We start from the raw sequence: 275,533 nt of genomic DNA, 5'->3' as shown, positions 1-275,533 counted from the left end.
AGGATGAGCCTACTACTCAGAGTAGAGGTCAGCATTCTGTTCTTGGCTACATTGATCCCCAGTGTGGCTACCACATACTCCTTCTCCCATCTGATATGGTCTTGTGGCCTATTATTTGAATCAATCTAAGGTGAATTGTGATTCAGGTTTCAATATCTTTTTTGTTTGTTTGTTTTGTTTGTTTTATTTTTTATTCGATATATTTTTTATTTACATTTCAAATGATTTCCCCTTTTCTGGCCCCCCACTCCCCGAAAGTCCCATAAGCCCCCTTCCCTCCCCCTGTTCTCCCACCCACCCCTTCCCACTTCCCTGTTCTGGTTTTGCCTTATATTGCTACACTGAGTCTTTCCAGAACAAGGGGCCACTCCCTCATTCTTCTTGTACCTCATTTGATATGTGGATTATGTTTTAGGTATTCCAGTTTTCTAGGTTAATATCAACTTATTAGTGAGTGAATACCATGATTCATCTTTTGAGACTGGGTTACCTCACTTAGTATGATGTTCTCCAGCTCCATCCATTTGCCTAAGAATTTCATGAATTCATTGTTTCTAATGGCTGAATAGTACTCCATTGTGTAGATATACCACATTTTTTGCATCCATTCTTCTGTTGAGGGACACCTGGGTTCTTTCCAGCTTCAATATCTTTTGTTTGAATGTCAATGTGGAGAAAGTAAAGTTTATGAAAAGGAAATCAGAGAATGCTATGGGGACTGCATTGTGTACCAAGCCTTTACTCACCTCATCAACAATGTTATATTTGGCAAAATCAATTTCTGTTTTGTTAGGCAGCCAGTCACTATGCCCAGGAAGTCATATGAGGTAGAAAACCCAGGAAGTCATATGAGGTAGAAAATCGTTTTGAAGTTACAGAGATTTCAGTGAGTTATAGACCAACACATTCACCAACATGAAGGATGCAGCCTCCCAGTACCATGCTATCTTTTTCCAGTGTACCCTGGAAGGGACTGAATCAAACATTTGAGTCTGACATGGATTGAGAGTGAGACAACTCACTCAGGCGAAGCTAAGTGCAGATCCTTAGTACTACGGGAGTGGGAACCTGAAAGTCACTTGCAGGAGAACATAGGCATCCTGAAACATTTCCAGATAAGAACTATAAATGAATTCTCACTCCTCCTATGCTGATAGCTTATCTAATCCCAAGAAGTCATCCATGAACCATGTATAGGTATGGATACTAAAAGAACTCAGTATAGTAACATTAAAGTTTTTGCATTTTTAAATACTAGATTAGTAGAGGCTTGGCAATATTGGAATTCTAAAAATTGACTGGTATATATCAAGATTGATCTTTGTTTTTTCAAATTTACTACACATGAGCATTGCTTTCCTATTCATTTCTCTGTACTGCCCATGCACTGTTGCCATATAACTATGTCAATAAAACTGTTAGGAAAATAAACATGGCCCTTGCTGTAGAGAAGGCTATCCTCCCCCAGTGACATGCAGAACTATACTCTCTATGGTAGATGTGGTGGTTTGAATTAGAATGCCCCTCATAGACTCAGAGAGTAGAATTATTGGATGGGCAGCCTTGTTGGAGTAGGTGTGACCTTGTTAGAGAACATGTGTCACTGTGTGGGCTCTGAGGTTTCAGAAGTTCAAGCCAGGCTGAGTGGCTCAGTGTCTCTTCCTGCTGCCTGCAAAACTAGATGGAGAACTCTCTGCTTTGTCTCCAGCACCAAGTCTTGCACCCATGACAATAATGGACTAAACCTCTGAACTATAATCCAGTCCCAATTAAATGTTTTCCTCTGCTGTGGTCATGGTGTCTCTTTTTATTATTATTTTTATAAATTTTTATTTTCAATATTCTTTGTTTACATTCAAAATGATTTTCCATTTCCCGGGTCCTCCTCCCATATGTTCCCTAAGCCTTCTTCCCTCTGCCCATTCTCCTATCAACCCCCTCCTACTTCTCTGTTCTGCTATTCCCCTACAATGCTGGCTGAGCCCATAGGCTGTTGGTTCATCTGCCAGCTGGCTGGTCGTGGGGCCTGTGTCCTATGTGGAGAACAGCAGAGGGAGTGACTCCCCGTGGCCAGCTTCACTGTCTGCCAGGGCAGAAAAGCATCACTAGGTACTGTATTATCCTGAGCTTAAGATCTCTGGGGGTGCAAACCACCAGGGCTCTGCCTGTGCCCAGGACCTGAGCACATAGGTGGTTTGTCTGCCAGCCAGCCTGTCATGGGGCCTGTGTCCTACGTGAGGATCAACAGAGAGAGTGACTCTCCACCTCCATCTTCGATCCATGACAGAGCAGTCGGGGAACACCTGGTTCACTGAGACAACCCAAGTATAACATTGCTTGAGGCAAGACTCAGCAGGGCTCCAAAGGCACAAAAGAGGAAGGCAGCATATCAATAATCTGTGCCAGAAGAAACCCAGTCATCCAGTGTTGTGGAAATAGCCTTAAAGGTCCACAGGAGGTTGAAGCACCAGCCAGTGACAATAACACCATCTAACACCTGGGAGAACCAGATGGCTAAAGGCAAATGTAAGAACATTACTAACAGAAACCAAGGCATTATGGCAGCATCTGAACCCAATTCTCCAACAACAGCAAGTCCTGGATACCCCAACACACCAGAAAAACATGAGTTGGATTTAAAATCACTGGTCAGGATGCTGTTAGAGGAACACATGAAGGACATAAATAAATCTCTTAAAGAAATTCAAGAGAAAAATGATCAAAAGCCAGGAGCCCTTACAAGGGAAACACAAAAATCACTTAAAGAAATTCAGGAGAATATGGGTCATAAGTTAGCCAATAATGAGGAAATGCAAAAATCACTTAAAGAAATACAGGAGAACTTTGATCAACAGGCAGAAGTCATGAAAGAGGAAACACAAAAAACTCTCAAAGAATTACAGGAAAACACAGACAAGCAAGTAAAGGAACTGAGCAAAAACATCTAGGATCTAAAAACAGAAGTAGAAACAACTAAGAAATCACAAAGGGAGACAACTCCCCTACAATGCTGGATCAAGCCTTTCCAGGATTAGGGCCCTCTTCTTCCTTCTTCATAGGAATCATTTGATATGTTAATTGTATCTTCAGTATTCAAAGCTTCAGGGCTAATTAATATCCACTTATCAATGATTGCATTCCATGTGTATTCTTTACCTTAGCCATTCTGACTGGTATGAGGTGAAGTATCAGGGTTGTTTTGATTGGTATTTCCCTAATGACTAATGATGTTGAGCATTTCCTAAGGTGCTTCTTGGCCATCCGAATTTATTCAGGTGAAAATTCTTTGTTTAGATCTGTACCCCATTTTTTAACAGGGTTATTTGATTCCCTGGAGTCTAACTTCTTGAGTTCTTTGTATATATTGGATATTAGCCCTCTATTGGATGTAGGGTTGGTGAAGATCTTTTCCCAATTTGTTGGTTGCTGTTTTGTCCTTTTGACAGCGTCCTTTGCCTTACAGAAACTTTGTAATTTTATGAGATCCCATTTGTCAATTCTTGATCTTAGAGCATAAGCTATTGGTGTTCTGTTCAGGAACTTTTCCCCTGTGCCCATGTCCTCAAGGGTTTTCCCCAGTTTCTTTTCTGTTAGTTTCAGTGTGTCTGGTTTTATGTGGAGGTCCTTGATCCACTTGGAGTTGAGCTTAGTACAAGGAGATAAGAATTGATCAATTCGCATTCTCCTGCATGCTGACCTCCAGTTGAACCAGCACCATTTGTTGAAAAGGCTATCTTTTTTCCACTGGATGTTTTGAGCTCCTTTGTCGAAGATCAAGTGACCATAGGTGTGTGGATTCATTTCTGGATCTTCAAATCTATTCCATTGATCCACTTGCCTGTCCCTGTGCCAATACCATGCACTTTTAAACACTATTGCTCTGTAGTATTGCTTGACGTCTGGGATACTAATTCCCCCAGAAGTTCTTTTACTGTTGAGAATAGTTTTATCTATCCTGGGTTTTTTGTTATTCCAGATAAATTTGAAAATTGCTTTTTATAACTCTGTGAAGAACTGAGTTGGGATTTTGATGGGGATTGCATTGAATCTGTATATTGCTTTTGGCAAGATGGCCATTTTAACTATATTAATCCTGCCAATACACAAGCATGGAAGATTTTTCCATTTTCTGAGGTCTTCTTCAATTTCCTTCTTCAGAGACCTGAAGGTCCTGTCATACAGAGATCTTTCACTTGCTTGGTTAGAGTCACACCAAGATACTTTATATTGTTTGTGGCTATTGTGAAGGGTGTCACTTCCCTAACTTCTTTCTCAGCCTGCTTATCATTTGTGTATAAGAAGGAAACTGATATATTGCTTTAACTATGTTTAGGTATGGGCCTTGAATTCTTGTTCTTTCCAAGACTTTTAGCATGAAAGGATGCTGAATTTTGTCAAATGCCTTTTCAGCATCTAATGAAATGATCATATGTTTTTTTTTTCTTTGAGTTTGTTTATGTAGTGGATTGCATTGATGGATTTCCTTATATTGAACCATCCCTGCATCCCTAGGATGAAGCACACTTGATCGTGTTGGATGATCATTTTGATGTGTTCTTGGATTCGGTTGGCAAGAATTTTATTGAGTATTTTTGCATCGATATTCATAAGGGAAATTGGCCAGAAGTTCTCTTTCTTTGTTGGATCGTTGTGTGGTTTTGGTATCAGTGTGATTGTGGTTTCATAGAACGAGTTGGGTAGTGTTCCTTCTGTTTTTATTTTGTGGAATAGTTTGAAGAGTATTGGTGTTAGGTTTTCTTTGAAGGTCTGATAGAATTCTGCACTGAAAACCAGGCAGTGGTGGCGCATGCCTGCAATCCAAGCACTCTGGGAGGCAGAGGCAGGTGGATTTCTGAGTTTGAGGCCAGCCTGGTCTACAGAGTGAGTTCCAGGACAGCCAGGGCTATACAGAGAAACCCTGTCTTGAACAAAACAAATCCAAGAAACCAAAAGAAAGAAAGAAAGAAAGAAAGAAAGAAAGAAAGAAAGAAAGAAAGAAAGAAAGAAAGAAGAAGAAAGAAAGAAAGAAAGAAAGAAAGGAAGGAAGGAAGGAAGGAAGGAAGGAAGGAAGGAAGGAAGAAAGAAAGAAAGAAAGAAAGAAAGAAAGAAAGAAAGAAAGAAAGAAAGAAAGAAAGAAAGAAAGAAAGAAAGAAAAAGAATTCTGCACTGAAGCCATCTGGTCCCGTGCTTTTTTTGGTTGGGAGACTCAGAAAGTCTATTTCTACTTTGAAATATATACTTAAATGATTTATGAATCTATATAAAACCTTTAGTATCCACAAGTGAGAGAAAAATATATTTCTCTGAATATGATTCATTTTGCAAAATATGATGTCTAGTTGTATCCATCTTTCAGGTGACATTCTTGTTTTTCTGGATTAATAAAGCTACATTTTTATATAAACTACAAAAAAAGCAGTAAGGGGGGAAGGTCAAGTAACATATAAAGGCGGACCTATCAGAATTATACCAGACTTCTCACCAGAGACTATGAAAGCTAGAAGATCCTGGGTAGATGCCATACAGACCCTAAAAGAACACAAATGCCAGCCCAGGTTACTATACCCAGCTAAACTCTAAATTATCATAGATAGAGAATCTAAGATATTCCATGACAAAACCAAATTTATACAATATCTTTCCACAAATCCAGCCTTTCAAAGGATAATAAATGGAAAATGCCAACACAAGGAGGGAAACTACATCTTAGAAAAAGCAAGTAAATAATCTTCTTTTAACACACCAAAAAGAAGATAGCCACATAAACACAATTCTACATCTAGTAACAAAAATAACAGGAACAACAATCTCTTTTCCTTAATATCTCTTAATATCAATGAACTCAGTTCCCCAATAAAAAGACATGGATTGACAGACTGGATATGTAAACAGGACCCAACATTTGCTGCATACAGGAAACCCAATTCAGTGGCCAAGACAGACACTACCTCAGAGTAAAGAGCTGGAAAACAATTTTCCAAGTAAATGGTTCCAAGAAAGAAGCTGGAGTAGCCATTCTAATATCAAATAAAATTTACTTTCAACCTAAAGTTATCAAAAATGATAAGGAAGGACACTTCATACTCATCAAAGGAAAAATCTGCCAAGAAGAGCTCTCAATTCTGAACACATATTCTCCAAATGTAAGGGTACCCACATTCACAAAAGAAACTTTACTAAAGCTCAAAGTTCACAGTGCACCTCACACAATAATAGTGAGACTCTTCGACACCCCACTCTCACCAATGGAAATATCATGGAAACATAAACTAGAACAACTAAGCAACTAAAAATAGTGAAACTAATAGAAGCTATGAACCAAATGGATTTAACAGTATCTCTAGAACATTTCATCCTTAATCAAAAGAATATAACTTCTTCTCTGCACTTCATGTACCTTCTCCAAAACTGACCACATAATTGATCACAAAACAGGCCTCAACAGATACAAGAAGATTGAAATAATCCCATGCAACTATCAAATCACCACAGACTAAGACTGGTTTTCAATACCAATAAAAACAACAGAAAGCACACATACACATGGAAGATGAACAATGCTCTACTCAATGATAACTTGGTCAAGGAAGAAATAAAGAAAGATATCAAAGACTTTTTAGAATTTAATGAAAATGCAGACACATCATACCCAAACTTATGGGACACAAGAAAGAGTGGTAATGTAAGCTCTCTCCCATTTCTTTTTCTCCAAAAAGAAATGGGAGAGAGCTTACATTAGCAGTTTGACAACATACCTGAAAGTTCTAGAATAAAAAGAAGCAAATATACCCAAGAGGAGTAGAGGGCAGGGGATAATCAAACTCAGGGCTGAAATCAACCAAATAGAAACAAAAACAACTATACAAAGAATCAACCAAACCAGTAGCTAGTTCTTTGAGAAAATCAACAAGATAGATAAACTCTTAGCCAGACTAACCAGAGGGCACAGAGACAGTATCCAAATTAATAAAATCAGAAATGAAATAGGAGACATAACAATGGAAACCATGGAAATTAAAAAATCATCAGATCCTACTTATGCAGGAACAAAGAGTATTGGTGTTAGATTTTCTTTGAAGGTCTGATAGAATTCTGCACTGAAAACCGGGCAGTGGTGGTGCACACCTGTAATCCCAGCACTCTGGGAGGCAGAGGCAACACCTCTTATACGCAACAAAATTGGAAAATCTGGATGAAAAGGGCAATTTTCTAGACAGATACCAGGTGCCAATGTTAAAACAGGATCAGATAAACCATATAAATAGTCCCATAATGCCTAAAGAAATAGAAGCAGTCATTACAAGTCTCCCAACAACAACAAAAAACCGAAGACCAGAAGGGTTTAGTAGAGAATCTTATCAGACACTCAAAGAAGATCTAATACCAATACTCTTCAAACTATTCCACAAAATAGAAATGGAAGGAACACTACCCAATTCGTTCTATGAGGCTACAATTACACTTATACCTAAACCACACAAAGACCAAACACAGAAAGAGAACTTTACACCATTTTCCCTTATGAACATTGATGCAAAGATATGCAATAAAATTCTTGCTGAGTCCCAGAACACATCAAAATGATTATTCACCATTATCAAGTAGACTTTATCCCAGGGATGTAGGGATGTTTCAATATATGGAAATCCATCAGTGTAATCCACTACATAAACAAACTCAAAGAAAAAACACATGATCATTTCATTAGATGCTGCACTTTGACAAAATTCAGCATCCCTTCATGTTAAAAGTCTTGGAAGGATCAGGAATTCAAGGCCTATACCTAAACATAGTAAAAAGCAATATCCAGCAAACCAGTAGCCAACATCAAACTAAATGGAGAGAAATGTTAAGCAATCCTACTAAAACCAGGGACTAGTCAAGGCTGCCCACCCTCTCCCTATCTATTCAATATAGTACTTGAAGTTCTAGCAAGCATAATTAACAACAAAAGGAGGTCAAAGAGATACAAATTGGAAAGGAAGAAGTCAAAATACCACTATTTGCAAATGATATGATAGTATACTTAAATGACCCCAGAAATTCCATCAGAGAACTCCTAAAGCTGATAATCAACTTCAGCAAAGTGGCTGGATATAAAATTAACTCAAACAAATCAGTAGCCTTCCTCTACTCAAAGCATAAACAGGCTGAGATAGAAATTAGGTAAATGACACCCTTCACAATAGTCACAAATATAAAATACCTTGGTGTGACTCTAACCAAGCAAGTAAAATGTTTGTACAAAAAGAACTTCAAGTCTTTGAAGAAAGAAATTGAAGAAGATCTCAGAATATAGAAAATTCTCCCAGGCTCATGGATTGGCAGGATTAATATAGTAAAAATGGCCATCTTGCTGATAGCAATCTACAGAGTCAATGCAATCTCCATCAAAATTCAAAATCAATTTTTATACAGTTAGAAAGAGCAATTCTCAAATTCATTTGGAATAACAAAAAACCCAGGATAGCAAAAACTACTCTCAACAATAAAAGAACTTCTGGGGGAATCACCATCCCTGACATCAAGCTGTACTACAGAGCAATGGTGATAAAACAAAACAAAACAAAACAAAACAAAACAAAACAAAACAAAAAAAAAAAAACCTGTATGGCATTGGTACAGTGACAGGCAGGTAGATCAATAGAATAGAATTGAACACCCAGAAATGAATTCACATACCTATGGTCATTTGATCTTTGACAAAGGAACAAAAACCATCCAGTGGAAAAAAAGACAGCATTTTTTTTCACTTAATCAGTTTTATTGAAATTCATCAGATGAAAAGAAGTATTCATGTTCCATAGAAAGATGTTGTACTTTATGTATTTTTTCAATTTATTTTTTAATTATATATTTTTATTTTCTATATTCTTTGTTTACATTCCAAATGATTTCCCCTTTCCCAGTTCCCCCCTCCCCATATGTCCCATAAACCTTCTTCTCTCCACTCGTTCTCCCATCACCTCTCTCCTTTTACTCTATCCTGGTACTCCCCTCCAATGCTAGATCAAGCCTTTCCAGGATCAAGGCCCTCTCCTTACTTCTTCATGGGAGTCATTTGTTATGCTAATTGTGCCTTGGGTATTCAGAGCTTCTGGGCTAATTAATATCCACTTATCAGAGACTGCATTCCATGTGTATTCTTTTGTGATTGGGTTATCTCACTTAGGATGATATTTTCCAGTTCCAACCATTTGCCTAAAAATTTTGTGAATTCATTGTTTCTAATTGCTGAGTAGTATTCCATTGTGTAAATATACCACATTTTCTGTATCCATTCCTCCATCAAGGGATATCTGGGTTCTTTCCAGCTTCTGGCTATTATAAATAAGGCTGCTATGAACATAATGGAGCATGTGTCTTTATTGCATGCCGGGGAATCCTTTGGGTATATGCCCAGGACAGGTATAGCAGGGTCCTCCAGAAGTGTCATGTCCAGTTTTCTGAGGAACCACCAGACTGATTTCCAAAGTGGTTGTACCATCTTACAGCCCTACCAGCAGTGGAGGAGTGTTCCTCTTTCTCCACATCCTTGCCAGCACCTGCTGTCTCCTGAGTTTTTAACCTTAGTCATTCTGACTGGTATGAGGTGAAATCTCAGGGTTATTTTGATTTGCATTTCCCTAATGACTAATGATGTTGAGCATTTCTTAACAACTGCTTAAGAAAATCTGTGTGAGTTCTACTTTTTTGTTGTTTTTTACTTAAGGAGTGAAATCTTTTTTCATCCCAACTCCCTGTACTCAATCTTTCCCAATAAAAACAAACTTTGTTTCAAAATTCTCTATTCACCTATACTTAGGTTCCCAAGGAAGTATCCACATTTAGCAGTACAATTAACAATTTATAGTGTTTTTTAATTTATTTATTTTTTATTGAATATCATCTTCATTTACATTGTCAATAGTAAAACCTTTCCCGATATTCCCCCTCTTCTAAGACCCCCTTCCTCCTTCCTCCTGCCTCCATGTATATGCCTCTCCACCCAACACACTCCCTCCACCCTGCCTCGGTTTCCCTTTGTTCAGGCCTCTGTTGAGCCTTTACCTGACCAAGGACCATTCCTCCCACTGATGCCCAACAAGGCCTTCCTCTACCACATTTTTGGCTGGAACCATGTGTGCCCCTTGGTTGATGGTTTAGTCCCTGGGGGTCTTGGAGCATCTGGGTGGATGAAATCATTGTTCTTCCCTCAGGGCTGTAAACCCCTTCCAGCCCCTCCATTGGGCCCAGTCCAATAGTTGGTTACAAATACATCTGCCTCTGTATTTGTAAGGCTCTGGCAGGGCCCCACCGGAGACAACCATGGCATGCTCCTTTTGGTATACACTTCTTGAAAAAACAGCATTTTAACAAATGGTGCTGGTTCAACTGGCTGTCAGCATGTAGTACAATGCAAATTGACCCATTCTTTTTGTTGTTGTTTTTTGTTTTTTGTTTGTTTGTTTGTTTGATTTTTGAGACACAGTTTCTCTGTGTAGCCCTGGCTGTCCTAATACTCTCTCTGTAGACCAGGCTGGCTTAGAACTCAGAAATCTGCCTGCCTCTGCCTCCCAAGATTAAAAGGCATCCCCACGACTGCCTGGCTGACCCATTCTTATCTCCTTGTGCAAATCTCAAATCCAAGTGGATCAAGGACCTCAACATAAAAGCAGATACACTGAAACTTATAGAGGAGAAAGTGGTGAAAAGCCTTGAACACATGGGCATAGGGGAAAAGTTCCTGAAGAGAGCACCGATGGCTTTTGCTCTAAGACCAAGAATCGACAAATGGGACCTCATAAAATTGCAAAGCTTCTGTAAGGCAACGGACTCTGTCAGTACAACGAAACGGCAACCAACAGATTGGGAAAACATACTTACCAATCCTACCAATAGAGGGCTAATATCCAATATATACAAAGAACTCAAGAAGTTAGACTCCAGAGAATCAAATAACCCTATTGAAAAGGGTTATCTGTAGCCTATGGGTTACAGAGCTAAACAAAGAATTTTCAACTGAAGAATAAGGAATGGCTAAGAAGCACCTAAAGAAATGTTCAGCATCCTTAGTTATCAGAGAAATGCAAATCAAAATGACCCTGAGATGCCATCTCATACCAGTCAGAATGGCCAAGATCAAAAACTCAGGTGACAGCAGATGTTGGTGAGGATGTGGAGAAAGAGGAACACTCCTCCATTGCTGGTACAACCACTCTGGAAATCAGTTTGGCAGTTCCTCAGAAATTGGACATAGTACTACCTGAGGACCCAGCTGTACCACTCCTGGGCATATACCCAAAAGATACTCCAACATGTAAGGACACATGCTCCACTATATTCATAGCAGCCTTATTTATGATAGCCAGAAGCTGGAAAGAACACAAATGTCCCTCAACAGAGGAATGGATACAGAAAATATGGTATATTTATACAATGGAGTACCACTCAGCTATTAAAAACGATGAATTCATGATATTCTTAAGCAAATGAATGGAACTAGGAAATATCATCCTGAGTGATGTAACCCAATCACAAAAGAACACACATGGTATGCACTCACTGAGAAGTGGATATTAGCTGAAAAGCTCCAAATATCCAAGATACAATTCACAGATCACATGAAGCTCAAGAAGAAGGAAGACCAAAATGTGGGTGCTTCGGTCCTTCTTATAAAGGGGAACAAAATACTCAGAGGAGCAAATATGGAGACAAAGTGTGGAGAAAGACTGAAGGAAAGGCCATCCAGAGACTGTCCTACTTGGGGATTCATCCCATATAGAGTCACCAAACCCTGACACTATTGTGGATGCCAAGAAATGCTTGCTGAAAGGAGCCTGATATGGCTGTCTCCTGAGAGGCCCTACCAGAGTCTTATAAATACAGTGGTGGATGCTCACAGCCAACCTTTGGACTGAGCATGGGGTCCCCAATGGAGGAGTTAGAAACAGGACTGAAGGAGCTGAAGGAGTTTGCAACCCCATAGGAAGAACAATAATATCAACCAACTAGAACCCCCCAGAGCTCCCAGGGACTAAGCCATCAGCGAAGGAGTACGTGTGGCTTCAGCTGCATGTGTAGCAGAGGAACACCTTGTCAGGGTCCTTGGTTCTATGAATGCTTGATAGATATCACAGTGTAGGGGAATGGAGGGGGGGCAGGAGTGGGTGGGTGGGTGGAGGAACACCCTCATAGAAGCAGAGAGAGGGGGGATGGGATAGTGGTTTTCTGGGAAGGGGAAAACTAGGAAAGGGGCTAACATTTGAAATCCAAATAAAGAAAATATCCAATTAAAAATTATAAGATAAATAAATATTTTTCACACACACACACACACACACACACACACACACACACACACACACACACACACACACGAGACAGCCAAGTTTCCATATGGAAGGCTCATGATAAAATATCTAAGAATTTTTACTATAATCATTTCTTTGGTCCTTTTAAAAGTATAACCCCATACTGAAAAGAAACAGACTTTCAGGATCTATAGGATGTTGGTTGTAAATTGGCACTGACTCCAGGAGACTCCAAGTAATATTGTTGCCTTCCAGTTAAAGCAGAGGCTTGTGGAAATCAGGTGATTTAATGGAGTTTTGGTTTTACTCTGACACACAGTAGATTGAGTGGGTTTCTGAGCTCATCCTGTGTTTATATCCTCAGTTGAAGAATATATAATTGGGATGGATGTATTTAGAAGTTGGAAGAATTCTTACACTGGTTCTCTGACCTGTGGAGTGAAGGCTATCATGGTTGGAAAGGCTAAATGCAGACATTAGTGTTGCCTCTGACAGGGAAGATAGTGAATCAAAAACAGTATCTCATCCCTGGAGGAATTGCAGAAATTAGTGCCACCTTCAAGGACTTAGATATGCTGAGTCATCACCCTTTAACTCTCCTTTCTGACCATTACAGAAGATAATGGACACTGATAGGGGCAACTTTGAAAGACACCGATAAAGAGAAATCTTCACATCTGACAGACCTCTGTAGACATGGGCATACATTGTGTTTGGAAGGAGAAATTACAAGATGTGTAGTTGTTCCACTGATTCATGTGTTGTAGCCAATGAATTGGCTGGCAGGATAGGGACTTAGAAAGAGCATGATTGGAAAATTGGTGAGAAGACATCTGTGAAAGAAGCGTGTGGACAGAGCACTCCAAAATGGGAAAAGGACTGAAGATACTTTTGCTTCATGTAAATGTTTATCAGAAGGTGTTAGGCTTAGGAGTTCAATAATTAAGTAGATAGGATGACAAGTTCTGTGGATAGTCAGCCTCTTTTCTCCACCATCACTATCATTATCCAATGGGCCCATGAACGAAGTGCCCATGTTGGCAGAAAAAGGAGTTATGCATGGGCTTTATAACATGGATTTCCACTCACTAAGGTTAATGTGGCTACAGCTGCTGCTGAGTGTTGGATCTGACAACAGAAAATACTAACACTGAGACCCTGTATGGTAGCATTGCCAGGAGTTACCCCTTGTCTCAGGTTGACAACCTTATACTCCCTGAAAACTGCAATGAATGCTTTGGCCTTATTGAAATAGATAGTTACTATGATCACAAGTTTGCCCTTTGCTGCACCAAATGCTTCTGCCAAAACGACCACATGTACACTTACTCCATGTGTTATCCACCATCATGGTATGCCACATAGCATTGCTTCTGACCAAGGAACCCACTTCATAGCCAGGCAAGTGTGACAGACAGACTATGCTCATGGAATCCACTTGCCTTACCATGTTCTGCACCATCATGAAGCAACTGGACTGACAGGGAGATGAAATTAAAATGGCTTTTAAAGATACAGTTAAAATACCAATTAAGTGGCAGCAGCCAAGAAGGCTGAGGCAAGGTTCCCGAAGGCAGTGTATGCTTTAAATCAGCATTCAGTATATGGCACAGTTTCTCCCATAGCCAGGATCCATGGGTCCAGGAAGAAAGGGTAGAAAAGATAACAGTTACATTCACCATCACCCCCAGAGACCCACTAGAAAACTTTCTGCTTCTTGTTCCCTTAAGTTCTTCTGGCCTAGAAGTTCAGGTTCCAGAGGGGAAGTGTTCCTGCCAGAAAACACAGCAAACATTCCACTGGAATGGAAGCTGAGACTTAGCCCTGGCCTCTTTGGGCTTCTGATGCTCATAAGCCAACAGGCTAAGAAAGTAATAGCAGTGTTATGAAGGAACTGACACAGATTACCAAGCGGAAATTGGATTGCTTCTCCACAGAGATGTAAAAAAGATTATGTCTGGAGTGCAGGAGTTCTTGTAGGAAGGCTTTAGTTGCTATTATGTCCAGTGATTCTCCAGTTATGTCCCCATATCAGTGGGGAACCACAACTGCATAATCCAGCCAGCAAAGTAAAGGGCACAAACCCATCATAAATGGAGGTATAGGTCACTTCTCTAGGATAAGACCTGCTGAGGTGCCTGCCAAGGAAATACAAAATAGGTAGTAGAGGAAGGTAGTTATAAATACTAGCTAAGGCCATGTGACAGTTGCAGGAATGAGGATTATAAATGACATGAGTGTTTCTGTTGTATTCTGTTAATATGTGCAGATATTTGTGTTTTATTTCAATTTCTTTGTCATGTGCTGTAACATCAATTAAGAGAATATAAGTGGTTAGCACACTTAAGCTTGATATATTAAAAGAATATACCTTAAGGGACATGGCAATATATTTTTAAAATTTATAATACATTTGGGATTGTATGTGGAATAGTTATATTATGCTAGGCATAATTATGATCTGGTTTTATGTTAGGCATAATTATTACCTGGTTATTGTTTAATACAGAAATTAACCACAACATAGGAGATGTGTGTCAAGTTGATAAGGGGTGGACTTGTGATATCTGTTGTTGGTTGTCAACTTGACTATATCTGGAATTAACTAACACCCAAAACATGCCTGGGAACACCTGTGAGGAATTTTTTCTTTTTCTTTTTTTTTTTTAATATTTTTATTTTCTATATTCTTTGTTTACATTCCAAATGATTTCCCCTTTCCTGGATCCCCCTCCCCATATGTCCCATAAACCTTCTTCTCTCCATCCATTCTCCAATCACCTCCCTCCTTTTTTTCTCTGTCCTTATATTCCCCTCCAATGCTAGATCAATACTTTCCAGGATCAGGACCTTCTCCATACTTCTTCATGGGAGTCATTTGTTATGCGATTTGTGCCTTGGGTATTCGGGGCTTCTGGGCTAATTAATACCCACTTATCAGAGATACATTCCATGTGTATTCTTTTGTGCCTGGGTTACCTGACTTAGGATGATATTTTCCAGATCAAACCATTTGCCTAAAAATTTTGTGAATTCATTGTTTCTAATTGCTGAGTAGTATTCCATTGTGTAAATATACCACATTTTCTGTATCCATTCCTCCTTTGAGGGGCATCTGGGTTCTTTCCAGCTTCTCGCTATTATAAATAAGGCTGCTATGAACATAATGGAGCATGTGTCTTTATTGCATGCTGGGAAATCCTTTGGGTGTATGCACAGGACAGGTATAGCAGGGTCCTCCAGAAGTGTCATGTCCAGTTTTCTGAGGAACCACCAGACTGATTTCCAAAGTGGTTGTACCATCTTACAGCCCCATCAGCAGTGGAGGAGTGTTCCTCTTTCTCCACATTCTCACCAACACCTGCTGTCTCCTGAGTTTTTGACCTTAGCCATTCTGACTGGTGTAAGGTGAAATCTCAGGGTTATTTTGATTTGCATTTCCCTAATGACTAATGATGTTGAATACTTCTTAAGGTGCCTCTCGGCCATCCGAATTTCTTCAGATGAAAATTCTTTGTTTAGATCTGTACCCCATTTTTTAATAGGGTTATTTGGTTCCCTGGGGTCTAACTTCTTGAGCCATTTGTATATATTGGATATTAGCCCTCTATCAGATGTAGGGTTAGTGAATATCCTTTCCCAATTTGATGGCTGCTGTTTTGTCCTTTTGAAGGTGTCCTTTGCCTTACAGAAACTTTGTAATTTTATGAGGTCTCATTTGTCAATTCTTGATCTTACAGCATAAGCAATTGGTGATCTGTTCAGGAACTCCCCCCCCCCCCCCCGTGCCCATGTCCTCTAGGGTCTTCCCCAGTTTCTTTTCTATTAGTTTCAGTGTGTCTGGTTTTACATGGAGGTCCTTGATCCACTTGGAGTGAAGTTTAGTACATGGAGATAAGAATGGATCAATTCGCATTCTTCTGCATGCTGAACTCCAATTGAACCAGCACCATTTGTTGAAAAGGCTATCTTTTTCCACTGGATGTTTTTGGCTCCTCTGTCGAAGATCAAGTGACCATAGGTGTGTGGGTTCATTTATGGATCTTCAATTCTATTCCATTGGTCCACTTGTCTGTCACTGTGCCAATACCATGCAGTTTTTTTAAACACTATTGCTTAAAGTCAGGGATACTGATTCCCCCAGAATTCCTTTTGTTGTTGAGAATAGTTTTAGCTATCCTGGGTTTTTTATTATTCCAGATGAATTTGAGAATTGCTTTTTCTAACTCTGTGAAGAACTGAGTTGGGATTTTGATGGGGATTGCATTGAATCTTTAGATTGCTTTTAGCAAGATTAATATATTAATCTTGCCAATCCACGAGCATGGCAGATTTTTCCATTTTCTGAGGTCTTCTTTGATTTCCTTCTTCAGAGACCTGAAGTTCTTGTCATATAGATCTTTCACTTGTTTGGTTAGAGTCACACCAAGATACTTTATATTGTTTGTGGATATTGTGGAGGGTGTCATTTCCCTAACTTCTTTCTCAGCCTGCTTATCCTTTGAGTATAGGAAGGCAACTGATTTGCTTGAGTTGATTTTATAACCAGCCACTTTGCTGAAGTTGTTTGTCAGCTGTAGGAGTTCTCTGGTGGAGGTTTTCGGGCCACTTAAGTATACTATCATGTCATCTGCAAATAGTGATAATTTGACTTCTTCCTTTCCAATTTGTATCCCCTTGACCTCCTTATTTGTCTAATTGCTCTAGCTAGAACTTCAAGTACTATATTGAAAAGATATGGAGAGAGAGGACAGCCTTGTCTTGTCCCTGATTTTAGTGGGATTGCTTCAAGTTTCTCTCCATTTAGTTTGATGTTGGCTACTGGTTTGCTGTATATTGCTTTAACGATGTTTAGGTATGGGCCTTGAATTCCTGTTCTTTCCAAGACTTTTAACATGAAAGGATGCTGAATTTTGTCAAATGCTTTTTCTGCATCTAATGAGATGATCATATGGTTTTTTTTCTTTGAGTTTGTTTATGTAGTGGATAGCATTGATGGATTTCCTTATATTGAACCATCCCTGCATCCCTGGGATGAAGTCTACTTGATCATGGTGGATGATCGTTTTGATGTGTTCTTGGATTTGGTTGGCAAGAATTTTATTAAGTATTTTTGCATCAATATTCATAAGAGAAATTGGCCTGAAGTTCTCTTTCTTTGTTGGATCTTTGTGTGGTTTTGGTATCAGTGTAATTGTGGTTTCATAGAACGAGTTGGGTAGAGTTCCTTCTGTTTCTATTTTGTGAAATAGTTTGAAGAGTATTGGTGTTAGGTCTTCTATGAAGGTCTGATAGTATTCTGCACTGAAGCCATCTGGTCCCGTGCTTTTTTTGGTTGGGAGACTTTCTATGACCCTTTTTATTTCTTCAGGTGTTATGGGACTGTTTAGTTGATCTATTTGATCCTGATTTAGTTTTGGTGTCGGATATCTGTCTAGGAAACTGTCCATTTCCTCCAGATTCTCCAGTTGTGTTGAGTATAGGCTTTTGTAGTAGGATCTAATGATTTTTTGAATTTCCTCAGTTTCTGTTATTATATCTCCCTTTTCATTTCTAAGTTTGTTAATCTGGATACAGTCTCTGTGCCCTTTGGTTAGTCTGGCTAAGGGTTTATCTATCTTGTTGATTTTCTCAAAGAACCAGCTCCTAGTTTTGTTGATTCTTTGTATGGTTCTCTTTGTTTCTACTTGATTGATTTTGGCCCTGAGTTTGATGATTTCCTGCCTTCTACTCCTCCTGGGTGAAATAGCTTCTTTTTGTTCCAGGGCTTTCAGGTGTGTCATTAAGCTGTTAGTGTATGCTCTCTCCATTTTCTTTTTGGAGGCACTCAGGGCTATGAGTTTTCCTCTTAGCACTGCTTTCATTGTGTCCCATAAATTTGGGTATGTTGTGTCTTCATTTTCATTAAGTTCTAAAAAGTCTTTAATTTCTTTCTTTATTTCTTCCTTGACCAAGATATCATTGAGTAGAATATTGTTCAGTTTCCACGTGTATGTAGGTTTTCTGTTGTTTTTGTTGCTATTGAACACCACTTTTACTCCATAGTGATCTGATAGGAGGCATGGGATTAGTTCGATCTTCTTATATTTGTTGAGGTCTGTCTTGTGACCAATTATATGGTCGATTTTGGAGAAGGTACCAAGAGGTGCTGAGAAAAAGATATATTCTTTTGCTTTAGGATAGAATGTTCTATATATATCTGTTAAATCTAATTCATCCAAAGCTTCAATTAGTTTCATTGTGTCCCTGTTCAGTTTCCGTTTTCCAGATCGGTCCATTGAGGAAAGTGCAGTGTTGAAGTCACCCACAATTATTGTGTTAGGTGCAATGTGTGCTTTGAGGTTTAATAAAGTTTCTTTTATGAATGAGGGTGCCCTTGCATTTGGAGCATAGATGTTCAGGATTGAGAGTTCTTCTTGTTGTATTTTTCCTTTGACCAGCAAGAAGTGTCCCTCAGAGTCTCTTTTGATGACTTTGGGTTGAAAGTCAATTTTATCTGATATTAGAATGGAATGGCTACTCCAGCTTGTTTCCTGAGACCATTTGCTTGTAAAATTGTCTTCCAGCCTTTTACTCTAAGGTAGTGTTTGTCTTTGACCCTGAGGTGAGTTTCCTGTATGCAGCAAAATGTAGGGTCCTGTTTATGTATCCAGTCCGTTAGTCTATGTCTTTTTATTGGGGCATTGAGTACATTGATGTTAAGAGATATTAAGGAATAGTGATTGTTACTTCCTGTCATTTTTGATGTTATTTTTTAAATTTGATTGGTTAACTTCTTTTGGGTTTAATGAGAGAAGATTACTATCTTGCTTTTTCCAGGGTGAAGTTTCCCTCCTTGTATTGGTGTTTTCCTCCTATTATCCTTTGTAGGGCTGGGTTTGTGGAACGATATTGGGTAAACTTGGTTTTGTCATGGAATATCTTAGTTTCTCCATCTATGGTGACTGAGAGTCTTACAGAGTATAGTAGTTTTGGCTGGCATTTGTGTTCTCTTAGAGTCTGCAGGAGATCTGCCCAGGATCTTCTAGCTTTCATAGTCTCTCTTTAGGTTAGGGAAGTTTTCTTCCATAATTTTATTGAAGATATTTGCTGGCCCTTTAAGTTGTAAATCTTCACTCTCATCTATGCCTATAATCCTTAGGTTTGGTCTTCTCATTGTGTCCTGGATTTCCTGGATATTTTGGGTTACAAGCTTTTTGCATTTTGCATTTTCTTTAACTGTTGAGTCCATGGTTTCTATGGTGTCTTCAGCATCTGAGATTCTTTCTTCTATCTCTTGTATTCTGTTGTTGATATTTGCATCTATGTCCCCTAATTTCTTCCCAAGGTTTTCTATCTCCAAAGTTGTCTCCCTTTGAGTTTTCTTAGTTGTTTCTACTTCTGATTTTAGATCCTGGATGGTTTTGCTTAGCTCCTTCACTTGCTTGTTTGTGCTTTCCTGTAATTCTTTAAGAGATTTTTGTGTTTCCTCTTTCATGACCTCAGCCTGTTGACCAAAGTTCTCCTGTATTTCTTTAAGTGATTTTTGTGTTTCCTCCTTATTGGCTTTTGTATTCTCCTGAATTTTTTTCAATGATTTTTGTGTTTCCCTTGTAAGGGCTTCTAACTTTTGATCCATTTTCTCCTGAATTTCTTTAAGTATGTCCTTCATGTGTTCCTGTACCAGCATCATGACCAGTGATTTTAAATCCAAATCTTGTTTTACTGGTGTGTTGGGGTATCCAGGACATCTTGGTAGAGGAGAATTGGGTTCAGATGTTGCCATATTGCCTTGATTTCTGTTAGTGAGGTTCCTGGGTTTGCCTTTTGCCATCTATTTCTCACTGGTGTTAGTTGCTCTTGTCAATGCTGGACTCACCAGTGCAGCTGCCTCTTCCCAGGTGGCCTCTGGTGCACAGCTGACCTCCTGCACTGCCTAGAGACAGGGTGCTGTGGCCCAAGCTGTTCAGATCCCGAAGCAGACACCTGAAGGCTCCCGCAGGGGCCTGCTTGACCCACCAGAGCACACTGACTCCTCCCAGCCGGCCTCCTGGATGCCCCTCTTGCCCCTTGCAGTACCTGGAGATGTGGCATTGCAGCCCAGGCTGTTCTGGATCCCGAAGTGGAGATCTGAAGGCTCCTGCCAGAGGCCTCAGGACTGGAACCTAAGCTCCATGCTGGAGGAAGCTGTGCGCTCCCAGTCTGCTCCCAGGTGCACACCAGGCCTCTTGCACTTCCTGGAGACCGAGTGCTGTGGCCCAGGCTGTTCAGATCCCAAAGCAGACACCTGAAGGCTCCCACAGGGGTCTGCTGGACCCATCAGAGCACACTGACTCCTCCCAGTTGGCCTCCCGGGTGCCCCTCTGGCCTCTTGCAGGACCTAGAGATGTGGTGTTGCAGCCCAGGCTGTTCTGGATCCAGAAGCAGAGATCTGAGGCCTCCCACCAGAGGCCTCAGGACTGGAACCTCAGAATTTTTTTTTCTTAATTTGATTGCTTAATGGGAAGATCTACTTCTCTTCTAGATTTTTTTTTTGAGTTGGGAAGACCTGCTTCTAATCTGGGCCATACGGTCTCCTGAAAGTCTCTATGAAAGACATGGAAAGGAGTGCTTTCCCCTTTTCTGCTTTCTCCCACCCTCATTGGCAAGTCCATTACTTTGCTAGTGGTAGAGCCTATTACTTTGGGATTCTGATATATATTAAAGATCAGCTGAGCTTGGCTCCCTGACGCCAGAGAGATCTAACAGACAGCGCCAGGTATGCAGACATAGTCCAAGGCTAACATCACTTGGGTCTCAGCCTGTCAGGCTTTTGCCTGCACTCAGGGCCTGGACAGCTCTGGAGGCCTATGCCCCAACCCTGTTGGGGGTCGTTTGCCCTGCAGAGTGATCAGCACTTGGAAAAGGTCCCTGAAGCATCCACCATCTTTGCTCCCTGATGGAGCAGACTGGTACCACCAGGTTCACAGAGACAATCCAAGTATACCAATGCTTAAAGCAAGACACACCAGGGCTCCAAGGGCACCCAAGAGGAAGGCAGCACATCATCAATCTGTGCCAGGGGAAACCCAGTCATCTAGGGGTGTGGAAATAGCCTTACAGGCTCACAGGAGGCTCAAGTACCAGCCAGTGACAACAAGACCAACTAATGCCAGAGATAACCAGATGGCAAAAGGCAAACGTAGGAAGGTTACTAACAGAAATCAAGGCAATTTGGCAGCATATGAACCCAATTCTCCCACAACAGCAAGCCCCGGATACCCCAACACACCAAAAAAAAAAAAAAAAAAAAGATTTGGATTTCAAATCACTGGTCATGATGCTGTTAGAGGAACAACAACAACAACAACAAAAAGACATAAATAAATCTCTTAAAGAAATACAGGGGAACATGAATAAGTCAGAAGCCCTTAAAAGGGAAACACAAAAATCACTTTTTTTGGAATAGTTTTGAATAGTTTGAAGAGTATTGGTGTTAAGTCTTCTTTGAATGTCTGATAGAACTCTGCACTAAAACCATCTGGTCCTGTGCTTTTTTTCATTGGAAGACTTTCTATGACCCCTTCTATTTCGTTAGGGTTATGGGACTATTTAGATGATCTATTTGATCCTGACTTAATTTTGGTATTTGGTATCTGTCTAGGAAATTGTCCATTTCCTCCAGATTCTCCAGTTGTGTTGAGTATAGGCTTTTGGAGTAGTATCTGATCATTTTTTGAATTTCCTCAGTTGCTGTTGTTATATCTCCCTTTTCATTTCTAATTTTGTTAATTTGGATACTGTCTCTGTGCCTTTTGGTTAGTGTGGCTAAGGGTTTATCTATCTTGTTGATTTTTTCAAAGCACCAGCTCCTGGTTTTGTTGATTCTTTGTATAGTTTTCTTTGCTTCGACTTGATTGATTTCAGCCCTGAGTTTGATGATTTCCTGTCTTCTTCTCCTCCTGGGTGAATTGGCTTCTTTTTTGTTCCAGAGCTTTCAGGTGTGCCATTAAGCTTCTAGTGTTTGCTCTCTCTATTTTCTTTTTTGAGACACTCAGGGCAATGAGTTTTCCTCTTAGCACTGCTTTCATTGTGTCCCATATATTTGGGTATGTTGTGCCTTCATTTTCATTAAATTCTAAAAAGTCCTTGATTTCTTTCTTTATTTCTTCCTTGACCAAAGTATCATTGAGTATTGTTCAGTTTCAATGTGTATGTGGCCTTTCTGTTGTTTTTGTTGCTATTGAAGAACACTCTTACTCCATAGTGATCTGATAGGAGACATGGGATTATTTCGATCTTATATTTGTTGAGGTCTGTCTTGTGACCAATTATATGGTCAATTTTTGAGAAGGTTCCATGAGGTGCTGAGAAAAAGGTATATTTTTTTGCTTTGGGATGAAATGTTCTATACATATATCGGTTAAATCCAATTGGTCCAAAGCTTCAATTAATTTCCCCGTGTCCCTGTTTAGTTTCTGTTTTCCTGATTGGTCCATTGAGGAGAGTGGGGTGTTGAAGTCACCCACAATTATTGTGTTAGGTGCAATGTGTGCTTTGAGCTTTAATAAAGTTTCTTTTATGAATGAGAGTGCCCTTGCATTTGGAGCATAGATGTTCAGAATTGAGAGTTCTTCTTGGTGGATTTTTCCTTTGACCAGCAAGAAGTGTCCTTCCATGTCTCTTTTGATGGCTTTAGGTTGAAAGTCAATTTTATCTGATAATAGAATGTCTACTCTGGCTTGTTTCCTGAGACTATTTGCTTGTAAAATTGTCTTCCAGCCTTTTACTCTAAGGTCGTGTTTGTCTTTGACACTGAGGTGTGTTTCCTGTGTGCAGCAAAATATACGGTCCTGTTTACTTATCCAATCTGTTAGTCTATGTCTTTTTACTGGGGAATTGAGTCCATTGATGTTAAGAGATATTAAGGAATAGTGATTATTTCTTCCTGTCATTTTTGATGTTAATTTTATATTTGAGTGATTATCTTCTTTTGGGTTTGATGAAAGAAGGTTACTATCTTGCTTTTTCCAGGGTGTTGTTTCCCTCCTTGTATTGGAGTTTTCCACCTATTATCCTTTGTATGGCTGGGTTTGTGTAAAGATATTGTGTAAATTTGGTTTTGTCATGGAATATCTTGGTTTCTCCATCTATGGTGATTGAGAGTTTTACAGGGTATAGTAGTCTTGGCTGACATTTGTGTTCTCTTAGAGTCTGTATGAGATCTGCACAGGATCTCCTAGCTTTCATGGTCTCTGGTAAGAAGTCTGGTGTAATTCTGATAGGTCTTCCATTTTATGTTACTTGGCCTTTTTCTCTTACTGCCTTTAGGATTCTTTATTTGTTTAGTACATTTGGGGTTTTGATTATTATGTGACAGGAGGTATTTCTGTTCTGGGCCAGTCTGTTTGGAGTTCTGTAGGCTTCTTGTATATTCATGGGCATTTCTCTCTTTAGGTTAGGGAAGTTTTCTTCATAATTTTGTTGAAGATATTTGCTGTCCCTTTAAGTTGTAAATCTTCACTCTCATCTATACCTATAATTCTCAGGTTTGGTCTTCTCATTGTGTCCTGGATTTTCTGGATGTTTTGGGTTACAAGCTTTTTGCATTTTGCATTTTCTTTGACTGTTGAGTTCATGGTTTCTATGGTATTTTCGGCATCTGAGATTCTTTCTTCTATCTGTTGTACTCTGTTGTTGATATTTGCATCTATGTCCGCTGATTTCTTCCCAAGGTTTTCTATCTCCAGCGTTGTCTCCCTTTGTGATTTCTTAGTTGTTTATAGTTCTGTTTTTAGATCCTGGATGGTTTTGCTCAATTCCTTCACTAGTTTGTTTGTGTTTTCCTATACGACAAGAACTTCCGGTCTCTGAAGAAGGAAATTGAAGAAGACCTCAGAAAATGGAAAAATCTTCCATGCTCGTGGATTGGCAGGATTAATATAGTTAAAATGGCCATCTTGCCAAAAGCAATATACAGATTCAATGCAATACCCATCAAAATCCCTACTCAATACTTCATAGAGGTAGAAAGAGCAATTCTCAAATTCATCTGGAATAACAAAAAATCCAGGATAGCTAAAACTATTCTCAACAGTAAAAGAACTTCTGGGCTAATCAATATCCTGCACCCTCAAGGAATACTAGAGAGTAATAGTGTTAAAAACTGCATAATATTGGTACAGTGACAGGCAGGTGGATCAATGGAATAGGACCAAAGACCCAAAAATGAACCCACACACCTATGGTCACTTGATCTTTGACAAAGGAGCTCAAAACATCCAGTGGGGGAAAAATAGCATTTTCAACAAATGGTGCTGGTTCAATTGGAGGCCAGCATGCAGAAGAATGCCAATTGATCCATTCTTATCTCCTTGTACTAAGTTCAACTCCAAGTGGATCAAGAACCTCCACATAAAGCCAGACACACTGAAACTAATAAAAAAGAAACTGGCGAAAACCCTTGAGGACATGGGTACAGGGGAAAAGTCCCTGAACAGAACACCAAGAGCTTATGTTCTAAGATCAAGTATTGACAAATGGGACCTCATAAAATTACCAAGTTTCTCTAAGGCAAAGGATACCGTCAAAAGGACCAGGCAAATCAGCAACCAAGAAATTGGGAAAAGATCTTCACCAATCCTACATCTGATAGAGGGCTAATATCCAATATATACAAAGAACTCAAGACATTAGACCCCAGAAAACCAAATAACCCTATATCCAATATATACAAAGAACTCAAGAAATTAGACCCCAGGGAACTAAATAACCCTTTTAAAAATGGGGTACAGATCTAAACAAAGAATTTTCACCTGAAGAAATTTGGATGGCCGAGAAGCACCTTAAGAAATGCTCAAATCATTAGGCATTGGGGAAATGCAAATCAAAACAACCCTAAGAATTTCACCTCATACTAGTCAGAATGGCTAAGGTTTAAACCTCAGGAGACAGCAGGTGTTGGCGAGGATGTGGAGAAAGAGGAACACTCCTCCTCCGCTGGTGGGATTGTAAGATGGTACAACCACTATGGAAATCAGTTGGCAGTTCCTCAGAAAACTGGACATGACACTTCCGGAGGACCCTGCTATACCTCTCCTGGGCATATACCCAGATGATTCCCCGGCATGCAATAAGGACACATGCTCCTCTATGTCCATAGCAGCCTTGTTTATAATAGCCAGAACGTGGAAAGAACCCAGATGTCCCTCAATGGAGGAATGGATACAGAAAATGTGGTATATTTATACAATGGAATACTACTCAGCAATTAAAAACAATGAATTCATGAATTTTTTAGGCAAATGGTTGGAACTGGAAAATGTCATCCTAAGCAAGGTAAACCAATCACAAAAAATACACATGAAATGCAATCATTGATAAGTGGATATTAATTAGCCCAGAAGCTCTGAATACTGAAGACACAATTAGCATATCAAATGATTCCCATGAAGAAGGAAGAAGAGAGCCCTGATCCTGGAAAGACTTAATCCAGCATTGTAGGAGAGTACCAGGACAGAGAAAAGGGGGGGGAATGATAGAATGGATGGAGAGAAGAGGACTTAAGGGACATATGGGGAGGGGGAACTGGGAAAGGGAAAAGCATTTGAATGTAAACAAAGAATATAGAAAATAAAAATATGTATATATATATAAAAGAGAAATGTTCAAAATCATTAGTCATTAGGGAAATGCAAATCAAAACAACCCTGAGATTTCACCTCACACCAGTCAGAATGGCTAAGATTAAAAACTCAGGAGACAGGAGGTGTTGGTGAGGATGTGGAGAAAGAGAAACAAAGAGAACCATACAAAGAATCCACAAAACCAGGAGCTGGTTCTTTGAAAAAAATCATCTAGATAGATAAACCCTTAGCCACATTAACCAAAGGGCACAGAGACAGTATCCAAATTAACAAAATTAGAAATGAAAAGGGAGATATAACAACAGAAACTGAGTAAATTCAAAAAATCATCAAATTCTACTCCAAAAGCCTATACTCAACACAACTGGAGAATCTGGAGGAAATGGACAATTTCTTAGACAGATACCAAATACCAAAATTAAATCAGGATCAAATAGATCATCTAAACAGACCCATTACCCCTAAAGAAATAGAAGGGGTCATAGATAGGCTTCCAACCAAAAAAAGCACAGGAAGAGATGGCTTCAGTGCAGAATTCTATCAGACCTTCAAAGAAGACTTAATACCAATACTCTTCAAATTATTCCACCAAATAGAAACAGAAGGAACACTACCCAATTCCTTCTACGAGGCCACAATTACGCTGATACCAAAACCACACAAAGATCCAACAAACAAAGAGAACTTCAGGCCAATTTCCCTTATGAATATCGATGCAAAAATACTCAATAAAATTCTTGCCCACTGAATCCAAGAACACATCAAAATTATCATCCACCATAATCAAGTAGGCTTCATCCCAGGGATGTAGGGATGGTTCAATATATGGAAATCCATCAATGCTATCCACTACATAAACAAACTCAAAGAAAAAAACCCACATGATCATTCATTAGATGCTGAAAAGGCATTTGACAAAATTCAGCATCCTTTCATGCTAAAAGTCTTGGAAAGAAAAAGAATTCCAGGACCATATCTAAACATAGTAAAAGCAATAGACAGCAAACTGTTAGCCACCATCAAACTAAATGGAGAGAAACTTGAAGCAATCCCAGTAAAATCAGGGACTAGATAAGGCTGCCCCCTCTCTCCATATCTTTTCAATTTAGTACTTGAGGTTCTAGCTAGGGAAATTAGACAATATAAGGAGGTCAAAGGGATACAAATTGGAAAGGAAGAACTCAAACTATTACTATTTGCAGATGATGTGATAGTATATTTAAGTGACCCAAATACTCTATCAGAGAACTCCTACAGCTGATAAACAACTTCAGCAAAGTGGCTGGTTACAAAATCAACTTAAGCAAATCAGTAGCCTTTCTATAAAAAGGATAAGCAGACTGAGAAAGAAATTAGGGAAATGATACCCTTCACAATAACCATAAACAGCACAAAGTATCTTCGGGTAACTCTAACCAAACTAGTGAAAGACCTATATGACAAGAACTTCAGGTCTCTGAAGAAGGAAATTGAAGAAGATCTCATAAAATGGAAAAATCTTCCATGCTTGTGGATTGGCAGGATTAATATAGTTAAAATGGCCATCTTGCCAAAAGCAATCTACAGATTCAATGCAATCCCCATCAAAATCCCAACACAGTTCTTCAAAAAGGTAGAAAGAGCAATTCTTAAATTCATCTGGAATAACAAAAAACCCAGGATAGCTAAAACTATTCTCAACAGTAAAAGAATTTCTGGGGGAATCAGTATCCCAGATCTCAAACATTACTACAGAACAATAGTGTTAAAAACTGCATGGTATTGGCAGTGACACGCAAGTGGACCAATGGAATAGAATTGAAGACCCAGAAATGAACCCACACACCTATGGTCACTTGATCTTCGACAAAGGAGCTCAAAACATCCAGTGGAAAAAGATAGCCCTTTCAACAGATGGTGCTGGTTCAATTGGAGGTCAGCATACAGAAGAATGTGAATTGATCCATTCTTTTTTTTTTTATTCGATATAATTTATTTACATTTCAAATGATTTCCCCTTTTCTAGCCCCCCCCACTCCCCGAAAGTCCCGTAAGCCCCCTTCTCTTCCCCTGTCCTCCCTCCCACCCCTTCCCAGTTCCCCGTTCTGGTTTTGCCAAATACTGTTTCACTGAGTCTTTCCAGAACCACTCCTGCTTTCTTCTTGTATCTCATTTGATGTGTGGATTATGTTTTGGGTATTCCAGTTTTCTAGGTTAATAACCACTTATTAGTGAGTGCATACCATGATTCACCTTTTGAGTCTGGGTTACCTCACTTAGTATGATGTTCTCTAGCTCCATCCATTTGCCTAAGAATTTCATGAATTCATTGTTTCTAATGGCTGAATAGTACTCCATTGTGTAGATATACCACATTTTTTGTATCCACTCTTCTGTTGAGGGATACCTGGGTTCTTTCCAGCATCTGGCAATTATAAATAGGGCTGCTATGAACATAGTAGAGCATGTATCCTTATTACATGGTGGGGAATCCTCTGGGTATATGCCCAGGAGTGGTATAGCAGGATCTTCTGGAAGTGAGGTGCCCAGTTTTCGGAGGAACCGCCAGACTGCTTTCCAGAGTGGTTGTACCAATTTGCAACCCCACCAGCAGTGGAGGAGTGTTCCTCTTTCTCCGCACCCTCTCCAACACCTGCTGTCTCCTGAATTTTTAATCTTAGCTATTCTGACTGGTGTAAGATGAAATCTTAGGGTTGTTTTGATTTGCATTTCCCTAATGACTAATGAAGTTGAGCATTTTTTAAGATGCTTCTCCGCCATCCGAAGTTCTTCAGGTGAGAATTCTTTGTTTAACTCTGTACCCCATTTTTTAATAGGGTTGTTCGGTTTTCTGGAGTCTAACTTCTTGAGTTCTTTATATATATTGGATATTAGCCCTCTATCTGATGTAGGATTGGTGAAGATCTTTTCCCAATTTGTTGGTTGCCGATCTGTCCTCTTGATGGTGTCCTTTGCCTTACAGAAACTCTGTAACCTTATGAGGTCCCATTTGTCAATTCTTGCTCTTAGAGCATACGCTATTGGTGTTCTGTTCAGAAACTTTCTCCCTGTACCGATGTCCTCAAGGGTCTTCCCCAGTTTCTTTTCTATTAGCTTCAGAGTGTCTGGCTTTATGTGGAGGTCCTTGATCCATTTGGATTTGAGCTTAGTACAAGGAGACAAGGATGGATCAATTCGCATTCTTCTGCATGCTGACCTCCAGTTGAACCAGCACCATTTGTTGAAAAGGCTATCTTTTTTCCATTGGATGTTTTCAGCCTCTTTGTCGAGGATCAAGTGGCCATAGGTGTGTGGGTTCATTTCTGGATCTTCAATCCTGTTCCATTGATCCTCCTGCCTGTCACTGTACCAATACCATGCAGTTTAGAAAGAGCAATTATCAAATTCATCTGGAACAACAAAAAACCCAGGATAGCTAAAACTATTCTCAGCAACAAAAGAAAATCTGGGGGAATCAGTATCCCTGACCTCAAGCAATACTACAGAGCAATAGTGTTAAAAACTGCATGGTATTGGTACAGTGACAGGCAGGAGGATCAATGGAACAGGATTGAAGAATTGATCCATTCTTCTTATCTCCTTATTCTAAGCTCAACTCCAAGTGGATCAAGGAGCTCCACATAAAACCAGACACACTGAAACTAATAGAAAAGAATCTGGGGAAGACCCTTGAGGACATGGGCACAGGGGAAAAGTTCCTGAACAGAACACCAAGAGCTTATGTTCTAAGATCAAGACTTGACATGGGACCTCATAAAATTACAAAGTTTCTGTAAGGCAAAGGACACTGTCAAAAGGACAAAATGGCAACCAACAGATGTGTCTTCACAACCAACAGGGAAAGTGTCTTCACCAACCCTAAATCTGACAGAGGGCTAATATCCAATATATACAAAGAACTCAAGAAGTTAGACCCCAGAGAACCAAATAACTCTATTAAAAATGGGGTACAGAGCTAAACAAAGAATTTTCACCTGAGGAACTTCAAATGGCTGAGAAGCACCTTAAGAAATGTTCAACATCATTAATCATTAGGGAAATGCAAATCAAAACAACCCTGAGATTTCACCTCACACCAGTCAGAATGGCTAAGTTTAAAAACTCAGGAGACAGCAGGTATTGGAGAGGATGTGGAGAAAGAGGAACACTCCTCCACTGCTGGTGGGGCTGTATGATGGTACAACCACTTTGGAAATCAGTCTGGCGGTTCCTCAAAAAACTGGACATGACACTTCTGGAGAACCCTGCTATACCTCTCCTGGGCATATACCCAGAGGATTCCCCAGCATGCAATAAAGACACATGCTCCTCCATGTTCATAGCAGCCTTATTTATAATAGCCAGAAGCTGGAAAGATCCCAGGTGTCCCTCAAAGGAGGAATGGATACAGAAAATGTGGTATATTTACACAATGGAATTCTTATGCAAATGGTTGGAACTAGAAAATATCATCCTAAGTGAGGTAACCCAATCAGAAAAGGATACACATGGAATGTAATCACTGATAAGTGGATATTAATTAGCCCAGAAGTTCTGAATTCTTAAGACAGCATATCAAATTATACCCAAGAAGAGGGAAAGAGAGGACCCTGGTTCTGAAAAGAGTTGATCCATCATTCTAGGGGAGTACCAGGACAGGGAAATGGGGGGGGGGTGATTGGGAAATGGGTGGAGGGAAGAGGGCTTATGAGACCGATGGGGAGGGGGGAACTGGGAAAGGGAAAAGCATTCGGAATGTAAACAAAGAATATAGAAAAAAAATCAAATGTAAATAAGAAATGTAAACCCTAACCCTGTTTAAGGCATGGGTTCTGATAACATCTCACTTTTATGAATATATGAAAAGGAATGTAAAAGTATGGAAATAGTCCTTGGGGCATAAGATCCACTGAGTCAAACAGCTCTGCTTTCTCATCTGGATGTGTAGCTAGTTACATTCTAGGCACAGGGGTATATGCAGACTTTTTTTTAACCTATTATGTCTTAGTTTTCTATTGCTTTGACAGAACACTGATTTTTTATTTTCTTTCTTTCCCTTTTAGAGAGATTCTTTATACAGACAATATATCCCGATTACACCTTTCCCTCCCTCTACTCCTTCCAGCTGCCCTCACACCCCATCTACTCCTCACATCTGGGCCCATTAGGAAAGAACAGGCTTCTAAGAGATGACAGCACAAAACATAACAAAATAAAATATGATAAAACGAAATCCATCTCATTAAAGTTGGACAAGGCAAAACATCAGCTGGAAAAGAGCCCAAGAGAAGACACATGAATCAGAATGAGTTGTTCACACACTCAGGAATCCCAAAAGAACACTAAACTGAAAGCTGTGTTATATATGAAGAGGACCTGGTGAAGATGTGAGTGCCCTGTCCTGCTGCTCCGTCTCTGTGAGTTCATATGATCTTTACTTAGTTGATTTAGACAGCCTTGTTTTCCTGGTACTCTCCATCTCCTCTGGCTTTAACACTTTTTTTTCACCTCATCTTCTTTCATGTTCCCCGAGCTTTAAGTGGAGGGATTTCAGAGAAATCTCATTTAGATACAAGCGTTCCAAGATCTCTCTCTGTCTTCTGTCTCTGTCTGTCCTTGTCTGCCTCTCTGTCTTTCTCTGTCTCTGTCTCTGTCTCTGTCTCTCTCTCTCTCTCTGTGTGTGTGTGTGTGTGTATGTGTGTGTGTGTGTGTGTGTGATAATGGGTTGTGTGTCTCTGTATTTGTTCCTATCTGCTGCAGGAGAAAACCTCTCTGATGATGACTGAATAGAAGGCATTGATCTAAAAGTATAGAGATATTAGGAGTCATTTCACTACCTATTTTTAAAGTCTAGTAGTATTTGTTTTTACTCTAGGTGTTTGGGCTGTATAGTTCTAGTTCTTGGTCATCTGAGCTAAGTGTAGATTCCATTTCATGAAACAGGCCTTAAGTCAAATCAGACATTGGTTGGATAATCACACAAGCTTTGTACCACTATTGCCCTAGCATATTTGTAGCAGGACAGCATTGTTGAAGAAAGGTTTTGTGGCTGAGTTGACATATGTTTCTCTTTTGGTAGCCTGCAGAGTATCTGTTCATGTCACAGACACTAAAGCACACAGATGAAGGTTCTCTGTAGGCAGGCACCAGCTTAACCTCTCCGTGTTTAATGAGTTGAGCAGATGTTGTCTTCAGCAAGGAGGCCTTGCTGACAGTTTGTATTGGCATCAGCCTGGTCTGTTTGAAGATTTCCATGGGACTCCTTTGGCTAAGAACTCAACTGGATGTAACCAAGATCCAGTACTGGAAGCTTTTTTTGGTGACAAGAGTTGACCAGTGGGGACTCTGTCTCCCCATTTCATTTGGATCACTTTCATATATTTTAGGATGTTTCCACTGTACTAGGTTTTCATATCATGTTCAAATGCCCCTCAATTCTGTTTCCCCCTGTATTCCCTCCCTGTCTCAACCCTATCTCTCCTCAGCACCTGATCCTCCTGATCCAGTACAAGGCAAACAAACAGAAGTAAAAGAGCCCAAGGGAAGGCATAAGGACCAGAAGCCACACAAGAATCCCATAAGAGTCCTAAACTGAAAGCTGTAATATAGAGAATCCCATAAGAGTACTAAACTGACAGCCGTAATACAGAGAGGACCTGGTTCAGACCCACAAAATCTATTTTATTTTCCCCTTCCAAGGAGATCTATGTGTCAACCCTAGCTCTATCCTCTATACCTACCTTCTCTAGGTTTATAGATTGTAGCTTGATTATCATTTACTTACCAGCTAATATACACATATAAATGAATACATACTATACTTATTCTAGATCTGAATTACCTGGCTCAGGATGATTTTTTTTTCCCTAGTTCCTTCCTTTTGGCTATTAATTTCATGTCATTGTTTTTTTAAACAGCTTGTGTAAAGGTACCATATTTTCTTTATCCAATCTTCTGTTAAGGGACATTTATGTTCTTTCCAGTTTCTAGTTCTTGTGACTTGAGTAGCAATGAACATAGTTGAGCCAGTGTTTTGTGGTGCATGCCCAAGAGCGGCATAGGGAATCTGTGACTCCCATGTTTCTAGGAAACTGACGCCCATAGTAGTTACAAGTTTTCACGCCCATCAGCAGTGGAGTAGTGTTCCCTTTATTCTACATCGTGGCCAGCATGACCTGTCACTTGTATTATTGATCTCAGCTACTCTGACAGGTGTAAGATGGAATTTCAAATAGTTTGATTTACATTTCCCTGATGGCTAAGGGTGTTGACTATTTTGATAAATGTTTTGTAGATATTCTCAGTTTCTTCTCTTGAGAATTAACTTTTTATATCTGTACACATTTTTAATTGGATTATTCCATTTTTAGATATCTAGTTTCTTGAGTTCTTGATATATTTTGGATATTAGGCCTCTAGTGGATGGGAAACTTTTAAATCCTATATTGAAATGTATGGAGAAAGTGAGTAGCCTTCCATGTTCTTGATTTTTGTGGAATTGTGCTGAGTTTGTTTCCATTAAGTTGCTGTCTCGATGGGCTTACTGTAAACTGCCTCTACAGTAATGGTTAGATAAGTCCATTGTAACCCTAATCTCTTCAGGATTATTTTTTGTGAAGGAGTGTTGGGCTTTGTCAAAGGCCTTTTCTACATTTTGTAAGATGTTTGTGTGTTTTTTCTCTTTCACTCTGTTTATTACATTTATTGTATATTACATTTATTGATTTATGTATGTTGAAACACCCCTGCATCTCTGGAATGAAGCCTACTTACTCATGGTGGATGATCTTTTTCATGTGTTTTTGGATTCAGTTTTCAAGCATTTTATTATTTTTACATCAGAGTTTAATAGAGAAATCAGTCTGCAATTCTCTCTTTCTTTGGTTGAGAGACATTTAATGAATGTTTCTATTTAATTCACTAGGGTCTATTTAAAAGACTTATCTGATCTTGATTTAGCCTTGGTAAATTAAATTACCTATGGAGAAAACTATCCATTTCTTTTAGATTTTCCAATTTGGTGAAGTATAGATTTTAATGTATATCCTCATGATTTTCTGGGTTTCCTCAGTGTTTGTTGTTATGCTTCCTTTTTCATTTCTGATGTTGTTAATTTGGATATTCTCTCTTTTAGCTAATTTGGATATAGGTTTGTCTATCTTATTTATTTCCTCAAAGAACCAAATATTTCTTCATTGATTCTTTGTATTGTATTTTTTTTCTACTTTATTGATTCCAGTCTCAAGTTTGATTATTTCTTGCTGTGTATTCCTTTTGGGTGTGATTTCTCCTGTGTGTTATAGAGCTTTCAGTTGAGCTGTTCAATTGCTAGTATGAGATCTCTCCATGTTGATTAATGTAGGCACTTGTCTCTTAGAACAACTTTCATTGTGTTCCATAAGTTTGGGCATATTGTGCATTCATTCCTATTCTACTTTTATTTTGTAAATAAATATGAATATTCTTTTTTCTTGCTTTGTACATTTAAGGTTCTGATTATTATGTCCTGTGGAGATTTCTGGTCCAATCTGTTTGTGGTTCTGTATACCTCTTGTACTTTTATAAGCATCTCCTTCATGTTTGGAAATTTTTCTTCTATGATTTTGTTGAAAATATTTTTCTGGGATTTTGATCTGGGTTTCTTTTCTTTCCTCTATTCTTAGATTTGGTCTTTTTATAGTGTCCTAGATTTCCTGGATGTTTTGTGCCAGGAGTTTTTTTTTATTTAATATTTTCTTTGACTGATATATTCATGTCTTCTGTCATATCTTTAACACCTATGATTCTCTCTTCCATCTGTTGTATTGTTTGTTAAGCTTGCTTCTGTTGTTTCTGTTCAAATTCCTAATTTTTCATTTCTAAATTCTCTCAGTTTGTGTTTCCATTATTGATACTATTTCCATGTCCAAGTCTTGAACAGTAAAAACTCATTTCCTTCCACTATTTGTGTTTTCCTAGACTGATGAAATTTATTCATTTTCCTTGTGCTTCCCCCATGCTGGGCTGTTCAGCGCCCACTGTGTTAGGCTTGCTGTGCTCCAATGGAGGTCTTTTCATGCTGGCGTCCAGGCCTCTGGCATTAGGAAGCTTACAGTTCTGGCTCATGAGATCAGGCTTTGTTTTTCCTCAGAGGGTGTTGGGCTCCTTGGTTTGTCTCCTCAACGATTTTCTTGGAGTGTGTTGTCTGTAGATTTCCTGTGGACCTGATACCCATGGCCACCGGTGGTTCCAGGTCAAAGGGGTCTGTGGACTGGGAGCTGGGGACAGGTTGGGGCTTGCGGGGTCCACAGGAGGGAGGAAAACAGTGTTTCACCAATGTTTCCTTGAATGTGGACAGAGAGTGGAAGGAGCTCACCTCAGGTCTGCTGGACAGCTAGATATGAGCCTGGGGATGGGATCAGGAGAAACAGAAGGAGAGGTGAAGATCTGTAGCCAGTTTGCCTGCTTCCCTGGCAGAAGTGGCCTGTGGGTTAGCATGGAATATACGTTAAGAGTTGGGTGCAGAGATAAAGCAATGTGTGAGGAAGGGAGGGGAAAGGGGAGGAGGGGGATGAGGTCTGTGGGATCCATAGGTAGGGGAGGAGGGGGGAGGAGGTCTGTGGGATCCATAGGTAGGGGAGGAGGGAGGAGGTCTGTGGGATCCATAGGTAGGGGAGGAGGGAAGGCTGCCACTGGTGTTCTCTTACAGAGACAGGGATGGAGCTAGGACATTGAGTTTGGAGAAGAGGAGGAAGTAATGAAAGTCTTCAGTTAGTTTATCTGATTCCCTAGCCTGTTCAGATTCTGTATTTAGAGGGAGTGCTTGCTGGTGTTAGAAGTTGGGAAAATGGGAGAAGTTGAGGGAAGATTGGAGGAGAAGACCTTTGTGATCTACTGGGGAATGAGGTTATAGAGGAAAGAGAGACAGCAGCAGGTATTCTACCACTGAGCAGGGGATGAGACTGGGGGATTGGATCTGGAGGAGCAGAAGAGGTAAAGATTTGCAGTCAGCCTACCTGTTTCCTTGGCAGGAGTCTGACCAAAGCAAATTATAAAAGAAACGAGTTCAAAAGGTTAAAGTTCATGATGATTGAGCAAAGGCACGTCAGCAAGAATAGCTGAGAGCTCACATCTTAAAGTGCAGGCAGGAATGTTTCCACCAGCTGGGGACCAAGAATCAAACCTGTGCACCTGTGGGGCCATTCACACTCACACCACCGCACAGCTGAACTTTCTTGATTTGTGGCCTCAAATCCACAATCCTCCTGCCTTCAGTTCTTCAATACTGGCAAATTTTACTTCTCTTCAAGCTTGATTTCATATTTCAGTTTACCTGGAACTATCCGGAAATATTTTAGAGTATTTATACATACTTGAGTATTCCATGTAGAGAACTGTTCTTGTATGGAATGAAATGTGCAAGCAGGAGCTCAGGGAGATCGGCTGGTGTGACCAGACTGATCGTCCAAGTCTGACGCTAAGACACTGCCAGCACTGCTAGTCTCGTGAAATCTAAACACCAAGGTGCCCACACAGAGTGGGTGTCACGTTCCATGTGTGATGTTGCTGAGGACAAAGGGAGGGAATCAAGGATTCTAACCAGAAGGCTTTTGACAGGTGCGCTGAGAAGAGCTTAAAATGAGCGCCTGGATGATGTATTTCTCACAGGAGTGACGCTCGGAAAGTGTTCATATCCATCTTGATTATGTCACCCACGCTGCTAGGAAAGGTCCTTGAGGTAGGAGCGGTGTGTGGGAACAGTCTTGAGAGGGTTACAGATGACTGTCACAGGAGCTAAACCTTAATAGCTCTCAAATGCCACAGAACATCCATTCATGCTTCCTTTTCTGTCATGCTGCCTTTGTCTGCTTCTGGAAAGTGGAAAATTAAGCACTGGTTGGCAGGTTTCTGAACACAGACTTCACAGAGCTTTCAGGTGCAGCCCAGTGGTGCCCATGTGGCCCATCCTTCTTACACATTCTAATCGGCCCCACAGTCTGGTAAATACAACTTTTCATAAATGTAGTGATTGGACCCAGGCATCAACAACAGTATGTTGTGTCACTGGAAACAGCCTTAGAGTGAGGCCTGTCTGAGGGACAGACTCGTGTGTTCCTAACCATGCTTCTATGACTTCCAGGGCTAAGAACCAGGAACTTTCTCCTAGGGCTTTCCTATGCATGTATATGAGTTCACATGTGTGTTGGATTTAACCTCAGAGATAATTAGTTCTGATATCAATATCATAGGCCATTTATAAACATCATTTATCATAAAATTCCAAAACTGTATTTACCTTTCTTTTCAAAAAAAGCTATTAAATATTCCACAGCCCATCATTAGGATTTTCTTTTGGAATTGAAGGTAGGAGCTAGGCTGCTCTGTGTAAATCAGCTGATGTTGGTCAACACACCTGGTGAATCAGAACCAGTTAGGGGACGGCTATGAGGGACACATCTGAATTTGGACAGATGATTTTCTTGACTTTTGCTTTGTTGAGACAGGCTGTCAGGCACTTGAACTCCTAGGACTCAACTACCCATCTAGCTTACTCAGGTCTGAGTAGCTGTGGTTGAAATTTCTCTTTATCTTTTCATGAATTTTGGAGCTAGCAACTTAAAACCTCTTTATGAGTGTTGATGTAAAGTAGCGTTCTCTCAGCAAGCCACGCTTACTTTAGAATAACATCTCTTTTGGGTACATTTAGCAAGGAAAAGAAACAGCGAGATGCTATGCTACCACCAGGTGGCACAGCTTTAATAACCTGGAAGAAATGCGGGAGCACCCAAGATCGCTGTGGAAGAAATGTGGGAGCACCCAAGATCGCTGTCAGGTGCGGAGAAACGCACCGCACCGCGCTTAGGGTGGCCGACACTCTTCCGTTGTGGTCAGCGGGGAGCCTGGTCGATCTGTCCGTCCATCAGGCTGTGTTGCTGAACCTAACCTCGATGGCATCTGGGTCTCAGCACCCGAAAAGCGTGGCTGGAAAGGGTTCGAATTTCCGGAGACCCCTGCTGGCTGCGCTCACTCTGGGCGGGCAGAGGCCGAGGCCCGGGTCCGCGAACCTCCGTTCACTCCTTCTGGCCCCGTGACAGAGGCGCCAGGACAGTAGCTATGGACTCGGGCCGCGGAGCCCTGCTCCCTGTTCCGCTTTTGCGATGACTGAAGGCGTCCCGCTTTGCGCGTGTCGAGGCTAAATCCAGGTTTTCATTTCGCTCCAGGCTCGGACGGCTAAGTAGGTCCAAACCGCACAAACAGGAAGGAGGGAAGGCCAAGAGTGCGGGCAGAGGGCGGGTCGTTCCCAGCAGCTCCCCGGTCCCTCCCCGCTCCGGTTCCCGATCCGCTGGGGCCGGGGCGGGGCGTGCGCGTCAGCTGGGGCTAGAAAAGGCGGCGGGCGGGCGGGCGAGGTGACAGCCCGACTTGGACGCCAGGCCCGGCCGACGCCGCCATGAGCGCCGCGCTTTTCAGCCTGGACAGCCCGGCGCGCGGCGCACCCTGGCCCACAGAGCCCGCGGCCTTCTACGAGCCAGGCAGGGTGGACAAGCCCGGCCGAGGGCCCGAGCCAGGGGATCTGAGGGAGCCTGGCTCCACGACCCCGGCCATGTACGACGACGAGAGTGCCATCGACTTCAGCGCCTACATTGACTCCATGGCCGCCGTGCCCACCTTAGAGCTGTGCCACGACGAGCTTTTCGCCGACCTCTTCAACAGCAACCACAAAGCGGCCGGCGGGGGCGGCCTAGAGCTGCTGCAGGGAGGCCCTACGCGACCCCCGGGTGTGGGGTCAGTCGCCAGGGGTCCGCTCAAGCGCGAACCCGACTGGGGCGACGGCGACGCGCCCGGCTCCCTGCTGCCGGCGCAAGTGGCGGCGTGCGCGCAGACGGTGGTGAGCTTGGCGGCCGCGGCTCAGCCCACTCCACCCACTTCGCCCGAGCTTCCTCGAGGCAGCCCGGGGCCGAGCCTCGCGGCCCGCCCTGTCCGAGAGAAGGGCGCGGGCAAGAGGGGTCCGGACCGCGGCAGCCCCGAATACCGGCAGCGACGCGAGCGCAATAACATCGCTGTGCGCAAAAGCCGCGACAAGGCCAAGCGCCGCAACCAGGAGATGCAGCAGAAGCTGGTGGAGTTGTCGGCGGAGAACGAGAAGCTGCATCAGCGCGTGGAGCAGCTCACGCGGGACCTGGCTGGCCTCCGACAGTTCTTCAAAGAGCTGCCCAGTCCGCCTTTCCTGCCCCCCACCGGCGCAGACTGCCGGTAACGCGCGGCGTGGGCCACAGAGACTCTGAACGACCGATACCTCAGATCCCGACCGCGGGAGCAGGTGCCGCTCGAATCGCTATAGTTTCTTTGGGGCGTGCGAGCAACAGGAAGCTGCAGCTTGGGCACTGGACTGCGAGAGACGCTATAAGAATCTTTCCCCCTTAAATTATTATTATTTTTTTTATATAATGGTAGCGTTTTCTACGTCTCATTACCATTGCAGCTAAGGTACATTTGTAGAAAAGACTTCGGACAGACTTTTCTAGATAAGAGGAAAAGACTGCACATGCTTTTTATATTCGTTTTTACAGTATTTGTAAGAATAAAGAAGCATTTAAATCGCCGCAGCTTCCTATATTCATTCTCTCCCGCACACAATATATTGGGACTTCGCCAGGGCAAAGCAAGCACCTGGGAGCCACAGGACCAGGTGCGTTGCCCACACGGGGTAAGGAGATGGCGTTTCCTCATGTTCTATATTGCGCGCAGAAGGAACGCGGGGAAGCATGACTAATTCATGCTAGGTGGAAGATGTGCCCCAGCCATGCCGACCTGGGGCAGACAACAGTTGGCCTTTCAGGTGGTTGCTGAAGGGTGGGAGGGAGGGAGAGCGGAGAACCTGAAACTTGATTGCTCTTTGCTTCTACTTTCCTTAATCTAGGGACAACGTGTAGATTTTAAAATGTGCACCAGGACAAATTACTATGTAGTATATAAAGAGGGCAGCCCCCAAAGCCAGTAATTGTAATGTTTACGGGCTTAATTCCCCCACCCTCCAAACTATGTGCCTTTCTCCTAAGAAAACTGGCCTTTGCTAGCCCGCACCGCCTGTTATTATGCTGCTGTATAGAAGAAAACACAAAACCTCCAGTGTCCAAACATACAGCTTTGTTTGTAATTCAAATCCCTGCACAAAGTGCAGACTAGTGGATTGCTGTGAGTCTGTGACCTTTGCCCTCTGCAGTTCTTCAGGGTCTCTGACAGGTGTGTGGTGGAGTAAGGTACAGAAATTTGTTTTATACAGCTCTTGTCACACCCAACTCAGGTGACAGTGCCATCTCTGGCAGTTTCTAGAACACTGAAACCACGAAGTGTTTAGGTTGGACATTGATTTATTGGAACAGAACAGTAATGTTTTAATATGAGATATTGGTTGAAGCTTAACAACAGTCTCACAGAGAATATTAAATACTGCAAAGAAAAAACGTGTAGATAAGCAACAAAGCGCATTTCCTAATAATGTGCTATAGTGTCTATGTGGCGCACACTGAAGACACAGAAGACACGAGAAACACCCAAACATGTCCTCAAAACTTGTAGGAAGGTAGTTAAAAAATGTAATAGAGATATTTTCATTTTTAATTTAAAACTACACTATTAATCCCTTTACCAGGAAAAAAAAAAAGAAAAGAATCCCACTAAATTGAAAACCATAAAACCCCTGGGTTAACATGTGAGCCCCTGGCCAAGCGGGCAGGTCAGGGGGGAGGCTGAGCAGCAGGAGTTCCGGCCAGGCTCAGAAGCTCGATCTCTTCCAGAGTGACGCAGCTGGTCTGCTGTGCAGTGATGGACTGGACAAAGCAGAGCAAAGGTCCCATCTCCTTCCCAAGGACGCTCTCCACTTCATAACTCTGCAGTGATAGAAGCATTCTGGCTAAAGCAAACAGTCCTGGATTCCTGAACATTCTGTTCCCAACAATACCACGGCCAGGACAAAGGTCCTTCCTTTCACAAGCTGTAACCTTCCTTACAATGTAAAAGGTTTTTGGGGAGGTGGGAGGAGGTGTGGATTATAAAAATACCGTTTATCATAGCAAAATGAACTACTTTATTATGACAATTGAGTCTTGCTGTTTTTAGTGGCTGCCAGGATAAACTGGCCTAGGACAGGATTTGGAAGACAATATGCAGAGGAAGTGCCCATGGGGGCTGGGCTTTGGTTTGCGTATGTTTCCCACTTCCTTTGGGGACACTTCCCCAATCTAGCAACACTTTTGGCCAAAGGATTTCCTGGTGCTTGCCCCCAAACTTCCCTCTTCAGTTGGACTCCATTTCTTCTCGAGTTAACTCGGGGTAAACATTTCTTTTTGTGCTGTGGTAATGTGACTGGAGGTTTTATCCACATAATTAATCTTGGGAGAATTTCCTCTACAGAGAGAGACACGGGTACTGGGCGGCAGGGTCTGTCCCTGGAGTGGCTGTGCCCTGGCTGGGCTTTTATGATCTAACTGTAGAGTATTTTCAGTGAGTGTGGGGCTAAAAATAAAAGTGCAAACTTGAGACTGCGGAGGCCAGTGTAGAGGAGTGCGATGGGCACCATAGCCTGTCCTCGGGACAAGGCAGCTGACAAGGAACTCAGGTCATCTATGGCCAAGGAGATGGAGAGCTGGAGAGGGCAGAGAATGTAGCCGGCACAGCTTTGGGTTCTAGGGGCGTTCTACCCGTGACCATAGTTTGATCTGGTCTGGGCTTGACATAGTGATTATGCTCTCAAATTTAGGTATGGGACGGAGTGCAGTGGAAGGGACATAGAGATGTCTTAGACTCAGGAAGGTGGCCAGCCCAGTCAGCGCCTGTGAGGAAGGTGGGCCAACAGCCCTGGCCGGGGAGGCATCTGTGGCTGCAGCCTCCTTGAGGGTACCAGCTGATGCCCAGTGGAGCAGAAATGTACCATCCCAACGAAGCCCAGAATGTCTGTGTGGAGATGTCTGTGTGGAGTATGCTAGATGCTATGTTTTGTACAGTTATCGTCAGGATCAGTTTGGCATGTGAGCGTGACATATGCAGACTCAATTTCCCAATGTAGCTTACTTAATACTTTGCAAATGAACAAGGTCTACAGTGCAGTTCAATAGACTGATGGGAAGAATTAGAACTGCTGGCCCAGAGATGAAGACTGGATACTGGGCAGGGGCTTCTCTGCAGGTTCCCTGTGTGGATGCCAAGCTCACAGTCTGCTCCGCAGTGAGATCTGGAGAGAGTACTAGGCCATCATTAGTTGGCAGGAGGAGGGCAAAGGCGGGACGGCTGAGAACTCCTTCAGTGCCTCTTACTATTTTCCTTAACCAATGCTTGTGTAAGTGTGAAATTGAGGATGCCAGAATTCCCATGTTTTTCATTGGTAAAAAGATGGATTTTTTGTTTTCTTTTGAGTCAAGATCCCATGGGTTGCAGCTCAGGTTGACCTAAAGCTTGCTGTGTAGCTGAGGACAACCCTGAATGCCTGATTCTCATGCCTTACCTATCAGGTGCTGGGGTTACAGGTGTGAAATACCACACCCAGCTCATCAAGTATGTAATTTGGATTTCGTAAAGGACAGTGAAAAATCTTTTCTATCACCCTTGAGTGGACCTTAAACTCATGTTTTATAATCATAAGTCATATGTATTTAGGGGAAATCAACATGGTGAATTTAAACCATCGACAACAGCAAATCATGCACTGTCCATACGAATAGGTATCTACATATATGAACATGTGTCTATCTGATTTTAAGTCTTTATTTATTTATTCATTTAATTTCATATCTTTTTGAGAAAAACTGAGTGATGGGCTGGAAGCATGCCAGGCAATGACTGCTCTGCTGAGCTACCCATGGTTTGTTGTTTTTTTAAGATACGATATGTGTGCCTTTTCTGAAAGTTGAAGGGACAGATTTCAACCCTATATCACTGTAATGTAACCAGTAAGAAACAGCAAGAACAGTTATCCCACTGCGTTCACATTCACAGTGTGACCAAAGTAAACACAAACATTTTACATCTGAGTATCTTAACCAGTATAAAATAGTGCATTTGCTCTAGGAATGGAGCATGGTTTTATGGAGACCCCTAATTTGATTCTCTGGATTTTGTGGATGTGAATTCTCACATAAAACACCCACAGAATCCAGAGTGTGTGATTTGCCGCTGTGACCGGCATCTTCTGTCAGGCTCCACTCCAGGTCAGAGGTAAAGGCCCTGCGGTGTCACAGTGAGCAGAGCTGAGGGCAGTGTAGAGAGCTTGCTAAAAAGTGCTCCACGCTGGGATGGCTCCTTGTCTCTCTCACAGATGTGTGCTATGAAACTAGAGCACCTACAAAGGTGACACCAAAGCTGTGACCTCCCTTTGTCACTTTACTTAATATCTGTGTACATGTACGTAAGGTAAATGTATATGTATGTATAGCCAGTGTACAAGTAGACTCCTAATATAGAAGTGCATGCACTCCTGCATAAAGACAAGTACACGTGTACACACATACACAGTATAGCTAGTGTCCAAGAAGACTGATATACAGGTCCATGCACACCTGCAGTTCCACACACAGGAGGACATGCCCACCTGATATACAGGCGCATGCTCACCTGCAGTTCCACACACAGGAGTACATGCCCACCTGATATACAGGCGCATGCTCACCTGCAGTTCCACACACAGGAGTGCATGCCCACCTGATGCACAGGTGCATGCACACCTGCAGTTCCACACACAGGAGTACATGCCCACCTGATACACAGGTGCATGCACACCTGCAGTTCCACACACAGGAGTACATGCCCACCTGATACACAGGTGCATGCACACCTGCAGTTCCACACACAGGAGTGCATGCCCACCTGATATACAGGTGCATGCACACCTGCAGTTCCACACACAGGAGTACATGCCCACCTGATACACAGGTGCACGCACACCTGCAGTTCCACACACAGGAGTACATGTCCACCTGATACACAGGTGCATGCACACCTGCAGTTCCACACACAGGAGTGCATGCCCACCTGATACACAGGTGCACGCACACCTGCAGTTCCACACACAGGAGTACATGCCCACCTGATACACAGGTGCATGCACACCTGCAGTTCCACACACAGGAGTACATGCCCACCTGATACACAGGTGCATGCACACCTGCAGTTCCACACACAGGAGGACATGCCCACCTGATACACAGGTGCATGCACACCTGCAGTTCCACACACAGTAGTACATGCCACCTGATACACAGGTGCATGCACACCTGCAGTCCCACACACAGGAGTACATGCCCACCTGATACACAGGTGCATGCTCACCTGCAGTTCCACACATAGGAGGACATGCCCACCTGATACACAGGTGCATGCACACCTGCAGTTCCACACACAGGAGGACATGCCCACCTGATACACAGGTGCATGCACACCTGCAGTTCCACACACAGGAGGACATGCCCACCTGATACACAGGTACATGCACACCTGCAGTTCCACACACAGGAGTACATGCCCACATGCCTTTTTTTAAAGCTTGATCAGCAGGTTTTCAGCTACCAGAGGCATTCTGGTTGAGAAGTTAAGTGTGTTGCCGAAACAAGATATCTGAGTCAGTAGGAATGAAAGGAGGGAGGATTTCTGTCAATGTTCCTGGTGTCTAGGTCCCCATAGAGATGTTATCTTACAGAGGCCCCATGAGTGCAGTGGTGGCCACTGAGTCAGAGGGCAGATGTCAGCCTCTCTGCACATGGATCAGAGTGTGGCTACGATGGTTGTGAGTCTTAGGCTGGCTTATGTAGGAGGTTGGGTTCATTTTGTTATTCATCCAAGCAGCGCTTTCCATGCTTTCCCGCCTCTGCACAGAGCGTGTTCTTAGAGAACCTGGCCCACCTTTGTAAAGCATCCTCTGTCCGGAGCACACGTGTCCATCCCACGGGAAAGCTCAGCTCACCAGCTGTGGTGTTCTCCCGGTTCAGCATCACCCTTTTCTCATCTTATGTCAGCCAAGACCCTGCTCCCTACCTGCCTTTACGTACTGTGAGTTCTTTAAGTCCCTGTCTCATGCTTTCCTGTCTGCGCTGACTCCAACTACCAACTGTTCCTTTCTGCAGAGATAAACAGCTACCTTGGGGGGATGCCTCTGTGCTGAGTCCATCATGGAGACGGTGACGGTGAGGCCACGTGTCAGCAATGCAGTGCATCGCAGGCCATGGCAACTAAAGGCTCTTACATCATAAGAAAACGTCAGCCTCTGTGTCCTCTAACTGTGTCAAAGCATGACTCTTTTATTCAGAAACAGTGACAGTGTCAGCCACAGCTCAGGTGAAAGTTCCAGGTTAGGAGGTCAAGGCCACCAAAAAGCTTTAAAGCTGGTGTGGGGACAAAAACGGTGGCACCTTGTGAAGTCAGGGCTGAGAGCCGCAGCTCAGACCAGTAACCCTCAGAGTTTACTTATGCAGCCTCCAATTTCATCCAAACTCTGACAGCCTTAGCCTTAGTTTTGGATTATCAATTCCATGAGCTACCTACAGTGCATTTATTTATAGACAGGGTCCCACGTAGCCAAGCGCTGGCTTCAAACCTGCTATGTAGTTATGTATCTATGCTATGTAGTTATGTATCTTGAACTTCTGGTCTGAGGCCCGGCACATGTTTGTCATGAAGTCCTGCTCTGAGGACTAACTCTCAGAATTCTTTTCCTGGAGACATGCCACAGTTTACTAAGTCTTGCTATAGTAATTTTCAAGGTAGGTAAGACCAAAGTTCTGAGAGAGAACAACAATAATAATTCAAGCATTCAGAGTCCAGATTCATCGTGAAAACTAAAAAGTGTGCTGCAGGGCTAGCAAGATGGCTTGTAAAGGTGCTGGTCATCAGAGGTTGACCTGAGTTCAATCAACCTCTGAGAACCAGGGCAAGGGAGACCTGGTTCCTGCAAGCTGTTCTCAAGCGTCTTCTTGTATTGTATACTGATATAGACACACACACACACACACACACACACACATCCATTAATAAATATGTAAACAAATAAATTTAATAAAAGCATGTCTTACCGGGTGGTGGTGGCGCACACTTTTAATCCCAGCACTTGGGAGGCAGAGGTAGGTGGATTTCTGAGTTCGAGGCCAGCCTGGTCTACAGAGTGAGTTCCAGGATAGTCAGGGCTACACAGAGAAACCCTGTCTCGAAAAACCAAAATTAAAAAATAAAAAAAGCATGTCTTTAGCAGTTTTGTTTTGTGATTAGGAGGCCATGAAAAAGGACTGTGGTCTCCAGGCTGCATGAAGCCAAGAAGGAAGATTTCCAGCGAGTCTCATTTCCAGAGAGGAACATCTCTGCCCTGCTGCTGTACATGGGTGGTGGCAGAGGCAAGGTGGACATGTTTTAACACATACGTGACTTGTGGTGTTACAACAGGAACTGTTGTAATTGCCAGCACAGGGGTCTTCCTTCAGAGACAGCCTCACACAGACTGAAGAACAAAGGGCATACTGTACTTACCCCATCCTTGGAGGCAGCAGACATCAGAAGTAAAGAAATACTGCTCTCCAAGAGCTGCAGCAACAGGAAAGAAGGGCTCATGATATGCCAGCAAATGACAAGAACTCACCTAAGGTATTCCTATCTGAAGATCAACACTGAATCTAAGCTGTCTGCTTCCTTGTTCTGTTCAACAAGTCTTGGAGCCCTAAGTTCAGCAGGGCACTGAATAGACAAACTGGGATTGGTGACCCCCCCACCCCTTCTCCCAGGAACTGAGAAGCTCTTTTAGAGTCTCCTAACTGGCACGCACACTTCACCACAAGGTGAACTAAAGGACACACTGGCAGCCCAGCTCCAGCCTTATTCTTGCTGTCCACAGAGGAGGCACATGCAATCAAACATGAGCCCCAGGCTCCTTTTCCTACCTTGATCTTCACAGTACTCTCAGGTCTCGTGGGGCAGTCCAGAAAGACATGCAGGTGCCTCTTTTGAAGAGGTGACGGGACCAATTGGGAACAGTCCCCGCAGGAGAAGGAGCCTCTGTTGTGAGAAGGCACATAGGGATATGAACCACCAGAGATATGTATCGGAAGAGTTCTACAGCAAAGAGAGTCTCTAAACACTCAGTAGAGAAATTTTGCTGTCAAAATAAGCCAGTCAAAAGCAGCCAGGAGGTAGGGCTCTGCCGGTTTAGCAGAGGGAAGCTGCTGAGGGGGCTTTAGGTGCACAAAGAAGAATATTCATGAGGAACATGGGGGAAGGCAGCCTTCCAGGAAGTGGAGGGCAGACCTTCAGGGAGGCCTGCTGGCAAGGCAGCCTCGCTCATCAGCCCTGGTGTCCTCACCCCCATACTGCTCTCACACACACCCATGTTCCCTTTCCTCTTTGACATAGTCCAGAAATAACTTGTGTGTGGACTCACAATAACCCTCGGCATCAGGAAGCTATGTGCTCTTTGCTTCTTTAAAACACTTATTTTTTATGTATATGGATATTTAGCCTGTATGGATTCTGTCCACCATGTATACTCCTGGTATTTGAAGAAATCAGAAAAGGGCACTGGATCCCTTGGAACTAGAGTCATAGACAACTGTGAGCTGCCATGTGGATTCTCTGGAAGAGCAGCCAGTGCTCGTAACTGCTGAGCTCTCTCTCCAGTCCCCGTTCTTTGATTCTAAGAAGCAAACAAGAAACGATGACACATTTTGGTCTGTCATATGACAAGGTCCACTGGGAGGCAGAGAGTCACTCCAGAGAAACAATGGTACCAACACTCTGCTGGAGAATTTTAGGACAACTTGACACAAACTAGAGCCATCTAGAAGGTTAGAGCCTTAAGGTAGGAGAATGCCTCCTAAGATCCAGCTGTAGGCAGTAAGGCGTTTTCTTAATTAGTGATGGATGGAAAGAGCCAATAGCATTGATAATGGAACCACCCTTGGTCTGGTGGTCCCGGGTTCTATAAAGAGGCAAGCTGAGCACGCCATGGGGGGTAAGCCAGTAAGCAGCGCTCCTCCATGGCCACTGCATCAGTTCTTGCTTCCACATTCTTGTCTGCTTGAGTTCCCGTCCTGACTTCCACTAATGATGGAGTATTATATATAAGTCAAATAAACCCTTTCCTCCCCAACTTGTTTTTGGTCACCGTGTCTCATTACAGCAGCAAAGAAGCTATAACGAACACAAATGTTTAGTTCTGACTTTAGCCCAGGAGGCTAAGATAAGTGGGTAGAAAGGGGTATCTACCGAAAGCTGCTCACTGTCCTCGGGAAGTCTGCAGAACTCCTAGAACATGTCACGCAGCTGCTCTGTCCCCTGGGAAGCCTGGGGGCAGCTGGGGGAGTCCTAGGACATGCTGTGCAGCTTGTCTTGTCTTACCTGTCTGCAATTTCCTTTTCTTTCTTCTAGTAATGAAGGCACGAAGGACAGATCTTAGTTTTAAGGCCAGGAAGAGCTACAATGATTGGATTCTTCACTAGGAAAACCCACAAAGCAGTACCACAGCCTCTATTCTGCAGCTCAGCAAAGTGGGTTCCCTTACGTGCTTGGGGAACCCACGTATAGGGTAAACGATTTTAGGGCCTGGGGCTGGGTTACTGCCATGCCTTTTGGGCCCCAGGGGTTTCAGGCATCCTTACCGATCTTCTGGCTTCTGTTCCAATCTCCCATTGCCACACCGGTCACACACAAGCCATGAGAAAGCAGTGCTCTCATCTATGTCAACCACAGTACCTAAGCCCAGTAAGAAGAAAGGCCAAGTCATCACTGACCAGTACTGCAGCCCCTGAAACTGCCCATCTTTGTGCTACTTCTCTCATAGAAGGAGATAAGTAGATATGCTGTTGATTAATTCCTTTTATTAAATATGATTTTCTGGTTTACTTGGTTATTGTGATTGAGATATATAACCTGGTATGCTGGCACACAGCTTTAATAATACTTGGGAGGTAGAGACAGGCAGATCTTTGAGTTTTTCAGTTCAGAGCCATCCTTTTCTACAGAGTGAGTTCCAGGATAGAGAAACTTTGTCTAAAAAACCCAAAAATTAATAAACAAATAAATAAATAAATAAATGAGTACATGCAGTTAGAGAGCTGGGGAGATGGCTCCCAGAGAAAAGGTGCTAATTGTGCAAACATGAGAAAGTAAGAGCAAGTCTCTAGTGCTCTAAAAGGGCAAGCGTGGATGCACATGGCCCGCGATGACAAACAGGAGGGACCCTTGGGCTTCCTGGCTTCAGGGTCAGTAAGTACCCTGTCTTAATTGAGTAAGGTGGGTGATAATAGGACAGGACATGTGATGTCCTCCTGTGGCCTCTGTGCATGGGCAATGGAGTATATATCACTATCCCGCTCCCCACACCCAAACACAGACTCTCTTATATACTGAATAGAAGCATCGCCTGTCAATAAAAAGCCTATAAACAATGGACTGAGCCAGGATTACAAGGTAGGACATATGGAAGAGCAATTGGAATTCTGGGATGGAGTAGGGTGAGAGCAATCGCTCTCATGTATTGTGAACGGTGGTGGGGGGAGATAGGGAATTTACCCAAACTCCGAGCAAGACGGATCAATGAACCTGAGAAGAGAGAACCTATGTGGTACAATGGAATGGAATAGAACAGAAATTTGAATATATTCAAATATATTCAAATATATTTTTTGACAAAACATTTATGATCCATTCAATCAATAAACGTGTGTGTGTGTGTGTGATAGTATGGGATATAAGGAGTCTAAGAGACAAAACTGGTACAGTATCTCCTCTCACATCAGTTCAACTGGGGAAGCACCAAAGGATAACGTCTACACTGCAGTTGGAACAGCCTCTGCAGAGCACAGCACAGAAGCTGGCTCAGGGGCCTGGGCGTGAGTGAGTGTGCAGGCTGAAGCACATGGAAGGTGGGCAGTACACAGTGGAAATGAAGATGGTGTCCCTGATCTGGGACATGCACTGCCATCTGAATCAATGTTCTGGCATCCTTGTTGAATTAGTCGATTCAATAGTAGAAGAAAAGGTAGCAAGTGACTGAGTTTCCCAAGGTGTCGAAGGCTTCTCAGCCGTCCAGCTTCTCTTCCTCTCTTCTCCCACATCCCTATCTCCTGTTTTTGTTTGTGTAGTGTGAGCAAGCCTAGCATGTGCAAGCATTGTACTTCACAGGTGTATCTCTATCCCCATTGTACTTCACAGGTATAACCCTATCCCCATTGTACTTCACAGGTATATCCCTATCCCCATTGTACTTCACAGGTATATCCCTATCCCCATTGTACTTCACAGGTATATCCCTATCCCCATTGTACTTCACAGGTATATCCCTATCCCCATTGTACTTCACAGGTATATCCCTATGTCCATTCTCATTGTACTTCACAGGTATATCCCTATGCCCATTCTCATTGTACTTCACAGGTGTATCCCTATCCCCATTGTACTTCACAGGTATAACCCTATCCCCATTCTCATTGTACTTCACAGGTATATCCCTATACCCATTGTACTTCACAGGTATATCCCTATGCCCATTCTCATTGTACTTCACAGGTGTATCCCTATCCCCATTGTACTTCACAGGTATAACCCTATCCCCATTCTCATTGTACTTCACAGGTATATCCCTATCCCCATTGTACTTCACAGGTATATCCCTATGCCCATTCTCATTGTACTTCACAGGTGTATCCCTATCCCCATTGTACTTCACAGGTATAACCCTATCCCCATTCTCATTGTACTTCACAGGTATATCCCTATCCCCATTGTACTTCACAGGTATATCCCTATCCCCATTGTACTTCACAGGTATATCCCTATCCCCATTCTCATTGTACTTCACAGGTATATCCCCATTCTCATTGTACTTCACAGGTATATCCCTATCCCCATTGTACTTCACAGGTATATCCCTATCCCCATTGTACTTCACAGGTATATCCCTATCCCCATTCTCATTGTACTTCACAGGTATATCCCTATCCCCATTGTACTTCACAGGTATATCCCTATCCCCATTGTACTTCACAGGTATATCCCTATCCCCATTCTCATTGTACTTCACAGGTATATCCCCATTCTCATTGTACTTCACAGGTATATCCCTATCCCCATTGTACTTCACAGGTATATCCCTATCCCCATTGTACTTCACAGGTATATCCCTATCCCCATTCTCATTGTACTTCACAGGTATATCCCTATCCCCATTGTACTTCACAGGTATATCCCTATCCCCATTGTACTTCACAGGTATATCCCTATCCCCATTCTCATTGTACTTCACAGGTATATCCCTATCCCCATTGTACTTCACAGGTATATCCCCATTCTCATTGTACTTCACAGGTATATCCCCATTCTCATTGTACTTCACAGGTATATCCCTATCCCCATTGTACTTCACAGGTATATCCCCATTCTCATTGTACTTCACAGGTATATCCCCATTCTCATTGTACTTCACAGGTATATCCCTATCCCCATTATACTTCACAGGTATATCCCTATCCCCATTGTACTTCACAGGTGTATCCCTATCCCCATTGTACTTCACAGGTATATCCCCATTCTCATTGTACTTCACAGGTATATCCCCATTCTCATTGTACTTCACAGGTATATCCCTATCCCCATTATACTTCACAGGTATATCCCTATCCCCATTGTACTTCACAGGTATATCCCTATCCCCATTGTACTTCACAGGTATATCCCCATTCTCATTGTACTTCACAGGTATATCCCTATCCCCATTCTCAATGTACTTCACAGGTATATCCCTATCCCCATTCTCATTTTTGAAGCATAATGTCTTTCTCCACTAGAACAAACATTAGGAAACAAGATATACAGACAGTGCGGCAGAATTATGAGAACTAACAGGCATGGCTTATTAAAATACATCCATGCGATGCTAACTTGAATGATTTTTAGAAATGAGGATAGGTCTTGATTTTGAAGAACCTGATTCAACTAACAACACTGTCTATAAATATAATCAAAGTGGGTCAAATGGATGAAAAATAATAATAATGTCCCTTTTTGTCATTTCTTATTGGTTACTTGAAAAATTTGTACCATGCATTTTTATCATGCTCACGCTCCTCAAAGACCCACCTGTCCTTCCCTACCCAATCAACTCTGTGTTGTCCCTGAACCATGGGAGTGTGCTGTGCTAGAAGAATTTCAAATTCAAGGCTAGCATGAATTACACAGTGAGGCGCAGGATAGCTTTGGTCACAGTGAGAAACTTCATTTAAAAAGTAGCAACTAACCGCTGGAGAGAGCATGAGTACGCGCTCATCTTGCAGAGGACCTGGGTTTGGCTCTCAGCAGCCGTATCAGGTGGTTCACAGCTGCTACAGCTCCAGTTCCAGGACACTCAACACTCTTCTGATGTTCACAGGCCTGGGCATGCATGTGGGACACAGAGACCGTGTAGGCACTCACACAGACGCATTAAAGACAGCGTCTGACAGACAACAACAAAACAAAGTAGGCGTGGAGGCACATGCCCACAACTGCCACCCACATGCAGAGGACCAGGACTTCAAGGGCCACCTGAGATCCTGTCTCAGATCATCAACAGTGGCAAATGGTCCAGAGCAGGCGCATTCTTAGAAGCAGAAAGCAGACAGATGATGTGTTAAAGGCATGGGAGGAAGCATGTGCTAGGGTCTGGCTTGCTGGTTTCGCTGCAAGGCTATATGTACACACACAGACGCCTGTGCACCTTTGTAGCTCAGTGGTACAATACATGATAAATATTAGCAAGACCAAAGCTAAAATCCACAAGACACAGACTTGGTTCCTTAAACCCTTCTTTACAGAAACTGGAAATGATAGCCAAGAAAGGCCTGGGCCAGCCTGCCGGTGTGCTGGCAGAGGGGCAGCGTGCCTGCGAGGGCCTGCCTGCCCCATCTACAACACGTCCTCGCTCCACAGCTGTCTGTGGTAGTGGGAGGCGCAGCAGCACAAGTACAAGAGAACTTCTCTGATGGACAGGCAGTGCTTTTATTATAAAATGATTTTCATAGACATAGAGAAGTACTGGCATGATTCTCATTTCTGGATTAATATGTACAATCAGCTGCTGAGACACCTCTTCCTCATGCTGCAAAAAACACCCAAATCAACTATTTTATAAACTTATTAAAATATAACTGAGTGATCTGGAGAGATGGCTGCCTGGCTCAGAGTGTGCACTGTCCTTGGAGAGGTCCTGAGTTCAGTCTCCAGAACCCACGCAGTCCAGTTTCAGGGGAGCCGACACTCTGGCCTCTGAGAGCATCTGTGCTCATGTGCACATGTCTCATAGTCACATGCAAATACACATAATTAAACATACGATAAATATTAAAATACAACTATAACTACCTCCAAACAAAACACTATCCAAACAAGGCAATCAGTGGGAATGAAGGAGGAAAGAGAAGGCAGTAAATGGTGAATAATTAAAATGCTTTATGTATATGTATGACACTGTCATAACAAAATCCATTATCATATATAATTAGAATACACTAAATAACAATGGGAAGCATAACAAACAAATAGCCAAAGTTTCAAGCAAGACACAGGCACGTCCTCAAAGTTGCCTCCCATTCTATGTCTGACTAGGGCAGACCTGCCCGGGTGCCTCCTGGCCGGAAGTGGAAGCTGGCAGGTGGCTGCACCTGTTCTCCGTGCTCCTCCTGATCGGACACATTACCCAACCCATCGTTGTTTAGGGCGATCCACTCCTCCACTTACCTCATGCTTACTTCTCTGTCGCTACATTATTCCCTCTTGACCCCTCTCTACCTTCAGGGTGGAGTCTAGATTACATACCCAAGTCTTCAAAGCTAGTGTCTTCAACCACTCCCCATGTTATCACCACAGGTGCTCTCTCTGTGTGTACATGGCTAGCTCTGTGACTTTGTCAATACGAAGCTACCTACTTCTGTGCACAACAGACTATATTCTTGACAGTTGGCTGTCTTTCCAGCCTCTTCTTGGTACCTGCACCTAAGCCTCCCCACCCTTCTCCATTGGCTTGTCCGCGCTCTCTGGTTGGCTCTCTTTATAGGTCCTGTTCCTTGATGTACCTTTCAGATCTTGTTAAGACTCAGGTTTTAGAACGAATTATGTATTTATTTTTGGTATATGTGTTTTCGCATGGACGTGTGTGTGCATGCACACAAGCATGCACTTGTACACATGCCCAGGACAGAGAACAACTTGTGGGAAGGGACTCCCTTTTAACACTGTGTCCATGATGGATACTGAACTCAGGTCTTTGGGTTTGGGGGCAGACCCCTTCATTGGCTGAGCCACTGCAGATGCCCAAGGAGCCAGCCTTTATGGAGCCTTCCTAGATTTTACTCTGCCTCATTTGAGACACTGGAGTCCTGTTTGATTGTGCATGTACCTGATTTAAATTTTCCTATATAGACTCCAAGTCCACAATAAAAGACCATCTTCTTGTTCTGTCCCTCTAAATCCAACATCTGGAACGCCAACAACAAAACTTAGCAGTATATTTAAAATAACATGGCATGTAAGACATTAGAAATTCTGCTTCCAGTCAGAGGGCTACCTACCTTGCACGCTACAAATGGAGTTGACAGGTGTGAGACAGCTCAGCTCATCTAGTGTCACTGGACCAGGCAAGTCACAGGAAGCAGAAGGTACACACAAGAGGGGTGTCTGGGGCAGGAGGACTGTCCGTTCAATACAAACGATCCGACCTGCCATGGAGACATTTCAGATTATGTAAGCAATGAAGGAAAGCACGACCTTTCCAGCCTGCCTCCCTCATCAGCCACTGCAAGCTCTGCAGGAAGAAAGGCATTAGATGGCGGCTGGTCTGTTGCTAATGTCAGACATGTGCGGTGTGCAAGAGTCTACATGGAAATACATCTTAAAGACCCCAGGGAACTAAGCTGAAAAAGAACAAAGGTACTACTTTCAGATAAAATTGAAAAGAGTGAATTTTATGGTATTCAAGGTAATACGTAAATAAAATGAAAAAGGAAGTTTAAGTATTTGATTCCAAGAAAAGGTATAGATTGATCTAAAGCCTACTGTATCATCATTATCATCACCATCATCATTATCATCATATCATAATCTATTTTATTATTTTTTGAAACAGGGTCTCAGTGTGATGTAGGCTGTTTTTTAACTTATAATATTCCTGCCTCAGCATCCCATTATTTGGGCCTTTGTTACAGGGCAAACATATACCTTGTTCTCTAGCTTTTTTAAAAAAAAGAACATCTAGGCCATGGCTGTAGGTGGTCTCCAGGTAAGCACAGATGCTGTTAAGAACTATGGAGTGGTCAATAGTGTCTCTCCACACTTACTACAACTTAGGATGCTGGCTGCTATCAGGTGGGCCTTGGCACGAAGTGATGAGAGCCCATGGCTGGTAGGATGGCTTCTCCATCCCAGGGCTAGACTTGCGCTGGGCTTTGTGAAAGAGGATAGAGTCTCAGTGTACGCAGTAAGCGTCAATCAAACAATCAAGCACTACCCAAGCAGTCAAGATGCACCAGCATACCATTGTCTTGAAGAGCATCCCTGAAGAGTAAGTTATGAGGCATTGGCATGGCAAGTTCTTCTACCACCTCTGGGCACAGCACACATGAGGGGGCTATATAGACTGGCAGAGTTTTGGGAAGAGAGTGGTCCCTTTCATCCTGTGTTTGTAGGGTGATATCAGTCACCAGCAGCCAGATTTCCCTTTGCGCCAAAAGATTCTTTAGCTACAATTCAAAAGTAAAAGACACACAAACAAAAACTATTAACTATGTATAGCCAAAACCTTTTAAAAGCAATCTCAGGGGTTATCTATACTCCTTATTTAATATATTATCTCAAAAATACTTTAAAATACCTAATAAAGTTTATATATCAAGGTTATTAGATTAATACCCAGTGACACAGTTACATCCACTCTGTGCCTGTTACAGGTCCTCTAAAGGGACAGAGGGAAGTTTTCCTTCCTTCCTAGCCTATATCTGTAGGCACAGTACTGTCATTCAACAGGTTTTATATAGTCTGTTACTATTCATTCAGTGTTTTTGTTTTTCCAGATTTAATCTATCTCTCTAGTCCTTTGAACATATTTGTATCCATGGTGATTTAAATGAATTTCTTCCAAAGGCTCCTATATGTGAATATTTGGTCTCCAGTTGGTAGTCCTGTTTGAGAAGTTTGTAGAAGCTTTAGGAGATACTAGTCTTTTTGGGAGAAGTATGCGACTTGGAGTGGGCTGTGAGATCCCTCTTTCCTCCTATTTCACCCTTTTTGATTTGTGCTTCTGGTTGATATGCCTGTTGTCATGCCTTCCCCATCATTACATGCTGTGTCCCCTTTGGAACTACTAGCTACAACTTTCTCTTCCAAGTTGCTATTGTTTTGGGGATTGAGAACAGCAACAGGAAAGCCCTGGGCACCATTCTTTGAACTCTTCCTTTCTGGCACAGTAAGATGTTCCCAGCTGACGTTTGGTTGGTTGTTTTGCTTTTGCCTTTCAGTGTGTGTACATGTGCACATGTGTGTGTGCATGCACGTATGTGTGCATGTGTGTGTGTCTTTGTGTGTGCACATGCCCTTGTGGAAGCCAGAGATTCAGTTCTCTCTTCTCATGGTTCCTGAAGATTCCATGGTTCCTGGGACTGTCAGGCCTGGCAGCAGGCTCCTTTAGCCAGCAAAGCTGTCTTTCCAGCCTGCTCTTAGGGCTTTCAGTTTTACAATCAGCCTTCTCTTCAAGGAGTGCTGGTGAATTTTAAAGGAAACATGATATTTAGAAGCCTATATCTGGTTCTAGGTAGTCTTGCTTCTATTGCAGTATAGTTGCTTTTAGCCCTCTCTGTGAGTAGAGAAAGGAGGCAGATGTGTTTGTGTCACAACGTGTGGTGGCTGAAGTCACATCATACACCAATACCTCCTACTGTTGACCATTACCAAGGAATTTGCTCCAGCCTTCCCATGGGTAACTTCCTCTCCAACTGAATGTGTTGGCTTGAAGATGAAAGCAGGAAGATCAAGAGTTCAAGATGACCCTTGGTTCCATAGGAAATTTGAGGCCAATCTTCCCTTACCAACAGGGAGAAGGCTGGCTCTGTTTATATTTTCTTCAGTAATATTTACTTTAAGTAATCTACTCTCTAATGATAAAGGACCCTCTCTTCACCTCAACCTACATCTCCTAAGCATACTGTCCACCCACTCTGAACCAGCTTAAGTCTTGAGCTTACACTGCACTTGACCTGCATTTGCATCTACTTATGTAAGTTCTGACCCTCTGGCAGAGGCAGAATGCCAGCTTACTGCAACTTCTAAAAGTATCACAACTCCTGCAAATGACAAAACAAACAAACAAACAAACAAACAAAAACAAAAACAAAAAAAACCCAAGGCAAAACATGAAACCTACTGTGCATGTACCAGAATTGTTGACCTGTTTTATATCAAAGTTGTCTGTAAGAGTCCCCAAGGTTTGTTCCTAACCCTCAGGAAATGATTAAGAGTTAATAAGTATGAAATAATTGTTAGCCACCTTCAAGATGAAAAAACTTTGGAAAGCACTTGACTGAGAAGCCACCATAGCTCTGGAAGGAATCAGCTGTGTGTCTTTTAATGAAAGCATAGCATTGCCACAAGGCATTTCTGTCAAAAATGTATAATTTGGACCTGCTAGATAATACAGACATTATACTAAGTAATTAGTCCATGCTCTTAAAAAACCCAAAGGCATAAAGGCCTTTGTAAAAGGCCATGCTCTTAAAATACCCAAAGGCATAAAGGCCTCAGTAGGAAGTATTCCAGCTGAGATGTGAATTCCAGCTAAGTCCATGCTCTTAAAAAACCCAAAGGCATAAAGGCCTCAGTAGGAAGTATTCCAGCTGAGATGTGAATTCCAGCTAAGCATGCCATATGGTCTTAACACGCCCTACAGTTGTAAGCATGCCATATGGTCACATTTGGTCCAGGAGCTTGGAAACAACAAGTGAGGGCACTATGGTAACCAACATGGTAAGGCCATGTGTTGTTGAGCACTGGAGATAGGAAGGTTAATTCCAAAATGGCTGTAAGACTAACATTTGAAAAACTGACAATGATCTCAGAGGGTAAAAAGTGAAAATGCTTTCCTTCAATACCCAAGATTTGGCTATGGTTTGTTTGTGAAATGACTGAGGGTTCAACATCTTCTAGTTTTCTTCACTTAATTTTAAATGTTGTTGCTACTATTGTGTGTGTGTGTATGTGTGTGTGTGATAGCATGTGCTGATGTCAAATAACACGTTATGGAGTTGCTCTCCTTCCACCTTCATGTGGGTCCAGGGGTTGAGCTCAGGTTATTAAGTCTGATCGCTAAACCATTTTTGTGGATCCTTATTTTTCTTTTATTAACTATCAAATTATTTCTAGTACTAAGGCATATACAAAGTTGAGGTTAAGAGTATCTCTTCCAGCCAGGAGGGGGTGGTGCACACCTTTAATCACTCAGGGAGAAGCAGGGAGATTGAGATAAATTCCAGATCAACCTGGCTTATAGAATGTGAGTTAAAGGACAGCCAGGGCTACACGAACCTCTCTTCCCCCCCCCCCCTCTCTCACACACACACACACACACACACACACACACACACACACACACACACACACACACACGACTTCCCCCCCAAAATATTTTTTAATACAAAAAAAACCCTAGCAATATACAATAGCTAAACTTTGTTTAAAATAAATCTTTTCCTATATAGTTGCTAAAACCTGGGAGCAAACAAGATCTTTGGCAGATCTTTCCTCAATACTATGACAGGATACCTGAGGAAAGGATGCTTCAGAAGTTCTAGCCGTCTGTAGTTCTCCAGCACAGTCAGACATGGTGGGGGAGGTGGGGGAGGACGGTGGCAGCTGGGCTTAGCATTAACATTCAGGAAGCCAAGGGAGAGGCTGGTGCTCAGCACACTTACTCATGTTCACTCAGTGTCTGAATGGAGGTCCTGAGTGGTCTTTGCATGGAAACGATGAAAGCACTAGCGTGCTGGAGACGCCAGGACCACAGGATCTTCACTGAGGTGAAGCTCAGCCATGTGCAAGGTTTGGTATGTTCTGAGTGCAGAGCTGGAGGGCAGGACCACTCGAGCTTTTTTGATCCCAGGAGATCCCACCAGGAGCTCCGGATGCCAGACACAGAGTTTCAGGATTTGTTTTTTTCCCTGCTGAGTTTTAGTCTTGCTTTGGTCTGATTGTCCCTACCTCCCTTTCTGAAATGTTTCATTGTAGTTGGAAGTGTGCAACTTACTTCGTATGTTATAGGGGCTCATAGTTAAAAGGCTGCCTGAGTATCAGAACAGTGCCTTACTTACACTTCTGTGCAATGTTAAAACTACTAAAGGCTTCTGAGATTGAATCACATGCATTTGCTTTATAGATGGCCATGAGTCTGTGAGAGCTCCTGTACCCTTTGTGCATACAAAACAAGAGCATGGATAATGCTGTTGAGTTGTGCTGCTTGGTTAGGAGTGCACCTACCCACTTGGAGCACAATGTCAGTGACTGTCGTCTGCTTTGTAGGCTGACTCTGGAGAGACGTGGCCCAAGGAAGGCACTACTCCAATGTAACCTCTTTCTACTTCCTGTGACCTAGTCTGCAAACTCCCTCAAATGTGTCCAAAGGTTTGTCTCCTAGGTGATTTTTGATTCTGTCGGGTTGAAAATCAATACTGACCATCATAGCAGGTAAAGAGATAAATGAACTGTGATACAGCTAGATAACAGGATACTTATTACTGAGTGTTACAGGAATTGAGCTTTCAAGTCACTGATGAGATGTGGGTGCCTAAATGTTTGGTATGGAAAGAAAAAAACAATGTCAGAATGGTGTGTACTCTATGAATAGAATATGCTGGCACTCTGGGTTTCACTGTCTGCTTAAGGGTCTGCAGGAGGAAGGGATGAACAGGCAGAGCACAGATGGAGAATACGTATCATTAACTAGGAACTCTATGCAACCATGTCAACAGTGGGAGGTGATGATAACAGAGGACTATGTATTTATGAAGCAGAACATTTATGGACAAATTTTTTATACCTTATCCTTGATCTTATATATACCTCAAACTATTCTAAAACATAAAATCTGTTAAAGAATTCTTATAGCTACATGTCACCTAGAAAAAATATTTGAACATGGACAGTAGTTCTGTGTTCCCAACTTGTTTCTCAACATAGGACCATCAGACACCCCACCCCCACCCCAATGAAAGCCAAGCTGATTGCCCCTGCATATTTGGAATCTGCTTATTACATATAAGGCTGTATGCATGCCTGTCAGCATGCCTACCCGATCCCTGTGGTACTCAAGTAGAGGACTCAACATGTCTTCTTCTGCCACTCTGTTTCCCTCCATGTCCTACTGACATTTAACTCTGCCCTCACTCTCAGCCTCTGAGCTACAGCATCTCCCTGAAGGGCAATTGGCATTTGCACAGCCGCTGGTCTGGAGAGTCCTGTGCCTACAATGTGGAGTAACAAGAAGTCTCACATGCTTAGGGCGTCATCATACACCAGGTACATTTACACAATAGAGTAGTATTCAGCCATCAAGAACGGTGAATTCATGAAATTCTCAGGCAAATGGATGGAACTAGAAAATATCATCTTGAGTGAGGCAACCCAATCAAAAAAGGACACACATGGTATGTACAAATTGACAAGTGGATATTAGCCCAGAAGCTCCCAATACCCAAGATACAATTCACAGACCACATGAAGCTCAAGAAGAATGAAGACCGAAGTGTGGGTGCTTCAGTTCTTCTGAGAAGGGAAACAAAATATTCACAGAAGCAAATATGTTGAAAAAGTGTAGAGCAGAGACTGAAGGAAAGGTCATCCAGAGACTACACCACCTGGAGATTCAGCCCATATACAGTCACCAAACCCTGACACTATTGCGGATGCCAAGAAATGCTTGCCGAAAGGAGCCTGATGTGGCTGTCCCCTGAGAGGCTCTGCCAGAGCCTTACAAAAACAGAGGCAGATGCTCATAGCCAACCATTGGACTGAGTGTGGGATACCCAATGGAGGACTTAGAGAAAGGACTATAGGACCTGAAGGGGTTTGCAACCTCATAAGAAGAACAACAATATCAACCAACCAGACCCCCCAGAGCTCCCAGGAACAAAGCCATAAACCAAACATGGCTCTAGCTGCTTGTGTAGCAGAGGACTGTCTTGTCAGGCATAAATAGGAGGAGAGGCCCTTGGTCTTATGAAGGCTTGATCGATGCCCTAATTTAGGGGAATTGATGGCAGGGAGGTGCGAGTGGGGTGGGTGGAGGAACACCCTCATAGAAGTAGGGGGAGCAAGAATGGGATAAGAACTTTCCAGGAGGTGGTGGGTGGGGTGGAGAAACTGGGAAAGGGGATAACATTGGAAATAGAAATGAAGAACACATCCAATAAAAATCTGTTTACTCATTTATGAATGTTAATATGTGTGCTTTCACATTACACACTAAAAACAACTAATTGCAACATTATCCAAGAACTAACTGCATTATCTAAGAACCATAGCACACTATCTGGCCCTTTAAAGGAACTGGGAGTTAGTGATGTATGCTTTTAGTTCCAGCACTTGGGAGACAGAGGCACGTGTGCTCACTCAGAATTCAAGGCCAGCCTGGTCTACATGGTGAGTTCTAGGACAGCCTGGGCTACAGAGTGAGTTCCAGGATATACAGAGAAATCCTGTCTCAAAAAACAAAGCAAAACAAAACAAAGCAACAAACAAAAACAGCCTGTCTGCCTCTATTACAGTTGAGGAAGAAGCTAGTATACCAGGTATATATGATGACGCAATTTGAATTTTATTTACATATGTGCAACCCTCTAATAACTCAATTTGAAATTAAGAAACATTTTTTTCACTGACTATGGATTAGAGAAATGCAAACAAGCAAGTAAGCAAACAAACAAACATCTCCATTAGCTCCATCATAGAAACAACTCTAAAAGAAACCAAAATTAAAAATGATAGCAACAACAAATCCCAAAGAGCTCCATACAGCTCACACAGAAACTGCAGTCACACAGGATTGCTGCAAAGCAGGAGGGCAAACCATGGGCTCAGCTAGGTCTTAGATAGTTTTCTATATGTTACCCTGCTGATTGCCAATAGATTGTCCATAGGATAGAGAGAGGGGTAGGGGAGACGGACTGACAAAGAGACAGAACTATTACCTGTGGTCTTTGATAAATCACTCTGGCATAGAAGCTGCAACGTGTAGTGCACTCATTAGTCTGCAAAGACATAGACTGAAAATATCACACAAAGCACATAGAAACAATACAAGTATTTAAAGAAGTTGTTAGAAACACGGTCATTACCTGGAGAATTTCTTTTAAGCAGCGGACAACTGGAGGCTGGTAAAGCTTAGAAATGTGGTCTCCTTCAATTGCATCCATTTGTCCCAGACTCGGATGTGCAGAGAAGATATAACAGAAGATAGGAGGAGGCAGATAAGTCTTTGTCTGTTTAGCATAAAGGAAAATGCAGAGTAAGAATGTCTTTTAAGGGGAATCAGTATCCCTGACCTCAAGCTTTACTACAGAGCAATAGTGTTAAAAACCGCATGGTATTGGGTACAGTGACAGGAGGTACATCAATGGAATAGAACTGAAGACCCAGAAATGAACCCACACACCTATGGTCACTTGATCAAGGAGCTAAAACCATCCAGTGGAAAAGACAGACTTTTCAACAAATGGTGCTGGTTCAACTGGAGGTCAGCATGCAGAAGATGCAAATTGATCCATTCTTATCTCCTTGTACTAAGCTCAACTCTAAGTAGATCAAGGACCTCCACATAAAACCTGACACACTGAAACTAATAGAAAAGAAACTGGGGAAGACCCTCGAGGACATGGGCACAGGGGAAATTTTCCTGAACAGAACACTAATAGCTTATGCTCTAAGATCAAGAATTGACAAATGGGACCTCAAAATTGCAAAGATTCTGTAAGGCAGAGGACACTGTCAATAGGACAAAACAGCAACGAACAAATTGGAAAAAGATCTTTACCAACCCTACATCTGACAGAGGGCTAATATCCAATATATACAAAGAACTCAAGAAGTTAGACTCCAGAGAGCCAAATGACCCTATTTAAAAAATAAACAGAGCTAAACAAAGAATTTTCACCTGAGGAATACTTAATGACTGAGAAGCACCTAAAGAAATGTTCAGTATCCTTAGTCATCAGAGAAATGCAAATCAAAACAATCCTGAGATTTCACCTCACACCAGTCAGATTGGCTAAGATCAAAAACTCAGGAGACAGCAGGTGTTGGTGAGGATGTGGAGAAAGAGGAACACTCCTCCACTGTTGGTGGGATTGCAAGCTAGTACAACCACTCTGTATATCAGTCTGGCGGTTCCTCAGAAAACAGGGCATGATACTACCGGAGGACCTTGTTATACCTCTCCTGGGCATATATCAAGAGGATCCCCCAGCATGTAATAAGGACACATGCTCCACTATGTTCATAGCAGCCTTATTTATAATAGTCAGAAGCTGGAAAGAAACTAGATGTCCCTCAACGGAGAAATGGATACAGAAAATGTGGTATATATACACAATAGAGTACTATTCAGCCATTAAAAAAAATGAATTCATGAAATTCTTAAACAAATGGATGGAAGTGGAGAATATCATTCTAAGTGAGGTAACCCAATCACAAAAGAACACACATGGTATGCACTCACTGATAAGCCCAGAAGCTTGGACTATCCGAGACACAATTCATATATCAATTGATGCCCAAGATGAAGGAAGAACAAAGTGTGGATGGATACTCTGGTCCTTCTTAGAAGGGGGAACAAATACCCACAGAAGAAGATACAGAGACAGAATGTGGAGCAGAGACTGAGGGAAAGACCATCCAGAGACTGCCCCACCTAGGGATCCCTCCCATATACAACTAAAAACCCAGATACTATTATCAATGCCCACAAGGAGTGTTGAGGAGCTGGGTATAGTTGTCACCTGGAAGGCTCTGCTAGTGCATGATAAATACAGAGGGGGACACTTTCAGCCAGGGGGAACTGAGCACCTGGTCCCCAATGGGGGAGCTAGAGAAAGGACCCAAGGAGCTGAAGGGGTTTGCAGCACCATAGGAGGAACAACAATATGAGCCATCCAGTACTCCCAGAGCTCCTAGGGACAAAACCATCAACCAGAGAGTACACATGGAGTTACCCATGGCTCCAGACACATAGGCAGCAGAGGATGGCCTTCTTGGAGGGAGGAGAGGTCCTTGGTCCTGGAAAGGCTCGATGCAGCAGTGTAGGGGAATACCAGGACAGGGAAGCAGGAGGAACAGGGGAGGGGAGACAGCTTATGGGGCTTGGGGGGGGGACCAGGAAAGGGGAAATCATTTGAAATGTAAATAAAGAATATATCTGATTAAAAGAAAAGAAAGTGAATTTACATTAAAAACTGTCTTTTAAAAGATTGAAAAATACTATTACCATAAGTTCTTTAGTATACATATGTTTATGCTTGGCTTGATGGTACAGGCCTATGATTTCAGCTTGAGCAGCAGAAACACAAGGATCACAAGTTCAAGGCTTGCCCAGGCTACAGGAAGACTTCATGGACAGTCTTCTCCATTCAGTGCGACCTGTATAACTCAGTGGTAAAGAACTTACCCAGGATTAAGAGGACCCTAGCTTTAATTCCTGAGACTGGAGTGAACACGCACGCATGGACACACGCACAATTTGCTTTTGGATGTATAGTCTCAAGGGAAGGTTAGATAAGAAATGGGTTATTTTGTGTATTGGGCAGACCAAGTAAGAATACTCTGCATAGATTTAAGATTTCATTTTAGATTTAGTCTTCACACCAGACATAGTAGCATAAACCTATAATTTCAACTCTTGGGAGGGAGAAGAAGGGGCTTTCTAAGATACTTCCTAAGGCCCAGTGTCAAAACAAAAACAGAAGGAGAAGAAATTTATTCTTCAGACTATACTGAAAGTACTATTTCAGGGTTGTGTCTTCTTCTACAGTCTGCAGACAGGCATTTTTGAGAAGGATTATGCTCTCTGGCACATACTCACATGTCATATATGTAGCACCCTGGTAAAAAGCCAGCTATGAGAAGCTAGGGAGATGGCTCAGTAGGGCAAGTTCTTGCTACAAAGTTCAGTTCTCCAGAACCCACAAACAAGAGGAATGGAGACAGAAGGACCCTAAAGGCTCACTTTCCAGGCATTCTAATCAAAATGGTGGGCTTCAGGTTTGAGCAAGATCTTCCTTCAAACACCTGACGTGGAGAAGCAACTAAAGAAAGATATTCTGACCTCGAGCTTTGGCCTCCAGATAGACCTGTTAGATGCATGTGTGGCCATTTCTTCACAAGGTGGTAAGGAAAAGGGAGTTTTCTGCTGACTATCTGTGGATCTAGTGTATGTCCCAACTGCTAACTAAGTGCAAAGAAATGGGAAAGATGTGGTGTCTGCTTCCAAATGAGGCTATCTAGGAATCTGACTTACAGATCATGGTTGAGTTTGGTGGTCCACACTTCCCGAATGAGGCTATCTAGGAATCTGACTTGCAGATCATGGATGAGTGTGGTCCACACTTGCAATCACAATACTTGGGAAGCTGAAGCATCTGGATGGTTTTGAGTTTAAGGTCAGTATAGGCTCCAGAGTGAGGCCAAAATGCAAAAATATATATTTTTCACAAAAAACTGAAATATAAACAAAAATTTATCAAGAATTTACCAGAGAAACAGGAAAAAACCATGAGAATGTTGGCAGGAGAGGAGCTGCAGCCACGGTTCTAGATGGCATTCATACATCACTCCAGACAAGGGACTAGCTGCAGAGCTCCTGTTGCCCAAGAACGACATGGGCTGTATGACTTCAGTGGGAGTACGTAAGTCCATTCCTGAGAAGGGCAGGTGTCTGTGCACACAGGGCTTTTCCAAGGCGGGGCTTACCTCTCCACTGGGCTGGCCACAGGAAGGCTCAGTAAGAGGTATCAGTGGGGGCCACAAACTGTCAATTAAACTGAAGAGCCCTGGTGCCCTGAAACAAGAAGAGACACTGTTGGAGGAATTCATCAACAAACATTTGCCAATAAAGTACCAAACAGCAAGCTATTTAGGAACTTAAAGAAGACAGTTCTTTATACTGTGATGAACCTGCATGCGGCATGTCATCACTAAAATGGATATGCAGAAAACACTTGAAGAGCAGGCAGGCACACCTTGACACCAGTGCATGGAGCCTAAGGATAGGAAGATTAAGAATTTGAAGAAATCCCTGCTAAATGGAAAGCAGTGACTAAAAGATTAAAATTGTTTTGAGCGGTTATCTGAGAAGGGTTTGGAGGCAATATTTGTATTTCCCTTTGGATTGGTGTGTGTGTGTGTGTGTGTGTGTAAGTACATATATAATTTTGTTTAATACAAAATTATAAAACATTTATAGATAAAATATATTACCATGTATGCCTTATATATAATTATCACTACTCTTGACACTGTACATGTCTATGTGGGTGCATGTGCCACAGTGACAAGTAGTTTTACCCAGTTTTTTTAAGTTTTTTTGTTTTTTTTTTATTGATATTCACTCCTGCGACTGAGCCAGGAACGCAGAAAACACCCCAGTGTAAGATCACTTGGGACCCAGTGCGCCAGGGCCCCACCTGCACCCAGGAGCTGGGCAGCGCCACAGTCATCTGTGCACCTACACTGACAGGGGACATCTGCCCTGCAAGGAGTCCTGCATTTAGAGGGAGTCCCATGTTTAGAGGTGAGGCCGCCATCTTTGCTCCTGTGACAGAGCAGGCAGGTGCAGCCAGGTACGCAGGGAACACCTGAGTGTAAGATCAGTTGGGACACAGTCCACCAGGGCCCCACCTGTACCACAGTCATCTGTGCACCTATCCTGCCAGGGGACATCTGCTCTGCAGTGAGTCCCACGGTTAGAGGTGAGGCCACCATCTTCACTCCTGCAACTGAGTGGGTTGTTACAGCCAGGAACGCAGCAAACACTGAGTGTAAAATCACTTGGGACTCGGTCTGCCAGGGACCCACCTGTACCCAGGAGTTGGGCAGCTCCATAGCACTCTGTGCCAGGGGAGAGCCAGTCACCCAGGGGTGCTGAGACAGGCTTGCAGGCACACAGGAGGGACAAGCACCAGCCAGAGACAGCAGGACAAACTAACACCAGAGATAATGTTACTAACTGAAATCAAGGCAACACTGTACCATCCAACCCAATTCTCCCAAAACAGCAAGCCCTGGATACCCTAACACACAAAGCAAAGATTTGGATTTAAAATCACAGGTCATGATGCTGATGGAGGGCTTCAAGAAGGACACAAATAACTCACTTAAAGAAATACAGGAGAACACAAGTAAACAGGAAGAAGCCCTTAAAGAACTACAGGAAAACACAACAAAACAGGTGAAGGAGTTGAACAAAACCATCCAGGATCTAAAACTGGAGGCAGAAACAATAAAGAAATCACAAAGGGAAACCACTCTAGACATAGAAAACCTAGGAAAGAAGTCAGGAGTCATGGATCCAAGAATCAACAACAGAATACAAGAGATAGAAGAGGGAGTAGAAGCAGGATGATCAGATGTTTAAATGAGTTTTACACTAGCTTGCACTAAATGACCTTGACCAAAAACAAACAAACAAACAAGCAATCTAAAAATTTAACACAAACCCCATCAAAATTCCAACACAATTATTCACAGACATGTAAAGAACAATTCTCATTTTCATATGGAAAAACAAAAAACCCAGGATAGTGAAACAATTCTTGGATATATTCTTTATTTACATTTCAAACATTATCCTCTTTCCCAGTCCCCACCCCCCTTCTGGAAACCCCATATCCCATCCTCCCTCCCCCTGCTTCTATGAGGGTGTTCCTTCACCCACCTACTCCCACCTCTCTGCCCTCAATACCCCTATGCTGGGGCATCTATCATTTTGGTCCTTCATAGGATCAACGACCTCTCCTTCCATTGATGCCTGACAAGACAAACCTGTACTTCAAATGCTGCTGGAGCCATGTGTACCCTTATTCCCTGGGTAAGGAGCTCTGGGGGTGTGGGGATTCTGGTTGGTTGATATTGTTGTTCTTCATATGAGGTTGCAAATCCCTTCATCTCCTTTATATATTCTTTATTTACAGTCCTTTCTCTAACTCCTCCATTGGGGACCCTGTGCTCAGTCCAATGGCTGGCTGCAAGCATCCACCTCTGTATTTGTAAGGCTCTGGCAGAACATCTCAGGAGACAGCCCTATCAGGCTCCTCTCAGCAAGCATTTCTTGGCCTCCACAACAGGATCGGGGTTTGGTGATTGTTTATGAGATGAATCCCCAGATAGGACAGTCTCTGGATGGCCTTTCCTTCAGTCTCTCCTGCACACTTTATCTCCATATTTGCTCCTGTGAGTATTTTGTTCCCCTTCTCAGAAGAACTGAAGCACCCACTCTTTGGTCTTCCTTCTTCTTGAGCTTCATGTAATCTGTGCATTGTATCTTGGGTATTGGGAGCTTTTGGACTGATATTCACTTATCAGTGAGTACATACCATGTGTGTTCTTTTGTGATTGAGTTATCTCAATCAGGATGATATTTTCTAGTTCCATCCATTTGCCTAAGAATTTCATGAATTCATTGTTTTTAATAGCTGAATAATAATACTCCATTGTGTAAATATACCACAGTTTCTGTATCCATTCCTCTGTTGAAGGACATCTGGGTTCTTTCCAGCTTCTTTCTGGCTATTATAAATAAGGCTGCTATGAACATAGTGGAGCATGTGTCCTTATTACATGTTGGAGCATCTTCTGGGTATATGCCCAGGAATGGTATAGTGGTGCTATGTCCAATTTTCTGAGGAACCGCCAAACTGATTTCCAGAGTGGTTGTACCAGCTTGTATTCCCACCAGCAGTGGAAAAGTGTTGCCCTTTTTCCACATTCTCGCCAGCATCTACTGTCTCCTGAGTTTTCCAAAGAGGCTCTGCAGGTGCCTGACAAATATACAGTAGATGCTCTCAGCCAATAGTTGGATTGAGCACAGGGTTCCCAATGGAGGAGCCAGAGAAAGGACCCAAGGAGTTAAAGGGGTTTGCAGCCCCATAGGAGGAACGACAATATGAATCAACCCCCAGAGCTCCCAGGGACTAAACCACCAACCAAAGAGTACATGTGGAGGGACTCATGGCTCCAGCCACATATGTAGCAGAGGATGGCCTTGTTGGATATCAATGAGAGGAGAGGCCTTTGGTCCTGAGAAGGCTCGATGCCCCAGGATAGGGGGATGCCAGAACAGGGAAGCAGGACTGGGTGGGTTGGTGAGCAGGGGAGGGGGGATGGGACTGGGGGTTTTCGGAAGGGAAACAAGGAAAGAGGACACCATTTGATATGTAAATAAAGACAATATCCAAGAAAAAAAAAAGAAAAAACCAAGTATCTTCTAACTGTTAAAAAAGATGTTTTCTATATATCATAATTGGACAAATTAATTATTTTGACCTACATTTTTAGAAACAATCATATTTTGCTAAGGTTTATAAGTAGTGTATTTTGTGAAAGTTTAGGAGAGTTGCTAACAAACAAAGTAAGGGGCATAAAAGACGCACTACCTTGTTTTCTGGGCTATGGGTGGATGACCAACAGTGGATGATGTCACTAATAGGCAATTATAACATCCAACATTCCAAAAGTATTTAGTAATTTGTTTTCAAGAAACACAGCTTCCAAAAGAACAAAAAGATACTCCAAATATTTATTTGGATGGCTGCAGGCCAAAGCAAAGTGAAATGCATAAAATAAAGAAATGAGTCTTAACTCCTAAAAGTATCAAATATTTTGCCAGCAAGTAAAATATGGAACAGGATTCAAACATTTTTTGGTAAGGCTGTATATACATAGAGAGTCCTCGCTGAGCATGAGTGACAGCTGGGGCAGATTACGTGCTGATGGATTATCTGGATCACTGACACTCCCTATGGGAAGCCTAGTTCCCAGAGTAACACATAAGAGCCGTGTTAACTGTTAAGTACATATATAGCATGATGGTGGAAGAACATCAATTCTACACAGGTGAAGATACCTGCTCTCAGGCCTGGCTATGACTATCTGTATCAGAATTTCAACATTGTGTTCCCACAGTCTCTAGCCTAAGGGGCTCTCTGGGCTATCATGAGCCGGGTTCAGGACTGAGTCATGAGGCACTCTTACCAGAGCAGCCTTGCTGGAGTGAGTCTAATGGTAGATATTTGACCTAACTACTCTGTCTTCAAAGTTCTGATTTGAGAAGTGTTGATACAAATATTCTAGTTAGGACTGAAGTCGGGGTCAGCTTTAGTAAGAATGGGGTTCATATACCCAGTCAAGCTTGCCTTATGTGTAGATATGCTTTCCAAACTCCTGAGCAAATAAATCTTCACTTTCACCCCAGAATCATACAATGTAATTGCATTATAATATAGGAATACAAAAAAGGAGGTAATTGCAATTAAGACACATATGTATAACAGATAGAATACTCTTATACCTGCGAAGTTTATCCTACAGCAGATCTGTTTATGGAATATAATTCTTCCAGGTCCATAAACTCTCAAACAGAGCCGTCACTCATCTGAAAAGTGTTACAGTAAGGGCTGACAGGACAGAGACTCAGCTACCAGGAAATGGTGAATGTTCATGATTTAGAATGGTCACACTGGGGGGTCATCATGCAAATGATTCAGAATGCTACTGACTTGTAACGGGCTTACTGTAATTATACTAGAAGCTCAGGTGTTACTATAATTAAATAATTATCAATAATGAAGGAGTAATATGTGACTTGAAGAAAGATAACAGTGAGTTTGAGAACCCCAGATTTATTATTTATAGTATTTAATTATATCATAGGATACTTTTTTTTTTTTGGATTTGGTTTTTTCGAGACAGGGTTTCTCTGTGTAGCCCTGGCTGTCCTGGAACTCACTCTGTAGACCAGGCTGGCCTCGAACTCAGAAATCCGCCTGCCTCTGCCTCCCAGAGTGCTGGGATTACAGGCGTGTTCCACCACTGCCCGGCGGGATACTTTTTTTAAAAAAGGTTTCTTCATAGATATGCCCTTTGGTGAGACAGAGGCATGCATCTTACAGCCAATTGTGCTGGATAGTTTTATGTCAACTTGACACAGACTACAGTCATCTATCTGCAAGGAGGGAACTTCAACTAAGAAAATGCTTCCAGGGTTGGAGAGCTAGCTCAGTAGTTAAGAGTACTTGTTATTCTTGCAGAGGACTGGATTTGATTCTCAATATCCACAAGGCAGTTCACAACTGCCTGTAACTCCAGTTACAGGGGATCTGATGCCTGCTTTTGACCTCCTTGTGCGCATGGTACACACAGATCCATGCAGGCAAAATACTTTTATCTGTCAAATAATAAAATGAATTTAAAAAAAAAAAAAGAAAAAGGAAAAGGAAAAAAAGTGCTTCTATAACGCTGGGCTACAGGTAACCATCTGGGGCACTGATGGGGGACAGCCCAGCAGTCCCTGGGTTGGTCCTGGGGTCTGAAGGAAAGCAGACCGAGGAAGCCATGGGAACAACCAGTAAGCAGCAGCCCTCCATGGCCTCTGCAGGCTCCTGCCTGTGCTTCCCGCCCTGCTTGAGTCCCTGCCCTCACTGCTCTTGATGACGAGCACCTACATAGAACCCTTCCCACCCCAGGTGCTGTGGATACTGGTGTCTCAGCACAGGGACAGTAACCCCAACTAAGACAACAACTATCATCAAATTGGATTTGTGGCACAAACTATAGAAGAAATCCATGTCCAGTGCTACAAACCTTGCACAGATCTTACTGCTTTCATTTTGCTAAGCAGATGTGTTATCAAACTGCTTAGTAACATTTATATTCATCCAGTAGACAACTGTTATGTAGGCAGAAATTAAGGTAGACACAAGTAACAAGCCACAGTGTTGAGTGCTCTTATCTAAATCGGACTTTAATGTCCCCCCATATTCACGGAAGAGGAGACACACAGGTTGTGGGGTGGGGAGGAGTGCGGTGAAATGTTGCCTTCTGGATATGACACAGCCTTGTACTTCTGAATGTACAGCAGCACAGACCTGAGATTAAGTCGTTAGTAAGATGAGTGAGTGCTCCAGAGGGCAGCACTAGTTGGAGTCACTGGGGAGCGGGAGCCCTTAGGATAGGAAGGAAAGGTGTTGGGACTGTCTGAGGGCCAGAGTGGAGATTAGAGGAGCATATGATCAAGGTACAATTTATCAACTTGACAAAAAATAAGTTAAAAATACTTAAAGAAGAAAAACCGTGTTCCTTATTCCTTCTAATGTACAGAACAAAATGATTACCGGTGAAGTAAGAACCATGGTTTGGACAGTCACTACGACATTTCCCACTGTTCAAGATGAGATGCCACAGCACGTGCCACATAACAAGATCTCAAGTAGCCTAAACTGGCCTCAAACCATGTAACTGATGATGGCTTTGAACGTCTGATCTTCCCATCTCTACCTCTTAAATTCTGGGATTACAGAGGTATGCCATCACACTCATAAAAAAAGCATTAATACTTGACAATTTAAAACAGTTTTGCTGATTTCAACACTCAGGGAGCAGAGGCAGGTAGATTTCTGCGAGTATTAGGCCAACTTGGTTTACATATATAAGAGTTCTAGGTCAACCAGGACTACCTAGTGAGATCCTGTCTCAAAGGGGGAAAAACATTTTATGCCTTTTCATTGAGTTAGAATTTTATGTACCTGCACTATTAAACAGGTTTTGTTTTGTTTTGTTTTTTTACAGTCATAGTTTAGAAAACTATAGAAAAGAAATCTTCAATTACAGGGTCAAGAAGTAAAATATACATACAACTTTTAAACATTTTTGTTTCTGTTTTCTGTTTCCCTTTATTATGACTTAAATGGTCAGATTTCATCAGTTGGTTCCAAGATGCTGAAAGTTCTTGCCAGCCAGGGTAGGGCCAGTGGGAAAATCTGGACTGATAGAAGGCTTTCCTTCTGACCTAGGTTTCTAGTTAAACAACTAGGTAAAAACTAATCCTGAATAGTTATTGTGGCAAATTTTGCTATCCTTAAGCTATCTTAACTTGAATCAGTATTCAAAGAGGTGAAAATAATATTACCAGAATATATTAATTTCTAGAAATGAGAGGACTTTAAAAAACTAAAGATTTAGATAATAGTATATTTGTGGAACAAATATAAATGTTAACAACAATTGTCTTACTTAGGTTTCCACTGATATGAAGATACACCATGACCAAGGCAAATCTTATAAAGGCAAACACTTAATTGGGGCTGGTTTATAGGTTCAGTCCATGATCATCAAGGTGGGAAGCAAGTCAGCATTCAGGCAGGCATGGCGCTAGAAGAGCTGAGAGTTCTACATTTTTATCTGAAGGCAGCTAGGAGAAGACTGTCTTCAAGGCAGCTAGGAAGAGGGTCTCAAAGCCCATGCCCACAGTGACACACCTCCTCCACCAAGGCCACGCCTCCTAACAGTGCCACTCACTGGGCCAAGCACATTCAAACCACCACAACTAATATTTTTACTAGAGACATTTCACTTCATACATGTGATATACTGCTCTTATCTGTTTTCTTTTAATTTCAACAAAATATTAATCAGAAGGGTGTTTAATTATTTTGATTATCAATTATGTTTCTCTAGGGATACTGTATGGTCACTTAACTACCAGTCTTACTTTAGAGTCCAAGTATGAGCAATCCTGACTTAAGGTCTTAATAAAAATCTGAGATAAAAGACAAAAAGTTGGCTTTTTATTTGTTATTATGTAACACCTTCCAGCATGTTCTTACCTTCCTCTTGTAGCTTTCTGTAGAACCTTCACTCCTGACATGCTGCAGGTCCTCCCTTCTAACTGTCTGTTCTTCCAGAGGGCGCTGTTCAAGTACACTTCTCCGAACATCCCACAGGCATCCTGCACTAGAAGGCAGGACCTGCAAAAAGCAGCATATTTATTTTCTAATTAAGAATCTTCTTCCCCAAAACTCTACCAAAGTCACCTTCATAATAATGAGTAAGGGCAAATGAGGTTGGATTCAAGTACACTGCTTTTTTTTAAATGTGTGTGTGTGTGTGTGTGTGTGTGTGTGTGTAATAGCATACACATATACACATGAAGGTCAGAAGACAACTTGTGGGAGGTGGTTGTCTCCTCTCATCATGCTGGTCCTGATGACTGAACTTAAATTGTCAGGTTCCACAGCAGCAGCTGCTTTTGCCCTCTGAACCATTTTTCGAAACTTTGTTTTGATTTTCTACATGCAAGTATTTAGATCACTAGCCACAAAACACAGTAGACAAAAATGTTTCTCAGCATGCATCCCCAGCCATTATGGTTGGAAAGCTGATAGAGATTATTGCCCTCCAAAGAGCACATGTCATTTTCCTCACTTTTGTCCTCTGCCCTTCTCAACAGTGAGAAGAGCTTCAGTACACAATGTTGAGAACGATAAAGTGAAAGTTCACTGAGAAGTCACAAAAATCATAGACATGCATATTTCCCAAAAAGAAAGATCAAGGTCATTCTTAGATAGGGCTTCTACTGCTGTGATAAAACCTCATGACCAAATGCAACATGGAAAGGAAAAGTATTATTTCATCTTACACTTCTAGGTAACAGTCTACCATGGAAAGAAGTCAGGGCAGGAACTCAAGATAGGAACATGTAGGAAGGAACTGAGGAGAGGTCATGGAGGTACTGGCTTACTTCTGATGTCTTACTCAGTCTGCTTTCCTATGGAACCTGGAGTTACCTGCACAGGGATGACACTGACTGCAGTGGAACTTTCTGTGTCAATCACTAGTGAACAAAATACACCATAGCATTGCCTATGAAGGGAGTTGGGACTTTTCAGAATCCATAGTTGAGGCAGCAAGCAGACTAGAGCCGGGGCACACTGGATAAGCTTGAAGCAAGGTTGTGGTTGAGCCATTCCACAAACAGACTGGCCATAAAAGATAAGGGGCATGCCTGGGAAAACTCCTATGGGTCATACACTATCTGGACTGGAGCCTCCTGCCTTTTGTCCCTTAGATGCAGTTTACTAACGTCAAAGTGACCTTCCTGCTAACAAAAATAAACCACCCTCCTACATTGCCATTGCCGACAGCCCGATCTGCACTTATGCAAACAAAACAAAACAAAACAAAACAAAACACCCCGCGCGCCAGAATCCCCCGCCAATGTCTGAATCAGCAAATCATGTGTAACTGTGCCAAACCCCCTGACAACCCCCCTGACTTTTCGTATATAAACCCCTAACTTTTAAGCCTCAGGGTCGACTCCTCTGTCTCCTGTGTAAGATACGTGTCGGCCCAGAGTTCTGATAATAAACTACCTCATGCGTTTGCAACAAGTCCGTCTCTCGCATTTCCTTGGGTGTACACTATCCCGAGAATGGAATGGGGGTCTCCCCAAAAGGAGGTCCTAAACCTACAGGCCAATGTTATGGAGGCATTGCCTCAATTAAGATTCCCTCCTTTTGAGCTATGTCTAGGTTTATGCCAAGTTGACAAAAGCAATGAGACAATGCTCAAACTAGAAGCCATGTGGATATGACATATAGCCAGGGACAAAATAGGATGATCCTCCCAATTTTAAGTTCAGAGGCAAGCATTCATAGAAGCCCATTATAAATGAGCTTCTGTTGTGGATGGGCTTGGTGCTGTTCTTGTGAACCAGTCCCCTAATGAATAAAGGAGCCCATCACTGGGCGAGTAGGCGGGACTTTCAGGTTGGATGAAGGGAGAGAGGAAGCAGGAGAGAGAGACTTCCCATTGGAATCCAGACAGCAGAGGGGAAAGATGCAGCTGCTACTGTCTCCTATTATCATGGAGGATCAGATTTTAACAAGGCTTACAAAATTAGGATTTAGTTGTTGCACCCAGAGACTGCATTACATTGTTTCTAAACTATTGTGTTGCGTTTTCCTTCATGAAGCGGCTCATCTGAGTTCAAGAGAGAAAGGTATGGCAGTCAAGCGTGGGTTTGCTTGAGCTTCTCCATGAAGGCCATGGGGGATTTACAGCAAGGTGTTGGTGTGGTAGTGACCTGGCACTGGGAACCTAAGGAGCTGGGTGGAGACGTTTTGGGAGCTCTGGGCCAGTGAACCTCCCAATCTCCAGTGCATGGCCTGCCCAGGCTGCCAGGGCAGAGAGTTAGAGGCACAAGCACAGGAACATGCTGGTTCTACTTTTTTAAATATTTCCCACAAGTTTCTAATTTTTTTTACTTTTACTTTCACCTTAGGTAAACAAAGATCAACTTGAAGTAACATATTCTCAAAAATGATTTCATGGAGTATAAAAAATTGTCAGTATTCATTGCTATATAAAGGAAAATACTAGATGCAAACAAAATAATGATGCAAAAGACAACACCTCTAGACCCCAAAAGCTCCATTAAGAGGAACAAAAACTCTAGGGTCTATGATGAAACCCCATGTGCAGGGCAAAAGCTCTATACTCCCTGAGGTCTTATTTATAAGGAGAAAACCTCTGGATTCCATGATGAAGCCTCATCCACATGGGAAAACATTTAGATTCCCCTATGAAGTCTCATCCACAGCAACAGAAATTCTACAGCAGTGGTTATCAGGCTTCCTAACACTGTAACCCTTTAATTTTGTGGTGATCTCAACCATAAAATTACTTTCATTGCTACTTCATAACTGTAACTTTGCTACTGTTTTGAATTGTAATGTAAATACTGGATATATGACCCTGTGAAAAGAGTTGTTGGACCTCAAAGATTGAGAAATGCTGCTCTAGATTCCATTAAGAAGCCCATTTGCTTTGCAGTAGAAAAATCAATGAAAATCCTGGAAATAAATGTAGTCATATTAAAATAATTAAAAACAAAAAATAAGTGAGTCTATGGAAAAAAGTCTGAGGAACAGAACTACTGAGGGATTGTAATGCTAAATTCACAAGAATGAAAGTTCATAACTTTTAAAAAAGTAAATTCACAAAAATATTAATATGACAGAAGGTATAAAAATGGACTGGCAGATATGACAAAGCAAACAGAATTTCAGAAACTAAAGTCACATTTATTCACATAGCAAACTCACTCATTTGAGTGTGGGAAATCGCTACATGCATCCATACAGTGTGCTTAAGGGATTGGGGTATATGTGGGGATGTTGCCAGAACTTAGTTTGCAAGTTGAGAGAGTAAACATAAGAAGGGTAGCAACAGTGGTCAGGACGAGACGAGCCCACTCCAGTGGGGTTCCCGAGAGCAAGTGCACAGGGACTGTAGTCACTTTTTTATTATTTTTATTGGTTATTTTATTTGTTTACATTTCAAATGTCCCCTTTCTCAGTTTCCCTTCTGCAAGCCCCCTATCCCTCTCCTGCCTCTATGAGGGTGCTCCTCACCGCCCTACCATTCCCACCCACCCACCAGCTCCTACCTCACTGCCCTAGCATTCCCCTATGCTGGGGCATTAAGTGTCCACAGGACCAATGGCCTCCCCTCCCATTGATGGCAGATAAGACAATCCTCTGCTACATTTGCAGGTGGAACCATGGGTCACTCCATGTGTACTCTTTGGTTGGTGGTTTAGTCCCTGCGAGCTCTGGAGAGTCTGATTAGTTGATATTGTTGTTCCTCCTATGGGGCTCCAAACCCCTTCAGCTCCTTCAGTCCTTTTCCTAACTCTTCCCTTGGGCTCCCTGTGTTTGGCTGCAAGCATCCACATCTACACTGGTCAGGCCAGAGGCTGACCAGGCTCCTGTCAGCAAGGGCTTCTTGGCATGAGCAGTAGTGTCTGTGTTTGGCGTCTGCATGTGGGATGGATCCCAGGTGGGGTACTCTCTGGGTGGACGTTCCTTTAGTCGCTGCTCCACTCTTAGTTCCAGTATTTCCTTTAGACAGGAACAATTCTGGGTTAAAATTTTTGAGATGGGTGGGTGGCCCCTTTCTTCAACTGGGGGCTGTGCCTATCCACTGGATATGATCTCTACAGGTTCTATCTCCCCTGTGTTGGGTATTTCGGCTAATGTCATCTCTGTTGGGTCCTTGGGACCACATGATCATCTCATTAGATGCTGAAAAAGCCTTTCACAAAATAAAACACTCCTTCATGTTAAAAGTCTTGGAAAGATCGGGAAATCAAGGTACATACTTAACAATAATAAAAGCAATATACAGCAAACCAATAGCAAATATCAAACTAAATGGAAACTTGATGCAATGCTTCAAATAAAGGACTAGGCAAGGCTGCCCACTCTCTCCATACCTATTCAATATAGTACTTGAAGTTCTAGCTAGCCCAATTAGACAACAAAAGGATGTCAAGGGGATACAAATTGGAAAGAAAGAAGTCAAAATATCAGTATTTGCAGATTATATTATAGTTAAGTGACCTCAAACATTATTCCTAAACCTAATAAACAACTTCAACAAAGTGACTGGATATAAAATTAATTCAAACAAATCAGTAGCATTCCTCTACTCATAGGATAAAAGGGCTGAGAAAGAAATTAGGGAAACAAGATCCTTCACAATAGTCACAAATGATACAAAATACCTTGGTGTGACTATAATCAAGCAAGTGAAAAATCTGTACAATAAGAACTTCAAGTCTCTGAAGAAAGAAATCGGAGGAGACCTTGAAGATGGAAAGATCTCTCATGCTCATGGATTGGCAGGATTAACATAGCAAAAGAGTGGTCATCTTACCAAAAGCAATCTACAGATCGAATGCAATTCCCATAAAAATTTGACCTCAATTCTTCACAGAGATAGAAAGAACAATTCTCAAATTTATCTGGAATAACAAAAAAATCCAAAAACAAACAAAAAAAACCAAACAAACAAACCCAGGATATTGAAATTTCTCTCAACAATAAGAGAAGTCATTGGGGAATCCCCATCGCTGACCTCAGGCTGTACTACAGAGTACACTGACTGAGTAGAGCAACTGAAAGGCAGAATGTCCTAACACACAGGGCAAGTAGACTGTGATATAAGGACGGAGCACACAAGACAGTGCTACCACAGGGAACACAGAACATAATAACAAGATTCTTAAAAGCAAGAAGCAGATGCCAACTTGAAAGAATATCTACTAGAATAGAAATTTAATTTATAGCTACTTTCTTTTTTATGCTTTAAAATTTATTTACATTATTGAACACATTTTTCACACAATATATTCTTTTTATATTAGATATTTGCTTTATTTACATTTTAAACGGTATCCCCTTTCCAAGTTACCCCTCCAAAATGCCCTTATCCTATCCCCCTCCTTCTGCTACCCCCCCATTTCCTGACTTTCATTGCCCTAATCTATGGAATTGAGCCTTCAGAGGACCAGTGGAGGTCCTTGATCCACTTGGACTTGAACTTTGTACAGGGAGATAAGAATGGAATAATTTACATCATTCTACATGTTAACTGCCAGTTGACCCAGCACCATTTGCTGAAAATGCTGTCTTTTATTCCACTGAATGGTTTTAGCTCCTTTGTCAAAGATCAAGTGACCATAGGTATGTGGGTTCATTTCTGGGTCTTCAATTCTATTCCATTGATCTTCCTGCCTGTCTCTGTGTCAATAACATACAGTTTTGATCACTATTGCTCTGTAGTAGAGCTTGAGGTCAGGGATCATAATTCCACCAGAAGTTCTTTTATTTTTGAGAATAGTTTTGCTATTCTGGGTTTCTTGTTATTCCAGATAAATTTTGAAATGGCTCTAACTCTATGAAGAATTGAATTGAAATTTTAATGGGATTGCATTGAATCTGTAGATTGCTTTAGGCAGGATGGCCATTTTTACTATATTAACCCTGCCAAACCATGAGCATGGGAGATCTTTCTATCTTCTGAGATCCTCTTCAATTTCTTTTTCCAGAAACTTGAAGTTCTTGTTGTACAGATCTTTCACTTACTTGATTAGAGTCACACCAAGGTATTTTATGTTATTTGTGACTATTGTGAAAGGTGTCATTTCCCTAGTTTCTTTCTCAGCCTATTTACCTTTGAGTATAGGAAGGATATTGATTTGTTTGAGTTAATTTTATATCCAGTCACTTTGTTGAAGTTGTTTATGAGGTTTAGGAATGTTTGAGGTCACTTAAGTATACTATCATATCATCTGCAAATAGTGATATTTTTTGACTTCTTCCTTTCCGATTTGTCCTTTTGACCTCCTTTTGTTGTCTAAATGGTCTAGCTAGAACTTCAAGTACTATATTGAATAGGTATGGAGAGAGTGGGCAGCCTTGTCTAGTCCTTGATTTCAGTGGGATTGCTTCCAATTTCTCTCAGTTTAGTTTGATGTTGGCTACTGGTTTGGTGTATATTGTTTTTACTATGTTTAGGTATGGCCCTTGAATTCCTGATCTTTCCAAGGCTTTTATCATGATAAAGTGTTCGATTTTGTCAAATGCTTTCTCAGCATCTAATGAATGATTATGTGTTTTTTTTTCTCCTTTGAGTTTGTTTATGTAGTGGATTATACTGATGGATTTCCATATATTGAACCATCGCTGCATCCCTGGGATAAAGCCTACTTGATCGTGGTGAATGATGGTTTTGATGTGTTCTTGGATTAAGTTGTCAAGAATTTTATTGAGTATTTTTGCATCAATATTCATAAGGGAAGTTGGTCTAAAGTTCTCTTTCTTTGTTGGGTCTTTGTGTGGTTTAGGTATCAGAGTAATTGTGGCTTCATAAAACAAATTGGGCCATGTTCCATCTGTTTCTACTTTGTGAAATAGTTTGAAGAGTATTGGTATTAGGTCTTCTTTGAAGGTCTGATAGAACCCTCAATTGAACCCATCTGGTCCTGGGCTTTTTTGGTTGGGATACTATCAATGATTCCTATTTCTTTAGGGGTTATGGGATTGTTTAAATCATTTATCTGATTCTGATTTAACTTTGTTACCTGGTATCTGTCTAGAAAATTGTCCATTTCATCTAGATTTTCCACTTTTGTTGAGTATAGGCTTTTGTACTAGTATCTGATGATTTTTTGGATTTCCTAAGTATCTGTTGTTATGTCTTCTATTTTCATTTCTGATTTTGCTGATCTGGATACTGTGTCTTTGCCCTCTGGGTAGTTTGGCTAAGGGTTTATCTATCTTGTTGGTTTTGTCAAAGAACCAGCTCCCGGTTTTGTTGATTCTTTGTATAGTTCTTTTTATTTCTACTTGGCTGATTTCAGCCCTGAGTTTGATTATTTCTTGCCCTCTACTCCTCTTGGGTGTATTTGCCTTTTTATGTTTTAGAGACTTCAGCTGTGCTGTTAAACTGTTAGTATATGCTCTTTCAAGTTTCTTTTTGGAGGCACTCAGAGCTATGAGTTTTCCTCTTAGCACTACTTTCATTGTGTTCCATAAGTTTGGGTATGCACTGCCTTCGTTTTCATTAAATTCTAAAGAGTCTAATTTCTTTCTTTATTTCTTCCTTGACCAAGTTATTGTTGAGTAGAATCTTGTTCAGTTTCCATGTGTATGTGGGCTTTCTGTTGTTTTTGTTGTTACTGAAGGCCAGTCTTAGACCACGGTGATCTGACAGGGTGCATGAAATTATTTCAATATTCTTATACCTGCTGAGGTCTATTTTGTGTATGTCATCTGCCCATGATCTTCTGGCTTTCATAGACTCTGGCAAGAAGTCTGGTGCAATTCTGTTAGGTCTGCCTTTATATGTCACTTGACCTTTTTCCCCTTACTACTTTTAATATTCTTCCTTTCTTTAGTGCATTTTATGTTTTAATTATTATATGACGAGAGGAATTTCTTTTCTAGTCAAATCTATTTGGAGTTCTGTAGGCTTCTTGTATGTTCATGGGCATCTCTTTCTTTACGTTAGGGAAGATTTCTTCTATAATTTTGTTGAATACATTTACTGGCCCTTTAAATTGGAAATCTTCACTCTCTTCTATACTTATAATCCTTAGGTTTGGTCTTCTCATTTTGTCCTGGATTTCCTGGATGTTTTGGGTTACAAGCTTTTTCCACTTCCCCTTCTCCTTGACTATTGTGTCAATGCTTTCTATGGTATCTTCTGCATCTTAGCTTCTCTTTTATCACTTATATTCTGTTGTTGATGACTCCTGACTTCTTTCCTAGGTTTTCTATGTCCAGAGTTGTTTTCCTTTGTGATTTCTTTATTGTTTCTACCTCCAGTTTTAGATCCTGGATGGTTTTGTTCAATTCCTTCACCTGTTTGGTTGTGCTTTCCTGTAATTCTTTATGGGCTTATACGTGTTTACCCGTATTCTCCTGTATTTCTCTAAGGGAGTTATTTATGTCCTTAAAGTCCTCCATCAGCATCATGAGCTGTAATTTCAAATCCAAATCTTGCTTTCCTGGTGTGTTGGGGGTATCCAGGACTTGCTGTTATGGGAGAATTGGGTTTGAATGGTGCCGTGTTGCCTAGATTTCTGTTGGTAACATTCCTATGTTTGACTTTTGCCATCTGGTTATCTCTGGTATTAGGTGGTTTTACTGTCTCTGGCTGATGCTTGTCCCTCTTGTGTGACTGTAAGCCTGTCTCGGCACCCCTAGGTGACCGGCACCTCTAGTGACCAGCTCTCCCCTGGCACAGAGTGCTGTGGCTCAGCCCAGCTCCTGGGTGCAGGTGGAGCCTGGAAGGATCCTGTCCAAACTGCTCTGCCACTACTGTGTTCCCTGAGCTCCTGGCTGTACCACATGCTCAGTCACCAGGGGAGAAGATGGAAGCCTCATCTCCAAAGCTGGGACTCAAAATCCTATAGCTACTTTCTCAAATGTTATAGATAAAGCCAGAATATAGGGGATTAGTTTAAAAATTCTGAAGCTATCTCAGAACTACCTATAAACAAAAGTGATTTAAAGAGTGGTTATAAAATAAAGAATTTTTCAGCTTTATTTTTTAAAGGAGTACTTTCCAATTGGTATGTAATTTAGGCTGAAATATTGGTAAATCACTAATGCCATCACAAAAAATAATTTCTTGATCATACAATTTAGGAAGAAAGAAATAATCCTAGGGAAAGTGCTGAAATTCCTGGTATATACTACAATGTCTAACTTTGGAAAGTATACTTATTATTTATATTAGTATAGAAATTAATGTATTTTTATTATATATCTATCCCCATAGACTATATGCCGTCTTGAATTCAAGATCCTCCTCTGTCTACCTCCCAATACTTGGAATTACAGGTATGAGCCACAATGCTCAACAACTTCTGAAAAATATAACATGCTTTTGAAAACACAACATACCCAAAACTATGGGACACAATGAAAGCAGTGCTAAGAGGAAAACTCATAGCCCTGAGTGCCTCCAAAAAGAAAATGGAGAGAGCATACATTACCAACTTAATGACACACCTGAAAGCCCTAGAACAAAAAGAAGCTATTTCGCCCAGGAGGAGTAGAAGGCAGGAAATCATCAAACTCAGGGCCGAAATCAATCAAGTAGAAACAAAGAGAACCATACAAAAAAATCAACAAAACCAGGAGCTGGTTCTTTGAGAAAATCAACAAGATAGATAAACCCTTAGCCAGACTGACCAAAGGGCACAGAGAAAGTATCCAAATTAACAAACTTAGAAATGAAAAGGGAGATATAACAACAGAAACTGAGGAAATCCAAAAAATCATCAGATCCTACTACAAGAGCCTGTACTCAACACAACTGGAGAATCTGGAGGAAATGGACAATTTCCTTGACAGATACCAAATACCAAAATTAAATCAGGACCAACTAGACCATCTAAACAGTCCCATAATGCCTAAAGAAATAGAAGGAGTCATGAAAGTCTTCCAACCAAAAAAAGCACAGGACCAGATGGCTTCAGTGCAGAATTCTACCAGACCTTCAAAGAAGAGTTAACACCAATACTCTTCAAACTATTCCACAAAATAGAAACAGAAGGAACACTACCCAATTCCTTCTACGAAGCCACAATTACGCTGATACCAAAGCCACACAAAGATCCAACAAAGAAAGAGAACTTCAGACCAATTTCCCTTATGAACATCGATGCAAAAATACTCAATAAAATTCTTGCCAACCAAATCCAAGAACACATCAAAACGATCATCCACCATGATCAAGTAGGCTTTATCCCGGGAATGCAGGGTTGGTTCAATATAAGGAAATCCATCAATACAATCCACTACATAAACAAACTCAAAGAACAAAACCACATGGTCATTTCATTGGATGCTGAAAAAGCATTTGACAAAATTCAGCATCCCTTCATGCTTAAAGTCTTGGAGAGAACAGGAATTCAAGGCCCATACCTAAACATAGTAAAAGCAATATACAGCAAACCGGTAGCCAGCATCAAACTAAATGGAGAGAAACTTGAAGCAATCCCACTGAAATCAGGGACCAGACAAGGCTGCCCCCTTTCTCCTTATCTTTTCAATATTGTACTTGAGGTACTAGCTCGGGCAATTCGACAACATAAGGAGGTCAAAGGGATACAAATTGGAAAGGAAGAAGTCAAACTATCATTATTTGCAGACGACATGATCATCTACCTACGTGACCCAAAGAACTCCAATAGAGAGCTCCTACAGCTGATAAACAACTTCAGCAAAGTGGCAGGTTATAAAATCAACTCCAGCAAATCAGTGGCCTTCCTATACTCAAAGGATAAGCAGGCTGAGAAAGAAATTAGGGAAATGACCCCCTTCACAATAGCCACAAACAGTATAAAGTATCTTGGGGTGACTCTTACCAAACATGTGAAAGATCTTTATCACAAGAACTTCAAGACTCTGAAGAAGGAAATGGAAGAAGACCTCAAAAATGGGAAAACCTCCCATGCTCATGGATCGGTAGAATCAATATAGTTAAAATGGCCATTTTGCCTAAAGCACTATACAGATTCAATGCAATACCCATCAAAATCCCAACTCAATTCTTCACAGAGTTAGAAAGAGCAATTATCAAATTCATCTGGAACAACAAAAAACCCAGGATAGCTAAAACTATTCTCAGCAACAAAAGAAAATCTGGGGGAATCAGTATCCCTGACCTCAAGCAATACTACAGAGCAATAGTGTTAAAAACTGCATGGTATTGAATTCACAAATCAAACAAAAAATTATAAGTAGAAAAAACCCAATACAATGATCTATTTGATAAAAGTAAATGTCAAAACTCATTGTTAGGTAAATGATAGTATCTCCTGCAGAATAAAACTATTTTCTATTATATTTCAGTTATTTATTTTTTTTTTTTTTGTGGTAGTGGGAATTGAACCTAGGGCCTTGCATCTGCTATCTCTTACCACTGAGCTATATCTTATACTTTTCTAGTTTATTTTAAACTAACTTTCTATGCCATTCTCACAAATTCTATATCAAACCTCGGCAGTTGCTGATGCTTCCTGAAGCTGCTGCACCCACCTGCCCAGTCCTAAAGCAGCTCTCCAGAAGTCCTTGCTGCTGCAGTGCACATCTCAGTGACCATGGTCAGGTCAGTGCCAATTATCCTCCTATAAAATCTGGGGGCTCATGTGTGTGTGTAGGTACTACACTGTGCATGTGGAAGTCAGAGGGAAGCTTGTGGGGTTGTTTCTCTCCTTCCACCTTCATGTGGGTTCTGGGAATTGAACTGAGGTTATTAAGCTTATGTGCAAGGCCTTTCACCCACTAAGCCTCATATGAGAGTGAGAGGGAAGGGGAGGGGGAGAGAGAGGGAGAGAGAGAAAGGAGAGAGAGAGAGAGAGAGAGAGAGAGAGAGAGAGAGAGAGAGAGAGAGAGAGAGAGAGGTATAATTTTAAGTATTGGTATGGTATGTGTGTACAGGAGGCTATCTTTTCCTTCTTAAATACTTTCTGAACTCAGGAGCTGTCACCTTGCAGATTCTGTGAGAGCCTAAGTCAGCCTATCTGCCCCATCTGCTTAAGGACAAGGTAACTTCCTAGAATGCTGGCAACTGTGGTTTTTGGAAAATAACAAAGCCACTTGGGGAATACTGTGGCCCTGTGGCTTTACCCTTTACAGGGCCTTCTAAAATGTGGCTTGCTGGGATTCCTGAGAGTGGACCTAAACAGAATCCTTGTCAGTATTTAATTAAACCGTGGCTCAAATTTGACTCAAAACTGTAAAACTGGTTTTCCTCTGATGAATTTCAGGATTACAATTCCTGGAATTGTGTTGGAAATCATTCATGAAGCTATTGATCCTTTGTACTCTCAAACATGCTGGCCTGTTGAGATTGATATAGATAATTCAATAAGATCTAGTTTTTCATTAAAATCTAGTCATGCTTTCTCTGCCCCTTCTGTTATTTTTATTGTCCTCTGTGTCAGAAATACTAAACCCATATCCTTTAACATTAGACTGGCACTCTTTCTTTCATAGTCATTTCCATATCTCTTCACTTCCCAGCTACCGCTTTATCCAAGTCTCCTCTCTATTTTCTTTAAAGAAAAGCCCTGGGCATGAGGGTCCATGTTTGGGCTGCATTTATTAAGAAGGCCCTCAGCTTTCCTACAGGAACATAGCATCAAAGTGGCCCTTTGCTAATGATGGTATAAGCCCTTCTAAACCTTACTCTTTATAAAGTTAATATCAAAATTTCTATGGAGCTCAATATAAAGTTCTCTATCTTGGTTATACTACAAGGGGAGATAGTGAACTAATATTACCCTTTCCTAGTTTGCTTGACTATTGCTTTTATCTCAAATAGCCAAAGGAGCTGGAGGCTACTTTTGTTTGCTATTTTGCCCTAATCTGTTGCATGGTCCTGGGTCATGTGCTCTCTCCCTGTCTTCCATAGAGAGCTGTGGTTTCGGGACAAGCTGGCTCACACCTGAAGTGGGTTTCCACAACAGCAGTTACCTTACAGGACACAGTGAATTCCACCTACTTGTCAATGCTTTTTCTTAGTTCAACACTATCTCCATCCAAAAATCCAAGGCTGGCACAGGTCTCTTCAGAAAAATTCCACAATTTGCTTGCTTTTCTTGAGCCACTAGAAATATTGAATGGAAATCAAATGGTTTCCTAGCAAAGCAGATTCCTGTCATAGATCGAGGACCTTGCAAAAATTACCTATATGAGCTTGAATTTATTCATTTTAACGTGGAAGTAACAGAATTTAATGCAGGCAGCACTGAAAAGTTACCCACAGAACATAGGGCTGGGTTTGGTTGATGGTACAGTGTGCACAATTGATATGAAAGCTTAAAAGTGTTCTTTTTCCTAAAACATTCTTGCACATGTTACATTGGGTCAGTTGTTGGATTTTCTATGGATTTACTCGCTTTATTAAATGATAATTTTGTTTGTCAGATATTGTATATAAAAAATAGTTAAGCTGTGTATTGAACATCTATGACCTATCATTTTCACTAATTTTCCTTGTTTGTAATCAGGGAGTCATTTCACAATGCTAGCTTTGCTTCTTCACTTCTAATTCTGTTTGTTTTCCTTTGTAACAATGTGAACAAACATTCCTGAAATGAAGCTGTGTCTGGCTGAGAACAAAGCATCCTGGAAGGAGTCTGTGTCTGCAGATTCTGCTGGGAATCTCAGTGCTGTGGTGGAGAGATAGGATTTTGTAGGTTTAGAAGCTGATCGCTCTATCTTGGGTTACTTTGAGCCTTCCAGGATGCCATTTCTTTCCACACTCTGTATCTGAACTAACACATCATGATAAGATATACTAAACACCTCTTAGAATCTATTAACTTATTGCATGCTAGGGAATCCTCCAGCCCTATTTATAATAGACAGAAGCTGGAAAGAACCCAGATGTCCCTCAATGGAGGAATGGATACAGAAAATGTGGTATATTTACACAATGGAATACTACTTAGCAATTAAAAACAATGAATTCATGAAATTCTTAGGCAAATAGTTGGATCTGGAAAATATCATCCTAAGTGAGGTAACCCAGTCACAAAAGAACACACGTGGAATACAGTCACTGATAAGTGGATATTAACTCAGAAATTCTGAATATCCAAGACACAATTCACATATCAAATGACTCCCAAGAAGAAGGAAGGAGAGGTCCTGGATCCTGAAAATGCTTGTTCCAGCATTGTAGGGGAATACCAGGACAGAGAAGTAAGAGGGGGTGATAGGAGAATGGGCGGAGGGAAGAGGGCTTAGGGAACTTATGGGGAGGGGGGAACCGGGAAAGGGAAAATCATTTGGAATGTAAACATAGACTATAGAAAATTAAAAAAAAAAGAAGCTATTAACTTTAACTGAACTCTAGTTTTCACTATCCCGAGAGCTACAAATGTCACCAGAAATCATCTTGGGCCTTTCCACCCATCTCGTTTTAACTACCTCTCTGGTGTACCCACCAATATATTTTAAACTTGCCACGATTTATGATTTTCTCTGTTCTGTAAAACTGTAAAATCTTTATGAAACTGCTTCCATATTGGAACATTGAATTTGGTGTAACCTACATCTGTTCCTGGGCCATGGGCACTCACAATGGCTCTAGTAGAATTTATCACTTTCTACTTTCTTTAAGATGAGTTCTGTAGCCATGCAGTGGTGACACACACATTTAATCCCAGCACTTGGAAGGCAGAGGCAGGTGGGTTCTAGCTCATCCTGGTCTACAGAATAATAAGTTCCAAGACAATCAGAATTACACAGAAAAATACTGTCTTGGAATACTAAGAAGATAAGACTTCTGGTTTTTATGTGAACAACAGGATCTCATATAACCTAGGTTAGTCTTGAATTTGTTGTGTGGCTGAGGATAACCTTGAAATTTTCATCTCCTACCTCGATCCCAAGTGCTGCATTGTAGCATGTGCCATATGTTTGTCTATTTTGTTTGTTTAAATACTTCACTGAGTTTAAGTAAAGTTGTTTTATGAGCACAAGTTGGGGTTTATTTATTGGAATATGGGTAACTTATCAGTAGCAACACCATCTAAAAAATGACTCTACCAGCCATGAACTGTCCACAGCTTCTCAGTCAGGATGGGTCCTCACGAACCCCTTCTTCATCCACACTGGAGTGCTGCTAGGTACAGTATTGTGCAAGTAACCTACAGCTGTACTGTGAGTTCCAGGCTGTGTCATGTCCAGAAAAAAGCATTTTACAGTTGTCCTGGGACTGATGCTATTGCTGTGATAAAGACACTGACCATAAGCAACTTTGGGAGGAAGGGTTTATTTGATCCTAGGATTTGTAGTCAATGGGGTAACTCAAGGCAGAAGTCTGGATGCAAAAGCTGATGCAGAGGCTGTAGAGGAAACACTGCTCATTGGCTTGCTTAGCCTTCCTTTTTATATGATTCAAGACCACTTGCCCAAAGGGTGGCATCATCCCCCATAGGCTGGGCCATCCCATTTTCTTAATATCTAGTTAAGAAAATGCCCTTCAAACTTGTGTAAAGGCAAGTCTTATGGAAGCTTTTTCTTAATGGACTTGTGTGAAGTTGACATGAAACTGACTAGTGCACAGCATAGTCTCCCTTCTAGCTTTTCCATTCCTTCTCCCTCTCTTTGGATAAGTTTTGGGCGTAGGGTGACAGATAACATATACGGCCTATTTAAAGAAGACAATTAAGATTTATTTATTCTCAGTGCTTTGGTCAATTATCCAATGCCTACTGCAAAAAGAAGCTTCTCTAACTAATATTGAAATCATTATTCTATGGGTATAAAACAAATACGTAGGAGACTGCTTTACAACATGAGCATTTGGTAAAGCAGTAGCTACCACATCCCCAAGTATGATCTCTTAGGCAGTAAGGTTTTATAAAATACTAGATACAGCATATTAGGCATGAATTTCCTTTTCAAGAATGGATCTCAAATCCAAGGAAAAATGCTTTATAATCCCAAATGGTCATCCCACTATTGTACCAGTGATACTACTGAACCAATACTGACACATTCCCCAACAGGTTGGGACTACAGCCTCAGATCTACCAGTGGGTAAGATCATTGACGACGCTTCTCCCTCATCACTGCCATCCCCAAAAGCTAGAAAAGCTACTCAGCAGAGGAAGCTTCTGGCTCAGTCCTAGCTTGATTTTTCTATGTTGTATTGTTTTCACACAAAAAATTCTCATCATTTAGTTCCAGTAGACAACTATGGAGGTTTAAATAAGAATGGGAGATTTTTCTACTTTCTGAGGTCTTCGATTTCCTTCTTCAGAGACCCGAAGTTCTTGTCATACAGATCTTTCATTTGTTTGATTAGAGTCACACCAAGATACTTTATATCGTTTGTGGCTATTGTGAAGGGTGTTATTTCCCTAACTTCTTTCTCAGCCTGCTTATCCTTTGAGTATAGGAAGGCTACTGATTTGCTTGAGTTGATTTTATAACCAGCCACTTTGATGAAGTTGTTTATCAGCTGTAGGAGTTTTCTGGTGGAGTTTTTTGGGTCACTTAAGTAGACTATCATATCATCTGCAAATAGTGATAGTTTGACTTCTTCCTTTCCAATTTGTATTCCTTTGACCTCCTTATGTTGTCTAATTGCGCTAGCTAGAACTTCAAGTACTATATTAAAAAAAATCTTCCATGCTTGTGGATTGGCAGGATTAATATAGTTAAAATGGCCATCTTGCCAAAAGCAATATACAGATTCAATACAATCCCCATCAAAATTCCAACTCAGTTCTTCATAGAGTTAGAAAGAGCAATTCTCAAATTCATCTGGAATAACAAAAAACCCAGGATAGCTAAAACTATTCTCAACAGTAAAAGAAATTCTAGGGGAATCAGTATCCTAGACTTCAAGCAATACTACAGAGCAATAGTGTTAAAAACTGCATGGTATTGGTACAGTGACAGGCAAGTGGACCAGTGGAATAGGATTGAAGACCCAGAAATGAACCCACACACCTATGGTCACTTGATCTTCGACAAAGGAACTCAAAACATCCAGTGGAAAAAAGATAGCCTTTTCAACAAATGGTGCTGGTTCAATCGGAGGTCAGCATGCAGAAGAATGCGAATTGATCCATTCTTATCTCCTTGTATTAAGCTCAACTCCAAGTGGATCAAGGACCTCCACATAAAACCAGTCACACTGAAACTAATAGAAAAGGAACTGGGGAATACCCTTGAGGACATGGGCATAGGGGAAAAGTTCATGAACAGAACACCAATAGCTTATGCTCTAAGATCAAGAACTGACAAATGGGACCTCATAAAATTACAAAGTTTCTGTAAGGCAAAGGACACCATCACATAATAGCAACCAACAAATTGGAAAAAGATATTCACCAACCCTACATCTGACAGAGGGCTAATATCCAGTATATACAATGAACTCAAGAAGTTAGACTCCAGAGAACCCAATAACCCTATTAAAAATGGGGTACAGAGCTAAACAAAGAATTTTCACCTGAAGAAATTCAGATGGCTGAGAAGCACGTTAAGAAATGTTCAAAATCATTAGTCATTAGGGAAATGCAAATCAAAACAACCCTGAGATTTCACCTCACACCAGTTAGAATGGCTAAGGTTAAAAACTCAGGAGACAGCAGATGTTGGCGAGGATGCAGAGGAAGAGGAACACTCCTCCACTGCTGGTGGGATTGCAAGATGGTACAACCACCCTGGAGATCAGTCTGGTGGTTTCTCAGAAAACTGGCCATGACACTACCGGAGGACCCTGCTATACCACTCCTGGGCATATACCCAGAGGATTCCCCAGCATGCAATAAGGACACATGATCCACTATGTTCATAGCAGCCTTATTTATAATAGCCAGAAGCTGGAAAGAACCCATATGTCCCTCAATGGAGGAATGGATACAGAAAATATTGTATATTTACACAATGGAATACTGCTCAGCAATTAAAAACAATGAATTCATGAAATTTTTAGGCAAATGGTTGGAACTGGAAAATATCACTCTAAGTGAGGTAACCCAAACACAAAAGAATATGCATGGAATGCAATCACTAAAAAGTGGATATTAATTAGCCCAGAAGCTCTGAATACTCAAGACACAATTAGCATATCAAATGACTCCGAAGAAGAAGGAAGGAGAGGGCCCTGGTCCTGGAAAGGCTTGATCCAGCATTGTAGGGGATTACCAGGACAGAGAAATGGGAGGGAGTGATTGGGGAATAGGTGGAGAGAAGAGAGCTTATGGGACATATGGGGAGGGGGGAACAGGGAAAGCATTTGGAATGTAAACAAAAAATATAGAAAATTAAAAAAAAAAGAATGGGATAATGTCTCCCATATGCTCATATATTTAAACACCTGATTCCCATGTTGGGGCCATTGTCTGTGGACTTCATGGAAACTTTCAGAGATAGAACCTTGCTAGAGGAAGTGGTTACTAGGGGCTAACTTTGAGAGTGTATAGCTTCATGCTACTTTCTGTGTATAGATGAATACATGACCAGTTTCCTGATTTTGCCACCTTACTTCCCTACGTGCTGTAATGGCTCTGACATTGTGAGGGTTTCTATTCCTTTGGAACTCTAAGCCAAAATAAGTCATTTTAGTCCTAAGCTGTTTTTGGTTATAACATTTTATCACAACAGAAAGCATATACAGAACCATATTTCAAAAGATATAATACATGGCTAAGAAACATTTTTTTAAAATGTTATAAAATACAATATCAGGGAAATGCAAATTAAATACACTTTATAATTTCATACCTCACTTCTTGGCAGAATTGTCAGGATTTAAAAAAAAAAGGAAAGACATTAAGAAGACAGATGATAGCATGGATGTAGGGGAAAGGGAACACTTATTCACTGCCTGTGGGAGTGCAAACTGGTAGTAACTATGGAAATCAGTGTGGAGGTGCCTCAAAAAGCTAGAAATAGATCTACCATGAGGTTTATACTTTAAAAAAAGACCCTGTTTTTCAACCCAGACTGTTGCCAGTAAGTTTCTATCTACAAACTGATAGCAAACCCCCACTGTTGACAAACCTACACTACTCCTTGTACATGAAGAGTTTAAGCTGGGACCTGCACAGAACCTTCACCCATGTTCTAGTGTCTATGCCACAGAATAGCACTCTGCTACTAAACGTGAAAAGTAAACACTAATCCAACCACAAAAGCTCTGATCTTCAATCTGTCCCGCTGCAGAACACACTAGGGCAATGGTGGCACAGACTGTGTGGGAATAACCAACCAATATCTGATCTGACTTAAGGCTCACTTCATGAGATAAAACCCATACCTGACACTCTTTGGGTGACTAAGAATCAGAGCTCAAATAACCCAGAGATCTACGATAAAACCAAATATTACTTATATAAAAACATAACAAAACAAAAACCAAAACAATAAAATGACTACTAATAATATTCTGCTATACTCATTTCTTAGTTATGGTTTTTCTTGCTCTGAAGAGACACCATAACCAAGGCAACTCTTATAAATCTTACAGTTTTAAAAAGAGATATAGTCTACTATCATCATGGTGGGAGGCATGGCAGTGTCCAGACAGACAGAGAAACTGAGAGTTCTACATCTTGATCCACAGGCGGGGGAGGGAGACTGTGTGTCACACTAGGCAATCTCACAGTATGCCTATATCAGATCTCTCCCCATGGAGTCAAGAAAACAAAATAGTTTTCCATTATGAACCTGATGATTCAAACTGCTCAATGCAGGCACAATGGTTCATGATTGCCATGCTGGACGATGAGGAAGAAAGAATGGAATTGAGAACCTGTCTCAAAAGCAAACAAACCCTAGACGAACACACGCAAAACTGTGACCAGGGCACTCTGGGGGTATGAATTCCTTTCCAAGATAAGGAGTTTGAGTGATTTTAGTTCTAGGATGTCTATGTATACATATGTTTTTAGAGTAGGATGAAACTCAGATACCAACACCCGAAGAGATGGGGTACATTGTGTGGTTGTGTCCTGGACGACAGCAAGCAAGCACAGTGCTATCTTGAGATGGTTGGGAGATACTGGGGAAGAGCAGAGGCAAGCTATGAGAGACGAGACGTGTGTCAGAAGATTTGACACTTTACAGTTGTGCTATCAATTAGCATGATGAGGTATTGATAACAATCCTCACTTTGGGAAGTACACTGAGTAAAGTGTACTTTGCCCTGACACTGGTAAGGTAAACATGCACACTGATTCACACCAAGGGAGCTCTCAGAACTATTTGTGAGTACTTGTGATGGAGAGATGGATACTATCTTTAAGAGTGATTAATTTGGATTACCAAGGGAAAAATGTTTCGCAGGGAGGCAGTAAGATGTTCATGGTTAGAATAAGAGCCCCAGAACTGGATTTATTCTATCTGACAGCTCACATTCTGTGCTTGGAATAATATTCTAATATATAAATTCCATTCTTAAAGTACTGAGGCATAAAACAAACACCCTTAACCAAACAGATTCCCATGTCTCTGGTATTATGTGGAACAGAGAAGCCTGCAAGGCCTGGGGAAGAGATCTAACTTTGTGCTCTGTGGCTGATGAACACAACTCCACTGGCTCGTATTACTCCTTACTCCCACACAATCCAGGGGTCTTTAATTTACTTAACACCAGCTGAGTTCCTATACTTTTTCCAAACTCAAAAATCTTAGTTTCTGTCATCCAACTAGACAAGCTGAATTGCTAGTGATATCCATTTACTTGTCTTCATAGAGGGGTAATCTTTATGTGGAAGCAAAGAGGGGTATGAGAGCAGCCAAAGCTCTGTCTGCACCAGCCTGGGAGGGTGGGTTTTATGGCAGCCATTTCATCCCTTAGTTACGGTAGTTTGATTTGTAATGTAAGTTTTTGCTAAGGGTAAAGCAAAAAATAACTTGAAATGCAGTACTTATATTTGCCCTGTCCTAGCTAGTCCCTCAGTTCCACCTAGGGAGAATTACAGTAATCGGGAGACAGTCACAGTGGCAGACACAATGGCATTGGCCTCTAATCCCAGGGCCAAGGCAGAGATCATGATGCGAGGCCACTCTGGTTTATATACAGCAAGTCCAAAGCTACTCTGTGATATATAGTGAGACCTTGTCTCAAAAACAAACAAAACAACAAAGAGAAAGCAGATGATGTTTGTGAACCTGTATTACCCTTCAGAAACACAAAACAACATACATAAGAGGTCTAACATGCTAGACATATAAAGGTCCATTATATAGTTAATATTTGCCTTTGAAAAATGTTTTCCCTCCTGTGTGTGTATATATGTGTGCACACATTTACATGCACTGGTGATTGAACTCGGGGCCCAGTGTGTGGAAATCAAGCATTCAGTCAAAGCTATATCCAGACGCCGAAAAGCCTTTTATTTCTTGCCTTTATCAGTTTCATTGTAGAATACTAACATATGATAAAAAATGAAAACTATAAAATGAATGACAAAGACAAAAACCTAGATTTGTAAAGGGGTATTTAAAGACTATAATTCCTCGAGGAATTTCAACCTCTCCCTCTTCCTTCAAAACTAACTTCTCTTTCTTTCATTCAGTGGTACAATTTCACTGCTCCACAGAGAGGGAGCAAGGGAAACTGCGGACGTGTGTGTCAGCACATGCACATTTGCCAAGAAGAAAGATTAAGTGACCATGTGGGTGTTTACGCTGAGATCGGGGCAGTTCTTAGCAGTCCACCAAGAATTCCGGGAATCAAGACAGGCTGGCTGTTCTATTCTAGGTCACTGTCAGAGGCTGCAGTCTCTGAGGAGTTACAAGATCTTATTCTCTACTTCACAATCATTTACTAAGCATCAACTCAAGAACAAGGGAGAAGGAACGGGAGCTATGAAGTATAAAAGTAAAAAGCAAGAGAAAGAGGCTGCACAGGAGCGGGGAGAGCCAGGAGAGGCGGGACCCAGATGAGAGGAACTTCCCAGCAGAGAGGAGGAGAACTGGTCCCTGCAGCTGGGAACGAGACACAGGACACTGCGTTCCCTTTCCTCAAAAAAAAAACAACCAGGCAAGGGATCTCAAAGTAAACACTTAATCCTGATGTTTATCTTTTTAACATGAAGAGATGTTAACAGCATGGTTTTTGCTATACAGAAATGTTTCTTATTCATTTAAAAACCATATTTTTTCCTGCTAAAACATGACAGAAACTCAGTCTCAGTCTCTCAGTCTCTCTCTCTCTCTCCTCTCTCTCTCCCCCCTCCCCCCCTCTCTCTTCCTCCTCCTCCTTCCTTTCCACATACTAAAATAGGGTCACCCTATGTATGCCAGGCTTTCTTCAAACTTGAAGCTCATTGTTATAGTTTCCTAAGTACTGACATTAAAGGCATGTGCCACCATGCTTGGTATGAACTTTCCAGTATCACTGGAACAAATAATAACCTTTCCTTGCTAATATTCGTACGGTTTTGACACTCTGTAGGATCTTGTATCTATTACCACTGTCACATTAAGCAGTTCCTATGAGATTACAGATGACCTTGCTCATCTGTTATCAGCTATCCTAGAAATGATAGTCTGTCTTGACTCAGGCAAACAGTTTCTGAAAGGACTGATTGCAGGTGAGACAGTTGTAGGGTACAACAATTTCCTTATTCCCAAGCCCCTCAAGACTAAGAGAGGTTGTCCAAAGCAGTGTGTGTTAAACAGTCCTGTCTGCTCAGAAACCAAAAGGTTCTTCATTTTTTTTGGGGGGGGGGCAGGGGATAGAGGTCAACTTGTGAAGGAAAAGTGGGATGGAGATATGGCGATCAAGGGGCCACAGGCTCCTGCTCCTGTCTACATGACATTAGGTTTAAGATGGCTTCCGAAGTCTGGTGAGACAGTTTAATTCTGGGGACTCTGGAGCCCACGAGCCCGGCTTGCGGTTGTTTCAGTTCATCAAGTGTTCATGAGCAAAGAGGTGAGAAAAACAAGTTTGGAGACATCTTGCTGATGAAGACTGGACTTGCCCCAAGAAATTCAATGCCTCTAATCAACAGGAAGTAGTTATTTTGTTGGTGGAAATAAATATATTCACCCTGTCCCCTCTAGCCTTTGCCTTCTACCTACTGTTGGGGGGTTGGAAGGGATTAGGGTGCAACAAGGGTTGGAAGGGCGACAGAGGTTAAGAACCTAATAAAATAGTAAAAAAATAAATCGCCAGCAATTAGCCATAAATTGTCTAATGTAATGGTTTATAAATCATCTCATTTATAAAGTACACACAGACACTCTATCCTCTCTGACTCTACCAAGAAAACTGTTTTAGTAAAATGCATACATACAAGCCCTGCACCCAATATTAACGAAAATCTCATAAATTATTATATAATTCTATGAAAATCTATTCTAGGAACAAAATTACTGAATCTTGGGAAATTGTTTTAATGTACTTTAGATAAATTACTTTCAATATTAAACCATATGCAGTTTCCTGTACCAGAGACAGTAAGTAGCTAAGCAGTCACTGTTAGATGGCAACTCTCTTCCTTCTAGGAGGGCTGGTTCCAGGTGGAAATTTGTTTCAGCCTGCTTACTTCAATCTGTAAGGCGCCTGCCAATCCTGAATATCCTGCCTCCCAACTTCCTCCACACTGGGGTGTTCTCAGCTGGTATTACTCATGCTTACATTAACACCTTCAGATCTGTTTCACTATGGAGTACTCTATATCTTTTTGTTCTTCCCATGAGCAGAGGAGCCAAATCTCCTCCCTTAGTAGCTCTATCATTGACCTTCCGTCTTGCCAAGTTGGCAAGGGCTTTATTTACATCTGTCAATCATTTTTGTAAAAATTAAAGAAAATATGGAAACATCAAAATTTTCCCCTAAATTTTTCCAGAGAAGTTCCTCCTGAAGTCCCTTCATCTCCAAGAATGTTTATGTCTGTTCTGTATAAATGAGAACTTCCCACACAGTCTTGGTGGGCACTGACATCTCTTTTCAGCCCATCTGTGTCACCTTGCTGTTCATGGCCTCTAGAGCTTCACAGTCAATAAGCCTGTCTCCTCTGCAAATGTTAGAGTTCCTCATCATTATTTTTCTTTCATGACGCTGACATTATTTTTCTCAGGCACATGATGATATCACTATTTTCTTGTGTCTGAGTTACAGGGATTCACTGAATGTGCAAGAACTTTACACTTGCGATGGGCATTATCTGCCATATCCCTGGAAGGTGTCATACTATATTTAGAATAGTTATCATATTTGGTTAGCAAATGACCATAATGTTTTAATATTCTGTTTTTTTTAAAATTAATTAATGTTTTAACACTCCATATTTTATTCCCCCCCTCACCCCGTCCACCCTCTGACTGGACTGTTCCACATCCCATACCTCCTCCCCAACGCCCTGTCTCCACATGGATGTCTGCACTCACCACCCCACCTGACCTCTAAACTCCCTGGGGCCTCCAGTCTCTTGAGGGTTAGGTGCATCATCTCTGAATGAACACAGACCCAGAAGTCCTCTACTGTATGAGTGTTAGGGGCCTCATATCAGCTGGTGTATGCTGCCAGTTTGGTGGTCGAGTGTTGGAGAGATCTTGAGGGTCCAGATTAATTGGACTAATTAATTCTAGTCTTCCTACAGGATTGCCTTTCTCCTCAGCTTCTTTCAGCCTTCTCTAAATTCAACAACAAGGGTCAGCTGCTTCCCTCCATTGGTTGGGTGCAAATATCTGCATCTGACTCATTCAGCTGCTTGTTGGGTCTTCTGGAGTGCGGTCATGCTGGGTCCTTTTTTGTGGGTGTTCCATAGCCTCAGTGACAGTGTCAGGCGTTGGGACCTCCCCTTGAGCTGGATCCTACTTTGGGCCTGTCACTGGACCTTCTTTTCCCCAGGTTCCTCTCCATTTCCATCCCTGTAATTCTTTCACACAGGAACAATTATGGATCAGAATTGTGACTGTGGGATGGCCTCCCTCTCCTTCATTTGATGCCCTGTCTTCCTACTAGAGGTAGGCTCTGCAAGTTCCCTGTCAGGCATTTCATTTAAGGTTCCTCCTTTTGAGTCCTGAGTCTCTCATCTCCCAGGTCTCAGGTGCGTTCTGCAGGGTCCCCCCAACCTCCTATCTGCTGAGGTTGCTTGTTTCCATTCTTTCTGCTGAGCCTCAGGGCTTCAGTCCTTTTCCCTCACCAGCTAAAGGGCCTCTTAAGCTTTCCTGACTGCTATATTCAGGTGATTGTGCACCCTTCCATATACTATTCCATATGACATGGTTTTATTTTTCACATGGCAATAGTTACTATTCCATAGAAGTTCAACTTTTATCATGGCTAGACCATCTTCTAAGAGCATTATGGGGGTTGTCTCACTAGCATACATCAGCTCCATTGCACGGATGGCAGAAGTGAGGCCATATATATATATATATAATTTCCAAATTCACATAAACACATGCTATCTCATTGCATATCTCTGCAACACTTAAAAGAAAACTTGAGAGTATTCCTTATTTCTTGTCCTTTGTTCTATATACTTAATCCTACAACATTAAATACCTTATAAGTACTTAAAAAAATATAACACGATCACACCATCCTGGAAATATTCTCCCTGAAAACCCCTTGTGTGATAGTGGTACAGTGTTGGAGAGAGAGAGAGAGAGAGAGAGAGAGAGAGAGAGAGAGAGAGAGAGAGAGAGAGAGAGAGAGAGATCTTTATATCTTTATCTTCCCTTTGGGGTTTATGCTATTTAGTCATCTGATCTAGACCTTTTATTTTATAAGTTGCCTTTCATGGGTATTTCTTTAAGTAGCAGGAGGCTGAAGCTGACTTACACAGCGTTCCTGTCCCTTTCTCCTCCCTCCTAGCCTCCATTCTTCTAATGTAAACCTTATCTTCTCTTTCTTTTTTTTCTTTTCTAAATTCTTTGTTTACATTCCAAACGCTTTCCCCTTTCCCAGTTCCATCCACCCCATATGTCCCATAAGCCTTCTATACACTCATTCTCCTATCAGCTCCCTCCTTTTTCTCTGTCCTGTTACTCCCCTACAATGATAGAACTAGGGTCTAATTTCTTGAGTTCTTTGTATATTTTGGATATTAGCCCTCTATTGGATGTAGGGTTGGTGAAGATCTTTTCCCAATTTGTTGGTTGCCATTTTGTCCTTTTGACAGTGTCCTTTGCCTTACAGAAACTTTCTAACTTAATGAGATCCCATTTGTCAATTCTTGATCTTAGAACATAAGCTATTGGTGTTCTATTCAGGAAATTTCCCCCTGTACCCATGTCCTCAAGGGTTTTCCCCAGTTTCTTTTCTATTAGTTTCAGTGTGTCTGGTTTTATGTGGAGGTCCTTGATCCACATGGAGTTGAGCTTAGTACAAGGAGATAAGAATGGATCAATTCGCATTCTTCTGTATGATGACCTCCAGTTGAACCAGCACCATTTGTTGAAAAGGCTATCTTTTTTCCATTGGATGTTTTGAGCTCCTTTGTCGAAGAACAAGTGACCACAGGTGTGTGGATTCATTTCTGGGTCTTCGATTCTATTCCACTGGTCCACTTGTCTGTTGCTGTGCCAATACCACACCATTTTTAACACTATTGCTCTGTAGTATTGCTTGAGGTCTGGGATATTGATTCCCCCAGAAGCTCTTTTACTGTTGAGAACAGTTTTAGTTATCCTGGATTTTTTGTTATTCCAGATGAATTTGAGAATTGCTTTTTCTAACTCTAAAAAGAACTGAGTTGGGATTTCGATGCGGATTGCGTTGAATCTGTAAATTGCTTTTGGCAAGATGGCCATTTTAACTATATTAATTCTGCCAATCCAAGAGCATGGCAGATTTTTCCATTTTCTGAGGTCTTCTACGATTTCCTTCTTCAGAGACCTAAAGTTCTTCTCATACTGATCTTTCATATGTTTGGTTAGAGTTGCACCAAGATTCCTTATATTGTTTGTGGCTATTGTGAAGGGTGTCATTTCCCTATCTTCTTTCTCAGCCTGTTTATCCATTGAGTATAGAAAGGCTACTGATTTGCTTGAGTTGATTTTATAACCAGCCACTTTGATGAAGTTGTTTATCAGCTGTAGAAGTTCTCTAGTGGAGTTTTTTGGGTCACTTAAGTATACTATCATATCATCTGCAAATAGTGATAATTTGATTTCTTCCTTTCCAATTTGTATCCCTTTGACCTCAATATGTTGTCTAATTGCTCTAGCTAGAACTTCAAGTATTATATTGAAAAGATATGGAGAGGGCAGCCTTGTCTAGTCCCTGATTTTAGTGGGATTGCTTCAAGTTTCTCTCCATTTAGTTTGATGTTGGCTACCAGTTTGCTGTATATTGCCTTAACAAAGTTTAGGTATGGGCCTTGAATTCCTGCTCTTTCCAAGACTTTCAGCATGAAAGGATGCTGAATTTTGTCAAATGCTTTTTCAGCATCTAATGAAATGATCATGTGGTTTTTTTCTTTTGAGTTTGTTTATGTAGTGGATTGAATTGATGGATTTCCTTATATTGAACCATCCCTGCATCCCTGGGATGAAGCGTACTTGATCATGGTGGATGATTGTTTTGATGTGTTCTTGGATTCGGTTAGCAAGAATTTTATTTAGCATTTTTGCGTCGATATTCATAAGAGAAATTGGGTTGTAGTTCTCTTTCTTTGTTGGATCTTTGTGTGGTTTTGGTATCAGCGTAACTGTGGCTTCGTAGAACGAGTTGGGTAGTGTTCCTTCTGTTTCTATTTTGTGGAATAGTTTGCAGAGTATTGGTGTTAGGTCTTCTTTGAAGGTCTGATAGAATTCTGCATTAAGACCATCTGGTCCCGTGCTTTTTTTGGTTGGAAGACTTTCTATGACCCCTTCTATTTCTTTAGGGGTTATGGGACTGTTTAGTTGATCTATTTGATCCTGATTTAATTTTGGTGTTTGATATCTGTCAAGGAAACTATCCATTTCCTCCAGATTCTCCAGTTGTATTGACTATAGGTTTTTGTAGTAGGATCTGATGATTTTTTGAATTTCCTCAGTTTCGGTTGTTATATCTCCCTTTTCATTTCTAATTTTGTTAATCTGGATACTGTATCTGTGCCCCTTTGGTTATTTTTTCAAAGAACCAGCTCCTGGTTTTGTTAATTCTTTTTATGGTTTTCTTTGTTTCTACTTGATTGATTTCAGCCCTAAGTTTGATGATTTCCTGTCTTCTACTCCTCCTGGGTGAATTAGCTTCTTTTTGTTCCAGGGTTTTCAGGTGTGTTGTTAAGCTGCTAGTGTATGTTCTCTCCATTTTCTTTTTGGAGGCAATCAGGGCTATGAGTTTTCCTCTTAGCACTGCTTTCATTGCGTCCCATAGATTTGGGTATGTTGTGTCTTCATTTTCATTAAATTCTAAAAAGTCTTTAATTTCTTTCTGTATTTCTTCCTTGAACAAGGTATCATTGAGTAGAGTATTGTTCAATTCCCAGGTATATGTGGGCTTTCTGTTGATTTTGTTGCTATTGAAGACTACTTTTACACCATAGTGATCTGATAGTAGGCATGGGACTATTTCGATCTTCTTATTTTTGTTGAGGTCTGTCTTGTGACCAATTATATGGTCAATTTTGGAGACGGTCCCATGAGGTGCTGAGAAAAAGGTATATTCTTTTATTTTAGGATGAAATGTTCTATATATATGTTAACTCTAATTGGTCCAAAGGTTCAATTAGTCTCACTGTGTCCCTGTTTAGTTTCTGTTTTCCTGATCAGTCTATTGAGGAGAGTGGAGTGTTGAAGTCACCCACAATTATTGTGTTAGGTGCAACATGTGCTTTGAGCTTTAGTAAAGTTTCTTTTATGAATGAGGGTACTTTTGCATTTGGAGCATAGATATTCAGAATTGAGAGTTCTTGGTGGATTTTTCTTTTGACCAGCAAGAAGTGTCCCTCAGTGTCTCTTTTGATGACTTTAGGTTGAAAGTCAATTTTATCTGATATTAGAGTGGCTACTCCTGCTTGTTTCTTGAGACCATTTGCTTGTAAAATTGTCTTCCAGCCTTTTACTCTAAGATAGTGTTTGTCTTTGACACTGAGGTGTGTTTCCTGTATGCAACAAAATGTAGGGTCCTGTTTACTTATCCAGTCTGCTAGTCTATGTCTTTTTAATTGGAGAATTGAGTCCACTGATGTTAAGAGATATTAAGGAATAGTGATTACTACTCCTGTCATTTTTGATGTTTTTTTAATTTGATTGGTTATCCTCTTTTGGGTTTGATTAAAGGTTACTCTCTTGCATTTTCCAGGGTGAAGTATCCCTCCTTGTATTGGTGTTTTCCTCCTACTATCCTTTGTACAGCTGGGTTTGTGAAAAGATATTGGGTAAACTTGGTTTTGTCTTGGAACATCTTAGTTTCTCCATCTATGGTGATTGAGAGTTTTGCTGAGTATAGTAGTTTTGGCTGGCATTTGTGTTCTCTTAGAGTCTGCGTAAGATCTGCCCAGGATCTTCTAGCTTTCATAGTCTCTGGTGAGAAGTTTGGTGTGATTCTGATAGGTCTTCTTTTATATGTTACTTGGCCTTTTTCTTTCACTGCCTTTAATATTCTTTCTTTGTTTAGTGTATTTGGGGGCTTGATTATTATGTGACAGGAGGTATTTCTGTTCTGGTCCAGTCTGTTTGGAGTTCTGTAGGCTTCTTGTATATTCATGGGCATCTCTCTCTTTAGGTTAGGGAAGTTTTCTTTCATACTTTTATTGAAGATATTTTCTGGCCCTTTACGTTGTAAATCTTCACTCTCATCTATGCCTATGATCCTTAGGTTTGGCCTTCTCATTGTGTCCTGGATTTCCTGAATGTTTTGGGTTACAAGCTTTTTGCATTTTGCATTTTCTTTGACTTTTGTGTCCATGGTTTCTATGGTATCTTCGGCATCTAAGATTCCTTCTTCTATCTCTTGTATTGCTGATATTTGCATCTATGTCCCCTGATTTCTTCCCAAGGTTTTCTATCTCCATAGTTGTTTCCCTTTGTGATTTCTTAGTTGTTTCTACTTCTGATTTTAGATCCTGGATGGTTTTGCTCAGCTCCTTCACTTGCTTGTTTGTGTTTTCCTGTAATTATTTAAGAGATTTTTGTGTTTCCTCTTTCATGATCTCAGCCTGTTGACCAAACTTCTTTAAATGATTTTTGAATTTCCTCCTTATCTTTTGACCCATATTCTCCTGAATTTCTTTTAATGATTTTGTGTTTCCCTTGTAAGGGCTTCTAACTTTTGATCCATTTCCTCCTTAATTTCTCTAAGAGATTTATTCATATCCTTCATGTGTTCCTGTAACAGCATCATGACCAGTGCTTTTAAATCCAACTCTTGTTTTTCTGGAGTGTTCGGGTATCCAGGAGTTGCTGTTAATGAAGAACTGTGTTCAGATGCTGCCATATTGCCTTGATTTCTGTTAGCAACGTTCCTACGTCTGCCTTTTGCCATCTAGATCTCACTGATGTTAGTTGGTCTAGTCACTGGCTGGCGCTTCAACCTCCTTTGAGCCTATAAGGCTAATTCTACAACACTGGATGGCTGGGTTCCCCTGTCACAGATTGCTGATGTGCTGCCATCCTCTTGGGTGCTGTTGGAGCCCTGGTGTGTCCTGCCCCAAGCAATTTTATGCTTGGGTTGTCTCTGTAGACTGAACCTGGTACTGCCCGTCTGCTCTGTCAGAGAGCAAAGATGGCAGGGGGGATCCTGCAGGGCACCGGCCCCACGTCTGGTTGGCCCTCAGAGGAACTGCTGCTCTCCCAGGACCTAGGTGCAGGCTGCAGCCCGCAGCTTGGTTGTCTGCCTTCCCAGAGGTCTTATACTTGGGATTGCTCAGTACCTGGGATCACCTTTCTCATCTGGCTGGGGACAAAGATGGCGACTCCGCCTTCTTCTCAGGGCAGAGTACTGGTGCCTGGCTGGCCCATGGAAGAACCACTGCTCTCCCAGGTCCTAGCAGGTGTGTACTTTAAACCTGTGATCTTCATGGCTTTTCCTCAGTGGTTGTTCTCACAGGACTGGTGTAATGGCTCTGTACCTAAGCATAATTGTGAGGTACAATCATCGCTATGAACCACTAACCACACAGTATCATTCCACAAATTCAGCCCTACAAAAGATAATAGATGGAAAACGCCAACACAAGGAGGGAAACTACACCCTAGAAAAAGCTGGAAAATAATCTTCTTCCAACAAACCCAAAAGAATATAACCACACAAACATAAAAAGAACATCAAAAATGATAGGAAGCAACAATCACTATTCCTTAATATCTCTTAATATCAATGGACTAAATTCCCCAATAAAAAGACATAGACTAACAGAAATATTTTTCATGTGAATCTTCAATTTTATCAGAAAATGTTTGTAATTCCTCTTTCAATTAATTTAGTAATGTTTTTATGTCTACCATTTTATCTGTATTATTTTCCATGATAATCTTCAATTTAACATGTTTTTCTGTATATTTCTCCAATTTTATCAGAAATATTTTCCATGTAAATATTCAATTTTATTAGAAAATGTTTATAATTCCACTTTCAATCAAGTTAGGAATATTTCTATGCCTACCATTTTATCTGTAAACTTTTTCTATGAAATAGTCAATCTTAACGTGTTTTTCTATATATTTTTTCAATTTTATGAGTGATATTTTTCATATAAATCTTCAATTTTATCAGAAAATGTTTATAATTCCACCTTCAATCAACTTAGAAATATTTTCCATGATAATCTTTAATTTTAACATGTTTTTCTATATATTACTTGAATTTTGTCAGAAATATTTTCCTTGTAGATATTCAATCTCATCAGAAAATGTTTATAATTCTCCTCTCAATCAACTTAGAATTATTTTTATTCCTACCATTTTATCTGTATTTTTCCATAATCTTCAATTTTAACATGTTATTCTATATTTTTCTACAATTTTATCAGAACTATTTTCCATGTAAATCTTCATTCTATCATAAAATATTTCTACTTCCCTTTTCAATTAATTTAGCAATGTTTTCGTGTCTACCATTTTACTTTTTCCATGAAAACTGTCAATTTTAATGTGTTTTTCTATATATTTCTTCAATTTTGTCAGAAATATTTTCCTTGTAGATCTTCAATTTTATCATAAAATGCTTTTACTTCCCTTTTCAATAAAAATGTTTATGATTAAAAAAAGAGTATAATATCTGAAAAATGTTTAGAATGTATAACTACTTCTTGTATTTAATTAAATTTCCCTTTAAATCTTAGTTCCAATCACATCACAAAAATTCAGGTTTTGTTTGTTTTTCCAGTCAGGGATCTCTGTGTGTTTTTCCAGCCATGGCTGTCCTGGAACTCACTCTGTAGACCAGGAACCTCCTTGTTCTAAAATTCAGTTTTATTACTACTAAGCTATATATATATATATATATATATATATATATATATATATATATAGAGAGAGAGAGAGAGAGAGAGAGAGAGAGAGAGAGAGAGAGATTTCTAGATTTTTGAGAACTGTAAATAAAAGACTTTGATAATAAAATTTAATGAATGAAATTTTATGCTCCTCAAGATCTGTTGATATCCTCTACTTCCTTCAAGACGTTCCTTTATGTTTCTAGCATGTTCTTTCTGATCCTTTTGGCAAGTATGAAGGAGCTGTCACCATCTACGGGACCCCAGCACTCCAGAGGCTGAGCAACACACACTGCTGCTGGAGCTCCCGGTGATGTTTCCCTGTCAATCAGAAGCACAGGCTGTGGTGCTCCTCCTGCTAGTCTAACAGAGCAAAGGCCAGGGCCAGGGAAATAAGGCATTCAGTTGGTGAATTCAACTTGTAACCCCCCTCCCACTGGGTAGTCTAGATACAGAAGCAGTAAAAACTTCGTGGGGTACAAAAGAACTTTAGCCACATAGAAGATAGCTCCCACAGTGGCCTTGGTGCTGCTTAGAAATTCCATTTTCCCAACGATTCTATGGCTCACTTAAATCTTTTTAAGTTGCAGGGAGGCAAGTTTATTATTACCAAACCTGACACATTCATAATATAGTCAATGACTGAGAACTAAGTCTCGGGTAGGCAACGTCTATGCACCCTCCCCTGATCATCTCACCACACACCTTTACTGGGTAAAATACAAATGATGAACAAATAATGTATTAAGATATGCCTGTCTATAAATATTATTATCTTTTTTTTTTACAAACTTGTAATGCGGTTGTTCTTATAAAAGTGGGGATTCTGATCTCAAAACATTTTATTTATGAGTCTTTTATCTACAACTTGGATTCATATCTGATAGAATATCTTTAGTGAGGCTGGAGAGATGCTGTGTAAAGTAATTGCTATTCAAGCTTGAGGGCTTGAATTAAGATGCCTAGCACTCATGTGAAAGGTCCAGTGTGGCAGTACATGCCTGTTAGGGGAGTCAGGGGAGGCAGGCTGTAGTGGCTAGTTTCATGTCAACCTGATGGAAGCTAAAGTCATTTTAGAAGAGGGAACCTCAAATCAGAAAACTCCCATCAGACTGGCCTCTGAGCAAGCAGGCAGTACATTTCCTTGACTGACGCGGAGGATCCCGCACACTGGGTGTGGTGCCACAGTGGTGGTCCTGGGTGATACAGAAAGCAGGCTGCGCAAGCCATGAGGAACAAACAAGCCAGTAGGCTGTATTGCTCCACAGTCATATCAGCTCCTGCCTCAGGACGCTGCATTGAGTTACTGCCCTGAGTTCCCTCAGTGAAAAATTCATTATAAGCTATAAATACATGAAATGGCTTCATGGTGCTTTCTGGACATTTAGTCTATCAATGAATGATCTCCAGCTTCTGTGAGAGACCTTGTCACAGAAACTAAGGTTTGTGTGGTGTGTGTGTGTGTCAGATCCATATAGTGAACTCCAGGCTACCAAACAGTAACAACAAAGGCAGAAACCCCCACACTTGCACATATATAGCACAAATATAGCTTAGTTTTGTAAGATTGACAAGGTAAATATAATACCCACCCCCACATGTACACATAAATGTATATACCACACAAGTATGTGCCACACACAGATATATCTTTAGCTTTATAGGGTTCACAAGGTAAAAACGACACTCCTACATTTACTCACTACCATATGACAAGTAGAAAACAAAAGGCATGATAAAATACAAACATACATACATACATACATACATACATACATATTGTTTGATGGTGATGAAGAATGAAATTAGTAGAAAGAACTTCTTTATTTGATCACTGTCACACTTGCTTCCTAAGCAAAGGCTGCAAACATGAATAAAGCGTGCTTCCTAAACTGATGGAAGTTCAGGTCTCTGTGAGTTCCACAGAGATCCAGGATGACACTTTTGAAAGTAGCTCATGAAATATGCTCCACAATGTAAAAAGTGAAGGTAAACAAAACTCCAAACATTTTACTTAAAAAAAACATTTTATTTATTTAATCAATACTACCACCACACACCACCACATACACAGCCATACATATACAAACACACACCACCACACACATACACACACACACATACCACACACAACACAACAAGAATAGCTAAATAAAAATTACTGAGAATGCCAGATGCTATTAAAGAAGCAGGCAACAAGGTTAGTTTAATGTTGCTGATAGAAATATAACATGGGAAAGCCAACTGTGGTGAATGGAGATAAAGGTATATAAAATTACAAAGTGAAGCATTACTTGTACAGATGTAAACACCAGGACTGGGCTTGTGGGTATTTATTCACAGAATTCAAACTTGTCACACCACGTCATTCATAGCACCACAAACTGGAGGCATCCTAAATGTCCTTCAGCATGTCAATGAAGTCTAGCCATACCCGGCCACAGTATGGCTATGGACGCATTCATGCAACATCTATGTAACATCCTGGAAACGATCAAACTACAGAACATGTTAATAGGCTGGGGATGGAAGATTTCATCTGCTTGGTATTCACTGTGGTGGCATACATAATGAGAATAGGTGTGTGACAAAATGCATAGAATGTATATCGACCTATAAAGAGTACAAGTAAAACTTTTACAAGTAACTAGAGAATGCTAGGCTGGTGAGATGGCTTGGAGGTAAATCACACAAACCTGAAATCTTCAGTTTGGTCCCAGAACCCACAGGCGACAGAGAGAAGAGTGCCCTGATATTTGTCCACTGATCTCCATTCACATGCCAGGTCTTCTCTGTCTGTCTCCCTCATACACTTAGGATAAGTTAAATTAAATGAAAAAGTAAACAAAAAATGTAAAGTCAACTTCGTTGACACTAATGGCATTAAAAACTTTACTGAACACAATTAGAGCATTTACTAATAAAAATCTCTAGGGTCTATGTTGGTAAACAAAATCACTACTTTTTTTTAACCATAAACATTATGTCCCAACACAACCCAAGAATAAACAACTTTCTAGTTAGTATATTCTCACCACAATTTTGATTAGACAGAGAAGTTGCACATCTGTGGTACCGACCTTTCAACCAGAGTGTGCTAGGTGAGAAAGAACTTTTTCAGGGCAGACCGCTCAGGAATCATGGGAATGACTTAAGCTTAGGGACAAGGACACACATTCTCAGTCAGAGATACAACAGACTCAGAGCAGTGGCTGCACTTCTAGACTTTGTTTAAATGGGTCATGTGACCAGAAAAGACTTTCCTCTTTACTTCTCCTGTATTACATCTGACGGATGTGGTTAGGAGTGTGTGGTGCTCTTTTAAAGGACCAGAATTCTATTCTCCTTAGTAGCTCACAAGTGCCTGTGATTTCCTCCAGGAAATCATGCTGCCTTCCAACCTCAATGGGCACAATGAGCATACCCATATGCAAATACATACATACACACACATACACACACACACACACACACACACACACACACACCCCACAATCTACAGCAAGGAAGGTCTGGAGGCTGAGATTCTGCTCTTTTTCAAGGCCTATTCCTTCATGAGGAACAACACTGGGATCTTTCCTAGTTGCCCAGCTTGCCAAAGGAAGTAAGAGTAAACAGAACACTATTTTCTCATCTCATCAGAGTGTAAGATGACTGACCTTAGTTTCAAATACTTTTTACTCATCAAGAAATAACATGCTAAAAGCAATGCTAATTTACTAAATTGCTGGTTATAGATATCTGTTTTGACAGGAAAGTTCTTTCCAGGTAAAAGGTGACAGATACTGTATTGCTCATGAGGCAAGTGAAATTAGTTCAATTTAAAAATCATCTATAGCAGTGTTGGTTCTCACCAGAGTGAACAGTTGAGAATAACGTCTTTCTGTGTCCTCGGGATTTGAATCTGCAGCCTCATATATGCTAATCAAGTACTACACTAGTGACCTATATTCTCTAGCCCCAAAATTACTTCTTATACTGTAAATGTAAAATAACTTGGGTACTGCTTTCATTAAGGCTAATTGTCTCTTGCATGAGTCAGTATTAATGTTCACAGTTAGACAAAACTGGCCCCATGTTCCAGCTCAGCCTGGGATAGGTCTTCAACTTCAGAACCCTTCAGGGGAATCCTGGACAGTGGGCATCTCAAATTCACCCCTTCTAGAATTGCTGTGTAGATGTCCTGAAGGCTTGGTACTGTATGGAAAGTTTGAGTACTTTACTTCTGATCTTCTTAAAACAAACAAATAAATGAGAAGGGATATAAAGACCATACCCCCAGCACTTAGATGTTCTAGTAGCCAAGTTTTCCCTCTTGAATAGTCAAGAATGTTAAACAGAAGAAAACATTCACTGATGTTCTATGGACAAAAGATTTCATGACTTCAACCTAAAGTAAAAAAAAAAAAAAAAAAACATGTAAACTATTCACATGAGAGTGGGACTCAGAATAGATTTACTATTTTTTTGCAAATATTGAAAATATTTAGGTCTGATCATCTGAGGCTAATCCTTGGACTGGACACAATGGAACAAGTTAAGCAACACCTATAAGCTGCCCTCTGACTCCACACAGGCGCCACGGCACAAACATGCCTCCTTCCAAATAATTAATACAGAAGGATCAGGCTGACACTCCTGTGGTCACATTATTCCATGTACAACCTGAGCCATGAACATGGCACAAAATGAAATATTGAATAATGCTGCTTCTATTTTAAGTTCGGCCAGATCCCTTGCCATGTGTTAGCTCTCAAATATTAAGAAGCAAAACTTCAGCACTTGTTCGAAAAAGATTAAATGAACCAGTAGGGTAAATCACAATATAGGATACATCACTATTATAACAAATATTTTTCATGTTATATAATAAAAAATGTTGCAAGAAAGTATTTTCTGGCCTCACTTCCATTTCTCTAAAAATAGTCAAATCCAGAAGGTCTCACTCATATGTTCCATTTGGGTGCTGGGATGGGGGATGTGTGTGCAGACTTCTCTTTCACATCTGTGACTCCTGCAAAAATATCTGGCAGTACATTCAGTTCTGTGTCTTAAACTCACAGGGCCAATTCTAAAATAATGTTATAAACGCTCATGGTTATCATCACCTAACTAATCTAAAATGGTAGGTCCTTTAGCTTCCTAAAATCATTGCAGGGAAATGGCTAAATTCTAGGTGCTGGTCTCCTTAGAAGGACATAGAATTTGTCATGAAATTTAAATTTAAATTTCATTATAAGTGATACCCATGTAGTTTTAAAAATATCTTTAATGTATTAAATATGCAATGTTTAGGAGGTAAGAATCCCAAGGACTATAAAGAAAAGTTTCTCACTTCCCTAATAGAAATCTATCTTAAAATCTAAGTAAGGGCACAGAGAATCCACAGCCTTACTCAAAACAAAATTAAAAGGCTTCGGGACAGTCCCAGACACAGCCTCAGTTCTGAGCACTTCCAGGACAGGACAGAACACTTTCACTTTAGGGTGGGGCCTTTGGGAATTCTCACAAACACGGGTGTACTTCAGCTTCTTCCCCCGTGGCTCCTCCCTCTGAACCCCCTCTCTTGGAGTGCCACAGCTGCTGGCCACCTTCCTCCTCTAACAGTCATGTCTTTCTGATGATGCAGGACTTTCATTTTTCTGAATCGGGAAGCAGATCTGATTTACAGATAATGAGAACAAGGAACAGGAAAATCAGATCCCCACACAGTTATGCTCAGAAGGTAGGGCTGCAGACTGAGGGTGTTATTTGTTGAGTAAGAAGTTCATGTCTTCTTCTCCGCATCGAGCACATATTCTGAGTATGGTGGCCAAGATGGATGCATGAACAGCTAAGAGAAGCTACTATCCAATGGACATTAAGAATAATATTTATAGAAAAATGGAGTCACGAGAGTAATTCACACATTTACCATATTACAAAATAGTGTGTGAAGTTATTTCTCTGTAATGCTGAGAAACCTGAAACTGTAAGCAATAAATAACTCAATGCCACATGCTTCAGTCAAGATCCAAGCTGGCATTAGAATTTAGCCTTTGATTACACATTCTGTATTCTTTCTCACTAACCTCTACTGGTTTTTCCCTTTTCTTTTCTTTTCTTTTCTTTTCTTTTCTTTTCTTTTCTTTCTTTCTTTCTTTCTTTCTTTCTTTCTTTCTTTCTTTCTTTCTTTCTTTCTTTCTTTCTTTCTTTCTTAGAATTTACATTAATTCTTGCTTTTATACTTTTATTTTTATGCTGATTAATTTTTTTCCTTTGGGGTGCTTCTATTTCTCCTCACTTTCCTCCCAGAAGTGAGAGAAAGTATCCCTGGGAAACACAAGGTGATATACACACTGGTCATGAAGGCGAAGGGCAGTAGAAAGGGAACAAGGCAGGGAGAGGGAGAACAAACCAGACATAATGGTAGCCAGTCTATAGAAGGAGCAGAGCTCACTGGATGCTGGGGAAAATGAATACAAATTAAAAAGGCAAAATCATTACATAATTTTTTAATAAAACTTTCAGATTTTTATCTGGTTGATAAATCTGAGGTGTGACTTACTTTGGTAGTGGTTGGTTGCTAAGGATCATAAACCTTAGGCATTGTACATGGTACTATCCCACAAAGCTGTGTACCCTGGCCTGAATAATTTTATAATTTATAATACCTAAGAGGTAACATGTTTAGAGAAAATTTAACATTTCAGAGCCATTTTACGTCAGGTGGCAGGGACCAGATGATATGAAAATTATGAATGAATTAATATACTATATTTACTAACATATGTTTACTATATGTTAATATATAATGTACCACTGCAATTTCATTTTTGGAGGTAGTTTAAAAAAACAAAGCCCATACCCATCACTATTTTGATATATAATGTGTGAGGTTAGAGCTGAACCTACAATAGAGGTCCTTATTGCCAGTACAAAGAAAAATTTAGACATCAAGACATCTCCCTACTTACACAGATCAGAAGCTGGCGAATTCCATTCTGTGGACCAAATGCTCACTTCTACCATGTTTGCAGGTGAACATCTACTGGCCCACACTAGTTGTTGGGGTTTTGTCTAAGCTCCACCCCACACCTACCTGGCAATAGCCAGGTATGCCCCGCCCCAGAGATCTTGCCCACTATAAGAGGGGCTACTTGCTCCTCCCCTCCCTCTTTGCTCTCCTGCTCTCCCACACTCTCTCACCTCTTTGCCTCTGGGGCTCTTCCCCCTTCCACGTGGTCATGGCTGGCCTCCACTCTCTCACTCTATTCTCTCTCTCTCTCTCTCTCTCTCTCTCTCTCTCTCTCTCTCTCTCTCTCTCTCTCTTTCTACCTCTCTCTACCTCTCTCTACCACTAACTCCCATCCCCTTTGAATTAACTCTATTCTATACCATGTCTGTGTGTGTGTGGTCCCTCAGGGGCAGAGGTGCCCCAGGCAAGGGCCCTCCTGGACACCTTCCCCCACGCCGCCTTGCCACACTCACCTAACCCCCTATACTCCCCCCTTTTAAGCCCTTTCATCTTGGTGCTGAAAGTCCTTTCACCAGTGCCATCCATTTATGTGTTAGTTCTATGCCTGCTTTAGGTGGTTGTTGGGAATAGTGAAACCGGCATGGCCTGCCAAGTTTAAACACTGTGTTTGCCCATGTTATATATATGAAAAAAAAAAACAAAACAAAAAACAAGATCTACAGCAGTCTAGCCAATTCATCTGTCTTCCTCAGTAACTTTGAACTGTATGTGGGATGGTGATGGTAATAGCTGAGGACTCACTTTACCCTAATATATGAATTACTGAATCATCTATACTGTTCATGAATGGGAAGACTGGCTGCACTGGCTGCCTCACTTCACACACAGGCTGCCATGCACGGAAAGAAGCTGGCTCTTCTGTTTCACAAGTTACTCATTAAGCATTCCTCAGAGGCTGGAGCTCCCTGTGAACAATGAGACTGATTACAGAGCAGGTTGTTTAAAAAAAATTGGCTAAAATCTCTAGACAAGCCACACACACACACACACACATACACCTAATAAACCTTATTTAAGAGGGTTTTCACTTTATTAGATAGAAAGAAAAATACATTCTAATGAAAAGTATTAATTTATCCTAAATAAATGATTCATATAAAAAGTTTGCTTTTGCCTTCAGGTAGTTTACCCAGAAAAGCCACAGTAATATGAATGATTCTGTTTAACTAGAAATAGTTGGTTCTATTCTCTATCCCCCAAATGATGATACCTAGTTGTGTTTCAAACAATAATGACTTTCTCCATCTGATTTAAAACATTGAAAAGAAAAAAACATCCTTCTTAGCTAGGGTTTGGCGCTGCTTGAATGCACCATTCAAGGGTGACTGGTTTAATAGGAAGTGATCTGCATTTTGTAGTCTCTTTTTGTTTTTTTCAGTATGGAAAGGAACAGCATCCAGGGAGCATTAACACCCCACCCCCTGCCCCCCAACCCCTGCCCGGACATTCTCAATCACATCACATGACTGCACAAGTGGCTTTATGTAAACAGCACTAGTGGCTTCATGAGTAATAAAACCTGTTTCCGTCAGAAGCCCTTTGTCATGCGTAAGAGACCTGAACACTAATAGGCAGGCCTGGCCCCTATTAACCAGCTACAGCTGGTTCATTGTTATAAAAAGAACTAATGAAAACACAAATGCTAACTTCCCAACTTCTCCCACGTCAAGGCTGTACTAAGCCTGCCCCTTCCAAAGGCTCTCAGTGAATTATCTGGCTGGATCTGGTTCCCTGAAGTTGTTTACTGAACAGTATGTGCAAGGAACGTGCCAAGCACTAGTGGTCGGGCGGAGTTTAACATGATCTGTTAATACGAATGCCTTTTTTTTTCCTGGAAGATCTTGGGTTTAGTTCTGCAACAAACAGGAGACAGAACAATTTCAAAAGCAAAGGGAGAAGACCTCAGTAATGTGTGTTCCTTCTCCCCTTCCTAATTCTTTCTTTTCTCTCACCTCTCTTTCTTTGGAGAAAGAGTCTCATGTATCCTGGGCTGGCCTCAAACTTGCTGTAGAGCAGAGAATGATCTTGAACGACTGTTCTTTCAGTCTCTGCCTTCTGAACGCTGGGGTTATAGGCATGTACCCAAATGCTCATTCTTCCATATATGTGCACGTTTGTGTACACACAAACACACATAGTGTGCACATGTATATAGGTAAGCAGCTACTCTCCGTCCATATTCCACATATTGTTCTTTTAAGGTGGAGTCTAGAGTTGGGGCCTGGGGCTTTGCTGGGCAGGCTAGACTGGCTGAGTAAGGAACCCAGGGCTCTTTTTGTCTTCATCTTCCTGCACTGTTGATAATACAGGGGCACCTCGCCATGCCAGCTTTGCTTGGGTGCTGGGGAACTATCTCATGCTTGCACACTTTATCAGCTGATCTAGCTCTCTAGCTCCCAGGCTCTCTGATAAAAAAAAAAAATCAAATCCGGTGTATGGGTGTTTTGCCTCAGTCTATGTCTGATCATCATGTATACACGTGGTGCCCACACTGGCCAAATGAGGGTGTCAGCTACCATGCAACTGGAGTTACAGACTATTGTGAGAAGCCGTGTTAATGGAAATTGAATCTGGATCCCTTGGAAGAGCAGCAAATACTCTTAACCTCTGTGTCATCTGTGCAGCACAGTTTGATTTTTTTTTTTTTTTGACAAAGCACAGGCAGCACAGGTTGGCCTCAAAATGTTGAGCATCCTGCTTCAGTTTCCATACTATACTCATGTGCCATAACATGGGAAAGTTGTTTCTGAGGCTTACTTTCTGAGTCATTAGGTCTGTGTTATGGCAATGCCTTTAGCACATATTTTAAATTCTGTGTATGTTCTTTGTTGCTTTGAGATACGCACTAGCTACGTAGCCCAGGATGTCCTTGACCTTTTGATTTTCTCAAGAACTAGGATTGCGAAGTATGTCACCATACCTGACTCTAAATTTTTAAGGAAAACAACACACATGGTATGCACTCACTGATAATCAGATATTAGGCCAGAAGCTAGGAATACCCAAGAAACAATTCACATATCAAATGATGCCCAAGAAGAAGGAAGGAGAGGCCCCTGGTCCTGGAAAGGCTCAGTGTAGCAGTGTAGTAGAATACTAGGACAGGGAAGCAGGAGGGGGTGATTGGGGAACAGGGGGAGGGAAGAGGGCTTATGGGACTTTTGGGGAGGGGGGATCCAGGAAAGGGGAAATCATTTGAAATTTAAATAAAGAATATATTGAATAAAAAAAAAAAGAAAGAAAACAAATGTGGATTTCTCCACTTCCCCCAGCTTGCTGTCATCTATAGGCACGCATGCTGAGTTCAGACCTGTGGCCATGGCTCTCTTCCTGCCACCATTTGCACCAGGGAGCCTGGAAAGTCCACAGCCTTCTGTGCACAGCCAGCCAGGAGAGAGAGAGAGATCTCCCAGCAGTGCTTTCACTTCTGAGCTCAGAGGAGTAAGGAAACAGGCTTACAGGCCCACAGGAGAAACAAACTCCAGCCAGAGACAACAATACCAACAATACCAACTAGCACCAGAGATAACCAGATGGCAAAAGGCAAGCACAAGAACCCTATCAACAGAACAAAGACCACATGGAAAGATCAGAACCCAGTTCTCCCACACAACAAGTCCTGGATACCCCAACACACCGGAAAAGCAAGAGTTGATTTAAAATCGTATCTCATGATGCTGATAGAGGGCTTCAAGAAAGACTTAAATAACTCCCTTAAACAAATAGAGAACATGGGTCAACAGGTAAAAGTCCTTAAAAAGGGAACACAAAAATCCCTTAAATAAATGCAGGAGAACATGGGCCAACAGGCAGAAGCCCTTAAAGAAGAAACACAAAAACCCCTTAAAGAATTGCAGGAAAACACAAACAATCAAATGAAGGAAATGAACAAAACCATCCAGGATCTAAAAGTGGAAGTAGAAACAATAAAGAAATCACAAAGTGAGACATCTCTGGAGATAGAAAACCTTGGAAAGAATCCAGTCACAGATGCAAGCATCAACAACAGAATACAAGAGATAGAAGAAAGAACCTCAGGTGCTGAAGATACCATAGAAAACATTGACTCAACAGTCAAAGAAAATGCAAAATACATAAAGCTTGTAACTCAAAACATCCAGAAACTCCAGGACACAATGGGAAGACCAAACCTAAGGATTACAGGTATAGACAAGAGCGAAGATTTCCAAATTAAAGGGCCAGTGAATAATTTCAAAAAATTATAGAAGAAAACTTCCCTAACCTAGAGAAAGAGATGCCCATGAACATACAAGAAGCCTTCAGAACTCCAAACAGACTGGACCAGAACAGAAACTCCTCCCAGCAATAATCAAAAAACCAAATTCCCTAAACAAAGGAAGAATATTAAAAGCAGTAAGGGAAAAGGGTCAAGTAACTTATAAAGGCAGGCCTATTAGAATTACACCAGACTTCTCACCAGAGACCATGAAAGCTAGAAGATTTAGAAACAGTTTTCATATGTACCATTTGATATATAAAATTTTCCATGAAATAGTCAATTTTAAAATATTTGTCTATATATTTCTTGAATTTTACCAGAAATATTTTCCATGTAAAACTTCAATTTTATCTGAAAATGTTTTATAATTCCACCTTTAATCAACTTAGAATCATCTTTATGCCTACATTTTTCTGTATAATTTCCATGATAATCTTTAATTTGAACATGTTTTTCTATATATTTCTTCAATTTCTTCAATTTTATCAGAAATATTTTTCATGTAAATCTTCAAGTTTATCAGAAAATGTTTATAATTCCACTTTAAATCAATTTAGGAACACTTTTATGCCTACCATTATTATATCTATATAAAATTTTCCATGATAATTGTCAATTCTAACATGTTTTTCTACTTTTTTCTATAATTTTATCAGAAATATTTTCCACATAAATCTTCAATTCTATGATAAAATGTTTCTAGTTCATATTTCAATTAATTTAGCAATGATTTTTATGTATATCATTTTACTCTTTAATTTTCCATGAAAATTGTCAATTTTAATGTCTTTTTCTATGTATCTCTTCTATTTTATCTGAAATATTTTCCATGTAAATCTTCAATTTTATCATAAACTGTTTTTACTTCCCTTTTCAATAAAAAAAGAAAAAAAAAAGAAACCCAGCTAAGACCAAAAAAGAAACATGTTAAGACATATCACAATCACCCAGAAGAAAAAAAAAATATTGAAAGCCACAAGAGAAAAAACACAAATTATAGAAAAAAGAAAGGTCATCAGAATAAGTGAAATTCTGAAAGTCTGAAAGTCTGAACTGCCTGGAGTTACAAGTTTGAGAAGACTATGACCACTGCAACTTAGGACTATTGCACCAGCAAAGCTGTCTGCTACGGATGAAAGATAGATCTTTCTATAATCTCAATAGCCTTAAAAAATCACATACAACAGAAAAGTGCTAAGAAGAATATGAAAGCAGCACTCTAGATTGAAGAAAGGAATAAGCACAGTCAAGGGGATGTAGAAAGAAAACAAATTATTTCATAATTTAATAAAAAACAAACCACAACAAACAACACAAACCAGCAAAAAGTATCAAAATGACCACAATACTATTAATAATTAGAGTGTTTTGACATTCTAAATATTAATAGCCTCAATTCTTAAATTAAAAGGAACAGACTAGCTCCTAGAATTAAACAAAATCCATCTGTCTGTTGCATATGTGAAACCCTTAGCTTTAAATACCGGCACCCTATAAACAACAAACACTGTCCCAACAAGATACAACTAACAAAAAGCTGAGTGCCAGGAATGGAGTGTGACAGGCCACTTGCCACTGTTGCTGGCTGTGCCGCAGAACTCAAAGGTTAAGACCCTGCTGCTCAATGCTCTACTTACTTGAGTCATAGAAGAAATCCAGGTAGTATTGTTCTGGAAGCTTCGTTAATAGTGGCTAGCTTTCATAATTTTGGAAGGTGTAGTACATGCTACCAGAATAGAACAGCAATCAACATTATCCAGCTAGGAACCTTGCAAACAACAATAGCCTGGCAAAATTTGTCCACTGATGCAAAAATGGCACAACTGTCATGGGAGTAAATAAATGCTCCTTTCTTCCCTTTTTTTTGGAATTTTTTTGTAAGATTTATTTATTATATATAAGTACATTATAAATGTCTTTAGATACTCCAGAAGAGGGTGTCAGATCTCATTACAGATGGTTGTGAGCTACCATGTGATTGCTGGGATTTGAACTCAGGACCTTCAGAAGAGCAGTCAGTGCTCTTAACCTCTGAGACATCTCTCCAGCCCAAATAAATGGTTTTGATTAAATTGTACACATATGGGTGTTTTCTCTGCATGATGTCTGTGAATCACGTGCTTCGGGGCCAGAAAAGGGCATCATATCTTCTGGAACTGGAATTATAGATTGTTGTTAGCCAATATGTGGACAGTGCAATATGTGGTCAGTGGGAATGGAAAACTGGTCTTCTGCAAGAACAACTTGCTGGACCATCTATTGTTGCATTTACTTTTGCTTTCACTGATGCATGTGTGTGTGTGTGTGTGTGTGTGTGTGTGTGTGTGTGTTACAACCTCCACATTAGAAATCATATTGTGAAAGCTTGTTGTGATGGTAATTGCCTATAATCCCAGCACTTTGAGAAGTGGAGACAGAAAAATGTGAAATTCAAGGTCATCCTTGGCTACATAGTGAATTCAAGGACAGTCTGGTCTACATGGGATCCTGTTCACTTGCACACACACACACACACACACACACACACACACACACACACACACACACAGTCACTCATACAAACAAACTACTACTACTACCACTACAATAAATCATATGGTAAATGTAACTTTAAGGCAAGTATACTAATTATTTTATGTATGTGAAAATACACATCCATATACAATATATGCACAAGAACTAGTATATTAGTAAAGTACAATTCCCTTTCTATAATAGTAAGATTCATAAACCACATGGTCTATGATCACTACAAACACTTGAAGATCAATCACAATCAACACAGATTTATTATCACTGAAATTAGAAGGTAACACCAGAATAGGAGGATTGTTCAGCTCGCGATGTTTGATACACATATTTTTATTCATTTACATTTCAGATGATATCCCCTTCCTGGTTACCCCTCTACAACCTCCCCATCCCATACCCCCTCTTACCGCTCCCCTTTGCCTCTATAAGGGTGCTACTTCACCCATTCACCCACCCTGCCTCAACCCTCTAGCATTTCCCTCCACTGGGGCATCAAGCCTCCTTCCCCTCTTACTGGTACAGATAAAGCCATCCTCTGCTACATATGTATCTGGTGTCCTAGCTCCCTGTAGTGGTGGTAGTAGTAGTAGTAGCTGTTTGTATGGTGACTTTTTGGTCGGTAGTTAAGTCCCTGGGAGCTCTAGGGGTCCAGGTAGTTGATACTGCTCTTCTTATGGAATCCCTTTCAGGCCCTTCAGTACTCCCCTATCTCTTCCATTGGGCTGCCTGGGCTCATTCCGATGGTTAGCGGTGAGTGTCTGCATCTGTATTGGTCACGTGCTGGTGGAACCTCTTAGAACAGCCCTATCAGGCTTCTGTCAGCAAGCACTTCTTGGGATCTGCAATAGTGTGGGTGTTTGGTGTCTGCAGATGGGATGGATCCCTAGGTGGGGTGGTCTCTGAATGGCCTTTCCTTCAGTCTCTGCTCCACTCTGTCCCTGTCTTTCCTTTGGACATAAACGACCCTGAGATTCTACCTCATATCAATCAGAATGGCTAAGATCAAAGACTCAGGTGACAGCAGATACTGGTGAGGATATGGAGAAAGAGGAACACTCTACTGTGGTACAGCAAGCTGGTAAAACCACTTAAAAATCAGTTTGGCAGTTCCTCACAAAGTTGGAAATAGTTCTAGCTATAGACCCAGCTATACCACTACTAGGCATATACCTAAAATATGCTTCAACATCTAACAAGGACACATGCTCCACTATGTTTATAACAGCCTTATTTATAATAGCCAGAAGCTGGAAACAATCCAGATGTCTCTCATACAGAAAATGTGGTACATTTATACAATTACTGAGCTATTAAAAACAATGACTTCATGAAATTCACAGGCAAATGGATGGAACTAGAAAATATCATCCTGAGTGAGATAACCCAGATACAGAAGAACACACATGGCATGTACTCTCTGATAAGGTGAATTTTAGCCCCAAAGCTCAGATAACCCACAATACAACCCACAAATCATATGCAGCTTAAGAAGAAGGAAGACCAAAGTGTAGATGCTTGAATCCTACATAGAAGGGGGAACAAAGTAATCACAGGAGGTAGAGGGAGGAAGGGACCCGGGAGGAAGAAAGGAGGGGAAGGAAAATAAACGGGGAGCAGCAACAGGTATTGAAAGGAACCCAGATGTCCCTCAATGGAGGAATGGATACAAAAAATGTGGTACATATACACAATGGAGTACTATTCAGCAATTATAAACAATGAATTCATTAATTTTTTAGGCAAATGGTTGGATCTGGAAAATATCATCCTAAGTGAGGTAACCCAATCACAAAAGAATACACATGGAATGCAATCACTGATAAGAGGATATTAATTAGTCCAGAAGCTCTGAATACTCAAGGCACAATTAGCATATCAAATGACTCCCATGAAGAAGTAAGGAGAGGGTCCTGATCCTGGAAAAGCTTGATCCAGCATTGTAGGGGAGTACCAGGACAGAGAAAAAGGAGAGAGGTTATTGGAGAATGGGTAGAGAGAAGAAGGTTTATGGGACATATGGGGAGGAGGGAACTCTGGGAAAGGGGAAAGCGTTTGGAATGTAAACAAAGAATATAGAAAATAAAAATATATAATTAAAAAAAAGAAAGAGATAGGAGAAAAGTACAGAGGGTCTGGGAATTGAATAGAAACAAGCAGCAGTGGGGGTGGGGAACTGGGGGTTAGCCACTAGAAAGTCCCAGACTCCAGGGAAGCAAGAGGCTCCCAGGAGCCAATTATGATGATTTCAGTAGAAACATGCCACAAAGGGGAGATAGACTCTGTAGAGACCACTCTAGTAGACAGGTACAGCACCCAGTTGAGGGATGGGGCCACCCACGCATCTCAAAATTTTTATCACACTTTTCTCTTCTCTTCTCTTTCTTCTCTTCTCTTTCTTCTCTTCTCTTCTCTTCTCTTCTCTTCTCTTCTCTTCTCTTCTCTTCTCTTTCTTTCTTTTTTTCTTTCTTTCTTTCTTTCTTTCTTTCTTTCTTTCTTTCTTTCTTTCTTTCTTTCTTTCTTTCTTTCTTTCTTTCTGTCTTTCTTTCTTTCTGTTTTATTGGATATTCTCATAGACAAAACTGGAGCACAGATAAATTACCTAATGTGACCTAGCTGAAGCAGGATGTGACACAATGCAAATGGCTCCACACCCTATTTTCTTTATTTACATTTCAAATGTTATCCCCTTTTTCAGCCTCCCAACCCCCCTAACCCATACCCCTTCCCCTTCTTCTGTCAGTGTGTTCCTCCCTACACCCACCCACTCCTGCCTCCCTGCCCTGGCATTCCCCTACACTGGGGCATTGAGCCTTCACAGGACCAATGGCCTCGCCTCCCACTGATGCCTGACAAGGCCATCCTCTGCTACATATGCGGCTGGAGCCAAGGGTCCTTCCATGGGTCCCTTTGGTTGGGCACACATGCTTTCAATTTATATTCTGTCGCTTTGAGAGCATAATCCTCAGTCAATGAGATTTCTATAGCCATTTGAAAAACAAAACAAAACAAGACAGATAAACCAGGAAGTGCCTAATCTGAAGACATCCCTTCCATGGTTTCTGTAAGCAAAGTACTTGAGATCATCTTTAGGCCTTTGCTGATAGTACCACCTACAACAGTAGCCCTCGGCCATAGGAGACTACGTAAAATAGTTAATGGGTTGGTAAGTGGCTTAGCAGGCAAAGCTACTGTCAAGTCTATGCTCACTCCCCAGGATAAATGTGAAGGTAAGAACTGAGTCCCACACATTGTCCTCTGAATACACATGCAGTAGCACACACACAGGCACACATTCACACACATATGAGAATCATGTAATAAAGATTTAAATTCTCATTTCTTAGTTATTCTAGCCACATTTATAGTACACAATAATTAATGAACTAGATAGCGAGGACACACAATACTCATTAACATCATCATAGGAAATTCTATTAGCATTAGAATACACTGTTTCAAATAGCAGTCTTTTAAAGTGACAGACTATCAAATAGCCACTTAGTTTTTAAAGAGTTGATACTGTAAAGGTTATTTTAGATATAGTAACACATGTCATTGCTTTTCCATAACCTTACAAAATACTTCTTAAATTTGTATTACCTTCGGTAACACGAATCAGTGAAAGCAAAAGAAAATGCAACAGTTTCAGGTAGTGTATGTCCTGACAGAGGTGTGGTAGATATATCATGGATACTATTGATCAAACCATGAACATTTTTAGTAAGGCATCTTATATAAATGAGACAAAATTCTTTGTTACATGGCTTTTCTTGGTTGTCAACCTGACTCACACCTGGAATTAACTAAAAGCCAACCACCTGGGTAAACCTATGAGGATTTTTCTTAATTAAACAATTTAAAATTCAAAGACCCAACTTTAATCTCTATCTTTTGAGATAGGATGATATACATTTAATCTGAGCTACACCTTCTACTGCCAGTTTATATAAAGAACATGGGCAGTTGACTCCTGGCTTTGGAGGTCAGGCTGCTGCCATCTTCTCCCTGGTGACCAAGCAGCAGGTACAGCCAGGAGGCAGAGACCAAGAGCGGCAGGACAGCTGGGTCGAACAGGGCTCTGCCTGTACCCAGGGGCTGGGCGTATCCGCAGTCATCTGTGCACCAATCCTGCCAGGGGAGTACTGCTCTGCATGGAGGGAGGGAGTGAGTTGACTCTCAACTTTGGAGGTCAGGCTACCACCAACTTCTCTCTGGTGACCAAGCAGCAGGTACAGCCAGAAGGCAGGGACCAGGAGCAGCAGAACACCTGGAACAGAGCCAGTCCCAGTACCACCTGCACCCAGGAGGTGGGCAGTGCCACAGCACTCTGTGCCAGTACCCCAGGGGTGCTGAGACAGGATTGCAGGCACACAGGAGGGACAAGCACCCTCCAGAGACAGCAGGAGCAGCTAACACCAGAGATAACCAGATGGCAAAAGGCCAACGTAGAAATGTTACTAACAGAAATCAAGGCAACACGGCACCATCTGAAGCCAATTCTCCCACAACAGCAAGTCCTGGATACCCCAACACAACAAAGCAAGATTTGGATTTAAAATCACAACTTATGATGCTGATAGAAGGCTTCAAGAAGGACATAAATAATTCACTGAAAGAAATACAGGAAAACACAAGTAAACAGGGAGGATCCCTTGAAGAACTACAGGAAAACACAACAAAACAGGTGAAGGAATTAAACAAAACCATCCAGGATCTAAAACTGGAGGTAGAAACAATAAAACACAAAGGGAATCCACTCTGGAGATACAAAACCTAGGAAAGAAGGCAGGAGAGTCACGGATGTAAACATCAACAACAGAATACAAGAGATAGAAGAGAGAATCTCAGAGGCAGAAGATAACATAGAAAGCATTGAAACAACAGTGAAAGAAAATAAAAAAAATGCAAAAAGCTCCTAAACCAGAATATCCAGGAAATCCAGGACAAAATGAGAAGACCAAACCTAATCATTACAGGTATAGAAGAGAGTGAAGATTTCCACCTTAAAGGGTCAGTAAATGTCTTCAACACAGTTATAAAAGAAAACTTCCCTAACCTAAAGTAAGAGATAACCATGAACATATAAGAAGCCTACAGAACTCCAAATAGTTTGGACCAGAAAAGAAATTCCTCCCATCACATAATAATTGAAATGCCAAATGTACTAAACAAGGAAAGAATTTTAAAAGCAGTAAGGGATAAAGGTCAAGTAACATATAAAGGCAGACTTATCATAATTACACCAGACTTCTTGCCAGAGACTACGAAAGCCAGAAGATCATGGGCAGACATCATACAGACCCTAAGGGAACACAAATGCCAACCCAGGTTACTATACCCAGCAAAACTCTCAAGTACCATAGATGGAGAAACGGAGGTATTCCATGACAAAAACAAATTTACACACTATCTTTCCACAAATCCAGCCCTCCAAAGGATAATGAATGGAAAACTCCAACAAAGGGAGAAAAACTACGCATTAGAAAAAGCTAGAAATTAATCTTCTTTTAACAAACCAAAAAGAAGAGAGACACAAAAACATAACTCCACCTCTAATAACAAGAGTACCAGGAAGCAACAATCACTTCTCCTTAATATCTCTTGATATCAATGGACTCAATTCTCCAATAAAAAGGCATAGACTAACAGACTGGACACATAAACAGGACCCAACATTTTGACGCATACAGGAAACTCACCTCAGACACAAAGATAGAGACTACCTTAGAGTGAAAGGCTGGAAAACAATTTTCTAAGCAAATGGTCCCTAGAAACATACTGGTGTAACCATTCTAATATCAAATAAAATAAACTTTCAGCCTAAAGTAATCAAAAAAGATAAGAAAGGGCACTTCATAGTCATCAAAGGAAAAATCTACCAACATGAACTCTCAATTCTGAAAATCTATACACCAAATACAAGGGCACCCACATTCATAAAAGAGACAGTACTAAAGCTCAAAGCACACATTGCACCCCACACAAAAATAATGGGAGACTTCAACACCCCACTTTCGTCAATGGACAGATGAGGAAAACACAAACTAAACAGAGAAACAGTGAAACTAACAGAAGTTATGAACCAAATGGATTTGACAGATATCTACAGAACATTTTATCCTAAAAGAATATACGTTCTTCTCAGTACCTCACAGTACCTTTTCCAAAATTGACCATGTAATCAGTCACAAAACAGACCTCAGCAGATATAAGAAGATTGAAATAATTCCATGCATCTTATCAGATCACTAAGGACTGAGGCTGGTCTTCAATAAAAACAACAGGAAGCCCACATGGAAGCTGAACAATGCTCTACTCAATGATACCTTGGTCAAAGAAGAAATAAGGAAAGAAATCAAAGACTTTTTAGAATTTAATGAAAATAAATGCACAACATACCCAAATTTAAAGGACACAATGAAAGCAGTGCTAAGAGGAAAACTCATAGCTCTGAGTGCCTCCAAAAAGAAGCTGGAGAGAGCACACACTAGCCACTTAATGGCACACCTGAATGCTTTTGAACAGAAAGAGGCAAATACACCCAAGAGGAGGAGAAGGCAGGAAACCATCAAACTCAGGGCTGAAATCAACCAAGTTGAAACAAAAAGAATTATACAAAAAATCCACAAAACCAGGAGCTGGTTCTTTGAGAAAAATCAACAAGTCTCTAGCCAGACTAACTAGAGGGCACAGAGACAGTACCTGAATCAGCAAAATCAGAAATGAGAAGAGAGACATAACAACAGATACTGAGGAAATCCAAAAAATCATCAGATGTACCTACAAAAGCCTATATTTTTAAAAAAGTGGAAAATCTAGATGAAATGGATAATTTTCTAGACAGATACCAGGTACCAAAGTTAAATCAGGATCAGATAAATGACCTAAACAATCCCATAACCCTAAAGAAATAGAAGCTGTCATTAATAGTCTCCCAACCAAAAAAAGTCCAGGACCAGATGGGTTTAATACAGAGTTTTATCAGACCTTCAAAGAAGACCTAATACTAATACTTTTCAAACCATTCCACAAAATAGAAACAGATGGAACACGAACCAATTTGTTTTATGAAGCCACAATTACTCTGATACCTAAACCACACAAAGACCCAACAAAGAGAACTTTAGATCAATTTCCCTTATGAATATTAATGCAAAAATACTCAATAAAATTCTTGCCAACCAAATCCAAGAACACACCAAAACAATCATCCACCATGATCAAGTGGGCTTCATCTCAGGGATGCAGGGGTGGTTCAAAATATGGAAATCCATCAATGTAATCCACTATATAAATGAACCCAAAGGGGGGGGAATACATGATCATTTCATTAGATGTTGAGAAAGTATTTGACAAAATTCAACATTTCTTCATGACAAAAGTCTTGGAAAGATCAGGAATTCAAGGCCCATACCTAAAAGAAATAAATATACAGTCAGCCAGGAGCCAACATCAAACTAAATGGAGAGAAACTTGAAGCAATCCCACTGAAATCAAGCACTAGATAAGGCTGTCCACTCTCTTCCTACCTGTTCAATATAGTTCTCAAAGTCCTAGCCAGAGCAATTAGACAACAAAAGGAGGTCAAAGGGATTCAAATTGGAAAGGAAGATGTCAAAGTATCACTATTTGCAGATGATATGATAGTATACTCAAGTGACCCCAAAAATTTCACCAGAGAACTTCTAAACCTGATAAACAACTTCGGCAAAGTAGCTGGACATAAAATTAACTCAAACAAATCAGTACCCTTCCTATACTTAAAGGATAAGGAGGCTGAGAAAAAAATTAGGGAAATGACACCCTTCACAGAAGCCACAAATAATAGAATATACCTTGGTGTGAATCTAACCAAGCAAGCAAAAGATCTGTATGACAAGAACTTCAAGTCTCTGAAGAAAGAAATTGAAGTAGATCTCAGAAGATCGAAAGATCTCCCATGCTCAGTAATTGGCAGGGTTAATATAGTAAAAATGGCCATCTGCCTAAAGCAATCTACAGATTGAATGCAATCCCCATCAAAATTCCAATTCAGTTCTTCATAAAGTTAGAAAAAGCAATTTCCAAATTGATCTGGAATAACAAAAAAACCAGGATATTGAAAACTATTCTCAAAAATAAAAGAATTTCTGGTGAAATCACCATCCCTGACCTCAAGTTCTACTACAGAGCAATTGTGATAAAAACTGTATGGTACTGGTACAGAGACAGACAGGAAGATCAATGGAATAGAATTAAACACCCAGAAATAAACCCATACATTTAAGGTCACTTGATCTTTGACAAAGGAGGTAAAACCATCCAATGGAAAAAAGACAGCACTTTCAACAAATGTGCTGGGTGAACTGGCAGTCAATGTGTAGAAGGATACAAATTGATCGATTCATATCTCCCTGTACAAAGCTCAAGTCCAAGTGGATCAAGGACCGCCACATAAAATCAGACATACTTAATCTAATAGAAGCGAAAGTGGGGAAGAACCTGGAGCACATGGGCACAGGGGAAAATTTCCTGAATAGAACATCAATAGCTTATGCTCTAAACTCAAGAATTGACAAATGGCACCTCATAAAATTGCAAAGCTTTTGTAATGCAAAGGACACTGTCAATAGGACAAAACAGCAACCAACAGATTATGAAAAGATCTTTACCAACCCCATATCTGATAGAAGGCTAATATCCAATATATAGAAAGAACTCAGGAAGTTAGACTGCAGAGTAACAAATAATCTTATCAAAAAATGGGGTACAGAACTAAACCAAGAATTCTCAATTGAGGAATACTGATGGTTGAGAAACAAGTAAAGAAAGGTTCAACATCCTTAATCATCAGGGAAATGCAAATCAAAACAATTCTGAGATTCAACCTCACCACAGTCAGAATGGTCAGGATTAAAAACTCAGGGGACAGCAAATCCTGGAACACTCCTCTATTGCATGTAGGATTGCAAGCTGGTAAAATCACTTTGGAAATCAGTTTGATGGTTCCTCAGAAAATTGGACATAGCACTACCTGAGGACCCAGCTATACCACTCCTGGGCATATACCCAGAAGATGCTCCAACATGCAATAAAGACACATGGTCTACTATGTTTACAGCTGGACAGAACCCAGATGTCCCTCAGCAGAGGAATTGATATAGAAAATGTGGTATATTTACACAATGGAGTACTACTCAGCTATTAAAAATAATGAATTCATGAAATTCTTAGGCAAATAAATAGAGCTAGAAAATATTATCCTGAATGAGGTAACCCAATCACAAAAGATCACATGTGGTTTGCAATCTCTGGTAAGTGGATATTAGTCCAAAAGTTCGCAATACCAATGATACAACTCACAGATCACATGAAGCTCAAGATGAAGAAAGACCAAAGTGTGGATACTTTGATCCTTTTTGGAAAGTGGATCAAAACACCCATGGCTCACAGCCAACAAATAGGATAAGAATAGAGTCCCCAATGAAGCAGGTAGAGAGAAGACCCAAGGAGCTGAAGAGGTTTGCAGTTCTGCAGGAGGAACAATAATATGTAGCAACCAATACCTCCAGACCTCCCAGGGACTAAAGCACCAACCAAAGAGTAAACATGGAGGGCCCCACGGTTCCAGCTACGTATGTAGCAGAAGATGACCATTTCAGACATCAATGAGGGGAGAAGCCATTGGTCTTGTGAGGGCTTGATTCCCCAGAATAGGGGAATGCGAGTCATGAAGTTGGGAGAGGGGGAGTAAGCAGGTGGAGGGGGATGGGATGGGGGTTTTCAGTGGGGTAATGGGGAAAGAAGATAACATCTGAAATGTAAATAAAGCAAATAGCTAATAAAAAAAAGAGAACATGGAAGAAGGAAGCCTTTGCTCTTTGCTAGCTTGCCTCAGGCTTGCTGGCAGGTTCATTTCTTCAGTGATATTACAGCCTACTTAAGGATTCTAGCATGCACTGAATACCAGATGAGACATTCAGCCCCGTGGACTATTGCATTCTTGGATTTTCTTTTGGTAGGCAGACAGCCATTGTTTGACTAGCTAGACCACAAAAATCACATACTGATTCAGTCAGCTCTGTTCCTCTAGATAACTTTAACTAATACAAACATGTTCCAAATTCTAATGTAAGAAAAAGATACACAAAACAGCCTCATACAGTAAATGCCCCCTAGAAATTCTTTTGAGCAGAGCTTCCTTTGTTGGAAACTCTGTTGTGCTTTTCTTCCCCATGCACATGTTTGCTACTCACCATGCTCCAGATGAGCCGTCATGCCCCACTGTGTGCCCTTGTTGGCTCCTGGCACCATCTCTGCTGAGAAGAGAGTAAACCCTCTGCACTACTACTCGGACCCTGACCCCAGACCATAGGCCAGCTCTTTGGCTTTCCACAATGTCCAGAAGAGAATCCCTCAGGGGAGCACCAACTGTGAGATGTTGCTCTGCTTTGTCATGTCCGTGGGTCCAGCCTGTGCCAGGGATGGCCAGGCTATTATATACAGTCTGTCCAAGACAAGCAAAAGGAAGAATTTCAGTTTTATGTGTAGTGCCGTGCTGTCCAAAAAAGTGGCATCATTAGGTAACTGCCTAACTAACTAGCAGTGCACTGAGACAGACAGTCATGTTACACGGACAGTTGCCTACTGAAGACAATACAGTAGAATTTCGCCTAACAGTGTCCTATTATTAATTACCTCATGAGGATAGCTTCCCTTTTTTGGTTTGTCCAAAAAGAATGAATACAGTTTAATTAAAATGAGTCATTCTATTAGGTGCTTGAATGTGTAATCTGCTAATTTATATACTTTACATAATCATGTATTCTCCCACAAAACTTTAACACCAATGATCATAAACCAATGATACTTAATTAATGATATTTAATTTTATTATCTTCAACCTCTGTTCTTTAAATATTTATCCTTACAATGACTCTAATTATTCTCATAGATAAAATTGAGGCACAGAGAAATTGCCTAATGGGACATAGCGTGAAGCTGCTGAGCTGGGCTGGGACCCGAGGCGAACGGCTGCAAACCCAGTGCTACTCTGCTTTAGTGTCCGGGAACTTTGGAGGCCAGAAGAAAGCACCAGATGCCTTGCAGGTGAATTGCACTCAGTGAACAGGTGCCTATGTAGGTGCTGGTCACTGAACTTGGGTCCTCTGGAATAACAGCAACTACAGTCTGGATGCTGCGTCCTCTCTCCAGCCCTCTCAAAACCTGTAGTTTTCACCACTATGCTACATGGTAACTGTCTGTTATCTAACAAAATATATCTCAGCACTATCACATAGCATAAATGGCTTAAAAGTCTACTTTTATACTCTCACTGCCACTTGTGGGCTTGTGCATATCACACAGCATGTATGTAAAGGTCACAGGGCAGCTTTGGCACCCTCCTCAAACGATCCCTTCTATACCCCCCTCAATAAAAAGACATAGGCTACCAGACTGGATATGCAAAGAGGATCCAGCATAGTATATGGTTCAAAGCAGAGTAAATGATTACCTACTTTATTTTCCCTACTTCTAGCTTTTTATCTCAGTGGTCTGTGCTGTGATGATTTTGGAGTAATCCAGAGAATTTGAGGCCAGTGTACCAGAACCAGACTCCCAAAGCTGAGAGTCTTCATGGACATAGACCCTGCCCAGTTCCGGTGAATTACAGTGTAGTTCCAAATTCATTTTGGAATAGCTCACAGCCCCACACCCAAATTCCACGAAATCAGTTTCTATCATATTATCTCAAACAGAATTTATAAAACTCTATCTCAAGGAATACAGATATAATGTTTCATAAAGAAAACAGAAAGTTCACTAAAGGCTTAAAACTCTTATTTTCAAGATGAAGACAGAGAAATACTTTCTGTGTCCTGACTATACTAACCATAATCCATGGGACTGAGAGTACTTTTGTAATTTAAATAAATGGAAGGATGAAAAACTGTAGTGAGACCATGACTAAACGCTGCCTGAGCTTTCCTACCTTTGGTATAATGATGATAACATGCTCTAACACATATAGTTGAGGACAGAAGTAAATATATTCATTTATCCACAGGTCCTGTCAAATACAGATACAAGTACTACTATAAGTGTAAAAATCATAAGCCAATGAGAATTTACCTGAGTGCTGGATGAATTCTTTATGTCCTTAATTCTAAACATCTGGGCCAACGTTATATTTCTCCTTGAAAGAGATGTGTCCTGACTATATAGGTCTTCATGAGCTGTTTCTTTTGCAATAGCTTTCTGACAAAAATAAGTATTCAGAATAATAGCGCAACTTCCATTTGGGATAAGAAGTTTTTGCCTGAAAAAGAAAAAGAAATTTATCAGTTTATTTATAACTTGGTTCTTATATTTGTTGTTAAACTAAGAATGTTGTAGTTAAATTAAGATAAAGCACTAAAGTACAGCATTCCTAACAACAAGTGGGTAACAACAGGCCAGGGCATGGCACTGAGGTGCCCAGGGTCCTGGATGAGACAGCGAGCCATCTGTAACAACTGACAGCTAGGACCTTGCCAGCCAGCAGTATCCATAGGCCATAACAGGTAAATATGATTCAGTGACAGAAGTTGACTTTCCCAGTGACGGCCCTGAAAGGCTCAGATGAGTAGTGGCCGGGCATTTAAGTCCCTGGGCTTGCTCCCTACCCGGGAGACCCATGTCCTCTCAGGAGGACATACAGATGCAAAGAATGAGCAAAGACTACAAGTATCAAAGAAGCACTCCAACACTGAATTAGATATTATTTAACCGATAAAATCTTCATATATTTAAGCAACTCCAATTGTTCAAAGAATATTATATTAAAAGATATAAAAACTTGGAGCCATGATATTGGCAAAACACATAAACAAGCTGAAAACATATCAAATAAAATTCTGAGGTTTTACCCAGTACTCTAATGTGATAAAACATATTAATGCACAGTCTTTAAATCAAGATATGCCATTAATAAGAAACACTAAAAACCTCAGGTTCTAGAATAAGAATTTGATACATGTCACCTTAATCTCTTATTAAATCACACTGGTGGGTAGAGAGAAGACAGAATACTACCTAGGGAGAAGGGAAGGAGAGAGAGGAAGGGAGAGAGAGATGGACCCAGACACAGACACACACACACACACACACACACACACACACACACACACACACACACTTAGTTCCTGAGGAATGATACAGTAGTAAGAGCAGCAAGCACTCTTAACTACTAAGCCATTCTGCCAGGCTCTAATGTCTGGACTCCTGTTTAGGATGTCTGTCTAGGGAATGGTGCTATTCAAAGTGGCCTAGAATTTTCCACATCCATTAACTACATTTCCCCACAGACATCATTCCGTGTATGTATGTATGTATATATATATATATATATATATATATATATATATATATATATATATATATTCATTCTTGCTCAGTCATAACCAGAGAAAATTCTTCTTGGTCCTTAATATCAGAGTACTCAACTCCTCAATAAAAAGACATAGGCTACCAGACTGGATATGCAAAGAGAATCCAGCATTTTTGCTGCATTCAGGAAACATACCTCAGTGACAAAGACAGACACTAGCTCAAAGTAAATGTCTGGAAAAAAATTATCCAAGCAAATGATCTCCAGAAAAAAGCTGGAGTAGTCATTCTAATATCCAATAAAATAGACTTTCAACTAAATGCTATTTTTAAAAAAAAGTTGGGGAAGGACACTACATACATATCAAAGAAAAAATCCAAAAAGATGAACTCTCAATTCCGAACATCTATGCACAAAATGCAAGGTCATCCACATTTGTAAAAGAAACTTTACTGAAGTTCCAAGCACACATTGAACCTCACACAAAAATAATACGAGAGTTCAACACCCCATTCTTACCAATGGACCGATCATAGAAACAGAAACTAAACGGAGACACAGTGAAACTAAAAGAACTTATGAACCAAGTGGATGTAACAGACATCTACAGAGGCTCCTGTCACCAAGCAGTCGGGTAGCCAGGTACATAGGGAACACCAGAGTAAAAGATCGATCACTTGGGACACTGCCCGCCAGGGCTCCACCTGAACCCAGGAGCTGGGCAGCCCAATTTTTTCTCGGCCCATTTATTATTTGTATAAAGGAAACCTCCTGATTTTTATGAGTTAATTTTATAACTGGCCACTTTGCTGAAGTGGCTTACAGCTGTAGGAATTCTCTGGTAGAATTTTTGGAGTCACTTCTCTATACTGTCATATCATCTACAAATAGTGATACCTTGACTTTTTCCTTTCCAATCTGTATCCCCTTGATCTCCTTTTGTTGTCTAATTGGTCTAGCTACAACTTGCAGTACTATATTGAAAAGATATGGGGAGAGAGGGCATCCTTGTCTTGACACTGATTTTAGTCATTCTTCAGGGGATTTTTGTGTTTCTGCTTTAAGGGCTTCTACCTGTTTGCCTGTGTTCTCCTGTACTTCTTTAAGGGAATTATTTATGTTTTTTTTTAAGTCCTCTATTAGCATCATGAGATGTGATTTTAAATCCTAATCTTCCTTTTTCCGGTGTGTTGGGGTATCCGGGACTTGATGTGGTGGAAGAACTGGGTTCTGATGTTGCCAAGTAGCCTTGTTTTCTATTGGTAAGGTTTTTGCACTTGCCTTTCTGCATCTGGTTATCTCTGGTGTTAGTTGGTCTTGCTGTCTCTGGCTGGAGCTTGTCCCTCCTGTGGGCCTGTAAGCCTGTGTGAGCACTCCTGGGAGACTAGCACTCTCCTAGTATGACCTGTGCACAGAGGGCTGTGCACATCCCCCTAGGACAGCCACTGGAGTCATGCACAGAGGACTGTGGAACAGCCCCAGCTCCAGGGTTCAGATGGTGACCGGAAGTATCGACACCTTCCACCCCACGGACCACCAGGTTTGATTTGGCTGATCTGACTGGCTAGGTGGGTGTCTCCTTCCTTCCTCACTGCTCCATATGCATCCCTCCCAATACTGCACCCTAGGTCGAAGAGGACGACCTTCCCTGAATGGCAGAGGAGCAGTCTTCAGTCTCGGGGACATGAGTAACTGTGCTCCCCTGCTAGAACCTCCAAACAAACGTTCAAGAGATGTTAGAGTTTATTAAAAGTGTTTCTGTATCTGTTGAGATGACTGTGATTTCTGTCCCTGACTTAATTTTTGTGGTGTATTACATTCATTGATTTGAAAATGCTGATTCATCCCTTTATCTCTGGGGTGAAACTAACTTAATCAATGCTGGATTACACTTTTGAAGTCTCCTGATTTCATTTTGAAAATATTTACTGAGAATTTTTAGCATCTATGTTCATCTAAGAGATTGGTAATAAATAATTTTCTTTATTTGGTTTTAGAGTCAAAGTGATAGTCTGAAAATAGGATTTTGGTAGTATTCCTGTTTTCTCTATTTTACTGAATAAAATAGTTCCTTAATTTTTTCCACTTTTTTCTTTTATTGGATATTTTCTTTATTTATATTTCCAATGTTATCTCCTTTTCATGTCTCCCCTTGCCCATCCTCCCTCCCCCTGCTTCTATGAGGGTGCTCCCCACCCACCCACTCACTCCTGCCTCCTCACCCTGGCATTCCCCTAGACTGGGGCATCAAAACACTTCAGGCCCAAGGGGTACTCCTCCCATTGATGTCCAACAACATCCTCTGCCACATATGGGGCTGGAACCATGGGTCCCTCCAGGTGTACTCTTTGGTTGGTGGTCCAGTCCCTGGGAGCTTCAGGGCATCTGGCCAGTTGACAACCAAGCAATAATTAAAATAACATTTCAAATATGTTTGTAATTTAGTCTTAATTCTGAGTTCCATATGCTCAGGCCTAATATTGGATGGTATACACACCTTGGCCACTAGACTAGTTTCTGAGACAGGAGGCACATTTTCCAAAAGGGTACACATGGTAGGGATTATGTTGCAACAGTCATGCAAAATTTTATATCTTTAACTTGCCTATTAATTTTGTTTGTGACAGGAAGCCATCTTTTGGGTAAAACAAAAATAACAGCAACAACAACATATGGCCCCACTTAGAGTTATATCATAAAAGTAGTTACACAAATCTATTTTTGTTTTATGAACATGCTAATATCTCCTCAGATACACACACACACACACACACACACACACATATTTGCCAAATCAGGCTATGACTTAAAGTCAGTATGAATTTTTCTTAAGACTTATTAAAAATAAATTAGAATCTCTGAGTTAACATTAGTAGACACTCAGAGCCCAGAGAACCACACTCTGCAGATCAACAGGTACAAAGCAATATAGATAGTGTTACTATTGGATGCCAAGCCCATATACAAAGACTGAATTGGAGTTTAAGCTCATTAAGTCTACAGGACAATGTTGCCTATAAGTAGTGGCCTTGGTTGCTGATGATTCACCAATACCTTAAAAATGTTTTTGAAATAAATGCCATCTTTCTATTATTCTTGGAAAAATCCTATGTGCTTAATAATAATCTTCCTACCAATATGTTCAAGTGTCTGTTTCTGTAACTAATGACCTTCTAGAATATAGAAACTGTTTATCTCATGGTGGTCTATTCATCCCATATACAACATAGTAATCAAAGGCACCTAGTTAAGACTGTACCAATGACTGGAGCCATGGGTCCCCCCATGCGTACTGGAGGTGGTTTAGACCCTGGGAGCTCTAGTTGGTTAATATTGTTCTTCTTCCTATGGGGTTGCAAACCCCTTCAGATCCTTCAGTCCTTTCTCTTAACTCCTTGATTGGCCTAGTCCGGCATTTATGAGAGAAGAGGCCATTGGTCCTGTGAAGGCTGAATGCCCCAGTGTAGGGGAATGTGAGGGCAGGGAGGCGGGAGTGGGTGGGTGGGTAGGGGCACACCCTCACAGAAGCAGGGGGAGGGGGGAAGGGATAAGGGAATTCTGGTAGAAAAACTGGGAAAGGGGATAACATTTAAAATATAAATAAAATATCCAATAAAAAGAAGATTCTACCAACGAGGGGCTGTTTTCTTAAATCTCTAGGCTTTTAATTCTATTTAGATGAAAACATAAACATTCATTTAAAAAAATCAGGGCCCACTGCTCAGTGGTGCTTGTTGTACAGGTTAGACAATTTTGATGTTCAAGTACCATACCCCAATGTGGAAGAATAAGGAAACAAATAATATTTTTCTATAATCCATGAAATATCCTGAATGAACTTTTGTTTGAAAACTTATGAAGAAACTTAGAACAAAATGATCCACTTTGCTCAGGCTGTGTGTCAAGAAGAAGCTTGACACACCATCCCTAGAGTTCCAGTTGACATAAACAATTAGTAATGTAGTAGTGTGTTTCCCAAGCCACAAGGGAAACACACATTCAGTTTATTTTTAAAGAGTACAGATGTCAGTTAATCTGATAAAGGTGCAAGGGTGGTTGAAGACAATGCTTTAAAAAGTTTTGGGGTTAAAACTATAGAGGAAACAATTTCTCTCAAATGCCATGTGCTAGTTTTAAAGAAATTGTTGCAACAAGGGCAGCAATTCATAGTCTCATTTCAACAGAACACCAAACCCCAGCAACATTGCTGTGCCTAAAGTATACCAATGTGAGTTTCTACTGCTACTGACACACATTGTAAGTACAATCAGATACACGCTTAATTCTTTGACATGTAGGAAGGAAGATGCTTCCTAAAGATGAGTCAGGAACAAAGATCAATCCAGAGAATTTATCCCAGGTTTTAAGAGTCCTGACACCGAAAATTCCTCTGACTTGTTCTATTCTGGGCCCAGTCTCGAAAGGGTAGAAAGTAGCTGTCATACCTCTGAAAATGTGTCTTTTTTAAAGTGCTGGTCTTGAATATCATGTCCTCAATTAAATTCTAGTTTCTTAAATATCTTGCCATCTTTGCTACAACATAGGCTATACCTCCAGATCTTTATGCACTAACACATATCAGGAATTCAATGCAACGACACACAGGAAAATTTTAGGGCTTGTGTTCATTATCTTGAAAAGCTAGGCCAGGCAGTGGTGGCGCACACCTTTAATCCCAGCTCTTGGGAGGCAGAGGCAGGCAGATCTCTGAGTTTGAGGCCAGCCTGGTCTACAGAATAAGTTCCAGGACAGCCAGGGCTACACAGAGAAACCCATGTCTCAACCCTCCTCCCCCTTCAAAAAAAAGAAAAGCTAACATTCCACATATCTGCAGAACTAGCAGCACAGGCAAAGCACCAAGTTCCACTGCCAGCTGAGATACAGCCCAGCCTCCTCGGTATCCAGTGGGAACCCAAGGGTTCTATCTTTGCAAGAATTCCCTTTAAATAACAATTTGTATTTTTATATCCTATATATCTGGATAGGAAGGATTTTGCCCCGAAGGTATATTTTCTGCCCAAGTATAAAGTGTGCAAGTTTTAAATTCTGTGCTCCACGTGCTTTGCTTGTGCCTGTCAACAAGGTCATGCTCCTTCCACTGATAAGCCATACACGTCTCTTGTCGTGCTGTTCTCTCACCGTGTACTAGGAGCAGAGAATAGTAATCATGGCACAAAATGACACAATGAGTACATGAACCATATCGCCAGGTTTTCTATAAGAATGCCCTCATGTCTTGGTATCAGTTAACTGTCTTCCTCATTGTTGTACCCAAATATCTTATAAGTTGCAAGTTAAAGAAAGCAATAACTTACTGAGTCCTAAGTTGAGGATATAATCATGGTGACATAAGTCCGTCCCTGACACTGTTCACACCTTCCCCTCTTGACAGATGGTGCTGGAGGTGGGGCCGGCATAGAACTATGTAACAAATAGTTACATCCCATCACTACAACTCTGCCTTCCCACTGACATACTCTTCCAGGTCGGCTCTACTCCCAAAGGTTCCACAACTCCCTAACAGCGTCAAGCCACAGTTCAAACACAGGCGTGTAGGAGGTTATGTTTTATAAGTATCTATCCTGGCGTATTTGTTTTCTTGACGTTCTGTGTTCTTTGAGTTCTTTGTATATTACAGATAGTAATCCTCTGTCAGATCGATCTATAGTAGCTAAAGATATTTTTCCCATTTTGTAGGCTGCTTCCTCACCGGAATGATGATCTCCTTTGATGCACAGAAGCTTAAATTTCATAAGGTCCAATTATTATTTGTTGATCTTAATGCCTGCGCTATTGGGTATTCTGTTCAGAAAGTACTTTCCTGTGTCTGTAACTTCCCCATTCTGCTCAGTCTGTTTCTGGGGACTATGTTTTATACTGATATCCTAAGTTTATTTGTTTTTTTTTTTTAATTTTCATTTTTATTTATTTATTTATTTGCATGGAAAGAGGTAAGAATCTAGTTTCATTCTTCTACATGTAGCTATCCAATTTGAAGAACACTATTTGTTGAAGAGGTGGTCTTTTTTCTAACATGCACTATTGGCATCTTTGTCAAAAATTATGTCTGTAAAAATACAGGCTTATGGCTCCTCCCGCACCCTTTGCCCCCTCTCTCCCCTAAAAAATTATAGTGGGTCCTCAATTCTATTCCACTAGCAAATATTGGTTTTTATGCCAGTACTATGCTTGTTTTTATTATAATAGCTTTGTAGTAATTTGAAATTTGAGACAGTGATACTTCAAACATTTCTTTTTAATTATCCAATATTATTTTGGCAATCCTAGTTCTTTTGTGGACATTGCCTTTGGCTCGTTACATGTGTTTCAACTGGAACACCTGGAGAAGCTTGATAATTAGGAATGAACTCTGGGGGGCTCTCAAAGGAGAGAACAAAGACAAAGAGGATTAATGGAAAAGGAAAGGACAACTTTGGGAGATAAGAACAGGAAAGAGTAAAAAATATGGAGAGAGATAACTAAGACTAAAGAACTTGTGAAAAAGATGAAAAACTACTACTGCAGAAAAGTCCTTCAATACAACACATACAACTATTGTTTAAATAGAGTTAACTTATAAAAGGGCAACAAAAACCCTACTAGATACCACAGGTTAACAAATAAAAGTTCGGTAAGTCTTTTGGAGGTATTAGCCAGTGAAGTCCCAATGATCACTCAAACACTGCAAACTTTTGCCACTGCACTTGGTTATCCTCCAGAATTTGATTGACTACAAGGCCTAGTTGCTGAAGACAGCACAAAGACTTCAAAGTAGTACTGATGCAGAAGCTCCTTCACTCCTAACAGCTGCCTTCCATAATGCGGGCAGGTGCTGTGGAGGCTGCCATCGTATATCAACAGTCAGACTTACATCTGAGAACTGTGAAAGCTACTGTAATTATAGGCCTGGCAAGGCATGTCCACTGTTCCAAGAGTTACATCAATGTCATGGGAATGATTAATTACTTTTAAAAAATGGAGTATGTAATCTATATTGAGGCTAAGAACCTGTGGCTAGAAAGGTCACAGGCACGAGGGGAGAACCTACTACTCTAACTCTCCTAAAGAACCACAGTACTAAATAACTCCAAATGACGTACTGTTACCCGTGTACTAGTGCATCTCTCAAATCTCACCGAAGAAGCTCGGTTTTTCAATAGTAGATGGTGTTTAACAGACACACACAAGTAGTACAGGGCAGAGAAGGAGAGTCTGGAGTTTTCGGCCCTAAGTGGGACATCTATAATACACCTCTTCTTGCCAGGGCTCAAGGATCATTGTGGAAGAAACAAGAAACATGTCCTTTGGTGTTGATTGTGAAAAGCTGTTTGGCCTCCTAGATCTAAGACTCCAATAAATGTGCCTCCCTTCCTAGGGCTGTTCTCTTTGGAGTATTTCCTTTTTGAGCTTTGTTTATATTAGATCTCCAACAATTTGACAATTAGTTTAAGTTTTTATACCATGATCCCTTATAGAAGTCTGTGATTTTCTGTGCCTTCTTGATAGCCACTCCACTGTTGGAAGTAGCTGTGATGTCTCTGGCCTCAAAATGCTATGATGGGGTCTGGCAACATGGCTCAGAGGGTATTCGCCACCAAACCAGATAACCTGCATTTGATCCCTGGGACACACATGAAAAATTATACTCTGACCTCCATATGTGTGCTATGGCACACGTGAGTTTGCTCATTCATCCAACATATATAATAAAAAAAAACCCAATATTAAGTGCAAGACTTTGCACTTAAGAGAGCTCACTGCAGCTGGGGTTACTAAAATAAGAACTGTACAGGATTATAGACTGAAGTTCAATATTTCATCATGGATGTGTGATTGCTTGCTGTGGGGCAGGGGGTGCCATTTCCTTCAGTGGTATAACCACTGATAAACTGCCCATGTTCCAGTAAGCATTCTCTTTTACCCATGCTAATACAGGCAACCCTAATCCACCTCTGTGGTTTACACACAAAAAAGAAAACAGGAAATTACGAGGAAGCCTTGCTGAGAAGGATTTCAGTGGGAGAGGGAGAGTGTCTAAGTGCAGTAAAAACAACTAAGATTCATTAAGAGAAGACAGACACTCCAGTGTTCCTTATTTCAGTCCTAGAGGATGCTTCTTTGTAAGACTGACAAGCCTTAGCTACCAGGGACCCTCTGAGTGAACAACGAGGAGGGGGAATCCATGCAAAAGCAAGAGTAAATTATTGTTCTATCATGCTGGGGTTGTCCTGCACCTGATGGAGAGTCGCTGACCCCAGGAAGCCCATTTGGCCAGGTTTTATACAGCTTTCAAGGGTAGAATAGAGCAACAGATACTAGGCACAATGTGGCAGAACAGTGTGACTTTAAACTGATTGATCCTTAGGGAATGAGACATCAAGGGCTTTCATTATCTGTGAGTGGCCAGTGGTCGGATCCCTCTGTCTTTCTGAGGAATGTAAGAAGCCTCTCCCTTCCAGGGGGAATGGGTGCCAACATAAAGAAAGTATCCTAAGTTTTCATCTGCTGGCCTTGTCGGATATCAGTGGGAGGAGCGGTCCTTGGTCCTGGAAAGGCTCGATGCTCCAGTGTAGGGGAATGCCAGGGCAGGGAGTGGGTGGGTGGGTGCGGGAGCAACCTCACAGAAGTAGGGGGAGGGAAGATGGGATAGGGAGTTTCCAGAGGGGAAACCCGGAAAGGGGATAATATTTGATAAATAAATAAATATCCAAAAAAGTTTTCATGTGCATTTATTAACATAGTAGAAGTAAGTAGTGATTCAGCTCCCAATTCCAGTAAGTGGAATATCAGGATCCTCCACAGGATCATGTGACCACAGGCAGCCAGCAGCTGCCCACTGGCACTGTATGTAAATGAACTCAGTCCCCTCCTGGGTTTTCCCCTCTCCTCTCCCTCCTCTTTATAAAGGACACAAAATCATAGAGTAACTAACTGAAGTCTGCTCTGTACTTTTAATTGCAGGCAGGAGGCCAAAGTACAAACACAATGACTGAATTCAGTTTTACAAGTAAACACTGGAACTGAATTCACCCTAGTCCGGGAAGAATGCCTCTGATCACAGCTAGCAGGAAATCCAATTCAAAACAGGGTGTGTCATCCTCCATTCACACTGTGGCCTTTATACCTTTCATAAAATTCTTTGCATAGTAAAGTTTCCTTCTTAAAAATGTTCCCACAGAGACTAATCTTCATTCACGACTTTATACTCAGAAATGCTTTGCAAGAGATGTCTGAATTCCAACTACCACCACCTTTGGTAGAGAGCTGTAGCCTTGGGTTTTTTTTTTTTTTTTTTTTCCTTTTGGTTACTGATTGTCGAATAATAAGAGCCCATCAATCATTCTACCAACTCCCTTCTAATCTCTGAGTTCACTCTGACTTCATGCCAACTTTCAATTCCCTTCTTGTTCTCTGGACCACTGATAAGTTAGTATGGAAACGCTGAGGTCCTAAGAGAACTTGGACAGCCACATACTTTGGCTCAACCACATCATAACTGTGCCAGTTGGTTCCTTTGCCTATTTCTTGTGTCCAGAGTTGGCCAAGACTATCAAACAACTACAAGAAGATGCACATGTACACGTGTTGCTGGCCTCTAGTTCTGCAAAGGGCCTCGGGAGAGGTCTGGACTTAATGCCAGCTGCCCATGGCCTGCCTTCCCAAAATGAGGCTGTATTATACAAGTCCAGAGGTCCTCTGGTCTAGCACGTAAAGCAGTAAGCTAAAAGTCAGTTACAAACATATTAAACTGTACATGTAAGAGTGGAGAAAACAGGAAAAATGATGCACAGTTTTCACAAACTGAAAGGCTTAGGTGTGGAAGGAGAATATGTCTTAATTACATCATAACACATTATCAAGTATTAGCAGGCTTGAAGGCCATAGAGGATGGCCACTCAGACCTTTGAACTTCACCTTCTGTTTCTAACCAAAATGGAGAGGACAGGCAGTGCCTCGCACTATCTGCACTGTGCTCACAGCTGAACACACGCCCTGAATCCCCAGGCATTTGATTTTCTAATTGGACAGAAATGTCCCATAACTTGCTGAGCTATTAAAATCAATGTTAACTGTGTTTAACAACTTCATTTCGGAAGGACTTGACAGCTATGCTAATATTGTCCAGTCTCAGGCCACTTCATCCTAAGGTGGGTTATAGTATCAAATCATAAGATGCTTTCTCTCCCTTAGTTTCTCCATGTGCTTCCAAGGCAGTAGTGCAAATAAATGTTGGCCACACTTCCTGATCCCTCCCAGTTTTTGTGAGCACAAAAACATCTTGGAAAACCAAGGACCTAGGAGCTGAGAAAAAAAGCGAAAATGAGATCATTTGATGTTCCTAGTTAAAAATTGATTTCTTTCATCTTCATAGTGGGAAGATATGGACTCTATTACCTTGATCAAGATGATAAAACTCTCCATTCCTTACTTCCTACAGTTATATATTACTGTGATAAACTACAGGCGCTTTCCTCATTTCCGGCCTGTATACCCCAGGCCACTTTCTCTTGCTTCATAAGTACTTAAGTCTCTTACATTTATACTAATCTCATTCAAATGGTTATTAAAAAAATATATATATAAAATATATATATATATATGTTTTCTGGGTGTCAATTTTTTTCTTTTTTTCTTTTTATTTATTCATTTTTAAAAATCAGAGCAAGGAGTTTTATGGACCAGACATCCACTGTGGGATTTTCAGGCTTTGAAGAAGTTATTTTACATATGTGATCTCTCAGATTTCCCCTGTGGTCATAAACCTTCAACACATTAAGGCCAGAATAAGTGGCTCTTTCCCTTTGGGTTTCCTCTAACCACTCCACATCCTTACAAAAAGGACATTACTGTGACATCTAAAAGAGGTATTCATCCTTTTACTATATTTAAACAAAGAAAAGAATAACATTTCATCCTAGTAATCAAGGTGACTATAGGTCCTGAATGGCATAGATCAAAACACTTAGTCCCTGTGGACAAAAATAACTCTGGAACTGGAGACAGCATGCTCCCCCAATTCCTACTAGGCTTCTGGGCCCTGTTTCTCAACAAAGTAATTGTGGGATTGAGCAGTACAAGATATTACTGTTCTCTAGAAAGCTTGTGAGTCCAGATCCTTACTGGCCAGAAAACTTAGTTCTTACTGACTAAAGTAACTCTCAGTACCCAAACTGTTGTTTCTTATTGATTTGGCTTTCAGATGTAGTCTCCATGATGGAAACAACTATCACCATGCCTAAAAAGAAAAATTAAACTTGACTTTAACTTACTAGGCAATTTATATCAATTTTTGGAAAGTATGACTAATAATAATATGTACCTCAACCCCACACCTGATAAATTCATTTTGGACAAGATAAAAAGCAACCAGATGTGCCCTATGTATAAGCTTTTGTTCAAAACTAGTGTAAATGACTGTCTGGGTGTCTTAATAACCAAAATTGAAGTCCAAAAGCTAAGAATGCAGTCAATATATTGACCCTTACCTCTAGGCCAGATAGGTTCCATCTGTTATCAATAGATAACAGGACATCTTTCAACAGACCCTGTAGTTCTCCTAAGTGAGCTTTCCACTGACCAAAGAGGTTGTAAAGACTCAGAGGCTAGCCAGTAACTAACGCACATTTTTCAAAGTCAGCAGTGGGAAATGAAATCAATTCTTCCAAGCAAAACAACATGACCAACAAGTGTCTGATATGCTAGCAAATGGTACAAGTAGTAAGGTGTAAAGGAGGATGGGACTCCCTAAAAAGAAACTGGAGGAGGAACTCAGGGCAGGAACTGAAGCAGAGGCTATGAGGGAGTAGTGCTTCCTGGCTTGTTACTGTAGACTTGCTTATCAAGTCTTTTTATATAACCCAGAACCCGCCAAGAGTGACACCACCTTTAGTTAGCTGGGCACTCCCCCACACACATCAATCATTACTCAAGAGAATGTCCCTCAGACTCACCTCCAGGCCAATCTGATGAAGACCTTTTCTCAACTGGCATTCCCTATAACTAGACAAGTCTAGCTTGTACCAAGTTGATAACAAACAAACAAACTGGTAAAGGTACTTACAGAATGAAATTCAAGCCATGCAGACAACAAGATTTATTTCTGTAGTGAAATCTTTTATCTTTCTCACTTAAGCATTTCTTTCCTCTTGGCAATAACCAAGAATTACAATTACAAGACCTGTTGCCTTTCTCCAAAATTTTAATAAAATGATATTCTTTGTTCTGATGTTGTCTTTAAATTCCTTTATCAAATAGACTAAGAGTTCACAAAATGGAACCCTAACTTTAACAACTCTGATTGTAATATTTTACATACGCTAGCTTTAAGCGTAAAGTTGTAAGATTTAAATAAATAATTTAATAATTATTTATTGAATAAATAAATAAATAAATTCAAATACAAGGTGTATAGTTCCATGTTAACTCGTGTCTTACAAAAGGATAATAGTTTAAGCATGTGCTAGGCTTTAGCTGATGTTCCCATTTTCCTTGCAACATTATTCAGGTATCAACTCATCTATATCATAACTGACATTTCTAAAAATAACTTAGTTACAAAAACATCTAGTTCAATAGTAGAGGTGGATGACCTTAATATCCTGGTGTTTCAGTGTCCCCTTCCCACAGCTATGATGACAAGTATGTGCCATCATTCCTGAACTCTATCTTACTCACTCAAATTTTATTTGTTAATTTGTTTACATATTTATTCATGTTGAGTACTGGGCTCATGCATTCCCAGTCCTCTTTTTAAATAATCAAAAATATTGAATACTGAATTCACACAACACGATGATATTTAGCTTTGTTGTTTGAATCAGGGGTTGGCCCCAAACTTCTCTGTTCCTAATTCCTTGAATCAGATCCTTCTGCCTCTCCTACTGAGTATGGGGGTCATAGGCATATACCACCACACTAAGTTCATTCAGGACCGGGGATAAAACTCAGGGACTCATTCATGCGAGGCAAGCACTTCACAAGCTAAGCTACATCCCCTACCTCAGTGATTTGTTCTCTTTGTGAATACACTTGTATACTAATCAACGTTGGTCCAGGGTCACTACAATAGCTATCATGGGAAAATGTCTTTTTTATATTTCCAAACCAAATCTAACCAAGCTTTCAACCATGAGGAGAAAATGAGTGGATTTATTTGCTTCCTTCCCTACCCAAGAAGCTGCCTCCTATTGATGTCCACTTACAAAGAAAACCTTAGTTTTCTCCAATAACATATCACTGGGGATATTAACCACATTTAAGGGCAGGCCCCATGTTCAGCAGTAGATGGCTACCACATAGCAAACCCAATGACGTTTCTGGAAACTTTCTGTTTCACTACCTTGGACACTTTCTGTTTGATTGGCCTTTTGATCATACATTATGATTTCCAATTTTGTATTTTATAGCTTTTTAAATGTCTTCTGTGTATGTGTGTGTATGTTTGTGTTTTGTGCTTTCTCTTTGTTGTTTATTATTTTAAATTAAATTTACAATTTAAATATTGTAAATTATTTTAAATTGCTTTGTTTGCCCATTTGTTTCTCAAAGAGAAAGATGTTATGGAGCTGGGTGGGTGGGACGGAGGGGAGAAGCTGGGAAAACTTGAGAGAGGAAAAACTGCGATTATAATATATCGTATGAAAACATTTTATTTCTAACAAAGAGAAAAAAGAAAACAAGCAAAAAGAACTTATTTACTAAATCGTAACGAACTATACAAAAGTATACACTTAAACACATGCCCAACAACTCTGTCCACTTTTACACTAACAGAAAACCCATCTCGAGCACTAGTCTGCCCTGGACACACACCCTTTCTTCCAAACATAAAATAGAATTAGAACCACATATTTTGTTTTGTTCAGCCAAGAACTCTAAGAAAATCTCCATGATGAGGCTACAGGACATTACTGGCATGCATTTTTTCACATTTCTGACAACTTTGACCAATAACTGGGCCTCCATACAACAGGAAGTACTCAAATGGGTTTATACCTAACTGGAGAATTATTGTTAACGTGATAGCCAAAGGCAACTATGCAGCACATTTTTAAGGGGCTTAATATTTTATCTCTAAAATCCAGAAAAACAAATTGTGAGTAGCTAAACTTATACAAAGCTTTTTAGAAAGTAGCAGACAGGAAAAAGACAAATTGAGTTTAAAGTTTAACTCGGGAAGTGACGTTCTGTTTCGAGTCACTGTGCAGAAGCTGCCTACATGTACAGGCTGCACCAGGCCCTTTAATGTCTTAGTGTTGTTTTGGGTGTCTACTTGGGACACAAGATTTAGGACCAAAAAATGACACTGGGAACCCAAATCCCCTGAGGAGAAATACTCTACAGCAGATAGCAGAATGGTTTTCTTCTCCCAATGGACAGCAAACAGCACAAAATTCAGTAATGGAATGCAGTTTTGATTCAAAAGCAACTTTTCAGATTAATAAGCTTCAAACTGCTTCCATACTGTCTACAGCTCATTCTCAGTTTGTCCAGTCCTTGATGTACACACAGCACGGAAGCTGCTTCCCTTAATGATTCTCATTCTGTCTGTCTGTCTGTCTGTCTGTCTGTCTGTCTCTCTCTCTTTGTGTGTATGTGTGTGTGTGTGTGTGTGTGTGTGTGTGTGTGTGTGTGAGTCTGGTGGAGGGCAGGTCTCACTAGGTAGCTTTTGCTATATTGGAGCTCCCTATATAAACCAGACTGGCTTCAAAGTCTTAGAAACCTGCCAGTCCCTGCCACACTCTCCCCCACCCACAGCAGTGCTGTGATTAAAGGTGTGCACTATCACTTTCAGCCGTCCTTCCCTCTCCCCCTCCTCTTTCTATGCACAAACATATATATGTGTGTGTGTATTTTATTTTTCAATATTATATATAATGTATAATTCTCCCCCTTCTCCCTCCAAACCTTCCCATATACCCTCTTTGGTCTTTTTCATTGCTGTTGTTATTGTGTGTAAAATGACGCCATATCAAATAAACTTGTCTTTCAAAAGATGAAGACAATTACAGAAACCACAACCAATCAAACAGCAGAGATATTGCAATCTAGTCCCCTTAAATCTTAAAAAGTTTCAAGATTTTTCAAGCAAAAACCCTGATAGTTTAGCTATTACAGTAATTAATAAACTCAGCATTTCAGGAGCTTCAAAATGTACAACATCTGGTTCCAATTACAAATTTGGCTCAGAAGAAAAATACCTCTGAAACAATGGTTTCATTATAACCTGTTTTCTCGCTCTTCTTCTGCCTTTTCCTTCCTTCCTCCTTCCTTCCTTCCTCCTTCTTCCTTCTTCCCTTCTTCCCTTCCTTCCCTCCCTCCCTCCTTCCTCCTTCCCTTCCTTCCTGGAACTGTACTCCTTCCTTCCTTCCTTCCTTCCTTCCTTCCTTCCTTCCTTCCTTCCTCCCTCTGTCCCTTCCTTCCTTCCTTCCTTCCTGCCTTCCTTCCTGCCTTCCTTCCTTCCTTCCTTCCTTCCTGCCTTCCTTCCTCCCTCCTTCCCTCCCTCCCTCTGTCCCTTCCTTCCTTCCTTCCTCCCTCCCTTCCTGGAACTGTACTCCTTCCTTGCTGGAAGCCACTAGAGCACTGCCAGGAAGAGGCATGCCAAGCATTCCCAGCAGCTGAGGCTGTGACGTCAGAGCTGCATTCCACTTCTCTCCAGTCAGGCCTTTTGCAGAAGCTCTGGCCTTCAGCTACACCCCTAAAAGAAATAGCTAAGGCCTTCATTAAATCACACAGAGAACCTCTGTGCTATGTTTTAGTACTGGCCATGATCAAAGCAAGGGAGAGAACTTTTTTCAAAGTGAAAAACATCAGCAACAAATTTTGCATAGAAGAAAGGAAAGAGGAAAGAAAGGGGGAAGGAAGAAGGGAAAGGACATGAGGAAAAAGAAACGAGGAAAAGTGAGTGTTTGAAAGGAAGACATGCCAGTTTGTGTGTGTGCCAACTCACCTACTTAGTGAGCAGCCTACAAGCTAACACCAGTAAGCGTGACTAACAACATCATCACGTTCTGGGTGTGAATGAGAAACTTAGATAATAAATAAGGCAGAAGAGAGACTTCGTATGGCTTCCTACATTAATAATGTAGGCATCCGGTTGCATGTGCACACACACACACAAATATGTGCCTGTTGGCTTACAGGAGATCCCACTAGACTCCTCCAGGGACCTAACAACGGCTATGTCATCACCTGCCTAGGCCAGGTGCAGGCAGCCTATAAAAGGACTGTTCACCACCCCAGTTCTTTCTCTCTGTTCCCATGTGTATCTTCCCCCTTCCCTGTGCCTGTGCCTGTGTGTGTGTGTGTGTGTGTGTGTGTGTCCCTCTCTCCACTTTTCTGTCCTTCTCCGTCCCTTCTTCTCTGACCTCATGGCTCTGCTGTCCTCTGTCTTCTTCAGGCCTGGACTGTTGTGTTTTATAAAAAAAGAAAAGGAAGCCAGGAGTAGGTTTGGTGGAGGCACAGTATGGTTTGGGGGAAGGGGTACCGCTGCGGGCCCATGCTGAGGCATCCCTTCCCCCTGAGGTACCAGCCAGAGGTATAGTATAGAATACAGTTTATTTAGGACATGGGGAGGGAAGGGGAAAGGCGGGGAAAGGAGAGGAGGGGAGGAGTGCAGGGTGGGGGCCATGAACATGTGGAGAGAGGGGGGAGGGTAATGGGGAGAGAAGGGACTCAGAGAGAAGAGGGGAAGAGAGGAAGAACAAGAGCAAGAGAGTGATGAGGGGATGAGCACCCCCTTTTCTAGTGAGTCAGGCACACCTGGCTGTTACCAGGTAACCATGGGGCAGAGCCTAGAAGGAATGCACATAGGGACTCCCATTCTTTTCCTCCTTTATATGAGACCTGTTCCAGGGTGTGATTTCTAAGGAGGACACCTTGGCAGGGGCCTATCAAGTACCCCCTCATCATATTATATTTCTTAACAGTGCCTAAGGGCATACAAAACAAAAACAAAAACATATACATCATCCATAGGGATGAAGAAAAATGAAAACAGAATGAACTCCTTTTCAAGTTAAACATTTGGAAACAGTACTTCAACTCAAAATGTGAGTTTTATTGTCCACAGCAGATAAATTTTATTTAAAACTAATCACATTTGGAATATTATTCATTACTGATTTCATTAGTCTTTTCAAGAAAAACCTAAAATTATCAACTGGGGATGTAGCTCAGTTGGTGGAGTGTTTCCTGTCACACATGGGGTGCTAAGGTTTGATCCTTAGCACAAAATAAAACCAGGAATGGTGGCTCATGACTGTAATCCCAGCACTCAGGAGGTGGAAGTAGGTGGGTCAGAAGTTCAAGGTCATTCTTGGTTACATGGTCCCAGGCTAGCCTAGAACAGATGAGATTGTGGCTTATAAAGAAAAGAAATCAAGTTAAAAGCTCAATAGATGTTATTCATTTAATTTCATGAATACTATTTTTGCTTATATAACTGTTTTAATTAAACCAAATTACTTTAAGGGCTTGGAGCACTGGCTCAGGTGTTAAGAGCACTTGCTGCTTCTGCAGAGGAACAGGTTTTGTTCCCAGTATCCACATGGCACTTCCAGTTCTAGGAGATTCAATTGATGCATTTATCTAGTCTACAGGCACCAGGCAAGGTATACAGACAAATATGCAAAACACCTTGCAAAGGTCTTATCTAGAATTTAAACCAAATAAGAAATGTTGACTAACCCATAAAATCTTCAAGAGCAGCTCAAACATTAAACAAGACATTCCATGATGATCCTAATTAAGGTAGGGGTCTATAAAAATTCTGGAAGTTCATTGGGATCAATATTTAAACTCCAGCCCACATCTTAATCTAGGCCCTAGAGGATTGGTAGAATCCAACATGCAACAGAATTTTGAGGAGCATCTGGTATTGCTCCAACCTTGTTCCTGCTGCCCTCTACCCAAGACGTGATCACTCAGTGATTTCTTCTCACAAGTAACAGTCTCACCAGCCTCCAAACAGAACGTCATATGGACACTCTTCTAGGAACAACCACAGAAAACCAAACCAGAGATGAACAGAGGACTCTGTGCTGCTATTTCAGTGGACCTGGGGTGAATTTCTAACACCTACATGGGATGGTTCACAACTGCCTATAACTCAAGTTCCAGGGAATGTGATATCCTCTTCAAGCTTCTCTCAGTACCTGCCCACATATGTCACACCCTCCCTACTACCACACACACACACACACAAACACTAAAATAAAATTTAAAAAAACTACACAATCAAATAGAAATTGAAGTAAGGAAAAATTGGACGACAATACATTCCAACATGCACACAACATGACAAAAAAAAAATCCAAAGAATATGACACAGCTCCTAACCATGAGCTCAACTGCTCTAACTCCCCTACAATGTAATCTAAACATCACCTTCCCTGTGCCTTCCCCATCATTATGGAATCTCTTCCTGGAACTATAAGCCTGAAGCAACACTTCATTCTTTAAATCGCCTAGGTTATTATATTTTATCACAGTAAGAGATAAGTTGTAAATAAGTAGCACACAGACTTAATAAAATCAAAGCAGAAAACTTTCTAAATCTAGAAAATGGATTATATATATACAAACACAAAAGAAATTTATAAGCTGGGTGGTGATGGCGCACGCCTGTAATCCCAGCACTCTGGGAGGCAGAGGCAGGCGATTTCTGAGTTCGAGGCCAGCCTGGTCTACAGAGTAAGTTCCAGGACAGCCAGAGCTATAAAGAGAAACCCTGTCTCGAAAAAACCAAAAAACAAAAACAAAAAAACAAAAAACAAACAAACAAACAAACAAAAAAACCAAAAGACAGAAATTTAGAATCCTAAACAGAAATGGCCAGAGATGGAATTCCGCATGATACAGTGTAGTGGAGATATCAACGCCATATGAGAGGAAAACAACTCATGAACCTTTGTACCATATAGCTACCAGAACTACTTCAGTCATTACTGACTCGATAAAGCTAGAAAAGCATGCAAGGAGATACGCCAAGCTCTATAAGTAAATAACTGTGAATCAAGACAAGGGAGTATCTGCTTGCAAGGTTACCTTTCAAAATTGATGGAAAAAAATTTTTGTCAGACAAACACAAAATAAGGAAACTCATGACAACCAAATCAGCACTAAAGAATATTTTTAAAAGAAATACTATACAGAAAGGAATTTAAAAAAACCCTTTCCCATACGAACATATAAAACTATAAATCCCATGAAAAGAACAAAAGGAACTAGAAAAAAAATCAACATTACAGGAAATAAACTCCCAAATTAATACAGAAGAATGAAAAGAAATATCAACAATCCAGCAAACCATTATCTAAAACATTTATAAACAATCAATAAAGACATTAAGTGTAAATGGTCTAAGTTTACAAGTAAAAAGATGCAGGTAAATCCACCAGATTGGAAAAATAAGAACCATTTAAAGACATCAAAAAATGATATGAATTGATCAAAGAATATAAATTATACTACTAAGTAAACAAAAGTCCTAAATGAACATACATACCTATCTCCACAATTGATAAAGAAGACTTCAAACCAAAACTAATCAGATTGATAAAGAAGAGTCAACACATATTAATAAAGGAAACAATGCACCAAGAAGATATAACAATTGTGGAGCTAGAAAGAAGCTCAGTGGTAAAGAGTGCATATGAGTTTTTACATACATGTGACCTACTAAAATTAAAGCTACAAGATACACATCACTTAAACAGACTCATTACAAATCAATGATATCAAAGCTGTAATCAAGTCTTTCCACAAGGCAAATTCCAGTACCAGGTGGATTCACTGCTAAATCCAGCTTAAGTGTTGACAGGCAAATATTTACATCACACTCCTGACATGTTCCTGGTTCATATAGTTTAGTAGAAAATGGAATTTCCCCATGTAAAGATCAACTCCAGAAAAGAAGCTGTGTCTGCAGAGACTGATTAAAACTTGACTGAGAACAAGTGTACTGTAAAAAGATTGTAATGTTACAGGTCCAGACACTAATTACCTTATCTTGAGCAGGCTGAACCGCCAATCCATGTCCACCTTAGTGTTGGAAGTAATATCCTATGACTAACAGATAAGAATCTTCCAGAATCTGTTAACTTAGGCTGGCTAAAATAATGATAATGATAATACTCCTCTTTCTCCTCTTCCTCCCAAGAATAAATGGTTTTGTTTGTTTATTTGTTTGTTTGTATGAAAGGTCTTGATAAAAAGACTAGCCCAGCCAAAAGCAATCTACAGATTCAAAGCACTCCCCATCAAAATCCCAACTCAGTTCTTCATAGAGTTAGAAAAAGCAAGTCTCAAATTCATCTGGAATAACAAAAAACCCAGGACAGCTAAAACTATTCTCAACAACAAAAGCAATTCTGGGGGAATCAGTATCCCTGACTTCAAGCAATACTACAGAGTAATAGTGTTAAAAACTGCATGGTGTTGGCACAGTGACAGACAAGTGGACCAATGGAATAGAATTGAAGACCCAGAAATGAATCCACACACCTATGGTCACTTGATCTTCGACAAAGGAGCCGAAAACATCCAGTGGAAAAAAGATAGCCTTTTCAAAAATGGTGCTGGTTCAACTGGAGGTCAGCATGCAGAAGAATGCGAATTGATCCATTCTTATCTCCATGTACTAAACTCCACTCCAAGTGGATCAAGGACCTCCACGTAAAACCAGACACACTGAAACTAATAGAAAAGAAACTGGGGAAAACCCTTGAGGACATGGGCACAGGGGAAAAGTTCCTGTACAGAACACCAATAGCTTATGCTCTAAGATTGACAAATGGGACCTCATAAAATTACAAAGTTCCTGTAAGGCAAAGGACACTGTTAAAAGGACAAAACGGCAACCAACAAATTGGGAAAGGATATTCACCAACCCTACATCTGATAGAGGGCTAATATCCAATATATACAAAGCACTCAAGAAGTTAGACCCCAGGGAACCAAATAACCCTATTAAAAAATGGGGTACAGATCTAAATAAAGAATTTTCACCTGAAGAAATTCGGATAGCCGAGAGGCACCTTAAGAAGTGCTCAACATCATTAGTCATTAGGGAAATGCAAATCAAAACAACCCTGAGATTTCATCTTACACCAGTCAGAATGGCTAAGGTCAAAAACTCAGGAGACAGCAGGTGTTGGTGAGAATGTGGAGAAAGAGGAACACTCCTCCACTGCTGGTGGGGCTGTAAGATGGTACAACCACTTTGGAAATCAGTCTGGCGGTTCCTAAGAAAACTGGACATGACACTTCCGGAGGACCCTGCCATACCTCTCCTGGGCATATACCCAAAGGATTCCCTGGCATGCAATAAAGACACATGCTCCATTATGTTCATAGCAGCATTATTTATAATAGCCAGAAGCTGGAAAGAACCCAGATGTCCCTCAAAGGAGGAATGGATACCGAAAATGTGGTATATTAACACAATGGAATACTACTCAGCAATTAGAAACAACGAATTCACAAAATTTTTAGGCAAATGGTTTGATCTGGAAAATATCACTCTAAGTGAGGTAACCCAATCAGAAGAGAATACACATGGAATGCAATCTCTGATAAGTGGATATTAATTAGCCCAGAAGCTCTGAAAACCCAAGGCACAAAAATAGCATAACAAATGACTCCCATGAAGAAGTATGGAGAGGGTCCTGATCCTGGAAAGGATTAATCTAGCGTTGGAGGGGAGTACCAGGACAGAGAAAAAGGAGAGCGATGATTGGAGAATGGGTGGAGAGAAGAAGGTTTATGGGACATATGGGGAGGGGGGATCTGGGAAAGGGGAAATCATTTGGAATGTAAACAAAGAATATAGAAAATATATATATATATATTATATTATATATATTTTTTTTTTTTAAAGACTAGCCCAAGCTATCCTGAAACTCTTAACTATCCTGCCTCAGACCTCCAGAGCTTGTGATTAAAAGCATTTATAACCATGACTGCAATATCATATTTATCAATTCAAAGTATAGCAATTCTATCACAGAAAATCTGTTTTCTGTAGAATATTTATACTTCTGTTCTAAACAAGCCAGAAATCTACAAGTCAGGAAGTAGACCCAAAATACCAAGAAGATATGGCAAGTACAATATGAGAAACACAAGTTAAAACCTAGCAAAAACTATAATGTTCAAAACCTGAAACTCACACGCACTCAGCTGAAAACTCAGAAGAGATATCACAGGAAAATAGAAAAAGAGATGTCTAAATGGAAAGTCAAGACATTTCAGACAGAATAGGGCAGAAATACTAGGAATTTAGAGTTGGTTCATTACCTGGGTCAAACAGTGGCAGATCAACCAAAAACACATTGGAACAAGCTAAAGGGAAATCTTAGCATGTAAGCTAAGAACCAGGCTAAAGATACATATTAAAAAAGGCCATCTAAGATTTTACAACAAGACATATGCCCACATCTGTTTCGTAAATATACATCAGAAATGCGGCACGAACAGATGTAGCTTAGGGAGAGAGGGTTCTGAAGTGGGTGAGCTACCAGGTGAAAATCCTGTTTCAGACAAGCTGTAAAAATGCAGCAGAGAAAAGGAGAGGGAGAGTCAGAGAGCCATTTGGAGGGGCTGACCATGCCGCAGACATTGGTTCCTAATATTCAGCTTTCCAAGCTAGTCACTAGTTACAGTCACTAAACATAAGTGAATTCATGGAAACACAAAGGTATCCTATGGATAAGAAAGCAGACCAATCTTTCCAAACCAACCCCTAGAGATGAAAGCTTTGTAAGGAGGCTGCTTACTTTGCTAACAGAGGTTGTTCCACTAGTGAAGAATAAAGATATGGATGGAGTTGAGGCTGTGTCTTCCTAATGGAAAGCAGGAGAGTTATGCTGTGGGCTAAACACAGGTCACTCAAGTTAGGATTTTCCTGCTGAGGGGATCACTCGGTACTCTTGGTAAAATACATCGTATCTTTTGGGGGGAGCAGGATTGGGGTTTTGTTTTTTGCAACTGGCATGGAGAGAAGTTGATAAGCAAGCTCTGTCTCTGCAGGTTAGGGAATGGACTCCTTATGAAATCCAAAGGTGGCATAATATGGGTTAAAAGTGGAGGCCTTGTCTCATCCAGTAGGGTCTCAGCTGTCATCATCTGCCACAGCTCCATGGGATTTTGTATAAAGAGGCCTTCATATAGAATCATTTAAAACAAAAGGCTGGGTATGGTGGCACCTCTCTGAAATCCTAGCACTTGGGAGCTAGAGAAAAGAGTACCAGCAGTTCAAGAGCAGACACAGCTGCAAAGTGACGTTGAGGCCAGCCTAGAATACCTGAGACTCTAGCTTTAAAAAACCAAAATCAGTAAATCAAAACAAAATGTAAGAGGGGCTCAGTACTGGGTGGCTGTAGGTCTTTGTACGTCTATTCTTCTGGTTATGGAGGTAGTATGATGAGCACCTTCTTAGATCTGAGGCACCTGTCTTCCTTGTTTCATGAGATTTTTTTTTTTCTGTACTTGGGGGGTTGTAGCTTGCTAAAATAATAGACCCTGTGCTAAAACAGACAACCATTTCACTCTGAAATACTTTTAGACTTGAAGAAATATTGAAAACATGCCTTTGGTGGCCTGGGCCTTCTGCTGGGCACTGCTGCCCCTCTGAAGACTCTATACACTTGAGGCCTCTTAGGAAATCTACTGCACACAGGGCCACAAGTAAGAGACCCTCCCAAAACAACTACAGCAGCTGGGACCCCGCCCCAAGGAACCCAGTGGACTCCAGACTCATCCCCTCTGCTCGAACTCCACCCCCTTTCTGGCCTGCTCCTCTACCAGGGCAGATTATCAGCATGTCTGCTCCTCTGAAGACCCCAAAGTCTGAAGGCCTCCCAGGAGACCTGCAGCAACCCAGGGACACAGGAGGCAGGCTCCAGACAGAAACACTCAGGCCACTTAACACCAAAGATAACCAAATGGCAAGAGGCAAGCAACAGAAGCCAATATACTTAGGCACCATGAGAACCCAGCTCTCCCACCACAGCAAACCCCGGATACCTGAACACACTAGAAAAGCATGATGCTGACCTAAAATCCTATCTCATGAAGATAATAGAATCCTTTCAGGAGGATATAAATGAGTCACTGAAGGAAATACAGGAAACACAGGTAAATAGGTAGAAGCCTTTAGAGGAAAACAAATCCCTTAAAGAAATACAAGACAACAAAATAAAAGAGGTGAAGGAATTTAACAATTGAACCTACAGATTGGGAAAAAAATATCTTCACTAACCCCACATCCAATGGAGGGCTAATATCCAAAATATACAAAGAACTGAAGAAGCTAATCTCCAAAAAATCAAAGGATGCAATAGAAAAAAATGGGGTATAGAACTAAACAGAGAATTCACAACAGAGGTATCTCAAATGGCTAAGAAGCACTTAAAGAAATGTTTCAATGTCCTTAGTGATCAGGAAAATGAAAAACAACTCTACGATTCCACCTCATATCAATCAGAATGTCTAACATCAAAAACTCAGGTGATAGCACATGTTGGCAAGGATATGGAGAAAGAGAAACACTCCTCCATTGCTGGTGGGATTGCAAGCTGGCATAACCACTCTGGAAATCAGTTTGGCGGTTTCTCAGAAAATTGGGCATACCACTACCTGAGAACCCAGCTATACCATTCCTGAGCATATATACCCAGCAAATTCTCCAACATGTAATAAGGACACATGCTCCACTATGTTCATATTAGCCTTGTTTATAATAGCCAGAAGCTGGAAACAACCCAGATGTCCCTCATTAGAGGAATAGGTACAGAAAATGTGGTATATTTACACAGTGAAGTACTACTCAGCTATTAAAAACAATGAATTCATGAAATTCTTAGGCAAATGGATGGAGCTAGAAAATCTAACCCTGAGTGAGGTAACCCAATCACAAAAGAACACACATGGTATGTACTCACTGATAAGTGGTTATTAGCCCAAGAGCTCAGAACATCCAAGATCCAACTCACAGACCACATGAAGCTCAAGAAAAAGGAAGACCAAAGTGTGGATACTTTGATCCTTAGTGGAAAGTGAATCAAAATACCCATGGTTCACAGTCAACCAATAGACTGAGCATAGTGTCCCCAATGGAGCAGCTAGAGAAAGGACCCAAGGAGCTGAAGAGGTTTGCAGCCCTGCAGGAGGAGCAATAATATGTACCAACCAGTACCCCCAGGGCTCCCAGTAACTAAAGCACCAACCAGAGTACGCATGGAAGGACCAATGGTTTCAGCTACATATGTAACAGAAGATGGCCATTTCAGACATCAATGATAGGAGAGGTCATTGGGCCTGTGAAGGCTCAATGCCTCAGAATAGGTGAATGCAAATCAGGAAGGTGGAGCAGGGGTTGGTGAGCTGGGGGAGGGGCATGGGATTGGGGGTTTTTGGAGGGGTAACTAGGAAAGGGGATACCATTTGAAATGTAAATAAATCAAATAGTTAAAAAGAATGAAATAAAAATATAATTCATGGTGGAAATGTAAAATTCTAAGTGAAGTTCTGTTGATGTAGAATCAAGATTCTAACTGCATAAAAGTTGGCTGAGAGGCATAGTTTGGTTCTGGTCAAGTATTTGAGTGGCTTCCTTAAACCAGTATGGTGTTTTCATCTGTGAGCTAATTACAATATTTTTTTAAAAATCAGAGATTTCAGAGGGGATGGGTCATTGTAAGAGTGCTTGGCATCCATGAGGACTAGAGATCAGACTTCAGCATTCATGTGAGTGGCAGGTGCAACACCAGAGGGTGGAGATGAGACTACTGGGGGACTGGGCCTTGCTAACTTAAACAAAACAAATCAAAACAAGACAACCCTTCAAATCCAGTGAGAAACTCTACCTCAAGGGAACAAGATACAAACTGAGAAAGGAGGACACCTGACATGACAGTAGCCTCCAAAACAAACCTCTCCTGACCAAAACACTGAGAGTTTTCTTCAGATAACTCAATAACTTTAACCCAGTGTTCCAACAGGTGGGTGGTGACCCCTTGGGGGCTCCATATCAGATATCTTGCATACCAGATATTTACGTTATGATTCATAACAGCAGGAAAATTACAGTAATGAAGTAGCAATGAGATAATTTTATGGTTTGGGGTAACCAGAACATGAGGAACTGTTTTAAATGTTCGCAGTGTTAGAAAGGTTGAAAACTACTGCCTACCCTATCCATCCCAACACTCTTTCAAGTATATTTCTAAGAATGAACAACAAGATTAAAGCAGCTATAATCAAATAGCACATGTCATAAAGAACATGATCACAATATGCTCAGTGGCCTTACAGCAATGATTGTTAATTTGATTGTTATATAGACATTATATATATATATATATATATATATATATATATATATGCACATTACACACACACACACACACATATATATATATAAATGGGTACCTATATATATTTATACAGACATTATATATCCATATATTTAAGTACTATATATATATTATATACACATATATATTTGGGGGTAATGGTGATAAGGAAGACACTTACAAAGGTTCAGTACAAAGGCAACGTCTACTCTTCCTGTCAATCTCCCTGATAGCCTTGCAGTACACTTGTTCCCAGTAGTTAACCCTTTCATAACTCATGTATCATGTTTTCAGACCCCTCCCACATCACAGGCCAGAAAGCAAGCCCGGGGATCTTCCTACTCCCACCCTCTTTTCTTCTCCTTTCTGACAAGCACAAGCTGGTTTTGAATTCACCATGCAGTTGGGGAAAGCCGCTGAACTCTTTTATCTTGCCATCTTTCTCTCCCTTGTACCCAGATTATATTTATTTTCTTGAGGGTGCCTGTTAGGATCTAGTTACCAAGCCTTGAATCCCAGCACTCAGGAGGCTGAGGCAGGTGGATCTCTGTGATTTCCAGGCCTCCAAGGAGTATACAAAGGACATTGGACAATGTATCTCAGGATAGCCAAAGGAATATAGTGATAGTCTATCTTGGAAAGCAAAGCAAAGAAAGAATTTGCATACATCTGTCAAATATTTTCATCTGTATATTATTAGCATATACTAAGTAGTCTCCAAGCTCTGACAAATGAATGCAATCTTTGTAAGTCAAGCAGGTGTGGGCTACAGAACATCAGGATCATCATAAGGTAGAGCCCTCCACCCTTACTTAGTGAGTCCCCTGTCTCACTGGCTGTCCCAGAACCTAAGCTGAAGTGACTGTTCTTCCACTGAGACACCAACGAGGCTGACCCTGCGTGGTTTGGGGTCAGAGACGATCAGGCTTATTCAGGGAAGTACGACCATAAATTATGTGACGGTTCAGCGTTTCTCATTTAATATATACACACACAGACAAAAACATCAATTTATTTTTCCTGTTTCTTAAATTGCTCTCATATACTATAAACTCTAAATGTAATCATTACTATACCTGACAGAGATCACAGCACTGTGACCAAGTAACTAGGATGTCTGTCAGTCAGAAGATAAGAACAAACAGAATACCTTTAAAAAAGAATGCCATAAAGGTACCTCTAGTGTCCTTCAACAACAAAGCGTCTTCACTTGTTTTGCAACTACCACTCACACTACTTAATAATTCCATGGAACTAGATGACTAATGATACTAAACTAACTTTTCAACTAAGAACAATTACATTCATTATCATTTCATCAGGAAAATTACCAAAGATTTAATAAAGTTAGAATTGAAACATATAACTATTTCCAAATTTTTAAGTTCTCATACAATTTTGTTAGCATGTGGTCCATGCTTGCCTGACATACCAACCTGGTCCCAATGAAGTGATCAACCTTTATAAAGAAGTGGAAAAAAAGAAAAAAGCTGGGCAGTGGTGGCCCACACCCTTATTCCCAGCACTTGGGAGGCAGAGGCAGGCGGATTTCTGAGTTCGAGGCCAGCCTGGTCTACAGAGTGAGTTCCAGGACAGCTGGAGCTACACAGAGAAACCCTGTCTCGAAAAAAAACAAACAAACAACAACAATAACAACAACAAAAGAAGAAGTAGAAAAAAGTGAAGGAGCAGCTAGAAGGACTGATGCAGTGAGCTACAGACCCCTGCTTCAGCTGGTGGGCAAGTGGGAAATAAACTGGTGATGTGCCTATTGCTGAGTGAAATGCAGGTCAGGCCACAGAGGCAGGGACAGCTGCCCACCCACTCATCAGCCACAGCCCAGAGAACACTTGACCCCAAATTGTACTTTTCAGTTTATGTGAACAGAGATGTTTACCATTCCAACACTTCATGTCATAGACTAAAATTATCTATTCCTGTGGAATGCTAGGAATTTCCTCATTAGTAAGATCTGAAAGGCTTCAAGTACAAACTGTTATTTCCAAAAAACAGTGCATGCTATTACATCTAAAGATTTAGTACATTCTACAAGATTTTCAGGGTACAGTTATGTGGAAATACCTAATTCACACACTAAAAGACAAACATGTTTGTGCACAAAGTGATTAAATAGCTTGATTCTTAATCTTTTTCTTTGGATGCACGAAATCCATGTTGCCACTGATTTATATCTACCTTGCTTCTTTACTAAATATCTTTAATAAAATCCTAATATTAGAGAAAATATGCAATATTTGTTATTTAGAGGCAGGATTACTTCATAATGATTTATTTCTAAACTATCCAATTACCTATGAATTTCCTAATTTTTTCTTTTTTGAAACAATGGATTAATAGTCACTGTGCAAATGCACCACATTTTTACTATCCATTCATCAGCTGATGGACATTTAGGCTATTTCCAAGCACTGAGTATTATGAACAGCACAACAATGACTGTGGAAGAGCAGGAGTCTCTGCGGGGGGCGCAGTGGCTTGGGTACATGCCCAAGAGTGCTGCAGTGCTGCAGTACTGAGGGAGATCTACGCCAGCCTTCCTGAAGCACTATCACATTGACTTCCAAAGGACTAAGTTTTCTAGTTCTTCAAATCCTTGCCAGCATGAACTGTCATGTTTTATTGATCTTGGCCATTGTGACTGGTTTAAATTGAAATCTCGACATAATTTTACTTTGGATTTCCCTGACTGCTACAGATTTTGAACATTTAAGTGTTTTATAGCCATTTGTGTCTCATCTTTTGAGAAGTCTGCTTCATTATTCACTCCAGTTTTAATTTCACTTATTTCCTTTCTTGAAGTTCAGTATATTTTGTTCTTTATATATTTTAGACCAATAACCCTACCAGATGTGTAATAAATAAATACTTTTTCCCATTCTATAGCCTGCCACTTTGTCCAAATGATGATGTCTTTTGCCACATATAAGATTTGCAGCTTCTTAAGGTCCCATTTATTAACTACCAGTATTAGTGATGTGCTATTGTTGTCCCTCTCGGAAGGACTTTTCCTGTGCCAATGACTCCGCGATTATTGAGCAATTTCTTTTCTATCAAATTAGGGGTCTGATGTTGAGGGCTTTGATCCACTTGAAGTTGAGTTTTGTTCAGGGATATGTGTGTGTGTGTGTGTGTGTGTGTGTGTGTGTGTGTGAGAGAGAAAGAGAGAGAGAGAGAGAGAGAGAGAGAGAGAGAGAGAGAGAGAGAGAGAGAGAGAGAGAGAATCTATTTGAATTCCTGTACATGTAACTATCCAATTCGACAAGCACCATTTGTTGAGGATTCTCCTTTCTCTAGTGTGTATTCTTGGCTTCTTAGTCAAAATTCAGGTGTCCATAGGCATGTGAAATTATGTTTGTATGTTCAATTTGATTCCATTGATTAATGAGTCTGTTTTTATGTCAGAACCAAGCTGCTTTTATTATAGAGCTCTGAAGTATGACCTGAAATCTAGGATAGTGTTATTTTCAGCAATTTCTTTAATTATGCAGTAGTGTTTTTACCTATCCTGAGTTTTTTGTGTTTTCACATGAAGCAAAAAATAGCTTGTCTATACAATAAAAAAAAAAACAAAAAACAAAAAAAACAAGCCACTGGAGGGGAACATTGCTTGTCAATTTCTGTGAAGAATTATATGGGCATTTTGATTATGTTTAGCATAATCATAATTATAATCATAATTAACTAAATTATGTTTATCAGGATGGCCATGGTCATAATATTAATCTGCGGATCCATTAGCATGGGAGATTTTTCAATCTTCTGATGTCTTTATTTCTTTCTTTAATGTCGAGAGTTTTTATTATTCATGTCTTCACTTACTTGGTTAGAGTTATCCCAAGATTTCTGTCTCTCTGTCTCTGTCTCCTTCTGTCTCTGTCTCCTTCAGTTTCTGTCTCTCTCTGTTTCTCTCTGTCTCTGTCTCTGTCTCTCTCTCACACACATATGCATGCATACTTTTGAGGTCATTGTCAAAAGGTGCTTTTTTAAAATTTCTTTCAAAGCTAGTTTGTCATCTGTATATACAAAGGCTAGTAATTTTTCTGAGTTAACTTTTGCATCCTGCTACTTTATTGAAAGTATTTATCAGATATAGACTTTCCCTGGTGGGATTTTTAGTGTGTTTAATGAATAAAATCATATCATTTGCCATAAGAATACTTTGATTTCTTCATTTCCTATTTGTATCCATCCTGATTGCTTTTCAGTTCTGTATGTGTAATAAAAATGTAGATATTTTAATATTTGACAAGATGGACTTCAACCCAAAACTCATCAGAAGAGATAGGGAGGTACACCATATATTCATAAAGGAAAAATCTACCAGAAGGATATTACAATTTTAATATTTACATACTGTCTTAAGAGTGTCTATTGCTGTGATAAAATGTCATGACCAAAAGCAACTTACAAAGCAACTTATAACTTATTTCATCTTACAGCATTCTAGTTCATCATTCAGAAAAGTCTAGACAGGAATTAAAGGTAGGAACATGGATGCAAGAGGCGATGCACAGGCCATGGAGGAACACTGCTAGTGATTTCTCACCGTGGCTTGCTCAGGCTACTGCCTTACACCAGACTATCTGTCCAGGGTTAGAACTGCCCACAATGAGCTCGAAACTCCCATATCACTCACCAATCAAAAAACTGTCCTTCAGATTTCTCAATAGGCCAACTGAGCTGGAGAATTTTACCATTTGAGGGTCTCTCTTCCAAAGTGACTCTAGTTTGTGTAAAATTGACATAAAACTGGCCAACACACACACAATGCACAAGTATATAATTTCAAAAAAGGAGACCACCCAGAGACTGTCCTACCTGGGGATTCATCCTATAAACATTCACCAAACCCCAAAACTACTATGGATGACAAGAAATGCTTACTGAAAGGAGCCTGTTATGGTTGTCTTCTGGAGGGGCCCTGCCAGAGCCTTATAGATACAGAGGAGGATATTAACAGCCAACCATTGGACTAAGTGTGGGATTCCCAATGGAGGAGATGGAGGGTGGACTGGAGGAGCTGAGGAGGGGTCTGCAGTCTCATGGGAAGAACAATGATGTCAGCCAACCAGATGCCCCAGGGCTCCCAGGGACTAAGCCATTAACCAAGGGATACACATGGTTCCAGGCAAAAGAGTGGCAGAGGAATGCCTCATTGGGCATCAGTGGGAGGAGAGGTCCTTGGTCCTGTGAAGGCTCAATAGATGCCCCACAGTGGGGAAATCAAGGGAGGCTTGTGGGAGTGGGTTGGGTGGAGGAGCATATTCTTGAAGGCAGGGGGTGGGAGGATGAGTTGGGGGTTTTCAGTGAGGGGGAAACCGGGAAGGGGTATAACATTTGAAATGTAAATGAAGGATATATTCAATAACAAAAATAAATTTCAGCAACATAAAATAATCAAACTCAGGGCTGACATTAATGAAATAGAAACAACATTTAAAACAAAGAGTTCGGGTAGTGGTGGCGCACGCCTTTAATCCCAGTACTTGGGAGGCAGAGGCAGGCGGATTTCTGAGTTCAAGGACAGCCTGGTCTACAGACTGAGTTCCAGGACAGCCAGGGCTACACAGAGAAACCCTGTCTCAGAAATAAAGCAAAACAAAACAAATAAAACAAAGAGTTGGTTCCTTAGGGAAAAAAAAAGTACATAAGTGACAAAATTTTACTCAAATAATAAAAATAAGGAGGATTCCAACTAATAAAACTAGAGATGAAAACGTACAACAGACAAGGGAAATCCAGATAATTATAAGGACATCACTTTAAAACCTGTATTTCACCAAATTAGAAAACCTAAAGGAAACTGATGGATTTCTAGATATATAGAACCTAGTAAGTGAAATTAAGATGAAGCAATTATTTAAATAGACTGATAAGCCCTACTGAGAAGGAATAACTTAAAATCTCCCAACCAGAAAAAGGCCATGGCTAAATAACTCAGCACAAAATTCTATCAGATTTCAAAGAAGCACTAACACTCATCAGACTATTCATAAAATATCAAATGAATTCCAAATAATTATTATGAAGCATTATGGTGATATCAAAACCAGATGTAACAAAAAATATATATATCTCAAAAACAAAAACAAAAAATGAATATCTCTTTTGAACAAAAAAATCCTAATAATAGCAAATTATTTTATTTCAAGAATTTTAAGAACACATCAAAAAGATTATCCACCACAACCAAGTCAGCTTCATCCCAGAGATGCAGAGATGGTTCAACAAACATGAATCCATAAATGCAATCCACCACATAAATACACTAAAGGACAGAAACCACATGGTCATCTCATTACATGTGGAAAAGGTCTTTGATCAAATCCAACACTCCTTTATGATAAAAGTCCTGGAGAGCTTACTGAGAAGATTTCTGGAGAGATCACAAAGGAAAAACTTCAACATAAAAAGGCAATTTACAATAAGCCCATGTTCAACATCTTTCTAAGAGAGAAATGTGTAACATACAGCATTTCCACTAAAATCAGAAGCAAGTCAAAGTTGTTCACTCTGTCCATAACTAGTCAATATATTACTTGGAGTCTTAGCTAGAGGAATAAGACAACTGAAGGAAATGAAGGGGGATTCAACAGCAAAGGGAAGGTGTCAAAGTATTTGTACTTGCAGAGCTACAATTTTATACAGAAAAGATCCTTCTGGAAAAGAGTCTTCTGGAAACTTCTACAGGTGTCAAATACTTTCATCAAAATAACAGGATACAAAAAATCCATGCAAAAAATCCATAGTTTACACACACACACACACACACACAGAGAGAGAGAGAGAGAGAGAGAGAGAGAGAGAGAGAGAGAGAGAGAGAGAGAGAGAGAGAGAGAGAGAGAGAACAAGAGAACAGTTTTCTACCTGTGGTAAAGTTTAGTCAAACCTGAAGGTTACAACTGCTTTGGCAAACCTCTATCTCTAAAATTATTTACATTACAATTCATAGCATTAGCAAAATTACAGTTATGACCACCAAAACATGAGGAACTGTATTAAAGGGTTGCAGCATTAGGAAGGTTGAGAACCATTGCTCTACAACATTGAAGAAAAAAATGGACGACATGAGACAATTGAGACTCCCCAGAGCTCATGGACCAGCAGGACTAATACCCCACACCCTCCTGCAGTCTAGCCTGCTGTCACTCTGACCTTTGACCAGCTTTTTTGCAGCAGCCTCCTCTATCCTTCCCTGCTATCTACACACCCTGTCTCCTTAGTCTGCCTGATTCTATCCCACCCAAGACATTTCCAACCTCTAGACCCAGTGCTTCTCAACCTTCCTAATGCTGCAACCCTCAGTTAATGAAAAAAAATTCATTTTTGTTACTGCTCAAAACTGTAATTTTGGTTCTGTTATGAAGCGATGTAAACTTCTATGTTTTCTGATGCTCTTAGGTGACGCCTCAACCTGCAAGTTTGAGAACTGCTGCTCTTGGCTGAGCCCACCCCTACAGCTTCGCTCTTCTTTGACCCTACTTCATCCGTAATGTACTAAAAACTAATGAAGTCCTCATCCCTAGATCTCACAGCAGGAATACCAAGATTATTAAAGATTAAGCTAATGTGTTCTTCAAAACCTACCAGCTTATCCAGATGCTCACTAAGGAGAACAACCCAGATCAACCCCAGGACACAAGTATTAAAAGAATCATCAAAAACCTCCTCAGGAATGCAAGGAGTTTTAAAAATAAAGACACACACACACACACACCATAAAAAATTCAAGAAAGAGCTCAACTTTTCTCCTTGTATGATGACAAAAACAATAAAGACATAAGGCTGATAGAAATGACAAAGATTTGAAAATGAAATCAATAGAGATAGAAATGCTGAAGAAGACTCGAGCAGAAATAACGATGGAATTGAAAAACTCAATAGTCTAACTAGAAAATGCAAAGAAAAGTTTTATAACTAGAAATGAATCAAGTAGAAAGTCTCAAGGATAAAATAGAGGATTCAGACCAAAATATCAAGGAACATAAAAAAATTAAATTAAATTAAAATTAAATTAAATTTAAAAAATTAAACTATACAAAGGCAACACATGGTGCTACAGGCCTTGATCCCAGCATTTAGGAGGCAGAGGCAGTTGATCTCTGTGAGTCTGAGGTTGGATGGGTTTTCAAAGTGAATTTCAGGACAGTCAGGGCTATACAAAGAAACACTGTCCCACAAAACAAACAAACAACAAAAAAAGAAAAAGAGAAAATATACAAATAGAAACAAACAAAGGATATCTGTGAGACCATGGGAAGTCCAAATTTTCTAATTATAGGAATGGATGAGGAAAAATCCCAAGTCAATGCCATAGACCAGACCTTCAGCAATGTTATAGAAGAAAACTACTCCCAACTAAAGAAAGACACATCCATATAAACACAAGAATCACAGAAAATCTCCACAGCATATCATATTTAAAACATTAACTATTTAGAACAAAGAAAGTACAAGAGAAAAAACCATGATAAATCACCTGTGAAGGAAATCGCACTAGTTGATTTCTCCAAGAAAACATCAGAAGCCAGGGGAGCCTGGAGACTGTATTCCAAGTCCTGAAAGACTCTGCCAGGAACCTACACTCACATCCACTACTAGGTACTACCCACTATACTAACACCAGCACCAACCTACTAATACCACCCAGGAAACCCATCTGCCATAACTGAAACAGAAGAAAAATTTTCATTACATTAAAAAGTCTAAATTTTTTTATATATTAAAAAAAAAAGAACCAAAGGAAAAGTACAAGAAGCATTATTTTGTGCTAAAAAGATAAATGAACATAACAGAGAGACTGTGGGTAGAACTAACCTGAGTGCCTCCTCCCTGAAGACTAGCTTTCATGGTACCAAAAGGCACCACGCAAACGTCCAAAGGACAGATGCAACCTACAGTCCTATCCACTATTATACTTATGAGGCATATCAACAGCCAGTATGGCCGTGATGAGCCTACATGCCCACTAGTAAGCTTCTATCTAAATTATGTGCATTATGCTATTTTAGATAAATAGCTAATTGTAGTGGAATTTTCCCCTAATTGATTGGATAATAAAGATGACAAGAAACCGATCACTGTGCAAGGAGGCTGGACTTACAGGCAGGGGAGAAGAAGAGGGAACACAGGAGAAAGAAACTTGCTTTTGGACAGCGGGAGCAAGGCAACCAACATGTAGGAGGCGGGAGACTTTAGAGGTCTGTATCTGCCACCAAAAGATTTCTGACTTAGAATAGTTGGGGAGATTAGGATGCTAGGTTCTGAGCCCAGCGATGTGTTGTCTGTTGATGTTAAACATGGTGCTTTCTTTCTTGAGGTGATTCAGCTGAGATCTACGGCAGATCGCTGTTCAGGCACCAAGGGAAAGGTAACCAGCTATGGCAGGGTGTGGGTTTGCAAGAAGTGCATCCCAGCTAGCCACAGGAATCTGGGAGTGCACAGTGGATTGGGCAGCAGCCAGCCACAAGATGGAGAGAGTCATTTCTGGGCTTTGGATCGGCAGAGCCAACTTTGGTGGGTCAGGCTTAGGTTAAAGGGAAAAAATGCAGTCTTGGCCTATGTGGCAGGCTGAGAACAGACCGAGACGGCTGGCCGGTGCCTAGCCACAGATAGCATGGATTTGTTTTTTATGAATACATGCTACATGTATGGTCTGATTCCTTGTGGGTTTTTAGCCATCTGTGTTGTTATTTTAGCTTCCTCCCTCTCCTGCAGGGAGGCTTCCTTCCCACTTCCTTATTAGATCACTCACATCCTCCGCTTCCGCATTCCTTTTGTCATTATCAAATTGTTTTCCAATTAGATTTTAAGACTTGCTTAACAAGAAAGAGACCATGCCTGGTACTGAAAACATTCACAGTGCTGGTGAAGTCATGATTATTGAAGAAGAATCTACATCCACTATTTTAATAAAATAGCATAGCTTCTAATAATAATCAATAAATATTTGTCTTTATAAACTTATGAAGAAATGTTCTCTTTGTAACAGAGGGAGACCATTATGATTTGAAAGTCTAGAAAGACGGCTTGGGAGTTAAGAATTCTTATTAATTAAATTAAACCCAAATTAAATTACCTGCACCCAGATAAGGTGGCTCACAACTGCACATAAGAGTTGTGGGGCAGTTGTCAGGAACTTTATTCTCTCTCCTGACCTGTGAGGAAAACTGCACTTAAATGCACACACATTCTCAAATGTGCGCACAGTACTACTTAGGTAACGGGGCTGTGCGAGCAGCACTACTTAGGTGGGGGGGGGGGGGGCTGTGTGCACAGTACTACTTAGGTGTGCGGGGCTGTGCACAGTACTACTTAGGTGTGCGGGGCTGTGCACAGTACTACTTAGGTGTGCGGGGCTGTGCACGCAGTACTACTTAGGTGACGGGGGCTGTGTGAGCAGCACTACTTAGGTTGGGGGGAGCTGTGTGAACAGTACTACTGCAACCAACAAATTGGGAAAAGATCTTCACCAACCCTATATCAGACAGAGGGCTAATATCCAATATATACAAAGAACTCAAGAAGTTAGACCCCAGAAAACCAAATAATCCTATTAAAAATGGGGTAGAGAGCCAAACAAAGAATTTTCACCTGGAGAACTTTGGATGGTTGAGAAGCACCTTAAGAAGTGCTCAACTTCATTAGTCATTAGGGAAATGCAAATCAAAACAACCCTGAGATTTCACCTCATACCAGTCAGAATGGCTAAGATTAAAAATTCAGGAGACAGCAGGTGTTGGCGAGGATGTGGAGAAAGAGGAACACTCCTCCACTGCTGGTGGGATTGTAAGATGGGACAACCACTCTGGAAATCAGTCTGGCGGTTCTTCGGAAAACTGGGCACCTCACTTCTGGAGGATCCTGCAATAGCAATGTTTTAAATAGCTTTCTGAACTTTATTATGTATTGTTTTATAGAGACTTGGAATTATTTTAATATTTTTAAAATTACGTGTGTGTGTGTGTGTATGTGTGTGTGTGTGTGTATGTGTGTGTACAGCCCCGCACACCTAAGTAGTACTGCTCACACAGCCCCCCTTCGCCTAAGTAGTACTGTGTGCTACTTAGAAGAAGTACCCCCCTTCACCTAAGTAGTACTGCTCACACAGTCCCGCACACCTAAGTAGTACTGTGTGCACAGCCCCCCTCACCTAAGTAGCACTGCGCGCACAGCCCCCCTCACCTAAGTAGTACTGCTTGCACAGCTCCCCACACCTAAGTAGTACTGCTCGCACAGCCCCCCCACACCTAAGTAGTACTGCTCGCACAGCCCCCCATACCTAAGTAGTACTGTTCGCACAGCGCCCCCACACCTAAGTAGTACTGCTCGCACAGCCCCCCTCACCTAAGTAGTACTGCTCGCACAGCCCCGTCACCTAAATAGTACTGCTCGCACAGCCCCATCACCTAAATAGCACTGCTCGCACAGCCCCCCACACCTAAGTAGTACTGTGCACACAGCCCAGCACGCCTAGGTAGTACTGCACGCACAGCCCCGCAAACCTAAGTAGTACTGTGCGCACAGTCCCCCACACCTAAGTAGTACTGCTCTCACAGCCCCCCACACCTAAGTAGTACTGTGCACACAGTCCCCCACACCTAAGTAGTACTGTGCACACGGCCCGCACACCTAAGTAGTACTGCTCACACAACCATGCACACCTAAGTAATACTTCGCGCACAGCCCCCGACACCTAAGTAGTACTGTGCACACAGCCCTGCACACCTAAGTAGTACTGCGTGCACAGCCCCGCAAACCTAAGTAGTACTGTGCACACAGCCCTGCACACCTAAGTAGTACTGCTCACATAGGCCCGCACACCTAAGTGTACTGCTCACACAGCCCCCCAGACCTAAGTAGTACTGCGCACACAGCCCCCCTCACCTAAGTAGTACTGTGCACACAGGCCCCCACACCTAAGTAGTACTGCTTGTACAGCCCCACACACCTAAGTAGTACTGCACACACAGCCCTGCACATCTGGACTTGCCACTTGTTGAACAACTTTATGACCTCTCCTTCTCTTGGGAACCTTGACTAAAGACCTGTTCTTTGTGATAGGGACATTGTTCTAGAAATGGAGATATTCTATATTACTGTCATTGAATTCAATTGCTGTACATTTCAGAAATGTCCATGCCTTGTTGATGGGTATTTAGGTTGTTTAGATTTTAAGGGTGTGGTGGCCTCCATAAGCTCATATTCTTGGTCTCTAGTAGGCAGAACTGACAGAGAAGAACTAGATGTGGCCTTGTTGGAGAAGGTGTCCCTGGCGATGGGCTTTGGACTCCTCCCTTTCTAACTCTGCAGCATGTGGGTCTCAGCGACTGTGTCAGCAGCATGACGGGCTGCTGCAACGCTCTCCATGATGGCCACAACCTCTAACCCTCTGAAACTAGAAGCCTCAAATAAACACTCTTTTTATGCTTTTTTGGTGTCATATCACAGAACTAGAAAAGTAATTATGATGAGGAGTTAACCAAACCATTTAAACAAAAGAAAGGAATATACTGAAGGCCTTAGTAATGTCTAGGACATCCAAACACTGTGTCTTGTCGGGTATCACCAACACTTAGAAGAATAAACTTCTTTCACGTGTTTGTAGTTATTGATTATATTTATTTCTAACTTGTCCTCTCCCTCCCCCTTCCTACCCTCCCTTCTCTCCCATTCTCCTTCTCTCCCTCTTACCTACCCACCTTCTCTCTCTCCACCTATACTAGAGACTGAATGAAGCCTGTGTGTACACGCTGTAGCACTGAGCTCGACCCCTAGCCCTGCTTTCTTTTGAGGTACCTACCCATTTAAAGACAGAGCTACCAAGGGACTCTAAGGAAATTCATAACATTACCTTTATGTCAATTATTTTCATGTTTGTAGGTGCTGAAATGTCTAATGGCAGCATTAAGATATGCTGCCATGTAGGTTTTCTTCCTTGAGACAAAAATCCATCTTGTAAAAAAATTTAGACTTAAATTTAATTTTAGAAAAATTTTTTAAAATTAAATTAATTTAAATTTAACTTTAGAAAACTTAAAATTTTTTTAAAACAATTTAGATTTCACATGCCATTTCTGGAGCAAATACAAGATTTTCTGCAACTGTCCTTTTAATTCTATACTCCAATTAGGTAGCAAAAAATTACCACCACCACCACCACCCCCCAAAAAACACAAAAATACCAAGGAGAAAAGACTGAGGAAAGGCATAAGAAGGAAACAAGCTAGGAGCTGTACCCACAGGCAGCCTGAGGCCATTTCACAAGCAATCCTAGAAGCCATGAGAGGTCACTGCAGATTATAAATGGTCACTGGCTAGGAAAGATCTCCTATGGAAAGTAAGCTTAATGGTTAACCTCTGTATGTAACCGCTAATCAACGAATCTCATAGATAAAACTTATAATAACTAATAAGGTTAATAATTATTTTTCCATTAAAGCAATAAAGTGGACTTTTTCATAATTAAAAACTAACATGACATACAAAGCAAACATTAGCATTTGTACTGTTGATACATTCTGATCCAGTAATGATTATTTCTGAAGTTTAAATTATGTTTTAATCCATTCTTTTTATACTTCCCTCTTAAATGACTGGCAACGAAATGAAAAATTAATCTGTAAGATCCTACTGTCATATAAGATCTCCTACTCCACCTATTTTTCCAAGAGGAAGAATAAAAAACATCTTAGATGATACAACATACCTCTTGGGCAAGAATTCTCACGTGGTTGTTTTTCTTACTTGCAAAGTCCACATTATAAACCCTCTGCTGGCAGAAGCACACATTCAGTACTCCTGTCACATAAAACCTATGGTGGATCCTGGCTTTCCTCACTTAGCACTTCTCTCATAAAGTCTCCGTCTTCTACTCACAGGACAGATGAACAGCCGACGGCTGGTAGGCTCAGCTCTTTACACTCACCAGGGAGGGAAGATGTAAACGACGTCCTGGGGATGCCCCATTAAGTGGTCTGCAGTCTCCCTGGTGAAGAGAACCTTCAGGCGGGCTCCGGGCTGAGGAGCTGGCCCACAGGGCGGGCTGGTGATTGGAGGCCCTGCTAACTGCTCACACACTGCCACCTGCATGCTGCATTCCTCGTGTACTTCTAGAATTTTCACAGTTAATACACTAGATTTTCCACCTAGAAGAGAGAAGAGAGACAAACAAAAGACACTTAGAAACTTCCTGCATGTTTTTGGAACAAGACTCTATAAGCACTTAAAGTGCTTCCGTTAGGCACTGTGTAGCAGGAACAGGAACGGTAACTCTTAAAAGAGTGTTCATGGGCTGCTGGGTATTTGCAGTGTGGATTTAGAAGGGTTGGCGGTGATCTGGATCTCAGTAGTGCCTCTTATAAAGTCGGCCAATTACACAGATTTCATCTTTTCAATTGTCTCATCTAGGAAACAGATCATGCTACCTGCGCCAGTGAACATCTGAGAGAATTACAGGAGACAGAGCAAGGTGAACCAATGCAATAGTATTTATGAACACACACCTTGTATCAATGTAAAAGTTCAAAGAACTGGCAGTTCTGTGTGGTCCCAGTGAATCAACTAATAAAATCAAGTGACTGGAGTGGGGTGGGACACACAAAATATTCCCTGCAAAATCTTTGCAGTTTCATGTTGGGTGTAGTAAACCTTGTAATCCTAGCTACTTGAGGGACCAAGATAAGAAAATTGTGAGCTAAAAGCTACTCTGGGTAATTCATGCAACAAAATGGGAAGGGGAAAGGAAGGAGGTTAGCTGGGAGGAATTAAAAAACATAGTAAGGAAGGACAAAATATGTTAGAATAGACCATGTCTCTGCAGAGAAACAGACCGCAAAAGGGAAACTGGGGAATTTCAAATCAATTTTACTGTTCTTACTATAACACATGTGTAGAGGCATAGAGGCAAAGGTTAACATGTGCTATCAGTTATAGGCAATGAATATATTTTATCTTTTTTTGTTGCTGTTCAATTTTTAAAATAGAAAATTAATTTAGAATAACAAAAGTAGACCTGCAAATAACATTATCATCAGTCCTTCAACCATTGCAGACCGAATGATTGACAGCAAAGGACCCAAAGCCAAGTTTTGAGTTATTCACAGTTTCATCTCCATTTCTACTTCTTCTCTCACTTCTGCTTCAATCATCTTTTTGTCCGAAGTTCCCTGTACATTCTGCTAAGTGTGGAAGTGCAGGCTTGCATGCTGTTCGTAAGGGCTGTTTCTCAGTGTGTAACTGTCTCACTTTTTTGAGGACAGGAAGGAAATGGAATGAGGGAAGGACACAAGCATGTAGAATGTCAAGCTGCTGCTTGGACTATGTTTAGACATATTTTCAAACAATGTTCAAAAATTTATGTTTGTTACTAATTATATGGTTACTAATCACATGTGTTCCCTTGTGATTGTGTTATCTCACTCAGGATGACACTTTATAGTTCCACCCATTTGCCTAAGATTTTCATGAATTGTTTTTCACAGCTGAGTAGTACTCCATTGTGTAAATATACCACATTTTATATATCCATTCCTCTGTTGAAGGACAATTGGTTCTCCTGTTGAAGGACAGCTGGTTCTTTCCAACTTCTGGCTATTATAAAGAAAGTTACTGTGAACATAGTGGAACATGTGTCCTGATTATATGTTGGAGCATGTTCTGGGTATATGCTCAGGAGTGGTATAACAAGGTCCTATGTCGAATTTTCTGAGGAACCGCCAAAATTTCCAGACTGGTGGTACCAGCTTGCAATCCCACCAGCAATAGAGGATCATTGAGGAAAGTGTTCATCTTTCTCCATATCCTAGCCATAATCTGCTGTCATCTGAGTTTTTCATCTTCACCATTCTGACTGGTGTGAGGTAGAATCTCAGTATTGTTTTGATATGCATTTCCCTGATAACTAAGGATGATGAACATTTCTTTATGTCCTTCACAGACATTTCCTCAGTTGAGAATTCTCTATTTAGCTCTGTACCTCATTTTTTTAAATAGGGTTATTCGACTCTCTGGAGTCTAACTTCTTGAGTTCTTTGTGTACAACGTATATTAGCCCTCTATCAGGTGTAGGATTGGTAAAGATCTCTTCCCAATCTGTTGGTTGCTGTTTTGTCCTATTGACAGGGTCTTTTGCCTTACAGAAGCATTGCAATTTTATGAAGTCCCATTTGTCAATTCTTGATCTTAGAATATAAGCCACTGGTATTCTACTCAGGAAATTTTCCCCTGTGCCCATATGTCTAAGGTTCTTCCCCCACTTTCTCCTCTACAAGCTTCAGTGTGTCTGGTTTTATGTGGAGGTCCTTGATCCGCTTGGACTTGAGCTTTGTACAAGGTGATAAGAATGGGTCGCTTTACATTTTTCTACATGCTGACCTCCAGTTGATCCAGCACCATTGGTTAAAAATGCTGTCTTATATCCACTGGATGTTTTTAGATCCTTTGTCAAATATCAAGTGACCATGGGCATGTGGGTTCATTTCTGGGTCTTCAATTCTATTCCATTGATCTTCCTGCTTGTCTCTGTACCAATACCACACAGTTTTTATCTCTATTGCTCTGTAGTAGAGCTTGAGATCAGGGATGGTGATTCCCCCAGAAGTTCTTTTGTAATGGAGAATAGTTTTCCCTATTCTGGGTTTTTTGTTATTCCAAATGAATTTGCAGATTGCTTTTTCTAGCTCTATGAATAACTGATTTAGAATTTTGATGATTACATTAAATGTATAGATTGCTTTTGGCAAGATGGTCATTTTTATTATATTAATCCTGCCAATCCCTGAGAATGGGAGATCTTTCCATCTTCTGAGATCTTCTACAATTTCTTTCTTCAGAGGCTTGAAGTTCTTGTCATACAGAACTTTCACTTGCTTGGTTAGAGTCACGCTAAGGTATGTAATATTTGTGACTATCATGAAGGGAGTCATTTCCCTACTTTCTTTTGTGGCTTGTTTATCCTTTGAGTATAGGAAGGCTACTGATTTGTTTGAGTTAATTTTATATCCAGCCACTTTGCTGAAGTTGTTTATCAGCTTTAGGAGTTTTCTGGTAGAATTTTTAGTGTCACTTAAGTATACGAACTTATCTGCACAAAGTGATATTTTGACTTCGTCCTTTCCAATTTGTATACATTTGACCTCCTTTAGTTGTCTAATTGCTCTAGCTAGAATGTCAAATACCATACTGAATAGAGAGGGAGAGAGTGGGCAGCCTTGTCTGGTCCCCCATTTTAGTGGTATTGCTTCGAGTTTCTCTCCATTTAGTTTGATGTTGGCTACTGGTTTGCTGTATATTGCTTTTACTATGTTTAGGTATGTGCTTTGAATTCCTGATCTTTCTAAGACTTTTAACATGAAGGGATGCTGAATTTTGTCAAATGCTTTTTCAGCATCTAATGAAATGACTATGTGGTTTTTTTCTTTGAATTTGTTTATGTGGTGGATTATATTGATGGATTTATGTATATTGAACCATCCTTGCATTCCTGGGATGAAGCCTACCTGACCATGGTAAAAGATGGTTTTGATCGATTCAGTTAGCAAGAATTTTATTGAGTATTTTTGCATCAATGTTCATAATGGAAATTGGTCTGAAGTTCTCTTTCCTTGTTTGGTCTTTGTTAGGTTTAGGTATAAGCCTAATTGTGGTTTCATAGAATGAATTGGGTAGTGTTCCTTGTGTTTCTATTTTTTGAAATAGTTTGAAGAATACTGGTAATTCTCCACTAAACACATCTGGTCCTGGGCTTTTTTTGGTGGGGAGACTGTTAATGACTGCTTTTATTTCCTCAGGGCTTATGGGACTATTTAGATGGTTTATCTGATCCTGTTTTTAACTCTAGCACCTCGTACATATCTAGAAAATTGTTCATTTCATTCAGATTTTCCAATTTTGTTGAGTATAAGCTTTTGTAGTAGGATTTGATGGTTTGTTTTTTTTTTTTTTAAATTTCCACTCTTTCTGCTGTTTTGCCTCCCTTTCATTTCTGATTTTATTAATTTATATACTGTCTCTGTGCCCTCTGGTTATTCTAGCTAAGAGTTTATATATCTTGTTGATTTTCTCAAAGAACCAGCTCCTGCTTTTATTTGGTTCATTTTGGCCCTGGGTTTGATTATTTCCTGTGGTCTACTCCTCTTGGGTATACGCCTTCTTTTTCTTCTAGAGCTTTCAGGTGTGCTGTCAAGCTGCTAGTGTAAGCTCTCTCCAATGTCTTTTTGGAGACAATTAGAGCGATGAGTTTTCCTTTTAGCACTGCTTTCATTGTGTCCCATCAGTTTTGGTATGATGTGTCTTCATTTTCACTAAATTCTAAAAAGTATTTAATTTATTTCTTCCTTGGCCAAGTTATCGTTGAGTAGAACATTGTTCAATGTCCATGTGTATGTGTTTTCTGTTGTTTTTCTTAGAATTTAAGACCAGCCTTAAACTGTGGTGATCTGATAGGGTGCATGGAATTATTTCAATATTCCTGTATCTGTTGAGGCCTGTTTTGTTACTAATTATATGGTTGGTTTTGGAGAAGGTACCATGAGGTGCTGAGAAGATGGCATATTCTTTTGCGTTAGGATGAAGTGTTCTATAAATATCTGTAAATATCATAGATCCATTTGGTTTATAACTTCTGTTAGTTTCACTGTATCTCTGTTTAATTTCTGTTTCCATGATTTGCCCATTGCTGATAGTGGGGTGTTGAAGTCTCCCACTACTAGTGTGTGTTGTGCAATGTGTGCTTTGAGCTTTAGTAAAGTTTCCTTTATGAATATGGGTGCCCTTGCATTTGGAGCATAAGATGTTCAGAATTGAGAGTTCATCTTGGTAGAGTTTTCCTTTGACCATTATGAAGTTTCCTTCTTTATCTTTTTTGATAACATTTGATTGAAAGTCGATTTTATCCAATATAAGAATGGCCACTCCAGCTTGTTTCTTCGGACCATTTGCTCTGAGGTAGTGGCTGTCTTTGTCACTGAGGTGTTTCTTCTATGCAGCAAAATGTTGGGTACTGTTTACTTATCCAGTCTCTTAGTCTATGTCTTTTTATTGGGCAATGGAGTGCATTGATGTTAAGAGATATTAAGGAAAAGTTATTGTTACTTCCTGTTCTTTTTGTTGTTAAAGTTGGAATTATCTTTGTGTGCCTATCTTCTTTTGGATTTGTTGAAACATTACCTTCATGCTTTTTCTAGGGTGTAGTTTCCCTCCTTTTGCTGTTATTTTCCACACATTATCCTTTGTAGAGCTGGGTTTGTAGAAAAATACTGTAAATTTGGTTTTGTGGTAGAATATCTTGTTTTCTCCTTCTATGATAATTGAGAGTTTTGCTGGGTATAGTAGCCTGGGCTGGCATTTAATATTCTCTTAGGGTCTGTATGACATCTGACCAGGATCTTCTAGCTTTCATAGTTTCTGTTGAGAAGTCTGGTATAATTCTGGTAGGTCTGCCTTTCTATGTTACTTGACCTTTTTCCCTTACTGCTTTTAATATTCTTTCTTTGTTTAGTGCATTTGCTATTTTAATTATTTTGTGATGGGAGGACTTTCTGGTCTGATCCAGTTTGTTTTGAGTTCTATAGGCTTGTTTTTTCATGGGCATCTCTTTCTTTAGGTTAGGGAAGTTTTCTTCTATAATTTTGTTGAAGATATTAACTGGCACTTTCAACTGTAAATCTTTGATCTCTTCTACACCTATAATCCTTAGGTTTGGTCTTCTTATTGTGTCCTGGATTTCCTGGATGTTTTGTGTTACAAGCTTTTCGCATATTGCATTTTCTTTGTCTGTTGTGTCCATTTCTACTGTGTTATCTTCTACACCTGAGTTTCCCTCTTCTATCTCTTGCATTCTGTTGGAGATACTTACATCTGTAATTCCTGACCTCTTTCCTAAATTTTCTACTTCCAGGTTTTCCTCCAGTTGTGTTTTCCTTGTTTCTACTTCCACTTTTAGGTCTTAAATTACTTTATTCAATTCCTTTACCTGTTTACCTGTGTTTTCCTGTATTTCTTTCAGTGAGTTATTGATATCCTCCTTAAAGGACTTTATTATCTTCATGAGATAGGATTTTAGGTCTGCTTGCTGATTTTCAGGTGTGTTGTATTCAGGGCTTCCTGTGGTGGGAGAACTGGGTTCTGATGATGCCCACACATATTGGTATCTGTTGTTTACGGTCTTGTGCTTGCCTTTTGCCATCTGGATATCCCTGGTGTTTGTTGATCTGGGTGATTGTCTGGAGACTGCCTCTTTTTGATCCTGAGTTGCTTCAGTTTTCCTGAAAGGCCTGCAGCTGTGGCTGTAGCAGACCACCTATGGAGCTTTGGGGGTGGGGAGTGTTTTCACAGGGGAAGAGAGGGTTCTGATTGTTGCCCTGGATGCAGCTGATCTCCCGAGAGGCCTTCAGACTGTTGGGCTAACTGTTCTGAGTGTGGCTGGTTCTCAACTGCTCTGAGTACAGCAGGCTCTCAACTGCTCTGAGTACAGTGGGATCTCTAAGAAGGATCAGGTGATGCCGTCTTCACAGCAGCAGAGCAGCCAAGAGTCTGCCCCAGCATAAAGGACCAGGCTGTGGAAGGGGTGGAAGGAAAAGAAGGGCTTGGTGTGTGTGTGTGTGTGTGTGTGTGTGTGTGTGTGTGTGTGTGTGTGTGTGTGTGTTTTAGTTTTGGTTTTGATTTGGTTTATTTGCATTTGGTTTTCCGGACAGGATTTCTCTACATAGTGCTGGCTGTCCTGGAACTCACTCTGTAGACCAAGTTCGTCTTGAACGCAGAGATTCACCTGCTTTTCTGAGTATGCATTCATATATTACATCATCTTATAAGCAAAATTGTCTTTTCTATACTGAAAACATTTGTTTTCTGATTTATATAAAAAAATTTCTTATAGCTATTTTATAATAAAACTGAAGAAGAATGTGTGGCTTTTGCAAATGTTTGAACAACTCAAAATCTTTTATCCTGGTAACAATAGATATCTTTTCCTGTGTATGTGTGCATGTGTGTGAGTTGGTACCTTTCAGTGAAGTAGGAGCTCACATATTTGGTGAGACTGCAGGCACAGATCCTGTCTCTACCTCCCCAGAACAGGTGCATGATGCCACATCAACCTTTCCAGACACATGCCAGAGACTTGCACTTACATCCTCATGCTTGCACAGCAAGCACTTCCCCAACTCACCAAGCCCCATGCCCCACCAAAACATATTTAAATTGTACACTGGAAAGCACCCCTCCCCACATAAACAAAGACTATCAGGGAGAATTTTTTTGAGTCACAAAAACACTTAAAGTCACCTTCATGTATTTTAATGTACTAAAAGACATTTTAGTTCTGATATTTTGCACCCATCATTTTAGAAGCAGGTGTAAATCTTACCTAAGGGTGTCATTTGGTAAGAACCACATCGATGTCTCCACAAAGAAATGGCAGATCTCTCTCGATTTTGCAGTTCTTGGAGTCTTTCTGCTAGTCCGCCTCTGTTTAATGGATTATAAAATACTATGTTTAAATAAAAACAAAAGCCTTCAAGACAGCTACAGCTTTTACACTTTACATGCCCTCCTCAGAAACAGGTAAAAGCTGGAAATGTTAACATCTTTTGCATTATGCTTTCTTTCTGGGTATCATTTTCAATTTCTAGTTTTCTTAGAAGATCTATTTCCTAATTCACAGAAAAGCTGCACTGCTATTACACAGTCTAACAGTTAAGTCAGTTGGGTTCCAATTCTGTACTCTCTTAATTTGTTCACTAAGTGTGTTTTACACTTACTGCCTGCAGTTACCACTTAGCTCAGGTTAGAAAATGTCCCATTCTGTCATGCAATAGGGACTTCAAACATGCAAATACATAAAAGTAATGTTGTTCAGATCCATAGACAAGAATGACTTGCCAATCAGTTGGTGGGTCCAATAATCAAACAAGAATATAATTTGGACTCCTTAAGATCATTTAGTATCAATCAGAAATAGGGTATAAAGATCACAAAAGTAAGAAAAATTAAAAATAAAGTAAGAAAAAATAGGATGAAAAAGGCAAAGCAAGAAAAGGAGGCAAGGAGAAGAAGGGAAAAAAGGAACAGGGAAGGGAGGGTAAGTTCTGCGAATATCCTGAGTGGCTTCCCTCTATTTCATCTACATCTCATCTACCCATCCCACAGTCAATTCTAAATTTGAAATTTATGGGCTGGAGAGATGGCTCATAGGTTAAAAGCACACACTGCTGTTCCAGAGGCCCTGAGTTCAACTCCCAGCATCCATGTGGCAGCTCACAACCACCAGTAACTCCAGGATCCAAGACCTACATGCACCTACATACAGGCCTACATGCAGGCAAAACATCAATACACATAAAATTTAAAAAAAAGAAAGTTATTTTTTAAAAATCTGAAACTTAGAAGGTGCCTCTTGCCAGAAGCCATCTAGGCAAAGAAACTAGCAGGTGATCTTCCTGAGATGGTCTCACCACAGACTGTAAAGCCATGATGATGTGTTTGCTCTTCTAGGCAAATCTGAAGAGATCACATATGAGGAAAGATTGCTGCGTAATATGCTTTCCCTGCTATCATTGAATATATATATCACTAGGGATTTAGGCAGATTTCTGCAGAACAATGAAGAAGTACTGTCTTGTAATGACGCTATATAGACAAATACATGATTTCTTAATTCTTAATGATGATTCTATAATTACTAAAATAATACTAGTAATTATTAAGCCCTTTATAATAGACTACTATCAAGTCCTATCTGATATTTAAACTGCAATAGGAACTCTGCCAGTCTTAAAGTGTGATGAAGTAATTGCTTCTGAGATAGAAAGCAGGTATTTACAACTTAGAACACATCCCAAGAGGTTACAAAATAATTAACCAAAGGCCCTAAAAAGAAAACTAACAATTTATTGTAGGTACAAGGACAGAAGACAAAATATTGACAAGGTTTATCTATATAAAATTTCAATGATAACTTAGTTATGGTGTTTATTTCCCCATTGAACATGTAGAGCTAATGACAGATAATGAATGTCTAGTATTATTGGATATCATGTAAACATTCTTTGTTGTAAACTTCTTATTCAATTTATTATTTGAATTTATGTTTAAACATTTAGTGAATTTTTATTAAAAAAAAAAGATGCTTGGAAAAACCATGTAATCTATTCCCCTAGAAAAAACTAGGTACAAAAAAAAAAAAATCCTATAAAGGATTACATTGTAGGCATTTATTATATCCAAGCAGGAGGAGAGCGCCAGATTAGGAAGGGGAAGGAGAAGGATAGCAAAGTAGAATAACTTAGAAATTATAAGTGAACTTAAAAATTTAAGAGAGCAACATGCAGAATACAGAGAGGAAAGAAGACAAAGGAGAAGCTGTGGAGAGAGCAGAAAGAACAGCAGGCTTTGCATGGATGGAACAGGCCGTAAGGGCAAGGCTGAGCCTGCCTCACTAAGGAGGACAAAGCTTTTTTCTTACAGACTTGGGTTCAATTCATTAAGCAATAAAAGACTAGAAGCTTTTTCTTTCTCTATGCAATAAAGATTGTAGTTCATTTTTCATCTAGAACAAGTGACATAAGTATGTAGCTGGGCCCTACAGGAATGCATGAAGATTTATGAATATGTGTATAAGTGAACTTGTATATAAATTTATGTGAGTTCATGAGTATTTGTGTGAAGAAATTTTCCTTCTGCAATTGTGGCTCTCTTCGCTTGGTTACATAAAAGTTTATTGCTCCAAACCTCCCTCCAGCCTGACCAGAGAGAGGTGAGGCTTCTGGACAAGAGAGTGAAAACCATTACCAATTCTTTACTTAATCCCTGGCTGTTAGGCTACAGGTGTTAACCCTGTTAGGCTAATGGTCTTTAACCCTCAGAATGAGCAAGAAAGTTTTTAGAATTATTTACAAGTGATCAGCAAACTTTCAGTATAAAGAGAGCTAGATAACCAGAGACCATCAGTCTTTAAAGCTACCTCTATGCCCACCTCCCCCTTAAAACCATTCTATGCCAGGCAGGCTCTTGGCACCACTCTTCATTAATTTAAGTCTAAGAACCAACCATTATCTAGTAGCGTAACTCCAAAGGTGCTTAAGCAACCACTTCCCATCCAAAACTATCCCATTTCTAACACTACTTTATACTTCCTGGCTGACAATCAGTCTGCCCAGAACAGGCAGAGGGTTCAAAGGCTGTTGTGTCTCCTACATATAAAGCATGCTCATCACAGAAAAGGTCTGCAACAGGGTTGGGAACATGATGTTCTGGAATTAGGTAACATCACCTGCACCATTAAAATAATTTTAGCCGGGCAGTGGTGGCGCACGCCTGTAATCCCAGCACTCTGGGAGGCTGAGGCAGGCGGATTTCTGAGTTTGAGGCCAGCCTGGTCTACAGAGTGAGTTCCAGGACAGCCAGGGCTACACAGAGAAACCTTGTCTCGGAAAAAAAAACAAAAAAACAAAAAACAGAATAATAATAATAATAATTTTAATTTCAAGCACAATATCTTCCTCATACCCTCCTTCCTTCCTGGTAGCTGAACCCAGAGCCTTAAATATGTTAGACAAATATCCCATCATTGATTTATGTTCCTAGTTCATTTTTAAGATGAGATCTATGTACTACTCTAGTCTGATTTCAAATTCACCATGTCACCCAGGCTTGTCTTGAACAATAACTTTACTGCCCATGGTGTGATTGCAAGTGTGCATTATCAAGTCCAACTGTCACTCTCTTCTGAAGCAACAACTTCATTTGGGGCATTGATGAATTGGCATAACTATCTTGAGTCACAATAGTCACTGAGTAATACTGGAGGAGTTTTGCTTATACTGTTTCCCAATGCAATACAAATAAACTAAACCATCAGAGTAGATGTGTAGCTTTAGACTGGGCCCATCAGCATCAGGAATGTGTCTGATGTCTCTGATAATAGCTTCATACAGGCCACATTTATGCTGACCTGAATGAGGTCACTTTTGTCTTGACCATTTAATAAGCCTTCTTCCTTTGACTGAAATCACAGAAATCCACTGGTCTTCCAGCTATATACAACCAAATCCCTACCACTAAGTCACTAATTGAACTGTGTATAATCTTGGATCTTTCTTCTTCTTTGGTCTCATGACACTGCCCAAGCTTTTTGGATACCAGGTAGTGGGTTTTTTTTTAGAATAAGTACATAAACTTGTGCCTTATTAAAAAAAAAAACACATTAGAATGAATACTAATTTGTTCAGCATAAAGCACCAATCCCATTATTTGTCTCTGGAAATATTATTCTCTATGACTACTCTAGAGACTAGATCTCTTTCAAGACATGACAGTTAACTCTCTCCAAGGAGCATGTGAGTTTTAACATCAGTCTGTCCTATGTTCCATACATTTTTTAGACAACAGCTCTCAGTTTGCTGTGGAAATATTATTAACAGACACCCACACCCACTGCATGTGTTTTCTTCCTACTGTGTGTGAACTATTCTCCTAGAAACTCTCTGCTATTTCTGGGCATAAGCTACTGTGCTGCTCACTTTCACACACACACACACACACACACACACACACACACCCTCCATATGTTTTCTCTTTCTACTGTGATCCATTCTCTAGGAACTCTTTGCTACTTGTAGCATAAGATACTGTGCAGCTTGACACTGGTTCTTTCTCACATTCATTGTTTTATTTTGGGGAAAAGGACATTATTTTATTTCAATATATAACAAACAAAGATACCATTTGACATAAGGTTGGAACATGTCTCTAAATGCTCCCTCACATATCCTGTTTAGCTACAAAGGCTAGTCTCTGACTGATAAACCAGAAACAAGGATTTTCCCCTACTATGAGTCTTCTCAGGCATAGGTGAGGTGTTTTTATCCTTCAAAGAGGGCTCTAATATTTTCTGCATTTGTAAGCATTATTCTGGTCAATCTCTCTAACCACACTTATGCCATAATGGTAAGCCAAAGGACTTAAGCTTATTTTGAGTTGTATTTGTTAAGGAAACAGTGACTCATCTGGCTGCACTTTCAAACATAGCACCTGCAACACTGATGTATATAATAAAACCTGATAAGCCAAACAACACATTTCTACTAAGGAAAGCAGTCATGCAAGCTAGCCATGACTAAATTCATAAATGTTCCACTTGAATGAACAATTTTATAAACTGGCTTCTGAACAGGCTTGTATATAAAAAAATCAGAATTTTGTATTGTCAATTTTCTTTCTCAATTAAAAAAAGTATTTTAAAATTAAAATCTCTGGTTTCTGTCCCTGGCTGGGGACCATCCACCACAGAGCTCCAGGCAGTACAGAGAGAAAGCTAACTTCCCAGGAGTGCAGAGAGGCCAGAGAGCACAGGTAGGACCACCTGCTGATCGGAAGAACCTGTCCAGAACTCTCAAACAGGAGCCTCCTGGTTTCTGTCTCCAGCTGGGGCCTATCCAGCAATACTACAGAGCAATAGTGTTAAAAACAGCATGGTATTGGTACAGTGACAGGCAGGAGGATCAATGGAACAGGATTGAAGATCCAGAAATGAACCCACACACCTATGGCCACTTGATCCTCGACAACGAGGCTGAAAACATCCAATGGAAAAAAGATAGCCTTTTCAACAAATGGTGCTGGTTCAACTGGAGGTCAGCATGCAGAAGAATGCGAATTGATCCATCCTTGTCTCCTTGTACTAACCACGGGTCTCAATATCCAGGAGGCACAGGGATCTCTGAGCTCTCAGGCCTCTCCATACTCCAGCCTCCCAGGAGTGTGGACAGGCCAGAGAGCTCATATGGGATCACCCCTGCTGCTCAGAGGAACCTGCCTGAAACCCAGAGGACAAAAGAGCCCAGGGACAAAAGTCAGATGACCCTGGGCCACAGAGCTACATACACAAATACCACCACAAGAGAGCTGCTCTCCCAGGAGAGCCTACACACTTGCATGCACATTTAAGACCACCACTTCTCTTCAAATTCCGGGCCAAAGAGGGACTTGCCCAGAGCCATCAGGACACAGGAGCCAAGGATCAGTGGAGGACAGGATCCTTCTGGTTTCTGTCTGCACGCCTGGGCTGACAGTGCACTTACAGGTCTCCATAGAGTACTGATACACAGGCTTGCAAGACAGATAAGTGACAGAGCCACCAAGACCAGCTAACACCAGAGATAACCAGATAGCAAAAGACAAACGGAAAAACATTACCAAGAGAGACTGAGGTGACATGGCACCATCTGAACCCAGATCTCCCACAACAGTGAGCTCTGGCTACACCAACACACCAGAAAAGCAAGATTTGGATTTAAAATAATCACATCTCATGATGCTGATAGAGGACTTCAAGAAGGATATAAATAACTCCCTTAAACAAATACAGGAGAACATAGGTCAACAGGTAGAAGCCCTTAAAGAGGAAAAACAAACATCCTTTAAAGAAATACAAGAAAACACAAACAAACAAGTGAAGGAACTGAAAAAAACCACCAAGGACATAAAAATGGAAGTAGAAACAATAAAGAAAACACAAATGGAGACAACTGTAGATAGAAAATTGTGGAAAGAATTCAGGAGTCATAGATGCAAGCATCAACAACAGAAACAAGAGATAAAAAAGAGAATCTCGGGTGCTGAAGATACCATAGAAAACATTGACACAACAGTCAAAGAAAATGCAATATACAAAAAGCTTATAACCCAAAACATCCAGGAAATCCAGGAAACAATGAGAAGACCAAATCTAAGGATTATAGGCATAAAAGAGAGTGAAGATTTATAACTTAAAGGGCCAGTAATTATCTTCAACAAAATGATAGAACAAAACTTCCCTAACCTAAACAAAGAGATGCCCATGAATATACAAGAAGGCTACAGAACTCCAAACAGGCTGGACCAGAACAAAAATTCCTCCTGTCACATAATAATCAAAACACAAAATGCACTAAACACAGAAAGAATATTAAAAGCAGTAAGGGAAAAAGGTCAAGTAACATATAAAGGTAGACCTATCAGTGTCCTTTGTCTTACAGAAACTTTGTAATTTTATGAGATCCCATTTGTCAATTCTTGATCTTAGAGCATAAGCTATTGATGTTCTGTTCAGGAACTTTTCCCCTGTGCCCATGTCCTCAAGAGTTTTCCCCAGTTTCTTTTCTATTAGTTTCAGTGTGTCTGGTTTTACATGGAGGTCCTTGATCCACTTGAAGTTGAGCTTAGTACAAGGAGATAAGAATGGATCAATTTGCATTCTTTTGCATGCTGACCTCCAGTTCAACCAGCACTATTTGCTGAAAAGGCTATCTTTTTTTCATTGGATGTTTTCCACTCCTTTGTCGAAGATCAAGTGACCATAGGTATATGGATTCATTTCTGGGTCTTCAATTCTATTTCATTGGTCCACTTGCCTGTCACTGTGCCAATACCATGCAGTTTTTAACACTATTGCTCGGTAGTATTGCTTGAGGTCTAGGATACTGATTCCCCCAGAAGTTCTTTTACTGTTGAGAATAGTTTTAGCTATCCTGAGTTTTTTGTTATTCCAGATGAATTTGAGAATTGCTTTTTCTAACGCTGTGAAGAACTGGTAGACCTATCAGAATTAGACCAGACTTCTTACCAGAGACCATGAAAGCTAGAAGATCCTAGGCAGATCTCATACAGACTACTACACCCAGAAAAACTCATGACCATAGATGGAGAAACCAAGATATTCTATGATAAAATCAAATTTACACAATATCTTCCCACAAATCCAGCCCTACAAAGGATAACAGATAGAAAACACCAACACAAGGAGTGAAACTATACCCTAGAAAAAGCAAGAAGGTAATTTTCTTTCAACAAACCCAAAGAAAGATAACCACACAAATATAAAAATAACATCAAAAACACTCTTCCATTGTTGGTGGCATTGCAAGCTGGTACAACCACTCTGGAAATCAGTTTGGTGGTTCCTCAGAAAATAAGACATAGTACTACCTGAGGACCCAACTATAGAACTCCTGGGCATATACCGACAGGATTCTCCAGCTTATAATAAGGACACATGCTGAACTCTGTTCATAGCAGCCTTATTTATAATAATCAGAAGATAGAAAGAACCCAGATGTCCTTCAGCAGAGGAGCAGATACAAAAATTGTGGTATATATATACAATGGAGTACTATTCAGCTATTAAAAACAATGAATTCATGAAATTCTTAGGCAAAAGGGTGGAACTATAAAGTGTCATCCTAAGTGAGGTAACACAATGACAAGGAAACACACATGGTATGCACTCACTGATAAGTGGATATTAGCCCAAAAGCTTAGAATAAACAAGATACAATTCACAGACCACATGAAGTTCAAGAAGAAGGAAGACCAAAGTGTGAGTGCTTTGTTTTTTCTGAGAAAGGGAACAAAATACTCACAGGAGCAATTATGGAGACAAAGTGTGGGGGAAAGACTGGAAGAAAGGCCATCCAAAAACTGTCCTACTTGGAGATTCATCCTATAAACAGTCACCAAACCCTAAAACTATTGGGGATGCTAAAAAGTGCTTGCCTAAAGGAGCCTAATATGGTTGTGTTATGAGGGGCCCTGCTAGACCCTTACAAATACTGAGGCAGATGCTAGCAGCTAACCATTGGACTGAGCGTGGGATGCACAATGGAGGAGTTGGAAGGAGGACTGGAGGAGCTGAAGAGGTTTGCAGACTCATGGGAAGAACGATGATGTTGGCCAACCAGACCCTTCCACCCTGGGCTCCCAGAGACTAAGCCATCAACCAAGTAGTACACATGGCTCCAGCTGAATTTGTGGTGGAGGAATGCCTTATGGGACATTGGTGGGAGAAGAAGTCCTTGGTCCTATGAAGGCTGGATAGATGTCCCAGCTTGGGGAAATCAAAGGGGGGGGGGAGTAGGTGGGAGTGGGTTGAAAAGAGGGGCATCCTAATGGGAGGCAGGGAAAACCAGGAAAGGGAATAACATTGGAAATGTAAATGAAAACTATATTCAAAGAAAACAAAAAGAAAAAAATAATATCAAAACTAACAGGAAGCAACAATCACTATTTTTAATATCTCAACATCAGCGGACTCAATTCCCCAATAAAAAGACATAGAGTAACAGATTGAATATGTAAACAGGACCCAGCATTTTGCTGCATACAGGAAATGTACCTCAGTGTCAAAGACAAACACTACCTCAGAGTTAAAGGCTGAAAAACAATTTTCCAAGCACATATACCAGGAAACAAGCTGGAATGTCCATTCTAATATTGTATAAAATCAACTTTCAACTAAAAGTCATCAAAAAAGATGAGGAAGGACACTTTATATTCATCAAAGGAAAAATCTACCAAGAAGCACTCTTAATTCTGAACATCTATGCTCCAAATTCAAGGGTACCCACATTCATAAAAGAAACTTTACTAAGGCTCAAAGCACACACTGCACTTCACACAATAATTGGGGGAACTTTAACACCCCACTCTCATCAATGGACAGATCAGGGAAAAACAAACTAGATGGAGACACAGTGAAACTTAGGAAAGAAACAGACCAAATGGATTTAACAGGTATCTATAGAACATTTCATCCTAAATCAAAAGAATAATCCTTCTCAGCACCTCATGGCACCTTTTCTAAAACTGACCATAGATCAGTAATTAAAAAACAAAAAAACAAAAAAACTTCAACAGATTTAAGAAGATTGAAATAATTCCATGCCTCGTATTAGATGACTACTGAATAAGGTCGGCCTTCAATAGCAATAAAAATAACAGAAAGCCTGCATACACATGGAAGCTGAACAAGGCTCAATGCAAGGATGCCTTGGTCAAGGAAGAAATAAGAAATCAAGACTTTAAAATTTAACAAATATGAAAGCACAATACACCCAAACTTATGGAACACAAAGAAAGCAGTGCTTAGAGGAAAACTCATACCTCTGAATGCCCCCCCCCAAAAGAAACTGGAGACATACACCTTAGCAGGTAAACAGTACCCCTGAAAGCTCTAGAACAAAAAGAAGCTAATACACCCAAGAGGAGTAGACAGCAGGAAATAAACACAGGGCTGAAATCAACCAAGTAGAAACAAAAAGAACTATACAAAGAATCAACAAACCCGGGAGCTGGTTCTTTGAGAAAATCAACAAGATAGATAAACCCTTAGCCAGACTAACCAGACGGCACAGAGACAGTATCCAAATTAACAAAATCAGAAATGAAAAGGGAGCTATAACAGCAGAAACTGAGGAAATTAAAAAAATATCATTAGATCCTACTTTAAAAGCCTATGCTCAACACAACTGGAAAATCTGGATGAAATGGACAATTTCCTAGACAGATACCAAATACTAAAGCTAAATCAGAATCAGACAGACCACCTAAACAGTCTCATAACTGCTAAAGAAATAGAAGCAGTCATTGTAAGCTTCCCGACCAAAAAAAGCATAGGACCAGATGATTTTAATGCAGAATTCTGTCAGACCTTCAAAGAAGACTTAATACTAATACTCTTCAAACTATTCCATAAAATAGAAATAGAAGGAATGCTACCCAACCGTTCTATGAATCCACAATTACACTGATACCAAAATCACACAAAGATCCAACAAAGAGAGCTTCAGACCAATTTCCCTTATGAACATTGATGCAAAAATACTCAATAAAATTCTTCCTAACTGAATCCAAGAACACATCAAAATAATCATTCACCTCCATCAAGTAGACTTCATCCCAGGGATGTAGGGATGGTTCAATATATGGAAATCCATCAGCATAATCCACTACATAAATACACTCAAATAAAAAAAAAACCACACATGGTCATTTCATTAGATGCTGAAAAATCATTTGACAAAATTCAGCATCCCTTCATGGTAAAAAGTCTTGGAAAGATCACAAATTCAAGGCCCATACCTAAACACAGTAAAAGCAATCTGCAGCAAACTAGTAGCCAACATCAAACTAAATGAAGAAAAACTTGAAGCAATCCCCCTAAAATCAGGGACTGGACAAGGCTGCCCTATCTCCATATCAACTCAAAATAGTACGTGAACTTCTAGCCATAGAAATTAGACAAGAAAAGGAGGTCAGAGGGATACAAATTGGAAAGGAAGAATTCAAACTATCACTATTTGCAGATGATATGATAGTATACATAAGCAATGCCAAAAACTCCACTAGAGAACTCCTACAGTTGAGAAACAACTTCAGCAAAGTGGACTAATATAAAATTAATTCAAACAAAACAGTAGCCTTCCTATATTCAAAGGATAAACAGGATGAGAAAGAAATTAGGGAAACAATACCCTTCACAACTGTCACAAACAATATAATGTATCATAGTATGACTCTAACCAAACAAGTGAAAGATCTGTATGACAAGAAGAAAGAAATTGAAGTAGACCTCAGAAGATTCAAAGATCTCCCATGCTAGTGGATTTGCAGGCTAATAAAGTAAAAATGGCCATCTTGCCAAAAGCAATCTGCAGATTCAATGCAATCCCCATCAAAATTCCAACTTAATTCTTCATAGAGTTAGAAAAACCAATTCTCAAATTCATCTACAATAACAAAAAAAGCAGGATAGTTAAAACTATTCTCAACAATTAAAGAACTGGGGGAATCATTATCCCCAACCTCAAGCAGTACTACAGAGCAATAGTGATTAAAAACAGCATGATTTTGGTACAGTGATAGGCAGGTAGATCAATGGGAAAAAAAATGAAGACCCAGAAATGAAGCCACACACCTATGGTCACATGATCTTTGACAAATGAGCTAGAACCATCCAGTGCGGAAAAAATAGCCTTTTCAACAAATGGTGCTGGTTCAACTGATGGCTAACATGCAGAAGAATGCAAATGAATCCATTCTTATCTCCTTGTACAAAGCTCATGTCCAAGTGGATCAAGGACCGCAACATGAAACCAAATACACTGAAACTAACAGAAGAGAAAGTGGGGAAGAGCCTCAAGCACATGGGCACAGGGGAAAATTTCCTGAACAGAACACCAATAGCTTATGCTCTAAGATCAAGAATTGACAAATGGGACCTCATAAAATTACAAAGTTTCTGTAAGACAAAGGACACTGTCAATAGGACAATACGGCAACCAACACACTGGGAAAAGATCTTTACCAACCCTATATCCAACAGAGGGCTAATATACAATATATACAATGACCTCAAGAAGTTTGACTCCAGAGACCCAAATAACCCTATTGAAAAATGGGGTACAGAGCTAAATAAAGAATTCTCAACTGGGGAATAGCTTAGAAGCACCTAAAGAAATGTTCAACAATCTTAGTCATCAGGGAAATGTAAATCAAAACAACCCTGTGATTTGACCTCACACTAGTCAGAATGCCTAGGATCAAAAATTCAGGAGACAGTATGTGCTGGCAAGGATGTGGAGAAAGAGGAACACTCCTCTACGGCTGGTGGGTTTACAAGCTGGTACAACCACTCTGGTAATCAGTTTGCTGGTTTCTCAGAAAACTGGACATAATACTACAGGAGGACCTAGCTTACCACTCCTGGGCATATACCCAAGAGATTTTCCAACATACAATAAGGACACAAGCTTCATTATGTTCATAGCAGCCTTATTTTTAGTAGGCGGAAGCTGTAAAGAACCAGATGTCCCTCAACAGAGTAATGGATACAGACTGTGGGACATTTACACAACGGAATACTACTCAGCTATTAAAAACAATAAATTCATGAAATTCCTTGGCAAAGGGATGGAACTAGAAAATATTCTGAGAAAGGTAAGCCAATCACAAAAGAACACACATGGTATGCACTCACTGATAAGCGAATATTAGCCCAGAAGCTAATACCACTTGGGAATACCCAGGATACAATTCACAGACCAATAGAAACTCAAGAAGAAGGAAGAGCAAAGTATGGATACTTTGGTCCTTCTTAGAAGGGGGAACAGCTATGAGAGGAGATATATGCACAAAGTGTGGAGTAGAGACTGAAGAAAAGGCCACCCAGAAACTGTCCCACCTGGGGATCCACCCCATATACTGTCACCAAACCCAGACACTAATGTGGATGCCAACAAGGGCTTGCTGACAGGAGCCTGATATATCTGTCTCCTGAGGGACTCTGCTAGTACCCAACAAATACAGAGGTGAGTTCTCCCAGCCAACCATTGGACTAAGCACAAGGTCCCCAATGGAGGAGCTAGAGAAAGGACCCAAGGAGCTGAAGGAGCTGTCAGCCCCATCAGAGGCACAACATTATGATCCAACCAGAGCTTCTAGGGACTAAACTAACAACCAAAGAGTACACATGGAGAGACCCATGGCTCCAGCTGCAAATGTAGCAGAAGATGGCCTTGTCGGATATCAGAGAGGAGAGGCCAGTGGTCCTGAGAAAGCTTGATGCCCCAGTATAGTGGAATACCAGGACAGGGAAGTGGGAGTGGATGGATTGGTGATCAGGGGCAAACGGGGGATGGGATAAGGTGTTTTTGGAGGGGAAAACAGAAAGGGCATATAATTTGAAATGTAAATAATATCTAATAAAAAATATCTAATAAAAAAATTAAAATCTGTCAATATTTTAAAGAAAGAGAAGAACAGAGGAATAGAGAATTTAAAGGTTGATGTAACCTTAAATGCTTCTTCTTTGTTGCTGAATATTCTGGAGTCTTTGGAAACTTGGCCGTGTATTTCTTGGGTGTGCTCAATGTGGGCTCAGGTGAATTTGCTTCTGAGTCAGTCTGTTTAACCAAAACCCGTTTTACGTCAGATTTAAAATCCACTTGGTGCTTGTGAGGGGATTCTGCATCAATGAGCAGAGCATGCTCTGGGACATCTTCTCTTTCACTATCTGATGAATACTCCAAAATTTCTGTAGAAATTGGCTGGAAAAATTAAGAGAGATAGAATTAAGTATTCTTCATTTAAGCCCACATTCAAATATGTTTATCATTGTTGACAAAAAACTCTTCAATACTCAAAAAAGAAGAGAAGAATAGATAAACCTAATTCTAAGATACGCATTATTTTATAGACTCCATTAAAATCAACAAGTCTGCTTTTATCTTCATTCAGCAAGCTAGAAGTATGTGCCACATGCATAGGTGTCACCACGTTAAATCAGTACCATCACCTGAAAACCTAGGAATTGGCACTCTCTGATAATCCATGGGAAAAGATGACTTCTTGACTTTGAAGTTTTAATGAGGATCCCCCGAACCACTGACTCTTGATTATGCTAGGCAAATACAGCAGCTGACAACTCCACCCTACCCCTTCTCCATTCCATTCCAGGGAAACAATATCACCTACAACCCTGGAATCCTGCTGCTGCCCAGGACAAACAGAAACCTGCCATCATCATAAAATACCAGCTCTACTTGCATCCCTGGAGGCCTGTCCCAACCCAGGTCAACAAGCAGCCTAAAGTCGTCAGGATCTACCAGCTCTGTCTGCATCCCTGGAAGCCTGATACCAGGGACAATCAGCTCTACCTGTCATTCTAGAGGCCTGCTTACATCAAGGGCAACCAGCTCTACATGCAGCCCCAGAGGCCTACTCCCATCAAAGATGAACAGGCCTTCCTGCCAACACTAGGCACAATCATATGGCTAAAGGCCAATGGAAGCACAATCAACAAAAGCCAAGGCAATATGGCAGTACCAAAACCCATCTATCCTACTATAGCAAGCCATGAGTATACAATATGCCTGAATTGCAATAAAATGACCTTAAATCTAATCTTATGAAGATGATAGGGGACTTTAAAGAGGAAATGAATAAAGACCTTAAAGAAATACAGGAAAATACAATCAAACAGGTGAAAGAAGTTAGTTAAACTGTTCAAGACTTGAAAATGGAAACAGAAGCAATAAAGACAAACTGAGGCAATTCTAGAGATGGAAAACCTAGAAGAGGGAACAGCAACTATAGACACAAACATTACCAACAGAATACAAGAGATGGAAGAGAGAATCTCAGATGTAGAAGATGCCATAGAAGAAATCGATACATCAGTTGAAGAAAATGCTAAAGCTAAAGGTTGCCAATATAAAATACCCAGGAAATTTAGGACACTATGAAAAGACCAAACTTAAGAATAATAGAACAAAGAGAGGATTCCCAATTCAAATGCCCAGAAAATATTTTTAATAATATCACAGAAGAAACTACCTAACCTAAAGTAAGAGATGCCTATAAATGTATAAGAAGTTTACAAAATATCAAATAGATGGACCAAAAAAAGAAAACTGTCCTGCCACACAATAATCAAAACACTAAATGTGCAGAACAAAGAAATAATATTAAAAGCTGCAAGGGACAAATGCTAAGTAACATATAAAGGCAGACCTATCATAATTACATGTGACTTTTCAACCGAAACTTTAATAGCCAGAAGGGCCTGGAAAGATGTCTTAACAGTCTCTAAGAAATAACAGATGCCAGGTCCTGGAAGTCTATACCCAGCACAACTTTGAAAGACAGAAAAACCAAGATATTCTAAGACAAAAAAAGCAATATCTTTCCATTAATCCAGTCATACAGAGGATACTAGAAGGAAAACTCCAACACAAAAAATAGATAATTCTACAACAACAAATCCAACACACACACACACACACACACACACACACACTACAACCATCAACATCATAATAACAGGAACTAACAATCATTGTTCATTAATATCTCTCAACATGGTCTCAATTCCCCCAATAAAAAGGCACAGGCGAACAGAGTGGATGAGTAAATAGGATCCATCATTCTGCTGCACACGAAACACACACCTCAGCAACAAAGATAGACATTATCTCAGAGTAAAGGGCTAGAAAAGGGTTTCCAAGCAATGGGACACAAGAAACAAGCTGGAATAGCCATTCTAACATTTAATAAAATGAAGGTTTAATGAAGAGATAACATTCACTTTTTGTCACAAACCAAATATATTGTCTCTTTAAGTATAAAGCATTTTAATTCAGCAAAGGAATGACTAAGAGTAAGAAAACTTGCCTTTTCTGGCACAATTCCAATATATATTTTAGAAACCAGTTAGAAATCTTTAACATAGATAGGAACAACTTAAAAATGTAACTGACTAATATTTTTAAAAATATTTTCCCTGTCTTACTCAAATTCCTGAATTTATAAAAAAAAATTACTATTTAAAAAGAAGATCAAGAAGATACAAATTGGAAAGGAAGAAGTCAAGGGATCACTGTGCAACAATGATATGGTAGTATACCTAAGTAATCTCCAAAATTCTACCTGAGAACTCCTACAGCTGTTAAGTAACATCAGCAAAGTGGTGCAATATTACCTCATACAAATCAAGAACATTCCATTATACAAATGATAAATAAGACAGGAAAGAAATTAGGGGGAAATTCTTTACAATAGCTGCAAATAATATAAAATATCTTTATGTAATCCAAGCAAGTAAAAGACCTGTATGACAAGAACTTCATTTCCCTGAAGAATGAAATCAAAGACCTCAGAAGATAAAAAGGTCTCCAAAGCTCATTAGTCAGTGGGATTAACATAATGAAAATGACCATCTTACTAAACGCAATCCACAGATTTAGTGCAATCCCCATCAAAATTCTAACACAAATTTTATAGACATTAAAAAAACAATTCTCCACCTCATATGGAAAAACAAAAAAAATCCAGGATAGCCAAACAATCCTGAACAATAAAAGAACTTAGGGAGGAATCACCATTCCTGACCTCAAGCTGTACTGAAGAGCAATAGTGATAAAACTGCAGGGTATTGGTACAGAGACAGACAGATTGATTAATGGAATAAAATCAAAGACTCTGAAATAAATACACACATCTGGGGACACTTGATGTTTGACAAAGCCACCAAAAACATACAGTAGAAGAAAGAAAGTGTTTTCAACAAATGGTGCTGGTCTAAGTGGATGTCTGAATGTGGAAGAGTGTGAATGGACCCACCTGCACAGAACTCCAGTTCAAGTGGATCGCAGACCGCAACATAAAATAGAAACACTAAATCAGATACAAAAGAAAGTGTGAAATAGCCGTGAACTCACTGATACAGAAGACAATTTATTAAACAGAATACAAATGACTCAAGATCTAAGATCAACAACAATAAATGGGACTTCATGAAGCTGAAAAGTTTCTATAAGGCAAAGGACACTCACTGTCAACAGGACAAAGGGGCAGTCTACAAATTGGGAAAAGATCTTTACTAACCCTACATCTGACAGAGGACTAATATATACAAAATATATAAAAAAAACTCAAGAAGTTAAACTTCAACAAACCAAATAATTCAATTAGAAAATGGGGACAAGAGACCCATGGCACGGGTTCCTCCAGTCTGTCTGGGCCAATGCCCTGAACAGACCTTGGGTGGAAACTCTACAGCCAGTCCCACAACACCCAGAGGAAGCTCCTCTCTGGACGTTCTAACCTGCCTAGGATCATAGAATCAGAGGATCATAGGATCAAAGGTTATGAGGACACAACACCTGTCCCAACACCTGGAGTACCTGGGACCAGCAGGACCAACGCACACAGGAACTCTTCCAGACCTGTGGCACTGGTTCCTTCGGGTCTGTCTTGGTCAGTGCCCCAAGCAGCCCGTGGGCTCAAACTCCACAGCCTGCCCCGCAACATCCATAGGAAGCACTAATCCCAGAGTCCTAACCTGCCCAGGGTCATCAGAGATGAGGAGGACACAACATCTGTCCCAATACCGGGAGTAACTGGGACCAGTGGGACCCAGGCAAACAGGGACTCCACCAGAGCAGTGGCATAGGTTCCTTCCAGTCCATTTAGACCTGCGCCCTGAGCTGACCTTGGGCGTAAACTTCATAGACAGTCCCACAACACTCAAAGGAAGCTCTAGTCCCAGGCATTCTAACATGTCCAGGAACGCAGGATCACAAGAGCTCTGATATACCCAAGATCCAAGGATCCCAGGATCCCAGAGACAGCTTGACTCTGAGGACTTCTGACACAACCAAGATCACAGGAAGGCCAGGCTCCAGTCGATAATCAAGGGCATATAACCAGATGGCAAGAGGAAAGCGTAATAATATAAGCAATAGAAGCCAAGGTTACTTGGTATTATCAGAACCCAATATTCTCACCATAGCAAGTCCTGGATACACCATCACACCAGAAAAGCAAGAATCAGATGTAAAATCACACTGAATGATATAGAGGACTTTAAGAAGGACATAAACAACTTCCCTAAAGAAATACAGGAGAAGAAACACAAAAATCTCTTAAAGAATTACAAAACAACACAATCAAAGAGGCGAAGGAAATGAACAAAACCATCTAGGATCTAAACATGGAACTAGAAACAATAAAAACTCACAAAGGTAGACAACCCTGGAGTTACAAATCCTAGGAAAGAGATCAGGAGTCATAGATGTAAGCATCAACAACAATACAAGAAATATGAGAGACAAGAATCTTAGGTGCTGAAGATACCATAGAAAACATTGACACAACAGTCAAAGAAAAAGCAAAAAGCAAAAAGCTCCTGACCCAAAACATCCAGGAAATCCAGCACACAATGAGAAGACCAAACCCAAGGATAATAGGTATAGAAGAGAGTAGAGATTCCTAACTTAAAGCGCCAGTAAATGTCTTCAACAAAGTTATAGAAGAAAACTTCCCTAATCTAAAGAAAGAGATGCCCATGAACATATAAGAACCTACAGAACTCCAAGTAGATTGGACCAGAAAAGACATTCTTCCCATCACATAATAATCAAAACACCAAACGCACTAAACAAAGGAAGAATATTAAAAGCAGTAAGGGAAAAGGGTCAAGTAACATATAAAGGCAGACCTATCAGAATTACATGAAAGCCAGCAGATCCTGGGCAGATGTCATACAGACCCTAAGAGTACACAGATGCCAGCCCAGGCTAATATACCGAGCAAAACTCAATCACCATAGATGGAGATATTCCATGATATAAAACAAATTTACACAATATCTTTCCACAAATCCTGCCCTACAAAGGATAACTGATGGAAAGCACCAATACAAGGAGGGAAACTAAAGAAAAAAGTAATCTTACAACAAACCTACACAAGCATAATTCCACCTGTAACAAAAAAATAACAGAAAGTAACAATCACTTTTCCTTAATAGCTCTTAATATGAAAATTAATATTATCAACATATCCTAATTGATTGAAATTGAAAAATGTAAAGAATTAGAAATTTATTAGCTGTCATCCACTGATCTCTTTAACTTGGTAATTGGAGAAATAAGTCCAGTGTTGTACAATGCATACACAGTTTCTGCTTGTGTGTATGTGACAGTGTCTTGTGGTATTGCACACTGTGGTCTTGCAATCATGCTTCTCCTGTCTCAGTTTCTCTATTAGTAGAATTGTTTGTTTTCTGCTTTCACACTATACTATGGTTTTCAGAACCGCTTACATATTTCAAAATTATTTATACAGTCAAAAGAAATGTAAACAATAGATTTGGGAGGTGGTTTTTAAGAGAACAGCAAAGAGTGAGACTGAAGGGTTTGCTTGATATTTATAATTATTGTATCAATTTTGGAGAAATTCATTCTTTGGTGCAGCAGAACTGTCAACTCTTAGCTTAGCTACAATGAAGGTAAAATCCTTTTGTGATATGAGGGACACTGAAATACAGCCTTATTACAATGTACTCCAACATCCAAAAATTGTTCTTATTTTGGGTTTGTACCACAGTTAAGAGCTGATATCTGAAGTTCTACTAGAAACAAAACAAACCAAACAAACAAACAGACTTTATATTCAATTAGTAACATGTCCATCACACACACACACACACACACACACACAAATATATTGAAGGCACGGTTATTCAGATACAGATTTTCTGCAATGGTCAAACCTATTTGACTTGAGTGATTGTCATCATTCTCAGCCCACAGGAAATAGGTTATATTCATTTAAGATACGGTGTGCATTGAAAGGAAGATTTCAATTATCACTATTTGCAGATATAATAGTATACTTAACTGACCCCAAAAATTCCACCAGAGAACTCCTAAACCTGAATAACAGCTTCAGGAAATTGGCTGGATATAAAGTTAACTCAAACAAATCAGTAACCTTCCTATACTCAAAGGATAAAGAGGCTGAGAAAGAAACTAGGGAAAGACTCCCTTCACAATAATCACAAATAATATAAAATACCTTGGTGTGACTCTAACCCAGCAAGTAAAAGATCTGTGTGACACGAACTTCAAGTCTCTGAAGAAAGAAATTGAAGAAGATCTCAGAAGATGGAAAGATCTCCCATGCTCATGGATTGGCAGGGTTAATAGAGTAAAAATGGTCATCTTGTCTAAAGAAGTCTACAGATTCAATGCAATCCCCATCAAATTTCCAACTCAATTCTTCATAGAGTTAGAAAGAGCAATTTCCAAATTTATCTGGAATAATAAAAAATGGAGGATAGAAAAAACTATTCTCAACAATAAAAGAACTTCAGGTAGAATCACCATCCTTGACCTCAAGCTCTACTACAGAGCAATAGAGATAAAAACTGTATGGTATTGGTACAAAAACAGGCAGTAAGATCAATGGAATAGAATTGAAGACCCAGAAATGAACCCACACACCTTTGGTCACTTGATCTGTGACAAAGGAGCTAAAACCATCCAGTGGGAAAAAGACAGCACTTTCAACAAATGGCGCTGGTTCAACTGACAATCAACATGTAGAAGGATGCAAACTGATCCATTCTTATCTCCCTGTACAAAGCTCAAGTCCAAGTGGATCAAGGACCTCCACATAAAACTGTATATATGAATCTAATAGAAGAGAAAGTGTGGAAGAACCTGGAGAACATGGGCACAGGGGAAAATTTCCTGAATAGAACACCAATAGCTTATGCTCTAAGATCAAGAATTGACAAATGGGACCTCATAAAACTGCAAAACTTCTGTAAGGCAAAGGACCCTGTCAATAGGACAAAACAGCAACCAACAAATTGGGAAAAGATCTTTACCAATCCTACATCCGATAGAGGGCTAATATCCAGTATATACAAAGAACTCAAGAAGTTCCACTTCAGAGAACCAAATAACCCTATTAAAAAATGGGGTAGAGATATTAATAAAGAATTTTCAACTGAGGAATAATACCACATGGCTAAGAAACACCTAAAGAAATGTTTAACATCCTTATCATCAGGGAAATGCAAATCAATACAACCCTTAGATTCTACTTCATACCAGTCAGAATGGCCAGGATCAAAAACTCAGGGGACAGCAAATGCTGGAGAGGATGTGGAAAAAGAGGAACACTCTTCCATTGCTGGTGGGATTGCAAGCTGGTAAAAACACTTTGGAAGTCAGTTTGGTGGTTCCTCAGAAAATTGGACATAGCACTACCTGAGGACCCAGCTATACCACTCCTAGGCATATACCCAGAAGATGCTCCAACATGTAATAAGGACACATGCTCCACTATGTTCATTGCAGCCCTATTTATAATAGCCAAAAGATGCAAAGAACCCAGATGACCCTCAACAGAGGAATGGATACAGAAAATGTAGTACATTTACACAATGGAGTACTACTCAGCTATTTAAAAACAATGAATTGATGAAATTCTTAGGCAAATGGACGGAGCTAGAAAATATCATCCTGTGTGACGTAATCCAATCACAAAAGAACACACATGTTATGCACTTACTGCCAAGTGGATATTAGCCCAAAAGCTTGGAACACTCAAGATACAACTCAGAGACTACATGAAACTCAAGAAGAAGAAAGACCAATGTGTCGATACTTTGATCCTTCTTGGAAAGTGGATCAACATACCCATGGCTCACACCCAACCAATAGAATGAATATAGGGACCCCAATGGAGTAGCTAGAGAAAGGACCCAAGGAGCTGAAAAGGTTTGCAGCACTACAGGAGGAAAAATAATATATACCAGCCAGTACCCCCAGAGCTCCCAGCGGCTAAATTACCAACCAAAGAGGAACCCATGGCTCTTACTACATATGTAGCAAAAGGTGATCATTTCAGACATCAATGAGAGGAGAAACCATGGGTGCTGTGAAGGCTAGATTCCCCAGAATGGGGGCGGGTGCAAGTCAGGAAATGCGGGTAGTGGTGTCAGCAAGCGGAGGGGGAATGGGATAGGGGATTTTCAGAGGAATAAAAAAGAAAGGGAATTTGAAATGTAAATAAAGCAAATATCTAATAAAGCAATTATCTAATAAAAAGAGAAATGATATGTATATTAAGATGGTATGTGTGTGTATACATATATATAGATATATGTAGTGTAGGTAATAAACTATAATAATTTTAGTAGTTACAGTCTATTATGCAGAAATATAATGAGTATTCATGAGCTATTAGCAAGCTTTTGCTGTCATAAAAGTAATGTAACTATTATTCATGTACACCATTTGTATACTTGATGGAATTTATAACATGTGAGGTCAAAGGGAAGATATATTTATAATTATAATAAATATGTTACTTATAAAATTTAAGTCAGTTTCAAATGATTAAATATCAACTTTTAAAAAAGAGAGTAAAATAAAGATTTATGGAAGGGAGACTGGGAATGGGGATAACATTGGAAATGTAAACAAATAAATGATTAATAAAAAATGGGGTACAGAGCTAAACAGAGAATTCACAACAGAGAAATCTTGAATGGCTGAGAAACATGTTTTAAAATGTTCAAAGTTCTTAGTCATCAGGGAAACACAAATCAAAATGGCCCTAAAGTTCTACCTTACATCAATCAGAATGGTTAAGATCAAAGACTCAAGTGACAGCAGATGCTGGCAAGAATGTGTAGAAAGGGCAACACTCCTCCATTGCTGGTGGGAGTGCAAACCTATACAACCACTCTAGAAATAAATCTGGCGGTTCCTGAGAAAATTGGAAACAGTTCTACCTGAAGACCCAGTTATTGTGCTCCTAAGCATATACCCAAAAGATGTTCCAATATACCACAAGGATACATGATCCACTATGCTCATAGTAGCTTTATTCTCTTTTTTTAATTGAGTACCTTCTTCATTTACATTGCCAATTGTAAAACCTTTCCCAATTTCCCCCCTCCCAAAAGCCCCCTCCCCAAAGATTCCCAACCCCTCCTCCCACTCCCTGCCTCCATATATACGCCCCTCTACCCAACACACTCCCATCTCCCCTTGACCCCCGTCCGATTCCCTTTGTTGGGGCCTCTATTGAGCCTTTACCTGACCAAAGACCACTCCTCCCACTGATGCCCAACAAGGCATTCCTCTGCCACATTTTTGGCTGGAACCATGTGTACCCCTTGATTGATGGTTCAGTCCCTGGGAGTCTTAGGGAGGCTGGGTGTCCAAAGTCATTGTTCTTCCCATGGGGCTGTAAACCCCTTCAACTCCTCCGGACCACCCTCCAGATACTCCGTTGGGGACCCCAAGCCCAGTCCAATAGTTGGTTGCTAGTTTCTGCCTCTGTATTTGTAGGGCTCTGGCAGAGCCCCTCTGGAGACAACCATGGCATGCTCCTTTTGGTACACGCTTCTTGTTGTAGTGTCGGGGTTTGGTAACTGTTTATAGGATGAATCCCCAGGTAGGGCAGTCTCTGGGTGGCCTTTACTTCAGTCTCTGCTCCACACATTGTCTCCCTTATTGCTCCTGTGAGTATTATGTTGCCTTTCTCAGAGGAACCATAGCACCCTCATTTAAGTCCTCCTTCTTCTTGAGCTTCCTGTGCTGTGTGAATTGTAACTTGTTTATTTTGAGCTGTGGGACTAGCATCCGATTATTAGTGAGTGCATACCATGTGCAATCTTTTGTGACTGGGTTACCTTGCTCAGGATGACACTTTCTAGTTCCATCCATTTGCCTAAGAATTTCATGAATTCGTTGTCTTTAATAGCTGAATAGTACTCCATTGTGTATATATACCACAGTTTCTGCACCCATTCCTCTGTTGAGGGACATCTGGATTCTTTGCGTCTTCTGGCTAATATAAATAAGGCTGCTGTGAACATAGTGGAGCATGTGTCCTTATTACATGTAGGAGCACCTTCTGGGTATATGCCCAGGAGAGGTATAGCTGTCTAATTTTCTGAGGAATCGCCAAACTGAATTCCAGAGCAGTTTTACCAGCTTGCAATCCCACCAACAATGGAGGAGTGTTCCTCTTTCCCCACATCCTCTCCAGCATCTGCTATCCCCTGAATTTTTCATCTTAGCCATTCTGACTGGTGTAAGGTGGAATCTCAGTGTTGTTTTGATTTGCATTTCCCTGATAACTAAGGATGCTGAACATTTCTTTAGGTGCTTTAGAGCCATTCAAGTTTCCTCAGTTGAGAATTCCCTGTTTAGCTTTGTACCCCATTTTTTAATTGGGTTATTTGATTCTCTGGAGACTAACTTCTTAAGTTCTTTGTATACGTTGGATATTAGCCCTCTATCAGACATAGGGTTAGTAAAGATCTTTTCCCAATTTGTTGGTTGCCGTTTTGTCCTATTGACTATGTCCTTTGCCTTACAGAAGCTTTGCAGTTTTATGAGGTCCCATTTGTTGATTCTTGTTCTTAGAGCATAAGCCATTGGTGTTCTCTGTTCAGAAACATTTCCCCTGTGCCCATGTGTTCAAGGTTTGTCTCCACTTTCTCCTCTATAAGCTTCAGTGTGTCTGATTTTGTGTAGATCTTTGATCTACTTGGACTTGAGCTTTATACAAGGAGATAAGAATGGACTGATTTGCATTTTTTTGCATGCAGACCTCCAGTTGACCCAGCACCATTTGTTAAAAATGTTGTCTTTTTCCACTGGATGTTTTTAGCTCCTTTGTCAAATATCAAATGACTGTATGTGTGTGGATTCTTTTCTGGGTCTTCAATTCTATTCCATTGATCTTCCTGCCTGTCTGCATACCAATACCAAACAGTTTTTATCACTATCGCTCTGTAGTAGAGCTTGAGGTCAGGGATGGTGATTCCCCCAGAATATCTTTTGTTGTGGAGAATTATTTTTGTTATCCTGGGGTTTTTTTGTTATTCCAGATGATTTGGATTCAAAATATCACTATTTGCAGATGATATGATAGTATACTTAAGCGACCCCAAGACTTCCACCAGAGAACTACTAAAGCTGATAAACAACTTCAGCAAAGTGGCTGGATATAAAATTAACTCAAGCAAATCCTCTACTCAACGGATAAACAAGATGATAAAGAAATTAGGGAAATGACATCCTTCACAATAGTCCCAAATAATATTTCATACCTAGGTGTGACCCTAACGAAGCAAGTGAAGGGTCTATATGACAAGAACTTTAAGCCTCTGAAGAAAGAAATTGAAGAAAGTCTCAGAAGATGGAAAGATCTCCCATGTTCATGGATTGGCAGGATCAATATAGCAAAAATGGCCATCTTGCCAAAAGCAATCTACAGATTCAATGCAATCTCCATCAAAATTCCAAATCAATTCTTCACAGATCTAGAAATAGCAACTTTATTCTTAATACCCAGAAACTGGATACAACACAAATGTCCCTCAAACAAAGAATGGATACAGAAAATGTGGTTTATTTACATAAAGGTTATTAAAAACAAGGAAATCATGAATTTAATAGGCAAATGAATTGAACTAGAAAATACCATCTTAAGTGAGGTAACCCATTCCAAAAGGTCATGTATGTTATGTACTCACTGATAAGTGGATATCAGCCAGAAAGTACAAAGACCCAAAGACGTTCAACCAGAAGGAAGGCCCAAGGAAGGATGCTTGAATCTCAGAAGGGGAAATAAAATACTCAGAGAAGGCAGAGAGAAGGAGGGATATAGAACTGAGTGAGAGAGGGAGGGGAAGAGGGATGGGGGAAGAATCAGGTATGGGGAGAGTCAAGAGAGAAGGCCACAAGACCAGGAAAATGAATGGAAATCTAGAGCTATCAGGGGTGGGAAGATGGGGGAAATCTGTAGGCAGTTCCAGAGACCTGGGATTGGGGAGGCCCCCCCAGGCATCAAAAGGTCCCCAAGTGACCTTAGGCAAAATGCCTAACAGTAAGGACATAGAACCTCAAGGGACCAACTCCTATAACTGGGCAGGACCCCCAAAGGAGGTATAAGGACACCAACCCAACCACAAAACTTTCCATCCAAAATTTACCCTGTCTAAAAGAAATGTAGGGATGGAGCAGAGACTGAAGGTAAGGCCAACCAATAATTTGCACAACGTGAGACTCACCCCATGGGCAAGCACAAACTCCCTAGCATTATTAATGTTACTCTATTGTGCTCTGAGAGGCTGTATCCAGCAGCAGACGGAGATAGATGTGGATGCCCACAGGTAAACATTGGACAAAGGTCATGAACTCTTATGGAAGAGAAGGGGGAAAGACTGAAGGCCCTGAAGGGGAAGGGAACCCCACAAGAGGACCAATAAAGTCAACTAACCTGAACCCCTGGGAGCTCTCAGAGACTGAGCCACCAGCCAAAGGATATACACAGGCTAAAATGAGGCCCCTGGCACATATGTAGCAGATATGCAGCTCAGTCTCTATTCCTGCTTTGTCTGGACTTAGTGGGAGGGGAGGTGCCTAATCTGGCAGAGACTTGATGTGCCAGGGTAAGGAGATATCCAGAGGGGACTCCACCTCTTAGAAGAGGTGGAAGAGAGGGGGAATGTGGGGAAGGACTCTTTGAGGGAGAGAACAGGAGGGGGAGCAGTGTTTGGATGTAAATAAATAAATAAATTTAAAAAACAATTTTATGTTTTTTCTAATGAGACACCCCCACAAAGCCCCATGGGGATTGAACATAGGATTCTACACCACTTAGCTATATTATTTACATTGTTTTTATTTAAAGAAAAAATCCACAGGCCAGGTATACTATGAACTATAATCCTCCAGCCTCAACCTCTTAGTAGGTGGAATTTTAGGTCTACACCCCAGAAATGGCTGAGAATTTTTCGTTAGAATGAAGGTTTTCATTGCATCCTAAAGCAAGATCTCTCAACCTCAGTTCTATTGCCAGTTGAAGTTAGGAAAATATGCACTGTGGAGTGTTTAGTAACAGTCCCTGCCAACACCTATCAGAGGATAGTAGCACAGATCCAACCAGTAATGACAACCAGAACATGCCCAGACATACACAGCCTAATGTTTCCTAGAAACAAAAGTACTGTCTGTCCTATGAAGAGACACAGCTTGTGCTACAGACTCACAAGCAAATGTGAAGAGGACTCAAAGTACATTGGAGTTATGTGTAGGTTCTTTTTTCTTAAGCCCCTGTCCACACCTCTTCTTCCACCCCTTTAACCCTCCAAAACTAGAAAAAAGAAAAAAAATAAATAAAGAGGAAAAAGGAAGAAGAAAATCCCCAAAAATATCAGGAGCAGGAAAGAGGGGATCATTAGACATATCCTGCTAACTGGGGGCATCAAGTTCATTGAGGCAAGTTTGATCTTGGTGCTTTCAGGATATCTAATTTATTCTCATCTCTTTGCTGGGAGCACTACAACAACCAAAATGAATTAATAACAACCAACTACCACCACCACCAACTCCCTCTCTAGGACTGATTAGAATGCTGGGTATTAACACATGAGAGGAAGAAGAAAACACATTCTAAGGAGAAAGAGTGTGATCTATGGGAATGCAAGACTGGCAAGGAAACACACAGACTAGCAAGAGACTTGGCTATGTGCATGCTTAAAAAGTGGGGAGTGGCTATAGCTTTACGCTGAGGCAGCAGAGAACCACCAGCTTTTTAAGCAGGAACTAAACAGCATCAGATGCTGATGTGGAAGGATCACCAAGACAATATTCTAAATAATAGACTGTGACATGGATGAGCAAAGGACTTATGCTAACATGCCGAAAAGGATACTCAGAGCAAGACAAGAGGATTGAGTGCATTGGGAACAGATGAAATTGAGAGAAAACCAACAAAAAGGTGCAATTACATGGAGGACTCACAGTAGAAATAACAAGCATGACGTCAAAGAAAATGTCAGGAATCAACTGTGGACATCAAGTGACTGAAGCTGCATTTATGCAGGAAGACTCTGGAACTTAAGTGTGGGGGGGCAGTTCTTAACAATGAGTTTGACTGTGATGAGTGGAATACTTAACTTAACTGGCCCTCAAGTCACATTCCATGCCATTGGATTACTGGAGTGGCTTGAGTAGAAGACATACCTTTAAGAATCCATAGAATAGGGCAGTGGTAGCACATGCCTTTAATCCCAGGACTTGGGAGCCAGAGGCAGGAAGATTTCTGAGTTCGAGGCCAGCCTGGTCTACAAAGTGAGTTGCAGGATAGCCAGGGCTATACAGAGAAACCCTGTCTCGAAAACAAACAAACAAACAAACAAAACAAAAAACAAAAAAACAAAAAAAACAAAAAAACAAAAACAAACAAATCCATAGAATAGGGACAACGTATAGAAAAGAGTTAGTGAAGACTGTCCATGGAAAGGACATACAATTAAGAAGAGTCAAGCTAACAACTTAGGAAAATTAAAAACATTTAAGCTATGATAGGGAAGACAGAAAAAAATGGTTTTGATCTGACAAAGGGGAGATTACACAGATACACGATACGAAACCCTGCAGTGTAAGAGGGGGTTCTGTCACTAAGGTCTTGTTCGCAAACTGTTTCCTGACTTGTCAATAAGAAAGGCTGGGAGCCAATTGCTGGACAGTAGAACAGGTGGGACTTCCAGGTCCTAAGAGGAAAAGGAGATGCAGGGAAAGAGAGGGGCTTTTCTGCCACACTTTGAAATAAGTAGAAAGCAACAGTCATATAAGATCTTAGGCAGCTAGAGCCTGCAGCCTCCACTCTATGGGTGGGGACCAAAGATGTCGCTAGCTGATGTAAGCCACAAGGGGAGGGAGGGAGAGACAGAGATAATAAATTGATAAGGGCATACATTTACAGGCAGGGGGTATCTAGGCGAGCAAGTGTGCCCAGGGGCAAGTTATAAAGGTGAGGGAGCAATGTGTGTCTTTTCTCCTTGGATTCTAGGTTCTAGGAAGTGGGCTGCTAACAAAGGTGGGTAGGAAGAGAAGCGGGATCAGTGCTGGCAGCTCTGACCCCAGAGCAAAGCTGGAAGACACAACAGGGAGCAGGAGGAGCCAGAACAAAGCAGCTCCTGGGAAGGCCATGCTTTAAAACTGCACACCACACAGGATAACTGATGACACTATGCTCTCAAGAACAATTTGGAGATGAAGTTAGCAAGAAAGAAAAAAGAAAATCCTTTTAGGACACTCATATCTATTTCATTTGCTTTCAATGCTTAAAAAAAGATGCCACAAAAAGGCATTCTTCAGCATTACACAATGAGTGTGACAATTTTAAAGTTAAATAATATAATCCACATGAATTTCCTCAGCAAAGAACTTACCAACAGTAACTATTAACAGTAGATGAGGTCATGTTTTATAATTTTTCGGCATCAATCAATAATTAACTAACTTATGGTTTAGGCTGTCAATTGATAATGAGAAGTAAATCATAACTTAGAATACAATGAATGCCAGCTATCCACACTCTATCATGACTGCATAATTCATACAAAACTATCCTCCAACTCTAATCTTGTTTTGTTTACAGTAAAACAAGATTTGAAAATACATTTGAAAATCGAAGAGGAAGAAATAAACTGAAATTACAGAACACCTTGTGAGCAATTGCTAATATAGTGTGTAGAGAGAAGAAACAAGAACAGAAAAGAGAAATCACTAGGTGCTAACAGCCTAGAGATTCTTGCCATACACAACTGGTGTTGGACTCTGACAAAGTCCCAGACTTGACCTGCTGCAAGTGACTACCATAAAGACAAAATATTTAACTATTCTTTCTTTCTTAATCTTCAAACCAGAAAAACAATAATACCATATCACCTTAGGAAATATTAGTCATATTTATTAGCCCCAGTAGAAGATTAAGTATGTATTTTATATTTATTTTTATAAAGTATTTTCCTCAATTTTAGCAGATATTTCATAAAATAAAGGACAATGAAAAATTTAGTAAGTAATGTCTTCAGTGATAATCAAAATGATATTGTCTTAGGCAACCAAAGAAATCGTGTACTCATCACATACTATTAAGAGAACCAAAGCACAATGAACTGTGGGAAACCAGCAGGTAGCCAGGCTGCTTACATTCATAGCATCTAAAGAAGATGGATGATCTCTCCACACATGAAAACAATAAAAACCACGAAACTCTCCCAGGAAGCAGCTGTTCCATCCAGAGCACATCAATTAGAAATATTTTCTCGATGTACTTAAATAAAATTTCATTCCTATTTTTTATACACACTATCGATATACTCTGTATATGTGTCACACTGTTATTAACCATTTCAGCTTGGAGAGACTGAGGCTGTTTCCACTTCCTAGCTATTGTGATAGAGAAGCCATAAACATGTCTGAGCAGCATGTGGAGTAAGATGAAGAGTCTTTGGCAAGGTGTGATGGGGGGGTCATATTGTGTGTGTGTGTGTGTGTGTGTGTGTGTGTGTGTGTGTGTGTGTGTACATACATACATACATACATACAATACAAATTCTCCACATAAATTTTCAGGGTGGCTGCATGAGGGTTCCTTTGCCCACATTCTCACAAGCATTTGTTATTGGTTGTTTTCTTGACTATGGCTATTGGGATTTGAGCTGATGAACATTTTTTGAGATAAGTTTTTCGTTCTTTTTTTTTTTTCTTGACAACTCTGTTTAATGCTACAGCCCACTTTTTGAATAGGTCTTTAAAAGATGTTTTGGATTTTGTTCTTTATATATTCTGGATATTAATTCTCTGTAAGATATATAGCTGGTAAAGACCCTCTCCCACTTTTATGAGCTTCCGCTATACTTTGGTTGTTTCCTTACATGTATAGAAATTTCTAGTTTAAGAGTTTCTGTTTTGTCAATTGGTGCCCTTAATACATGGGCAAATGGAGTCTTATCCTTTCCTCATGGGTAACAACTATGATTTCTTCTAGAATATTCAGGTTTCATATTGAATTCTTTTAGGCATTCAGGAGTGAGATGGCAAAGATGAGTTATTTATTCTACATGTGGAGAACCACTGATTGAAGATGTTCCCTCTCACTGTGGAGGCACTAGATATCTTTTGCATCTTTGATATGTAGTGGTTTCATGTAATCATATGAGTTATACGCGCTGGTTAGTTTAATGTCGACTTGACACAAGCTGAAGTCATGTGAGAGGGAACTTCAATTAAGAAAATGTCTCCATAGGGGTTAAAGAGATGGCTCAGCAGTTAAGAGCAAGCACTGGCTGCTTTTCCAGAGGTCCTAAGTTCAATTCCCAGCATAGAGGCTCACAACCACCTGCAGTGGGATCTGATGTCTTCTTCTCACGTGTATGAAGACAGCTATAGTGTACTCATATACATTAAATAAATTAATCTTTAAAAAAAAGAAAAAGAAAATGTCTCCATAAGATCAAGTTTTAGGCAGGCCTGAAGGGCCATTTCGTAATTATTGATTGATGGGAAGGGCACAGGCCATCAATCAGTACCACCCTGGGCTGGTGATCCTGGGCTCTATAAGAAAGCAAATGGAGCACGGCATGGGAAGTGAACCACACCCCTCCGTGACCTCTCTATTAGCTCTGCCTCCAGATGCTGACTGTGCTTGAGTTTGTATCCTGAGTTCTTTCTGTGATAAACAATGATAAGAAAACATACGACTGATAAACCCACTCTCCCCAGGTTGCTTCAGTCATGGTGATCTACCACAGCAATAGTAACCCTGACTAAGACAAGCCTTTGGCTTTGCTCCATTGATTGACATGTCTGTTTTTGCTAGAATTATACTGTTATATTACAACAGTTTTGTAACATACCATGAAAGTTAGTATGGTAATACCTCCAACATTCTTTTTGTTCAGAAACACAATAGTTATCTGGGTTTTCTGAGGTTTCCTATGAATTTTAGGAATTTTTCTATTTCTGTGAGGAATGCCATTGAGATATTTTGGGACTGCATTGGATTTACAAGTTTGGTAGGATGGTCATTTTTACAATAATTCTACCAGTCCATGAGCAATGAATGTCTTCTTATGTTCTAATGTCTTCTTCAATGTTCCTTGAGATTTGAAGTTTTCATAAAGAAGTCTCTCACCTTCCTGGTTAGATTTATTCCTTGTGGAGAGTCTAGGCCACAAACAGCACCAATCAGATACACACACACACACACACACAAAGATGGAGCAAAAAGACAGAGGTCAGAGAGCCAGAGTTACAGAGAAACCTTGTCTTGAAAAAAAATTTTAAATTTTTAAATAGTTGACGAAGAGGTGTGTGCACAGGGTATAAGGAAGATATAAAATGCCCAAAGTGGATACTCAGAACTGAACTTGGGGTCTTCTGGAAAAACAGAGTGTGCTGTTCTTCATGGCCCTAAACAGACTTCTTCATAGTTAGATTTCTTGGGAGCTCTTAATATGTATATTATGACCTCTGTGGAATCTTGTAATACTCGTCTTCTCTAAACTTAATTTAGTCACTGTTTGACTGAGTATAACATAGAACAGCATAATTTAATCGTCTGAATGAAAATGACATCATCTTTTCAATATCATGTGCTAGGTCTACTGGAATACTCTCTTGATAGTTCACAATTATTCTTATGGAGCAGTAATCCTTTGGATTTAGAGGTAAAGTTGTTCTCATAGCCAGGTGGGTTTTGTTCTGCTCCATCTACAAAGCAGCTGCCTGTCCTACTGCAATGCTCCACCTCTGTTCTTTATAGCTTCTCGAGGTAGCTGCTGAGAGCACAAACTTCTTTGTTATGTTTCTTGGGAACAGCAAAGATCAATCGGGGATAACAGGAGAACAATACAAAATATATAAAACATAGATTTTGGACTTCAGAAGTATTTATCTTCGCAATTAAGTTAAGTACATCAGAGCCTCCAACAGTAAACTTTTTTTTTTCAGAAGCTCAGTGCCTCCTTTCAGATCCAAAGTTAGTTCCAAAGATGAATTAGATCACCTGCCATAGACACCTCACCATATCTCACATGTACATAAAGGGTCTTCTTTGGAATAACCTACCTTTAAAAGTAAGCCTCATGAAATTTCTTGGAGGCAAAAGAAAGGAAATGCAATAAATTTAAATTGAATGAGTCAAAAAACAAGTCAAAAGAATAATTTTGAGAGAAGCCCATTATCTATACAGCATTCTATACATTATACTAGGTTCTACCTATGAAATACCAGGAGCTAAAGCAGGAGAAAAGATGTACATGAATGCATATATTTTACTTTACTAGCTCCAAACATGATGGAAGAAAATATGAGATATGTCTTAAAACTAAATTTGTCTTATACATTTTCCTATAACCATAAGGTTCAATAAAGGTGACATTCCAAGGACCATAATTAAAAACTTTAAAAACTACAATCAGGGCTGGTGAGATGGCTCAGTGGTTAAGACTGTTCTTCTGGCAGTCATGAGTTCAATCCCAGCAACGACATAGTGGCTCACACCCACCTGTAATGAGAAACAAATAAAAGACCTTTGGGCTGAGCAAATGGGGTCTAGAGCAAGAGGGAGAAGGGAAGGGGAAATCCCTAGAATCAGCATGGAATCTAGGAAAACAGGCTTTCAGGAAGACACTTGATTTAAATTGGGACCTGACACAAAACAATATTTGTCTTGGCTATTATAATTATCAATTCTAAAGGACCCATAGCAACAAAGTCACCTTTGGTTTAATTTATGAATTCATATAAGTATTTATTACAAGAAAATATAATATAAATAAATGGACAAAAGAAGTTAATGTTAATTTTAAAAGTAAAGTAGGTAAACTGACTAAAAGAACACATTTGAGGTGTAATTACAAGAATTAGGAAGACATTTTCTTTCTCAAGTACATGCTACCGGGCCTCTTACCACATAGGGTTTAGGAATGTGCTCACTAAGCAAACTGAGTTGCCCCAGTGTCACACGCCAACCAATGAGCTGTTCTCTTGACTCGTCCTCAGCTGGCACTGGGCCTTGAGAAGAGAGCTCTTGAAGCATTCTGATAGAAATACTTTGCATGCCTGCAGCCTTGATTACTCTACCTTCTGTCTGAAAAGTCAGGGCTAATAATGTAATTTATGCTGAGTATTTGACTCTCCTTTTCAGAGACTAGTGTTTCAGTGACGACTACTTGTTCCGTCAAGCCTACATGGCATATAACACAACTAAAACCAAATAAAAACACTAAATTTTTAGGACCATGGGAGCTTCTCCAGTAATGCTTTGCACATGCAAATTATTATAAATAATTGCTAGAGGGACTAAGTATTTCGTGTGCATAATGTCCCTGGTGGCTTCTAGAGTGCCCTTGTGGCACCTTTGCTGTATAAATGATGACAGTGAGGCTATCTATGTCTGAGTCTTGTGATGCCTCTGCAAACTCAATAAACTTCAGGATGGTCTTGGCAACTCGAGATACAGAGTTATAGATGTTATTTTAACACATTTTTCATTATATCAATAGAAAGGGGTTAAAGTTTAGTTATATAACCTTGGTCATCAACTAAAATTGAATTTTAAAATATCATGTTTTAGGAGACAAAAATACCAATCTCAATCTATGGAAGCTATATAAGTTTACGTGAAAATGGCTAAGAAGTAAATCACCTAGACTAGGGCACGTGGTTTTGTTGCTTCTCTTTCTTATTACATCTTACTTTTTTAATGGAAATGTGCACATGAAGAGGCAAGAGTCAACTTTCTCTCTGCACAACGTAGATCCTAGAGATCGAGCTAACATTATCAGGCTTGGGCTGCCTTTCCCTGCTGATCCATCTCACCAGCCCTCAAACACGTTTGCTAGGAAGGACCATACAGTATGTGTCACACTCAGCTCACTGTAGTATAAGAACAGCCACTAACATCTTATAAGCATCACATCAATGAATGTAGGTGTATGTATATATGTCAACATAGGTGGTAAGCTGGATTTGGCCGGCAAAATTTCTCAAGGCTACTGTTGAGTAATTGATTTTCAATAATATGATTTTTTAAAATTTGTTTTCTCCTAGGAAAAAATGACAAGGAAAGTAAACAATTAACAACAAAAAGAGAGGAGGGGAATCGCAGAGTGTTTTTCTTAATTGCTCCATGTAACTTAATATTAACAACTAAAGTTAAGTCACCTAAGTCAGAAGTATGAATCAATTTTAAATTTTAATTCAATATTTACTATGACTTTGGTGAGTGTCCTCCAAAAACATAGCTCTTAAAGTCTTAATCTCAAGACTGTGGTAGAATCATGAAATGAGTTACATAGGAGGTTCTGGGTAATAGGAGTTGGCCCTCAACAGGAATCTGCTTCAGGACTTTCCTGGGAAAAATAGGTTTATTCCCCACTAAGAAAAAAAGAGCTGACAAAAGGAATGATTCTATCAAGTCCAGCGTGCTGAACAAGCGAGTTTACCGAGGTTAGTTGCAGACGCGTGAGTGACTCATAAGCAGCTGTGCCACTGAAAAGTCTTGCTTCAAGTTATTTTTTTTTAAGCCTCACATATAATGTAGTATCACATGCAGTGGAGCAGGAGAGAAAGGTTAGAATCTCAGTCGAGGGTCTCATGACACACACTCCCAGCAGACATACGGCTAACTGCTTTGGACAAAGCCTCCTATAGTTTGCTACAGTCACTCTTCTTCAAAAAGGTGGTGAGGTCACGCCTTTTTGACTTGACCTCTTGTCAAGAGACTTGTCTCTTTTTCTCTGTCTCTGGTTTCAGACTATCATAAATAGGAGACTTGCTCTACCACATACTCCCCACTTACCACTAGAGCAAAAGCAACAGGGCCAATGAACTGATTATAGGCTGAATCCAAATGTACCGTTTCTCTTTATAAACTAGTTGTGTCAAGTATCTGTTGGAGTAGCAAAAAACTGACTAACACAATATCCACTAGCACAACATATATTTAGTATAACCCCAAGTGGGGTGAAAATAAAACCTATGCATAAGACTGGTTGCTCACTGGCACTGTCATATTAAAAACTGGCAAAAATATTCCTTGCATTGGTTGTCTAATACAACATAACAAATGACCACAGCTTACAGCACATGTTCATCATCACACTTTATATGTGGTATTATCTGAGCAAATGAAAAGCTCTACAGAGTGGCCAAGGTTATACTCAAGATGCTAACTGGGCTCCCTTTTCTTCTAGAGTTCAAGGTCGGTCCGTCCTTCCTTCCTTCCTTCCTTCCTTCCTTTCTTCCTTCCTTCCTTCCTTCCTTCCTTTCTTCCTTCCTTCCTTCCCAACAACTTTATATGATACTACAGAGAGACAAATTAACAACACTGACGTCCCTAAAGAGGCATAAATAGAAACTCTAAAACTATATATATATGCAGGGCAAAATAGCTACATCTATATAGTTTGGAAATATACAAACCAGAGATTTTTAGGTTTTCCTTAGTTTGAGGTAGACAATTTAATTGCTTATAAGTATAGTGTTATCTTAAAAGTTACAACAGACGAATACAGATAGATACAAAGTTGACAGTCTTTTAACAGTACTGGTTTATATTATGTCCTTTTAAATTCTAGAGGATTCTCAGGCTTATCTATATTATGTTTTCTTAAAATCCTTTTTAATTGCTTTCTCACTATGTATCATTAATTTGTTTTAACAACTGCTCTCATGCCGGGCGGTGGTGGTGCACACCTTTCATCCCAGCACTTGAGAGGCAGAGGCAGGTGGATCTCTGAGTTCGAGGCCAGCCTGGTCTACAAAGTGAGTTCCAGGACAGCCAAGGCTACACAGAGAAACCCTGTCTAGGGGTGGAAAAAAAAAAAAAAAAGAATTGCTCTCATGGACAAAAAGATGGCTTAGTACAAACCATCAACACACTTAGAGTAAAAATTAAATTATTAAGGTACAGCTCAACTTTCACTAAAAGAACATAAACAAACCAAATAGTAGCAAACTCTGGATCGCCAGGCTTGACAACAGCAGCTTGAAATGCAGGAACTTGCCGAGACCAATTTCTCCGAGCTTATGCCCTGAATACACTTATATCTGAAGATTATTCCTTTTCTGATTTATTGTATTAGTTTAAAATTCTAAAAGATGGATATTAAGCTAGACTTTCAACATAATCAAATATGACTACATTATTGCATATACACCAAACAATCGTTTGGGACTACCATTGAAATTAAAACTTCTGGATTTGCAAATCAGTAGCGGTGCACTGACCTTCTTTCCTATGGAAAGTCGCTGGCTCCGTGAGGTCAAAGCCACATGGAAAGGCTCTGATGCACCTGCAGAAAGCCAGCCAAGCACCAAGGCTCTGACCACTCTAAATCCTGAAACTGCAGATCCTCTGAATGCCTGGCTCCTTCCACTGGGAGAAAAGGGATCTAATTACGGATGTGTACATAGCCAATTCTTTTCACATTGTCAGGTAAAAAAAGTTCATTTGGACCACAAAATAATATAATGCACTCTGAGTGAAAGTTACACACACACAATTTCCACTTTTCAAATAAAGACTAGCAATTTAAGCAACTAATGTATAAATTGTCATACAAATGTGATTTAAAAAATTACATATTTTTTTCAGGTGAGTGAATGTGCAATTTATCATTTTATAAAGAGAGAAAACAATGCATGTGGGCAGGTGGGCCAACATGGTGGCTTTTTTAGGCAAGTACAGTTCTTCTACCTGAGTGTTACCCTGACCACTCGTACTCAGCACAAGCTTGAGGAACGGGGTCTGGCTGTGCAGGCTAAGTATGTACTCATCACCAAGACCAGCTATGGCCCTGAGCTTAGTCCAAGTGCCCTTCATTTAGCATTCCCTTCTCCAACCTGAACATTCTGGGTAACCTTTGCAGCTAAGCACCTCAGCAGTGCACTGAGAGTCAGCTAGTGGGGGTGGGGGCAGGTCCTATATTTGCTGTGGGAGCATATACTATAAGGGCTTTCTTAACCCACTGAGAATTGGTCACTAGCACATATTATGATCATTTCATTAATGTATTTATTTGTATTACAACTATTTTTCAGACTGTGAGCTCCTTGACGGTCTGACTTGTATTCTATGTATCTGCTTAACTATATTTCTACACTGGAGAAATCTACTGGGAAAATATAAAATGAATAATTTTCAACATATCACTTACTGAAAACTCCTCATCTAATTTATTTAAACAGTGGCAAGGACAAATCTTTTTTGACAACATACCTTTTCCTCAGGTTCTCGGAGAGCTGGGGCAACTTCTGAAGAACAGTGAGGGGCTACACTTGGAATCATGTCTGAGGTTGAGGAGCCATGAGGCTTCTTCCTTCCTCCATGTCACATACAGAAACCGCCCTCCAATGACCATAATCAGATGATACAATTAAGCCATTGCTTAATCTGTAAATTACCCTCTTGTGTCCTTTTTACAACTGCTAGTCAGAATACCAACTGCCTATCATGACACAGCAACTGAGAAACATGAAGCTAAAAGCTATGTTAGGGACAATTCACTTGTGACTTACTGACAGACTTTCTCAATCCAAATCATGATGAAATAGCCAGCTAGTGCTGCAATGCACTTACGGCTTAAGGTAACAACACACAGCACTCAGCACAGAAGTGGCTGGAGAGACGAGTGCACAGCTTAAGGTAACAACACACAGCACTCAGCACAGAAGTGGCTGGAGTGCACAGCAGGAGAGACGAGTGCACAGCAGGAAGCTGTTCCTCACCCCCCCCCCAAAAAAATGCAGTTTCTAAGATAAAGAAATAAAGAGGGAGAATCAGTTTCAAGCACTTAATCCCAGCACTTGGGAGGCAGAGGCAGGCGGATTTCTGAGTTTGAGGCTAGCCTGGTCTACAGAGTGAGTGCCAGGACAGCCAGGACTACACAGAAAAACCCTGTCTCGAAAAACCAAAAAAGAAAAAAAAAAGAAAATACTGGATCCCTAGTTTAAGATCTCTAAAACTGGTGCAAACTGCCAGGGGTCTGCCTGTGCCCAGGACCTGGGCAGATAGGTGGTTGTCTGTGGGCTAGCCTGTCGTGGGGCCTGTGCCCTATGTGGGGATCAGCACAAGGAGTAACTCCCTGCCGCCATCTTCACTGCCTGCCAGAGCAGAAAAGCAGCACCAGGTACTGAGATATCCCGAGTTTAAGATCTCTGGGGGCACAAACGACCGGGGGTCTGCCTGTGCCCAGGACCTGGGAAGATCGGTGGTTCATCTGTGAGCCAGCTGGTCTTGGGTCCAGTGCCCTAGGTGGGGATCAGCACAGGGAGTGAGTTCCTGTTGCCATCTTCGCTCCCTGACAGAACAAAAGGACAGCATGAGATAATGAGATATCCTGAGTTTAAGTACTCTGGGGGCGAAAACCCGCTAAGCGTCTGCCTGCACCCAGGACCTGGAAAGATCAGCAGTTCATCTGTGTGCCAGCTGGTCCTAGGTCCTGTGCCCTGCATGGCAATCAGCTTTTGGAGTGACTCCCTGCAACTATCTTCGCTCCAAGACAGAGCAGACGGGGAGCACCAGGTTCACTGAGACAAGGCAAGTATAACATTGCTTGGGGCAAGACACAGCAGGGCTCCAATGGCTCACAAGAGGAGGGCAGCACATCAGCAATCTGTGCCAAGGGAAATCCACTCATCCAGTGTTGCAGAAATAGCCTTACAGGCTCACAGGAGGTTGAAGCACCAGTCAGTGACAACAAGACCAATTAACACCAGTGAGATCTAGATGGCAAAAGGCAAACATTACTAACAGAAATCAAGGCAATCTGGCAGCATCTGAACCCAATTCTCTAACAACAGCAAGTCCTGGATACACCAACACACCAGAAACACAAGATTTGGATTTAAAATAACTGGTCATGATGCTGTTAGCGAAAGACATGAAGGACATAAATAAATCTCTTAAAGAAATTCAGGAGAAAAATGATCAAAACTTAGAAGCCCTTACAAGGGAAACACAAAAATCATTTAAAGAAATGCAGGCGAATATAGGTCAAAAGATAGAAGCCAATAAGCAGGAAATGCAAAAATCACTTAAAAAAATACAGGAGAACTTTGGTCAACAGGCAGAAGTCATGAAAGAGGAAACAGAAAAATCTCTTAAAGAACTACAGGAAAACACAAACAAGCAAGTGAAGGAGCTGAGCAAAACCATTCAGGACCTAAAAACAGAAGTAGAAACAACTAAGAAATCGCAAAGGGAGACAACTTTGGAGACAGAAAACCTTGAGAAGAAATCAGGGGCCATAGATGCAAATATCAACAACAGAATACAAGAGATAGAAGAAAGAATCTCAGATGCCGAAGATACCATAAAAACCATGGACTCAACTGTCAAAGAAAATGCAAAATGCAAAAAGCTTGTATCCCAAAACATCCAGGAAATCCAGGATACAATAAGAAGGCCAAACCTAAGGATCATTGGCATAGATGAGAGTGAAGATTTACAACTTAATGGGCCAGCAAATATCTTCAACAAAATTATGAAAGAAAACTTCCCTAAATTAGAGAAGCCTATAGAACTCCAGACAGACTGGACCAGAACAGAAATACCTCCTGTCACATAATAATCAAAACCCCACATGTACTAAACAAAGAAAGAATATTAAATGCAGTAAGAGAAAAAGGCCAAGTAACATATAAAGGAAGACCTATCAGAATTACACCAGACTTCTCACCAGAGACCATGAAAGCTAGAAGATCCTGGGCAGATCTCATGCAGACTCTAAGAGAACACAAATGCCAGCCAAAACTACTATACCCAGCAAAACTTTCAATCACTATAGATGGAGAAACCAAGATATTCCACGACAAAACCAAATTTACACAATATCTTTCCACAAACCCAGCCCTACAAAGGATAATAGGGGGAAAACACCAATAAAAGGAGGGAAACTATACCCTGGAAAAAGCAAGATACTAACCTTCTTCCATCAAACCCAAAAGAAGATAACTACTCAAATATAAAATTACTATAAAAAATGACAGGAAAAAATAATCACTATTCCTTAATATTTCTTAACATCAATGGACTCAATTCCCCAATAAAAAGGCATAAACTAACAGACTGGATACGTAAACAGGACCCTACATTTTGCTGCTTACAGGAAACACACCTCAGGGTCAAAGACAAAAACTACCTTAGAGTAAAAGGCTAGAAGACAATTCTACAAGCAAATGGTCTCAGGAAACAAGCTGGAGTTGCCATTCTAATATCAGATAAAATTGACTTTCAACCTAAAGTCATCAAAAGAGACACGGAAGGACACTTCTTGCTGGTCAAAGGAAAAATCCACCAAGAAGAAGTCTCAATCCTGAACATCTATGCTCCAAATGCAAGGACACCCTCATTTATAAAATAAACTTTACTAAAGCTCAAAGCACACATTGCATCTAACACAATAATTGTGGGTGACTTCAACACCCCACTCTCCTCAATGGATTGATCAGGAAAACAGAAACTAAACAGGGACACAGTGAGAGTAATTGAAGCTTTGGACCAATTGCATTTAACAGATATATACATAGAACATTTCATCCCAAAGCAAAAGAATATACCTTTTTCTCAGCACCTCATGGTACCTTGAGGACTTGGGCACAGGGAAAAGTTCCTGAACAGAACCCAAATAGCTTACGCTCTAAGATCAAGAATTGACAAATGGGACCTCATAAAATTACAAAGTTTCTGTAAGGCAAAGGACACTGTCAAAAGGACAAAATGGCAACCAACAGATTGGGAAAGGATCTTCACCAACCCTAAATCCAACAGAGGGCTAATATCCAAAATATACAAAGAACTCAAGAAGTTAGACCCCAGGCAACCAAATAACCCTATTAAAAAATGGAGTACAGATGTAAACAAAGAATTTTCACCTGAAGAAATTCGGATGGCCGAGAAGCACCTTAAGAAATGCTCAACATCATTAGTCATTAGGGAAATGCAAATCAAAACAACCCTGAGATTTCACCTCACACCAGTCAGAATGGCTAAGGTTAAAAACTCAAGAGACAGTAGGTGTTGTGAGGATGTGGAGAATGAGGAACACTCCTCCACTGCTGGTGGGATTGCAAGATGGTACAATCACTTTGGAAATCAGTCTGGCAGTTCCTCAGAAATCTGGGCACCTCACTTCCAGAGGACCCTGCTATACCTCTCCTGGGCATATACCCAGAGGATTCCCTGGCATGCAATAAGGATACATGCTCCACTACGTTCATAGCAGCCTTATTTGTAATAACTAGAAGCTGGAAAGAACCCAGATGTCCCTCAATGGAGGAATGGATACAGAAAATGTGGTATATTTGCACAATGGAATACTGCTCAGCAATTAAAAACAATGAATTCATCAAATTCTTAGGCAAATAGTTGGATCTGGAAAAAGTGAGGTAACCCAATCACAAAAGAATACACATGGAATGCAATCACTGATAAGTGGATATTAATTAGCCCAGAAGCTCTGAATTCTCAAGACACGATTAGCATATCAAATGATACCCAAGAAGAGGGAAAGAGAGAGCCCTGGTTCTAAAAAGAGTTGATCCAGCATTGTAGGGGAGTACCAGGACAGGGAAATGGAAGGGGGGTGATTGCGAAATGGGCAGAGGGAAGAGGGCTTATGAGACCTATGGGGAGGGGGGAACTGGGATAGGGGAAAGCATTCAGAATGTAAACAAAGATTATAGAAAATTAAAAAAAACTACTTCAAAAAAAAGGGTAGAAGCTATTCCTTTCTCTATGCAATAAAGATTGTAGCTCATAAAAAGAAAGAAAGAAAGAAAGAGAGAGAGAGAGAGAGAAAGAAAGAAAGAAAGAAAGAAAGAAAGAAAGAAAGAAAGAAAGAAAGAAAGAAAGAAAGAAAGAGAAAGAGAAAGAAAATACTGAAGAAACTAATGTCTCAAATATTCAGTAAATTCAGATTATCATTAATTATACATATAAAACCTCACTTTGGTTAGGTAAACATAGATGACAAGTCAAATCATGTCTATGTAATCCTTATTCTGTTAAGAAGCTATCTGCAGCTCTATTTCTTACACAAATATTTTCTGGGGAAAAAATATCTGATAATCTGACAAAAAGAGAGAGGGGGGAAGGATACTCTCGATGACATACTCCTACCAGAAGATTCTTTGTCATGGTTAACTTTACAATGTATAAACATCCTTTTCAGCTATAAAGCCAGCACCACACTCTCTTCCATAACTTTCCAATCTCTATATAAGATATTGCTAGTTTCACTGAAACTTTATTTCCATGTGCCTAGGAAATGTACACTAGTCAAAAAAATATAATACCTGTCACTTTTGGGGGGATACAGCTGTCATCCTTTCATTATAAGGTCTGAAAATCTAATAGAAAGCTATTTCTAGCCCTTTCCTCTGTAGATAATCCATAACCTGTATCATTTGAAAAAACTTGTTGAAGACCATAATCTCCTAGATGTGATATCACACTAGAACCCAGACTGTTTAAGGTCTTCATGTATTAAGTGCTATGAAAATGTAGGGGACTAGTGGGGAAGAGACAATAGAGGTAACCATTAAGGTACTTCCCTTTTTATATACCCATGTTCCTACTATGATTGTGAGATGCACAGCTTCACATGCTACCTATACTCTTCTTTCTTTTATTACTTATTTTATTTACTTACATCCTAAATATTGCCCCCTCCCCAGGTATCCCCCCACCCTGGGGCATCACATCTTTATAGGATAAGGCACAGCCTCTCCCACTTAGGCTGGACTAGGTAATCCTCGGGTACATATGTGCAAGTGGCCTCAGACCAGCTCATTGGTTGGTGTCTCAATCTCTAGGAGCTCCCACAGTTCCAGGTTAGTTGACACTGTTGGTACTCCTGTTGCCATCCCCTTCAATTCCTTCAATCCTTCTCCTAACTCTTCCATGGAGATCCCTGACCCCCATCCAATGCTTGGCTGTGAGTACCTGCATCTGTCTCAGTTAGCTGCTGGGTAAAGACTGTCAGAGGGCTGCTATGCTAGGCTCCTGTCAGCAAGCCCAACATAGCATCAGTAATAGTGCCCGGGATTGGTGCCCTGCCCATGGGAAAGATCCCAGGTTGGCTCTGTCAATTCCTTCAGCCTTTGCTCCATTTCTGTCCCTGTATTTCTTTTAGACAGGATAAATTTTGCATCAACAGTTTTGTGGGTGAGTTGGTGTCCCCATCCCTCTAGTGGGGGTCCTGTCTGGCTACTACTAGACGTGGTCTCTTCAGGTTCCATATCCCCACAGTTGGGCATTTCAGCTAAGGTCAACCACATTGAGTCCTGGGAGCCTGCCCCATCCCAGGTCTCTGGGACTTTCTAGAGTTTCCCCCCAACCCCACCTCCCATCACTACGTATTTCCATTTATTGTCCTGGCCCTCTGAGGCTCTCTTCTGTCTCTCCCCATACCTGATCCTGCCCACTCCCTTTCCCCTCTCCCAAGCAGGCCTCTGCCTTCCTCTGCCTCCCATGACTATTTTGTTCCTTCTTCTAAGTGGGATTTAAGCATCCTCACTCAGGGCCTTCCTTCGGATTTAACTTCTTTGGGTCTGTGGGTTGTATCATGAATATTCTAAACTTTTTGATTAATATCCACTTATAACTGAGTATATGTCATTTTGAGCATGGGTTGCCTCACTTAGGATGATTATATTCTTTTTTTAAATGATAATAATCTATGGTTTGAGAGTAATTTTATCATTTATGAATTTATAAATGCATTTTTGAGACAGTTTTTTTGAGACAGGGTTTCTCTGTATAGTCCTAGCTGTCCTGGAACTCACTTGGTAGACCAGGCTGGACTCAAACTCAGAAATCCGCCTGCCTCTGCCTCCCAAGTGTTGGGATTAAAGGCGTGTACTACTACTAGGCAGGATGATTATTTTCTAGTTCCATTTGCCTGAAAAATTCATGATATCCTGGTTTGTAATCACTGAGTAGTATTCTATTGTGTAAATGAACCACATTTCTGAATCCATTTAGTTGAGGAACAACTGAGTTGTTTCCAGTTTCTGGACATTACGAATAAGCCTACTATGAATATAGGGGAGCTATGTATTGTTGTGCTATGGTGGAGTACGTTTTGGGTATATGCTCAGCATTAGGATAACTGGGTCTTCAGGTAAAACTATTTCAAATTATCTGAAAAACTGACAGATTGATTTCCAAAGTGGTTGTACCAGTTTGCAATCCCACCAGAAATGGAGGAGTGTTTCTCTTTCTCCACATCCTTGCAAAACATGTGCTGTCACTTGAGTTTATCTTAGCCATTCTGATGGGTGTGAGGTGGAAGCTTGGGGTCCTTTTGATTTCCTAAAGACATTAAACATTTCTTTGAGTGCTTTTCGGCCATCCTAGATTCCTTTGTGGAAAATTGTTTAACTCTGTACCCAATGTTTTAATTGGGTTGTTTGGGGGTTTTTTTGTTTTTGTTTTTGCTTTTGTTTTTGTTTTTTTAGAGTGTAACTTGATATATTTTGTTTATTAGCCCTCAGTCACATGTAGTGAAGATCTTTTCCCAATCTATAGGCTGCTCTTTTGTCCCATTGACAGTGTGCTTTGGCTTACAAAAGTTTTTTAGTTCATGAGGTTCCATTTATCAATTGTTGATCTTAGAGCATGAGCTATTGGTGTTCTGTTCAGGAAATTTGCTCCTGTGCTAATATGTTCAAGGCTATTTCTCACTTTTTCTTCTATTACTTTCAGTGTATCCAGTTTTATGCTAAGGTCTTTGATCCATTGGGACTTGAGTTTGGGGCAGAGTGATAAATACTGATCAATTTGCATTCTTCTACATGCGGACTGCCAGTTAGACTAGCACCATTTGTTAAAGATGCCTTCTTTTTTTTTTTTTTTTTTTTTTTTCCCACTATAATGCTTTGGGTTTTTTGGCAAAGATCCATCCTCTGAGATTTTCTTTGAACTCTTTCTTTAGGGACTTGAAGTTCTTGTCATACATATCTTCCACTTGCTTGGTAAGAGTTACCCCAAGACATTTTACGTTATTTGTGGCTATTGTAAAGGGTATTGTTTCCCTAATTTCTTTCTCAGCCTATTTAATCTACTGGGGTTTTTGGGGGAGGGCAGGATTATATATCCAGCCAATTTGCTGAAAGTGGTTATCACCTGTAAGAGTTCTCTGGTAGAATTTTGGGTGTTGTTTATGCATACTATCATAACATTGGCAAATAATACCTTGACTTCTTCCTTTCCAATTTGTTTCCCCTTAATCTCTTTTTTGTTGTCTTACTGCTCTAGCTAGAACTTCAAGTACTATATTGAATACATAGGAAGAAAGTGGGCAGCCTTGTCTTGACTCTGATTTTAATGGGATTGCTTCATGTTTCTCTCCATTTAATTTGAGTTGATTATTGGCTTGCTGTATATTACTTTCATTATGTTTAGATATGTGCCTTGAGTTTCTCATATCTCTAAGGGGTGTTGAATGTTGTTGAAGGCTTTTTCAGCATCTAATGAGATGATCATTTGATTTTTTTCCCTATGAGTTCATGTGTATACACACACACACACACACACACACACACACACACCTAGACAGACAGACAGATAGTTAGATGGATGTACAGAGCCATATTGGGGTGTTATGCTACTTGGTAGGAACTTGACATTGGCCCAGGACAAGGGCTTTGGGCAGGAATCTGACTTTAGGGCATAATAGGGAAGTAGGTTACAGCAGGAATTTTTATCCTAGGGTAGAGTGCTCAGAGTGAACTTGACATTGGTCAAGGTGAACTTCTCCCAGCCTAAGTAGAGCAGGATCTAGTGCTGATCTAGAGCAGGATCTACAGTGCTAGTCAGGATCCTGCTCCACCTAGGGTGGAGTGCTCAGACTGAAGGTGAAGTTCATTGTTCCTCCAGGTCTGTGAATTCCTGAATTAAGCAGGTGACCTGCCCAGCTGCCAGAGCACTGGAGCCAAGAAAGGCCAGACAACTTCCCCAGAACTCAGCCTGGAGTCTGGGAGGGGCTTGCCCAAACTGTTAAATGGCCTGACCTCCATTAAAGTTTCAGCCTTGGTAAACTATTGTCCTGGCACTCATTCTTTTCGCAGCTTCCCCATCCATCCCTCAGCTTCGGTTCCAGGAACCCAGTTCACAATAGCTGCAGGCAGCTACAGAATGCAATAGATAGATAGATAGATAGATAGATAGATAGATAGATAGATAGATAGATGATAGATAGATAGATAGATAGATAGATAGATAGATAGATAGTGGATGGATGGATGGATGGATGGATGGATGGATGGATTTTCATTTATTGAACCATCTGTGCATCCCTAGGATGAAGCCTATTTGATCATGATGAATGATGTTTTTGATGTGTTCTCAAATTGGGTTTGTAAGAATTTTATTGAGTATTTTTGTGTCAATGTTCCTAAGTAAGCTTGCTGTAGTAGGAAAGCTGGGTTCTTATGGTGCCATATTGCATTGGCTTCTGTTGATTATGCTCTGGTGCTTGCTTTTCACCATCTGGTTTTCTCTGGTGTTAGCTGGGCTGGGTCTCATGGATTAGAGCAGGCCTCTCAGGGGCAGGTAGAACTGTGTGTCCTAGATTAGAGCAGGCCTCCTGGGAGGCATACAGAGCTGTGTCTCTGTTTAGAGCAGATCTACTGTGACTCTGGTTGGAACAGGCTTTCTGTGTCCCTGTGTCCCTGTGTCCCTGTGTCCCTGGTTAGAGCAGTCCTCCTGGGAGACAGACTGGGTTGTGGGGTGGGGAAGCTTGCACATAGATCTTCTGAGAGTGTAGGTGGAAGTGTGGACTGGATGTGCAGCCTATACTCTTCAACTGTTGTTTACAAGCTCTGTATTAATTTTTCTACAGCTGGGACTGACTACAAAGTTAGAGGTTTAAAGAAATGTAGTTAATAATGAGATTCACTTTAGAGGTTCCTCTGCTCAGCATTCCACAAACTGATATCAAACTATTCAACGGGCTTAGCTTTCCTTCACAGATGCTAGAGAAAGATCCAAATTCCAAGGCCAGCTTTGGCATAATAGGACATAAGTCCCTTTACTTTATTGGCTAACTCCTAGGTCTGCTCTATGCTCTAAAACACTGCCATATATGGTGGGGCCTCCTTCCTCACACCATCTACAGAATATCAACCCCAGTCTTACTTCCAATCTCTTATTTCCTGAATACTAGACCCACACCTAAAGGCTCATGGGATTAGGTCATATCCACTGTAGATGAAGTACCTTCTGAAAACCAAATATGAGATATAATAAAATATAATTAGAGTAATAAAATATACTGAACTCAAGACAACAAATCTTTTGATACACAGTAGAAACTAGGTACGTTATAGTCACTTAGAATCCACTACCACAGTTAGGCAACATACACACACACACACACACACACACACACACACACACACACACACGCACACACGCGCGCGCGCACACACACACACACACACAATGACCTTTAATTCCAGTACTCAGGAGGCAGATTTCTGTGACTTCAATGCCAGTCTGGTCTACACAGTGAGTTTAACGACAGCCACGGCTATGTAAAGAAAGTTTGTCTCAAAAAAACAAAAAACAAAACAAAAAAACAAAAAAATAGTAAAAACAAAATATTATCCGAGAGAGAGAGAGAGAGAGAGAGAGAGAGGGAGGGAGGGAGAGAGGGAGGGAGGGAGGTAAGGAAAGAGGGAAGGAGGATGAGGAGAAGAAAGAAAGGAAATTATATAATCACAAAAATTATAGGTAATTCTCATATCTATGCCTCTATTTCTTTTAGCTTTAATCCATTTATTTTTGCAAATGTGCCAGAGACATTCATATTGAGATACATTTGTATATCTCTATTTCACATGATAAAATCAAAAAATTAATAACTTTTGTTATCTAAGATCTCTATTAAACTACCTAGTAGAAAGTACTCCAGGATTTCAGTCATCAAGTGGGCATTTTATTTGTAATTTTTTGTCTTTTTTATATCAAATGGAATTGAAACTCCTTCACTGATGATAAATATTAAGAATTCAATCTTCCTCTTCATTCTCAGAACTTCATTGCAGGACTTTCAACCTAATGCAACTTCAAGCTCAGAAAGAACCTCTTACTTTGCACTGCTACAGGCCATTTCTTATATTCACTAAAAGGAGGATGCCTCATTCACAAGTAGAAAAATGCCACTCTGCTCCCAAAAACTGTTCTGTGGCCCCTTTGGTTATGCTAGGACTTATATCAAAGGACATGCTGCATGGAAAGACCCAGGAATATACAACATTTCCCTGAGAGCTAAGAGTTCTTTGCTCCTGACTTTCATGATAAACAAAAGGTATGTTCTCTGGAACAAATGAAGTCAACTAAAATACAACTTCAAGCTCTTGCTGGTATCCTGCCTTCAGTGCCCTGCATTTCACTTAACCTGTTGTCGCCATCAAGTCCTCTCATCTACATCCCTGCTCTTTAGCATGATCCTCTACCTCAGTAATTATCAGGAAACATAATCACCTGTTTAAAAAAATAAAGAGGACTCCTCCCCAGACTTAGTTCAGAGAGGTGAGGTAAACAAAGAATATACACAGACACACAGCAGTCTCTGGGGTCTGCTGCTGATTGCTAAAGAACCAGTCTTTGAGAACCATAACTCTACCCAATATTTACTGAATATCTGGTTTCATTTCAGCTTACAAACAGACTCATCCACCCCAAGTTTGTAACCTTTTCCGGAACAATGAATGACTGTCTCCATGCAGACCCTGCCCAAGAAGCAGAGTATACCACAGAGCCATTAAAGTGGCATCTCTGTGAGCTCATTCATAATTGAAGTTCAGATAGATAAAGGCAATCAGTATATGAAGAGTTGTTTTTGTTGTTGTTGTTGTTGTTGTTGCCATCACTGTTGTTTTATAGACAGAGTCTCACTTAGTTGCCTAGGCTTGCCCTGAAATCCTGAACACAAGTGTCCTGCCTCAAGACCCGTCACAGGATGAGGCAATAGAAACATGTCACTATGCCTGACTTGAACAAAATTCTTTAAAAAGCAATAATTTAATCCTATTTTAAAAAACATTTTTCATCCTATAACTTCATGTAAATATTACAGTGAGTTCTAAAGGAATCATGATGGTTTATCTTCAGTGTGAACCTGACTAGATGTGAATTGCCTGGTGTACCCAAAAGGATGTTTCCAGAGAGGTTTAGTAGAAGAGGGAATACTACCCTCAATATGCAAGTCATCAAAAGGATGTTTCCAGAGAGGTTTAGTAGAAGAGGGAATACTACCCTCAATATGCAAGTCACCGTCTGGGGGATCAGGGCTCCAGACGAATAAAAAGACCCAAAATAGGAAGTCAGCCAAACACTAGGATACACTCTGATTCCTGACTGTAGATGCAATGGGACTGGTCACTACATGGTCCCACCACCATGGCCTGCATACCATGACAGATATCCCTTCAAACAGTGGGACATAGTCAAACCATAAGATTAAGGCTTTTTCCCCCTCAGACACTTCTCTGAGCAATGAGAAACAAACTAATACAAGTAAATACTACTATATTAGAGACGACAAAACAGAAGTCAAGGCTTAGGAGATCACAACATTAGTAATTTACTACCTATTTCTGTATCATTATAGGCATGTAATCCATTTATCAGTTGTACTTTTTAAAGGTTTTGGTCACCATGACTCATTATTTCACTACTTTAAAGTATAACAATATTTAAGAAATGTGTGAAATATGTAAAATTCTCACTACAGAAAAAAATATTGGTCAATCTCCATATGTAACAACAATTAGTGGGGAAAGAGTCCACAAATTTGAAAGAACATGGAAGGCTATATGGGAAGGTTTGGATAGAGAAATATTATGTGATTATATTATAATCTCAAAAAAAAAAAAATTTAAATGTCGGAACAAGGGTTTTACTACACCAGGACTACAAATGTAGCAATTTTAAAGACCAAGAATTCCAAAAACCAGGGTAAGACCTGAGAAAGCACCTTAAAGCTCTGGAAGCACAAGAGAGACAAGAGGCAAGTTTTTCACTTTTGATTTTTGCTCCATTTGAACATAATGTGAACATGAAGAAATTGGAACAACTCTCATACAACCCTGAATAGTTAGCATTCTTGAAGTTGAAGGCACCTAGGAACACTGGATCTTAGTCTTGAACAGTCACAGCTAGCTGGAACTGACCTTCTGCAGGGACAGGAGAACCTCACTGGGTACTTAGAACCCTGGCTTACTCTTCTACATCATCTGCTTTGGAGCATGAAGTCATGTAGTTTAAAGACCAGTAACAAACAGACTGAACAGAAACTATTTCTCCAAGATGACCAAACTGCAATTTTAACAATAATAACCTGGCTCATGCACATAACAGGCAAATTGCCAGGCACATAGCAAAGAGATCATGAGCTAACTCTTGCTGTCTCTCTTCTGGAAAAGTGAATGCCTCCATTTCTATAAAGGATAGCAGTAGCTTGTTCCCAGCCTTTATACATACTGGCATAGGCATACTGCCAGTTCACACTGCACTGTTATGGGCCTGCTTTACTGGGAGCCTGTGTTTAGGAGGAGGAAGCCAGTAGCACATTCTGAAATGATTTCATAATTCAAATATTCTCAAAACAAAAAGTATTGACAATATATAGAAATTATCATACTGTTCTCATAAATGAGATACTCCCTGTAGTGGGTTGACCTAATGCTTCTTGTAATCTAATATGAATCTGGGGCCCCTAAATCTGGTTACCCCAAAGACAAGTAAGTGGGCATGCAGGACACTGAGTGACCCTGCCCCCAGTGATCTGTGATTGGTAAATAAAGGTGCCAACAGTCAGTAACTGGGCAGAAGAGACATAGGTGGGGTTGAGGTTTATGGGCTTGGAGCAGAGAAACCTGAGGAGGAAGAGGGAGAAGAAGCCATCATGGAATGAAAGAGGAATGTGCAGGAGGAAGAAGGGAGCAGCCCCGGCTTGAGAGAAAGGAAAGTGTGGCCCTAAGGGCTGCCCAACCAGAGCTAAGAGCAGCACAGATGAAACATAGCAAGTAATAACTTGGGTTATCAATAGGGGAATAGATTCTATCAGCATGGAGGATAGGCAGCTGTCCAGCTATTGTGATGCTTAATGCATATTGAGAATATAAAGGCTATGTGTGTCTTTTATCCGAGAACTTAATGATCAAGGTGGGGTGGAAGTTCCGTATTGGGATTTAAATAATTTTTACTATAGCTCCATGCACTGAACTTTATAAAACAAACTTTTGAGTGACCAGTGGTTAGGTTAGCTGATGTTGTAGAACTCTGGAGACAATGTTCAAATCAACCCAATACCCTTGTCCTGAAAGAAAAGCATTACACAGAATTAGCACACTGTTTAAATCAGCTCCTTTCCCCCAACTTGGCCCCTAAGAGATGGACAAATAGAAAGGCTGGCTCTGGTTTCCATAGAAACAAAGAGAACTTGGGAGTCCCAAACAGAGGCACCAATCCAAGGTGTCTTGCAAAAGACTGACATAGTCAAAATTTGAAACAAAGGTTTTTGTCCCAATACAGTAGAAACAGAGAAGATTTCAACTTCTCACTGAGCATATACAGACTAGGGATAAAAGCCAGATCTATCCTTAGATGCGTAAACATAAAGAAGGGTTGAGATTTCTGCTCATTCCTATCACCAGAGGCCTATAAAATCATACTCACACTAGAAATGGTATCTTAACATAAAAATACGTTTTACAGAAATGTGAATATCAGTTATCTCTATCCAAAGACTGCACAAAACATTGTAATTATGTACTATTTTAAAACTCAGTGGGATGTGTGTGTGTGTATGTAAATCTCATATCCTAAATCCCTAACTGTAAATATCAGTAAGACTAAAGACACAAGAAACACATTTTATGCAAATAAGTCACACACACACAGACAAATTCCCATGGAAGTGTCACAATGATCAGGTAAATGATCTTGAGTTGAGAAACAAATTCTAACTAGATATGCCAAAGCCATATCATGCTTAAAACAATTTACAGGGAATGACAATATGGCTTTACATCTTAATCTTCTCTTCACACTATTGCTATGGGGATGATTAAAAACTTTAAACCTTAAGGAAACCTGGTGTTCTATAGTGTCTCCTGACACAGTTGAAAAGTGGATCAGTAGGAAATGACTATAAATTTATTATATCTAAAATAGAGAAGGAAAGCTACGTTGTTGCCCTTTTAGTTCTGTTTTGTTGTTGTTGTTGTTGTTGTTTCATTTGCTGCTACTGCTACTGTTGGTTTCCCAGACAGGATTCCCCTAGGTCCAGGCTAAGCACACACTGACAGTGTGTCTCAGGCTTGCCTTTAATCTGTGATACTCCTGCCTCAGAATCCTAAATGCTAGGATTGCAATCATATGCCACTGCACACAACATGATGAAAATGTAAGCTGTGAAATAAGAAAGGCATGCCGGATAATTAATGGGGGAAGGGATGGAGGGAGGGAGGGAAGGAGAGAGGGAAAGGGAAGGAGGGAGGGAAGAGGAAGCTAAATAGCAAATACGTAGAAATTACTCTTTTAGGAACTGAACACCCACAAACCTACTGCACTCACAGATAACATATCTTCTTCAGTTCTCTTTACTACTTACTGACTTTCATGAAGCATTAAATATTACATGCCTAACATACATAAAGTCTTTCTATTCCTGTGCCTACATTTTTTTCAGAATTCTAAATTTCAGATTTTAGGCTGTTTTTCTTATATGTAAAACCCACAGAATGTATTTATAGAAATGGTTCATTGTGCACAGGTTAACACAGGACAGGGAGAGGCCCCAGCAGCACGGCAGAGGAAGCTATCCAGAGGCCCACCAGCAACATGGTCTGCGGCAGGGGGAAGCACTACAACGTCTAAATGGTGGACAGATGCGCGAAAAGAGAAGCACTGTGGAAGCTGAACATGGTGCAGAAAGGCGGGACCGGAGACAAGAGGATGGGGAGCGACAGCCTTTGAGTACCCTGCCCTGCTACCTGAGGCCACACGACTGCTGGGGACCATGTCTGGTCTGTGTCTGTGTCCGTAGCTCATATTATCATTAAAGACCATTCATATGTCCCTGGTCTGGGCTGCCGCCTGGGATCACTGCCACACTGACATCGACAGCAAGTGCAGAGCTGGCCCCACCCCTCACTGGCTGCAGTACTTAGGACAGTGAACGGCACAGTAAAGCTGGCCCTGGTGGCAGGAACATGGATGAGCCAGGGTGCAGAAGAGCTGGCCCAGTCCCTGGCCAGCTGCAGCACCTGGAAGAGCTACCCGTGCCCCTGAACTGAGAAGAACAGTAGAGCTGTCTCCAGTTGAAAATGAGCTGCCCCCGGGGCATAAGAGCTGAAGAGCTGACTCTGCAGCCCTGGGTGAACTGGCTGAAGTAATGCTGGAGAGCTCCCCCTAGTGGTGCAGGTATAGGAGAGCTGGCAAGCCGACCAACTCAGCTACCACTCAGACCCAGATCCAGGGCTTTGAGTGGGCCTACTCCAGCATCTACCTCATCTATGAACTGCTAGAGAGTGCAAATGAGCCAGTCCTACTGGTCAAAGATATCAAAGAGGAGTCCCAGTGAGGATCCTGTAACAGAAGCCAGAGGCCTCCAACCACACCAATGACTCATTGTAATGAACATTTGCAAATAAAGATGTGTGGACAGAAGTGTATGCTGCGGAGCACACTACAGCAGCATCCACGATGAGATGTTTTCTATACTTTGTTTTCTTTTGCTTATATTTTTATTTTGTTTTTTTTTTTTTGACTCACAAAGAATCAATAAAAAGTTTTTAAAAGAACCTTGTATTTTTTCTTCTAAAAATGTCCAATACAAAAAACTAAATACGTTGGGCAATGGCGCACGCCTTCAATCCCAGCACTTAGGAAGCAGAGGCAGGCTGATTTTTGAGTTCGAGGCCAGCCTGGTCTACAGACTGAGTTCTAAGACTGCCTTGGCTACACAGAGAAACCCAGTCTCAAAAAACAAATCAAAAACAAAACAAAACAAAAATCTAAATATTATACACAAAGGAAAGTAAAGGCATTCTCGATCCATTGTGTAATAATGTAACCTCCTACCACGATAAAATGACAGAAGTAAAAACACAAGACCAGTGAGAAATTAATTAAAGCAAATCTGCTATTCTCCCAATCATCTGGCACCTGTCACTCTGCTCTCCATGAGCAGAATCTGGCAGGCTTCTCAAGTAAACCGAAGGAAAGAAATCCACCTGAGCAGAACGCTACAGTCTCCCACAGGCCAGGCAAGTTCTAACAGGTACCTTAAAAGTGAGGACTGGGACCAGGTGGAGTGATTTTCCCTCCCTGAGATCCAAACACCACAGTGTGCCAAAACCTAGATCTAAGGTTTTGCTACACAAGTAGATGACAACAAGCAGGCTAGTAAAGTAAGCTAACTGTTCCCTTATAAACCTAAATGTAAGTTCAAACTTTCCTTTATCACTTTCTCTTAAATAATAATACTCCTGTAAGAACCTCATGCATGAACTAGACAGTTAAACTGTCTAGATGATCACCAAAAATTACCCTTACAGGCAAAGCTATTTGGGGCACATTTCTATTATTTAAGATACAGCCAAGTAAATCTCACATGCAAAATAAACACAGTGATACTCACGTCAACAGAGTCACTCTGGAAACTGCATGAGAGAACACTGCAAAAGTGAGTCTGTAGTGCACAACATATTATATAACACATTGGGTATAATATACATGCACATGAAAGCTGTCACTACTGTGTGGTTGTAAGATTGAAGTTTACTATCCAAAGTTTTCAGACATTTTCATTCACATTGGTCTTACTTTATAATAACAATACAAAGTCCCCTTCCTATCCACTGCAAATGTACTACCTATTCAATAATAGTCTTCATTGAAATTCCTTTTGGAAATAACAGTGCTACCAACCACAGCTACGTATTTAGTTCAATGGAACATGGGTTAAAGCACACTACTACAGAAAATGTTGGGAACAGACTTTCAAATGTTGAAGTTCTGAAACAGCTCATGTTCATTACATATTCTTTTTTCTATTAAAGTACAAAACTATTCTTCATCTAGTTTTTCACATGGTTACATACCTTGATTGTATCAGAATACCTGTTTGGCCAGGCACTCTCAGCTATAACATCAAAGCTCAGAACTGATGAAGTCCTCGGAGGGTGCATTCATTGCATTAAAGATTATGTTTCCATGACGCTTCAAATGTACTGTCTATCAGATACTCATTTCATAAGTACGGCCTGATAAAGGCAGAGAATTTAAAGAGTTTTATATATGTGTAAATTATAGTTAAGTGTGTCTTTTGTGTGTATACCACATATATGTAGATACCTACTGAGGACAGAAGCAGATATTGAATTTTCTAGAGCTACAGCTACAGATGGTTATCTCCATTTCTATTAATACCACTATGTATGTGTGCTTGTCCAATTCCTTATCCAAGAACTCAAGAAACTGAAAATCCCAACAGGTGCCCTTCAGACAATGGTCTACATCTACAACTTATTTGGAAGGGTATAAATGAGTATTTTTGGTAAAAGATTTAATGGGAAGATAGGTTTCTTCAAATATCACTGGCCTCTTGATACCCAGCTGATATAACCAATGTAAAAAAAAAAAAAAATGTTCCAAAGGAGAAGTTCTACATCACTTTTAAACAACAGGTTGGTTTTTAAATATTTAATGTATTTATCAATTTCTAATATGTAAAAATATTACAAATTCTAATATGTAAAACTACATATTTAAGATTTATTTGCTTCATGTATATGTGTATATATTGTGCATATGACAAAAATAAATGTTATCAGAGAAAAACCCTCCATCATAAAGCACTGGACTCTGCTTTTGCATTCATTGACATGGTTAATGATAATTCTGGTTAAGAAGAAATGAATTTCTTCCAGAAAGAAATCAATAAATAAAAAAATGATAAATTATAGATATTAACCACATTAGCACACACACACACACACACACACACATACAAAAACATGAACATAAAATGCACATATTCCAATAGCCTCTAAGGTAAGCCTCTCTTTTTGTTTTTTCATTTTCATTATCAGAAACTTCCTAGTTAGGTTAAAAACTGGTTTAAATAGAAAAAAATAAAAGGTTATTTTCTGAGGATTTTGTACACTACTTGTAATACCCCATATATGCAAAATAAATATTCTTAGGGAACATTTGTTTAACATGTACAATCTACATGTCTATTCTTGAGCTTTCTTTGTACTTGTATTTCTAATGTAAAAGTCAGAATGGTAGAGTGGTGGGGGACTAAGGGAAAACCTCTCATTACCTTGAAGGGAATAAATGAAGTATTGAGGATGGACATACCATGTTAGACATACACTTCTGATCTTTTTTTTTACTTCCACTTTGGCTCACCAGTAAGGGAGACAGCCAAGAGGGCTATTGATCAGGCCGCTCAATTAACAGCAATGGCTGGCAGCCTTGCCACATCTTCGTGACCATGGGAGGTCTGGATGCTTCAGACTCCCAGGAGGGAGTCAGGAGGACTCTAATTCACCCCCTGAAGTCTTGGAGGGTTCAGTTTCTGTGTTTGTTGGTCATCTCGTTCTGTGTTCTTGGACTTGGGCTGATGATATTTTTGGACATGGGACAGACTGTCTACCCTGCTGGATATTTTAGTGACACATTAAAAGGAAGTTAAGGAAAGAGGAGAGAACCTGTCTGTTGTAGTAAAAAGAGCAAATTAGTCACCCTATGTTCCTCAGAGTAGCCTGCCTTTGGGCCCCTCACAGAGACTGTGACTTGCCTGTCATTAGGGCAGTTGAGGGGAGGATTTTTAGACAGGGACCACATGATCACCCTGACCAGGTACGCTATATAATAACGTGGAAGAATCTAGTGGAGTACTCTCCCACCCCCATGAAAGCCTTTCTTTCCCCAAGACTCACCTCAAAGGTTCTGGCCATCAGAAAAAAGGAAACACTGGAGGAGGGAACCAGACCTGAGAAGAAGTTGATCCTCTAAGACCCTTTGACAGTAGACCTGTTGCTCCTAGACTCTCCTCTTCCATATCCCCCTATGGGCCTGCCAGCACTAGCACAGGCCCCAGGATCCTCAGCCCATACAGAACTAGGACTATTGCACCCCTCCCCCTTACTGGAGGGAGGAGTGGGAGGAGACCCCTAACTTCCCGGTCCTGGAGAACCACCTCCCCTGATAGCACAGTGGCTCTCCTGCTGAGGGCATATGGACCTCTGGATGAGGAGGGCAATCACACTACGCAATATTGGCAGTTCTCATCTGCTGACCTATACAACTGGAAGTCTCGGCATCCCCTTTTCTCAGACAATAATCCCAAGGGTTTGATTAATCTCTTTGAAACTGTCCTATTTACCCATCAGCCTACCTCTTCAACCCCACCCCCCAGGGTAGGGGGGAGGGGGTAGCGAGAAAGGATCCTCAATGCGGCCTGAAAGAATGTGCCCCGGACACAGGGGCTCCCTTGGAAAACCCATCTGTCATTGACACAGGATTCCCTTTAACCCGACCTGATTGGGACTTTAATTCAGCTGAAAGTAAGGAGCACAGCCAGGTCTACAGGTCTACAGCCATGCTCTGTTGGCAGGTCTCAAGGCAGCTGCCCGGAGGCTCACAAATTTGACCAAGTTATGTGAGGTTAAACAGGGATCAGATGAGTCTCCTGCTGCCTTTCTACAGCAGCTCATGGAAGCATTCTACCAATATATGCCCTATGACCCCATCCGCGAGGAGCACAAAGCTACTGTGACTATGGCTTTTATAGAGCAGGCTAGTGGAGATATCATGAACAAGCTTCAGAGGCTTACAGGGACGACAGGGTGAAGGCTGAGAGATTTAGTGAAGGCTGCTGAGAAAGTCTACCACAGCAGGGAGACAAAGGAGGAGAAGGAGCAGAGAAAGAAAGGAAGAAGATGAAAGGGGGATGAAAAAGAAAAGCGACAGGAGTTCCTGTCCTGACTTCCTTTAGTGATGTGAACTGCAATTTGGAAGTGTAAACTCAATAAACCCTTTCCTCCCCAACTTGCTTCTTGGTCGTGATGTTTGTGCAGGAATAGAAACCCTGACTAAGACACATCCTGAATTGAAAAATACAAATTCCAAAATATGAAATGTTCTCAGTAACTGACAGGACACCTCAAGTGGAAAACTACACACTTGATCTCATGTGTTGAATTATAGTTAAAAGCCAGGCATACTTTAAGCATTATATACATTCCCTTCAGTCTTTTTATGTACATGATTATATGCCACAGAATAGCTGATGTTATGTTTAGACCTCATTCCCACATCCAAGAAAACACTTTATATATGTGTGTCTTAGTTAGGGTTTTACTGCTGTGAACAGACTCCATGACCAAGGTAAGGCATTTTTTTTTTTTTTTTTTTTTTTTTTTTTGGATTTGGTTTTGGTTTTTTCGAGACAGGGTTTCTCTGTGTAGCCCTGGCTGTCCTGGAACTCACTCTGTAGACCAGACTGGCCTCGAACTCAGAAATTCACCTGCCTCTGCCTCTGCCTCCCAGAGTGCTGGGATTACAGGCGTGCGCCACCACCACCCGGCTAAGGTAAGGCTTTTAAGTACAATATTTAATTGGGGCTGGCTTACAGGTTTAGAGGTTCAGTCCATTATCATCAAGACAGGAGCATGACAGCACCCAGGCAGGCATGGTGCAAGAGGAGCTGAGAGTTCAACATCTTGTTCCAAAGGTAAACAGAATACTGGCTTTCAGGCAGCTAGGTCTTAAAACCCACGTCCACAGTAACACACTTCCTCCACCAAAGTCATATAACCAAATAGTGCTACTCCCTAGGCCAAGCATATTCAAACCACCACAATATACAAATACTCCAAAACTCTAAAATCTAAAATACATTTTATCTAAAACAACCTCAGATAAAAGATACTAAACCTATTTTGCCTTCATATGTATCTGATTTATTTCAATCAGCAGATGTCTCCTAATGTTACTACAAACATCACAATTCCTTTCTTTGTAAAGGATGAACAATATTAATGACATATTTAAAACACATTTTATCTTCCCATTTATTTAATTCTGGACATCTAGGGGTTGCTTCTACATCCATTTTGCTATGATAAATAATTCTACAATAACATGTTAGTTAGTTTTTGTTAACTTGACACAAAACTAGATATATCCCTGGGAAAGGGTATGCAAGAATCTCAATTTAAGAATTGGATTCGTCAGACTATTCTGGACATGTCTGTCTGTGGGGCATTTCTTAATTGCTAACTGATATTGGGTGGTGATTCAGCCCACTCTAGGTGATGCTATTTCTAAGCAAGAACCTGGGATGATAACCAAGCAAGCCAGGAGAGCAACCACTAGGAAGCATTTCTTGGTGGTTTTTGCTTCAAGCTCCTTTCTTGAATTCCCGTCTTGACTCCTGTTCCTCTCCCAAGTTGCTTTTAGTCACTTTTTCACAGCAACAGAAAGAAAAGCAAACAATAATAACAGGAAGCACAGATAACTCTTCATCACACTGATTTCATTCCTTTGCATATATACCAATATGTATGTTTTCTAGGTTATAGCATAGGTCTAGTTTTTTGTGAAGTTTTTGGTGGTGGTGGTGGTGGTGGTGGTGGTGGTGGTGGTGGTGGTGGTGGTAAGAAACTTTAAAAATGTACGAAGACACACTAATGACCAAAAATCACATCCTTAGTAGTCTTCAAAGAAATGCAGATTAAAATATCAATGAGGAGCTGTCAAAATGGCTCCATGATTAAGAGCATTTGTGGCTCTTCCAGAGGATCAGATTTGGTTTCTAGCACTCATACTGCGTGGCTCACTATCTACTATAAATCCAGCTCTAGGAAACCTCAACAACCCCTTCTCGCCTCTGTGAGCATCCACAAGCATGTTCACATCTGTGCATATGCATACACACACAAATAATAGCTCTTTTTAAAAACAATGAAATATTACTTCATACTTGTTTAAAACAGCTGTTATAAAAACATACTAAGGAACATATACTTGGGTGGTATACTCCTATACTGGCATACATAAGGTTACCAGCATCTATGTCTCTCCCACAGCCAAAATACAAAAAAAATGACAAATACTGATCTTATTGGTCTTGAGGACTCCTCAAAACATGTTCATTCCATTCACCAGAATCTTGACAAATATCAAACAGAACATCATACCAAGGCACACCACAATCAAATTGTTTAAACATAGCAATAAAGAAATCATAGAAGATTAAGAATGAGAATACTTTAGGCTTACTGACAATAATTCAAGATAAAGGACAATAAAAGCATGCTTTCAAAGCTTTAAAAGAAACCTGTTTTCAACCTAAAGGTCTATACAAGTTTTCAGTCACATTGATATATTATAAAAGCACCCCCTTTCTTGTCCTCCCTCCTTCTCCTCCCCATTTCTCTCTCTCTCAAACTATGCAACCCAAACTGGCTTCAAACTCATAATGCTCCTGCCTCAGCCTCCTCAATGCCAAGATTACAGATGTAAATCATTGCCGCAGTGGCTCCAGTAGATTCTGTGAGACAAAGTTTTACAGACTGAGGCGAGAAATGTCTCCTGGAGCCCTTCGGAACACCTCTATTCAGAAGCTGAAAATCTCACTTGGCAATTTGCTTTGCTCCTAAACTCTCCCCCTTCTTAGTAGTTGGGACTAAGAAAAACCAAGCAAATTAAGATGTAAAAGAATTTTGCTCCGGTTGTTAACGTAATTACATTTACCTCCCAACAGTATATAAATGAAGTATGGCTCTGACACTATGGTATGAAAAGCATTAATTAGCACAGTGGTACAATTTAAAAGATATAATGTTATTAAGAAGAGGTTTAACCAGTGACACATGAAAAAGTTTCTTTTGTTTTTTGACCCTCATAGTCACCCTTGCAGGACAGGTGGATTTGAAACAATAGGCCCAGACTAGAAGATATTTACATCTGAAGAACCTTATACAAGGTCCTGGCTGAACAGGTGGGTGTTGGGCAAATTAGAAAGAATTTACATTTGAGTTGGTACAAAGCTCAGAGCTGCCTCAATGGAAGCTTGTGAGGAACTGCTTTTGTCTTGCAGACCCCACCTAGGGGGTCTTTGGCCAAAACAACATTCTTAACTTATCCAGGTGTGATTCAGGATGCAGTTCATACTTATTACTCACGGAGACTCATTTAGACTCAGGGAGTTTGACAAAACGTCCTTTAAAAGTTTATATCAAGAAGATTGATGTTGTCTGTGTTTGAGCTTCTAAATTTGTTACCTGGGAAAGCGTTTTACCTAGTTGATTTTATACTTCCTTGTGCCAAATGGATATGCTAATTGTTCCTGGTGCCTCCTTTACTGGATACATCTTTTGATATGTAAATGTCAACCCCTCATGCTTAAAGGCTCATGCCTCAAAACAGAAAAATATGCTCAGATCCAAAAACCACTTCTGCGTCTGATGTCTGTGTATCATTTCACCGAATCCATGCCTTCCTGGACCAAAAGAATCCTGGTTATCCCAAGGCTGAGTTTGGTCTGTGGCAAATTATGACACTGCTGATAACATTTTCAGACATGCCAAATCTCAACCAATTATCCTCTCTGAATTGTTTTTCTGAGGCTACTGGAAAATATGTCTGACCAAACTGAAGGTGAAAACTTCTTAAGTACAGGTTAGCACAGAGCTCCATGAGGGATTAAGGGTCATAAATAAATTCCTGGAATGACGGTGATAGTGTCCGGGTAGGAATCCTCTGCAGGCTCTTGTGGCACACACTAGTCCCCTGTGCCAACATTATTCTGTGATATTCTGTGACATACCTAGGGTTAAGTCCAGCTGAAGGAAGCAGATCGCTAGGACCATGCTTCCTAAGATTGCAGCAGGTATCTAAGTCCTTTCTGTTACTATGTGGCATCCACCAGATACCTCCAGCACTGTAATGTTCTGCTCAAATACATGAAGTCAGGCAACCTCTGAGGTGGTGAATCAAAATAAATCCTTCCACCCTTAAGCTGTTATCTTAGAGTTTTGGTCACAGCTTCTAAAAATAACTAATACTAATGGTGAAGGGAGACACCAGAGTGACAACATCCAAAACTAGTGAGAATATAATATTCAAATTTGAGAAGCTAGGAGGTTGTAGGCTAGAGTTCTCTAAGAAAATAGAACGAACAAAATCCCTATTGTGACTAAACATCTAAATACATACAATCAACGGAGACAAATTATTAGTGCTAAATTAGACAAGTAAAAAAAAAAAAATTAGTAATTACTATGTCCAAGGAAAGCAAAAAACTATGAAAGAAGTAAGTCACCTTAATCATCAATGTCAATGATTCACAATTGTAAAAATGTCAACTACTAGTCACAAACTTCAATATACCTTACGGAGACTACAAGGAGAGCATGGGACAGAGAAGCTCAATACAGGAGAGACCTGTCACCTTAGAAACAGGAGTGAGGAACAATGTGATCGAGCAATGGTTACAAGTCACTGTCCTTGAAAAGACAGAGTTACGATTACCAAATGTTAGAAGGGCCATAATAGATTTTTTTAAACAATCTTTTCTTACCTCAGGGGGCTCACATAGCCTGTCATCACTTGTCAGACTTGTACAAGAAGCACAATCCGAGATGTCCAGTGCCCTCTCATCATCTTCACATTCAAAAGACCCACCAGGATCTTCTGTGTCACTGTTAATCTCCCATTCAATAACCTGTAATTCATCTAAAAAATACATTTTTACACTGATTAGTTTTACACCCCCATTATATTTATTTTACAAGCATATTCTCAGTGGTTGATGTGCCTATAGCATGGGATGATTTCTATAAACACACTAACAGTAAAAACTGTTCTCCAATTCTCTCTCTAGCCACGGTTCTTCCCAACTCTTACCCAACCTGAAATTTAAGTGAACAAGTATTTATTCAATTGTTTTCGAATCCCTGTAGTTCCTCCAGCATGCTCAAGAAAATAAGATAAATATCATTTCTCCTGTCTTACACATCTTGATGTTTTCTGAATTAAGATAATGAAGAAACCCCTCCTTATCAATATACAGAAAGCTGACTCGTTCTACATAATTCAGTAGTCTAGGGTATCAATGAACCATGATTTATTTATATAGACCATTGTTAAAAAATATCTTTCAGGGCTGGAGAGATGGCTCAGAGGTTAAGAGCACTGGCTGCTCTCCCGAAGGTCATGAGTTCAATTCCCAGCAACCACATGGTGGCTCACAACCATCTGTAATTGGATCTAATGCCCTCTTCTGAGGCGTCTGAAGACAGAGACAGTGTACTCATATATATCTAAAATAAATAAATCTTAAAAAAAATTAAAAAAAAATATCTTTCAGGAATAGCGAGATGTCTCAGTAGTTAGACGTACTGACTGCTCTTACAGAGGACCGAGGCTCCATTCCTGGCACCCACATGGTTCTAAACCACTGGGCATCTATCGAGCCTTCATAGGACCAAGGGCCTCTCCTCCCATTGATGCCTGACAAGGCCATCCTCTGCTACATATGCAGCCGGAGCCATGTGTACTACTTGGTTGGTGACTTAGTCCCTGGGAGCTCTGGGGGATCTGGTTGATTGATATTGTTGTTCATCCTATGGGGTTGCAAACCCCTTCAGGTCCTATAGTCCTTTCTCTAACTCCTCCATTGTAGACCCCACACTCAGTCCAATAGTTGGCTGTGAGCATCTGCCTCTGTATTTGTCAGGCTCTGGCAGAGCCTCTCAGGAGACAGCCATATCAGGCTCCTGTCAGCAAGCACTTCTTGGCATCCACAATAGTGTCTGGGTTTGGTGACTGTAAATGGAATGAATCCCCAGGTGGGTCAGTCTCTGGATGGCCTTCCCTTCAGTATCTGCTCTATACTTTGTCTCCATATTTGATCTCATGAGTATTTTGTTCCCCTTTCTAAGAAGGACAGAGCATGAGGGATCTTTCCTCCTCTTCCATTTCAGTTTTAAAACAAAACAAAACAAAACAAAACAAAACAAAACAAACAAACAAACAAAAACCATGGCTGCTAGAGATGGAGATTAAGTCCTCACACTTGTGCAGCAACTCTTTACTGATGCAGGCAAGCATTTTCCCAGCCCCTAGTTTTTGTTTTATGGAACAAGATCTCAATACAGAACCAAGCCTGGGTTGGGATGCCATAAGTAGGCCATGTTGACTCACCTGGGCATCTTGAGAGCTGGCCTTACGGACATGAGAGCAGGAGAGCTGACCCCACCATAGCCAGCTATAGTACTCAGGAAAGTGGGGCCAGCCAGAAGGTGTGAGTCTGGGAGAACTTGCCCTGTCGAGTGGAGTAGTATGAACGAGAGAGACAGAGAGAGAGAGAGACAGAGAGAGAGGCCCTCTCCTACCTCTTGCCCCTCATCACATGTGGCCCTAGAATCCTAAGAGCAAGAAAGTTGGCCCGACCTCTCACCTAGGCAGCACAGTAGAGCTGACCCTGGTGGTGGGATGGCAAGTGAACTGGCCCCGACGACATGAGAGTGAGAGAACTGTCTCTGTCCCTCACCAGCTGCAACACTTGGGAGAGTGGACACTCCACCTCATCTGAGCAGCAAAGTAGAGCTAGTTTCAGGTGTTTTGAGTGAGCTAGCAAGGAAGGTATAAGATCGGGAAAGCTGGCCCTGCCCTTTGCTGGGTTAGGCATTTGGATCAGCCAGCGAGAGCAGGCCTAGAGGGCTCACCCTAGTGGTGTAGGTGCAGGAAAGCTGGTGGACTGGCCAGCTCATATACCTCTCAGGTCCAGACCCCAACAGCTACACCATCAATGAACTGCTGGACTGTGGAAAGGGCTGGTCCTATGGATCCAAAACTACAGGATCTCCACAACACAGGGCAACAACAATATACCCAAGAGGAGTCCCAGTGAAGTTCCAGAGAGTGCAGCAGAAGCCAGAGGCCTTGAACCAGAGCAATGAGTCATTGCAATGAACATTACAAGCAAAGAAGTGTGAACAGAGTGTACTGTGAGACACACTGTAACACACTACAGCTTTCACAATCAGATGCCTTTTTTTTGGTGTGGAAGTACAAAAGGGTAAAGGGCAAGTAAGAGGGAACAGAGAGATGAGTGGAATTGGGGTCATGATGTGAAATTCCCAAAGAACCAATACAACATTTAAGAAAAAAAAGCAAAAACAAAATAAGAAGTCACTGTAATATCTATTTCTTAAATTTGCCATGAGAAATATTATGCAAGAAAATGTTTCTAAAGGGCTAGATAAAAATGAACTCGTAATTCATAATGAATATATTCCTAATAAATATTCTATATAATATTTAGAATATTTATGAATATAATCCTAATAAATAAATACGAACAAATTCGTAATAAATACATAAAACTACTACTGAACCCAATATTTAACAGAAACTGGACTTCCTACAAAGCCAGCAATTTACCTTCAAGGTCTCCATCATCTGGACATAGGACAGTCCTGTCCCAAAGCCTGTTGGCTCTAGGACCACGCCCACCATCTCTCCATAATTCAGGGAGTGTCTTATCTTCATCTGAGAAATCACTTTCACTGGAACTCCATGTTATATTTGCAAGCTCAGTAGCATTCTTACTTGTAGTTTCTGTTGCAGAAAAGAAAAGACTTCAGCTGGTAATTGTTATTCATCAGAATGAGATTTTATGCTATTTTCCTTTTGTGTTTTGGTTTTTGGGTTTTTTGAGACAGGTTTTCTTTGCACAGTTTTGACTGTCCTGGAACTTATTCTGTAGATCAGGCTGGCCTCAAATTCAGAGATCTGCCTGCCTCTGCCTTGAGTGCAGGGCTGAGATTAAAGGCCTAGATTCAATGTGTATTATTTAGATAATGCCACAAACACAAAACCTCTAAAGACAATGAAAACAAGGCAGTGTTAGATCTTCCTACACAGTGCTCCATGAAGAATCCACAAGGATTCTCTGAATTTAAGCCAAGGACAAAAGCTGGAGTACAAATAAGTTATAAAAACAAAACAGAAAGAAATTTAAAAAAAAAAAACAACAACCAACAACCATGAACATAGACGACCCCAAACATTATTTACAAAAATATGTTCCTTATATTTTCCAGCTCTCATAATAATATTTTTCTTCAGCCTACTAAATAAATGTGGTTGAGGTTTTTGTTTGTTTGCTTGTTTGTTTGCTAGCAACAATTTTTATTTAGAAGGATTTTTGTTATTATTGGGGTTTTTTGAAATTTTATCTTAAAATTCTTATTAATAGGCTACTGTAAACTAATTTTTAAAACTGCCAATTCTAGGAAGTGCTTTACATACATTTTCCCATTGACCTCTATTCATAAGTCTTTTATATATTTATCTTGACTTAGGTATCACCATGTTATATATAAAGTACATTGGTACAAACTATGAGCCTTTCAGAATATATTGTATATCAGCTATATAATAAAAAAAAATATATTGAGTCAAGTATGTTCTAGCCTAAAGAGATTATCTCAAAAGTACACTTTGTAATTAAATACAAGTAGCAACTTATTTAATATTTAGTTTTCTCCCAAAGCTGAATATACAACTACAAAAAATACATAAACCATATTTATTTAAAGAAACATATCTTTTTTCTATATATCTTAAAAATTAAACATAAACTGATGTAAATATAAGAGCATTGGTGCTAATAGAAATATATAATTCTGAACTAATATCAAAAAGTATTGCAAAAAGATGTCTGCCTGTTTATTCTACAAGACAGAGTTTTATAACTTTTAAAGGATCATTTTGGGTATTTTATTTTTCATTCACACAGAAAAAGATCACTGGATATAAAGCTAGCTCAATGTTTAGACAGTTTATCTAGTGTGCAGGAACCGTGAGGTCCAAGCCTCAGGATCTCTGTTGGAACATAGCAATGCATGCCTGCTACCCTAGCACTCAAGAGGTAGAGGTAAGAGGGTCAGAAGTTCAAGGTCAGCCTCAGCTACACATTCAACATCAGCTTGAGTTATATGAGACCCTGCCTCAAAAGAGGGGAAAAGAAAAGAAACTGTAAAAGAAAATGAAATGATAATGTGGCTTAGAATGTTCAGTCTCTGGATCACAGAAAGTTACTGCACATACAACCCACATACAGCTCTTTATGTCATCAGACACAGCAGCCGTGTCGGCATCAAGAATTCTACCTTCCTGACTCACCTAATACAATAACCAAGAAAACCCTCAATCATAATCAATTTCCCAAGTGTAGAATCTGAGAGGTAAGCATTTAGCTTATTTTCCCAAGACTAGTGAAGTCAGGAATATCTCTGAAGTCATGAGACATCACTCCTCTAATGCACCCCAGGGATATGGGACAATGAGAGCAACACAGGCAGTGGTAACTGCTGCATAGACCCACTCTTCTCCACTACAATTCACACTAAGTTTACTAGACAGCATTGCACATGTATAAAAATCCCTAGCTTTGGGCTGGAAAGATGCCTCAGTGTTTAAGAACACTGGCTGCTCTTCCAGAGGTCCTGATTTCAATTCCTAGCAACCATGTGGTAGCTCACACCATCTATAATGTGATCTGATACCTTCTTCTGGCATGTAGACATACATACAGATAGATCACTCATAAACATAAAATAAATATTTTTTAAAAATTCCCTAACTTCATCATATCATCTTTAGTGGAGATAACCCTATGTGACAGGTTCTAGCCAAGGTTCTGAAAAAGGTCTATCTTCACAAAGAAGCCAAAGTTCATTGGCTAAAAACCCTCAGCATCAAAAGCAGCCTCAAGAATTTAATCTAAGATACCAAGCTGCCACCTTTCACCAGGAGAACCAATTCCATATTAATATTACAGAGCTCAAAATAGCTGGATTCTCTAGATGTATTTATTTATTTACTCATTATTTCCCTGATGTTCTAAACCTGAGCTACCCTACTAGATCAGTAGTTCTCAAACTTCCTAATGCTTTGACCCTACTGTTCCTCATATTGCGGTGACCCCTAAATATAAATTTATTTTTGTTGCTACTTCACAACTGTGATTTTGCTAGTTATGAGTTGTAAAGTAAATATCTGTCTTTTCCAGTGGTCTTAGGTGACCCCATGGAGGGGTCATTCACCCAAAAGGGGTCATGACCTACAGGTTGAGAACTGCTGAATTAGATTCTATGACTAAAATAAATCCAGTAAGAGGCAATGGTGGCACAGAAATTATGGAAGTGAACAAGCAGGAACTGGTCCAGCTTGAGACCCATGCCACAAGAGGGAACCCACTGCCTCAAGGGCCAGGAACCAGAGGCCAAATAGTCCAGAGACAAGAGCCTTACATATCAGTCATCAGAGAGGCTTTATCTAGCAACTAATGGAAATAGATGCAGAGACCCACAGTTAGACATTGGGTGGAGCTCAATGAATTTTGAAGATGAGAGAAGGAAGGATTACAGGAGCCAGAGAGGTCAAGGATCCCATAAGAAAACCCACAGAATCAACTAACCAGGGTTCACAGTGGCATATAGACCCTGAACGACAATCAAGGAGCCTGCGTGGGTCTGACCCATGCGTATACGCTATGGTGTGTAGCTTGTCTTGTCGCGAGACTCCTAACAATGAAAGCAGGGGCTGTCTCTTGACTCCGTTGCCTGCTTCTGGGAACCTTTTCTTCCTACTGGATGGACTCTCCCAGCCTTAATATGAGGGAAGGTAGCTAGTATTGTTGCAAACTGAAATGCCATGTTTGGTTGATATCCCTGGGAGGCTTGACCTTTTTTGAAGGAAAATAGAGGAGGAATGAATAGAGGTTGGGGGTTGAAACAGGAAAGAGAGAGGAAAGGAAACTGTGGTCAGAATATAATATATAAAAGAATAAATTAAACATTATTATTTAAAAAAAACCTAAACCCAGTAAGGGTACCCAAAATGTAAGTAGTAGACTGTGACGGAGATGAATCAAAAATGCCTTTTACATTCGTTGACTTTAACCTTGAATATGCAAATTATCCAAACTGACATTTTAAAAAAATTTTTTTAAAAATCACTGAAAAATAACCTTGAGCTCATCATCAATAAATCAACATGTTAGGTTTTGGGAATTTAGTGAGGTGGTAGAAGGCTTGCATACAAGTCTAAGGACTCCAAAGTTCTAGTCTCCAAAATGGGAGGTTTAAAAAAAATAAAATAAATAATTAAAACAAAACATTATTACCTGTCTTTGGTCTTGAAGATAATTCCCGCTGCTTTTCGGTAATACCTGTCTTTACACTTGCTAATGACTGCAGGCAAAATAATAATAAAAATAATTGAACATACACGACTCATGTGGAAAAGGCTAACTATCACCAATACTATCTTGTAAAATATTCAGTCTTAAATTATACTCTCCGTGATATAGTCCTCTGCATTTTTTTTAATATTCACCAAATGAGTATTCCCCAAACATGTAGTTCTTAGAGACACTCAAATCTGTTTTCATGTTTTTCAGGACTCTAAGGTAAACTGCTGAAACATTTCACATAATAGTCAATGCCAATGACTTCTCATGTATATGACTACCACTTATCACTACCTTCAGCCATACTATCTTCAGATTATAACACCATTCCTTTACAACCTATACAAAAATTAACTGGAACTGGACTGACAAGAGATTCTGAATATATACATATTTCATAAGTACACACTTTATAAAGAGTAGTATGCTCAATAATTTCACACCTAACAGCATCCTTAGTGTGCATAGATTCTACAGAGACTAAGGAAGGAAACACTAACTTGACAAAATTATTAAAGGAATTCAAAAGCATTAAAAAGAAAAGTAGTACTTTGAAAAATAAGAGAATTAAAAAAAACTAGCTATAATAGGCTAGATACTCAGGACCTTCTGCATTCATGACAGTTTTATAGCTCTCTTACCAGGGTCTCTGAAGTGTCCTGAAACCCTTCTCCACATTTGAGCCATGCTTTAGAGAGAGAGTCAGCTGATTCCACTGTCTTGAAATTTGCCTGTCTCAACTGCTGTGACCTCTCTTCTAGAAAGGATGGGTGTTCTATATGCCAATTCCTTTTCCTCTGTAAAAGTGATTTTTAAAGAAAAAGAAAACCAACTTTGTTATAATAAATACAATTATCAACTTAGAACTCAGAAATGGTTGCAGTAAAAGCATAGTGTTTTAATGACTCTGAACATTCACATAGATATTGATAGCAACTAGTAAAACAATCATCTCATCAGATGCCAAAAAAGCATATGACAAAATACAACATCCCTTCATGTTAAATGTATTAGACAGATCAGGAATTCAAGGCCCGTAACTAAACATAATAAAATATACAGCAAACTAACAGCCAATATCAAATTAAATGGAGAGGTACTTGAAGCAATCCCACTAAAATCAGAGACAAGACAAGGATGACCACTTTCCCAGTGTCTATTCAATGTGGAACTTAAAGTTCTAGCTAGAGCAATAAGACAACAAAAGATCTTCTGCCACAGTGTGCCATATCCAAGTGGTGCAGGAAGGTAGCTAACCACCATCAGCACAGAGCAGACAGTCAGCACAGGTGACACCTGCCCTGCAGCTCAGAGCATCCCTTCTGGAAACCTCTGGTGGAAACCCTCTGGTTTCTGTCTCTGGCTTGGAACCATTCTCTGCCACATCACAGCTGGAAACCCCGAGGACACAAGAACCTAAGAGCAACCTGGGACAGGAGTCTTCTGTTTTCTGCCCACACCCAGAACTGATCAGGGCCACAGAGACAAACCCCAAAACAACCACAAGAGAGCAGGTCTCGCAGAAGTACCTACATACCTGTATACACAGAGAGAACTAGTCTCCCAGGAGCACAGATACAGAGGCTTGCATGACAGATAAGCTACCGTCAGAAACAACAACACCAGCTAACACCAGAGATAACCAGATGGCAAAAGCCAAACACAAGAACACTATCAACAGAAACCAAGGCAACATGGCATCATCTGAGACAAGTTCTCCCACAACAGCAAGTCCTGGATACCCCAACACACCAGAAAAGCAAGATCTGCATTTAAAATCACATCTCATGATGCTGACAGAGGATTTCAAGAAGGACACTAATAGCTCCCTTAAAGAAAAACAGGAAAACATGAGTCAACAGGTAGAAGCCCTTAAAAAGGAAACACAAAAATCTCTTAAAGAAATACAGGAGAACATGGGTTAACAGGTAGAAGCCCTTAAAGAAGAAACACAAAAATCCCTTAAAGAATTACAGGAAAGCACAAACAAGTGAAGGAACTGAACAAAACCATCCAGGATCTAAAAACAGAAGTAGAAACAACAAAGAAATCACAAAGGGAGGAGACTACTTTGCAGATAAAAAACCTTGGAAGAATTCAGGAGTCATAGATGAAAACATCAACAACAGAATACAAGAGATAGAAGAAAGAATCTCAGAAGCTGAAGATACCACATAAAGCATCGACTCAACAGTCAAAGAAAATGCAAATTGCAAAAATCATGTAACCCAAAACATCCAGGAAATCCAGGAAACAATGAGAAGACCAAACCTAAGGATTATAGGTATAGAAGAGACTGAAGATCTACAACTTAAAGGGCAAGTAAATATCTTCAACAAAATTATAGAAGAAAACTTCCCTAACCTAAAGAAAGAGATGTCCATGAACATATAAGAAGCCTACAGAACTCCAAATAGACTGGACCAGAACAGAAATACCTCCCATCACATAATAATCAAAACACAAAATGTACTAAACAAAAAGAGAATATTAAAAGCAGGTAAGGAAAAAAGGACAAGTAACATATAAAGAAAGACCTATCAGAATTACAAGAGACTTCTCACCAGAGACTACTAGAAGATCCTGGGCAGATCTCATATAGACCCTAGAAGAACACAAATGCCAGCCCAGACTACTATATCCAGCAAAACTCTCAATCACCATAGATGGAGAAACCAAGATATTCTATGATAAAACCAAATTTACATAATATCTCTCCACAAATCCAGCCCTACAAAGGATAATATATGGAAAATGCCAATATAAGGAGGGCAACTACACAGTAGAAAAAGCAAGAAAGTAATCTCCTTTCAACAAGCCCAAAAGAAGATAACCACCAGACATAAAAATAACATCAAAAACAACAGGAAGCAACAATCACTATTCCTTAGTATCTCTTAACATCAATGGACTCAATTCCCCAATAAAAAGACATAGACTAACAGACTGGATATGTAAACAGGACCCAGTATTTTGCTGCATACAGGAAACACACCTCAGTGTCAAAGACAAACACTACCTCAGAGTAAAAGCCTGGAAAACAATTTTCCAAGCAAATGGCTCCAGGAAATGAGCTCAAGTAGCCATTCTGAAATCGGATAAAATTGACTTTCAACCAAAAGTCATCAAAAAGACATGGAAGGGCACTTCATACTCATCAATGGAAAAATATACCAAGAAGAACTCAAGAAGAAGAAAGGGCAATGCATGGATACTCTTGTCCTTCTTAGAAGGGGGAACAAAATACCCACAGAAGGAAATACAAAGAGAAAGTATGGAGCAGAGTCTGAGAGAAGGACCATCCAGAGACCACCACACCTAGTGATCCATCCCATATACAGTTACAAAATCCAGACACAATTATTGATGCCCACAAGGACTTGCTGACCAGAGCCAGATATAGCTGTCACCTGGGAGGTTCTGCTAGTGCATGACAAATAGAGGGGGACACTCTCAGCCAGCCATTGAAGTGAGCACAGGGCCCCCAATGAGGGAGCTAGAGAAAGGATCCAAGGAACTGACGGGGTTTGCAGCGCCATAGGAGGAACAACAATATGAGCATCCCAGTACTCCCAGAGCTTCCAGGGACAAAACCATCAACCAGAGAGTACACATGGCTCCAGACACACAGGCAGCAGAGGATGGCCTTGTTGGACACCAAAGGGAGGAGAGGCCCTTGGTCCTGGTAAGGCTCAATGCTGCAGTGTGGGAGAATGCTGGGACAGGGAAGTGGGAGAGGGTTGATAGGGGAACAGGGGGAGGGGAGATGGATTATGAGACTTTCAAAGGGGAATGGGAACCAGGAAAGGGGACAAATTTGAAATGTAAATGAAGATATATCTTTATGAAAAAGTAAAAAAAAAAGGCAATAAAAGAAGATCAAGTAGATACAAATTGGCAAAGAAGGAGTCAAGGCATCATTGTTTGCTGATGATATGATAGCATACATAAGCAACCCAAAAAACTCTACCTGACAACTTCTACAGCAAATAAACAAATTCAGCAAAGTGGCTGGATATAAAATTAACTCCAACAAATCAGTAGCCTTCCTCTACTCAAAGGATTAATGGGCTGAGAAAGAAATTAGAGACATGACACTTTTCACAATAGTCACAAACAATATAAAGTATCTTGGGGTAACTCTAACCAAACAAGTGAAAGATCTATATGAGAAGAACTTCAAATCTCTCAAGAAAGATATTGAAGAAGACTTCAGAAAATGAAGAGATCTCCCATGTTCATGGGTTGGTAGAATTACCATAGTAAAAATGACCATCCTACCAAAAGTAATCTACAGATTCAATGCAATCCCAATCAAAATTCCAACACAATTCTTCAAAGACATGGAAAGAGAGTGATCTCCCAGCAGTGCTTTCACTTCTGAGCACAGAGGTGAGATCTCCACCTTCTCTATAGAGGGGACCCAGCTAGGAGAGCACAGGGCATACAGTCAGTGGAGCAGCTTGGATGGAAGTCTTCTCACCGCCATTTGCACCAGGGAGCCAGGCAACTCCACAGCCTTCTATGCACAACCCGCCAGGAGCCGAGCAGCTCCACAGCCTTCTGTACACAAACCCTGACAGAAGAGAGTTGGTCTCCCAGGAGTATGGACACAGGCTTACATGCCCACAAGAGGGACAAGCTCCAGTCAGAGACAGCAAGACCAACTAACACCAGAGATAGCCAGATGGTGAAAGGAAAGCACAAGAATCCTACCAACAAAAACCAAGGTTACTTGGCAACATCAGAACCCAGTTCTCCCACCACAGCAAGTCCCAGATACCCCAACACACTGAAAAAGCAAGAGTTGGATTTAAAATCATATCTCATGATGCTGATAGGCTTCAAAAAGGACTTAAATAACTCCCGTAAAGAAATACAGGTAGAAGCCCTTAAAGAGGAAACACAAAAATCCTTTTAAGAATTACAGGAAAACACAAACAATCAAGTGAAGGAACTGAACAAAACTATCCAGGATCTAAAAATGGAAGTAGAGACAACAAAGAAATCGCAAAGTGAGACATCTCTGGAGATAGAAAACCTTGGAAAGAATTCAGGAGTCATAGATGCAAGCATCAATAACAGAATTCAAGTGATAGAAGAAAGAATCTCGGATGCTGAAAATTCCATAGAAAACATTGAACAGTCAACGAAAATACAAAAAGCTTGTAACCCAAAACATCTAGAAAATCCAGGACACAATGAGACAACGAAACCTAAAAATTATAGGAATAGAAGGGAGCCAAGATTTACAACTTAAAGGGCCAGTAAATATCTGCAACAAAATTATAGAAGAAAACTTCTCTGACCTAAAGAAAGAGATGCAGACTGGACCAGACCAGAAATTCCTCCTGGCACATAATAATCAAAACACCAAATACACTAAACAAAGAAAGAATATTAAAAGCAGTAAGGGAAAAAGGACAAGTAACTTATAAAGGAAGACCTATCAAAATTACACCAGACTTCTCACCAGAAATCATGAAAACTAGAAGATCCTGGGCAGATATTATACAGACCCTAAGAGAACACAAATGCCAGCCCAGACTACTATACCCAGCAAGACTCTCAATCATCATAGATGGAGAAACCAAAATATTCCATGATAAAACTAAATTTATACAATATCTTCTCATAAATCCAGCCCTACAAAGGATAATAGATGGAAAATGCCAACACAAGGAGGGAAACTACACCCTAGAAAAAGCAAGATAGTAATCTTCTTTCAACAAACCCAAAAGAAGATCCACACAAACATAAAAATAACATCAAAAATAACAGGAAGCCACAATCACTATTCCTTAATATCTCAACAACAATGGACTCAATTCCCCAATAAAAAGACATAGACTAACAGAAATATTTTTCATGTAAATCTTCAGTTTTATCTGAAAATGTTTATAATTCCACTTTCAATCAACTTAGAATTATTTTATGCCTACCATTTTATCTGTATAATTTTCCATGATAACATGTTTCTCTACATTTTTCTACAATTTTATCAGAAATATTTTCCATGTAAATCTTCAATTCTATCATAAAATGTTTCTACTTCCTTTTTCAATTAATTTAGCAAAGTTTTTATGCCTAGCACTTTTACTCTTTAATTTTCCATGAAGTGTCAATTTTAACATGTTTTTCTATATACCTCTTCTATTTTATCAGAAATATTTTCCATGTAAATCTTCAATCTTATCATAAAATGTTTTTACTTTTTTCAATAAAAGAACATGCTTTTCAAAAAATAAAAATAAATAAATAAATAAAAGGAAAAAAACTCAATATAGTACTGGCACAAAAAATAGACACATAGATGAATAGAAAACCGAAGCCCCAAACATGAGTACACATAACGTTAACCACTTAATATTTTACAGAGATGCAAAAAACAGACACTGGAGAAAAGCAAGCACTGAGAAGTGGCCTGGCTATCCAACAGTAGTGGCCTGTGCTCTTAATCCCAGCACACAGGAGGCAGAGGCAGGCAGATCTCTGTGACTTTGAAGCCAGACTGGTCTACAGAGTGAGTTCAGGACAGCCAGGGCTACACAGAGGAACCCTGGGAAAAAATAAGAAAGAGGGGGAGGGGAAGGGAGGGGAAGAAGAAGGGGAGGGGAGGGGAAGGGAGGGGAGGAAAAGGGAGGAGGGGGGAGGGGAAGAAGAGGGGGAGGGGAAGGGAGGGGAGGAAGAAGGGGAGGGGAGGGGAAGGGAGGGGAGGAAGAAGCAAGCAAGCAAGCTGAGCAAGCCATGAAGAGCAAACCATAAGCAGCACGTCTCCATGAGCCTTGCTTCAGTGCCTTCTCTGGATTCCTGCCTTGAGTTCTTGCCCTGGTTGCCCTTCACGATGGACAAACCTGTAAAACGAAATAAACCCTTCCTTCCCCATCAAGTTGCTTTCTGGTCATGGTCTTTATTATAGTAATATAAAGCAAACTAGGGCAATATTCTAAAGTCATCCTGCTACCAGCATTTGAGGCAAAAGCAGTCTACAAGAATAAGCCCTTGACATGTGTGATCTTACACCATTCTAATTAGAAAGATTAAGAATGTAATAAAACTATATATAGGATACCCACTTTAGTGTTTGCTGAGAAACTGAATGGTATGAAGGTAAAACTCCTAAACATCTGGGTAATAGATGGTAATCCATGTTGAATGTGACAGTAAGTAGGGAGAATGATGATTTTCTTTTTCTAATGTATATAAATAAAACTTTTCTATAATTCACTTCAAGTGGTTAAATGTGTATGTGCAGATGACAAAAACTTGTGTACATCTCAAACGAGTATCATTAATCTTTGAAAATATATCTCTAGCTGTTATTTAAGTTAACAATGTCTTGTCCAAAACTCTATGACTGTGAAGTTGAAGAGCTGAAAATTATATTTAAAGTTTCTGATCAGGGTATTTCTCCATGTTTCTTCACACTAGAATACTTGCAAGACTCACATAGTTACTGGCTATGGTAGTTGCACTAAGCAGCATGAATTGGAGACATTGTTCCTAACCATATTTATTCTAAGGAATCAAAAGCATAGACACAGATAATCCCAGTACTAGTCATGAAACTGTTAAAAATGAAACACAAAACTCGATATGAATACAAAAGAAAGCTCCTGAGATAAATAGGGAGAAGGCAGGCTTTGCTACCTTCAATAAGCAGAAGTAGGGAAAAAAGGACATTATTCCAAATCAAGAATATGAGCAAATACCGAGTCAAAAAGAACAATAACAAGAAGTCTAACTTACCAGAGGATAAATAACAAAGGCTATAAACTTAAGAACTAAACCTGGACATATTATGGACATAGATGTGCAAGACAGCATGAACACAAAGCAAGGTCTGAAAGATAGCCTGAGTATGAAGTCCTAACTTCTTCACTTGACTGCTGTGTCTTTTGGGCAAATAAATCACTTAACTCCTGCTAGGAGTCACTTTCATCATCCATAAAATAAGACAAATAATACTTTCTTCAAAGGATTGAGGAAAGAATTAAATGAAGCTTTGTGTGGTGGCTCACACTTAAAATCCCAGCAATGGGAAGGTTGAGGTAAGATGATCATTAAAGGTTTTAGGCCAGCCTCATCCATGAACTACGTTCCAAACCTGCCATAAGCCCTGCTTCCTCCACCAAAAGCAAATTAATTAGCTAATTAGTTAATTAAGTAAATGAAAGCCAGGTGTGATGACATATGCTACTTGTAATCCTAGTAACTGATCAAGGATGAGGAATTCAGAGCCAGCCTGTGTTACATGAGATCCTGTTTCATTTGCTGTTGACAAAGTTGTGAGCCACCCTATGGAAATAACAAACTGAAACTTACCACCCCCACCTCAGTGATCTTGGGAGAAGACTCTGGGAAACTTGGGTACTACCATGAGGGTAAGCTACACTCAGAATCCTGATAGCAATCCTTGTTAACAGCTGCTTCACTTTGAGGCAATCTTTACAAAACAATTAAGTAACACAACTACTGAAAAGAAAAGCTATTGAAAAATAATAAAATGAAGAGGGTAGAAAGAAATAACAAAAACAACAGATTTCTAAGTTAGAAATAATTGCTAGGGCTTGGTAAACTAAACAAATGATTTCATAATACACTGTAATTTCTTTATGCAGTAGTGGCAGCTAAAATTAATGTAAAAGTCAAGGGCAAACTCTTGAAGTTGAGAAAAGGCACAAGGTCAAAATCTGGAACAGGGCAGTTAGGAAAAGTGAATGAGCAGCTATGAGAATGAATCAGGGCTTTAGGGACACTTAAATAAATGTATACAGTAGCAAGGGTACCCAGGGCTGCAATCATTCATTTATGTTAGATTTAGAAATGTTTTAATTCCTTGATTTTTTTCACATTTTAGTCTTTCTGAAATTAAATTAGTCTTTTAAGTCATAAATTATACGTGCTTTTACTCCCTAAAGAAGTTACAAAATTCACAGTGTGGTCTTTCAGGGCTAAGAAATAAGTACAAATGGTAGTGTTAAGGGAGTCTGGAGGAATTTAGTTAAATGAAGAGCACGCCAGGAAATGGAGCACCGTTTGGTGTTCTAAATTTTGAGTACTGTGAAATAAACATCTGTAAGTGAGGAACTCTGAAAAGGCAAAATATGATCCAAGAGAAACACAATGCCGGAGAATAAAGAGGATCACTTAAACGTCATCCATGTCGCAGTTCCTACACTCCGTGCCGCGGGAGGCACTGGAGAAGCACCCCTCTCAGAAAGTTTGGGCGGGAAAGCCAAGTGTAGCAAAGACGCCTGGGACGAGTCAGAAGAGACACGCCAACCGAGGCAAAAGAGCCGCCAGACGCCAGCTCACACGCTCGTTCCGAACCAATCCGTCCTCCCGGACGGCCACGCGCCCGCTGGGTTCCCGGGACCACTGAGCGCAGCCGAGCAGAGGCGAGCAAGGGAACCGTGCCCAGACCGACCGCCACCAACCGGCTCGTGCGGGTCACACACCAGGAGCAGGCACGAGAGGCCCGCGGAGATTGCGCACCGGCCGTCTGCTTCCATAGCAACAGCATAGCGTACCTTGGACACAGCGTGGCGGCGGGCTCCAGACATTTCTGACAAGCTCAGTCCTGCCCTCTCACTCGCCGACCCTTACGGAAGCCGTTCCCCCGGAAGCCGCCCATCACACGCCCCGCCCCTCCCTCCGGAGCCGCCCCCTCCCGCGCCCCGCCCCTTCCCGCGCCCCGCCCCTTCCCGCGCCCCGCCCCTTGTGAAAGCATGTCTCAAGTTCCACAGACTCAAGCTGACGGGCTGCTGATCTAGGCTGTTCCTCTCACCCCATGGGATGCCCGAGAGTTGGTCACCCCCTCTCCTAGCTAAAAGCAGTAACCAGGATGGAGATGTTATATTTCAAATTGTGTTTTGTAGGCCATAAAATAAGACCCCCAAGTAAACTAGAATTCAATAATTATTGTTAGTTAGTAATAAAACATAAGCCAGGAAAAGGAATAGTACTTCCCTAATAAGGAATTCTTAAATATAAAATTCATAAATATCAAGAGCAAAGATTTCCTATTTTTAAAAAGACCATAGGAACACTAGTTGGATTTGTTATAAAGTAGATTTCACATACTGTAGATCTTAGGAAAGGCCTGAGAGCTTACATTCTTAAATTTCTAGATACTGGTTCAGGGATTAATTTGGAAGATGAGGTTGTTCCTTGGATGTTTTAAAGCAGTTGAACATAGTTGTCGATGTATGTTCAAACCAAGAGGACAGAGACCTGCTACTTGAGTAGAAACTGGATTAACAGGACAGTCTGTAAAGATTTCTAGTATCAGAAAAAAAAATACTAAATAATTCCTTGTTAAGAATGTGTTAGCATGGGACTTGAGTAGAAACTGGGCTAACAGAGGAACACTCTATAAAGATATATTATATTGAAGAAATTTTTAAATAAGTTATATTGTTGAAAAATTGGGGTGGACAATGGAAAGGGTTCTCAGGAAGTTGTGTTCACAGATGTGTACAGAAGAGGAGTTTAGAGCCTGTATTCTCTAACCAAAAGATAGGCAGAGTGGGAAACAAGACCCTTAATGAATTAAAGATACTACTAATTCTGCAAAAGGGGACTCCAGCATAGGGCAGACAAGGACAAAATGGCTGGCTTACTGGCAAGATGGTGGGTTTTCTGTCTGCTTTGGGTTTCTGTGTTTGTTCCTTAGTTAGGTTTATTTGTTTGTTTGTTTGTTTGTTTGTTTTCTGAGACAGGGTCTCTCTCTCTCTCTCTCTCTCTCTTTCTCTCTCTCTCTCTCTCCATAGCCCTTACTATCCTAGAACTCACAATGTAGACCAGTCTGGCCTCAAACTCAAGAGATTTTCCTGTCTCTGCCTACTGAGTGCTGATATTACTGCTGTGCACTACCACACCTAGCAAAACGATATTTACTTTGTTGTTTGTTTGTTCATTTTTAAAGTCCCTAGTTACAAAAAAATCCTGCCCTTCTTTTCCCATGGGCTGATACTTTAGAGAATTACAAATTTTGCAGTCTTCTAGAATGACACCTTTCCCAAATTCCCAATCCTATTGGTTCAAGATCTAACAGCTACTTCCAAGCTTGAAAATACCTTCATGTCTGATGTGAACCCAATCACATGCAGGTTTCTCAATCTGGAGAGCTGAAACAAATAAGCACCACATAGTAGCTGGAGAAGGGGGTCCAGCACCACCTGTGTACCTAACATTTTGAGAGCTACGTGTACTTCATACTAAAAATGTACTACAAGGATTTATTTCTAACATTAGAAGAACCAAGGTTTCAAGATCAGCAGTAATGAATTCAAGGCTGTCTTAGGCTACATGAAAGGAAACACCAAGTTTAGTTTTCTCTTCAAATGTACTTCTTAGTCTTTCTAGAATGTTGGTTTTGCTATTGGTTTGTAGTCCTTCTGTAGCACTAATACAATGCTAGCTTGTCACCTCCTCTTATAATGCTCACCTTCCCTGAGTGTATCTATCCAAACTTTTATAGATATAGGTGTGAGTCCTGCTGGAGTGTTCTAGGAACACCTGCTGAAGTATATAGGTTCTTATGTCTCATTGCAATGAACAGGACCATGGCTCTGGGATTAGAGATACAAATATAGTCTATGTAAAAACTTGAAGCACTCCCAAGAATGAGAGTGATCTAGTGAGCTAGAAACAAACAAACACAAACAAACGTGTTCCAGAAGCCCTTCACTCTTTATAGGTTGTATACAATATTCATACAGGTTTGGGATTTCCTTGAATATACTCAATTTGTTGTATGAAGACCAGGTTTGGGGTGGCTCCTTGCCTTTCTCTGTCTATTGATTTATTTTATATGTTAATATTGATATAGTTTTCTCTAGTCTGTACTCTCCTGCCATAATTCCCTCTTGAGAACTGGATCCCAAAAATCTTTTGGGGAAATACGATTATGATCAATCAGTCCTCTATAGCCAATTCCAGGCTGAGAGGCACAGACCTGCCTAATGATGACCACAGAACTCCCACCCTTATCTGTTGACTGGGAAAGAGACTTGGTATTTTCTATAGAAGGAAATAGTTGGAATCCTGCATCACAGAGAGTTTCGTTTGAAATAGTTGCAAGTCCTAGGTGACACAAATGTTACAAGATTAAAATACAAGATCTAAGCAAGAATAAGGTGATTATGTCAATCGATAATCCAATAAAGGAGAAGACCCATGAAATGCACGGCTGTGTTCATTTCAGGACAGTCGTGCTTTGTGGTTTGTTCTCGGGGCTATGTTTTTTTTTTTTTTTTTTAGAAGAAATGCTGATAGCTATATATTAAGAATATGGTAAGTGGGGCTAGAGAGCTGACTTAGAGGTTAAGAGCAATTGTTGCTCTTGCAGAGAACCCAGGTTTGGCTGCGTTGCCAGTAGCTTTAATTTCAGTTCCATGGGATCCACTGCCTTCTTCTGGACTCTGTGAGCACCAAATGCACGTGGTACAACATACCACAAGCAGGAGAAACAACTATAAATATAAAATACAAATAAATTAAATCTTTTTTCAATATAATTTAGTGAGAGAAAAAAGAACAACTTTTTAAAAATGATGGTGAAATACATTAAAAGGAGAAGAATGTCAAGTTGTAGTCACTGAGTGCCAACAGTGTCAGATGAAAAATAATGTAACAAACCAAAGCATGACGACAGTGATCAATACTGGTGAGTTTAGATAGATCTGTCTGGATGCATTTACAAACGCAGATCTTGGAGACTGAATATAATATAGACTTTCCTACATTATCCTCCTGTATGAATTCTTCTCCCTGAGATTTTTGTGTACTCTTCAGGGAGAAAGGCCTCCCTCCACTTGCCCAAGTAATGCCATAACAAGATGGGGTTTTCCCCCCTCTTAGTACATTAAGTACATCATGCATGCAGCCTCCATGTGGCCATGAGACTTGCGAGCACATATGTTTATCATTGCTTCTTCGTCTCTGCATAAGTTATTTTAGGATAAAACTTTCAGAGAAAGCCAGTAAAACAATCAACACACCTCCCCTGGAGTCCCTGGTTCTGCTGAGTCTAGAATCTGACCTCCGTGCCCCTGCACTGAGTTCACTGCTGGATCATGGCAGAGCTTGGATTTGTATCATAGCTGGATTTGTTGTGATTGCCCACACATGGACTTTAATAGGGATATGAGACCCGACTTATTTTTGTCTCTTTTTAGAGTCAAGATTTTTGTTTCTTTGCTTTGTATTATTATTTCAAATTTTAAAGTTATTCTTTCTACTGGGTGTTGAATATCATGTAACCAAAAACTATTTCTCTTTCTGAAGTCAGTTAAGGTTCTTTGGAGTTAGGAGAAACCCACTGACTGCTTTGGTCTTCTGTTCAATTGTCCTATCACTAGTTTGGGTAAAAGTCCTGTTGGCCATATGTCTTCCCTCGGAAACAATATGTACATTTTCCTCTGGGTTGACTTTCCTGTTTGCACCATATATGCTGGCTAAAGTCCAGCCTCTGAGGTATCCATGGCCTATATGGCCAAGAAGATAAGTACCTCATCAAAGTTGTAGAATGCTTTGAGAGACATCCCATCTTTCCCCAGGACTAAGCCTAGAAACAAAGGTGAAAATATTGACTGTCCTTTCAACAGTTGTACCCTCACTGGCTTAATCTCTGATTATAGTTGTTGAATGTCAGTTAAAACATTATTGAAAGCCTGGTGGTGGTGGCGCATGCCTGTAATCCCAGCACTCTGGGAGGCAGAGGCAGGCGGATTTCTGAGTTCAAGGCCAGCCTGGTCTACCGAGTGAGCTCCAGGACAGCCAGGGCTACACAGAGAAACCCTGTCTCCAAAAAAACCAAATCCAAAAAACCAAAAAAAATAAATTAAAAAAAAATTATTGAAGCATAAATTGTCCTTTAAGATCTAGATGTTATACAAAACTTAGATACATTGGCAGATAATTTTTAAATAAACGTTTAATAAGTCCCTTAAAAGTATTTTTTAATTAGAAACCAGACACAGAGAAAAACAATAAACAACTGTCATAATAAAACACGCAAAAAATCTTTATTGTTAATAGCACATTGTGGTCTGAATGAGATATTCTCCACAGTCTAAGGTATTTAAATATTTGGCCTCTGGTCAGTGGTGCTGTTGGGGAGTTTTAAGAGATGTGGCTTTGTTAGTAGAGGTATGCCCCCCTGGGGGCAGACTTTAAAACTTTCAAGACCAATGCCATTTTGAGCCAGTCTCTCTACTTTCTGCTTGTGATTTAAAATGTGAGTTCTTGAACTCTCATCAAAGAAGTTTGTCTTTGTAGAAGATGTTAATTAACACAGAGACCCCAGAAAAATAATGTCCAGAGACTGAGAAACTTTGGAGCACACAACCATATATAGAATGCTTTTATCAAACCCATCTCCTCAAGGCTCCTGGATATGGGGGTAAAAGAGGCAGAAAGAGTTTAAGAGCCAAAGGTAGTAGATGGCTCCAAGGAAACAGAACTGATGTACATATGAATACAGAGCCTGTCACACTGCACCAGTAAAACCAGACAGAATCCCAGCGAAGAATGGTAGGAATGAACTACAGGGGGACACCACAAGAGTGCTGATAATGCACCACATAAGGAGTCACCAGAGAGTGGTGGGAATATACTATAGGGAACACCAGAGAGTGGTGGGAATATACCATAGGGAACACCAGAGAGTGGTGGGAATACACCATAGGGAACACCAGAGAGTGGTGGCAATATACTATAGGGAACACCAGAGAGTGGTGGCAATATACTATAGGGAACACCAGAGAGTGGTGGGAATATACCATAGGGAACACCAGAGAGTGGTGGGAATATACTATAGGGAACACCAGAGAGTGGTGGGAATATACCATAGGGAACACCAGAGAGTGGTGGGAATATACCATAGGGAACACCAGAGAGAGGTGGGAATATACTATAGGGAACACCAGAGAGTGGTGGCAATATACCATAGGGAACACCAGAGAGTGGTGGGAATATACTATAGGGAACACCAGAGAGTGGTGGGAATATACCATAGGGAACACCAGAGAGTGGTGGGAATATACCATAGGGAACACCAGAGAGAGGTGGGAATATACTATAGGGAACACCAGAGAGTGGTGGGAATATACCATAGGGAACACCAGAGAGTGGTGGGAATATACTATAGGGAACACCAGAGAGTGGTGGGAATATACCATAGGGAACACCAGAGAGTGGTGGGAATATACCATAGGGAACACCAGAGAGAGGTGGGAATATACTATAGGGAACACCAGAGAGTGGTGGCAATATACCATAGGGAACACCAGAGAGTGGTGGCAATATACCATAGGGAACACCAGAGAGTGGTGGGAGTATACTATAGGGAACACCAGAGAGTGGTGGCAATATACCATAGGGAACACCAGAGAGTGGTGGGAATATACCATAGGGAACACCAGAGAGTGGTGGCAATATACTATAGGGAACACCAGAGAGTGGTGGGAATATACTATAGGGAACACCAGAGAGTGGTGGGAATATACCATAGGGAACACCAGAGAGTGGTGGGAATATACCATAGGGAACACCAGAGAGTGGTGGCAATATACCATAGGGAACACCAGAGAGTGGTGGGAATATACTATAGGGAACACCAGAGGGTGGTGGGAATATACCATAGGGAACACCAGAGAGTGGTGGCAATATACCATAGGGAACACCAGAGAGTGGTGGGAATATACTATAGGGAACACCAGAGAGTGGTGGCAATATACCATAGGGAACACCAGAGAGTAGTGGCAATATACCATAGGGAACACCAGAGAGTGGTGGGAATATACCATAGGGAACACCAGAGAGTGGTGGGAATATACTATAGGGAACACCAGAGGGTGGTGGGAATATACCATAGGGAACACCAGAGAGTGGTGGCAATATACTAAAGGGAACACCAGAGAGTGGTGGGAATATACCATAGGGAACACCAGAGAGTGGTGGGAATATAGCATAGGGAACACCAGAGAGTGGTGGCAATATGCTATAGGGAACACCAGAGAGTGGTGGGAATATACTATAGGGAACACCAGAGAGTGGTGACAATATACCATAGGGAACACCAGAGAGTGGTGGCAATATACCATAGGGAACACCAGAGAGTGGTGGGAATACACCATAGGGAACACCAGAGAGTGGTGGGAATATACCATAGAGAACACCAGAGAGTGGTGGGAATACACCATAGGGAACACCAGAGAGTGGTGGCAATATACTATAGGGAACACCAGAGAGTGGTGGCAATATACTATAGGGAACACCAGAGAGTGGTGGGAATATACCATAGGGAACACCAGAGAGTGGTGGGAATATACTATAGGGAACACCAGAGAGTGGTGGGAATATACTATAGAGAACACCAGAGAGTTGTGGCAATATCCATAGGGAACACCAGAGAGTGGTGGGAATATACCATAGGGAACACCAGAGAGTGGTGGGAATATATACCATAGGAAACACCAGAGAGTGGTGGGATATACTATAGGGAACACCAGAGAGTGCTGGGAGTATACCATATGGTAGGGACACCTGAGAATGGTGATAAGACTCTACAGAGAGACATCAGAGAATGATGGTAGTATGCTATAGGGGGATACCAGAGAGTGGCAGTAATACACTATAGGGGGACACTGAAGAGTGGTAGTAATATATTATAGGGGAGTGTCAGAAAATAGTCAAAAAACACCATTTTTGTGGGCACCAGAAAATGAGAGTAATACACACCACGATGGGGAGACAGCAGAGAATGGTAGTAATAATACACCACAGGGAACACCAGAGAGAGACACTTACAATTATACAGGGAAGCTGGAAGATGTGTATACTAAGCTCATGCAACTCCAAAGTTTTCTCCAAAAATTTCTATAATACCACTTGTCCTACAGCTAAACACAATCCCACCTTATACTGAGATGAAAAGGAAATTAACCACCCGGTGATAATGTAAAGGATTTGAAAATGGCTGGTACACTCCAAACAGATCAATGAAAAATTATTAAGGAATGTCATGACTCAGGCTTCCCAAGAAGAAAGGCAATAGCTGCTCTGGTCACTCAAGCCTTTGGGAGGAAAGGACTAAAATCCTCAAACAAGTAACCAGGACCTGTTATCTCTGCCTTTGTTGTGACCCAGGAGGTGGTTTCAAAGACCTACCCTTACTAAAACTCACACAAAGGAGATACACATTCCCTGGGGAATATTGACCAATAGATTGTATTCAGATGCCTTTCTGTGGTAGAAACAGAATCCATTTGGACAGAAAAAGCAAAAGAAGCTGTTGAGTCCTCATCAAAAAGAGTCAGTCGTCGTGGTGCTGGATTCCTAAAACCTCTTCAAAATAACAATGGGCTGTATTTATTTCAAAGCTATGTTCATGTTTGAGCATATCATTCTGTGGGTAAGATGCTCGCCGCACAAGCAGGAGGGTAAGACGCATGGATCCCTGAAGCTCTCGAGGATGTCAGGTGGGCCTTGTGGCCATCTGTAATCCTGTCACTCAGAAGGCAGATGTAGAGGAAGCTGACATAGGGTAGCTAGCTAAAATAGCCATTTCACAAGGTCTGGCTACAGATGACAGACCCTGCCTTAATGAATAAGTTGGAGAGTGACTAAGAATGTCTTCGGAAGTCAGCTTTGGGCCCTCATATGCACATGCACACACACTCACACACACTCACACACACACACACTCACACACACACACACACACACAGTATACCCACATACATTTAACCATATATACATGTACGTACATTACACACATACACATACAAAATATTTGGTTAAGAAAAGGAAAAGCAAAGGTTGCCTGGAACTCCCTGGTCCTAGTGATTCCTAAAGGACACTACACTATTACACTTGACTTAAAAGTCTGCTTTTTCTTACATCCTAATGGTAAGAAGTAATTTTCATTCTCTGTTCCTACTTTAAACAATCAATAGCCAATGACTTGATATCAATGGAAGATTTTCCCACAAGGAATGATAAATAGCTTCTACATATGCCACTATAGCATACATAAAGCATTTTAGCCAGTACTGAATAAATTTCTGAAAGTGCTCATTATTCAAAATGTGGATATCATGATCCTCTCCAGCTCCTCTACTCTTAATAAAGACTTAAATGGGTGCTCAATTTTTATCGTAAATAAACTGAAAAAAGAAAATTTGAACATAGCTCTGGATGAAGTACAAAGCATTTAATTTATAAGTATTCAGGATACACTATTACTAAACAACAAATTTGCCATCAACATCTCCACCTAGAATTTCCCAAACAATGTACCTTCAATTAGCTACCATTTAGACATTCTAACTTTTTTTCTGCTTTAAAAGATAATGCTTTTTTGGTTGCCCAACAGCATTTTCTCCTAAAGGAAACACAGCCTAAAATATATTTAAGAGGAAAGATCTAGAAACTAATCCATGGAAATGGTCCAGTATTCTAACATTAGGAGAAATTATGCTTGTGTCTTCCAAGAAAATGCATGAAATCCCAGCTGGCTCCTATCTGATGCATGTGACTAGGACAGTATCCCAGAGACCCCCAGACAAATGAAGAGTCTGAGTGGAGACAACAAACCCATCAAGAAGAAGAGGAAGCAAACATAGAGGAAGCTTGGGAACACAACAGAGACGTAATACTACTGACCCTAAAATTTTATTTACTAGCTATATTACATGTTAATTCTCAGTTCGTCAGTATATAATGCAAATAAATGTTCTTGGAGGTGGGAATAAAAACACACCTTAATAAGAGACAGTATGGTGCTGTTTGCCATGCTAAAGATTGTTTTTGTGCTTCTTCATTACCAGTCCCAGGAATGATTGATCTAATGCAAAGAGAAGTTTAAAGAATTGCCCCTATGATCAATAAAGCTAATAATTTTACAGCAAAAATTAAACTAGCAGAAATTAGCCAAGAGATGGGCAAATCTAGAACCACAGCTTTATAAAATAAGGGGACGATATTTCTTGTTGCTCAAGCATAATCTTGCTTACCAGTAACTTCCTGCCATGTGTTGCTTTAATGTACCAGATTTATCCCATACTATTGATGGTCAAATTAATGATCTACAAAAGGAGATAAAATATCTCCAGTGACATTGGAATGATCATTATGGTTAAGATGGCTTTTCCCTTTCCTTGGTTTTCTGTTAACTATTCTTTTGTTTTGTTTTTGGTTTGGTTTGGTTTGGTTTGGTTTGGTTTGGTTTGGTTTGGTTTGGTTTGGTTTGGTTTGGTTTGGTTTTTTGAGACAGGGTTTCTCTGTGTAGCCCTGGCTGTCCTGGAACTCACTCCATAGACCAGGCTGGCCTCGAACTCAGAAATCCGCCTGCCTCTGCCTCCCAAGGGCTGGGATTAAACATGTGTGCCACGACCGCCCAGCTCTCTGTTAACTATTCTTATAACTCTGTTATGTTCATCTATAATAGTTAGACTAGCCATGTAGACAATGCACTAAACCATGGTGGGCTCTATTACAGGCACAATTTTCTCTTTAGAGTGGGAGTAATATGAGGCATGTAGGTCCTTGAACTCACAAATCATCACTAGGGGAACCCAGAATGTTAACACAGGGTTGTTCCTTCAAAGGAAGGGTTATATAACCTGCTGTTCACCCAGAAGACTGGGAATGACTGTGGTTAAAAACCTGGTGATCTTTGTGCTATCTGTGTAGCTAGAGACAATACCAGATCCTCCCCCAAAACCCTTATCATAAGTTTGCTTTTCTTAGTCAATCTACAGAACCCAACTGTGATGTTTTATATATGCTTGGCCCAGGGTATGGCACTATTAGAAGGTGTGGCCCTGTTGGAGTAGTTGTAGTCTTGTTGGAGTAGGTGTGTCACTGTGGGTGTGGGCTTTAAGACCCTCTTCCTAGCTGCTTAGAAGTCAGTATTCTGCTAGCAACCTTCAGAGGCAGATGTAGAACCCTCAGCAACTCCTGTACCATGCCTGCCTGGATTCTGCTATGTTCCCACCTTGGTGATAACGGACTGAACCTCTGGACCTATAAGCCAGTCCCAATAAATGTCCTTATAAGAGTTGCCTTGGTCATGGTATCTATTCACAGCAGTAAAACTGTAACTAAGATACCATCTTTGTCATCACACATACATTACAAATATTGTCATGTCTGATATTTATTTGGCTTACTCTGTTCCTCAAGGAGATTTACATATGCTTTATTGTGTACATGGAATTATTAACTCAATAGCCAGAATTAAGTTTTCATCAAATTGTGGTGTGCTTAAACATGCCTAAAATAATCAACTTGGAGTCAGACTCTAGAAGTTGGAACCAACACTGGCTGGTGTTGAACACTGAGTGGTGTTGAACTGAACTGCCTTCTTGCCTCCCATGAGTCATCTGTCTGCTAGCATTGGATGTCACCTCCACAACTTTCAATGGCACATTTTCTCCAATAAGACCACATAGCATCCCAAATACAGTACCCAATTGGGAACCAAATGTTCAAATACATGGAACTCATTGGGACATTCTCATTCAAACTACAACAATATGTAATCAAAAGAATGTGCAATAGCCTGTGTTTGCTTTGGAGCCCTCTAGGACCTCATTGATAAATCACTAATATGGAACTAAGTGCCTTGCTGTATTTAATAATGTCAATGTAAGTGCCATGTTTAATAATCCATGTCTTCTGGAAATAGCACTGTCCACCCATGCAGCATACTTCTGTTTGATCTCCTTTAACTTTTTCCAATTATATTTCAGAAATTAGCTTACTAGCTTTAGATTTTGATACGACTTTTCATATACTCTTAGTTTTGGTCAATCCAACTCTTATACCCTAGTCTCCCCCATCTATGCCCCACCACCACTTAAATGTTTAATCCTCAATATTCCCACACACACACACACAACATCTTTCATATAAGTGTATACTACTATCCCCTCCAATTATAGTGTTTAATTGTGTTTCAAGAGCAAATTTCCACACAAATTTTTCATATGCTCCTCCTCCCTTGTGAAGCCTCAGGCCTTCAAGCTCAAGATGCCAAAGGGCCCCAGCTGCAAACTCAGCCATCTGGTTATCAGTGCTCACCCCAATTTGGGAAGCAGATTCAAAGCTGCACGGCCAATGCTCATAGGCTCTGCTGTGAAAGCCCAAGATTCAAACCAAGGCAGAGCCAGAAGGCCCAGGCTTCAGCTCCAGCTCAGACCCCTGTGATGGCCCCATAGAAAAGGTTCCTGTCAATGTGAAGACGGGTAGACTGCTTGGACACACCTACCTACACACTATTTGCAGATGACCAGTGTTTTTACAAATAAATTTAGGGCAAAATCTGTTTTAAAAAATTCCCTACAGACTTGCCTTCACTTAGTTGAGGTTCCATCCTCTGGCATAAACTAGCTAATAACTTGACTGCTGCAATGTAGATTTTGGGACTTTGGGTTAGGAAAACTGCTGAATGCTTTAAGTGGGGCTTCATGGGTCATGTTAGTAAAAGCATGGAAGATAGTGGTGCTAAGAGCAATGTAGCTTATGATGGTCCTGCTAAAGTGGTTTCAGAGGAGAATATTAGTTAGTGGCCTAGAGATCATACTTAACAATATTTTGGCAAAGGATGAGGTTACATTTTGCCCTTGTCTAAAAACTCTATCTGAGGCGAAACTGAATAGTTTGGAATCAATGGAATTGGTAGAAAAGATTTCAAGATAGCCTAATATTGACTGAGTCTTGTAATTACTAGTGGTTACTCTTGTGCAGAGCTATAATCTAAAGGAGCAAACTGAGGAAGGAAAAAATACAACATGTACGGGATCACCAGGAAGTATAGTAGAGCTATGTCCAGTGCTCAAAAACAAACAAAGGGAGTGGTAACCTCAGGACAAGACCCCATCCAGCTAAGCTTCCAAACCGTAGAAAGGAATAAAAGAATAACTTAAATAGTGAAAGAACCCATCAACAACAGAAACCTAATGTAGATGTAATTGAACAAGGGACCCAACTCCCAGTCCCAGCAATCAGAACTGGGCACATTATTCTGGCTTTAGAATCAAAGATACAAGAAAGGGGTTACTGTCTCTTGGTGGCTATGAAAAGCTGCTGAGGTCAGGCATGTGTCAGGTGTGTCCCTGTGTGGAGTCCCAGAGAGGCCATTGTATGAAGGTGAAGTCTGGATTGCTTTGGAGACCCGAAAGTGTTGGAGATGACAGAGCCACAGGTTACCTGTCAAGAAGAGCCTCTAATAGAATTTGGAACCAATTCAAGAAAGAGAAGTGTGTTTCAGTCAACAAGGCTGAAAGGAGTTGGAGATCTGACGAGCATTTTGAGATCAGACATGGCGATGCAGAATTTGTAGTTTGTCCTGATGGTTTTTTCGTCTTGCTTTGGTCCAGTATTTCCCCTCTATGCTCCCTTTCCTCCCTTTAGGAATGGTCATGATATTCTGTGTCATTGTATATTGGAAGTATGTGAACTGCTTTTAATTTTAATTTTACAGGGGTTACAGTTAATGGATTGATTGAGTTTCAGAAGAGGTTTTGGACTTTGGACTTTTAAATAGTTGAAACTGTGATAGACTATGGGGACTTTAAAGTTGACTAAATGCATTTTGCATCAAGATATGACTACAAGCCTATGGGGGCCAGAGGATGGATATGGTGGTTTGAAGATGGCCTCCATAGGCTCATAGATTTGAATACTGGGTCTCTGATTAAGACACATGGACACATATATAAACAAAATTATATTCATGTAGACACACATGAATATATACATGTACACACATAAATATATACATGCACACAAATAAATAAACATGTACGTACACATAAGTATTCACAAGCATATACACAAACATAGATATACACAAATACATGCAAATAAATATACATGTCTAAACACATACCCATACCCACACACATATACACATGTAAACCCCATAGAAACATGCACAAGTTCCAAAATAAATAATAGATATATACATACACACATTTAAACATATACCTGTACACACAAATAATTATACAGATGACTGCACATATACACATACACATGCACACATTTAAACAAATATTCATGTGTAACCATAAACATACAAATACATTAGCAGTCACATGCATATATATAAACATAAATATACACAAAAGCACACACACATAATCATAACACATGCCTTTATCAAAAATCAGGTTTGTATATGTGTTTACATATATGTCTGGATCTTCTATTAGACTGCTATGGTAATTTGAGTAGGAATGTCCCCTGCATTGGTCAGAAATTAGAGAAACAGAACTCGTAGAATGAATCTCTGTCTATATATATTTTGAAGGAGATTTATAAGAATGACTTAAAGGCTATTGTCCAACTAATCCAAAAATGGCTGGCAATGAATGGAAAGTCCAAGAATCAGTTAGTTGTTCAGTCCTTGAGACTGGATATCTCTGCTGAAGAAGTAGGCTCGAATCCCAGTGAAGCAGTGGACTTGCTAGCAAGGTGAAAGCAATCAGACAAAGAGAAAAACTTCCTTCTTTCATGTCCTTATTTAGGCTTCCAGAAGAAGGTATGGCCCAGATTAAAGGTATGTGTCTTCCCTCTGCACGATCCAGATTAAAGACATGTTCTTTTGAAGTGATCTTCCTACTTCAAATTAAGCAAAGATCCTTCACAAGTGTGAAGGACATATTTATTCCTAATGTGATATAGTTATCCCTCATACAACCACAAATGCTACAAGTATAGAAAAGGTGGCAATATCCCTTGAGAGAAATTATTTTATTATCTCAAATTTAAATGTGATAATTACTGATATTTTCTTAATTGATGTCATATCACATAATAAGGAAATTGAGGAAAGAAAATACAAATATCTGTACAAAAGAATTCTTAACAAAGTATGCCAGAAATACTCGTGTCAACTATAATCCTCATTTCTGTAATTTGTCATATAGCTGGTATTTATAAGTACCTCCTACTACTACCCATTCTGCATATCCTCCACCCTTGGCAAGAACTTGGCTCTTTTCCTGTAGGAGTGACCTATATCCTTTTTCCTGATGGGTCTGTGCCCTTTGTCATTCTGCTTTGATTAGGCTATGGTAGTTCCCGTTGACTTTAATCACAGGACAAGGGAGCACCAAGTGATGCCCTGAAGGACTCCAGACATAATATTTCCTCCTCCATTGTTTAGAAGCAACCCAACTTCTCCAGTGGTAATCTGGAACAATCACTACCCCTAACACTGTTGCTCCTTTCTTAGCCTGTTGGCTTAAGGGCTTCAGATACCCAAAATAACCATGGAGATGTCTGAGCTTCCAGTTCAATGGAGAGTTTGTTATGGCTCCTGGAAGGAACACTCCCCACTCTGGAACAAAAACTTCTAAGCCAGAAGAATTTAAGGCCATGGAAACAGGAACCAACACTTTTCCTAGTGGGCCATTAGAGGTGATAGTGAATGGAACTATTTCCACCCCTTGATTCCAGGACCCATAGACTCTGGCTATGGAAGAAACAAAACCTTATATTATATACTGGTTCAAGGCATATACTGCCTTCTGGAGAACCATGTCCCAGTCCTC

At 40.4% G+C, this 275,533-nt stretch overlaps 3 protein-coding genes and 1 long non-coding RNA gene across 28 annotated transcripts; 2 read left to right on the top strand and 2 right to left on the bottom strand.

Annotated features, from left to right (window-relative positions):
* Positions 1 to 38,243: 38,243 nt before the first annotated feature.
* Positions 38,244 to 39,455, top strand: Cebpd (CCAAT enhancer binding protein delta). Its single transcript, XM_052157891.1, has one exon. It carries the CDS (start codon positions 38,304 to 38,306, stop codon positions 39,108 to 39,110), a length of 807 nt encoding a protein of 268 aa, XP_052013851.1. The 5' UTR covers positions 38,244 to 38,303; the 3' UTR covers positions 39,111 to 39,455.
* Positions 39,456 to 40,206: 751 nt separating this feature from the next.
* Positions 40,207 to 260,590, bottom strand: Spidr (scaffold protein involved in DNA repair). 4 transcript variants are annotated; one of them, XM_052157865.1, is made up of 20 exons: positions 260,492 to 260,590; positions 251,600 to 251,755; positions 250,893 to 250,959; positions 247,142 to 247,318; positions 244,275 to 244,429; positions 194,270 to 194,523; positions 181,029 to 181,129; positions 173,592 to 173,811; positions 132,050 to 132,236; positions 130,174 to 130,424; positions 73,756 to 73,896; positions 65,849 to 65,936; positions 62,224 to 62,367; positions 62,077 to 62,136; positions 55,383 to 55,587; positions 54,421 to 54,567; positions 48,478 to 48,571; positions 46,765 to 46,879; positions 46,358 to 46,411; positions 40,207 to 40,743 (listed from the first exon to the last, which is right to left on the bottom strand). In XM_052157865.1, exons 1-20 carry the CDS (start codon positions 260,522 to 260,524, stop codon positions 40,591 to 40,593), a joined length of 2,802 nt encoding a protein of 933 aa, XP_052013825.1. In that variant the 5' UTR covers positions 260,525 to 260,590; the 3' UTR covers positions 40,207 to 40,590. The 4 variants fall into 4 exon arrangements, with proteins under 4 accessions (XP_052013825.1, XP_052013826.1, XP_052013827.1 ...); XM_052157866.1 differs by lacking the exon at positions 62,077 to 62,136; XM_052157867.1 differs by lacking the exons at positions 62,077 to 62,136; positions 62,224 to 62,367.
* On the bottom strand, positions 40,743 to 46,338 carry LOC127665512 (keratin-associated protein 10-4-like). Of its 20 annotated transcripts, none has more exons than XM_052157881.1 (4): positions 44,339 to 46,338; positions 44,119 to 44,283; positions 43,735 to 44,009; positions 40,743 to 43,679 (listed from the first exon to the last, which is right to left on the bottom strand). In XM_052157881.1, exons 1-4 carry the CDS (start codon positions 44,370 to 44,372, stop codon positions 43,233 to 43,235), a joined length of 921 nt encoding a protein of 306 aa, XP_052013841.1. In that variant the 5' UTR covers positions 44,373 to 46,338; the 3' UTR covers positions 40,743 to 43,232. The 20 variants fall into 20 exon arrangements, with proteins under 20 accessions (XP_052013841.1, XP_052013843.1, XP_052013837.1 ...); XM_052157883.1 differs by having other exon boundaries at positions 40,743 to 43,844; positions 43,900 to 44,009; XM_052157877.1 differs by having other exon boundaries at positions 40,743 to 43,656; positions 43,712 to 43,844; positions 43,900 to 44,283; positions 44,339 to 46,337.
* LOC127665514 (uncharacterized) lies at positions 49,974 to 51,057 on the top strand. 3 transcript variants are annotated; one of them, XR_007973455.1, is made up of 4 exons: positions 49,974 to 50,182; positions 50,585 to 50,680; positions 50,711 to 50,902; positions 50,933 to 51,057. It is a non-coding gene; the product is annotated as an uncharacterized LOC127665514 (long non-coding RNA). The 3 variants fall into 3 exon arrangements; XR_007973457.1 differs by lacking the exon at positions 50,585 to 50,680 and adding an exon at positions 50,285 to 50,320; XR_007973456.1 differs by lacking the exon at positions 50,585 to 50,680.
* Positions 260,591 to 275,533: the final 14,943 nt, after the last annotated feature.

Source organism: Apodemus sylvaticus, chromosome 15, assembly GCF_947179515.1.
Source record: "Apodemus sylvaticus chromosome 15, mApoSyl1.1, whole genome shotgun sequence".
In the NCBI taxonomy this organism is placed as follows: domain Eukaryota; kingdom Metazoa; phylum Chordata; class Mammalia; order Rodentia; family Muridae; genus Apodemus; species Apodemus sylvaticus.
Note: the sequence above shows the minus strand (reverse complement) of the source record. Positions and strands in the feature narration are given on the sequence as shown.

Bases quoted from the DNA above. Each gene is read 5' to 3' on its own strand.
- Cebpd (XM_052157891.1), top strand. From the start codon at position 38,304: ATGAGCGCCGCGCTTTTCAGCCTGGACAGCCCGGCGCGCGGCGCACCC.
- Spidr (XM_052157865.1), bottom strand. From the start codon at position 260,524: ATGTCTGGAGCCCGCCGCCACGCTGTGTCCAAG. The intron at 65,937-73,755 runs GTAAGAACATGC...TTCTTGTTTCAG, and splicing joins CAGAAAGCTACAAGAGGAAG to GGCACCAGGGCTCTTCAGTT. The intron at 46,412-46,764 runs GTAGGAAAAGGA...CTGTTGCTGCAG, and splicing joins AGAGTACTGTGAAGATCAAG to CTCTTGGAGAGCAGTATTTC.
- LOC127665512 (XM_052157869.1), bottom strand. From the start codon at position 44,364: ATGTACTCCTGTGTGTGGAACTGCAG. The intron at 44,284-44,338 runs GTGTGCATGTAC...GTGGAACTGCAG, and splicing joins TCCTGTGTGTGGAACTGCAG to GTGTGCATGCACCTGTGTAT.